General features: G+C 39.3%; 3 protein-coding genes, 12 non-coding genes and 1 pseudogene across 18 annotated transcripts; 13 read left to right on the top strand and 3 right to left on the bottom strand.

Annotated features, from left to right (window-relative positions):
• Nucleotides 1-35,589: 35,589 nt before the first annotated feature.
• Nucleotides 35,590-46,175, bottom strand: LOC127417143 (zinc finger protein-like 1). The gene is made up of 8 exons (XM_051656871.1): nt 46,040-46,175; nt 45,695-45,811; nt 45,473-45,584; nt 45,138-45,331; nt 41,637-41,715; nt 41,220-41,390; nt 40,824-40,947; nt 35,590-39,337 (listed from the first exon to the last, which is right to left on the bottom strand). Exons 2-8 carry the CDS (start codon nt 45,794-45,796, stop codon nt 39,151-39,153), a joined length of 969 nt encoding a protein of 322 aa, XP_051512831.1. The 5' UTR covers nt 45,797-45,811; nt 46,040-46,175; the 3' UTR covers nt 35,590-39,150.
• Nucleotides 46,176-47,630: 1,455 nt separating this feature from the next.
• Nucleotides 47,631-50,965, top strand: LOC127420806 (RWD domain-containing protein 2B-like; annotated as a pseudogene).
• Nucleotides 50,966-66,473: 15,508 nt separating this feature from the next.
• Nucleotides 66,474-94,493, bottom strand: LOC127417099 (calpain-5-like). 2 transcript variants are annotated; one of them, XM_051656816.1, is made up of 13 exons: nt 94,392-94,493; nt 89,028-89,217; nt 87,567-87,698; nt 85,730-85,938; nt 84,437-84,629; nt 83,361-83,551; nt 81,222-81,299; nt 80,183-80,378; nt 79,547-79,669; nt 77,438-77,640; nt 72,395-72,516; nt 72,125-72,261; nt 66,474-67,778 (listed from the first exon to the last, which is right to left on the bottom strand). In XM_051656816.1, exons 2-13 carry the CDS (start codon nt 89,190-89,192, stop codon nt 67,596-67,598), a joined length of 1,932 nt encoding a protein of 643 aa, XP_051512776.1. In that variant the 5' UTR covers nt 89,193-89,217; nt 94,392-94,493; the 3' UTR covers nt 66,474-67,595. The 2 variants fall into 2 exon arrangements, with proteins under 2 accessions (XP_051512776.1, XP_051512779.1); XM_051656819.1 differs by lacking the exon at nt 94,392-94,493 and adding an exon at nt 91,304-91,380.
• A 12,459-nt stretch (nt 94,494-106,952) lies between these two features.
• Nucleotides 106,953-107,024, top strand: trnap-agg (transfer RNA proline (anticodon AGG)). The gene has a single exon. It is a non-coding gene; the product is annotated as a tRNA-Pro (tRNA).
• A 2,254-nt stretch (nt 107,025-109,278) lies between these two features.
• Nucleotides 109,279-109,350, top strand: trnap-agg (transfer RNA proline (anticodon AGG)). Its single transcript has one exon. It is a non-coding gene; the product is annotated as a tRNA-Pro (tRNA).
• Nucleotides 109,351-111,603: 2,253 nt separating this feature from the next.
• On the top strand, nt 111,604-111,675 carry trnap-agg (transfer RNA proline (anticodon AGG)). Its single transcript has one exon. It is a non-coding gene; the product is annotated as a tRNA-Pro (tRNA).
• A 1,632-nt stretch (nt 111,676-113,307) lies between these two features.
• On the top strand, nt 113,308-113,379 carry trnap-agg (transfer RNA proline (anticodon AGG)). The gene has a single exon. It is a non-coding gene; the product is annotated as a tRNA-Pro (tRNA).
• Nucleotides 113,380-114,917: 1,538 nt separating this feature from the next.
• On the top strand, nt 114,918-114,989 carry trnap-agg (transfer RNA proline (anticodon AGG)). Its single transcript has one exon. It is a non-coding gene; the product is annotated as a tRNA-Pro (tRNA).
• A 3,224-nt stretch (nt 114,990-118,213) lies between these two features.
• On the top strand, nt 118,214-118,285 carry trnap-agg (transfer RNA proline (anticodon AGG)). The gene has a single exon. It is a non-coding gene; the product is annotated as a tRNA-Pro (tRNA).
• A 3,224-nt stretch (nt 118,286-121,509) lies between these two features.
• Nucleotides 121,510-121,581, top strand: trnap-agg (transfer RNA proline (anticodon AGG)). Its single transcript has one exon. It is a non-coding gene; the product is annotated as a tRNA-Pro (tRNA).
• Nucleotides 121,582-124,122: 2,541 nt separating this feature from the next.
• On the top strand, nt 124,123-124,194 carry trnap-agg (transfer RNA proline (anticodon AGG)). Its single transcript has one exon. It is a non-coding gene; the product is annotated as a tRNA-Pro (tRNA).
• Nucleotides 124,195-125,826: 1,632 nt separating this feature from the next.
• On the top strand, nt 125,827-125,898 carry trnap-agg (transfer RNA proline (anticodon AGG)). Its single transcript has one exon. It is a non-coding gene; the product is annotated as a tRNA-Pro (tRNA).
• A 2,606-nt stretch (nt 125,899-128,504) lies between these two features.
• trnap-agg (transfer RNA proline (anticodon AGG)) lies at nt 128,505-128,576 on the top strand. Its single transcript has one exon. It is a non-coding gene; the product is annotated as a tRNA-Pro (tRNA).
• A 2,651-nt stretch (nt 128,577-131,227) lies between these two features.
• trnap-agg (transfer RNA proline (anticodon AGG)) lies at nt 131,228-131,299 on the top strand. The gene has a single exon. It is a non-coding gene; the product is annotated as a tRNA-Pro (tRNA).
• A 1,533-nt stretch (nt 131,300-132,832) lies between these two features.
• Nucleotides 132,833-132,904, top strand: trnap-agg (transfer RNA proline (anticodon AGG)). The gene has a single exon. It is a non-coding gene; the product is annotated as a tRNA-Pro (tRNA).
• An 8,007-nt stretch (nt 132,905-140,911) lies between these two features.
• LOC127417132 (neuronal migration protein doublecortin-like) lies at nt 140,912-245,254 on the bottom strand. Of its 3 annotated transcripts, none has more exons than XM_051656837.1 (7): nt 245,117-245,254; nt 222,869-223,300; nt 211,934-212,265; nt 168,060-168,160; nt 162,488-162,585; nt 146,405-146,502; nt 140,912-143,957 (listed from the first exon to the last, which is right to left on the bottom strand). In XM_051656837.1, the coding sequence occupies exons 2-7, from the start codon at nt 223,257-223,259 to the stop codon at nt 143,901-143,903; spliced, it is 1,077 nt and encodes a 358-aa protein (XP_051512797.1). In that variant the 5' UTR covers nt 223,260-223,300; nt 245,117-245,254; the 3' UTR covers nt 140,912-143,900. The 3 variants fall into 3 exon arrangements, with proteins under 3 accessions (XP_051512797.1, XP_051512807.1, XP_051512817.1); XM_051656847.1 differs by having other exon boundaries at nt 141,358-143,957; nt 162,488-162,577; nt 168,058-168,160; XM_051656857.1 differs by lacking the exons at nt 140,912-143,957; nt 146,405-146,502 and having other exon boundaries at nt 161,114-162,585.
• Nucleotides 245,255-288,358: the final 43,104 nt, after the last annotated feature.

Raw genomic sequence — 288,358 nt, 5'->3', positions numbered from 1 at the left:
TAGTTAATAGAATTTTAAAATTAATATGAAATTTAACAGGTAGCCAATATAACGATGATAAAATGGGGCTAATATGATCATATTTCTTGGTTCTCGTCAGCACTCTGGCTGCTGCATTTTGAACCAATTGAAGTTTATTTATTGATCTTGCTGGACATCCTCCCAGTAATGCATTACAATAATCTAGTCTTGAATGCATGAATTAGTTTTTTGGCATCAGCAACAGAGAGCATGTGTCATAATTTAGCAATATTTCTTAGGTGGAAGAATGCTGTTCTACAAACATTGGTAATTTGATTTTCAAAGGACAGATTTGTATCAAATATAACACCTAAGTTCTTCGCTGTTGAAGACGATGTAACAGTACATCCATCGAGAGTCAAACTATATATTTAGCAGCTTGTTTTTAGAGGTTTTTGGTCCAATAATTAGTACCTCTGTTTTGTCGGAATTGAGTAGAAGTACATTTCTGGCCATCCAATCTTTTATTTTATTGATATACTCTGCTAATTTGGAGAATTGTGAAATCTCATCAGGTTTTGAAGAAATATAAAGTTGGGTATCGTCGGCATAACAGTGGAAAATTATTCCACGATTCCTGATAATATCTCCCAGGGGAAGCATAAACAAAGAGAAAAGCAGAGGCCCTAAAACTGATCCCCGCGGCACTCCATACTTTACTTTTGTTTGGTTTGACAATTCCTCATTTACATAGACAAAGTGGTAGCGGTCTGCTAAATAGGACCTAAACCATGCTAATGCAGCTCCACAAATGCCAACATAATTCTCTAGCCTATTCAAGAGAATGTTGTGATCTATCGTGTCGAATGCAGCACTAAGATCTAAAAGCACTAGAAGTGAAATGCTGCCGCTATCAGATGATAAGAGCAAGTCAATTGTAACTCTGATAAGTGCAGTCTCTGTACTGTGATGAGGCCTAAATCCTGATTGAAATTGTTCATATATACTATTTCTCTGTAGAGATACTACCTTTTCTAGTATTTTCAACATAAATGGTAGATTTGAAATCGGTCTATAATTAGCCAGTTCACCAGGATCAAGCTGTGGCTTCTTAATAAGCGGTTTGATAACAGTCATTTTAAAGTTTCTTGGGACATGTCTTAAGGATAGCGAGGAGTTAATAATATTAAGAAGAGGTTCTGAGATTACAGGGAATACCTCTTTTAAGAGCTTGGTTGGTATTTGATCTAACAAACATGTTATGGCTTTTGATGTTTTGATAAGTTTTGTTAGCTCTTCATGACCTGTGACAACGAAGGATTGAAGTTGCACGTGAGGAAAATTATGAGACACTGTTTTCTGAGGTACTGTGACAGATGATTGCATAATTCCAATTTTATTATCCTGATTATTTCAATTTTATCAATAAAGAAATTCATGGTCATTACTCTTGTGCTGCGACGGAATATCTGGTTCTGTTGAGGCTTTATTCCTAACCAACTTAGCCACAGTACTGAATAAACACTAGGATTGTTGTGGTTATTTTCTATGAGTTTGCTAAAATATGCTGACCTGGCAGCTTTTAGTGCCTGTCTGTAGCTACAGACACTATCCTTCCATGCACCGCGAAATACCTCTAATTTTGTATTCTTCCACTTGCGCTTCATTTTCCAAGCTGTTCTCTTGAGAGCATGAGTGTGATCATTGTACCGTGGTGCAGGGCTTTTATCTTTAATTTTCTTTAATTGAAGGGGGGTGACACTATCAAAAGTGCTAGAGATGACTGTATTTATATTTTCTGTTATTTCATCAAGTTCTTCTAGGCTTTAGGTTTACTGAGTGTATGCGATAGATCTGGAAGATTATTAGTGAAGCTTTAGTGGTCGAAAGAATAGTTCTACCCTGAATGATAGCGTGGTGTAGATTGAGTAACATTAGCTGATTGCAGCATACGAGAGGTGAGGTAATGATCCGAGATGTCATCACTCTGCGGCAGAATTTCTATAGTATCAACATCAACTCTATATGACAGAATTAAATCTAGTGTATGATTATGGCGATGAGTTGGTCCTGTTACATTTTGTCTGACTCCAAGAGAGTTGAGAATATCGATAAATGCTAATCCCAATGTGTCATTTTCATTATCTGTGTGAATGTTGAAGTCACCAACAATTAAAGCTCTATCTATAGTAACTACAAGATCTGATAAAAAAAATTGCAAATTCACCAAGAAAATCAGCATAAGGCCTGGGTGATCTATATACTGTAGCAAGGGTAAAAGATGACAGAGATTTTTATTTATATCTATATCTGACTGTCACATTAAGCATTTTTAGTTCAAAAGACTTAAATTTATATCCTGTCCTCTGAGTAACACCAAAAATGTCACTGTAAATTGTAGCAACAACTCCTCGACCCTTCAGACGAGGCTCATGTTTATAACAATAACCTGGGGGAGTAGATTCATTTAAACTAATATATTCATCTGGTTTAAGCCAGGTTTCAGTCAGAGCACATCCAAACTATGATCTGTAATAATTTCATTTACAATTAGTGCTTTGGTAGAAAGAGATCTAATGTTTAGTAGCCCTAACTTCATATGATGTTTATCTTTCTTTTTTTTTTTTTTTTTTAAGTTTCACCTTAATCAAATTTTTTCTAAATGATTTAGTGAGGGTTTTGTGTTTGGTAGTTCGGGGAACAGACATGATATCTAAGTGATACAGTCTCTATGTGTTGTAGTTTATGTGACCTGTGTGACGTCTCAAGGCAGCTAGCAGACGTTCGGATTAATCAGTCTGTCTGCTTCCTGAGCTGGGCCCCAGTTAGTCAAATACTATAATTAAGACTATGAGCCAAATTACTAGAGAGGAGAGCGGCACCTTCCCTGGAGGGATGGAGTCCGTCTCTCTTTAGCAGGTCAGGTCTACCCCAAAAACTCTTCCAATTGTCTATAAATCCTATTCTATTCTCCAGACACCACTCAGACATCCAGCCATTCAGTGACACTAATCTACTATAAACCTTGTCACCACGACAAGCAGGGAGGGGGCCAGAGTATATTACAGTGTCTGACATAGTTTTTGCAAATTCACACAACTCTTTAACATTATCTCTTGTGATTTCCGACTGGCTTTATGTTTGCTGAGTTTATTGGCTGAAATGTTTGTTTGTATTTCACTTGTTGAATTGTGTTTGGATTGTTTATTTAGTATGGTTTCTTTGTATGTTTTTGTAGAAGGGCTTTTTTCTTTGGAGAGTTTTTCATGATATGAAGAAGACTTGTTCAAGCTACATTCATGTTACCTTCTGCTACTTCTCTCATATCTGGATTTCCATACTGCCTTGAACTTTGGTCTTGAGTCTGGAAGACATCTAGATTGAGCATATTAACTTGTGTTTGTAGATTTGTGCTATTTGGGATACTGCTGAATTACAAGAATTTAACCTACATCAGATAAGACTTTTGCATTCATTCATTCAAACCCTCTTCATTCACCATCAACCGCTTACATTACACTGTTTAACATGGTTTTCTACTGACTGGACCTTATACACTCATTTATTGTATTGTTTTTTGACTGGTTTAATTTCATGTATGTTATTTTGTTTGTATTGAAATGTATTGTTTATACTGTTGATGTTTTTGATTATTTTCATATTTGAATTCTACATAAAAGATCTAGTTTTTCATTCATTTGGCATTGGCATGTTTCTTACCTGTTTAATTGGACAACTTAAAATGCATTAGATCCCCCCTTTATTATAGTATAGCTGGTTCTGAGTTAGTAAGACTCAAGACAGTTATGAGATAATGTCAGTTAGACTGCAAGCTGCACTGTTGGCAAGTTGAATTGGGGGTAATGTCCAAGGTTGAACCTTTTCTGAGTGTTCCAGGACTTCCAAACTTATATGTGTACAAACCGCAGAGAGGGAAGCACCTGTATCAAGTACTGCGTCAACATCTTTGTTGTTGAGGTTGACTTTGATGATAAATGGTGTGTTCCAGAATGATGGAGATGTTGGATCCTTCACATGACCAAGGACAGGTGGCTCAGGTGTGGGCACAAGAGGGGGTTGAGGTGCATTTATCGTCTAGAGGAAGGATTGCCTCTGTAAAACGTCCTCCCTCCCCTGAAGGTCAAATAGTTTGCCCCGCTCACCCCTGTTGCCGTTTGTTGAGGTCTCGCCATCTTGACTGGGATTTTATGCATCATTTGATACTTGAGAGTTCTGCTTTACAGTGATTTACAGTGGCAGGGAATATACTGGCTTGTGGGACAAAGCTGCAGTTTGGAAAGTTTCGAGACGTGAACCCAGGTGTAGAACATTTAAAGCAGTAAGTTTCCCATAATTGTTTGTTTTTTGGTACTGAGGGCTCATGACAGCTGACAGGGCTGAGAATAGAATGAAGCTCATGTGCATGCATAAGGAGGTCTGTGACTGAAGAAATCTGTGTGCCATAAAGTGCGACTCTGTATCGTTGAGTACCGAGTGCATGCTTACAAACGAGGTCAATTTGTTCTTGTTCTGGTGGATTCCCTCAATAAGTGTGCCTTTAAACATTGGAAAAGGTTCATCAGGGGCTTGAACACAGTCAAGGATGCCTCTAAAGACAACTTCTTGATTGTCTAAAGGAAGAAACACAGTTTTGAAGAGAGTGCAGATTTGTGTCCAAGCTGTGATGTGTGCACTCAGTACTGTAAACCACTTCCTGGGCTCTTTGGCTAAGAAGCGAGGTAGTTCAAGGAGAATTTGAGCATCGTTCAGGCCCAAGGTTGTTTATGTAGACATCCACAAGTTGAAGCCAATTATCAGGTTGAACTTTCTCATCACTCATGAACACAGGGGGCTCAAGTTTTGATTGATTCAGAACTGAAGCTAGAGCTCTGGTTGTGTTATTTAGCTCCAGGGAACTTTGAGCAAGGTATGTCACATTTTCAGGTCTGACATTCCTGTCTGTTATGGCATGAGAACAGGTTGGGACTGAATATACAGAGTAGAAGCTACTGGATCAGTCTGTGCAGGTAAGGGGTTTGAAGTGGGCATTTACATGTTTTGAGCGCATCAGTCAATGATACCTCTCTGTAGATCAAGGGGCTCGCTTAAGCATCTTCGCAGCACTGCCACTTCAGCTTGTAGTGACTCAACCTGTGTCTCAAGGCAATCAGTCGGTTTTAGAACTCTCTGTATGGGTAGAGACTCAAAATGTACAGTCAGATCATCAAGTTCTGGCCATTGTATTCTAAACAGTTTATAACAGATCAGCTTAATATGCAACAGTAAATTAAAGTAGTTTCAATAAATGTTAATTGTTCCCTTTTCACATGCAGAGAGTAATAGCAAATGCAAAAAGTCAATTAAAGTATTTGAAAATTTTTGGAAAATCACCCATAAATCAAGCAATTCAGTTGATATGAAAGTTCCCTTGAAACGTCAGTGACAGCAGTGCAATATATCTCAACAATTAATATAGAAACAGAGAAACAGCTTTGTTTTTGTTTTGTTTTAAAAAAAAAAAAATATTTCAAATCAGTTGAATATGTAGTTCTGCGGCCATTAAATGCATTGGACAGTTCAAATGATGAAGCAATGGTTTAATTTCAGTTAGAATCCCAGTTAAATCCAGATGAATCATTTACTTCCATGCAACGGACAAGACTAGTATAGAAAATGTTCGTTCGTTTTAAATCCACTGCCTCAAACTCTCTTCTTGCATGCTCACATAAAGTTTACATGAGAGCGGAAAGCAGCTACCGACAAGACAGCATGTGGGTACTGAATTGAGTCTGTATTTAAAATGTACTTTAAAATGTAATGTTAAAATAATAAAATGTTTTCATATCAACTTGATACCCAAGCACTGGTACTTATGACGTCACTACAAAAAGATGATCAGAACATTCGGGGCTTTACAGAAAACATTCGTGGCTTAAGCCCCGGTAGCCCAGCCCTAGATGACAAGATGTACAGCGAAAAAGGAGTTATATTTTGGTCTGTTCTCACACAAAACCAACTGTTTTTGGGTGAACTACCCCTTTAAGTGTTAACAGCTGATATGTCACACATGAAGGGTGTTTGTTTCAGGCCCATTTCTCTCGGTTTGTGAAACATTTTCAACAGTTTGGGTGTGAGATACAAAAATACAGGACAAATGGCGTCCCTTGTGGATTTCATAAGGAACGCAATTTTGTTGCCTCAAATATGGGACGATTCCGTATTATACAGGATGGTTGGCAACCCTACGCCAAACAATGCCTCTTAAAAGGATGTAACGCAATAGCTCTTGTGGCTAATTGCTTTAAAATATTCAAACACAGAGAAATTAATGGCTTTGATATACAGCATTAAAATAATGTGATGGTCAACAATTTGCTTCTTTACTATGTCCAGCAGAAGCTGTGGATGTATTCTACAAAAAACATGTAGAACGGCCAGATATGTAAGCATGTGGCATACATATGTAGAATTTACATTATAATGTAAAATTTATTTGTGTTATTCGATAATGCTCTGTAGAGCATGTACTGTAGTTCTGTCATCATTTACTCAAACTCATGTTGTTCTCTACTCATATGACTTTATTTATTTCTTGTGTGGAACAAAAAACTCCATTTGACTTCCATTTTGAAGCAGGAGTCAAATGGACCATGTTTATGATACTTTTATGGTGCATTTTTGTCATTTTGGAGCTTGACAGCCCCCAGTCCTCATTCTTTTTCGTTATATGAAAAAGAGTGGCAGGATTTTCTTTAAAATCCACTTTTGTGATCCACAGAAGAAGAAAAAGTCATATGGATTTTAAATGACATGAAGGTGAGTAAATAATGACAGAACTGTAATTCTGGGTGAACTATCCCTTTAATAAAAGACTCTATTACACAGGGAAGCACATCAGTAACAATGCAATAATTTGTAAGGTTTTATTAGAAGCTTTTGTTTTCTGCTTTGTCATTCAATGCCTCTCAGACTCTGACAACAATGTTTAGCTAAACCCTCCATCCTTACCTCCCCCAACCCATTCTATATCTCTTGTTCGCATCTCTCCTAATGACTACCATCTATGTGTCATTATTAATTACCACCTAATGTGAATGCTCACATAGACCTGCATAAATTTAATCTGAGACCCAATCAGGTTTTTGTCCCTCCTAAAAAAAAGATCAATCAAAGGAGAGCCCTGCCCCAGCCTCACCCACCCAACCCCCTGACAGCTGTCCCTATTGTATGGAAAGACCAGTGGTTCATCTCTGATCATCTCTGAAACCAATTTTATTACTGTCACCGAAAACTAAAGTGAAAACTAAATGCAAACATAAATGTAAAAAAAAAACTTTAGGTTACTCACATAACCCCGGTTCTCTGATAACATGAAGTGAGGTATCTCACTAAGGGAACGCCTCAGGCGTGACCAATTGCGGAAGCTCCAATGACACAACATCTGCCAAGACTGTCAGACCAATCGCTGCAGCCCTTAAGGTGTCCCACCTCCCTAATATAAACCACAGCTACCTGTTGCTGCCTCATTCTCCACATATCTCTCCCCCGTGCGAACTGCAAGGAGGGCAATGATGTGAGATACCTCACTTCATGTTATCAGAGAACCAGGGTTACGTGAGTTACCTAAAGTTCTCTTTCTAACATGAAGTGAGGTATCTCACTATATAGACAACTCCCAAATTGCAGAGAAAACGCAGAACTTAACAATTGTACTGAATCACACTTCTTGATATTCAGGAGATGATATCAGAAAACAGAAGTATACAGTATGGCTCTGCTAATGCATCCCTCCCCAATATATTGTGATGTTTCATTCCTTCCTTAAGGACAGAGTGAGCCACAGAAGGCTCTGTAACATCCAGTCTATAAAATCTTAGAAATGTGTGAGGAGATGACCAACTCGCTGCAGCACAAACCTCTTGGACTGAAATGCCCTTGAATAGCGTCCAAGACATGGCCATACCCCTGGTGGAGTGAGCCCGTAGTCCCTCTGAGGTTGATGATTAGAGCTATTATAACTTAACACAATTGCATCTACTACCCAATGAGAGGAAATAGGTTTACCCTTATGAGAGTCAGACCATGAAATAAAGAGCTGACTATTCTCCTTTTGGGCTCCTGTCTTTTGCACATACGCACTCAGAGCTCGTACTGGGCACAAACAATGTAACCGCTCTTCCTCCATGGAGGAAAAAGGTGGCAGGTGAAAGGCCAACAAGTCTATCGACTGGCACAAGCCGGAGGAGTTGCTCACTTTAGGAACAAACGCCGGGTTTGGTTTAAGTGTTACATTCAGACCTCCCTGGGCGAACCTCATGCATGATGAGTTAACTGATAGAGCATGTAGTTCACTCACTTGCTTAGCAGTCATGAGAGCAAGTAACAAAGCAGTCTTTAAAGAGAGCAGCTTTAACGTGATACTCTCTAGCGGTTCAAAGGGGGGCTGAGACAGCACATTCAGAACCATGGTCAGGCCCCACATTGTAACAACTGGTCTAGAAAGCAGGTGTAACCTTCGAGTGCCTCTCATAAAATCTCTGCCATCCACAGCTTCCCTGGCCAGTTCGGAGCTATTAGAATAAGAGAATGACCAAACTCCCTCACTCTCCGCAGCGTTGGTCCGATCAGGCTCAGTGGGGGAAACGCATATAGTAACGTGTGAGGCCACAGGTGGGCTAGCACATCCACACCCAACTGTGCATTGTCACCCACCAGGAAGAAGAACAGAGGACATTGCGCGTCTTCGTGCAATGTGAAGAGATCTATGGCTGCCTGTCCGTATCTCTGCCATATGAGGCTCACCACTTGAGGGTGAAGCTTCTATTCTTCATATAGAGGATTTCCTCTGGACAGCAAATCTTCTCCCCTGTTCATTATGCCCGGAACATGCATTGCGCATAATTACAGCAGGTTCGTTCTGCTCCACAAAATCAGTTTCTCTGCCAAACTGTGAAGCTGGCGCGAGTGGATTCCCCCTTGCCGATTTATATAGGCTATATCACCGTCATGTTGTCTATTCTGATCAACACGTGATGATTCCTGAGAAAACTCACAGAAGGTCTGAGAGCTAGAAACAATGTTAGCAGCTCCAGAAAGTTTATGTGCTTTTCTCTCAGTGCGGGAGTCCAAACACCTCTCACTGTTCTGCCCTCGAACACATCACCCCAGCCTGTGAGAGAAGCGTCCATCATCACCACTGTTAGCAGCTCCAAAAAGTTTATGTGCTTTTCTCTCAGTGTGGGAGTCCAAACACCTCTCACTGTTCTGCTCTCGAACATAGCACCCTAGCCTGTGAGAGATGCATCCGTCGTCACCACTTTTCTCATTAAAATGGGGCCCAACGGGCATCCTGTCCTGAGAAAAGACGGGATTCTCCAATAACGGAGAGCGTTCATGCATTCTGACGAGACGATCACTCTGCAACTGACGGCCCGTGCACAGTGGCACTGTCCAGTTCTGAAATTCCCTCATTCGCAGTAACCCCAGGGGAATCACGGCCACTGCTGAGGCCATCAAGCCCAATATCCAAAGACACATCCTTAGAGAAACTGATCTCCCCCGTTGAAAAAGGGAGATGCAGGTGAGAAATGCTTCAATGCGCTCCCCCGAAAGGAATGCTCGAAGCTGAATGGAGTTCAGTCTGAGCCCCAGATAAATTATCTCTTGCGAGGGAATAAGACAGCTTTTTGCTTGGTTTATGTTGAATCCCAAGCTCTCCAAATGTGTCACCAGCGTGTTTGTATTTCTCTCTGCTTGCCGCTGAGATGGCGCGCAAACAAGCAAATCGTCCACATAAGCCGACACCCTGATACCCCCATTTCTTAGCGGTATCAGGGCCAACTTCACACATTTGGTAAATACCCGAGGTGCTAGAGTATGTCAGAAAGGGATTTTCATGGGGGGCCTGGGTATCTCAGAGAGTAAAGACGCTGACTACATCCCCTGGAGTCACGAATTCGAATCCAGGGTGTGCTGAGTGACTCCAGCAAGGTCCCCTAAGCAACCAAATTGGCCCGGTTGTTAGGGAGGGTAGAGTCACATGGGGTAACCTCCTCGTGGTCGCTATAATGTGGTTAGCTCTTGGTGGGGTGCGTGTGAGTTGTGCGTGGATGCCGTGGAAAATAGCGTGAAGCCTCTACACATGCTATGTCTACATGGTAATGCGCTCAACAAGCCATGTGATAAGATGTGCGAATTGACGGTCTCAGACACGGAGGCAACTGAGATTCATTCCCCGCCACCCGAATTGAGGCAAGTCACTACGCCACCGCGAGGACCTAGAGCGCACTGGGAATTGGGCATTCCAAATTGGGGAGAAAAATGGGAGAAAAAAAAAGAAAAGAAAGGGATTTTCACGTACTCGTAGGCTCTGCCCTGATAAGGGAACCTGAGATATTTTCTGTGAGTAGGAAAAATGTCTATGTGAAAATACTCATCTTGGAGATCTATTGATGTAAACCAGTCTCCGTGACGAATAAAATGAGACAGAGTTCTGAGCGTGAGCATTTTGATCTTGTATTTCTTGAGGTGTTTGTTAAGGACCCATAAATCTAGAATGGGACGGAGACCTCCCCCTCTTTTGGGAATAACAAAATACCACAATAAAAACCCTGAAGGCGTTCTTCCAACGGTATCATTCTTATCACTTCCTTGCTCAGTAAAGAGGATATTTCTTATTCTAATATCCGAGCTGACAGCCCCCTGAGCTGCTGACATAACCACTCCATTGAAAAGAGGTGGCTTAACAGCTAATCGAATCCCGTAGCCCTTCTCTACTGTGTTTAAAACCCTGGGAAGAACTGTGCATGCGCACCAGTTCTTGGCATGAGCAGCGAGCGGGCCCGAAAATCTCTGCTCACTAGTGCCGCGGTGGAGCCATCTAGTGGTGAAAGTGGATCTGCGATAGCAGCCCGGGAGTGATAGATATGTTTATTGGTTTTATTTTTGTGTGGTAATTTTTTTCTGTTTTCACACATCAATGTGCCCTAAGCCTGGATGCAACAGAGAACAATGTATTGTTGTATGACTGTTTGTGCAAACTTCCTCTTTTGCCCTCAGAAAAAACCCCGTGGGTGGAGGGTGAAGAGAACTTGCGGGGGACACTAAAGGAACCTGTGCCACCACTACACACACAGTTAGCAGTGGAACATTTGAACTTTCTGCTGTTTGAACCGTATTTGTAGACATCCCTTCTCCGTTTCCCCGCAGGAGGGAAAAATGTGTTGGTCTTGTGAGAGACTGGGACAGAGAAGACCTGGGTGCTGTCTCCAGACCCCTCCTGGCAAATTTGACTGACCTTCGGTCGCCCGCCTCTTCTTCTCCCCCTGAGGGTTAGCGGGATGTTGCTTTGCAGCTGTGGCCGCAAAGGACTATTTGGGTTTAGAGTGGCCCGGTTTCTTTTGCGGAGCCATATTACCTGGTTGTTGAGGTGGGGCCAGACGAGAATGCTAATAGACAGACTGTCCTCCTCTCTCGGAGGGCCTGAAACCTCCTTGGTTCAGCTGGTAAGATTGCAGAGTGGGCTTTCTTGGGAGACAAACATCGAATGCCTCTCCCTCCTTCCGAATGTCACACTGTTGGCACATAGCTGAAACAGTGCCGCCAAACAAAGCTTTCGGGTCCACGGGGCATCCAAAAACTTTTTGGATTTCTTTGTCTGAATGTCCCGACATACTCAGCCACACAGCCAAGCCCATATTTCGCCCACAGCTCTGAACTGCACCATGTGACGAGTGCAAATTCAGATCCATGATTATACAAATCTCCTCCCAAAGTGCTGGGTTGGGAGATCTCGAATCCTACTGATGTCCCATTTCCTGTAATAACTCAGCCTGGTAGGCCGTGAGGAGAGATGTCGCGTTCAGAGCCCGAACTGCTAATGCAGAGGATCTGTATACTTTTTGAAAAATAGAGGTTGCAAGCACTCTGTTTTTCCCGGCGTGATTCTATTATTTACTCATATAACAACCTCCACACTAGAAGAGAGCATAATGGTCAACATGTTACAACAGTAAGTCACCATTTGCAGTTACCATACAAATGAATGGGGTGAGCCTTAAAATGACACCTACCTGTCTCAAGATTGTCCATGTCTTCTCTTTAAAACTGCAATTTTATTGTAGTAAACTCCACACATAGTCCATTCCAAAAGGATTGTTTAGTGTAAAGCATGTTGAAGATTAGCGGACAGGCACTCAATTAATTAAATGATGAGCCATTGCCTCACAGAAGTAGTTTATTCAGCGTAATTAAGCATGTCATCCATAGACATCCCTTCAAAAAAAAAAAAAAAAAACGCATTTTGTCTCCTCACCAGTGTACTACCAATGGAATGTCTGAATGCCACGTGAGGCTATTTTATGCTAAGCTTGTAGTCTCAATAATGTAGAAGGGTGTTGGCTGTGTTCCTGCATTCAGTGCTTCAGTCAGCGCTGTGTGAGCAAGTGGCACCCTCTAGCGGTCTGGATGGCATTATCCATTATCTAGTATACCACCATTATAATACAGAATTTTGGTTTAAACTTTTTATTTTTCCATTATTTTTCTATATTTACATTGCTGTGGAATTGACAAACATATGCATAGTATGAATTTGTTACGCTTTACCATACAAAATACATACATGTAAAATGTGAGTTCTGTTGTTTTTAACTGCAATAAGAAAAGTCCACAAATGTTTTAGAAGTACAAAATAACATTTTTTCATATCAGTTATCATATTATCATATATAGTTATTTTTTTTAATCTTTTTTTTTTTTTTTTATCTTTTTATCTTCTATTTATCTTTCATTTTGGATCTCTTTAAAATTTTGGCCTGTCATGTGTTCAACAGATCCAATCCAATGTTCAATGGAAATTATGTAAGGGATAATGTACTGTCAGCCGTTTGTTATAATAATAAAAAATAAACCCAACAGGGTGATCAGTACCCTGACATGAAGCGGAGGGGTTTTGTATAACCCTGAAGGGGTTTATTTGGCAATAACAATGGCTGGCTTTACATTATCCCGCTTATTACACGGCTACTAACCAAATAAATGGACATGAAATATTGATTTGCGTTGAAATTATGTTACATCTTGTCAATTTTTAAAGCATAATTCTAAAGTAAAACAGTGATCTGATGACAAAATAAGGAAAGTTGCAAAATATCAGTATCAGCCAAAAAATGTCATATCAATGCATCCCTATAAAGAAATAAAACCAAAATACATGACTCCAATCTAACAAAAAAAAGTTAAAATGACCAAAAATTCACTTTTGTTTTTGAGACACCATATATTACAAATTTTTAAATCTTTACCATCTACCTTCATTAAACATGATAATTCCACTAGATAAAGGTAACACTATACAGACAGCCCAGAGAAATGTAATGGCGTTAAACATCTTTAAATAATATCAGTTAACTAAAAATAATTATGAGAGATGTATTTAACACTATAATAACCCTGATTCACACAAATGTATCATATGCCTACTCCACACACTGATATTCCTCTAAGAGGAGGTATGTATGAAGAAAAACTTTCATTTGTGTGTCAGTTTGCGTGATTTGAGAAGGTTGCGCTCTGTACTGCACCTGCACAATAGCTGCACTTCTTTTAGTGTTTTCTTGCCCCTTTTTACCCTCTCCCTCCCTTTATCAACAAGGTATCCCTCTAGTGAAACAGATGGAATCTATGAAAATAAGGCTACAGATACCTGGGAGCAGCTTTTCCAAATAAACCTCTCTGTAACAGTTCAAAGAGAGTGTACAATGAGAAAGATTCCTGGTTGAGCTGGCCTGGGGTCCCAGTGACAACTGGATGTAGGTATAAAGAGTTTGGTTGTCAAAAGCAAGAGCAGTTTGTTCAGAAGATTTATTGTACTAGGATATCACCAGTACCAGTAAAAAAAAAAAAAAAAAAAGAAATCTAGAGTTCTGGCAAACTAGCTGCAAACTTGCCACAAATTTGGCATTCATTAATGTGAATGTAGAGCACAGCATTTAGGTTTCAGACCACAAAACTAATGAGTAGCTTCGGTGAAAGACAGCGACTGGATCTAAAACCTTTTGATGAAACACAGCTCCAACATAACAGACAACTAATTGTCCAGAGTACTTCCATTCGTACAGCACAAGTTTACTGAACTCACTCTTAAAACGCGAATGTGCAGGGCCAGATCTAACCCTAACAAAATGCGCTGGAATGGAAGACATGCTTCCAAAGACTTCATTTCTTAAACTAATTTAAATGCACCAAGAACATCCTAAGAGGTTAAAGTAAACGGGTCCTGCAATAAATGTATCTTTTTTTCTCTTCTAAGTCCAAATACATGTTTTCAACATTTACTGTGCAAACCTCCCGCTTTCTTGCCTGGCAAACTATTAAATTGCCTCTCCGTGGCGCTTTCTATTCTAGTAATAGCACACCTTTCCTCAATAAGCTGCACAATTTGAGGTGTCCTTCATACCCATAACACATGATGCATGACGAATCAAAGTTTTACACTTAAAGCCAAAGTATACTTCGGTTGTCCGTGTTGCTGATCGCTCCACGCACAGTATGCGTGACGCAAATTTCGTCATCAGCAGTCAGCGAGTATTGCTGAGCAGTTGAAGTGGGCATGCATCGAACACATTCGTATTTGCTCGCAATCATAAGAGTCAACCAGGCACGATCTGATCCGGAGCACACAAAAACTAAGTATACCCGGGCCTTTATAGTTAGGGGTTTGTTCAAAACCCTAACCAAAGTACAGTATGAGCAATAATAATATTAAGGTGTCTTATAGAGGCAAACACACGTTGAATATCTATCAGAGTGGACACCCCCTATTGACCAGGTGTGCTATAAGAAAGAGCTGTGCTTTAGTTATTTTATCAAAATATATGACTGATAACGGCAAAAATGTTGAACAGCCAACCACAACAAAAGCATCCTCAAATTTGGGCCACCGTTAGTGCCCTCATAGAAACTGCCCAGGGAAGGCATCATGTTGACATGAACTCTATTCTTCTCTCTCTCGCCCTCTTTTTGCCCTCCCCTCTCCCAATTTCACCCACCACACGAGCGACAATTATCTATGGCTTTGAGCTCATGTGTCTAATTGTTGTGAGCTTGCTGGGGTCCTCAGCTTGGGGATTGGGGTCCTTGTGTTCTGCATGGGCTCACACTGACAAAAGCAAGAGAGCGTCTGGCCAGCACAGTGGCCACATGGGGCTACCGCTGGACCTTAGGGCCAACAGATGGTGGCTAGGGGCCTCGGGCCACCATTAGCACAAGAAAGGAGGGACATAGAGAAGTATAGATAAAGAAAGAGAGAGGGAGATTGTTTTGAAGGACCCCCAGTTGTATTACCCACTTCATTCAGCCCCACTTTCAGAACAACAAAAGCTGCTGTCCTGTTTTGGAGCTCAGTAGATGACATGGTGTCAAGCAAGCAACACATGTGCAAGATACATTATTAATTACATACAGTCAGAGCAGAGACAGGTCCCTGGCCCAGTCCAGACCACTTTCACTAAGCTAAGTCACCAAGAAACAAAATCTGAGACGAAAATATAATTGAACTGAGAAGTTTGTTCACGGATGTCAACTGATGAACCTCTGATTTGATTGTGCACAGATTAAACTTCATGTCACAGACTATAGTCAAATACAGAAACTGCAATTTGTTGCTATTAATTAACTTTCAAACAGTGTTTTCAAATCCTGGTCCTGGACTACCCCCAACACTACACATTCTGGATGTCTCCTTACCTAACAAACCTGATTCAACTCATCAGCTTGTTAGTGGAACTGGGTGTGTCAAATAAAGGACAAGTCCAAAATGTGCAGTAATGTGGGTACTACTCCAAGACTAGGATTGGGAAACCCAGGGAAACAATATAAAAGTATTTGCACCATCTGGTTGCCAAATAAAAATAAGGCATCATGTTTCAAGAAGTACTGGTGACTCCTCATTTATACTGTATTCAGCAGGGTTGTGTACCATTAAGAATCTAATTGAGAAAGCCTTTTACATTCCTATTTAATTCCAGATTTTAATAAAATTACATTTTTGCTACCCAGTATGAGTCAGTTTAAATAGTGTACTACTGTGTAGCATTAATGTAATGGGCTACATTAGCATGGTACAGTAAAAATATATGATGGTAATAGTTATTTTATTTTATCTTTTTTTTATTTTAGACAGACAACGCCTGTCAGTCAACTCGAGAACGCGCATGTGCATTAGCTATAGCCAGGAAAATTTCGTTTTTTAGCGTAATCTGAGGTAAAGAAGCACAATTTATGATACTATAGTTGTCAGATTTTACTGCTGATTTGAAATATGTTATTTGATCGCAATCTTGACCAACCGCTTTGGAGATTTTGGTCTTTCCCCATTCAAGTACAAGCTACACTTGTATGCCACTTGTTTACATAGAAAATTAGCTGCCCGGCCTGCCTGAGAGCGTTCCAAAGATGGCCGCCGAGTGGACTGACTTGCTAAAAAAACTTTGGATGCACCCAAGCAGCCTAAGCATTTCTAACGCCAAACAGCAGGACAAAATTAATGATACGTAAAATAAATAAAACATAGCAACAAATTTGCTTGTAAGATTTTTCCATTTGCGTGAGACTTTAATTTACTACAGAGAATGTACTTTAAAGGGCTATAGAGGAGGTCAAACCTCCTAAACTGCTATACAGCCCCGACATTATAAACACCAATGTAAAGACGGACAACACTGTGCCTTGCATCAACATCAATCTGAGGCTATTTAAAGCTACACAATTTTTGTTGTTAGAAATGAACAACATTTCATTAATGAGCAAGTACACCAACAATCCATCTTCCAAACCATGTTTTTGCCTTATCCTGATTCACTATGTTAAGCCTATAGGCCTTTATCACACTTCCACGTTCACACAGCGGAAGCTTCACTTAGTAGCATAAAACAACTTCCGCTGCAGTTTGTTTCAATGGCAGCGCCCACAGTGCGGAATTATTATGGACTATTTTATGTACAATTCATCTCAAATACTTAATCTAAACAGACCTACCTCACCGTACATTCATTACTCAGGGATAATGAAGTATAGAAAAATTATGTCATGTTGTTTTATTATTTTAAACAGGACGTATGTGAGCAGGGACCACTTCACAGAGTATAAGTATGTTTTTTTATTAGATGAATGTAAGAATATAATACAAACAAGAGTACCTTCACACATTAAAGAGCATTAGAACAAGACATGGGTATACAGTTAGTCACAGAAAAAAACGTATATTCCGAGTAAAGATTCTACAGAGTATTTGCATCACATTGCTTTCATGTACGTACTTTATACAATCTTCATATGTGATATAAGATCCATTTAAAATATTCAAATAAAGAAACGTTTCCATCCCAGAGTCCGATTACAGAAATTATCTGGTTAAATCCTTGTAAACGTGGGGTTATATCCTCGTGGTTTGAGTACGATGACTGAAGCGTCCACTCGTGAGTCGTGACCGAATGCAATGTAAATAAAACATAGAGACGAAACTGTCCCAGTGTCTACAACTGTATTATATTCACAAACGGGATATGAGCATGCTGCAATAGTGAAAACAACGACATTAAAACACTTAAATGCTGTCTCTTCGGACTTGAGTTGAGCACAATAATCCTCTGGGAGTAAGCTGAACAGCGCATGCAGCTCCTCATGAACTGGGAAAACTTTGCACTGATAATCGCCTCGGTCAGATACTATTACATAATAAAGTGCTAAATAACACATGGTGAAGTGCTGAGTTACTCCAAAGAAACGATTAAACAGTTGATGTTTACTGCCAAGTGCATCCAAGATGGCTTAATTTATTAAGAAAAACTGTTATTTGATATTTGGTTACGCTACTATTCAGAGCCGGATGTGACGACCACCGGACTTTGATAAAGGCCTATAATATTTATTTATATTTTAGAGCTATCTGGACGGATTTAACGGGAAATGACATACTTCCATCATCCCTCTGTGCATGTTTAAGTCATATCTGTAAAGAAAAGAAGATCCGGTGTGGTAATAGTTTGAAGCTTAAAGCTTGTAGCCTCAACAAATGAGTGATATTGACCATGGATCATTCAAAAAGGCAACCCTCTGGGGAATCACCCATTTTCAAAATAAAGAATCCTTGAACCAAGAAGAGTCAGCAAGCAAAAAGTGTTCCCCTCAGTCTTCAGATCATTCCTACGCCCCTGCCCAGACATTTATTTGATGTGTTTGTTTACATCTGGAATGTGTATTTTTTATGTTTCCTCTCGGATGTCAAAAAGACATTCAGCAGATGTCTTTGAGATGTTTATGATTTATAATGTTTGTAAATTTGATATTTTTAGCAGATTCTAATTATATTAGGATTATTTTACATGAGCCGTCAGAACAAGCCAATTCACTAAAATGAATTGGACTTTCCAAATCTATCAACAGTTTTCCTGACTAACCACTGAGCAGCACCATGTTAATTCTAATTGCCACTGGACTGTTTTCAGGTTCCAGTCTACCAATACGAGCGTTCCAGATGGAGAACAACAATTTTAACATTTTAAGTGTTAGTTGGAGTAAAAATTAGTTCAGGCAGTTCAGGCTCAACTTGTGCAGATGTTGGCTGTCAGAACAACTCAAAGTAGTTAATGATATCAATGTAATCAACCTCGGTTCATAGCTTCACATCATCCACCCCTCCTTAAACTTTGACAAGTGAGGCACTGTCACAAAACAGTCATCGTGACTCTCTAAACAAAAGTATCGGCACTATGGGTAGCATGCTTTGATTTTTTGACAGTTTTTACAAATTTAATACGCTAAACATCACATTGTCAAATAAGAATATACACCAATGCAAGGGAAAACACTGGAGACCACAAAACGGAAACAGGCATCCGTTATGATTTGTGGTAAACGCATAAGTAAAATAAGGTCTGTGGTAAACGGACCAGTTTCTAGATAAGAATTACAAATCCCACAAGCATGTGAGTGAACATGCCTGGCAAAACGGAAAACTGCAGTTCCCTATCTGTCACTCACTCGAAGTTGTGTTGATGTAGTGACACTAGGGGTCACCCTTGGGAGCCCCAAACACCTCTGATCTTTGAGAAAAGGCCAAGGGAATTGGCAAGTGGAATTTGCATGCCACTCCCCTGGACATACAGGTATAAAAGGAGCTGGCTCGCAACCACTCATTCAGATTTTCTCTTCGGAGCCGAGCGATTGTGTTTCAGCGAGCTGAATTCCTCCGCCAATCCATTCACCTCTGCAAAGCTGTTGGATTTACAGCACATTACAGCGGCTTCTCCCCCTCTTGCACCGGTGGAGTGCAGAGAACGCCCCTGGGAGCTTCAGCAGACTAAGAGAGTATATTCTTCCTCTGAAAGAGTATATTTTCGTTCTAAAAGAGTGGCACTCATGGAGAGCGTCTTTTTAAAGATGTCTTTCCGTCTGTGTATAATTCCTGGTTGCAGTCGTTACCTCTCCGCTTCTGACAGCCACGATCGCTGTCTTACGTGCTTGGGCGTTGCCCATGCGGAGACAGCGTTTGTGGACAGGTCATGTCCTCACTGCGAGAACATGACCATGGCAACATTGCAGTCGCGGCTTTCTGTCGTCACAGGGAAAGCCACCCCAGCGGCTCTCCACCTTGGTCCTTCTACCTACGGGTATGAGGCCATGTCGGTTAGCACTGGGGATGATTTGGGGACCCCAATGGAAGCCGTTCTGCCGGGTAACCCCCCAAGGACCTCCCATTCCCCAGCACGCTCGTTCACCCTGGTTGAGTTCTGGGATGAGACCGCCGGCTTGTCTCAGGGCGAGTTTGTGGTCTCATTCGGGGCTCGCAAAGAGGATGAGCTGTCGATCGCAGCATCGGAGAGCAGCCTCATCCAGTCTGACACTGAGGACTCGCAGGCCGACGCGGAGCTGGCAGCCATGCTTGCCCGGGCGGCTGCGAGCGTCGGGCTGGAGTGGAACCCTCCACTCTCCCCTGAACCCTGACAATTGGTTCCTGGGCCCAGAGCGCCACTCACGGCCGCACCCCGCCCTTTCTTCCTGGAGGTGCATGAGGAGCTTATGAGGTCGTGGCAGGCACCTCTTGCTGCCCGGACCCGGTCTCTCAGCTCCTCTGCTCTCACTACCCTTGATGGTGGGGTTGCCAGGGGGTACTCGGCAATTCCCCAGGTGGATAAGGCAGTTGCGGTGCACCTGCACGCTCTGGTACGCCCTGACCGAGACTCCCCTCGGCACAGACGTGCTGGCACACAGCTGGCCCCGGGGGCTACACAAGTATGCATTCCCCCCAGTGAGCCTACTTCCACAGACTCTGTGCAAGGTCAGGGAGTACGAGGAGTAGGTCGTCCTAGTAGCACCCTACTGGCCCACCTAGACTTGGTTCTCGGACCTCGCACTCCTTGTATCTTCACACTCTTTCTATGTTTCCCTGTTGGTAAACCCGTGTCTTCCTTGGGCAGAGTTCCTTCTGCCATGGTCGGCGTGTTGTAGAGCTCCTCCCCCCTGGGTAGGACCTACCACGGGGACTTCTCCACGTGCGACACTGCCGACAAGCTCGGTAAGACCACGTGATGTGTTTCCACACAATTACCTCCCCTTCGGGTAGGGTGTGGTCTCCGCAGTGTCTTCCCCTTGGATTTTGTGTAATTGATGTTGTAGAACAAAACGTCTAAGTATCTTAAAGGTGCACATATTCAAATTTTTGAATATGTTGTCTTGGACTTACACTGACACCTAGGGGTAGGGTTGTCGCCCTTCCCATAAAATACAGGTGTGTCCCGTATTTAAAGATGAAATGATGCATCCCGTAACGAATCCACTATTTAAGCTGGCCCAATGCCGTCACTGTGAAATCGTTCAAGATCGTTAATTTAACTTTGAAATTCATTGGAAATTTTGCCTACGGTAGGTAAAGGACCGTCTGACAAATCCACACATTGTGCTAAAACTATGAAGGGTGTAGTAAGGGACAATCTAAAAAAAAAAAAAAAAAAAAAAAAAAAACGGCAGCCAGCTCGGCTCATCGGGGCGCTTCAGAGAACCTAAACATAGGATGGCAGGGGAAGAGTAATTTATGTTCATGTAGACAGCCATACCTGATTAGAAGAATCAGTCATTTTCATCAGGAAAGTACTGCCTGATAGGTCAGATAAATTATAATTTTCCCCTGCCATACCATGTTTCAGAAATCTATACTGCCTATGTCAAGATTTTTGTAGACCCAGGAAGAATAAAAATATTATTTTTTTTTTTTTTTTTTAAGCGGACCTTTTTAAAGTAGCACCTAACAGAGCAAATGGTTCATGTGAGAGGTCAGGAGCCCCTTACTGCCTCAGTGCTAGTGGCAGCACCTTTGAAAGAGCAGAAACAGTTACTGATTTCTTTTTTTTTTTTTTTTTTTTTTTTCAAGATAAAAAAAAATAATAAATGGAAAAGGACAAAAAAATGCAAAAAAAAAAAAAAACTTTTTTTGAAATATGTGTGCAATAAATAGAATCCTTAATGGACATGCAGATATCATTTCTGAAATTCTTATAATAACCACAATCATGATTTTGTACATTGATAAATAATTTATTATATTTAATATTTAATTATAATTATTAACAATAATATTAATATTGTGTTTTGTCTCTTTAACATCCTGTCTTTTTTTCACCATTTAATTGGCTTTCGACAAACTCTTTCACAATGCCACCATTTTATTGGCTACTGGAGACATTTTCTGCATTCCAAACAGGATAAATCAGCCTCCGAAGGGCACTTCAAAGGGAGAACAGTCATGGCCGCCATGTTGAAGGGTTGTACCAAACTGAAGTGCTCATAAATAACTGCTTTGAAGGGCCCTTTGAAATGAATGTTTATGTAGGGTTCAACTGATGGATTCTTCGCTGCCAAACAGACTGGAACTGGACCAATTTTTTAAAACAAAGCTTAAATTTCTTTATTAAGTCTAAAAGTATTAAAACATTTATTTTCCGTTTGCATTCTTTAAGTAGTTAAAGAATTAGTGGTAACACTTTATAATAACAGTACATGCATAATCATGAATTAATACCTGAATTAATAGTTACTTCCGCATAAATGAATTATGAGTTAAGGAATGGACTAATCAGGAACTAATGAAGAGCTAGTCATGTGAATTCATGCTTTAATAACAGCCACCTTAATTACATGTTAGTACATGTCTGATAGTTAATGCATTAATTAACAACTAACCCCACCCTAACCCTAATCAAACAGCCTTGATTCACCTTATTTAGCCCCACCCCTTTTCAGCTCTCTGCTCGTCCGAATTTTGTCATCTAACTTCCTGTTTGTATTGAAGCTACTGAGAAGAGTCGATCTAAATCGATTACATGTGGGAACACAGAAAGTATTTTTCATGGTGTGAGTATATACCACCCCTCTGCTATGTGAAAATGCTCGTGAGGTGTTTTTCTGTAAGTTTGTTTTCTGACACTCACGGAGGTAAATTGGACCTGGCAGATCACATTCAGACAGCTATGACACACTGCACTTTTTCATGTTACAAGCATTTCATTGTTATACATTTTTTAGGGTTTCAACTTGTTAATAATTTGTGTTAAAATGTGTAGTTGACATGAAATTTCAAACAGGACAGCTCATATTATTTTACATGCAAGTTCATGTCAATAAAGGAAATTATTTGTACTTTTTAAAATAATTTTTTCAACACATTTTTAAGAGGCTTAAATGTGATTAAAATAGTTGTAAACGGAATAGAAAATAAAATGTACACTTTTATGTGTGTGTGTGTGTGTGTGTGTGTGTGTGTGTGTATAAATATAGTGGCACCCCTTCCCCTGTCCTGGTTTAACACTCACCTGAACAATAACGTGATGGGTGAATGACATGAGAAGACAAGGTGTCTTACAGAGATATTTTTAATGACTTTATGTTGTCTCTTGGAATTTCATGAGCACAGACGCACATCAGCACGTCCACAGCGTGAAGGTAGGATCTTGTGTGTTATGAATGAAGTACTCTTGATTTCAAATCTTCCCACTCTGCTTCCAGTTGTTATGACATCCCCTGAACACTTTAAAATACTCAGGATAACTTTTGGCAACTATACAACCCGTAAATCCACTTTGCTTGCTAATTACACTTACAGGTAGACATCAACACCATAGAAATCTACATAGAATACGCTAGACCGGAAAATCAAAGACAACATGGCTGCTCACTAGTTTCTCTGGCACATGAGGTGAATAAGAAAGAATGTGAAGTACTTCAACCTTGAATTAAACATTCATATTTAATATTGTCATAATTAAAATATTGTAAACTTTTAGCTGTCTGTAGTTACGCCACAAACGTCATTGAATGACGCAGTATAATTCCGCCATTTTTTAAATAGACATAAAAAAACTTAGAAAAACACAAAAAATAATAATGATCCCCAATAATTTGATCTCAACCCATTTTACATTATTCTTCATCCCTTTCATTTCATACTCACCCTACCCTACAATTAAATCGTCATCCGGACCATAAAAAATAGGAAAAGTTGTCTTTATGTTCAGAATCAGAATGAGCTTTATTGTCATGTATGCTTACACATACAAGGAATTTGTATTGGTGGCAGAAGCTTCCAGTGCACAAACAATACAACAACAAGACAGAGATAATGAAAAAATAGAATAAAAATAAAAAGCGAATAGAAAATAAAGTATATATAGAAATACACAATATAAATAAAATAAATAAATAAATAAATAAAACTGAGCAACAGTTCAAAAAGGTAGTGGGCTGGGTGATTGGGGTCCAGAGTGATTTTTCCTGCCTTTTTCCTCACTCTGGAAGTGTACAGTTCTTGAAGGGAGGGCAGGGGGCAACCAATAATCTGCTCAGCAGTCCGAATTGTCCTTTGTAGTCTTCTGCTGTCCAATTTCAAAGCTGAACCAAACAAGACTACTGAAGTGCAGAAGACAGACTCAATGACTGCTGAGTAGAATTGTATCAGCAGCACCTGTAGCAGGTTGAAATTCTTCAAATGGCGAAGGAAGTACAACCTCTACTGGGCCTTTTTCACAATGGAGTCAATGTGGGTCTCCCAGTTCAGGTCCTGTGAGATGATAGAGCCCAGGAGCCTGAATGACTCCACTGCTGCCATAGTGCTGTTCAGAATGGTGAGCGGGTCAGTGTTGAGGTGTTCCTCCTGAAGTCTACAATCATCTCCACTGTTTTGAGCGTGTTCAGCTCCAAGTTGTTTTGACTGCACCAGACAGCCAGCTGTTCAACCTCTCTTCTGTATGCAGACTCATCGGCATCTTGGATGAGGCCAATGACAGTAGTGTCATCTGCAAACTTCAGGAGCTTGACAGAGGGCTCTTTGGCAGTGCAGTCATTTGTGTACAGGGAGAAGAGTAGTGGGGAGAGCACACATCCCTGGGGGGCACCAGTGCTGATCATGCAGGTGCTGAAAGTGAATTTCCCCATTCGCACTAGCTGCTGCCTGTCCGTCAGAAAGCTGGTGATCCACTGACAGATAGAGGTGCGAACAGAGAGTTGGGTTAATTTAGTCCGGAGAATAACTGGGATGATGGTGTTGAAAGCCAAACTGAAGTCCAAATAAAGGATCCTTGCATTTGTCCCTGGTATGTCCAGACTTTGCAGGATATAATGCAATCCCATGTTGACTGCATCATCCACAGACCTGTTTGTTTGATAAGCAAATTAAAGGATATCCAGAAAGGGTCCAGTGATGTCCTTCAGATGGGCCAACACCATTCTCTCATATGATTTCATGACCACAGACGTCAGAGCAACGGGTCTGTAGTCATTAAGTCCTGTGATTTTGGGTTTCTGTAGGATGGGGATGATGGTGGAGCATTTGAAGCAGCTAGGAACTTCACAGTGCCCCAGTGATGTGTTGAAGATCTGTGTGATGATGGGGAATAGCTGGTTGGCACAGGCTTTTAGACAAGTGGGTGAAACACCATCTGGGTCCTGTGCTTTCCTTGTCTTTTGTTTCTGGAATACCCGGCACACATCCTCTTCACAGATCTTAAGTGCAGTTTGAGTAGCAGGAGGGGGGAGGAGGATGGTTGCAGGAGGTGTTGGTGTTTGTGTGAAGTGAAGGTCAGAGTGGGTGTGAGACTGGGCTTTTCAAATCTATAGTAATACACATTCAAGTTGCCAGTTGTTGATTCTCTACAGTGTTGAGGGATGATGTCTTGTAGTTAATAATAACTTTCAGGCCTCTCCACACTGATGCAGGGTCGTTAGCTGAAAACTTGTTTTTCAGCTTCTCAAAGTAGCTTCTTTTGGCCACTCTAATCTCCTTTGTCAGTGTGTTTTTGGCCTGATTATACAAGATTTTATCCCCACTTCTGTAAGCATCCTCTTTGGCCTGACGAAGCTGCCTGTCATTTGCTGTAAACCATGGTTTGTCGTTGTTGATTGTTAAATAAGTCCTAGTAGGAATGCACATATCCTCATAGAAACTGATATATGATGTTACAGTATCTGTGAGCTTGTCCAGATTGGTGTCTGCAGCTTCAAAAACACTCCAATCAGTGCAGTCAATGCAGGCTTGTAGTTCCAGCTCTGTTTCATTGGTCCATCTTTTTACAGTCTTTACTACAGGTTTATTTCTGCCTGTAGGTTGGAAGAAGATGAACCAGACAGTGATCAGAGAGTCCCAAAGCTGCACTAGGGACAGAGCGATATTCATCCTTTAATGTTGTGTAGCAGTGATCCACTATATTTCTGTCTCTGGTGGGGCATGTAATGTGCTGTCTGTATTTTAACACTTCATGGGTGAGGTTGGCTCTGTTAAAATCACAAAGAATAATAAGTGAGTCTGGGTATTGTTGTTCCATGGCTGTGATCTGATCAGCCAGCTGATTCAGTGCTGCGCTCACACACGCTTGTGGAGAAATGTAAATACTCACCAGAATAAACGAGGAAAACTCCCATGGCAAGTAGAAAGGCTTACAGTTGATAAAGAGCACTTCCAATTTAGGATGGCACATCTTCTTTAACGTTGTTACACCTGTACACCAACTTTCATTGATGTAAAAGCATGTTCCACTGCCTTTCGCTCCCTTCCCCATTAACTCAGCAATGCGATCCAGTCTGAACAGCTGGAAGCCCATCAGATGTAATGCGCTATCTGGGATGGCTTCACTCAGCCAGGTTTCTGTGAAGCACAAGGCAGCAGAGTTTGAAAATTCCTTGTTTGTACGTGTGAGGAGATGTAGTTCATCTGTTTTGTTAGGAAGAGTGTGGAGATTCGCTAGATGAATACTCTGCAGTGCTGTTCAAAGCCGTGCTGTTCAAAGCCGCACTGTCTGAGCTTGACCAGCACGCTGGTTTGCTTGCATCTCAAAGCGCGCTTGGACAACACAGCTGCGCCTCTGACTAAAATGTCCCAAAACTGGGAAAAGAAGGGGGCCTGGGTAGCTCAGCGAGTAAACATGCTGACTACTAACCCTGGAGTCGAGAGTTCGAATCCAGGGCATGCTGAGTGACTCCATCCAGGTCTCCTCCGGAATCAAATTGGCCCGGTTGATAGGGAGGGTAGAGTCACATGGGGTAACCTCCTCGTGGTCACTATAATGTGGTTCCCTGCTCTCAGTGGGGCACGTGGTGAGTTGTGCGTGGATGCCATGGAGAACAGCGTGAAGCTTCCACACGCGCTATGTCTCCCCGGTAACGTGCTCAACAAGCCACACGATGTGCTGATAGACACGGAGGCAACTGAGATTCGTCCTCCTTCACCCGGATTAAGGCAAGTCACTACGCCACCACGAGGACTTAGAGTGCATTGGGAATTGGGCTTTCCGAATTGGGGAGAAAAAGGAGAGAAAAAAAAAACTGGGAAAAGATTGTCTTGTACGTGCTGCCAAATGTTCAGCAGTTCGTCCCTGGTAAAACTGATTGGAAAACAATTACTAAACACAGGACAAACACACAAAAACAACAAAAGAATTGGAGAGCTACACACCAAGGTGGAGTGGATCATCATCATCTTCATCATTTTCATCATCATCAACATCATTGTTAATAACAGTAATTTGTTTTGTTCATTTTTCTGTGGACATTTCTACATGTAAATTTACATCATTTATTGTGTGAACTTCATCAGTGAACTTCACTACAGTTTCTGATGGGGCACTTATAAGCGGCACTCTCTAGGTGTTGGCTGGCTGTTTGCCACTCCTGTGGTAATGCTGACATTTTTAATCTAAACTTATTGGTTATTTTGTTGGACTTAATTAAGGATTGAAGTCAGAATGTTCATAATATCAATTCTGACGATATTATGTGCAGTATTTGAAGTAATTTTGTTATTTGAATTGAACTTATTAAGTGTTAACATTAGCATTTATAGCATTTCCGATTTGACATCAGGAGAGATGGAGAGAGACGAAACACACCTTATAAATCATTTAAAAGTGTCGTGTATATCTTAACAGGTATGTTTGGTTTTTCTTTTGAGTCTGTATATGTTTTAAAAGAGATTTAATTCATTTAAAGCATATTGGTGGAAGACTGACACTTGACTTTCAGTATTGTTTTTTCTTCATATTAAAGGTGTTTTTCCCTTTAAATTTGGGAAACATATGCTGGTAGATTTGTGTTTTCAAATAAGCAGATCTTAATATAAATCTTGGTCTTTATTTTACTAGTGCATTTTGAATAAATTATTTGTTTTTGTTTTTTGTGTCTTTCGCCCCTTTTCTCCCCAATTTGGAATGCCCAATTCCCAATGTGTTCTAAGTCCTCGTGGTGGCGTAGTGACACACCTCAGTCTGGGTGGCAGAGGATGAATCTCTGAACTGTCAATCCGCGCATCTTATCACGTGGCTTGTGGAATGCGTTACCGCTGAGACATAGCGCGTGTGGAGGCTTCACGCTATTCTCCGTGGCATCCATGCACAACTCACCACGCGCCCCACTGAGAGCAAGAACCACACATTATAGCGAGCACGAGGAGGTTACCCCATGTGACTCTACCCTCCCTAGCAACCGGGCCAATTTGGTTGCTTAGGAGACCTGGCTGGAGTCACTCAGCACACCCTGGATTCGAACTCATTCCTCCAGGGGTGGTAGTCAACGTCAATACTCGCTGAGCTACTCAGGCCCCATATTCAATTATCTGTTAATGCAGCATCATGCCTTGACTTTACTTGGTAAAGCACACAATTATAAACTTATTATCAACTACACATGTACTACACAAGTATTTATCCCACTTAAATCACATATTGACTCTCTTTTCTTCTGCAGAACATAAACAAAGATTTTTAGAAGAATATCTCTGCTCTGTAGGTCCATAAAATGGTGAATGGTGACCAAAATTTGACACTCCAAAAAGCACATAAATACAGCATAAAAGTAATCTCCAGTTATTTAATCTATGTCCTCTAAAATTGTCTAATCGGTTTTTGGTGAGATCAGACCAAAATATAACTCACAATAAATTTCCTTGCCATTATGATTTCAAACTTGATTACACTTCCTTGCACCATCTAGCACTCTGTGCCTGCGTCAAGCACTATAAAATGTAATTGAGCTTGAAATCATGATTGTGCCAAGAGACTGCAATGGCAAGATGTACAGTGAAAAATGAATTAGATTTTGGTTTATTCTCACCCAAAACCGATAGCATCACTTCAGAAGACATGTATCAAACCACTGGAGTCGTACAGATTACTTTTATGCTGTTTTATGTGCTTATTGGAACTTCAAAAATGTGGTCCCCATTCACTTGCATCATGCATGCATCTAAAAATCCTAATTTGTGTTCTGCAGACGAAACAAAGTCATACACATATGGAATGGCATGAGTGTGTGTAAATGATGGGAGAACTATTCCTTTAATATGTTCAACATTTGATAAGGATGATCCATGTAAATTATGCATAATAATCCTGCATCATCCAGTGATGTTTATGGTGAACCTGAAGACATCAAAAGTTATACATTTTTTTAATTATTACAATATTAAATTATGCACATTTAATTCAAGGTTGAAGTACTTCACCTTCTTTCTTATAAAGCCAGATTGATTTAGTTCATTTCCTAATGTCAATTAATGCATTAACTATCAAACATGTACTAACATGTAATTACTGTTATTAATGCATGAATTCATATGACTCATGCTGTAGTTAATGTTAGCTAACTATTAATTCAGGTATTCATGATTATTCATGTACTGTTATTATAAAGTGTTACCAGAATAGTTCACCCAAAAATGAAAATTCAATCATTGTTTACTCACCCTTGTGCTGGTATAACACCATATGATTTTCTTTCTTAACACAAAGGGAGAAATTTTGCAAAAATGTTGTGCTCAGTGATGTCATACAATGGCAGTTTATGGTGACCACCTCTTCAAGCTTCAAAAGGACACAAAAGTATAATTCAGAAGTCTAATAAATTATTCCATGAGACTCATGATTGTTATGAAAGCATACAATAAGTTTTGGTGAAACAAACTGAAATCTAATGTATTATTTAGTGAAAATGTTCACTGACCGTTGATCTCCTGTGCGCGTTCATGAAAGGGCACGAGAGCAACAGTTCACGCATCCCCCTCGCGACATTGGGGTGTTCAAGCAAAAACTCATTTTTTTTAATTATCTAAAAATAGGTCCACCACAGCGATAGTGACAAAAGAACACAACACAGCTGCACAAAAAAGAGAGAACAGAACTTAACATGTCTGAAGAGTTTTCAGTCAAGGAATTTCTTCATTTCTATGCCCAGCCTTATTTTTTTAAAACGGAGTATTTGAAAATCAAACAGAAACATAGAGGTGGCTACAGGCAGCCACAGACACACCTTTGTCCTGACCTGATGGCAAACATCACGCAATAAAAGGTATATTTTCTACGGTAAGTTTTTGAACTAACCAGCAGTGATGAGCGATGGTATATTCTATCGATCGCTTGTTTTCTGTTTTTGGCATCGTGCGGATAACTCCGTCCACTGTGAACTGGCACCGGTCCAAAAAACGAAAATAAGGCTGGGCATAGAAATGCATCAATTCTTTGACTTCAAACTCTTCAGACATGTTTAGTAAGTTCTTTTCTCTAATTTGTGTACAGCTGTGTTGTGTTATGTTGTCGCTAGCGCTGTGGAGGACCTGCTTTTAGATAAACAAAACAAGTTTTCGCTTGAACGCCCCAATGTCAAAAGAGGGCCGTGTGAACTGTTGCTCTCGTGCTCTCGTGCTCTATCATGAACACGCACAGGATATCTAGGTTCAGTGAACATTTTCACTAAATAAAACATTAGATTTCCATTTGTTTCTCACTAAACCTTATCGTATGCTTTCATAACAATCATGAGTCCCATTAAATTATTTATTAGACATCTGAATTATACTTTTGCATTCTTTTGAAGCTTGAAGAGGTGGTCACTATAAACTGCCATTGTCTGACATCACAGAGCAAATTGTTTTTTCACAATTTCTCCCTTTGTGTTAAGAAAAAGAAAGAAAGTCAAATAGGGTTATAACAACACAGGGGTGAGTAAACAATGACTACATTTTCATTTTTGGGTGAACTTTCCCTTTAATAGTAAGGAAAAATCATGTATAAATATTTCTGATTAGGTACAACTGATGTTAGCATCAGCCTTGTGCGACTGCAGTTCCTTTGGCTTGGATAGATGATGTTAAAGTGCGTTATGAATGACAGATATTTTTTAACCCTACACCCTTCAACTCTCCGAAGCTCTCACGCTGGAGTATAAACCCTTTGAAGGGATTAGGGCATATGGATGAACCCTTCAGAATGAAAAGCACCCAATGTTTCACACTGTTTGGTCATTTTTATCCTCTTGCGCCCTCTTCTGGGCTCCCTCAGCAACAAGGGGTGGAGTAGGCAACATGGCCAGTGATAAAAATTTGAATTCATCATCAATCCATTAATGTTACGTGCACTCCATTCATAGTTTGAACATGTTACCTGAAACAACGAGTGCTTCCAATTCCACAACAAACTGGTTGACAAAAGCTTGTGGAGATTGCCAAGAAATAACAGGAGCCCAATGAGAATGGCAGAATTTGGCCTTTCTTTTTGCTTGCTTTAAAATTGGCATCTGCTACTCTCTGTATTGCATTCATTCAATACAGCACTTCAAGCGTCAAGCAAGGGCCTTCAACAGGGGGTCCAAAAATATTGCAGACCACTGCTGTGCATCATTTAATGACTGTTTTAATGGCTTTGCAATGTAAACATCATAAAGTGTGTACATACATTAATATGGTACAATACACATGTTTTTATAGGCATAAAATGCAACACTCTCTACATCAAAGGCAGGGGCATTGCTAGGGTTGAAAACAGATAAGGGACTTAGCCTCCACATTATAAATGATTATTTATACATAATCATAAATATTATTATTTATATGCCTTTATATTTCAGAAAAGGGTCCCTCGTGAGGAGATCATCATATTTGGGGGTCCTTGGCAACAAAAAGTTTGAAAACCCCTGATTTAGCCTGTTGCATAAAACAAGCTCACAGCTGTCAGGCAGTCTAATTCACATTGCATTTTGGGAAAAGTAAGACACTGAACGACTTTCAACAAAATGGCCGACAGTGGTTGTCAACGCAGTTTTCCTTATTTAGCGATTTAATGCAAATAATCGTGTAAGTCAAAGCCTTCTACAAAGTCTCAACTTAAAGGGGTCATATTATGAGGAATCCAATTTCCCTTGATATTTTGACATAAAAGAGGTCATTCTACTATAAAAACATGCTGTAAATTTCAGAACTCAAAACGTAATCCCCAAAGCAATAAAAGCATTTATTGAAACCAAGCTACAAAAACACCTCGTTCTTTACTTCCGCGACTTCACTACGTCACTCGGGGGCCCATTAATTCATGACTGCCTCTACAGCAACAATATCAATGCTTACTTTAAATCATTGCACCCTTGGCCCTGCCCACTGGCTCTCCATTTGTAAATAGAGAGAGAGCAGGACAGACAGGCTTAATGTGGCCTACTAAATATTCCTGAACACCAAAGGGGACCCATCTGGACTATTTTTAGTTATTCTTGTATATAAATATGCACTACAAAGATGTCTTTGACCTTTGTCATGTATCTTGTGCCACTTTTAAAAGACGTGGTATCAAGTTACAACTCTGAAAAGGAGACGCCACTGTTTCTTCAGCTGCTCTGCCTGTTTTGAGCACAAACGCGCCCTGGACGCATTTTTGTATGTTAACATGACCATTTTAATGAGTTTCCAGCGATGTGTGCTTCAATGCAGGATGATAATGTATGTGTGCACGTCTATTCACCGTGCTTTGGACTATGTACAGTATGTGCATTTTCTCGGCTCATATCAGCATGGATTGCTTGTGAACCAGTCATAATATGATTCAAGCTTTGCAAAGGAACTGTTATTGAAGGATGGGGCAGTTAAAAACGCAACAAAACTGTAAGTAAACTATTTCATTATCGAATGTTTCAAATGCCTGTTGACTGTTTCATAGTTTATGGCACTGCTGTACTTGAGTGAACAGTTTAATATATTCGGATGCAATGTGTGGATGTGCGTTATGTGTAAACCCTGAAATTTCGTTTTATAATGTTGTGGAGCTTGTTCATTCTCTTCCGATTAAGTTTCAAATATGGCTGTAATAAAGGGGCTGCACATTGTTAGCCAATCACAACAGTGGGCATTGACGTTGAAGTTTATTTATTTATTTAAAAATGTATTTACATTATTAGTGGACCTCAGGGAAGATAATAAAACTACAAAAAAAAAAAGAAAAGAAAAAAAAAAGAGTATGTCATGACCACTTTAAAGGTGCTGTGATTTTCTTTATGAAATGACATGCAGAAAACGCCTCACACCTGTCTCTGTAACAGCCCTAGGCAGGGGGAAAGCAGGGAAAAGATGTCCGCGGGCCGCGGTCAGAAGACTTTCTGCCTGTCAATCATTGTGCGTGTTCACATGTCAGCCCATATGTGCTCGTATAAGTGCAGGTACACTGTCCTGCTCCCACAAAAAGGGTCAGATGGCAAAATGCTCAGGGGGACCCATCGCCCTCCATCTGCTCCAACGCAATGGTCTCTAATGGGTTTGTGTATATTTTGGAAAGACGTGACTAATTCAACGGCTAGTCTGGTGAGAGTTCCAGAACGCGATGGGAGAAAGGTGCCCTGCGTTGTTCCTGGCAGGCTACTGAGCCTTACAGCTTCTATATGGTTAGGATTAGGGAGGGGTGGGGTTAGGGCCTCTGCTGCCTGCCAGGAACAATTCCAGGCACCGTTGTTCAATGAGTGTTCCAGAATGGCTAAAATGGCTTACAGCACCTTTAATACCCTTTAGCCCTCAACTTAATCCCCCCACTAGCCCAGTTGACATTTATGTTCCATAGCAAAATAGAATGTAAACAAAAGTTAGCCTAGAGGCAGGCAGTCTTCCATTTTGGTCTTAAATTAGATAGACTTAAATTAAGGTGCACTCAGTAACTTTTTTCTTTGTGTCATCTTGGACTTACACTGACACCTAAAGACTTGGATGCAGCAACATTTAAAATCACTAGTTTTCAGTTTCAGATGCCATTGTAGAAATTTAGTATTCACAGTCAGCCATGATTACTTTAATCAATGAGTGAAAATGTCAAATAATAGGACGGTTACTGAGATTAAGCAAGTAGTATTCGACTGGTCATGTGATTCTAACATGGCAGACCCCATGTGCGGACCCTCTCCATATAGAATAAAACAGCTTTTATAAGGTTACTGATATGACTGGAGTCTTCATTTTCATTTGTGAGAGGTCATGATTTCCTACATATATTGCAAAATTACAATTCATGTCTTCAAGACTTTTTAATGAGGTAAAAAATACTGAGTGCACCTTAAAATAAAAAATTTAGACAAATAACCTGTAAGACTAGTCTAAAACAGATTTATGCAACTGGTCCCTGGTTACGCTTGCATATTACCAGAGACTATTTAGCAGAGACAACGGCGTGGGTCCACTTCTATTAAAATGAATGGGAGAAATTGGAATGCCCAATGGTCAACGGCTGTAGAAAGGAAGTCCCGACTTACAGGTAAAAGAGCCAATCTCCTTTTAAAGACATCGCCTGTCTATCAACTCGAGAGCGCGTATGCACATTAGCTATACAATTTTTTAGCGTAATCTGAGGTAAAGAAGCTCAATTTATGATTCAGTGCTGTCAGATTTGAAATATGTTCTTTGATCGTAATCTTGACCAACTGTTTTGGAGATTTCGGTCTTTGCCCATTCAAGTAGATAGGAGCTGCACTTTCATTACTGGAAATAGCTTCCTGGGAGCGTTCCAAAGATGGCCGCAGTGGACTGACTTGCTAGAAAGAATGTGATATTACCTAATCAGTTCTTTCAAAAAAAAAATGATGATTTGTTGAAACCTGCCAAGTGACAAAAGTTCCATCTACTGGTCAGAACAGGTAGTGTTCAACAGCTGGCTATGACTGTGAAGGCTTTAAAACACTTAAAACTCTTAAAACTGAATAAACACACCTTTGGTAATCTACCACAGCCAACATCCACTGCTTTTCATCATGGACAGATGGACTACTGGGCAATAAAGGTAATAAAAAATATTTTATTTGTAAAGTGAATCGTGTGTGAATATTTACAAAGATCGGGGGCTTGGGACAATTCATCAGGGGCTTAAGCCTGAAGCCTGAAGCCCGAAGCCTCTCCCTCACAACGTCACTGGTCCTTGGGATGAATATTATAGAAGACACCAACCTTTCCCTCTGACCTCTCTCTACCTATAAGGTGACGGCCAATTTTCTCTTTAACGTGTAATGATGCTTTTAATCTCTTTCTTTGTCTTTTTCTTAAGTAAGAAGTAAGGGGTAGCACAGGTTTGTGCTCAAATATGCAGTATATGCCTGAGTGACTCGGGTCTCTCCACTGATACACCAGCAATGATTAATTTATAATGAACAATTCATTCTGAATTGCAAACAGTTTCAAACCGTTTTGCTAAAATGTTTGATCAATTCTTTAAAAAAAAAAAACACACACACACACACACACAAAAAACAAAACAAAAACAAAAAAACACTCAAGAGTAATTTATTCTTGAACTGGCCATCGCTAGTTGATATTGTCAGAGAAAATGTATCTTTGGTGAAATCAGTGTTTGATTTGACCAATCTTCTATAAATTCTATTTCTTAATTTATGTCAACATATAAAAACTGTCAAAAAGACACACATACTCAATGGTGTAAACTCTCACTGATTTCTCTTTAGCAGACACACTTTAGAAGATTTAGTTCAAACGTTTTAGAGAAAACATTTAGAGAAACGTTGATGGATTCTCATTTGTGTACCTAATTTATATATATATATATATATATATATATATATATATATATATATATATATATATATATATTGTGGAGGCCGCTGTTAAGCTTAAATTGCCAAATATGGACATTAGATTTTATTACATCACGCATATAACGTAATACGATATTATCCTTCTAACCTCAATAAAGCATAAATATAGGCAAAGAGTGAATGTACCGCAGAGTAAGGCTATCATAAGAACAAAGACTTAAATGTGAGTAATAACTGGTTTTCAGACAGTACTTTCATCCTTAGTATTTCATTTAATAATTATGCAATGTGTGCAGTTATTTTCACATCATTTTTAAATCCATTTAATAATTCCACAAATCTTCACCAAATGGCCTCATACCCAAAGACACCCTCCAGTATAATAACAAAAATTAAAGCACGTCTTGAAATAAAGCTAATGTCCATAACCATAAAATGTATAAATTTGATATGTGACCTTTTTCACCAAGGTTGAATGGGGAGGTGCCCACAGAAATCTCTGCACTGACAGGTCTTGCGTTTGCCATGTCAGAAGTTTACGTACATCTTAGCCAAATACATTTAAACTCTGTTTTTCACAATTCCTGACATTTAATTGTAGAAAACATTCCCTGTCTTATATCAATTAGGATCACTACTTTATTTTAAGAATGTGAAATGTCAGAATAATAGTAGAGAGAATGATTTATTTCAGCTTTTATTTCTTTCATCACATTCCCAGTGGGTTAGAAATTTACATACACTTTGTTAGCATTTGGTATCATTGCCTTTAAATTGTTTAACTTGGGTCAAACATTTTGGATAGCCTTCTACAAGCTTCTCACAATAAGTTGCTGGAATTTTGGCCCATTCCTCCAGACAGAACTGGTGTAACTGTGTCAGGTTTGTAGGCCTCCTTGCTCGCACACGCTTTATCAGTTCTTCCGGATTAAGGTCAGAGCTTTGTGATGGCCACTCCAGTACCTTGACTTTGTTGTCCTTAAGCCATTTTGCCACAACTTTGGAGGTATGCTTGGAATCATTGTCCATTTGGAAGACCCATTTGTGACCGAACTTTAAATTCATGGCTGATGTCTTGAGATGTTGCTTCACCATATCCACATAATTTTCCTTCCTCATGATGCCATCTATTTTGTGAAGTGCACCAGTCCCTCCCGCAGCAAAGCACCCCCACAACATGATGCTGCCACCCCCATTCTTCACGGTTGGGATGGTGTTCTTCGGCTTGCAAGCCTCACCCTTTTTCTTCCAAACATAACGATGGTCATTATGGCCAAACAGTTCAATTTTTGTTTCATCAGACCAGAGGACATTTCTCCAAAAAGTAAGATCTTTGTCCCCATATGCACTTGCAAACTGTAGTCTGGCTTTTTTATGGTGGTTTTGGAGCAGTGACTTCTTCCTTGCTGAGCAGCCTTTCAGGTTATGTCAATATAGGACTCGTTTTACTGTGGATATAGATACTTGTCTGTTTCCTCAAGCATCTTCACAAGGTCCTTGTGGATTGGGATTGATTTGCACTTTTTGCACCAAACTAAGTTCATCTCTAGGAGACAGAATGCGTCTCCATCCTGAGCGGTATGATGACTGCATGGTCCCATGGTGTTTATACTTGCATACTATTTTTTGTACAGATGAACATGGTACCTTCAGGCATTTAGAAATTGCTCCCAAGGATGAACCAGGCTTGTGGAGGGCCACATGTTTTTTTCTGAGGTCTTGGCTGATTTCTTTTGATTTTCCCAAAATGTCAAGCAAAGAGGCACTGAGGTTGAAGGAAGGCCTTAAAATACATCCACAGGTACACCTCCAGTTCAGTACACCTCCTATGAGAAAGTAATTGGCTAACTGTATAAAAGGGTTGACATCATTCTCTGGAATTTTCCAAGCTGCTTAAAGGCACAGTTAACTTAGTGTATGTAAACTTCTGACCCACTGGAATTGTGATTTAGTCAATGAAAAGTGAAACAATCTGTAAACAATTGTTGGAAAAATGACTCGTGTAATGCACAAAGCAGTTGTCCTAAACGACTTACCAAAACTATAGTTTGCTAATATGAAATCTGTGGAGTGGTTAAAAAAAATGAGTTTTAATGACTTCTACCTAAGTGTATGTAAATGTCTGACTTCAGCTGTAGTATATTGCCACTTGCCAATGGCAGATAGCCTCCTGTTACCCACCTGCTGACAGGTCACTTCCTGCCATCACCTGCCACTGCCACCACTGGCAGCTCAAGACTTGCTACTACTGGCTGACAACAGTCAGGGAAAGATTATTACAGTGAAACGTTTTACATGTAAATGATACTCAAACAAAAAAATCAGAATGAGTCATATATTATATATCATTGTGTACAATATGACAAAGTGAGAAACCATGGATCCAGAGGAGAAAGTTGTATGTAGTGTGCCACAAACAAATGATTCAATGCACTCCAATAAGGAATATCGGTAGGGAAAAACATAGATGATCATTTTCTTGATGTAGGAGGAGTTGAAGGATACAGAAAGCTTCAGACTAAAAGTGTGGAAAAAATAGCATATCAATGTGTAACTACAGATATATTTGAGCTTTAGGTTGCAGATGTGAATGTTTACATTACACTGTACATTCTTCTAAAGTTTATAAAGGCTGTTAGGGTGAATCTTTTAAAAACCATCTACAAATGCCCAGGTCATATTTAACCCCAAAATCAAAAAAAAGAAAAAAAAAAAGAAAAAAGAAAGATTATTTCCTCTCCCAACTGTCAGTAGCCTAATGTAATCCAGAACAAAATATTATTTATAATTCAATTGTAAAGTACACCTACAAAATACAATTGTACGTAGTATACATCAAGGTTTTCTTTTTTTTTTTTTTTACTGATTTTTCTATGCTGATATATGCTAATTTTAATAATTAAATAAAATAAAAAATCAGTGTCTAGACAGGATGATTTTCATTATTGTATTAAAGTTGAGAACTAGATTTTGGGGAGAAAATGCATTTAATTGTCATGAAAAAAATGACACAATGGAACTAAAAATAGGCTTCAGGTTACTGAAGCAAAATATAATTTCTCTTTTTTATTTACCTTTGATTTTGCGCTAAAATATGACCTAGATATTTTTTCGTGAGATTCTCCTGTGTTCAGTTTGCATCTGCATATATCGGGCTGTATCTACTAAAGCATTTAGCATTTATTAATATTTCTGTAGTCATTTGGTTTAGGATTTAGTATGAAATCAACTAACCGTTCTCCAAATGCTACACAAAATCTGTTTTACAATCAACTGCACACAAGAAAAAATATGCAGAGCATTTTTCAGAAGCAGGGAGTCTGGTAACCAAATCTGCCAATAGTAAAATGTACATTTGTGACACCTCACATATATTCCCTCTGCTGTTCATTTCCATTGAGTGAACCCAATGAATTCTATGCATAAAAAGGAAGAATTAAAGGATTGATTGCAAAACATCCTGCAAATTGTTTATCCCAATATTCGAGAAGGGAATGCAAATTTATAAAAGAGGATTTCAAAACTGAATGAAACACAGTTGCACTCACTACAAGTCTTCAATAGTGCCTATATCATCTCACTCAAGAGAAATGTTGTACAACAGCCTTTGTACCAGCTCCCTGACCAATCTCACTTCTCTCAGGTAGACCCATAAGACATGCTTTTCTCCCACAGTCCAAACGGAGACATCTTCACGCTGGTCCCAGTATCCCAAGGAGCTTTCTCTCTCCAGCACTTCCAGTTAATTTTTTTCCAGTAAAGCCAAACCACAGGCTGAATCCAAACACAGAGTCTAAGTGAGAAGGGGAACGGTCACTTGTTGCCCACCCTGATGTTGGGATTCAGCATGGGATCCAGGTTCGGGTCTGCCTCAGCTGAGGCTCGCCCCAGTTTGGCCATGATGATGATGAGCGTGAAAAAACCAATCACTCCGACCAACAGCAGCATGAAGATTCTCTGCTTCAGAGTAAGGGCCTTTTTCTTAGTGCCCGTACGATTCCTAGAAGGCAAAACAAAAAAGAGTACAAGTGTTACAGTAATCAATCATTAAAAGAACAAAATTCATACAGAAATGAATTCTGAGCAGAGCAGTAGTAACTATGTTTTTACTTTTATGGAAGAAAATGTGAGTGGTACTTGTCCATGCCACCATTTTGCTAGGATGTTCTGGGTGTTTGCGTTCCTATGCGGTTGCTAAGATGTTGTGGGTGGTTGCTAGGGTATTACTAGGTGGCTGCTTACTGGTCTAAATTGGCCACCAGTATCTACAATACACTGGTCTCTAGATTTTAACTTGCACATTTTAAGTTGTGCAAGATAATATTTCACCCAAAAATAAAAATTCTCTCATTTATTCACTCTCATGCCATCTCAGATGTGTATGACTTTCTTTCTTCTGCTGAACACAAAGAAAGATTTTTAGAAGAATATTTCAGCTCTGTAGGTCCACACAATGCAAGTCAACAGGGTACAAAACTTTTAAGCTAAAAAAAAAAAATCACAAAGGCAGCCTAAGTAATCCATAAGACTCCAGTGGTTAAATCCATGTCTTCAGAAGTGATATGACAGGTGTAGGTGAGAAACAGATGAATATTTAAGTCCTTTTTTACTATAAATTCTCTTCCCTGCCCAGTGGGTGGCAATATGTATGAAGAATGTGAATCGACAAAAACAAAAGAATGTTAAAGTGGAGATTTATAGTCAAAAAGCACTTAATATTGATCTGTTTCTCACCCACACCCACCATATCGCTTCTGAAGACATGGATTAAACCACTAGAGTCATATTGAATACTTTTATGCTGCCTTTATGTTTTTTGAGCTTCTAAGTTTTGGACCCTGTTGAACTGCATTGCATGGACCTACAGAGCTGAAATATTCTTCTAAAAATCTTCATTTGTGTTCAGCAGAAAAAAGAAAGTCACACATCTGCGATGACATGAGGGTGAAATAAATGTGCATAAATGAGAATTTAAATTTTTGGGTTAACTACAGGTGTTCCTTTAAATGCTGATAAAGTAAAACTACTAGTTAAAATAAAAACATACTGGGTATATTTAGCTACATATACATATTATAATTCTTTGTATCAGGAAATCACTGTTCAAGTGAGGAAAGTAAGATTTGGCAACAGCAAACATTAATTTACAATACACAGGGTTCCTACACCTCCTGACCAATGAATTTCCATGATTTTTCCAGTCTCTTGGATTACTGGATAAGGATTTTTTAAAATTATTTTATAGAAACCACACTCACGAAGGATCATTTTAATCAATGTAATGTTTTAGAGTAATACATAACGTGAAACGTCTATATTATTCACCACAGAAATTTCCATGAATTTTAAAGATTTAACTAATTTAAAAGTGATATCCAGGCTTTGAAAAGTCCACTTTAAAATGTCCTGTTACTACAAAGTTTTCCATGATCGTGGGAACCATGAATAACCCTTGTATTAAAACAGAATGAGATGAAAACACTCACTTTAGGACCTGGGCAAACCAGCTAAGGGCCGGTCGTCTGCGGTATTTATCATCGTCAAAGTCAATCTGCATGACTGCAGTGTTTGCTGAATCCCGTGTGTCATAAACCTTCCTGGGGGAAGAAGCTGAGAAGATACATTGTAAGACATTGACAGAGAATACATTAAATAATACTTTGAGAATACTTTTATTTGAATCCTTGCAAAACTCATCTGATTCCCTAGCTTAACTTTCAAAGTAGCACTTCATTATTTAAACTAAATAAACCTAGTCTTATTGTTTATCAAAGCAGGGTTAAACCAACATCGTCATAAATACAATTGGTGTGAGATAAAAAAAAAAAAATTATATTTACAGTATACAAGTCTATATGCATAAAATAATATCTTTAGTCAACCTGTGTTGATGGTGATTGTGTCAGTGGTGGAGGTGGTGCTCATATTGATGACAGAGTGATTCTGGACACTCAGCTCGCCGTTATTGTGGACATTGTGGATGTGCTCCATATCCTGATGGGGCGGTAGACTGGTGGAGGTGGGGTCTGAGATTGCCATATCCACTGCAGGGGCTGGAGTACAGACAGAAATATTATAAACATCTATTTCAGACAAAGTATCTGTGAGGTTAAATGGGTATAAAATGGGATTTCTCTCAGAGATTAAGTAACAGTAAAAACATAGTTTAGGAAAGTTTGAACGGAACTTGTTATTGGGGCATTATAAACACCATCGATTTTCATTTGCAGCATATGCTGTCTTTTCAACTATTAAAACAAAAATTGGCTATTGTAATAAAATATTGTGAACAAACTCACTCTCAAAGTTTGACCAGTCAGAGTAACACGTTACATCGTTTGTTGATGAGGTTTCTTCCCTTTCTGGTGGGTCCTCAATCTAGAAAGCAAGTAAAGATGGCATTACAAATTCAGGTCTAAATCAGTGAGAACACTATACTGTTGGAAAACAAATGTCATGTACACACTATGCAGGGGTCAAAATGCATCCTTCATTTAATTGTATGAGTGTGTTAAGGCAGAGATGTTTCTTATTTAAACTTCTGCAGCAAAAATGGCATTAGAGTTGGCAAGTTTGATTTATTTCTATGACTCCATTTCAATAAATCGATGCATTTGCATGACTACTCAAAAATGTTCACGGATGTTGCTGAATGGCATTTTCCATTTAAAATGTTTTTAGAAAAAAAAACATACGTAGATAAATATTCCCGTCTATTACCATTTATTGTTATATTGGTGCACATACATGAAAATTGCTAAAAATAATTCTTCCATGCTTTCATTTAGTGAAAAAAATGTGGAAAACTTTGCCTTGATCTTATTTGATCTCATCTCGGTCGTATTTTTAACTAGATCTTTACTATTTTAGCCCATACCTAAACCGTTTTGAATGAATACTTGGCAACAATGGCTGTTCGGGTGAAATTACGGTTCCTATGATTAATTTTAGGGATGCACCGAAGTATCTGCTGCCGATATTAATCGGCAGGGCTGGGTATTGATACAGATTTCCTGATTCGATTTGATTCACAAGCTCTCGATTCGATATCGATTCATAGGGGTATATTTAATGTCCCTTTTGCTTGCATATGAAATAAATTCTCTCCCAGCTAACGCTGTGAATTATACAGGGGACCTTCTAACTAGGTACATTATGAAAATATAAATTTTACTAATTATATTTTATTAGTTTTTCATCATTTTGGTCACACTGTAGCTTTTTAAAAATGAACAAATCAATGTGTTCAATCAATAAATATGATATTATATTGCATACATTATATTTTGTTACATGTTAATTGTTTAATAGCATAATTTGTACTATTTACAGGTATTTACATTGATTTGTTGAACACGTGCTGAAAACCGGTACTGTCCCTTTAAGGAAACCCGACAGTTCGGTAAACAGCGTTTTTAATGTGCCCCTCAATTGGACTCTTGACTGTCGTAATTACAAGTTCCGAGCACATGAATGACCCAGCGAAGTCAGAAGTTCAAGTGGGAAACTCGGAATTCTAGATGATACCCGAGTTGCCGAGATGGGAGGAGTTGTAAACTTTCAACATGGCGGAGGAGAAGGGGGGCCTTGGTAGCTCAGCGAGTATTGACGCTGACTACCACCCCTGGAGTCGTGAGTTCGAATCCAGGGTGTTCTGAGTGACTCCAGCCAGGTCTCCTAAGCAACCAGATTGGCCCGGTTGCTAGGGTGGGTAGAATCACATGGGGTAACCTCCTCACGGTCACGATTAGTGGTTCTCGCTCTCAATGGGGCACGTGGTGAGTTGTGCGTGGTTCGTGGTGAGTAGCATGAGCCTCCACGGTGTCATGCACGACGAGCCACGTGATAAAATGCGTGGATTTACTGTCTCAGAAGCGGAGGCAACTAAGACTTGTCCTTCACCACCTGGATTGAGGTAACCGTGCCACCACATAAGTAGTGGGAATTGGGCATTCCAAATTGGGAGAAAAGGGGATAAAAATAAAAAAATAAAAAAATAAAAAAAATAAACATGGCGGAGGAGAGTACAGTTTCTGTAGTGAATGACAGGTTTTATTCATTTTTTCTAAATACAGCTATTTTGGTCATATTCATTTATGTATATCAGTAACCATTTGATGCATTTTGTACATTTTTACACATGAAAATAGCTTGTATTTGACCAAAATTCCATTATCGTCAGCAAGCTGAGTAATGTATTATGCTGTCAAAATAAAAGTTCCTCAAAAAATATGTATGAATGAACCTGGCGTTGTCCATGTTTCCTTTTCTTTCTGATAACAAAAAACTTGAACGCGACGTACTCATTATAACCACTTCAGAAGTGGGAAGTAGAATAATTCCGATAGCACATGAAGGCAGCATAAATTAGTGCATGTTAACGAGAGAGACTCTAATGGCTTTATCACACCTGTGCTATGCAGAATTACAATTAAATGTTTGTAGCGCAAAATTTGGTTGAAAATGTGAGTGATTTCCTCTCATTGTAGTGGAGGGCTGCACAGAGTAAAAGATCAATCTTGGGATTTAAGAATCGATATAGAGATCGTTTAAATGAAGATCGCGATGCATTAGGAAATTGATATTTTTACCAACCCCTATTAATCGGCCAATTATTGACCAAATTAAAACCATTGGCATATCAGTTATAAGCATGAAAACGGCAATATGAATAAACGGTTGTTGATTTATAATTAATTAGTGACGCACTTTATAAAAACTCTGTGAATTTAAATGCACAATCCAGAAATAATAATAGCCACAATATGTAGCAGGGTTGGCACTCCTAAAAACATGTCATATTTCATTTCTATTCTCTCGTTCTCACATTAATGCAGAAAAACGGCCATAAACGGATGTGACAGATGTGAAAGCGGCACTTACCTATAGGCTGCATGATAAGGGAAACCATACAAAACACTTTGAAACCAGTAGACTTTGACTTCGGAGATTTCGGTATGATATCCATTAATGCTGCATGATTGATTGGATTAAGATTGAAATCACAATAAGGCCTTGCGCAGTTACTAAACCTTAAAAGGCTTTGTTTCTGCATTCAGCGCTGTGTAAGCAAGCGTCGCCCTGTAGTGGTCTGGATGGCATTATACATTATACCAATATAATATATAGTTTAAATAGAAATTTTGTTCCTTCTGTTAAAACGTTTTATTTTTCCATGATATGGTTGCCATTTCCATGAAATTGCCCAACATATGCATAGTATGAATTTGTAATGTTCTATCATAAATGTAAAATTTGAGTTCTGTTGTTGTGAACTGCAAAAGCAGATGTGCAAAAATGTTTTAGAAGTACAAAATTACCTTTTTTCATATCAGTTATCATAGTTAGTCATTTTTTCTTTTTATCTTCTATTTAGCTTTCATTATGGCTCTCTTTAAAATTTTGGCCTGTCATTTGTTCAACTCATCCAATCCATGTTAAATGGAAATTATTTATTGTTAGAACAGTAAAAAATGCTTTTGTACCTCTTTGAACATTTTTAAAGCATAATTCCAAAACAGTCATCTGATAACAAAATATGGTAAGTGGAAAATATCGGTATCGGTCTATGTTTTTTTTTGTAAATATTTTAATATTGGTGCATCCCTAATTAATATGATTTGATATGGTTACTGATAAATAATGAGATATTTTTGCTATATCACCATAAAAATCTAGCAGTCTCTTGCCAATGTACTAAAGAATTAAGCTCCGTCTGAGATACCCACAGTCATGTTTTCAAATATCTTTTAGACTCATTAATTAGACGGATGATCTCGTTCTGATCAATTCTTCCTCACCAGTGGAAGGCCCAGTCCTGCTCTCGCCCAGTTGACAGTGGACAGTTGTTCTCTCAGCATGTCAGCAACAGGACTGGCCAGGTTAGGGGGTGGGAACACAGGACCCTGGCATGTCGGGCACTGGTACCCAGCAGGTGCCGTGAAGAGGGGCTGACGGGATGCCAGCTCATTTAGACATGACCAGTGAAACAAATCTGAAATAAATTACATGTAATGCTACAGTTATTAAATTATAAAACTATATTTAATCAAGTAAAATGTAACCACTCATATCTGCTGAAAGTGGCTTAGTTGCTTTTCCTTAAAACAATGAACTCCCAGAGGTGTTTTCTCACCATAACACACAAGTCGGACCGTATCCTGAGAATTTAAGGGCTGACTGCACAGACTGCAGTTTGGGTTGTAATCACTGTCCTGTAACCACTGTAGGTATGACTGCACAATACACTGTACAAATAAACAACATCATATTATTTTCCAGATCCATGGGAAATAAAGAACTATTCTATGATCTATCCTGTAATAAAAACTTTAAAAAAAGATATGAGACCACAAACCTTATTGTGATTGGACACAAGACAATGCTCACACACGTTGACACGATGTTCAAAGCAGAATAGGTTCGTTACCTTCCTCTTGGGACACTTGCACAAACCCATGGTCTGCCTGTCACACTAAACATCCATATACACAAACACACAGAATCAATGTATACACTATTATATTGATATATATTGACAGCAAGTGTATGTTACTTATTCAGTAAGATCCCGGCTGTCAGGAAAAGTACAATCATTTAAATGTCTATGTTGATGAACTGACGGTCACAGTCTAGCCTGCAACAACAAACACACTTCCGGCACATAATCAACATATTACAAGCGAAACAACGCTGAATTTACCTGACGATATCGATGAAAACACTAGACGACCACACAGTGATGTGAATATCAAAATGAAGCCCAGCGCAGATATTTTCCTCAATATGTTGTTAGCATTTCTTCGGATGGCATTTCTGCCACGTCTCTTCCGCTACCGTCTCATGAAAATGGCGTCACTGCAAGCCACATCGGAGTCATACGATCGTGTTGAAAATTGTAAACTAGAAACTTTTAACCCTTGTGCGACCTTCGGGACATTTTTGTCTTTTTCATTTTTTTTTTTTTTTTTATCATTTTGGCTGTGTTCATACCAACGGCATAACATTTGCCAAAGGTGTGTATTTTGGGGGGAATTGTTATATTTCAACCTCAGTTACTATAATACATCTTATAATACACTGTATACAGAAAATAGTTACACTCAGGACCTTAAGGACAAAAATGTCTCTATTGAAACCCATTAAAACTGCAGTATTTGATCCCAGTGCCATTAAAGCATAAAGTCATTAATTCTATGATATTATGCTTTCATTCTGGAGCCCTGGCTTCAAAATTTTAATTTTTAATGTTTTCCACCAGATGGCGCCATTTTGCTCATGTTTAGCCTATGGAGCAAATACATGCTTTTTTCCTATTTTCTGTTTGCTTTATAATAGAGCAAGACTTTTCGATGCCAAGGACCCCCAAATATGATAATATCCTTGCAAGGAACCCCCCCTTCCAAAAATACAGTATAAAGGCAGCTTTATATTTCAGAATCAGAATCAGTTTTATTGCCAAGTATGCTTACACATACAAGGAATTTGTCTTGGTGACAGGAGCTTCCAGTGTACAACCATACAAAAACAATACAAAAACAGCAGCAAGACATAGATAATAATAAAAAAATAAAAAATAATTATACACATACGTACAGACACACATACACATGGGTAGTGCAAATCTAATACAATCTGTTATGTACAGTGTAAATACAAATCTGTTATGTACGTGCAAATTTATTTATTTTTTATTTTTATTTTTTTTTTTCCCCCCCAGAGGAATGAAATGGCAGAAGAGGTTGGATGTGTTGGATAAATATAAGAAAGACTAAATTGTGTATTGCACATAGTTATTGCTCAATGAGGCAGTTTAACTGTTCATGAGATGGATAGCCTGAGGGAAAAAAACTGTTTTCCATGCATAAAGACCCAATTTTACTGTGTGAGAAATGAAATAATAATATTCTTATTGTATTAAAGTCAAAATAAATTATTAAAATAATCTGTAAAATATCTCCAAAAATATTTATTTTGTATAAAGTTTACAGTGTATCTAATTTCTTATATTATTTTCACAATTAATCTTTATATATAAACCAGTTAAATTAAAATATGTTTGTATAATGCTTTCACAATAAATATTGCTCCAAAGCAGCTTTACTGAGAATAAAGCTTTACAACCCCTTCTGAGCAAAAATAACAAAAAATCTGACACTGCACAAAAATAATGCATCAAAATCAATGTTGTTGCTAATCATTGACATATCCCAGACTGTGGTAATAATATATATAAATCGACCCCAGAAATTTCTGTCAAAGTGTTTGTAAATACCCAATAATCACAAACGACTATGATTGGTCCATCCTCAGCAGCGCTGAGAAAAGTAACAGGCACCACGTGAAAACGTCATCGGGTTCAACATCACAGAGGTATATACATATTTTAAGTATGTTATGAATGCTGATGTTTTATTCATTACCTCTTCTGAATGCTTGTTTACTCATTGATATAATGATATACATAACACACTGGTAAAACACAAATGTCTACTGGACTCCATAATTTGGAACCAGTCCTAAAGTATCAATGAAGAATCCTACTAGAATCCAATAAGAATCTAGTGAATAAAATGAAATTCCTACAGTATTTTTTACAGTGTTGGGTTACTTTAAAAAAAAAGTTATTAATTACTAACTACTAATTACATCTACAGTGTAACTGGATTACTGTAGTAATTACTCTGTCTGAAAAGTAGTTGCATTACTTATTACTAATTACTTTCTAAAACCGTTATCAACCTTGACCAGATGAAATATACAAGGATAGATATGAAATTGTTCTTTTAATTCTTTAAAATAAATCATATAAAATCAAATAAATTATTCATGAACTGGCCAAAGAATTTAAGGGGGCTGCATTAAATTAGAAAACATATAAATATATAAACATATAAAACATTACATTTCGATTTTAAATTCTCTATTGTTTTATATAGAATTGTTCTATAGTCTATACAGTATTTAACACAATTATATCTGAAGTAACTAATTAAATTACTGAAAAATTAAGAGTAATCCATTATTGGGGGACCTGGGTAGCTCAGTGGTAAAATACACTGGCTACCACACCTGGAGTTCACTAGTTCAAATCCCAGGGCGTGCTGAGTGACTCCAGCCAGGTCTCCTAAGCAACCAAATTGGCCCAGTTGCTAGGGAGGGTAGAGTCACATGGGGTAACCTCCTCATGATCGCTATAATGTGGTTCGTTCTCAGTGGGGCGCATGGTGAATTGAGTGTGGTTGCCGCAGTGGATGCCGTGAAGCCTCCACACACACTATGTCTCCGTGGCAACACACTCAACAAGCCACGTAATAAGATGCGCAGGTTGACGATCTCAGACACAGAGGCAACTGGGATTTGTCCTCCGCCACCTGGACTGAGGCGAATCACTACATGACCACAAGGACTTAAAAGCACATTGGGAATTGGACATTCCAAATTGGAAGAAAAAATAAAAATAAAAAAAAAAAGAGTAATCCATTACTTTTTTCAATAAAAAAGTAATTGAATTACCATAATTAATTACTTAGTAATGCATTACACCCAACACTGATTTTTTTAGCCTCGTCTTATTTGAGTCCGATTGAAAATATTTTATTCAGAACTCATATTCAGTAAATTACACGGGGAGTGAAATGAGTTTAAATTTCTTTTATTCTATGTGGTCATTTTATCCTAATTTGTTGAGTGGAAAAACAAAACTTAAAGGGATTGTTCACCCCAAAATTAAAATTCTCTCATTATTTACTCACCCTCATGCCATCCCAAATGTGTATGAATTTCTTTCTTCTGCTGAACACAAACGAACATTTTAAGAGGAATATTTCAGCTCCGTAGGTCCATACAATGCAAGTGAATGGTGACCAGAACTTTGAAGCTCAGAAAAGCACATAAAGCCAGCTTAAAGACTCCAGTTATTTATTCCATGTCTTCTGAAGCAAGATGATAAGTGTTTGTGAGAACAGACCAAAATATAACTCCTTTTTCAATGTACATCTTGCCATTGCAGTCTCTAGGCATGATCATGATTGCAAGCTTGATTACACTTCCTAGTGCTTGACGCTTGCACAGAGCGCTAGATGGTGCTCTAAGATGTGTAATCGAGCTTGAAAACATGATATCCAAGGAGACTGCTGATGTCACGATTTATAGTGAAAAATTTGTTACATTTTGGTCTCTTCTGACCCAAAACCACTTGGATCACTTCTGAAGTCATGGATTTAACCACTGGAGTCATATCAATTACTTTTATGCTGCCTTGTATGTGCTTTTTGGACCTACAAAGTTCTGTTCACCATTCACTTGCATTATATGGACCCACAGAGCTGAGATATTTTTCTAAAAATCTTCATTTGAGTTCAGCAAAAGAAAGAAAGTCAAACACATCTGGGATGGCATGAGGGTGAACTATTCCATTATAAGAAAAGTAATTAGTAACTACATTGTGATTACATTGTCAATAAAGTAACCATTAAAGTAATCTGTTTACAATTTTAGATTAGTAATTATTAATCAGTGATGGATTACTTTGAGTAACTTAAACTTCCACAGAATTCCGCAAATTGTCCTGGAAAATCAGCTCAGAACCTGCGGATTTGTAATCATAACGGTCCAATTGAGACTTTTTATTTTATTGTTTTATAATATCTAGTTTTTGAATTGTGTTATGTTGGAATCCAATAAGAAAATTCCCATTAAGATAATTTAGGATTGGTTCCAGTTTATGATAGAAATTCTAATAGGATTTTTTTTTTTTTTTTTTTTGCAGTGATAATTGTTTTGTTTTCCCCAGATGTCCTGAGCTCACTAGAGCGCAGCAGATGCAGCTTCACTCCAACCTCAACACCTACCTGTATGCAAACTGCTGTGGTGAAGTGTGTGTTCTGTCTGCTGTGCAGTGGATCCAAGACATTGCACAAACATACGTCAGTAAGAGCATTCCTGTCAGTGAGCCCAAGAAGAAAAGTGTCTTGATGCCATCAAAAGAGACCTTCACCAGACTCTGGATCTACAGTCATCACATTTACAATAAGTTCAAGAGGAAGAGCATTCTGGAATGGTCAAAGGATCTTAAACTCTCTGGGTTCAGTATGCCAGGGAAGCCTGGTATTGTGTGTGTGGAGGGACTGCAGTCTGCATGCGACGAGTTATGGGTGAGGTATTGATTGAAATCTGTCATTATAAAGTGGAAATTCTGTCATTATTTACTCACCCTTATGGCATTCCAAACCCATCTGACTTTCTTCCATGGAAAAAAAAAAAGGAAATTTTTTTTTTTAAATCTTAAGTTTATCTGAGCAGATTAAATTGTATTCTGTCAAAAAATGCCCTCTTCCCCAGTTAAACCACCTTTTTTCTCTTACCAGGGTGAATGTTTTAAAGTGGAAGAAAATTATTATCTGTCACAGAGAGGATATCCCTCTGGATCACTGCTGGTCAGAGGAGACAAATCAACTCCCTTTGCAAATTCATTGGCTTTCAAGAAGCGATTTTTGACCCCCACGGGAACAGAGGGAACCACATGGACCTTGGACAGCTCTATCAGTTCCTTAATGACAAAGGATGTATTGGTCTCATGGAAAAGTTTTCGCCTCCAGTACAAGGAGTTCTGGGTTCTTATCCGTAGACCTACCGTTTTGGAGATGCTCTGACCTAGTCGTCTAGCCATCACAATTTGGTCCTTGTCAAAGTCGCTCAGATCCTTACGCTTGCCCATTTTTCCTGCTTCCAACACATGAAATTCAAGAACTGACTGCCTAAACACTTGCTGCCTAATATATCCCACCCCTTGACAGGTGCCATTGTAATGAGATAATAAATGATATTCACTTCACCTATCAGTGGATTTAATGTTGCGGCTGGTCAGTGTATAACATTATACATTGTAGTGTATTAATCTGTAATTAGTTTTAAAAAAACGAGTTACCACAGCTGAGCTCTCTATTTTTTCTTCTTTTGGAAAGCTGTGAAAGTGTAACAATGTATTTCTTTATTTAAAAAAAATAAAAACAATATTGAAAAGTTGTGAGTGCATATGTATTCACCCCCTTTGCTATGAAACCCCTAAATAAGATCTGGTCCAACCAATTAACTTCAGAAGTCACATAATTAGTTGATTAAGGTCCACCTGTATGCAATCAAAGTGTCACATGATCTGTCAAATGATGTCAGTATAAATACACCTATTCTGAAAAGCCCCTGAGTCTGCAACACCACTAAGCAAGCAACATGAAGACTGAGGAACTCTCCAAACAGGTCAGCGACAAAGTTCAGAGTGATGGTCTCAGAACACCTTAAGTCTAATTTTCTTTGCCATTTTTAGCCATGCATTTTTTTGAAAGTGACACTAAAAAATCTTATTGTTTCTAATTGTACCAAAATGTACCTTTCTAAAGGCTAAAGATACACTACTTTTGCTAACTTGTATGTTCTATTCAATCGAAGAAAACCCTCTCTTACCAAGATGAACCACTGCAACGGAACTTTACAACCACCAACATGGCCAAGGCTTTGAGTCAAAAGTCCAATAGAAAAAAATCCAATATCATTATTTTGTAATAGTTATTGGGTAAATAATTGAACCTAATAAAACTACACTGGCATACATTGAGACAAGGGTCAACTATTAATGAAGATTTTAACAGACCAGTTGAATTGTGTTCCCTGGAAAAAGGCATTTTTTCATAAATGTCAGGTTGGGTCAGGCTGTCATGTCTGTTTTAAATGTTATGAATTTATTAAATGTATTAATTACAGTATATGTTGGCCAAAACAATGTTTTGATATTTTTGCAAGTTACCTTTAACATTTTTGCTGTTTCACAATGTATCACTGTTTAAATTTAGCAATAGATGGTTTAATGACAGGTTCAATTGTGACAACTTACCCCCATGTAGTTTGACAACATGCCCTGCTAAAGGTCAAGGTGTGTTCCATGAAAGGTCTTTGACATTTCTGTCTTCGGTCAATTCACAGTATCACAACAGTACAACAATTTAAAGGGGATATATTATACAAAATCCACTTTTAATTTTTTATTTTTTTTACATAATTTTGTGTGTGTGGACAACTGCAAAATATGGTAAAAGACCATCCCATCGTTTCTGTCCTTTCCCCATCAATAAAAACTGTCTCCGAACGAGCCGTTTAGGTTTGCAGCCCCTTATAACATCAAAAGGGGAAAGGTACCGCCCACAGCTGGCGATGAGATCTGCCCAAGTAGCTTGGATCCGCCATCATTAAAACCTGAGCAAGTGGGAGTCATGTGACGCCATGCGAGGATCGGACGTGTGAACGGCGAACTCTGTGAACTTTGCTAGTTTGAATACTTTTAATGACATAAACCGGTGAGCTTCAAAACACTCTGTTCCATAACTGTCTAGGAGGACAATATGTCAAAGAATTCAAAATCCTCGGGCTCTGGAGACATTAAAAGACACTTACATGCTCAAGCTGATGCCCCCGAGCAGGCCGCAAGCCTGGGAGTCGACTTAGTCGGAGAGGTGCGGGAAATGCGGCGAGAGATGCTGAACATGTTGGCAATGCTGACGAAGGTTGTTGCTGACTTGGAGGATCACGATATGTCGATCGATCACTGCCATGGAGACGAAGTTCACTGATGTGGTTACAAGAGTGGGGGATGTCGAGAAACAGATCAATTATCATCAGAGAGGGAATTATCTGTTAATCCGCTAGCGACCAAGGTGGATTTGGAGCATATCTGGGAGAAGTTGGAGGACATGGAGAACCGCAGCCGGCGGAATAACGTCTGTATCGTCGGAGTCCCTAAGGGAGCAGAGGGACAGTGTATGGTGAAATTCCTGGATGGGCTCTTTCCGAATCTGCTTGGCATGGCAGGCCATAAGATGGAAATCGAGCGAGCTCACAGGGTTCCTGCTCAGCGATCCCTGGAGGGAGACAGGCCCCGATCAATTCTGGCCAAATTTCTGAGATCATCCGATAAAGATCTTGTGTTATGCGAGAAGTAAAGGAAGGCTTTCTTGGAAGAACCACAGCATTTTCTTGTTCCCAGACTTTGCAAATCGACGAGAGAAACGTGATCAATTCAAGGAATGCAAGAAACTTTTACATCAACAGAAGGTCGCTTTTGCACTGATATTCCCAGCCAAATTGAGAATTGATGCTAAGGATGGCCATATGCTATTATATAGATGCTATTCACATGCCCACAGCAAGCAATGTCCTTCATAAAGTCAATGGAGTAATCTTGTTGTACTCACATTGCAGCCGAGTGGACTGGCTCACTGAACAGTCGCTTGACAGTTTGAGGAATCTGCGTGCTTTTTTGTGCTGGTTCCGCCTAGCGGCTGGAGTTTGTTTTATAGATTATCTTTTGCTGTGTAATCCTGTCTCACAAAATTTGTATAGAAACACCGGACTTGAGCAATCTGACGACAAAGTTGTCGCAGGGGTTCTCGTAGGCGTGCATGGACTGTTTGAGTTTGGAGGGACGGACGTCAGTTGGCACTGTCTTGCACGGGGTTAATGCGCACGTTTTTCTTTTTTCTGTTTGTTTGGTTTTGGGGGATGTTCAGGTTTTGATTGTTGCACTAATGTTGGAATGCGGTCTATAATCTTTTTGACACACTATCTATTTTCTAATGTCAAATGTTAATATGAGTGGATTGTTTCTCTCCACGTGGAATGTGAATGGGTTGGGGCACCCCATAAAAAGAAGAAAGGTTATTTCTCTTAAGCATAAGAAATATGATATAGTGTTTCTTTAAGAACTTCTCTGCAGGAAGCTGAAAAATTTGGGAGGACATGGGGTGGGCATATTTTCTTTAGTGCTTGCTCGAGTAAGCGCAGGGGAGTCATTACACTGATAAGTAAACATCTACAATTCAAATGTCCAGAGGTGGGTAGTAATGTGCTACATTTACTCCATTACATTTAATTGAGTAACTTTTTGAAGTGGATACTTTTTACTCTCACTCAAGTAAATTTCGAATGAATTTTTTTTACTTCACAATGGGCGTCATTCCTGTCGTTACATTACTGGGTTTAATTTTAATGTGTAATGTATTGTGAGATTACTGAATGGAACTTTTACCACAGTGGAAGTTCACACAGCTGTGCACGCACTCACTCACTCACTGCTGCAGCATCATGCTCTTCAAAGTGAAACTCTTTCTTCGCTCCGCACAGTGAAAAAAATAATAGTTTCATCATGCAATGCCTTCATTAAACACCAAGACAAGCTGATATTTCAAGATTAAATTCACAGCTTCAACTTAAGACAGCACTCTGAGGTAAGTTTTGGCTCTAATGATAACACGGGCTTTTCTGTGTGAATGTGATGGTCATTTTCAGGGTAATAATGTAACTGGGCTCTTATGACATCAGTTTTTAAGTGTACATTTTTAAATCAGTGCAGCAGTATATCAGTGTACTTTGTCCCGCATGTCATGAGCAGTATTTACACATTTACTGGAAACTATTGCAGCTACTTCGGGCGGATAAATTGTATAAATCCATGTAAACATCCACGTTAAGTGTAAATGCCTTTTTCTTTGCTGTTTGCGTGATCGACAACTGGAGCGCGAACAGACAGCATTTCTGCACGTGCTCAGCGAGGGGCGCGCGTGAGAGAGATGTGCGGGCATGAGGCGATCATATGTTGGCGAAGATAGACTGGCTGTGTCCAAAATCGTTCACTCATTCACTAATTCCTATATAGTGAATGGCAGTTAGTGCACTATATCTCAGCAGTAAGTGAACGAAATGAGTGATTCAGCCACTGACTAGAATCGATGTAAATCCTTGAATTGCATAAGGCACACCGTTGCATCTCTAGATGTAGACTTGACGTTTTTTAGAATCCTAGCCCACACTCCCTCCTCCAATACCAGGTTTAAATCTTTCTCCCATAATCTCTTGAGAGAAGTTAAAGCTCTGTCCCCCAGACTCTGAATTAGCAGGGAGCAATACACCGATGCCTCATGGCCTTTTCCAAAAGCAGTAATCACCACTTCCAGAGTATCTGCTGCTTTAGGGGGGTGTACGCTACTCCCAAAAATAGTACAAAGCAGGTGGCGCAGCTGTAAATACCTAAAGAATTTAGACCTGGGAATCCCAAAATGTTGAACCAAATTTTCAAAGGATCTCAACACTCCACTCTCATATAGGTCACCGAGCGTATTAACCTCCCTCACAATCCACTCTATCCAGCAGAAAGGGGACTTATTAATACACAACTTTGGGTTCAGCCATATGCTCGAAGCAGCATTTAAATAAATGTCCAAATTAAACACTCTGGACACCCCTGCCCATACCGCGTGCAAATGCGAGACAATGGTGTGCAACTCAACCTCTCCGGCCATTTTGACAAAGGCTTTGCAATGACGAAACAGGGGCAAGAAACTCCCGTTCAAAACAAAACCAGGGAGGGGCTCTCTCAGGTGGAAGTGACCAATGAGCCAAATGTCTGAGACTGAATGCATAACAACAAAACAAAATCTTGTGTAGGCCTAGCCCACCCCCGTCAGTCGGCCCATGCAACCCTCTGAAATGCAATCTGGGACATCACCACTCCAAATGAAGGACCACGCCACCAAATTTCTTGAAACAAGAGAGGGGGACATCCACAGGGAGAGACCGCAGCAGACAGCCGAATCTTGGAACACAATTAATTTTAATAACATTAACCATCCCAATCATAGACAAATGCAACGAAGCCCATCTGCCTATGGCCCCGAATAAACCCCACCTGATCTATATGTATAAGAGATGTCATAACATTTACTTAATCGGTTAGACAAAATTTTTGATAATATTTTAACGTCTAGCTGTATCAGGGAAATTGGATGGTAACTCTTACACTCAATTGGATCTTTGTCCTTTTTTTAAGAATCCGACTGATCCGACTGATCCGGACTTGCGTCATTCTTTAATGAGTCCATATAAACTTCTAGCAAAAGAGGAGCCAATTCTGTAGCATAAGATCTAAAAACTCAGCGGCAAAACTATCTGGCCCCAGAGCCTTGCCTGTAGGCAAGGCCTTAATTACCTCGCCAAGGTTATCTCAGAATCAAGAATCTCAGAATCAGTTTAGGAAGTTCTAATGGTTCCACAAAGTTTCTAATATCCTCATCAGTAGACGAAGACATGGAACTATAGAGATCAAGATAGAATTCTTTAAAAGCTTTATTAATATCAATGGCCGAGGTAAATATTTCACCACCAGCAGATTTCACTGAGGGAACAGTAGAAAAAGACTCTCTGTTTTATATATATAGCCAGAAGTTTCCCTGCCTTATTCCCCGACTCAAAGTATGACCATCTTGCCCTAAATAGCTAAAACTCCACCTTCCGCAACAAAATAGTATTATATATGTATTTCAATCGGGTCAATTCTCTGAGGCCATTAGACGACATTCGTTGCTTCATCTCTGCCTCAGCACTTTTAATATTCTCTTCCAATTCCACAAGTTCTTGTGCTATGGATTTTTTGGTGAATGCAGCATACTGTATGATCCGGCCCCTAAGAACTGCCTTAAGTGCCTCCCAAGCCACGCCCACAGTGGATACTGAGGACCAGTTGGTCTCCATATAAACATTGATTTCAGCCTTTAACATTTGTTGGAATTCAGGATTTTGCAAAAGGGATACATTAAAGCACCAGCTATATGATTTCCTTTTCTCCATAAGTGGCAACACCTCTAAACACACCAGGGTGTGATCTGAGACTAAAATGTTTCCAATTAAGCAATCAACAACATATGAAATGAGGGGCTTATATATATATATATATATACATTGGTGTGAAAAAGTGTTTGCCCCCTTCCTGATTTCTTATTTTTTTGCATGTTTGTCACACTTAAATGTTTCAGATCATCAAACAAGTTTAAATATTAGTCAAAGATAACACAAGTAAACACAAAATGCAGTTTTTAAATGAAGGTTGTTATTATTAAGGAAAAACAAAATCCAAACCTACATGGCCCTGTGTGAAAAAGTGATTGCCCCCTAAACCTAATAACTGGTTGGGACACCCTTAGCAGCAACAACTGCAATCAAGCGTTTGTGATAACTTGCAATGAGTCTTTTACAGTGCTGTGGAGGAATTTTGGCCCACTCATCTTTGCAGAATTGCTGTAATTCAGCCACATTGGAGGGTTTTCGAGCATGAACTGCCTTTTTAAGGTCATGCCACAGCATCTCAATAGGATTCAGGTCAGGACTTTGACTAGGCCACTCCAAAGTCTTCATTTTGTTTTTCTTCAGCCATTCAGAGGTGGACTTGCTGGTGTGTTTTGGATCATTGTCCTGCTGCAGAACCCAAGTTCGCTTCAGCTTTAGGTCATGAACAGATGGCCGGACATTCTCCTACATGATTTTTTGGTAGACAGCAGAATTCATGGTTCCATTTATCACAGCAAGTCTTCCAGGTCCTGAAGCAGCAAAACAGCCCCAGACCATCACACTACCACCACCATATTTTACTGTTGGTATGATGTTCTTTTTCTGAAATGCAGTGTTACTTTTACGCCAGATGTAATGGGACACACACCTTCCAAAAAGTTCAACTTTTGTCTCATCAGTCCACAGAGTATTTTCCCAAAAGTCTTGGGGATCATCAAGATGTTTTCTGGCAAAAATGAGACAAGCCTTAATGTTCTTTTTGCTCAGCAGTTGTTTTCGTCTTGGAACTCTGCCATGCAGGCCATTTTTGCCCAGTCTCTCTCTTATGGTGGAGTCATGAACACTGACCTTAACTGAGGCAAGTGAGGCCTGCAGTTCTTTGGATGTTGTTGTGGGGTCTTTTGTGACCTCTTGGATGAGTCGTCGCTGCGCTTTTGGGGTAATTGTGGTCGGCCGGCCACTCCTGGGAAGGTTCACCACTGTTCCATGTTTTCGCCATTTGTGGATAATGGATCCCACTGTGGTTCTCTGGAGTCCCAAAGCTTTAGAAATGGCTTTATAACCTTTTCCAGACTGATAGATCTCAATTACTTTCTTTCTCATTTGTTCCTGAATTTCTTTGGATCTCGGCATGATGTCTAGCTTTTGAAGATCTTTTGGTCTTCTTCACTTTGTCAGGCAGGTCCTATTTAAGTGATTTCTTGATTGAGAACAGGTGTGGCAGTAATCAGGCCTGGGTGTGGCTAGAGAAAGTGAACTCAGGTGTGATAAACCACAGTTAAGTTATGTTTTAACAGGTGGGGCAAACACTTTTTCACACAGGGCCATGTAGGTTTGGATTTTGTTTTCCCTTAATAATAACAACCTTCGTTGTCTTTGACTAATATTTAAACTTGTTTGATGATCTGAAACATTTAAGTGTGACAAACATGCAAAAAAATATAAGAAATCAGGAAGGGGGCAAACACTTTTTCACACCACTGTATATATGAGTAAATCTTATGGACTTAAGAAAAATTTATAGTTCTTACCAGATGGGTTTAAAAGTCTCCAAATATCTGTAAGACCAAGATTTTTACATGTCCTGTGAAGCATCAATGTTGCTCACTTTTGCTTCTCTATGGTCAAGAACTTATCAAAAGATCAATCAAGGAGTCCATCAAAATATTAAAGTCTCCTCCCAATATTATTAAGATCTATAAAAAAGCCCTGATTATCAATGTTAGGTGCATAAATATTAGCCAAAATAAGACTTCGCCCATGAATTTCTGCTAAAACAATAATGACTCTTCCTAATTTATCGTTAATCTATTTGAGACTTTTGAATTTTAGATTTTACTTATCAGTGTAATGACTCCCCTGCTCTTACTTGAGCCAGCACTAAAGAAAACATGTTCACCCCATATCTTTCCAAATTTTTCAGCTTCCTGCAGGGAAAGAAGCGTTTCTTGAAGAAACACTATCATATTTCTTATGCTTAAGAGAAATAACCTTCCTCCTTTTTATGGGGTGCCCCAACCCATTCGCATTCCACATGGAGAGAGACAATCCACTCATATTAACATTTTTCTTATATGTCAAAATTTCAAAAATAGTTTGTGTGTTAAAAACAAAATTATAAAGACCACATTCCAACATTAGTGCAACAATCAAACCCCAAACTTCCCCCAGAACCAAACAAATAGAAAAAAGAGAAACTTGGGCATTAACCCTGTGCACAACAGCGGCAACTGCCGTCCATCACTCTAAACTCAAACAGTCCATGTACGCCTACGAGAGCCCCCGCGACAACTTTGCCGTCGGATTGCTCAAGTCTGGTGTTTCTATACAAATTTTGTGAGACCGAATTACACAACAAAAGATAATCTATAAAACAAACTCCAGCCAATAGGTGGAATAAATACAAAGAGCATGTAGATTCATCCACAAAACTGTCCTGAAGATGTGTTACTCCACAAAACAAACTCCAGGCGCTAGGCGGAACCAACACAAAAAAAAAAAAAAAAAAAAAAAAAAAAAAAAGGGCGCTCAGTTTTCTCGAACAGTCAAGTGAATGTTCAGTGAGCCGGTCCACTCGGCTGCAGTGTGAGTACCACAAGATAACTCACTCACTCACTCTCTCTATTGACCTTATGAAGGATATCGTTTGCTGTGGGCATGTGAATGTTTTATTGCCATCCTATGCATCTATTCTCAATTTGGCCAGGAATATCAGTGCAAAAGTGACCTTCCGTTGATGTAAAAGTTTCTTGCATTCCTTGAATCAATCACGTTTCTCTCTTGTCGAATTCGCAAAGTCTGGGAACAAGAAAATGCTGTGGTTTTTCCAAGAAAGCCTTCCTTTACTCGCCTCGTGTAACACCATTTATCGGATGATCTCAGAAATTTGGCCAGAATTGATTGGGGCCTGCCTCCCTCCACAGCTCGCTGAGAAGGAACCCTGTGAGCTCGCTCGATCTCCAGCTTATGGCCTGTTATGTCAAGCAGATTCGGAAAGAGCCCATCCAGGAATTTCACCATATCCTTAACCTCTTCGGTCTCAGGAATTCCGACAATATGGACATTATTCCGCCAGCTACGGTTCTCCATGTCCTCCAACTTTTCCCAGACATGCTCCAAATCCACCTTGGTCGCTAGCGGATTAGCACATAATTCCCTCTCCGATGACTCCAGATAATTGATCCTTTCTCGACATCCCACACTCTTGTAACCACCTCAGAGAATTTTGACTCCATGGCAGTGATTGATCGACGTATCACTGCAAGATCCTCCTAGTCAGCAACGACATGTTCAGCATCTCTCTCTGACCAAATCGACTCCCTGGCTCGGGGCCTTCTCGGGGGTGTCAGCTTGAGCACGTAAGTGTCTTTTAATGTCTCCAGAGCCCAAGGATTTTGAATTCTTTGACATTGTCTTCTTAGAACAGTTATGGAACAGAGTGTATAGAATCTCACCGGTTTATGTCATTAAAAGTGTTAAAACTAGCAAAGTGTGCAGAGCTCACCGTTCACACATCCGATCCTCGCATGGCATCACGTGACTCCTCGTTCTCCATGTTATTTATAATTTTTTAACTGTTTAAGTTCTCCTGCATTGTTGTCGCTGGGGTATCCATGGCACCAGCAGGAAAGGCACAGCCCACTTCCAGAAAGGGGTGTGGGGAGCAGCAGCTCCTTTGCATTTAAAGCTACAGACACTAAAACAGCCCGTTTGGAACAGGTCTACAAAACAGGGGTATAAAGGCATGGTAGAATAAACAATCTGTGAGGTATTTTGAGCTGAAACTTGACAGACACATTCTGGGGACACCTGAGACTTCTATTACATTGTGTAAAAGGGGGCATAATATGTGTTTTATATGTGCGTGCAATCCTTGACTATCATTCTTTCATCATTTATTATGCTAACAGTTTATAATGCAAGTGCGTTGTCGATTGTTCAACCTTTTGAAGTGTTCGTTTTTGTAATATTATACGCTATAGACATGGTAGTCTATTTTAGATAGTATTGTAAATAATTATCTACATGTCAATAAATAATCACAAGTATGTTATATCATTTATTTAAAATGTTAGAATGCACTACACTTTTAGCCACTATCTATCTATCTATCTATCTATCTGTCTGTTTCACAGATCTATAGTTTTGTATGAAACTAGTGTTCTTCTATCATGATACACAGTGTGTTTCAAGAATATGACTCAGAGGTGGGTAGAGTAGCCAAAAACTGTACTCAAGTAAAAGTACAATTACCTTAAAAAAAGAATTACACAAGTAGAATTAAAAGTACTAACATAAATAATTACTTGAGGAAGAGTAAGAAAGTATCCAATTAAAAGAGTACTCAAGTAATGAGTAACTCATTACTTTCACAAATGACATTATGGACGTTAACTCCCCTATATTCCATTACATAATACACATTTAACATGTATTACAGAATTATTATTATTAATGGAAATTAATGATCATTATTCACCATGTTGTTCCAAACCCGTATGACTTTCTTTCTTCCATGCAACACAATAAGAAGATATTAGACAGAATGTTTGCCTGAGTCACCATTTACTTTCAGTGAATGTGTTCTTTTTTCTCTCCATATTTTGAAAGTGAATTGTGACCGAGACTGACAGTCTCTAACATTCTGTCTAACATCTTTTGTGTTCCACAGAATACAGAAGGTCACACGGTTTTGGAACAACATGAGGATAGGGAAATGATGACAGAATATGAGCGATCACTTTAAAGTTCTAGTTCACCCAAAAATAAAAATTCTCTCATCATTTACTCACCCGCATACCATCCCAGATGTGTATGACTTCCTTTCTTCTGCAGAACACAAATTAAGATTTTTAGAAGAATATTTCAGCTCTGTAGGTCAGTTCAATGCAAGTGAATGGGTGCCAAAATTTTGATGCTCCAAAAAACCCCAAAAAGGCAGCATAAAAGTAATCCATAAGACTCCAGAAGTTAAGTCCATATCTTCAGAAGTGATTATCATCAACAGTTAAAATAATATCACCTCAGTGAATTTAGTAAATAAAGAATTATTAAGCTTAATGGCAAAATTCTATATAAATATAAATAAAGAGTACATTAGTCCTATTCAAAGTAATTTTTTTTCCCAAAAAGTTACTCAAGTAAATGTAATGGAGTAAATGTAGTGTGTTACTACCCACCTCTGAATATGACCTCCCAAGGCCTGTAACACTGATTTTTCTCAAACAAGGGTTAAAAGACAAAAATTGTACTGTGAAACAATTCACAAATCAGGATGGTCTTTGACCTTGAAATTCCCCTTCCAAGTGGTCCAGTTTTAGAGTTATAAGCAGATTTATTTTGTGGCTCAATGCAAAAAGAACAGTTGTTGAGACCAAGCTGCCAAAACGACTCGTTTTCTACTTCTTCCACATTGTGATGTCACACTGTACCACATTTGCAATGTGGAATGCCTCCACAAAAACACATCAATGCCTACTTTACCTTTAATCACTTCCATAGCCTGCCCATTAGCAGTGTGCAGTGAAATGGCAAAAAGAGCAGGTCATTTAACAGCAAAGAGCCAATCATAACAGTAGGTGTTTACTGTCAAGTCTTAAAGGAGAAAAAGCATGAAAACTGAATGTTTCTGACAGAGGTTCAGAATGAGGGTGCTAAAAACCCTTTACTAATATCATAAGTGAACATCCAGGAACATTTTAAAATCATAAAAAAGGCATGTTGTGACCCCTGACCCCTTTAAAGACAGACAAAAGCTTTGCTTTGAAAAAATTCACAAATTAAACAGGTCGAGTAGTTCAGTCTTTTTAAGCATTCAACTTTTGAAGCTATTTGCATTATAAAATAAAGAGCCACAAAGTTAAAACAACCAGTTGCAGATCGGTGGATAATGTCACCTGAATTCACAAATGGACAAGAATAACATGTGGCATTATTTACTTATCTACGACAGTGCACAGTGTATTTATAGTCAAAAGAAGTCTGAATTTCAAACCGCAAACTACCTTTACTGCAGTCCTTAACCTTAATGCACACAAAATAGTCCAATAAAGTCTGTGAATGAAGTAGATTGAATATAGGGAAAGATGAGGAAAGATGCCTCCTGACAGGGGAGCAGATGTGGCCATCTGACTAGGGGGTCGCTGACGGCTGCCGAGAGTTGGAAGAACCGCTGTCGTCCGGCGAGAAAGGGGAGGAGCCATTCCGTCTGCCAGGGATCGGAGGACTCACTGCCGTCTGCCAGAGGAGGAGCGAGCTATTGTCCGTCGGAGGAGTGGCTGAGGACCATGCAACGTCGTGTCTGGGACCGGCGAGCCAGTTTTTCTCTCTGTCGCTCTGCCTCGCTCTTTCCCTCTCCCCTTCCCCTCCCCTCATTTCTCCCAGGGCTCCAGAAAGGCAGGTAAGACCTGCTGGCAGTCACGGCCGGAAGGGCAACACCCCCCCTCCAGGAAGGGAGGGGAGTACGTCATGCCGGGGGTTTCCCCGGCCTAAGTCGGGCGAGGGAGGAGTATGACAAGGAGAAGGGCGGGGCCGGACTGTGAGGACACATGCCCGGCCCTGAATCGGGCTAATCGGCTGGAAGGGGGATAAAGACGAGCCAGAGGTGCCAGTTTGAGAGAGAGAGAGACACACGCGGCTATGCTGTGTGTGTGCGTCTATGTGTTTTATGTTATGTTCAGTTCTTTTATGTCATTAAAGTTATGTTGACTGTTCTGCCGGAACCCACCTCCTCCTTGCCCATCCTTACCTGTTACAGTCATTATGAAACATTTCATTCAATTTCCATTGTCAAGAGGCATAATTTAAGTAAATTTTAAGTAATAATATATTTTTCCAAAAATAAAATTATTAGGATTAATTTGGCCTGTAGATAATATATATGTGAAGATCAGGTGACAGCTGGGGTAAGATGCCCCTGGGGGCTTCTTGCCCCAGGTAAGGGGTCATCTTGCCCCAGTGGTGGCCAATGGCCCCCTTTCATAATTTTAACTTTTGTGCTGTTACAACTAAAATGTAATTTTTTTTTTTTTCCATTTGATTACCATAAGAGTATGTTGGTGATGCATAATGATCCCATACATGCTAAACTGGTATATAAATGTGTTACAATTTATCAGTAAATGGACACTGTTCTTAAGGGGTGCATCTTCCCCCATCATTTGGAGCTGTTCTTCTAGTTACACAGATGAAACAAGTCTGCTTAATTACGCAACCTGTATCAGTGTAGGAGGGCGCAAAACTCCAGTGTGCAGTCCACAGAGCGCCGGTGTTGTGCCAAAATCTGACTCCCCACCAGATTCTTACTCCCCGCTACCTGATTGGTCCATATCCCTAAAGCCCACCCCTAACCATAGAATGGAGTCATTGGTACCCATAAAGCCCAACCCTACACCCACCCCTAAACATAAGGATACTAGGGAGTGAAATATCGGCACGTCACCGGAGATCTTTCCAGGTGTTTTCATTTGTTGTCATGCTAATGATTAAAAATCCATGGGTGGTTAGCGACAGGGTCTGGAAGTTCGAAAATTCACAGTATCAATAATAGTGAATACATATGCATAAATAGTATAATAGATGTATTAAGTGCTTTACAATATAAAAAAATAAGATTAAAAATAATGAATACATGAGCACACATGCTTGGTACATACTGTAGATAAGAAACACACAAATCTCTAAAATAATTCAATAAATAAACTTAATGACTTGCAGTATGAACCTAAATGATAAAAGACCTAGATTATTAATGGATATTTTAAAAAATTGTGATGGGTTAAGAAGAGCCCTTCCTTTACTGATTTTCAGTGTAAATAATAAAAAAAATAGCAATTTTTACAATTTCTTGAAAAATAAAATATATTCAATTGAAATGTTAAATATAATACATAAGGAATAATTGATGACAGACCATTGAATTATTGAAAAATAATGCACACCCAAGGTGGTAATGCAGAGCGGAGTGACCGTTGCACCTCGGGTGTGTGTTATTTTTCAATAATTCAACGAGCCGGAGTCAAATATTCCACTTATACCACGGTTACCACGCCTTAAGACATCGTTCAGTGTTTTATCTCAAGACATTTTCTGGTTTTCATTCCTAAAACGCTCTTGTGAGTGGAACTACTTTCTTCCGCCAAGGATTCAGCGTCTTGCTTTGATACTGTCTGAGACTTCATTGCTGGTTCAAAAACGTCACTTTAGAACTAGCAACAGAGGATAGCGAGGCTTGCGCTGCTTTACTGGAGCACTTACTGGAGTAATGAGGTAGTGCGTTTGTGTGTGTGTGTGAGAGTTTGTTTTTGAGGGATTGAAAGATAGAAACTCAGAAACTGAGAGAGATCGCTTCTGGGATTACCTTTTTGTTGCAGCTCTTGTCAGAAGTTGCATTGCTTCAAAATCGCCAAGATGTAAGTTTAAGCACTTCTCAGCAGCAGCGAATGTTGCCATTTTTGTATATAGCTTCTCCGATGTAAACCTTAACAACTATTTTCAACCCCACCGAGCTGACATGACGGCTCTGTTTTTCACTCACAAGAAGGGGTGGGTGGGGTGGGGGTGGGGGGGGGTGCTTCCCACAGATATTTCAGATAATATAGAAACTGTTGTATTGATCAAGTGTATCTAGCTTTGAAACAGCTCAAGCCTTCATCAGAAATGTCACTTTATAACTAGCAACGGAGGATGCGCTGCTTTTCGGCATTGGAGTAACAAGGTAGTGCGTGCATGTCTGTGTGTGAGGTGTGTGTGTGTGTGTGAGAGAGAGCGAGAGAAAGAGAGAAACTGAGAGAAATCACGAGTGGAATTACCTCTGTTTAAAGTGGCATTCGTCAGGAATAACATCGCTTCAAATTGCCAAAGTGTAAGTTTAAGTATTCTTCTCAGCAGCAGCAAGTGTCACCATTCTTGTACAGCTTTTCCATTGCTAGTGCGCTGACTTTGCTCCCGAGAGAGTTTGTGTGAGAGCAAAAGAGAGGGTTAGGGGTACTATAGCTGTGTGAGTCTGATTAGGGCGAAATACATTGAAACATTAAAAGTTGCACATATTAAAAGTTATTTTGAATAATAGAAACTGTTGTATTGATCAAGTTGCGGTGGTGCGGCTCTGTTTGTTGGTCACCACTCGAGTCTATGTGTGTGTGTGTGCGTGCATGTATGTGTGTGAGCGCGTGTAATTGCAGGTGAGACGAGGGAGCGCGAGGGCTCTTTTTAACCAAAATTGATATAAATGTTCTTAAATTGATTCAAAATTGATGTTCTTAACTGATTTATTTTAACCAATGTCTTTGTTTTTAGTTATTTTGTTGTTGTAGCCTGTATGGCTCTTTGAAATAACTGAAATAATTTGGCAAAGTGATATGGAACCATTACGCGGTCAAGACCTGGAACTACTTCATAGCCGTGCGTTTACTGGAAAATCATTGCACACCTTAGAAAGACCGTCAACCAATCAGAATCAAGCATTTAACAGACCTGTAGTATAATAACAAATAATCTTTTTAACTGTAAGTAGTCAGGCATCTCACAAGTTTTACATTCTTTAACATTCATTTACTGTTAAAATCAAATGTTTTAATGTAAGAAAATGATTAAACAGTCACAATTACATATAAATGACAATTTGTAAAATGGAATGTAACGGGTTCACATTTCAAGTGTTTTACTTCTCACGGTATGCACTTTCAGTATTGGATATCTGTTGTAGTGGTCACAGTGTACTGGTCAAATGTCTTAGCTGAAGATTCATTTCATCATCAAAGCTTACTGTAATGTAGTGTAATTATCATCTTACAGATCTTACAGGAGAGGACAGGAAGTGAAGGTACAGATCTTTTTCACAATGTTTTAACTGTTTGTTTTGTGGATATTGTATTTGATAATCAAATCTGTGCTCTAGTCATTGACATTTAATGGTGGGAATATGGCCTTGATCAAACCTAAAATTATCAAGCTTGCAGATCGCTGATCAGTCAAGCATTTTTAGAAATATTTTAGGTGTCAGTTTGTGGTTTTACCCAAACCGACCATACAATACACAAAGCCATATGATAACTTTGCGTGAGAAGCTTAAATGGTTACATTTATATCGTTGTTATTCAGTGAATAACCAAAAGTCTGGTCCTCACACAAAGGTATCGTATGGCTTCAGAAGACTTGTAATATGAAGTCATTGTCTGCTTTCATTTTCCATCCATCAGCCTGAATGTTCTTCAAAATATGTCCTTTTGTTTTTTACGGTAGACAGAAAATCATTTAGCTTTGGAACAACATGAGGGTGAGTAAATGATGACAGAAACGATCCCTTTAAGTGCCATGTTCATGGGCACAACAGTGGTCATTCGCCAAATCTAGCCCATTCCCATCACTTGGAATCACATGGAAATGAGGTCTCTAGATGTGATGACTCGCAGGCTTATGGTACCAGGCATCTCCTCAGCCATTGCTCTTCCTCGCTTCCTTAACTGCAGCTTCTGGGGGTCTGAAGAGTCCTGCAGAGAGGCAGTGAGAACCACCTGACCCATGAACTGATCCTTCACTGCATTACTGTTCCACACCTGAGTGAACGAACAGATAAACAGTCACATACTCTCTTTTGTAACTGCTCAACTTCTGTTGATGATTATTCTTGATTTGACTTTTTTTTTAACCATAAAGTTACTAAACATTGATAAGGTTCAATATCTTTGTCTAAACAGATGTCACTAACGTTTACACTACCAGTCAAAATTTTGGACACACATGATACAATAAAATTTGCCACATTTTAGAATAATAGTAACAACATCAATTCTAAGAAAAACCACAAATACAAATATGGGAATTATGTATTGACCCAAAAACATTTTTTTTACATAGCATGCGGACACAGTTTTAGTAATGAGATTTTACAGAATTCGTGCCTTTTGACTCAGTGAGTCTACATCGACTTTGTGTCATTTACTTGGCGCCATCTCCTGGTGGCCATATGTAACATTGTGCTTCATGTGGATCATCTAATGATCTATGCATCTGATTATCTTGTGTGTAGGCTTGTTTGAAAGATAATTACCTCCTCTAAATAATAGTATGTTTTATATATATATATATATATATATATATATATATTTATTTTATTTTTTTGTGTGTGTGTGTGAAGTTATATTGCATATAAGCAACACCAACATAATTGTCAAAGACATATACTTAGCTATTACTCGCTATATTTTTGTCTGTGAGTAAATCAAAAAGGCATATGGTATTCTACTCTTTGAGAGCTTTCCAACGACATATGGCACATGGATATTTGATCAGTTTTATGTTTTTACGGATTACAAAAATATAATAAATGTTTTAATAAATTATCAAAACGGAACACTTTTGATTTGTCTGAAAATTTCAAAGCACTTGTTCAGTTTTGGTCATAATGCCTACATGCATTGGAACATAGAGCTTCTAAGCTTTCAAACGATACATATTTTGTGTTGGTCAAGACTGTAGTTATTAATATTTTGATGATTTGTTTTTTCTCCCGGGCCTGCCGGTAGGCCTGATTTTTATCTTCATTTTCCTTTGAGTTCTTAAAATATCACAAATTTCAAAAATTTCATCTCAAGCATGCTCTTCACTGACACTTTTGTCGATTTGGTAAACAAGTACACTAACTTTTGAAAAAAACTTTATTAGTGGCAACATGTTTGATGTGGTAGAAAATTACGCCACAACTGTGGGTCGTAATTTTTTCAAATTTGACAAATAATTTTAATACAATAAATATTGAAATGGTTTGTTTATTTAACTTTTTGCTTATATTTTCATAGTTTTAAACATGTAATAATTTGTATTTCCATGTATTTTTAATAATATTAAAAAGTCTGGGAACGGCTAAGACAATAAAATCTATACATGCAGTAAAAAGCATTTGAAAAGTAAAAAAAAAAAAAGAAAAAAAAAAAAAAGATGAAGGCCCGGCATAAAGTGCGATGTGACCATATAACAAACAGGAAAACGTTGAAATCAATTATAAAAATACAAAAAAAACCAACCCCTGTGACATGAAATTGCCAAATACACACACACTCAAACTCAGTTTTTCACAATTCCTGACATTTAATTGTAGAAAACATTCCTTGTATTAGGTCAGTTAGGCTCACTATTTTATTTTAAGAATGTGAAATGTCAGAATAATAGTAGAGAGAATGATTTATTTCAGCTTTTATTTCTTTCATCACATTCCCAGTGGGTCAGAAGTTTACATACACTTCCTTAGTATTTGGTAGCATTACCTTTAAATTGTTTAAATTTGGTCAAACGTTTTGGGTAGCCTTCCACAAGCTTTTCACAAGTTGCTGGAATTGTGGCCCATTCCTCCAGACAGAACTAGTGTAAGTGGTGAGTCAGGTTTGTAGGCCTCCTTACTCGCACATGCTTTTTCAGTTCTGCCCACAAATTTTCTATCAGATTGAGGTCAGGGCTTTGTGATGGCCACTCCAATACCTTGACTTTGTTGTCCTGAAGCCATTTTGCCACAACTTGAGGTATGCTTGGGGTCATTGTCCATTTGGAAGACCCATTTGTGACCAAACTTCATGGCTGATGACTTGAGATGTTGCTTCAATATATCCACATAATTTTCCTTCCTAATGATGCCATATATTTTGTGAAGTGCACCAGTCCCTCCTGCAGCAAAGCACCCCCACAACATGATGCTGCCACCCCCATGCTTCACGGTTGGGATGGTGTTCTTCGGCTTTCAAGCCTCGCCCTTTTTCCTCCAAACATAACGATGGTCATTATGGCCAAAAAGTTACATTTTTGTTTCATCAGACCAGAGGAAATGTCTCCAAAAAGTAAGATCTTTGTCCCCATGTGCACTTGCAAACTGTAGTCTGGCATTTTTTATAGCGGTTTTGGAGCATTGGTTTCTTCCTTGCTGAGCAGCCTTTCAGGTTATGTCGATTTAGGACTCGTTTTACTGTGGATATAGATACTTGTCTTTTTCCTCCAGCATCTTCACAAGGTCCTTTGCTGTTGTTCTGGGATTGATTTGCACTTTTTGCACCAAACTACGTTCATCTCTAGGAGACAGAATGCGTCTCCTTCCTGAGCGGTATGATGGCTGTGTGGTCCCATGGTGTTTATACTTGCGTACTATTGTTTGTACAGACGAATGTGGTACCTTCAGGAGTTTAGAAATTGCTCCCAAGGATGAACCAGGCTTGTGGAGGTCCACAATTTTTTTCTGAGGTCTTCGCTGATTTCTTTTGATTTTCCCATGATGTCAAGCAAAGAGGCACTGAGTTTGAAGGTAGGCCTTAAAATACATCCACAGGTACACCTCCAATTCAGTACACCTCATATCAGAAGCTAATTGTCTAATGGCTTGACATCATTTTCTGGAATTTTCCAAGCTGCTTAAAGGCACAGTTAACTTAGTGTATGTAAACTTCTGACCCACTGGAATTGTGATAGTCAATTAAAAGTGAAACAATCGTAAATTGGAAAAATTACTTGTGTCATGCACAAAGTAGATGTTCTAAAGGACTTGCCAACACTATAACACACACAGGCACAAGTTTGGAATAATGTACAGATTTAGCTGTTTCAGAAGGAAATTGGTACTTTCATTCACCAAAGTGGCATTCAGCTGATCACAATGTATAGTCAGGACGTTACTGGTGTAAAAAACAGCACCGTCACTATTTGCAAAATGTAATTTTTGATCAAATCTAGACAAGCCCCATTTCCAGCAGCCGTCACTCCAACACCTTATCCTTGAGTAATCATGCTAAATTGCTAATTTGGTACTAGAAAATCACTTGCCATTATATCAAACACAGCTGAAAGCTATTTGGTTCATTAAATGAAGCTTAACATTGTCTTTGTGCTTGTTTTTGAGTTGCAACAGTATGCAATAGACTTACATGTCTTAAGGTCAATATTAGGTGAAAAATGGCAAAAAAGAAACCGCTTTCTCTAGAAACTCGTCAGTCAATCATTGTTTTGAGGAATAAAGGCTATATAATGCTTGAAATTGCCAAAAAATCTGAAGATTTCATACAAAGGTGTGCACTACAGTCTTCAAAGACAAAGGACAACTGGCTCTAACAAGGACAGAAAGAGATGTGGAATGCCAGATGTACAACTAAACAAGAAGATAAGTACATCAGTCTCTAGTTTGAGAAATAGACACCTCAGCCGACAGCTTCACTGAATTCTACCCGCTCAACACCAGTTTCATGTACAACAGCAAAGAGAAGACTCAGGGGTACAGGCCTTATGGGAAGAATTGCAAAGAAAAAGTCACTTTTGATACAAAAAGTTTAGAGTGCGCAAAGAAACAAAGACATTGGACATCAGATAATTGGAAAAGAGTGTTATGGATCTTAACCCCATTGAGCTTTTGTAGGATCAGCTAGACTGTTAGGTGCTTGAGAAGTGCCCGACAAGACAGCCACATCTATGGCAAGTGCTACAGGAAGCGTGGGGTGAAATGTCACCTGAGTATCTGGACAAACTGACAGCTAGAATGCCAATGATCTGCAAAGCTGTCATTGCTGCACGTGGAGGATTTTTTGATGTGAACTCTTTGAAGTAGTTTAAGAAGTTATGAACATATTTTCCAAATTGTAATAGTAATTTCATGTTATTAATTTCCTGACTATACATTGTGATCAGTTGAATGCCACTTTGGTAAATAAAAGTACCAATTTCTTTCCATAAGTGCAAGATCTGTACATTTTTCCAAACTTTTGGCTGCCAGTGTGTATGTATGTATATATATTTGTCTACAAAACAAATTTCAAGCATTTAAGCACAGGCATTTAGATCAAAAAGTGAAACATGCTTTCAATCAAGTGTGTCTAAACTTTCGACTTGTACTGGGTGAGTTTGTGTGTTAAACATACATAATAAATGTTATCACCTGAACTGTGATTGGTTTGCGGGGGTTCTTCCTGTAGAAGATGGCCCTGGTGTCAAACACAGGTTTCAGTGTGTTTTTATTTCCTAAGGACTGGACAGTGGAGCCTTCACAGGATATCAGAAGGTACGGATCAGCACCTGCACCAAATCCAGAAGAAATAGATGAGACAGCACAACAATCATATATGGATCATGGATCAGTTATTCACATATCCCACCATCTTTTTGTCTGATATCTCCTCATCAAAGGTGCAATCGACAGCTGTCTTACCTCCATTGCTGTCTTGGATCTGTAGTCCTTCTGCACTGTGGACATAAATTTGAGTGACTGCCTGAGGATAACCCACAAATGATGTCCAGCAGTGTACACTGGGTTTATCAAGGACTAGTTCCCTGATGAGAGAGAGAAAGAAACATACATTCACATCATTGACAACAGTATGGCAGACGGTAGTGTATAATGACAGTACTCTGGAGAGACACATGTTGCCTATGCATTATAATATATAACATTATTACAATGTTTTCTGGAATACTTGATTCTGATTGATCAATTGTAGCATTCTGGGGTCAAATGCTAAAAAGATGGAGCCGCAGATGGCTACTTCAGTGTGGAGCTCTCTAGCGTTTGTTATTTTGTAATTTTATTTTATTTTTTCACACTTTCCCAATCAGTTTCACCAGGGATGAACTGCTGAATATTCGGCAGAGCATACCTGATAATTTTTGCCAGTGTTTGATTATTCTGACCTTTAATATGATTTTTTTATATATCTTATTTGGAGGCGCAGTGGTGCTCTATAAGCGATCCAAAAGACGCACGCAAGGGAAGCGAGCCGGCGCGCTTTAAGTTTTCTAACTGCGCTGCTCTGTGTTTCATGGAAACCTGGCTGAGTGAAGCCATCCTGGACAGCACGTTACATCTGCCAGACTTTCAGCTGTTCAGAGAGGATCCCATGGTGGTATTATCAGGGAAAACGAGAGGCAGTGGAACATGCATTTACATCAATGACAGTTGGTGTACAGATGTAACAGTGTTGAAGAAGATGTGCTGTCCTAATTTAGAGACGCTCTTCATCAATTATAAGCCTTTCTACTCGCCATGGGAGTTTTCCCTGTTTATTCTGGTGAGTGTTTATATCCCGCACAAGCATGCGTGAATGCATCACAGACATGGAGCAGTCATTATTCTGGGAGATTTGAATAAAGCTAACCTCACCCGTGAACTGCCAAAATACAAACACATCACATGCCCCACCAGAGAGAGAAATATATTGGACCAGTTCTACACCACTGTAAAGGATGTATATCGCTCTGCCCCACGTGCAGCTTTAGGACTCTCCGATCACTGTTTGGTTCATCTTCTCCTGACCTACAAGCAGAAACTAAAACACCTAAGCCTGTATTAAGGACTGTAAAGAGATGGACCAATGAAGCAGAGCTGGAACTACAAGCCTGCTTTGACTGCACTGATTGGAGTGTTTTTGAGGCTGCAGCCACAGACCTGGATGAGCTCACAGATACTGTGACTTCATATATCAGTTTCTGTAAGGATATGTGCATCCCAACTAGAGCATTTTTATCATTCAATAATGATAAACCATGGTTTACAGGGAAACTCAGACAGCTTCTTCATGCCAAAGAGGATGCTTACAGAAGTGGGAATAAAACATTGTACATCCTGGCCAAGAACACACTTATTAAAAGAAGCTACTCTGAAAAGCTGGAAAAAAAAAAAAAAAAAAATGTTTTCAGCCAATGATCCTGCATCTGTGTGGAAAGGCCTAAAAAGCATCACCAAGTACAAGACTCTAATGGCTGATGAACTGAATGTATTTCACTGCAGGTTTGAAAAGCCCAGTCTCACACCCCTCCCCCGCTCTGATCTTCACTTCACATACACACCAACACCTCCTGGAACCCCCCTCCTCCCCTTCCTGCTACACAATCTGCACTTATGATCTGTGAGGAGGATGTGTGCCGGGTCTTTCGGAAAAAAGACTAGGAAAGCTTCAGGCCCAGACGATGTTTCACCTGCCTGTCTGAAAGTTTGCGCTGACCAACTGGCCCCCATCTTTACACTGATCTTCAATAGATCACTGGAGCAGTGTAAAGTTCCCTGCTACTTCAAATGCTCCACTATCATTCCGGTCCCCAAAAAACCCAAAATCACAGGACTTAATGACTAGAGACCTGTCGCTTTCACATCTGTCGTAATGAAGTCATTTGAGCGACTGGTTTTGGCCTACCTGAAGCACATCACTGGACCCCTGCTGGACCCTCTTCAGTTTGCTTACCGAGCAAAAAGGTCTGTGGATGATGCTACCAATATGGGACTGCATTATATCCTGCAACACCTCTACAGACCTGGGACTTATGCAAGGATCCCATTTGTGGCCTGATCTTCTCTCAGCCAAACTGACCCAGCTCTCCGTGCCCACCCCAATTGGTCAATGGATCACCAGATTTCTGACAGATAGGTAGCAGCTAGTGAGACTGGGGAAACTCACATCCAGGACCCTCACTATTAGCACTGGTGCTTCTCAGGGATGCGTTCTCTCTCCACTGCTCTTCTCCCTGTACACAAATGACTGCACTGTAAAAGATGAAGTTTGCGGATGACACCACGGTCATCGGCCTTATCCAACTCAGTGACGACTCTGCATACAGATGGGAGGTTGATCAGCTGGCTGTCTGGTGCGGTCACAACAAACCTGAGCTGAACATGCTCAAAACAGTGGAGATGATAGTGGACTTCAGGAGAAATCCCCCCGCACTACCCCCTCACCATCCTGAACAGCACTGGAGTCATTCAGGTTCCTGGGCTCTACCATCTCTCGGGACCTGAAGTGGGAGTCCCACATAGACTCCATTCTGAAGAAGGCTCAGCAGAGGTTGTACTTCCTTCGCAACCTCTGGTTTAGCAACCAAATCAGTCATAAGGAAACTACAACTGACAGTCAGGACTGCTGAGAGGATTATTGGTGCCCCCCTGCCCATCCTCCAAGACCTGTATAACTTGAGTGAGGAAATGTGCAGGTAGATTCACTCTGGACCCCACACACCCTGCGGACTCCCTCTTTGAACTGTTGCCCTCTGGCCGGCGCTACAGAGCACTGAGCGCCAGGACATCCAGACACAAGAACAGTTTTTACCCTCAGGCCATTTTCCTCGTGAACAATTAAACTGCCTCAGGACTCCCCAATAGTGCAATAATGTAAATGAATCTCTCATGTACATATGTAAATTCACATATTTAATTCAATAACTACAGGTTATTGTAGGGGTACTACCTTGCACGTACATTACCACTTGCACATATGCCATTCTGTTATATGTCCTATTATTTGTGTCTATTTATATTCTTACCTTGTTTTATATTCTGTGTCTCACTCTAATGTTCTGTGTGCACTTGTTTCTCCTATCACCAAAAAAAAAAAAATGTACTTGTGTACGTGAGAACACTTGGCAATAAAGCTCATTCTGATTCTCTGAAATATTTTCATATAATGACGGCTAAACATAGCTATGCTAGTTTCATGTCTCTCATAATCACTCCACGGTCTCTTTCTTCTCACATAAAGTAATTTAAACTCAAATCGATAGTTCATGTCTATTTTTATTTTATTGTTTTGGACCCACATTATAGTAGGTGTCTTTAACTACAATGTACTTAAGCATATGATACAATGTTCTTATTATGTACATGCGTGTTGTAGCATTGTACTTACATTTAATGCAAGTCAATTCAATAACATCTGTAGTTACACTGTTAACCTAAAGTCCAAAGTATGCTTCGCTCAGACGCAAACGCTTAGCATCCGTGTACAAGCAGCTTGCTTTAGAGCGTTAGCCAAACTCAGTTCAACACTTGTATCTTAAACAACATACACATTCACACAGCTTGGGTTGATGGTGAAGGATTCAACTCACATTTGTGAGGTGCTGTATCCACTGAAGTTTTGCTAGCGGTTACATTCTTCATTATTAACAATTGTTTTGTCAGAACAGCAGTGCAGCCAGGAAACTCCGCCCCTTCCGCTATGTACCACAAGTGTCCAACATTTCACACTCAGTTTTGATGGTTGAAAATGTGCATCATCCAGGTACTTAAAGTACACTTCTTTTTGCTGCATTTTCAGTGTAAACATACATCTCGCACTACATACACTACAAAATGAAGTAGAATAGTGCAGAAGTGTGCGGTTTGGGACACACCTCATAACTGTGTTCGCATACAGAAGTGTTTGGCGCATACGCACTACGACTGCTATGAGACACAAGACTTCCTCTTCAGGAGTTTAGACCCATAAAAATGTCTTTAAATTCCTTCAGACTCGAGTTATAGAAATGCAGGTATCTCCAGACCTCCTCACACATGCTCTATTGACTTGCAAATCCACTGTTGTTGTTTTTTCCTTCATCTCCTGATATTTAGCAGTGATTATCTCTTTTAACGCTTCAATGTGACAGCAGCAGCTCAAAATGAAAGTGTTGCAACCTTGTGGACCCACTAATTCGTGCAAATAACTCCAGGCACATGCGCAATCTACGCGTTCAAAGACGCGCGGTTAGAAAAATCAGGCTGCGCTCGTTCAGTGCTTGCGCACTCTGCTGGTGATGAGATTTGCGTTATGCGTCTTGTACGCGAAGCGTACTTTGGGCTTCAACCTAACCCTACCCAAACCCTTACCCTAAACCCTTAGCCTAACCCTAACTCTACCCCAACACTTACCATAAAACCTAACACTAATCTAAACCCTAAACCTAAACCTAACCCTACCCCAACCATTACCATAAACCCTAACCTAAACCCTAACTCTAAACCTAACCCTACCCCAACCCTTACCACAAAACCAACCCTAATCTAAACCCTAAACTTAAACCTACTCATACCTCAACCTCAGTAGCAGCAAATGTGAATCTTGTGAGAATGTTGCTGAACAACATGTAGTTACACAATGAGTACATTGCATTGTATGCATTTTAAGTTAGTACATAGCGGTTAAAGACACCCAATATATAGTGGGACCTTTTTCTTTTTAATTTGATTTGCAACTGTGTAATAAGCAGGTTAATGTAGAATCAGTTGGGCATTTTCTGCTTCACGTCAAGGTCTTGATCACCCTGTTGGGTTATTTTGCAATAATGACCGGCTGACTGTACATTATTCCTCAATTAGTTGTTGTATTCATGGGGTACATGAATCTTTAGGATATGTAGTCGTCTATATTTACACTATGTCAGCGTTTTAGTTTATTGTATTGCTCTTTCGGTAGCTATTTAAACCACCATGTATGTATTGGATGTATACCTGCAGTCAGAATTCACATCTGTGAAGATGCGGATCATAAAATCTCCCAGCACTTCTGGTGTGAATGTGGAGGGAATGATGATGTATCGACCCTTTTGCAGCACGCTCCTCATAAACACAGTCCGTGCGTTTATGTAAGTTGACGTGACAACATTCTGCTGGGTAATGATGTCGTGCATGCGGTACTTCCTGTTCATCTCAACCTGAGTGCAAAATGTGTTAACTTTAACATTTGAAAGGAATGCAGTGTAATACTGGTGACAATGTATATACAGATTAATCATGTTTGCTAGAAAAGTAATTTCGTTTTCTCACGTTATTAAAAATTATTCATACACTAAAGTTTAGTATCACGAATTTCCAGTTGTTTGTGATTATTGGATGAAGATAAAATCATTTTATTAGGACTGTTAATTTATTAAAGTTCAACCAAATTAATTACATGATGCTGATGTTTTCATCGAATTAATCGCATATGAATATTTGTTTGAGAAAAGCCACCTAATGAAGATAATTTGACATTTTTGGTACATTTGCATTATTGTGGCAGAAGAGTAAATCATTAAACAAACATTACCGTATATGAAAAAAATGGTGTCAGAAGTCAATGTATTTTTAGTTTTTCAAATTATATCTCTGACCTACAGTTCACAGCTATCCATTTTGCAATCAAATTGTCAATCTGCTATTTTTAATCAAAAGAGTGAGATGGACATCTTTGGGAAATGGCTACATCTTAAAGAGATTGCACTCACAAAGACCAATTTTTAGCAATTTTCAATTTCTGAGCATTTATATCTAGAAACATTAAAGGTGCACTCAGTAACTTTTGTCTTTGTGTCATCTTGCACGTACACTGACAGTTACTGAGATTAAGCAAGTAGTATTTGACTAGTCATGTGATTGTAACATGGCAGCCCCCATGTGCGGACCCACTCCATGTAGATTAAAACAGCTTTTATAAAGTTACTGATATGACTGGAGTCTTCATTTGAATGTGAGTGGTCATGATTTCTTACATATATTGCAAAGTTACAATTCATGTCTTTAGGAGTTAAACTTTTTAATGAGGAAAAAATTACTGAGTGAACCTTTAATTTTCTCTATAGACATTTTTCATGATTTATCCATGACTTAAGATGTTGTTGATTTCATTGACTTTGAGGCCATGGCATTCACAGTTTTAAAATGTCCTTATATTTCCAAGTATTCTTGATAGTGGGAGCCCTGTGTACATTATTTCCAATAAGGTTATTAGGAAAACAACATAATCAGACATGCGTATAATGCTATATTGCAGACATATAACAATGTACAGTAACATGTTACTTCTATGAGATGAAACTGTCATCATTGTTATAGGAATACATCAGACAGGGAAATGGCATTGGTTGCATCCATAATCATGCTATACTTATGTCTACAATGGAACAGTAATTGGATTTTTACAAACAAAGCAACTCTGCCATGTTCCGTGGATTGATTGTAACCATTACTGAAAAATGCATTATTGAAAAGCAAAAACATTTAATAAACCCTCAGATAGCAATAAATTCTGTGGTTCCAGTACCCCTAGGATCGGCCACATTATGCTGATTCACTGACAAGTGCCATCTACTATCAAACATTTTTGCAATGGCTTCTATGTGTTCCCTTGTAGCGCACCTGGAAGCGCTTTGAGTTAGCAGTCTGGGAGACCTGGGTTTGTATCCCGCGATGAAACCAGGAAATAACTGCATTCGATTAATCAGTGACAAGCGCGATTCAGTGGCTGCATTTTTCCTCTGAAATTACATTTTTACTCCACTGAGGAATTTTTAGGTTTGGGCTGGGTGGTTCAGCTTATAAAATATGCATTCCTCTTTACTGTATTACAGTCTGTACAGCTGAAAACAACTTCCTTCACAACTCGCTTTTGGCGTCCCTCTGTGGACATTTCACTCAGAAAATGGAGCTCGCACGTGCCCATACGCCCAACAACAGTTACTGCTTTGGCCACTGAGGGCAGTGTGTTGCATTTTGGTAAGCACAGACTGATTTCAGCTAAAGAAAAGTCTACTTACTCTTTTCTACCTTTACTGTGAGATCAGTCTGCAAACACAATAGTACCTTGAAAATGGCAAACCCCATGGTCAAGTTCTCTCCCATGCCCTGAGGTCTGTGTATCTTCATGTCTTTCTGCTGTAGAGATATCAAGACTTCATCTTCCTCTTTGGTTACATCAAACAGGTACTGAGAAAGAAAATAAGGACTTTCAGTGTATGTATATTTCAGATATTTTTAGAGGAAATTTGTATTTTGCAAAGACTGCACTTTCATAGCTCTTAAGACTTAGTTGAAGTTATTTTTCAGTAATGTTTCTCCTAAGTTCCTTGGAAAAAGAAACGAATGGGACAGTTGTTGATTTACATTAAGAGTATAGTCATAAAATGAATGTGGAAGCACAGCTGAAATATTTGGTTGTGGAAGAATTGAAAAACTGAATTGAGAAATTATGAAAAATGTTTTATGAGTTCATATTAAAATCTCAGTTTTTTGACTTTGATATTTTTGACTTTTTCTAAAGCTCTAAAGAAAGAAATGTGAGATTACAAGTGTATGTTTTTGAAAAGCAGGAGACTTAAGCAAATTCTCAATTTGCTGTCCATTAAGTCTCGTGTCGAAGAGAATCAATTAAGATGTTAATCATATCTCATGGATTTTTCTTTCCTATGGGTGGAAATGGACACAAACATGGAGCTGTACCTGTGGGTTCTGTAGGAAGGTCTGTCTGTGGTTCATACAGCCTCCACAGCGGTTCCGCAGCGGTTCTGCGTGTTTTGACCAGTTTCCAAAATACACCACCTCATTCCACGTCTTATGGACACTCAGGACAGAGGTATTGATCAGTCGACACACGTCAGCATCTGTGAAATTCTTACACCAGTCTTGAAATGACATCCTGCAGCATAAATGTTTAGAAAAAAAGTCAGCATCATTAAAGTAATGGATTCATAGTCTTCTAATATTATCAGCAACTAGAAGGTGGCAGAAAAGATAGATGTAAATTTATATATACAGTTCCACTAACATTTGACAACAAGTGTCCAAATACTTTTTGGCCTAACTTTGAACAATATCAATTGTTTTAGAATTTGAGGCCAAGCAAATTTCTCTCGTGAAATGTTTTGCTTGAAAAGTGTGCATGTACTTTTTTTTTTTTTTCACAATAAATGCCACATGGTTTTTGTGACGAGGAGGGGGGCATTGTCGGGCCGTGATGAAGCATGCATGGCGCTGAGTTGAATAATCAGTGGGAGAGAGATAAGGGGGGCTGGAGACGCCAATTCGGGAGAGAGAGAGAGAGAGAGAGAGCGAGACAGACACACACGAAGCAGTGTGTGTGCACGTCTTTGTTTGATTAGCATTTTATGTTATGTTATGTTTGAGTTCAGTTTGTTATTAAAGTTTTACATTAATTGTTCAGCTGGTTCCCACCTCCATCTTAAGAACCTTGTTACAGTTTTATATATTGGTATCTAATTCAATGACCTGATAAAGTCAATGACCAAAGTGCTGATAGACTGATATATCGGCCGATATTCTGCCATTTTGATTCGGTATCCGCCAATAACTGTAACTGATTGGCCAATTAAAAGAGGTGGTCCTTTTAATTGTTATATGCTGACCACTGAAAACCAATATTGGTCGACAATATTTTTGGTGTGGGTTAAGTGTCTGAATGCTTTTTGGGGCCATTTAATGTTAGGACCTTAAGCAACCAAAACTATTTAAAATAACCAACCAAAATTCTCCATCATCCACTACAGTGATTCCCAGATTATTCCTCTCCATATCACCAACCTTCTTCCATTCCTCAGAGCTGTAGAGAAGGAAGGCAAAAGGTATAAAGAGAGCAGTAGCTGAAACCTAAATGTATTGCAACCATCAGACAACTGTAAAAAAAAATCTATGCCTTGGTGATACATATCTGTATCTATAAAGTAGTAGATAGTTTAGCATACCTTTATTCAATCAAAAAAAAGAAATGGTTTCACAAATATTTTTCCTATTCATTGCCTCATTTCCAAAAGAGTTTCAATTAAGAGTGCCATGCTATAAACCACACCAACCAGCTCCGAGATGAATCACAACATTACAATCTTTTATGAGTTTTGCATGTCCACCTAGACATAAAAGTGTAAATGGTAAACAGATTGGTAAGGGTAAACAAATTTGGCCTGCTGTCCATAAAGGTCAGGCTAGAGTGTGAGGTAAGACTCGAACTCCAAGTCTGATCCACCAATCAGAGAATTACGGCCAACAAGCTCTGCAGCAACCATCCACTCCCATGATGCATTGCTAATGATGCAACCGAGTTGGTCTACCTGCACTCTTAAACTACACACACACACACACTATATATATATATATGTATACACACACACACACACACACACACACACACATATATTTGTATATATATATTTTACAATATATTTTAAATATATTGGGCACTATTTTCGTGAGTGCACAAAGCGCTACGCTACATGCTGCGTCTCTGCACTACGACTTACCCAATTGTTGTGAGAGTGCTAATTCTAAGTGCAATTTGCATGCCAGCTCAAAGCGCAAGTGGGCATGGGTGGGAGTGTTTGCGCTATCTGTGGGTGCATGCATGCAAACTGTGGTTATGTTGTATGTTAATGAAGTGGCGCAAAGCACAGCTTGCTATTTCCAGAGAAACAGGTCATTGCACTAAGACGTTTCAAAAGCACATTTGTTTTCAGCGCAAAGTCTTAACTCAGTTCCTGCATTTGCAGTTTAGAGATTCCACCAGCAGGTGATACTAAAATTCATGTCCAAACTCTGAAAATACAGTGGAACATCAAATTATGTCCATGACGTTCACTGTTGTAGCCGTTTTATGAAACAAATAATTTATGAGATTTGTGTTAAACAATCTTTAGGTCATAGTTTATTTTTCAATTATTATTATTGTTTATATGCATTTAAAATTGTATTTATGATCTAATTTGTATTGGTATTTTTCCACCTGTTGTTCCAGTGATTTGTAAGTTATTTTTAAGTCACTGCAAAAGGGGCCGGTTGAAGAAGTTTAAGAGAGTAAAATGTTTGGATTTAGTATGATTTGTTTTTTTTACCACTTCATTATTTTTATTCTATTTTTGAAGTGTACTTTGAATTTAGAAATATTTTTGGTTGAATTTTTTCATGTTTCAATAAATGAATTACATTTTTCAAAATCAAAATTGATCAGAAGAAGTTAAGTGTGGGCAAAAATCTCTCGATCCACAGCCTAAACAAGGCCAATACAATCACTGTTAATACTAGTCATGATTTGTGTGTCAGTAGATGAACATAATTAACAATAGACTATGACTTGACCCAGCCCATTAGCGCGTTGCTCGTGCAGTTTCGCCAAACCCACTTGTGCCTAGACTTGGCGCACAAAAATATCAAAACTCCGTGGCCATGCCCATTGACTCTGTGTGTATGACTTATAGCATAGCGCTGCGCTTGGTGCTAGCACTCTTAAAATAGGGCCAATTGTTTCTATACTTATAATCAACCATTCCATCACTTTTAATATGATTACGTCATTGGCAATGCGTCATGGGATTGTTGTTCATTTACTCATGAAAGTTGTTAAATACACAATCTTGTACCTTTGTCTTTTCATCCAGTTTTCAAATACTTTTTACTTCAAATCAAAGCTTTACAAAATCAAAGCTTCATGATATCCCACTGAATTATGGCTTTTACAGAAGCATATGTCATAATTTAACACCCTCAGTGTTCATCATATGTTTGTTGATTAATTTATTATTGCTAAAAACCTATTTCACTATGAAGAGAAAGAATGGGATTTTTACTTCTGTAACCCTTCTGTTGCGCTCTATTGTGGTTAGTAATCACTCACCTGTCGCTCCAGGCTCCATTCCACTCATGTTTACCCCAAGGGTTTCTCATACGGATCAAGGGGATGGTTTCATTCTTGAAGTACGCTATCAGACCATGTCCCAGACGCACTCTCTTGACTGCTGTCACGGAGTATGCATGACCCTTGACCAGACCATTAGACAAGCGCAGCTCTCGCTCATGATTAGATGCCTGTAGACAACAGAACAGGGAAGATGTGAAGATAATGCTATTGCAACTTGAGCTCTCTAAATGCTCATTTAAAAAGTACATTTAAAGAAGTCTTTGAGGGACCAATTAAAACCAAAACCATGTTTTTCCTTGACAAAAAAAAAAAAAAAAAAAAAAAAAATCACATTTAATATTTTAACTAAACCTAGATATTCTATTGGGCAAAAACAAAAAAATTACAGGGTGACCCAGGAAATAAGGCTGTTTTTGAAAATTACATACTGCCATACATGTATTTGTACCTACATGTATAATGCTACTGTAGTATATGTAATGTTATTTCAGACAAACACACTATTGTATTTGGCATGTGTTATAATGGGTGCCCAAGTCAGTGCTGAAACCCAGGTCTCTAGTGTGATTGAATTGTGGTTTTATCTCCTGAGCTACTGGAGACACTTTTGGTTTTGGACCCAAATGCAGACACAAGGCTGCAGACAGTGTGTAGTTCAAAGGCTGTCTTTACTGAACACAAAAGGTAATCCAACAGGAGATACAAAAGGCACACTTCAGTCTTAGGGGAAAAGGCAATTTCAAAACTTCAACAAAGGTAAATAATCCACATGGAGAGGCATCAAAATAAGGGAAAAATTCCAAAGTTCCAAAAATCTCAAAAAGTACAAGAACATACAGGCCTATATCACAGGAAAAGAACTAAAGCTGACTTACTTCAAGAGAAGACTGTATAACAACTGAAAAGACTGGGTTTAAATACAAATGACAAAACTAGGCACAGGTGAACTAGATCATTACTCAAACAGAGTGGAGAGAGTTCAAAAGTTCATTTCTCCCCCTAGTGGCCAGCAAGAGAATTGTCAGGAGTCTCACAGCATGCAATTCACTGACCCGTATTGAGCAGCTGATGATTCCTCCACTCTCATGCACTTTGAGCAGATCTGAGAACAGTTTGTCTTGGGCTGCAGGTTTTGATTTGTAATCACCTGCTTGCAGATCCAAGGCCTCCGCCACTGCACCACTAAAATCCACCATCGCATCTCCTGTGTTTCCTCCATTCAGAGACTCATAGCAACCAGACAGTCTGTGGACAGAGAGGTGAAACCTTACAAAACAATTTGGATCCAAATATGTACCCTAGTTAAATGTCAGAGTAATTATTGTAAATAGAGACTTAAAGGTGAAGTATGTCATTTTTTCTATCTTAAAATAAATTTTACATCTCAATTTAATGTACAGATACAACTGTAAAGAGATGAGTAATTCATGCTCAAGTTGACCTCTTGAAGAGTGTAAACTTTGGCACTTTCGAAACATTGCTCTGTTGCATGTTTGATTGGTCCAACATGTCAACTTCTGATTCAACTAATAGCGTATGTTTGGGCTAGGACTACCTGTAAAAACCTTTTAAGCAGGTCTTGCTGGTCTCCTAGCCTGGGCATGCTGGTATTTAGCTGGTTTAGCTGGTCTGCTAGCTGGCCTTTTGAGGCTGACCAGCTAAAAATTGTCCAGAAACCCTTAAAACCATCAACCAAACTAAGACAGCTTGAGATTGTTTACAGATGCTGTCTTTGTTTATATCACTGGTGCTTAAGGGAATAGAATATACTGTATAATAGGACACAGATGGTGCAATAACCAGAGAAGAACCTCAGAATTAAATTGCACTTGACCAAGCCCATTAGTGCTTTTCACACGCAATTTCGCCAAACCCACTTGCGCCTATACTTAGCGCATGCCTGCATGAAAATATTGACTTTTGACCCATAGACTTTACGCATATGACTTATGGCATAGCGCTGCACTTACTGCGCAAACTAAGAAAGCTTGTACTAAAAATGTTGTAGTACAATGTAAATAAACATCGGCATCACATTCACAAATTGAAGAATTTTAAGAGAACTTCTGGGATTGTTTACAGATACTGAATTTTGAGTTCCCTCTTGACAGATAAGTCTGGCTAGGGTACCAGATTTGCTCAATCAGCTTTGTAGTTATAAGCTAAATGCTACTAGCTAGTTAGCTTAGAAAGTAGGCAGTAGAAGTGCTAGGGAAACCTATTTGGAAAACACTCATTATTTTTGCAATCCCATTCTGTGACGCTAGCAGATAGTACATCCTTCACCTTTAAATTTGCTGACTGATGGATGGATGTGCCTGTATGAACAGTTTTGTTGTACTAACTTTGCATAAGCCTTCTCAAGTAGAGGACTCCAAAACTCGTTATTGAGTTTTGAGTGGCAGTATATGAGTTTTCCGTTAACGGTGGGTAAGCGGTCATCCACTACCACATCCGTCCACTTGCCGAATATCCAGAACTGAAAGTGAAAGATTCCTGCATAGCGTTCTGGATGTTTGGGATCCCACTCCTGCTCTTTCCAGTTGGTAATAACCTGGAGGAATTATAGTATATTTTTATATATCAAACATAGAAAAAGTGCTTATATAGAATAGTTTGAGCATTATTTTAATCCAGGAAAATAAGGATGAGACTGTAAGGTCTTCGTGACCTTGCTGAGAGAAACCTGGGCACTCAGCCATGACAGAAAGGTACTAGGGAGAGAGTACTCTTCAAAGCACTGAATGGCACAGACAATAGTTAAAGAGTACCACAGTCAACAGTCAAAGTTATTGTATTATGAAAAATGTATACTTTCATAATAAATGAATTTAAAAGGTTATTTTAAAAAATAGACAACAACTTAAATGTGCACTAAGTAAGTTCTTGTTAATGTCATCTTAGACTGGCCTGGATGCAGCAACATTCAAACGCAATAGTTTTCGGTTACTGATGCCAATGTAAAAATTCACAATTCACAGTCAGCTATGATTACTTTAATCAATGAGTGAAAGTGTCAAATAACAGGACGGTTACTGAGATTAAGCGAGTAGTATTCAGCTGGTCATGTGATTCTTACATGGCAGCCCCCATGTGCAGACCCTCTCCATATAGATTAAAACAGCTTTTATAAGATTACTGATACGACTGGAGTCTTAATTTTAATGTGAGTGCTCATGATTTCCTACATATGTTTCAAAATTACAATTAATTTCTTAAGGAGTTCAGCTTTTTTAATGAGGAAAAAATTACTACACCTTTAAATGAATTTCTACAAGACAAAAAAATGTTTTTTAATATATTGTACATATATTTTTTCTTAAAAATGTTGCCACATTCCCAGCAACATTCCCAGTATTTTCCAAGGAATGGGCTTATTATTATTGGGCTTATTAATAATCATACTGGGAATTCAGTGACGGGAGGTCGAAAGTTCTGCTTCTGAAATCGGTCTGTGCTTACTGAAATCCGAACCACTGCCCCCAGTGGCCGAAGTGTTGTTGAGTTAAAATCGCCACAGAGTGGTGCAAAAAGCAAAACATTTTTTTGGTTGTAAATTATGTTATACAGTCAGCAGGAATGCATATTATATAAGCCCTACTTCCTAACCCTAATCCCAACCCTAAACCTAACCTTCAGTGGAGATAAAATGTAATTTTAAAGCAAAAATGCAACTTTTTAATCATGCTTACTATTGTTTTTGGGAAAGCGATTACTTCCTGCTTCCATAAGTCCAGATCCTGTGTCTCTGAGGCTGCTCACGTAACGCACTATCAATAGTGCTACAAAGAAAGGTGAAAAACTTTCAGTTGATGTAAAAATGTCTGATAGGAGATAGCATTGTCAGTGATTTGTCAGAATCGGGTTGATTTCAGGATACACGAACATTCAGAAGCAGCATGACGACTTCCTGCGTGATCATGTATTATTTTTAAGGGCATACTGACTCATGGGCCCCTGTGCAAAACACTTGGTGGGATGATGATGGGAACAGATGATTCCCTGAAAAATTTAAACACTGGCATTTTTAACATTGATCTTTGTTTGAGCATCCCAAAAAAACCAACACAGCAACACTGGCTCAACCAGTGTTATTTAGTGTCATTTAGTTAAAATGTCTGTTAACAGCCCTCCTTGGCAGAGAAACATCTCATAATGGTCTAAAGAAATAAACCCACTAACCTTCTGCCAGAGGTCTGGTTTGAGAGCCAAACAGGAGCAGGCTGCTACAAACCAGCAGTTGCCCACCTCCCCCTGATTCAGATCATGTGCACTGATGCCCTCCACAAACAGATGTGGATCTTCACTTATCTCCTAAAAAGTGAAAGCAGAAAGGAGAAAATTTAGATGAGGATGGTCATCAACCCAGACAAAACGCTGCAACTTTTGAGATCAAATGGGATAGATTGAACTGATCCATCAGTATGTTCTCTGCACTTGTCAGCAAGTCATGTACACACAAAATACTGTGCATAGCTGGTGATAGCACAGTGGTGGATTCAGGATTAATCAAACTAAACAAAAATACTTGCAGCTGCTCTATAATCTCTCTGATCTTTTATGGAATTTCCTTGAACTTATTTATACCAGCCAAGTTCTGCTCACTGCATGAGCTCATCTACAATGCTGAAGGATTGAAAACAGGCCATTCAAACAAACTCCTTGGCTGGCAATGGCATCATGGAAGGCAACATTGAGTAGATCAGTAACAGTACATGGATGTTAAACAGATTATTACCGCAAAACCATTTGGCAGTTCATTTAAATAAAACAGAAACAGTGGCCCCGAAACTACTGTATTTACTAACCCTTTATGCCATCCCAGATGCGTATGACATTTTTTCTTCTACTGAACACAAATGAAGATTTTTAGAAGAATATTTCAGCTCTGTAGGTCCATACAATGCAAGTCAACAGGGTCCAAAACTTTGAAGCTCAAAAAAGCACATAAATGCAGCATAATCACAGGACTCCAGTGGTTAAATCCATGTCTTCAGAAGTGATATGATAGGTGTGGGTGAGAAACAGATCAATATTTAAGTCCACTTTTACTAAAATATTTCCTCCCTGAGAGAAGGTGGCAATATGCACGAAGAATGTGAATCACCAAAAACAAAAGCAGAAGAATGTGAAAGTGAATGTGGAGATTTATAGTAAAAAAGTACTTAAATATTGATCTGTTTCTCACCCACACTTATCATATCGATTATGAAGAAATGGAGTTAACCACTGTAGTGTTATGGATTACTTTTATGTTGCTTTTATGTGATTTTTGAAGCTTCAAAGTTCTGGTCACCATTCAATTGAATTGTATGGACCTACAGAGCTGAAATATTCTTCTAAAAATCTATGTTTGTGTTCAGCAGAAGAAAGAAAGTCATACACATCTGGGATGGTAGGAGGGAGTAATTGATGAGAGAATTTTAATTTTTGGGTGAACTATTTCTTTAAATATATCGACGCTCACATTTTAAAAAAAAAGTTTGCACTTTTAAATATTACATTTACAAATAAAGTACATATTGAAAGAAAGTATAATCTAACATACATTATGTATGCTGCAGTGTATTATGCAAATAAACTTCAACAGGACACTAGAAAGCTACTGCTGATGTGTAAAGTATTTCCTGCATGCTCACTTACCCTTGGTCTCTTCCATTCGACTCTCCCAGGCAGGGGGGTTCTGTAGTAGAGGGATGCATTAGTGCAGGGGAACTCTGGATCCTCAAATAACTTCTTAGTCTCCTGACATTCACTCTTCAGGGCAGTGTAGTGTTGGTTCTTGAATGGAGTCACTGCGGAGAACATGATTCTGGCTTTCCACTCGTGCAAACTGACAATGAAAGGGAATGAAATGGGTGAGAACTTTAAGTAGACTTGACTAATGAGGACCTTTTAGACTAGTGGTTAATCAATATGAGTTTTTCAATGGCAGATGCCGAAACTGATACCTAGAGACCTGGTTGCCTGATACTGCTGATGTAAAAACAGCAAATTAAATTAACATTTATTTTGTTCACAATATTTAATGAAAATGTATTAAAAAATAGAATGTTCCATGGAGCATTCATGGGTCAATGATGTGATGCTCATTTTTTGTCTGGATCTATTAATGTAAGTTATTCAAAAATACATTAAAAGTGCAATCCACAATTACTTGAATAAACCTCTCCTAAGATGAATGTTTTTATTATTATCATTATTATTATTATTATTATTATTATTAAATTCAAAGTTATTTTGATATTTTTCTGGGGCTTAAATTAAAAAAATGTCTAAGTAGTGTAACCGTCCAGAGATAGTAAAAGAATAATTATTAAAAGCTGAAATTGTTGAAGAAAATAAGTATAAAATAAGTATTTTGGAATAGTCATTTTTAATTATTTATTTATTTATTTTAAAAAATAATAATAATAATACGCAGTGATTTCTTTTGTTTTAAAAGATTATTAATATTTGGGAAACTTTTGTCCACCAAATCAAAGTCAGGTGGTGTAACCAACATGCAGGCAGCCATTCTGTTCTATGTGTGAAGTTTTTAGAAATATCAAATTTTTGACATTTTTATGAGGTCACATTTTGTTCAGGTGAAATGGAGTAACCCTTAGAAACCTTCTTGATTTTTGTGACTCGAAAATTCATGATATTTGTAAAACAATATATATTTATTAACCTTGAAAATAAGTTCAAAAGCTTTTTTGCAATTAATGATTCAGTGGTGTACAATCTTGTGTATTAAAGGTGCAAGTATTTTAATAACTTTTAATTAGCGGTTACACCACTTTTAAAGTCATTTAATAAATGTTTTGTACAAAATGTACACAATTTTATAACTGTATAAAGATTCAAACTAAAGATCTAGCAAAAATTTAACAGTTGCATGGTGAAAAAAGTGAAGAAGCACTGTAGAGAGCCATGTGCTGAAATGTTTGCTCATGCTGATCTCACTTTTAATTCACTCCACTTTGCACTTTTTTCACCATGCAACTGTAAAACTTATTTTTATTTTTGCTAGATCTTAGGTTTGAATCATTATACAGTGTGCAGAGAGCTATTTTGGTTTCTATAAGACAACTAAAGTTTTGAGTGTCCAGAATTAATTCTTATTAGTAGTACTTCTATATTTACAATGTATTATATATTTTATATAATTTAATAATAGTTATTTAAAAAAAATCATAATACATACTATATGTGTGTATATTATCAACAGATATATGTGTGAAAACATCTAAAAACATTTATTCATGGAATAGGAATCAAATCATCATAAACAAGCAACACTGTTGTTTCTGTGCCAGGCTGACAGGCCTACAAGAATTCAAAGCAAACTGTCCATAAAAGTTACTAACCAAATATGGCTGATGTCTGTGGTACAGTGATTAATAAGAATGTAAAAAAAAAAAAAAAAAGGCTCTTTTATGGCAAAAAGTTTCCGACCCTTGGTCTAAAGAATGTGAAACTTACACTTATCACTTTTTAAGGCCTTTCCCAAACAATCCATCGTGCTTTAATATTCTGACCTCTCTCTCTTATAGCAACATAAGTCATGTTTGGTATTTTTTCAATTAAATGCTGTTTTACTATGTAACAAAGCATTCAATTCTAGAAGTATTGTGTTTATGCTTCAAAGTACACCACAATATTTCTCTGAAAAGTGGTGCACATTTCAGAAAACTGTAGGTAAGGTAATTGTAAGCTGTAAGCTTTAAAAACTTGTTGAATCCTGACAACAAGCTCAGTGACTTCACTTTCAATCGATCACTCTCACATATTGATCTAATTTCAGACAAATACACACACAATAAAACATGACTAAATATCTTCAACTACACTAAAAGCATGTATAATTATTGAATTTATTATTATTAAAAAGAACTGATACAAAAAACTCACAGAAACATAACTACATTACTCACATAAACTCATTCAGTGCATATGTCTGGTTGTGCCATCTGTTTATCGCACTATATTTAAAACAATTTGCACTGCCCTTATACCTTGTCTACCTTGTGAAAGAGTAGTGATTAACTTTTACAGCTTACTTCCTAATGATGTCATACATAGGAATGTGTGTGCACGCATCGTTGTGTTTCCACGTTACCGTACCCACATACAAACTTGATATACAGGTTCCTGTCCGTGGAGGAGTTGGTTAAGGGGGTATGTGTGTGGGTGTGTTTGTGTGTGTGTGTGTTTGTGTGTGTGTGTGTGTGTGTGTGTGTGTGGGCAGGTTTAAGTGGTTTACGAAGACTTTATTTAGGTTACAAACTGGTAATTACAAGGGTATTATGCTATAAATGTGGTTTATGAGGACATTTCTAGTGTCCCCATTATTCAAATCACTTAAAAAACATACTAAATGATGTTTTATTGAAAATGTAAAAATGCAGAAAGTTTTTTGTGAGGGTTAGGTTCAGGGTTAGAGTTAGGGTTAGGGGATAGAATCTATAGTTTGTACAGTATAAAAATCATTATGTCTATGGAGAGTCCTCATAATGATAGCTGCACCAACGTGTGTGTGTGTGTGTGTGTGTGTGTGAGAGAATTTCAGTCTGTCAGTTTTAACACTGCTCTTAGACAGATAAATCTGACATATTCCAGACACTGACTTCACTGATAAATAATATCATAAATGATAATATTTAAAAATAGCCTGCCATCAAACCATTGCATTACTGTAGCCCCAAAAAAGGTTTTGGACACTTTAAACCACACTTAAAAATATAGTGGAAGATGAGGGAAGACACCCCCTGGGGTAAGATGACCCACCACCCCCACCTTAAATTTTCTCTTGACCATTGATGATACTAAATATTATCTCAACATATTTATTAAGCGGCTATGCTCTTAATCTTGAATATCAATATTTGTGAGGATTATTCCATCAAAACTGATTTAAGGTTTTGATCTAATTTTGTGTCATTGGAAAATAGCAATCTATGACATTTTATTATGTAGGATATTACAAGTTTTTATGTCTATTTGTTAATGGGGGATTTGTGGACACTGTAATGTATTTAGATATGTAGAGTAAAACAAATATAGTTTTTATTTTTTAAGTAAAAAGGTAAAGTTAGACCTTTGGGATAAAATAATCCCCCCTCAGAATTGGGACAGAAGGTATGTTGTTGACAACAACATGTTGCTGGTGTTCTTATTATTACATTTATTATTATAATTTATGGGGTTATTGTTAAATAATTACATGCGATAGATGTACATTTCAAACACTATTTATTATAACCTATATGCTAATTGAGTGGAATTAAATCTGAGTATAAACTAAAAGCATTTAAAGAGTGAATATATATTTAAGGGTTAACCCTTTAAGCGAGAAAAAAAGAGAATTATCAAAATATTACTAACTACAGTCTTGACCAACATAAAAAAGGTATCGTTTGAAAGTTAAGAAGCTCTACTTTACAATGCATGTAGGCATTATGAAAATGAACAAATGATTTGAAATTTGCAGACAAATCAGAAGTGTTCTGTTTTGATAACTTATAAAAATATTTGCACTGCACATATTATTGTAATTAGTTAAACACATCAAACTGATCAAATGGTCTTGTGTCATATGTTGCTGGAAAGCTCTCAAAGAGTAGAATACAACCAACTATTGTTTTTACCCAGAGACAAAAACATACCCGAGTAATAGCTAAGTATATGTCTTTGACATATGTTACATGTACATGCGTTTTCGCTTATAACTTCATAAACATAAATTATCACATATCACTTAGAAGAGGTGATTATCTTTAAAACGTGTCCACATACAATGTATTCGGGTGCATAGATCGTCAGATAATCCAAACAAAGTATGATGTGCACACAGCACATAATGTGCTATTTGGCTAAAAACACGTTTGCTTTCCTGGATCAGATGACTTTTTCGGAAATGTAGTATGTTGCCAGCGTCATGGAATGTTAAACCTGTCGTTTTAGGATTCAGATCACTGCAACTAGAGGTGGAAGTCATCCAAATATGGGCAAAGATGATCGTTCACTGTAATTACATATGGCCACCACTAGATGGCCCCAAGTACATGACGCAGACTCAATGATGTCTCAAATGACACAGAATAGAATTGAATGAGATCTTGTTACCCATGCCTGCACACTTTGGAAGACAGCATACCTTTAGTAATTGTTGTATTTGCATGTGTAATTAGTTCTTATGTACAATGATTATGTTTTATTTGTTTTGAGACGTTTTTGGACACTAGGAAATATTATTTTTGTAATGCTATTACTTTTGATTGCTTTGTCGTATCAACATAAAATTAATACTCACATACAGGTGATGATTTGGAACAAAACAAAAGCACTTGTTCTGAGCTACCTTATTTACACCATGAGATATATACTATCAAGTCATAAAAATAAGAAAAAACATTAATTTTTGGCTCAAATTCTTTTGTATTTTTTCAGCAGTTTCTTAGGCTGAGAATCTCAGAATTTGTCATAATCTATATCATTAAAACATTTGAAATGTTTTTTTTACAATGATACCAAACACTTGACCTTCCTTGTTTTCTTTGTTGAGTTATAAGCCTTTAATTTCGGGTATGCCACTGAAACAGGAAATATTTATAAACACCTTCAGAGCTTAAAGGGTTAACTAGATATGAATCATTTGCATAGCATCACATTCACATGCCGTATATTTGTCTGGTTTACATTTATCTTAAATGCATTGTGATCTCTTGTAAACTGGGTCAAATTTCTGTGTTATTTACATATTTCATATGTGCATTTCCTCGCTGATAATCTAAAAATATGTTTTGCAGTTAGTTGTCTATCACTAAGGATCAGTGTCTATCAAAATCACTAGCAGTCAGATCAAGTTTTAAGGTGGAGATTAAAGGGAATTAGTCCTTACATTTCGTAGTCTACCACAAAACAACAGCATTTGGAATGAGCTATCAAGACACATGGACACACACATTTAAAACACTATTAAAATGAAAAGAGCCAGATTAAATCCAAGACTGCATGTCTTACCAGAATTTGTCTCAGTGTGCAGTACAAGTGATGATCCAGGTTGATTAAACTGATTCAAGGTAAGCGTGGTGTGCCTTTGTGTGTTACAATCCCATCTCTAGTCCATCTCCAAATAGGGGAAACCTCTCCTCCCAACGTAACACTCTCTGCCACGCCCACAGTGCAGATCTGAATTTCTCTCCCACAATCCTAGAAAAGATCTCCAAGTCCTGAGGCAATGAAACATGTAGAGACCTGTTTCAAAGAGAGATGCAATCAGTACACACACACACACACACACACACACATGTTGGTGCGGCTATCATTATGAGGACTCTCCATAGACATAATGATTTTTATACTGTACAAACTATAGATTCTATCCCCTAACCCTAACTCTAACCCTGAACCTAACCCTCACAAAACACTTTCTGCATTTTTACATTTTCAAAAAAACATTGTTTAGTATGTTTTTTAAGAGATTTGAATTATGGGGACACTAGAAATGTCCTCATAAACCACATTTATAGCATAATACCCTTGTAATTACCAGTTTGTTACCTAAAAATGTCCTCGTAACCCACCCAAACCTGCACCCCCCCACCCCCCACCCCACACACACACCCACCCACCCTACCACCTCAAGTCACTCTGCATGACAATGCAAAAAAAAAAAAACTCCCAAATCTACATTTAATATTACACCACAAAATCCAGACAAACATGTTCTTAAAGTAAACAAACATGATTTGAATAACAGGTTGGCAAGTCCCTTTGTAAGAAAGTGTCACAATGATCTCAGTCCTGGAATTTTCTATATTAAGGATACATTTCTTAACTTTTAAGCACCAATACTGTGTTAATTATTATTCAGGACTATTCTGAACTAATACTTATAAAAGCTATGGCTAGTTTGAGAAAGAATATAAAAAACAAATAACAATTTTGTCAGTTTTGGAGCTCAACAGCCCCAGACCCCTTTCACCTTTGTTTTACTGAAAACAGATATTCTTTATTACTTTTTTTGTTTTTCCACGGAAGAGTGACATACTGTAAGGGTTTGGAATTACATGAAGGCGAATTACAGATGATAACATTTACAATTTTGGGTGAAGTATTCCTATTATTTAAGATGTGTGGACATTTTATAGCATCCTATTGGCTCTATTCAAACAGAATAGTATTTTTATAGAACCAACATGGTCCATTGATCTATCCCTGCAAATGTCAAACACAACCAAGATCCCTCACTTCATACTAAAACAGCTCTCAGTGTGTATATAAATGACTGAAAACAAATGTGATGTATTTAATTAAATCTTTCACAAACATAGTGTCACCTGTCCTACTCAACCAGCCCTGAGCAGGATTCTAATCTGCGTTCCCCGGCATGGGAGTCGAATGCGCTAGCAAGGAGGCTAGGAAAGCCATAGGACCTAACCTTGGTCGCTAGTGTGACTCTTAAGGCCAGGAGAGTGAGGTTTAAACATTGCACAACTATCACGTACCAACTGGCTACCATTACAATAGCAATCTTTGTGCTTACTTATAATGTCAGATAAAGAACTCTTTCTTTCAGATTCACATGTGTCCTAAAATAAAATCTCCCAAACTTTTTGGCAAACACCAATTTCATAAAAGACAATTATTTGCCTTTGAGCATCATACTGGTATACAAGTAGATTCTTTTTTGCCTTTTAAAGAGCATAGGGCTGTAACAAATTCAAGTGAAATTTCTTGGGACACCTCTTTCAGTCATATCTATCATTTATGTTTGTTAACTAATGTGTGGTTGTGTGTGTATACTGTAAATACTGTACATACAGTCAGTATACACACACACACACACACACACACGCACATACAACCACTGCAAATGTATCAGTTTCTCTGGATTTATTATGTGTTTGAGTAAAATGAACATTTTTGTTTAATTCTATAAAGTACTGAAAATATTTCCCCCAAATTCCACATAAAGATATTGTCATTTAGAGCATTTATTTGCAGAAAATGACAACTGGTCAAAATAACAAAAAAGATGCAGTGTTTTCAGACCTCGAATAATGCAAAGAAAACAAGTTCACATCTTTTATTTAAGGATAGTGATCATATGAAGCCATTTTTAAATCATAATGATAACAGAAATCACCCAAATGGCCCTGATCAAAAGTTTACATACACTCAAGGTGACACACACAGGTTTAAATGGCAATTAAAGGTTAATTTCCCACACCTGTAGCTTTTTAAATTGCAATTAGTGTCTGTGTATAAATAGTCAATGAGTTTGTTAGCTCTCACATAGATGCACTGAGCAGGCTAGATACTGAGCCATGGGGAGCAGAAAAGAACTGTCAAAAGACCTGCGTAACAAGGTAATGGAACTTTATAAAGATGGAAAATGATATAAAAAGATATCCAAAGCCTTGAAAATGCCAGTCAGTACTGTTCAATCACTTATTAAGAAGTGGAAAATTCGGGGATCTCTTGATACCAAGCCAAGGTCAGGTAAACCAAGAAAGATTTCAGCGAAAACTGCCAGAAGAATTGTTCGGGATACAAAGAAAAACCCACAGTTAACCTCAGGAGACATACAGGCTGCTCTGGAAAAAGACGGTGTGGTTGTTTCAAGGAGCACAATACGACAATACCTGAACAAAAATGAGCTGCATGGTCGAGTTGCTAGAAAGAAGCCTTTACTGAGGCAATGCCACAAAAAAGCCCGGTTACAATATGCCCGACAACACCTTGACACGCCTCGCAGCTTCTGGCTCACTGTAATTTGGAGTGACGAGACCAAAATAGAGCTTTATGGTCACAACCATAAGCGCTATGTTTGGAGAGGGGTCAACAAGGCCTATAGTGAAAAGCATATCATCCCCACTGTGAAGCATGGTGGTGGCTCACTGATGTTTTGGGGGTGTGTGAGCTCTAAAGGCATGGGGAATCTTGTGAAAATTGATGGCATTATGAATGCAGCATGTTATCAGAAAATACTGGCAGACAATTTGCATTTTTCTGCATTAAAGCTGCACATGGGACGCTCTTGGACTTTCCAGCACGACAATGACCCTAAGCACAAGGCCAAGTTGACCCTCCAGTGGTTACAGCAGAAAAAGGTGAAGGTTCTAGAGTGGCCATCACAGTCTCCTGACCTTAATATCATCGAGCCACTCTGGGGAGATCTCAAATGTGCAGTTCATGCAAGACGACCAAAGACTTTGCATGACCTGGAGGCATTTTGCCAAGACAAATTGGCAGCTAGACCACCTGCAAGAATTTGGAGCCTCATAGACAACTATTACAAAAGACTGCACACTGTCATTGATGCTAAAGGGGGCAATACACAGTATTAAGAACTAAGGGTATGCAGACTTTTGAACTGGGGTCATTTCATTTTTTTCTTTGTTGCCATGTTTTGTTTTATGATTGTGCCATTCTGTTATAACCTACAGCTGAATATGAATCCCATAAGAAATAAAAGATATGTGTTTTGCCTGCTTACTCATGTTTTCTTTAAAAATGGTTCATATATTACCAATTCTCCAAGGGTATGCAAACTTTTGAGCACAACTGTATATATAACTTACAAATGAACACTACAATAACCATGATGCAGAAAACGTTAAAATAAATTTTACAATCAATTTATATCTGTGAGAGAAGCTTTAAATTATTATTCTGATATTCCTGGTAATTAAATAGTAGCAGTTCCTATTGTGTGAGTCTTTTAGACTGCTGGCAGAGAGTCTGAGCTTTATTTCATTATAGATTAAATGTGCTGTAAGTTATTTTAACAGTTCTAGACCTTCACGTAGCAAAAAGCAATGGTAGCAAAATAGCGTTCTTAAACTTAGCATTTAACAACCATATTCACAATTGTCCAAATGACCTTTGCCTTCACTGTTTACAGAGACTAGCGCTGTCAAAGTGACGTGTGATGTTTTACTGCACCACTTTCAATGATATCTTTCAGGAAATACGGACATTTTCTGCTTGTCATTTCTTTGAAAACTCACATACAGCTTATTTACAAAGAACATGGAGAACCTCAGGGAATGCAATGGCACTGAAAAATCACTGGTCCGGTTGATATGCTGATATGCTGATAAGTAAATATCTAATAAATAATATTTATTTTAAAAGACCAAATGGTTGTAATTAAATGTTAGTATTTGTTTTTGAATTTTATATATATATATATATATATATATATATATATATATATATATATATATATATATATATATGAGTGTTTAAGGTCCTTTTCAACCTAAATTATTTTCATTGCAAAAGCGGGACCTTTATTTTGAAGCACATCCCCGTTTTTTTACATTAGGAGCCATATGACCAAGTCATGGCCATCATTCAGGTGGGGTCTGCTACATTTATAAAACAAATAAAATGAATGAGACCAAAGGTAACTGAAATCTCAGATCCAGGTGCGTAGAGTCCAGGGGGGATGGGGGGGTAGGTAACCCCTCCTTTTTTGTCATCATTGAGTCATACTGGTCAAAATGTTTAGATGTTTTTTCACCATGGCAGTCTACCCTGGAAATGTTTGTTATATACAAATTTCATTTTTGTTCTACTTTTTTGTTGACACTGACTGCTTACTGTACTATACACGAATGTTAGTTTTGTCTAGCTGAATACTATTGTTTATCACACTGAGCTTTTTAGATACCAATTTTAACAGTAGGTAAAAGTTTACTCGGAAAAGTCAATACTGTACAATACCGTAGTACACAGAAAAGGATATGCACATTTGTATGTATACAGTAAATTTATTTTTGTAGCAATATGTTACATGTAAACAGAAAATTCACATTTGCAAGTACATTTTTACACATTTCTTACATGTAAAGTCATATATAGTGAACAGAAAACTGCCACAAAATGACATCCATGCAAAAAAAATAAAAATAAATAAAAAAAAAATAAAAAAACCTGCAACACTGAAAAAACATTTAATGTCATAGATATTTATGGAATATATATGTACTGTATGTCTGACTGATGTTTAGAAGTTGTGAAGAGTATGACAATTTCACTGAGAATCAACTCATCAGATTTGATCAGCAAACCATGTGCATTTAGTTATTGTGCATATTGTAGACAATTGTACTTTTTTGCACACGTGCCAAAACACGTGCAATTTGCTGAAATTAATAAGAAATTCAAATCTGGTGTGAATAAGAAACTAATTGTTCAGATATTTGAACTTAACGTAAAAAAAAAATTCTCATTCGAGAATTGAGCAAAAAAAAAATAAAAATAAAAAAATAAAAAAATATATATATATATATTTACATACAGTCAACCACTAGGAGACAGCAAAGTCTACTAAGCAACAGTTGCATCACTAAAAGCTGACAGCAGGTGTCACTCTAAACCATTATATCATCACTTGGCTGATCACATAGGCTGAGGCTAAGTTCAGAATATCATACTACTCCATACTACTCTTACTATTTTTGCCATATATTTATCCTGCATAAATAGCCTAGTAAGAGCAGTATGGTAGTTTTCTGAACATGGCATACATGTATGCATGCATATATGAAATAGAATACTAGCATACAGCTTTCTGCACACTCTGCAGAATACACTGAATACTGCCTTACATAAAAAAAAAAGTTTTCTTAAAAAGTGGAACAGTATGTATGTGGAACTATAGTATGCACTGTGCAGCAATAAACCTTTCAGATGTTGTCACATGACCATGCTTGTTTAATTCCATGACTGTAATCCAGTTTTGTGTAGAAATATCTTAACTCTTGCCAGTTGGTTTACATAATGAGTGAAGAAAGACTCTTAAGTAGGCTTTTCTGTGAATTATGTTGAAAGAAATCAAACATTCCCCTTGTATACTTTACTATACAGTTAACAGATGGAAGTATTTATCAAGGCACAAACACTGTATTGAATAGATATTAAATGTTTTTATTATACATAGATATTGAAAACACTCTTTATGCAAAAACATTGTAAACATATTGCATGCAGTTCAATAATGAGGAGGCATGCATACACATCTTTGAGCTAATACAAATTTATTAGATCCCTTTTCTAATCAGACAGCAACACTGTCACGAACAGCTTTTTGTTTTTACAGAGCCACTGTCTCAGGGCTGCCGGTTTAAACGAATCCTAAAAGTGTTACTGCTATAAATATAGCTGCGTTACCAGGACAACTGGGAGCATGCACGATGCATTTCTTAGTTTACTTTGTTAATACGTACACTGATCAGCCACAACATTAAATCCACTGACAGGGGAAGTGAATAACATTTATTATCTCATTACAAAGGCACCTGTCAATGAGTGGGATATATTAGGCAGCAAGTGAAAAGTCAGTTCTTGTGTTGGAAGCAGGAAAAATGGGCAAGCGTAAGGATCTGAGCGACTTTGACAAGAGCCAAATTGTCAGGTGTATTTTGTTGATTCATGTCTTTTATTTTGAAATTCTAGTTCCTGTTTCATGTCATGTGTTCCTGTTTCCCTTGTCATGTGATTTCTGTTTTCCCTCCATGTTCATGTGTCATGTTTTCATTGGTTTATTGTTTAATTAGCTTGTTATGAGTTCTGTTTGTTCATTGGTTTATGTTCTCCCATGTCTTGTATTTAAGCCCTCATGTGTTCATTGTCTGGTTGTCAAGTATTGAATGTGAATGTGTATGTGTGTAGTCAAGCCGTAGTCAAGCCGTAGTCAAGCCGTAGTCAAGCCGTAGTCAAGCCGTAGTCAAGCCGTAGTCAAGCCGTAGTCAAGCCGTAGTCAAGCCTAGTTTCATGTTTTGTTTTGTAGTCAGAGTTATTGGTGTTCAAGTTTGTAAATAAACTGCACTTGGGTTCTTCATCTTCACGTCATCATCGTCTTCGTCTTCATCATTGCCAGCAGCCAACAACGTTACACAAATTGTGATGGCTAGACGACTGGGTCAGAGCATCTAAAAAAACGGCAAGTCTTGTGGGGTGTTCCCGGTATGTAGTGGTTAGTACCTAACATGATAGAAAGGTGTCAGAACACACAATGCATCGCAGCTTGCTGCATATGGGGCTGCGTAGCCGCAGACTGGTCAGAGTGCCCATGCTGACCCCTGCCCACCGCCGAAAGCACCTACAATGGGCATGTGAGCATCAGAACTGGACCATGGAGCAATGGAAGAAGGTCTGGTCTGATGAATCACGTTTTTCTTTTTTTTTAGATCATGTGGACGGCCGGGTGTGTGTCGTTTACAGTGCAGGATGCACTATGGGAAGAAGGTAGGTCGGTGGAGGGAGTGTGATGCTCTGGGCAATATTCTTCTGGGAAACCTTAGGTCCTGGCTTTCATGTGGATGTTACTTTGACACCAACCACCTACCTAAAGGTTGTTGCAGACCACGAACACCCCTTCATGGCAACGGTATTCCCTGATAGCAGTGGCCTCTTTCAGCAGGATAATGCACCCTGCTAGGAATGGTTTGAGGAACCTGACAAAAAGTTCAAGGTGTTGCCCTGGCCTCTAAACTCCCCAGATCTCAATCTGATTGAGCATCTGTTTCACAGAAACTTGGAGGAAAAGCTTCTATTTACAATAGTAAAATATAATATCATATAAAATGTGCTGTTACTAGATTTGTATGATGAGATCATTTTAATTTTTGGGTGAACTATCCCTTTAAGCTCTGCCTCAAATGCATATATATATTTGTTCGCATAATAAAAATAAATTTTTATTTTATTAAATCCAGTAAGTGTCCTTCCACTAGAAGATATAGTCCCTGAGATGTAACCAGGGTAGTTCACCTGTGGGTGCTGTGCAGTGATATACACAGTACGGTTACTAGATTTGTATATTTGTTTATTTTAATATGGCTGTAATTCTGTATATTGATGAATCAGCATCCAGGATCTGAAATATCAATTTTTATTATTATTTATTTTTATTTTTTAATCTTTGCTGGGAGAAAAGCCTAAAACCAACTTACTGTAAGATGGACTTAAATATTGATCTGTTTCTCACTCACACTTATCATATCACTTCAGAAGACATGAATTAAACCACTGGTGTCATACAGATTACCTTTATGTGCTTTTTGAAGCTTCAATATTTTGGTTCCCATTGACTTGCATTGTATGGACCTACAGAGCTGAGGTATTCTTCTGAAAATCTTCATTTGTGTTCTGCAGTAGAAAGTCATACACATCTGGGATGTCATGAGGGTGAGAAAATGATGAAAGAATTTTCATTTTGGGGTGAACTATCCCTTTAAAAACACAGTTTAGACTATATTCACAATATAGCTGACTGCAAAAATAAATAAATACATAATAATAATAATCAGTATTATGCTATAGTCTTAATACAGATATCTACACATTCTTAAAGCATAATACATTTACTAAGATAAATGTATTAATAGTTTAAGAAAAATAAACTTGTTTTCCCTTTACTTTATTTTATTACCCCATTGGCAAATAGTTGTTCATGTTTTAAGTACCTTACTAAACCTTAATATCTTATGCAATTTTGCATTTCAAGTAAATGTATGAAATACTGAAAATGACCATGTACACTCAAAATATTTTTAAGATTTACATATTTCAATTTCTTAACTAAATATTGTGTTAAATATTTTGTTTTATTAATTAAATTTTGTTAAGAATTACAGTTTTATTTAATGTAAATTGGTTATGAAATTGAAATGCATAAATCTAAAAAATAGGTCTAAGTGTTTTTTTAGGTGTACCGTATCTGTATAATACCTTAATAATTATGTGATGATTCTTAAAAGTGCATCAAGATTTAGTTAGTTTAGTTCATAATTAACATGACATTTCAAGTTAATCGGTAGTCTCCCTTGTTGCTTTCGCTCTATCAGTAATGGCATTGTAATGTAATCTGTTCTATCAGTTAGTCTGGCAACCTACAACCACAGAGGGACGTCTTTCCTCCAATCACATCCTGTGTAATTAATCCTTTCATGACTCTGTTGATTGTGTTTGCGAATGATGACCGCGACAGGAGACAACAGTGTTGCCACAGCAACCAAATGCATCTAAATGATTGACTCTTATGTAGGAACAGTAATAAAAGATTTGATTTATTTACCCCATTTCTCATTATTTCTCTTTAAGTTTCACTCACCCATAGTATTCACTCTCAGACCATGTGCTATTTGACACACTCTTTCGTTAATCAAAATGACTCCGCCCTAATATATTCCAGTATTTTGATGGTTTCACTCTGATGAGAGGTGCGGCAGATTCCAGGTAAGAAACAACTGACACTTCACATTGAGTTTCCATAGCAACCGAATTCCGGGAACACAAGGCTGTTGCTGCAGATACATTTTTCTTTACTCTAGACCAGGGGTTCCCAGACTTATTTGTCAGCTGAACCCCTGTAACCTGAATGAATGATTTACTTGAAGTACCCCCTGATATTTAAAGTAATGTAAACAGGGGCGGAGCTAGGGGGTGGCCAGGGGTGGTCATGGCCACCATGGATCAAAACCTGGTCACCACACAATTGCCGTTTTGGTCATTTTTGTGTCTTGGGCACAATTTAGTTTTTTAGAGGTGGAACTGTCTTTGTACAGTAGCAACAATTATAATCTGGGGTGGGGGTCCCCCACTATAAATATTTGTATGAAATGAAACATATTTATGTTTTTCAGGAAATTATAGATTAGCCTATATTTTAAGTTTTGGCAGCTGTTAAATAAAATATTGGTGGGCGCCTAAATGACACCTTTATGACTACATCACCAGTCCCCCCTATACTAGGGGTATAGTATTTGAGCTGTAAAATTGTTTAAATCGTCATTTTTGTGGGATTACAGGGTTTACATTTAACATCATCAACAAAGTTGTAAAATTGGATATAAATTTGCACAGAAAAGGTTAGTAATCGATTTTGTCACACTAAAATCATGTTGACACACATATTGTTTACATCTTGTTGCTATAGTTTTGAAATAGTGAGTATTTTAATGTTTACAGATTGGCCCCATTGTACGTGCCTCACTGTAACCCAGATTTCTGGTTATTTTAAGGAGGGAAAAGGAGGGATATATGTACACTATATGGACAGAAGTATTGGGACACCTACACATTACACCCACAGGAGCTTTTATGACATCCCATTCTAAATTCATAGGCATTAATATCGAGTTGGTCCCCCCTCTGCAGCTATAACAGCTTCCACTGTTCTGGGAAGGCTTTCTAAAGATTTTGTTGCTTGCTCTGTGCACTGGGGCACAGTCATGCTGGAACAGAAAAGGGCCTTCCCCAAACTGTTTCCAAAAAGTTGGAAGCACAGAATTTTCCAAAATATCTTGGTAAGCTGAGGCATTAACATTTCGGAAATTTCTATGCTTCCAACTTTGTGGAAACAGTTTGGGGAAGGCCCTTTTCTGTTCCAGCATGACTGTGCCCCAGTGCACAAAGCAAGGTCCATAAAGGCATGGTTGGATGAGTTTGGTGTGGAAGAACTTGACTGGCCTGCACAGAGCCCTGACCTCAGCCGTATCGAATACCTTTGGGATGAACTAGAACGGAGATTGCGAGTCAGGCCCTCTCGTCCAACATCAGTGTCTGACCTCACAAATGCTCTTCTGGAAAAATGGGCAAAAATTCCAACAGACACACTCCAAAATCTTGTAGAAAGCCTTCCCATGGAAGCTGTTGTAGCTGCAAAGGGGGGACCAACTCGATATTAATGCCTATGGATTTAGAATGGGATGTCATAAAAACTCCTGCAGGTGTAATGTGTAGGTGTCCCAATACTTTTGTCCATATAGTTATATATTTCTTTCTTTTTTTTTTTTTTTTTTTTTTTTTTTTGTGTGCAAATTTTACATTATGCCACAAACGCTGTCAGTTGAGCTTAATTTGTATGGAACTCCTATAATGCATTAATAGCACACAACTTTAGGAACATGCAGGATTGCTGTTTGCCTTATATAAACATTATTTTTAAAGGAATGTTCTGTATTCAGTAAAACTTTAGTTCTATGGACAGCATCTCTGCCATGCTGTTGATCAGCATAGACAATTATTTAGACTCGTACTTAATTGTACATGTACAGTAATGTCGTGTAAATGGAAATCTAAGGGGCAAGGCATTTTGGAGGGTTTAAAAGCAGTTGACTACATCATTATTTTAATGACGGGACTACTGTTTTAAGTGCATGAACTTCTGGTTGTGTGTTCGGCGCCATATTTGCAAAATAATATTTGCAACAACTTATAATTAATTATAATTTTGTAATTATAATTTTCTTTATTTATCACACATTATACAATGAAATTCTTCTTTTTCACATATCCCAGCTAGGCTGGGGTCAGAGTGCAGGGTCAGCCATGATACAGCACCCCTGGAGCAGACAGGGTCAAGGGCCTTGCTCAAGGGCCCAACAGTGGCATCTTGGCAGTGCTGGGGCTTGAACCCCCAACCTTCTGATCAGTAACCCAGAGCCTTAACCTCTGAGCTACCACTGCCCCTAACTTTCCCCACTGTTGTCTTCTGCTCGCTCGTGCCACTGATTGCACTGCATTTTAGTTAGAGCATTCACTATTATTTATGTCCACAACAAAAGCAGACAAGAGGCTGAAGGATGAATAGATGAAAAAAAATGTAGGCGAGTTTTAAATGAGACTGTTGCTTTGCTTTTTAACCATCTGTATATTGATTTAACTATGTTTAACCATAATCTCTCCTCCTCCTCCTCGCTCCAAAAATGTACTTGACATATTGCTTACCGTATATTACACCGGCCTGTTATCTCGTCGGTCTCAAAATGAATTTGTTATGGAAACCTGCAGAAAGGGCTATGAATAAGTTTTCTCTTAATGCGGATATCCAAAACAAAACATTTAAATGAGGCATGCTTATTCTAAATAAGATGTCTTTCATATTTTGATGCCCAGGTCTGTCACATTAGAGAATGGGGGACTAAGAAGGAAACCTCCCAGGAGGAGAATGAGAGGATCGACCCCACTACCACTCGCATGCTAAGCGAACGCTCTGCATTTTTAGCTAACTCCCCTACAGGGATGTTTTCACCAAGCCTTGATTGAATCGTTTTTTGGTTCCTCATTTGTGCATCCAGGAGTTACCCATCCCCACCCTTAATACCTTGCAATAATCAGAAAGACAATGTTCAAGAAGTATCACGAGGTAGTGATCCGGTATCAAAAAAGAGTTTTGTAGTCAAGGAGGTTTGCACCCAAGAGGATTGTGATATGGTGACGTAGGAACTTCAGTGGTGACCCAATGAAACTTCAGAACATATTAAACTTGTGTTTTGAGAAAGCTATAGATGCAGATGACTGTGCAATGAGCGCTTCATGAGAAATGGGACAAAAGAAGCAAACTTTAGATTGGCATCTTTGTTAGGATTTATTGGTGTTTTGACATGTTATTGAAATGTATGCTTGTCAGAGAGGTTTGAAGATTTCTTTATATTCCCATTCGTGTAGATAGTAGCTGTAATTGCATGACTGGAAATAGCTGGACGTGGGCGTGGCATGCTGAGTGCCACAACGTCATGAGACTTGTTTTGAGCTTGTAGGGAAGAGCAGCTAATGCAACGTGGCTCGTTGGTCTAGGGGTATGATTCTCGCTTAGGGTGCGAGAGGTCCCGGGTTCAAATCCCGGACGAGCCCGTTCTTTCGCTTCAAACTTCCTCCCATGGTTTGTGGCTTCTTACTGTTAGCATGACAAACTGCCCATTGTGATGTGGGATTTGTGTCCAGAATTCAGTCTTGAATGGTTGGTTAGAGCATGGTCCTAATAACACCAGGGTTGCAGTTTCAATCCCCCATATGGAACATGTAGGGTTTTGTTCTGAATATATCTTCTGCTCTACTCTTACGTACCCACTGGAATCATAGAAATCTGTACAGAGAAGTGAAACAAAACAATTAGGCTGAAATAGCTCAGTTGGGAAAGTGTTATTCTGAAGTGCTAAACGTACCTGGTTCTGTCCTGTGCTTTGGCACATGGCTCTTTTGTCTGTTTTCAGTCCATGGCTGCCAATGGCCTAGATCCTGCCCCTTTCCACAGAGCAATTATGTGCTCCACCTACATGGTGCTGAATGAAATCAATTCTTGGTTCCATGGTGACTCTGAATCCAGCGATCCGAGTTCAAATCTAAGTGGGACCTTTTGCAACTTTTGCGCAAAGGTGTGGAGTACCCAATCAGAAGGGCTTTTCAAAAGCAGTTAGCCTCCGAATCTTCTGTATGAAAAGCATTCATAGTCTGATGGCCAGTGTCCCCATTTATAAAGATGTTCGTAAAATGACCTCAAATGTAAATGTAGCATAATTTCCTACGTGTTCCTGCAGATTATTTATAAAACGTCCCTATGCACGGAAAAATGTTCCTTAATACATCCCACTTTATATATCGCAGTTCATCTTAAAATCATAGGCTTGTGAATGACTGCATGGACTCCACCTACAGAACATCCACAAATATCTTAAAATAGTGAGACAGAATTCAATAAAAGCATACTCGCAAGATATTCATTCATTCATATGGAATGTTCTTGTGCGGTTGGCAAATTTTTCTATAAAAGTGAGTGCAGCTAATGGTGTTGGCCCATAAAATGCATCCTATTCAAAGACTCATCAGTTATTCATTTTCATTATCAATAACAAATCCAATCATTGATCACGTTTACTGTAAATTCACACCATTTTTCAACCAATGTCCATATTCTTGCTAAACCTTAATTCCGAAAAGAGGTTTACATGCTCTTTTATATATAATGAAATATGCATAGTCTACATGGCAGTCGGGTTCTGTATAAACTACATGCGCTTTCTTTTCCCACTGTTGTCTTCTGCTCGCTCGTGCCACTGATTGCACTGCATTTTAGTTAGAGCATTCACTATTATTTATGTCCACAACAAAAGCAGACAAGAGGCTGAAGGATGAATAGATGAAAAAAAAATGTAGGCGAGTTTTAAATGAGACTGTTGCTTTGCTTTTTAACCATCTGTATATTGATTTAACTATGTTTAACCATAATCTCTCCTCCTCCTCCTCGCTCCAAAAATGTACTTGACATATTGCTTACCGTATATTACACCGGCCTGTTATCTCGTCGGTCTCAAAATGAATTTGTTATGGAAACCTGCAGAAAGGGCTATGAATAAGTTTTCTCTTAATGCGGATATCCAAAACAAAACATTTAAATGAGGCATGCTTATTCTAAATAAGATGTCTTTCATATTTTGATGCCCAGGTCTGTCACATTAGAGAATGGGGGACTAAGAAGGAAACCTCCCAGGAGGAGAATGAGAGGATCGACCCCACTACCACTCGCATGCTAAGCGAACGCTCTGCATTTTTAGCTAACTCCCCTACAGGGATGTTTTCACCAAGCCTTGATTGAATCGTTTTTTGGTTCCTCATTTGTGCATCCAGGAGTTACCCATCCCCACCCTTAATACCTTGCAATAATCAGAAAGACAATGTTCAAGAAGTATCACGAGGTAGTGATCCGGTATCAAAAAAGAGTTTTGTAGTCAAGGAGGTTTGCACCCAAGAGGATTGTGATATGGTGACGTAGGAACTTCAGTGGTGACCCAATGAAACTTCAGAACATATTAAACTTGTGTTTTGAGAAAGCTATAGATGCAGATGACTGTGCAATGAGCGCTTCATGAGAAATGGGACAAAAGAAGCAAACTTTAGATTGGCATCTTTGTTAGGATTTATTGGTGTTTTGACATGTTATTGAAATGTATGCTTGTCAGAGAGGTTTGAAGATTTCTTTATATTCCCATTCGTGTAGATAGTAGCTGTAATTGCATGACTGGAAATAGCTGGACGTGGGCGTGGCATGCTGAGTGCCACAACGTCATGAGACTTGTTTTGAGCTTGTAGGGAAGAGCAGCTAATGCAACGTGGCTCGTTGGTCTAGGGGTATGATTCTCGCTTAGGGTGCGAGAGGTCCCGGGTTCAAATCCCGGACGAGCCCGTTCTTTCGCTTCAAACTTCCTCCCATGGTTTGTGGCTTCTTACTGTTAGCATGACAAACTGCCCATTGTGATGTGGGATTTGTGTCCAGAATTCAGTCTTGAATGGTTGGTTAGAGCATGGTCCTAATAACACCAGGGTTGCAGTTTCAATCCCCCATATGGAACATGTAGGGTTTTGTTCTGAATATATCTTCTGCTCTACTCTTACGTACCCACTGGAATCATAGAAATCTGTACAGAGAAGTGAAACAAAACAATTAGGCTGAAATAGCTCAGTTGGGAAAGTGTTATTCTGAAGTGCTAAACGTACCTGGTTCTGTCCTGTGCTTTGGCACATGGCTCTTTTGTCTGTTTTCAGTCCATGGCTGCCAATGGCCCAGATCCTGCCCCTTTCCACAGAGCAATTATGTGCTCCACCTACATGGTGCTGAATGAAATCAATTCTTGGTTCCATGGTGACTCTGAATCCAGCGATCCGAGTTCAAATCTAAGTGGGACCTTTTGCAACTTTTGCGCAAAGGTGTGGAGTACCCAATCAGAAGGGCTTTTCAAAAGCAGTTAGCCTCCGAATCTTCTGTATGAAAAGCATTCATAGTCTGATGGCCAGTGTCCCCATTTATAAAGATGTTCGTAAAATGACCTCAAATGTAAATGTAGCATAATTTCCTACGTGTTCCTGCAGATTATTTATAAAACGTCCCTATGCACGGAAAAATGTTCCTTAATACATCCCACTTTATATATCGCAGTTCATCTTAAAATCATAGGCTTGTGAATGACTGCATGGACTCCACCTACAGAACATCCACAAATATCTTAAAATAGTGAGACAGAATTCAATAAAAGCATACTCGCAAGATATTCATTCATTCATATGGAATGTTCTTGTGCGGTTGGCAAATTTTTCTATAAAAGTGAGTGCAGCTAATGGTGTTGGCCCATAAAATGCATCCTATTCAAAGACTCATCAGTTATTCATTTTCATTATCAATAACAAATCCAATCATTGATCACGTTTACTGTAAATTCACACCATTTTTCAACCAATGTCCATATTCTTGCTAAACCTTAATTCCGAAAAGAGGTTTACATGCTCTTTTATATATAATGAAATATGCATAGTCTACATGGCAGTCGGGTTCTGTATAAACTACATGCGCTTTCTTTTCCCACTGTTGTCTTCTGCTCGCTCGTGCCACTGATTGCACTGCATTTTAGTTAGAGCATTCACTATTATTTATGTCCACAACAAAAGCAGACAAGAGGCTGAAGGATGAATAGATGAAAAAAAATGTAGGCGAGTTTTAAATGAGACTGTTGCTTTGCTTTTTAACCATCTGTATATTGATTTAACTATGTTTAACCATAATCTCTCCTCCTCCTCCTCGCTCCAAAAATGTACTTGACATATTGCTTACCGTATATTACACCGGCCTGTTATCTCGTCGGTCTCAAAATGAATTTGTTATGGAAACCTGCAGAAAGGGCTATGAATAAGTTTTCTCTTAATGCGGATATCCAAAACAAAACATTTAAATGAGGCATGCTTATTCTAAATAAGATGTCTTTCATATTTTGATGCCCAGGTCTGTCACATTAGAGAATGGGGGACTAAGAAGGAAACCTCCCAGGAGGAGAATGAGAGGATCGACCCCACTACCACTCGCATGCTAAGCGAACGCTCTGCATTTTTAGCTAACTCCCCTACAGGGATGTTTTCACCAAGCCTTGATTGAATCGTTTTTTGGTTCCTCATTTGTGCATCCAGGAGTTACCCATCCCCACCCTTAATACCTTGCAATAATCAGAAAGACAATGTTCAAGAAGTATCACGAGGTAGTGATCCGGTATCAAAAAAGAGTTTTGTAGTCAAGGAGGTTTGCACCCAAGAGGATTGTGATATGGTGACGTAGGAACTTCAGTGGTGACCCAATGAAACTTCAGAACATATTAAACTTGTGTTTTGAGAAAGCTATAGATGCAGATGACTGTGCAATGAGCGCTTCATGAGAAATGGGACAAAAGAAGCAAACTTTAGATTGGCATCTTTGTTAGGATTTATTGGTGTTTTGACATGTTATTGAAATGTATGCTTGTCAGAGAGGTTTGAAGATTTCTTTATATTCCCATTCGTGTAGATAGTAGCTGTAATTGCATGACTGGAAATAGCTGGACGTGGGCGTGGCATGCTGAGTGCCACAACGTCATGAGACTTGTTTTGAGCTTGTAGGGAAGAGCAGCTAATGCAACGTGGCTCGTTGGTCTAGGGGTATGATTCTCGCTTAGGGTGCGAGAGGTCCCGGGTTCAAATCCCGGACGAGCCCGTTCTTTCGCTTCAAACTTCCTCCCATGGTTTGTGGCTTCTTACTGTTAGCATGACAAACTGCCCATTGTGATGTGGGATTTGTGTCCAGAATTCAGTCTTGAATGGTTGGTTAGAGCATGGTCCTAATAACACCAGGGTTGCAGTTTCAATCCCCCATATGGAACATGTAGGGTTTTGTTCTGAATATATCTTCTGCTCTACTCTTACGTACCCACTGGAATCATAGAAATCTGTACAGAGAAGTGAAACAAAACAATTAGGCTGAAATAGCTCAGTTGGGAAAGTGTTATTCTGAAGTGCTAAACGTACCTGGTTCTGTCCTGTGCTTTGGCACATGGCTCTTTTGTCTGTTTTCAGTCCATGGCTGCCAATGGCCCAGATCCTGCCCCTTTCCACAGAGCAATTATGTGCTCCACCTACATGGTGCTGAATGAAATCAATTCTTGGTTCCATGGTGACTCTGAATCCAGCGATCCGAGTTCAAATCTAAGTGGGACCTTTTGCAACTTTTGCGCAAAGGTGTGGAGTACCCAATCAGAAGAGCTTTTCAAAAGCAGTTAGCCTCCGAATCTTCTGTATGAAAAGCATTCATAGTCTGATGGCCAGTGTCCCCATTTATAAAGATGTTCGTAAAATGACCTCAAATGTAAATGTAGCAAAATTTCCTACGTGTTCCTGCAGATTATTTATAAAATGTCCCTATGCACGGAAAAATGTTCCTTAATACATCCCACTTTATATATCGCAGTTCATCTTAAAATCATAGGCTTATCCTCTTACGTACCCACTGGAATCATAGAAATCTGTACAGAGAAGTGAAACAGAACAACTAGGCTGAAATAGCTCAGTTGGGAAAGTGTTATTCTGAAGTGCTAAACGTACCTGGTTCTGTCCTGTGCTTTGGCACATGGCTCTTTTGTCTGTTTTCAGTCCATGGCTGCCAATGGCCCAGATCCTGCCTTTTTCCACAGAGCAATTATGTGCTCCACCTACATGGTGCTGAATGAAATCAATTCTTGGTTCCATGGTTCTTGGTTCCACTCGCATGCTAAGCGAACGCTCTGCATTTTTAGCTAACTCCCCTACAGGGATGTTTTCACCAAGCCTTGATTGAATCGTTTTTTGGTTCCTCATTTGTGCATCCAGGAGTTACCCATCCCCACCCTTAATACCTTGCAATAATCAGAAAGACAATGTTCAAGAAGTATCACGAGGTAGTGATCCGGTATCAAAAAAGAGTTTTGTAGTCAAGGAGGTTTGCACCCAAGAGGATTGTGATATGGTGACGTAGGAACTTCAGTGGTGACCCAATGAAACTTCAGAACATATTAAACTTGTGTTTTGAGAAAGCTATAGATGCAGATGACTGTGCAATGAGCGCTTCATGAGAAATGGGACAAAAGAAGCAAACTTTAGATTGGCATCTTTGTTAGGATTTATTGGTGTTTTGACATGTTATTGAAATGTATGCTTGCCAGAGAGGTTTGAAGATTTCTTTATATTCCCATTCGTGTAGATAGTAGCTGTAATTGCATGACTGGAAATAGCTGGACGTGGGCGTGGCATGCTGAGTGCCACAACGTCATGAGACTTGTTTTGAGCTTGTAGGGAAGAGCAGCTAATGCAACGTGGCTCGTTGGTCTAGGGGTATGATTCTCGCTTAGGGTGCGGGAGGTCCCGGGTTCAAATCCCGGACGAGCCCGTTCTTTCGCTTCAAACTTCCTCCCATGCTTTGTGGCTTCTTACTGTTAGCATGACAAACTACCCATTGTGATGTGGAATTTGCGTCCAGAATTCAGTCTTGAATGGTTGGTTAGAGCATGGTCCTAATAACACCAGGGTTGCAGTTTCAATCCCCCATATGGAACATGTAGGGTTTTGTTCTGAATATATCTTCTGCTCTACTCTTACGTACCCACTGGAATCATAGAAATCTGTACAGAGAAGTGAAACAAAACAATTAGGCTGAAATAGCTCAGTTGGGAAAGTGTTATTCTGAAGTGCTAAACGTACCTGGTTCTGTCCTGTGCTTTGGCACATGGCTCTTTTGTCTGTTTTCAGTCCATGGCTGCCAATGGCCCAGATCCTGCCCCTTTCCACAGAGCAATTATGTGCTCCACCTACATGGTGCTGAATGAAATCAATTCTTGGTTCCATGGTGACTCTGAATCCAGCGATCCGAGTTCAAATCTAAGTGGGACCTTTTGCAACTTTTGCGCAAAGGTGTGGAGTACCCAATCAGAAGAGCTTTTCAAAAGCAGTTAGCCTCCGAATCTTCTGTATGAAAAGCATTCATAGTCTGATGGCCAGTGTCCCCATTTATAAAGATGTTCGTAAAATGACCTCAAATGTAAATGTAGCATAATTTCCTACGTGTTCCTGCAGATTATTTATAAAATGTCCCTATGCACGGAAAAATGTTCCTTAATACATCCCACTTTATATATCGCAGTTCATCTTAAAATCATAGGCTTATCCTCTTACGTACCCACTGGAATCATAGAAATCTGTACAGAGAAGTGAAACAGAACAACTAGGCTGAAATAGCTCAGTTGGGAAAGTGTTATTCTGAAGTGCTAAACGTACCTGGTTCTGTCCTGTGCTTTGGCACATGGCTCTTTTGTCTGTTTTCAGTCCATGGCTGCCAATGGCCCAGATCCTGCCCCTTTCCACAGAGCAATTATGTGCTCCACCTACATGGTGCTGAATGAAATCAATTCTTGGTTCCATGGTTCCATGGTGACTCTGAATCCAGCGATCCGAGTTCAAATCTAAGTGGGACCTTCTGCAACTTTTGTGCAAAGGTGTGGAGTACCCAATCAGAAGGGCTTTTCAAAAGCAGTTAGCCTCCGAATCTTCTGTATGAAAAGCATTCATAGTCTGATGGCCAGTGTCCTCATTTATAAAGATGTTCGTAAAATGACCTCAAATGTAAATGTAGCATAATTTCCTACGTGTTCCTGCAGATTATTTTAAAATGTCCCTATGCACGGAAAAATGTTCCTTAATACATCCCACTTTATATATCGCAGTTCATCTTAAAATCATAGGCTTGTGAATGACTGCATGGACTCCAAAATTCATTCAAAGAGGTTTGAAGATTTCTTTATATTCCCATTCATGTAGATAGTAGCTGTAATTGCATGACTGGAAATAGCTGGACGTGGGCATGGCATGCTGAGTGCCACAACGTCATGAGACTTGTTTTGAGCTTGTAGGGAAGAGCAGCTAATGCAACGTGGCTCGTTGGTCTAGGGGTATGATTCTCGCTTAGGGTGCGAGAGGTCCCGGGTTCAAATCCCGGACGAGCCCGTTCTTTCGCTTCAAACTTCCTCCCATGGATTGTGGCTTCTTACTGTTAGCATGACAAACTACCCATTGTGATGTGGAATTTGTGTCCAGAATTCAGTCTTGAATGGTTGGTTAGAGCATGGTCCTAATAACACCAGGGTTGCAGTTTCAATCCCCCATATGGAACATGTAGGGTTTTGTTCTGAATATATCTTCTGCTCTACTCTTACGTACCCACTGGAATCATAGAAATCTGTACAGAGAAGTGAAACAAAACAATTAGGCTGAAATAGCTCATTTGGGAAAGTGTTATTCTGAAGTGCTAAACGTACCTGGTTCTGTCCTGTGCTTTGGCACATGGCTCTTTTGTCTGTTTTCAGTCCATGGCTGCCAATGGCCCAGATCCTGCCCCTTTCCACAGAGCAATTATGTGCTCCACCTACATGGTGCTGAATGAAATCAATTCTTGGTTCCATGGTGACTCTGAATCCAGCGATCCGAGTTCAAATCTAAGTGGGACCTTTTGCAACTTTTGCGCAAAGGTGTGGAGTACCCAATCAGAAGAGCTTTTCAAAAGCAGTTAGCCTCCGAATCTTCTGTATGAAAAGCATTCATAGTCTGATGGCCAGTGTCCCCATTTATAAAGATGTTCGTAAAATGACCTCAAATGTAAATGTAGCATAATTTCCTACGTGTTCCTGCAGATTATTTATAAAATGTCCCTATGCACGGAAAAATGTTCCTTAATACATCCCACTTTATATATCGCAGTTCATCTTAAAATCATAGGCTTATCCTCTTACGTACCCACTGGAATCATAGAAATCTGTACAGAGAAGTGAAACAGAACAACTAGGCTGAAATAGCTCAGTTGGGAAAGTGTTATTCTGAAGTGCTAAACGTACCTGGTTCTGTCCTGTGCTTTGGCACATGGCTCTTTTGTCTGTTTTCAGTCCATGGCTGCCAATGGCCCAGATCCTGCCCCTTTCCACAGAGCAATTATGTGCTCCACCTACATGGTGCTGAATGAAATCAATTCTTGGTTCCATGGTGACTCTGAATCCAGCGATCCGAGTTCAAATCTAAGTGGGACCTTTTGCAACTTTTGCGCAAAGGTGTGGAGTACCCAATCAGAAGAGCTTTTCAAAAGCAGTTAGCCTCCGAATCTTCTGTATGAAAAGCATTCATAGTCTGATGGCCAGTGTCCCCATTTATAAAGATGTTCGTAAAATGACCTCAAATGTAAATGTAGCATAATTTCCTACGTGTTCCTGCAGATTATTTATAAAATGTCCCTATGCACGGAAAAATGTTCCTTAATACATCCCACTTTATATATCGCAGTTCATCTTAAAATCATAGGCTTATCCTCTTACGTACCCACTGGAATCATAGAAATCTGTACAGAGAAGTGAAACAGAACAACTAGGCTGAAATAGCTCAGTTGGGAAAGTGTTATTCTGAAGTGCTAAACGTACCTGGTTCTGTCCTGTGCTTTGGCACATGGCTCTTTTGTCTGTTTTCAGTCCATGGCTGCCAATGGCCCAGATCCTGCCCCTTTCCACAGAGCAATTATGTGCTCCACCTACATGGTGCTGAATGAAATCAATTCTTGGTTCCATGGTTCCATGGTGACTCTGAATCCAGCGATCCGAGTTCAAATCTAAGTGGGACCTTCTGCAACTTTTGTGCAAAGGTGTGGAGTACCCAATCAGAAGGGCTTTTCAAAAGCAGTTAGCCTCCGAATCTTCTGTATGAAAAGCATTCATAGTCTGATGGCCAGTGTCCTCATTTATAAAGATGTTCGTAAAATGACCTCAAATGTAAATGTAGCATAATTTCCTACGTGTTCCTGCAGATTATTTTAAAATGTCCCTATGCACGGAAAAATGTTCCTTAATACATCCCACTTTATATATCGCAGTTCATCTTAAAATCATAGGCTTGTGAATGACTGCATGGACTCCAAAATTCATTCAAAGAGGTTTGAAGATTTCTTTATATTCCCATTCATGTAGATAGTAGCTGTAATTGCATGACTGGAAATAGCTGGACGTGGGCGTGGCATGCTGAGTGCCACAACGTCATGAGACTTGTTTTGAGCTTGTAGGGAAGAGCAGCTACATGCGTAGTTCTGTATAAACTACATGCGCTTTCTTTTCCCACTGTTGTCTTCTGCTCGCTCGTGCCACTGATTGCACTGCATTTTAGTTAGAGCATTCACTATTATTTATGTCCACAACAAAAGCAGACAAGAGGCTGAAGGATGAATAGATGAAAAAAAATGTAGGCGAGTTTTAAATGAGACTGTTGCTTTGCTTTTTAACCATCTGTATATTGATTTAACTATGTTTAACCATAATCTCTCCTCCTCCTCCTCGCTCCAAAAATGTACTTGACATATTGCTTACCGTATATTACACCGGCCTGTTATCTCGTCGGTCTCAAAATGAATTTGTTATGGAAACCTGCAGAAAGGGCTATGAATAAGTTTTCTCTTAATGCGGATATCCAAAACAAAACATTTAAATGAGGCATGCTTATTCTAAATAAGATGTCTTTCATATTTTGATGCCCAGGTCTGTCACATTAGAGAATGGGGGACTAAGAAGGAAACCTCCCAGGAGGAGAATGAGAGGATCGACCCCACTACCACTCGCATGCTAAGCGAACGCTCTGCATTTTTAGCTAACTCCCCTACAGGGATGTTTTCACCAAGCCTTGATTGAATCGTTTTTTGGTTCCTCATTTGTGCATCCAGGAGTTACCCATCCCCACCCTTAATACCTTGCAATAATCAGAAAGACAATGTTCAAGAAGTATCACGAGGTAGTGATCCGGTATCAAAAAAGAGTTTTGTAGTCAAGGAGGTTTGCACCCAAGAGGATTGTGATATGGTGACGTAGGAACTTCAGTGGTGACCCAATGAAACTTCAGAACATATTAAACTTGTGTTTTGAGAAAGCTATAGATGCAGATGACTGTGCAATGAGCGCTTCATGAGAAATGGGACAAAAGAAGCAAACTTTAGATTGGCATCTTTGTTAGGATTTATTGGTGTTTTGACATGTTATTGAAATGTATGCTTGCCAGAGAGGTTTGAAGATTTCTTTATATTCCCATTCGTGTAGATAGTAGCTGTAATTGCATGACTGGAAATAGCTGGACGTGGGCGTGGCATGCTGAGTGCCACAACGTCATGAGACTTGTTTTGAGCTTGTAGGGAAGAGCAGCTAATGCAACATGGCTCGTTGGTCTAGGGGTATGATTCTCGCTTAGGGTGCGAGAGGTCCCGGGTTCAAATCCCGGACGAGCCCGTTCTTTCGCTTCAAACTTCCTCCCATGGTTTGTGGCTTCTTACTGTTAGCATGACAAACTACCCATTGTGATGTGGAATTTGTGTCCAGAATTCAGTCTTGAATGGTTGGTTAGAGCATGGTCCTAATAACACCAGGGTTGCAGTTTCAATCCCCCATATGGAACATGTAGGGTTTTGTTCTGAATATATCTTCTGCTCTACTCTTACGTACCCACTGGAATCATAGAAATCTGTACAGAGAAGTGAAACAAAACAATTAGGCTGAAATAGCTCAGTTGGGAAAGTGTTATTCTGAAGTGCTAAACGTACCTGGTTCTGTCCTGTGCTTTGGCACATGGCTCTTTTGTCTGTTTTCAGTCCATGGCTGCCAATGGCCCAGATCCTGCCCCTTTCCACAGAGCAATTATGTGCTCCACCTACATGGTGCTGAATGAAATCAATTCTTGGTTCCATGGTGACTCTGAATCCAGCGATCCGAGTTCAAATCTAAGTGGGACCTTTTGCAACTTTTGCGCAAAGGTGTGGAGTACCCAATCAGAAGAGCTTTTCAAAAGCAGTTAGCCTCCGAATCTTCTGTATGAAAAGCATTCATAGTCTGATGGCCAGTGTCCCCATTTATAAAGATGTTCGTAAAATGACCTCAAATGTAAATGTAGCATAATTTCCTACGTGTTCCTGCAGATTATTTATAAAATGTCCCTATGCACGGAAAAATGTTCCTTAATACATCCCACTTTATATATCGCAGTTCATCTTAAAATCATAGGCTTATCCTCTTACGTACCCACTGGAATCATAGAAATCTGTACAGAGAAGTGAAACAGAACAACTAGGCTGAAATAGCTCAGTTGGGAAAGTGTTATTCTGAAGTGCTAAACGTACCTGGTTCTGTCCTGTGCTTTGGCACATGGCTCTTTTGTCTGTTTTCAGTCCATGGCTGCCAATGGCCCAGATCCTGCCCCTTTCCACAGAGCAATTATGTGCTCCACCTACATGGTGCTGAATGAAATCAATTCTTGGTTCCATGGTGACTCTGAATCCAGCGATCCGAGTTCAAATCTAAGTGGGACCTTTTGCAACTTTTGCGCAAAGGTGTGGAGTACCCAATCAGAAGAGCTTTTCAAAAGCAGTTAGCCTCCGAATCTTCTGTATGAAAAGCATTCATAGTCTGATGGCCAGTGTCCCCATTTATAAAGATGTTCGTAAAATGACCTCAAATGTAAATGTAGCATAATTTCCTACGTGTTCCTGCAGATTATTTATAAAATGTCCCTATGCACGGAAAAATGTTCCTTAATACATCCCACTTTATATATCGCAGTTCATCTTAAAATCATAGGCTTATCCTCTTACGTACCCACTGGAATCATAGAAATCTGTACAGAGAAGTGAAACAGAACAACTAGGCTGAAATAGCTCAGTTGGGAAAGTGTTATTCTGAAGTGCTAAACGTACCTGGTTCTGTCCTGTGCTTTGGCACATGGCTCTTTTGTCTGTTTTCAGTCCATGGCTGCCAATGGCCCAGATCCTGCCCCTTTCCACAGAGCAATTATGTGCTCCACCTACATGGTGCTGAATGAAATCAATTCTTGGTTCCATGGTTCCATGGTGACTCTGAATCCAGCGATCCGAGTTCAAATCTAAGTGGGACCTTCTGCAACTTTTGTGCAAAGGTGTGGAGTACCCAATCAGAAGGGCTTTTCAAAAGCAGTTAGCCTCCGAATCTTCTGTATGAAAAGCATTCATAGTCTGATGGCCAGTGTCCTCATTTATAAAGATGTTCGTAAAATGACCTCAAATGTAAATGTAGCATAATTTCCTACGTGTTCCTGCAGATTATTTTAAAATGTCCCTATGCACGGAAAAATGTTCCTTAATACATCCCACTTTATATATCGCAGTTCATCTTAAAATCATAGGCTTGTGAATGACTGCATGGACTCCAAAATTCATTCAAAGAGGTTTGAAGATTTCTTTATATTCCCATTCATGTAGATAGTAGCTGTAATTGCATGACTGGAAATAGCTGGACGTGGGCGTGGCATGCTGAGTGCCACAACGTCATGAGACTTGTTTTGAGCTTGTAGGGAAGAGCAGCTACATGCGTAGTTCTGTATAAACTACATGCGCTTTCTTTTCCCACTGTTGTCTTCTGCTCGCTCGTGCCACTGATTGCACTGCATTTTAGTTAGAGCATTCACTATTATTTATGTCCACAACAAAAGCAGACAAGAGGCTGAAGGATGAATAGATGAAAAAAAATGTAGGCGAGTTTTAAATGAGACTGTTGCTTTGCTTTTTAACCATCTGTATATTGATTTAACTATGTTTAACCATAATCTCTCCTCCTCCTCCTCGCTCCAAAAATGTACTTGACATATTGCTTACCGTATATTACACCGGCCTGTTATCTCGTCGGTCTCAAAATGAATTTGTTATGGAAACCTGCAGAAAGGGCTATGAATAAGTTTTCTCTTAATGCGGATATCCAAAACAAAACATTTAAATGAGGCATGCTTATTCTAAATAAGATGTCTTTCATATTTTGATGCCCAGGTCTGTCACATTAGAGAATGGGGGACTAAGAAGGAAACCTCCCAGGAGGAGAATGAGAGGATCGACCCCACTACCACTCGCATGCTAAGCGAACGCTCTGCATTTTTAGCTAACTCCCCTACAGGGATGTTTTCACCAAGCCTTGATTGAATCGTTTTTTGGTTCCTCATTTGTGCATCCAGGAGTTACCCATCCCCACCCTTAATACCTTGCAATAATCAGAAAGACAATGTTCAAGAAGTATCACGAGGTAGTGATCCGGTATCAAAAAAGAGTTTTGTAGTCAAGGAGGTTTGCACCCAAGAGGATTGTGATATGGTGACGTAGGAACTTCAGTGGTGACCCAATGAAACTTCAGAACATATTAAACTTGTGTTTTGAGAAAGCTATAGATGCAGATGACTGTGCAATGAGCGCTTCATGAGAAATGGGACAAAAGAAGCAAACTTTAGATTGGCATCTTTGTTAGGATTTATTGGTGTTTTGACATGTTATTGAAATGTATGCTTGCCAGAGAGGTTTGAAGATTTCTTTATATTCCCATTCGTGTAGATAGTAGCTGTAATTGCATGACTGGAAATAGCTGGACGTGGGCGTGGCATGCTGAGTGCCACAACGTCATGAGACTTGTTTTGAGCTTGTAGGGAAGAGCAGCTAATGCAACGTGGCTCGTTGGTCTAGGGGTATGATTCTCGCTTAGGGTGCGAGAGGTCCCGGGTTCAAATCCCGGACGAGCCCGTTCTTTCGCTTCAAACTTCCTCCCATGGTTTGTGGCTTCTTACTGTTAGCATGACAAACTACCCATCGTGATTTTGTGTCCAGAATTCAGTCTTGAATGGTTGGTTAGAGCATGGTCCTAATAACACCAGGGTTGCAGTTTCAATCCCCCATATGGAACATGTAGGGTTTTGTTCTGAATATATCTTCTGCTCTACTCTTACGTACCCACTGGAATCATAGAAATCTGTACAGAGAAGTGAAACAAAACAATTAGGCTGAAATAGCTCAGTTGGGAAAGTGTTATTCTGAAGTGTTAAACGTACCAGGTTCTGTCCTGTGCTTTGGCACATGGCTCTTTTGTCTGTTTTCAGTCCATGGCTGCCAATGGCCCAGATCCTGCCCCTTTCCACAGAGCAATTATGTGCTCCACCTACATGGTGCTGAATGAAATCAATTCTTGGTTCCATGGTTCCATGGTGACTCTGAATCCAGCGATCCGAGTTCAAATCTAAGTGGGACCTTTTGCAACTTTTGCGCAAAGGTGTGGAGTACCCAATCAGAAGGGCTTTTCAAAAGCAGTTAGCCTCCGAATCTTCTGTATGAAAAGCATTCATAGTCTGATGGCCAGTGTCCCCATTTATAAAGATGTTCGTAAAATGACCTCAAATGTAAATGTAGCATAATTTCCTACGTGTTCCTGCAGATTATTTATAAAACGTCCCTATGCACGGAAAAATGTTCCTTAATACATCCCACTTTATATATCGCAGTTCATCTTAAAATCATAGGCTTGTGAATGACTGCATGGACTCCACCTATAGAACATCCACAAATATCTTAAAATAGTGAGACAGAATTCAATAAAAGCATACTCGCAAGATATTCATTCATTCATATGGAATGTTCTTGTGCGGTTGGCAAATTTTTCTATAAAAGTGAGTGCAGCTAATGGTGTTGGCCCATAAAATGCATCCTATTCAAAGACTCATCAGTTATTCATTTTCATTATCAATAACAAATCCAATCATTGATCACGTTTACTGTTTTACACGTTTATTTTAGGGGCAGTGGTGGCTCAGCGGTTAAGGCTCTGGGTTACTGATCAGAAGGTCGGGGGTTCAAGCCCCAGCACCGCCAAGATGCCACTGTTGGGCCCTTGAGCAAGGCCCTTGACCCTATCTGCTCCAGGGGCGCCGTATCATGGCTGACCCTGCACTCTGACCCCAGCCTAGCTGGGATATGTGAAAAAGAAGAATTTCACTGTATATGTGCAAATGTATAATGTGTGATAAATAAAGAAAATTATTAATTATTAATTATTAATTATTGTAAATTCACACCATTTTTCAACCAATGTCCATATTCTTGCTAAACCTTAATTCCGAAAAGAGGTTTACATGCTCTTTTATATATAATGAAATATGCATAGTCTACATGGCAGTCGGGTTCTGTATAAACTACATGCGCTTTCTTTTCCCACTGTTGTCTTCTGCTCGCTCGTGCCACTGATTGCACTGCATTTTAGTTAGAGCATTCACTATTATTTATGTCCACAACAAAAGCAGACAAGAGGCTGAAGGATGAATAGATGAAAAAAAATGTAGGCGAGTTTTAAATGAGACTGTTGCTTTGCTTTTTAACCATCTGTATATTGATTTAACTATGTTTAACCATAATCTCTCCTCCTCCTCCTCGCTCCAAAAATGTACTTGACATATTGCTTACCGTATATTACACCGGCCTGTTATCTCGTCGGTCTCAAAATGAATTTGTTATGGAAACCTGCAGAAAGGGCTATGAATAAGTTTTCTCTTAATGCGGATATCCAAAACAAAACATTTAAATGAGGCATGCTTATTCTAAATAAGATGTCTTTCATATTTTGATGCCCAGGTCTGTCACATTAGAGAATGGGGGACTAAGAAGGAAACCTCCCAGGAGGAGAATGAGAGGATCGACCCCACTACCACTCGCATGCTAAGCGAACGCTCTGCATTTTTAGCTAACTCCCCTACAGGGATGTTTTCACCAAGCCTTGATTGAATCGTTTTTTGGTTCCTCATTTGTGCATCCAGGAGTTACCCATCCCCACCCTTAATACCTTGCAATAATCAGAAAGACAATGTTCAAGAAGTATCACGAGGTAGTGATCCGGTATCAAAAAAGAGTTTTGTAGTCAAGGAGGTTTGCACCCAAGAGGATTGTGATATGGTGACGTAGGAACTTCAGTGGTGACCCAATGAAACTTCAGAACATATTAAACTTGTGTTTTGAGAAAGCTATAGATGCAGATGACTGTGCAATGAGCGCTTCATGAGAAATGGGACAAAAGAAGCAAACTTTAGATTGGCATCTTTGTTAGGATTTATTGGTGTTTTGACATGTTATTGAAATGTATGCTTGTCAGAGAGGTTTGAAGATTTCTTTATATTCCCATTCGTGTAGATAGTAGCTGTAATTGCATGACTGGAAATAGCTGGACGTGGGCGTGGCATGCTGAGTGCCACAACGTCATGAGACTTGTTTTGAGCTTGTAGGGAAGAGCAGCTAATGCAACGTGGCTCGTTGGTCTAGGGGTATGATTCTCGCTTAGGGTGCGAGAGGTCCCGGGTTCAAATCCCGGACGAGCCCGTTCTTTCGCTTCAAACTTCCTCCCATGGTTTGTGGCTTCTTACTGTTAGCATGACAAACTGCCCATTGTGATGTGGGATTTGTGTCCAGAATTCAGTCTTGAATGGTTGGTTAGAGCATGGTCCTAATAACACCAGGGTTGCAGTTTCAATCCCCCATATGGAACATGTAGGGTTTTGTTCTGAATATATCTTCTGCTCTACTCTTACGTACCCACTGGAATCATAGAAATCTGTACAGAGAAGTGAAACAAAACAATTAGGCTGAAATAGCTCAGTTGGGAAAGTGTTATTCTGAAGTGCTAAACGTACCTGGTTCTGTCCTGTGCTTTGGCACATGGCTCTTTTGTCTGTTTTCAGTCCATGGCTGCCAATGGCCCAGATCCTGCCCCTTTCCACAGAGCAATTATGTGCTCCACCTACATGGTGCTGAATGAAATCAATTCTTGGTTCCATGGTGACTCTGAATCCAGCGATCCGAGTTCAAATCTAAGTGGGACCTTTTGCAACTTTTGCGCAAAGGTGTGGAGTACCCAATCAGAAGAGCTTTTCAAAAGCAGTTAGCCTCCGAATCTTCTGTATGAAAAGCATTCATAGTCTGATGGCCAGTGTCCCCATTTATAAAGATGTTCGTAAAATGACCTCAAATGTAAATGTAGCAAAATTTCCTACGTGTTCCTGCAGATTATTTATAAAATGTCCCTATGCACGGAAAAATGTTCCTTAATACATCCCACTTTATATATCGCAGTTCATCTTAAAATCATAGGCTTATCCTCTTACGTACCCACTGGAATCATAGAAATCTGTACAGAGAAGTGAAACAGAACAACTAGGCTGAAATAGCTCAGTTGGGAAAGTGTTATTCTGAAGTGCTAAACGTACCTGGTTCTGTCCTGTGCTTTGGCACATGGCTCTTTTGTCTGTTTTCAGTCCATGGCTGCCAATGGCCCAGATCCTGCCTTTTTCCACAGAGCAATTATGTGCTCCACCTACATGGTGCTGAATGAAATCAATTCTTGGTTCCATGGTTCTTGGTTCCACTCGCATGCTAAGCGAACGCTCTGCATTTTTAGCTAACTCCCCTACAGGGATGTTTTCACCAAGCCTTGATTGAATCGTTTTTTGGTTCCTCATTTGTGCATCCAGGAGTTACCCATCCCCACCCTTAATACCTTGCAATAATCAGAAAGACAATGTTCAAGAAGTATCACGAGGTAGTGATCCGGTATCAAAAAAGAGTTTTGTAGTCAAGTAGGTTTGCACCCAAGAGGATTGTGAAATGGTGTCGTAGGAACTTCAGTGGTGACCCAATGAAACTTCAGAACATATTAAACTTGTGTTTTGAGAAAGCTATAGATGCAGATGACTGTGCAATGAGCGCTTCATGAGAAATGGGACAAAAGAAGCAAACTTTAGATTGGCATCTTTGTTAGGATTTATTGGTGTTTTGACATGTTATTGAAATGTATGCTTGCCAGAGAGGTTTGAAGATTTCTTTATATTCCCATTCGTGTAGATAGTAGCTGTAATTGCATGACTGGAAATAGCTGGACGTGGGCGTGGCATGCTGAGTGCCACAACGTCATGAGACTTGTTTTGAGCTTGTAGGGAAGAGCAGCTAATGCAACGTGGCTCGTTGGTCTAGGGGTATGATTCTCGCTTAGGGTGCGGGAGGTCCCGGGTTCAAATCCCGGACGAGCCCGTTCTTTCGCTTCAAACTTCCTCCCATGGTTTGTGGCTTCTTACTGTTAGCATGACAAACTACCCATTGTGATGTGGAATTTGTGTCCAGAATTCAGTCTTGAATGGTTGGTTAGAGCATGGTCCTAATAACACCAGGGTTGCAGTTTCAATCCCCCATATGGAACACCCACTGGAATCATAGAAATCTGTACAGAGAAGTGAAACAAAACAATTAGGCTGAAATAGCTCAGTTGGGAAAGTGTTATTCTGAACTGCTAAACGTTCCTGTTTCTGTCCTGTGCTTTGGCACATGGCTCTTTTGTCTGTTTTCAGTCCATGGCTGCCAATGGCCCAGATCCTGCCCCTTTCCACAGAGCAATTATGTGCTCCACCTACATGGTGCTGAATGAAATCAATTCTTGGTTCCATGGTGACTCTGAATCCAGCGATCCGAGTTCAAATCTAAGTGGGACCTTTTGCAACTTTTGCGCAAAGGTGTGGAGTACCCAATCAGAAGAGCTTTTCAAAAGCAGTTAGCCTCCGAATCTTCTGTATGAAAAGCATTCATAGTCTGATGGCCAGTGTCCCCATTTATAAAGATGTTCGTAAAATGACCTCAAATGTAAATGTAGCATAATTTCCTACGTGTTCCTGCAGATTATTTATAAAATGTCCCTATGCACGGAAAAATGTTCCTTAATACATCCCACTTTATATATCGCAGTTCATCTTAAAATCATAGGCTTATCCTCTTACGTACCCACTGGAATCATAGAAATCTGTACAGAGAAGTGAAACAGAACAACTAGGCTGAAATAGCTCAGTTGGGAAAGTGTTATTCTGAAGTGCTAAACGTACCTGGTTCTGTCCTGTGCTTTGGCACATGGCTCTTTTGTCTGTTTTCAGTCCATGGCTGCCAATGGCCCAGATCCTGCCCCTTTCCACAGAGCAATTATGTGCTCCACCTACATGGTGCTGAATGAAATCAATTCTTGGTTCCATGGTTCCATGGTGACTCTGAATCCAGCGATCCGAGTTCAAATCTAAGTGGGACCTTCTGCAACTTTTGTGCAAAGGTGTGGAGTACCCAATCAGAAGGGCTTTTCAAAAGCAGTTAGCCTCCGAATCTTCTGTATGAAAAGCATTCATAGTCTGATGGCCAGTGTCCTCATTTATAAAGATGTTCGTAAAATGACCTCAAATGTAAATGTAGCATAATTTCCTACGTGTTCCTGCAGATTATTTTAAAATGTCCCTATGCACGGAAAAATGTTCCTTAATACATCCCACTTTATATATCGCAGTTCATCTTAAAATCATAGGCTTGTGAATGACTGCATGGACTCCAAAATTCATTCAAAGAGGTTTGAAGATTTCTTTATATTCCCATTCATGTAGATAGTAGCTGTAATTGCATGACTGGAAATAGCTGGACGTGGGCGTGGCATGCTGAGTGCCACAACGTCATGAGACTTGTTTTGAGCTTGTAGGGAAGAGCAGCTACATGCGTAGTTCTGTATAAACTACATGCGCTTTCTTTTCCCACTGTTGTCTTCTGCTCGCTCGTGCCACTGATTGCACTGCATTTTAGTTAGAGCATTCACTATTATTTATGTCCACAACAAAAGCAGACAAGAGGCTGAAGGATGAATAGATGAAAAAAAATGTAGGCGAGTTTTAAATGAGACTGTTGCTTTGCTTTTTAACCATCTGTATATTGATTTAACTATGTTTAACCATAATCTCTCCTCCTCCTCCTCGCTCCAAAAATGTACTTGACATATTGCTTACCGTATATTACACCGGCCTGTTATCTCGTCGGTCTCAAAATGAATTTGTTATGGAAACCTGCAGAAAGGGCTATGAATAAGTTTTCTCTTAATGCGGATATCCAAAACAAAACATTTAAATGAGGCATGCTTATTCTAAATAAGATGTCTTTCATATTTTGATGCCCAGGTCTGTCACATTAGAGAATGGGGGACTAAGAAGGAAACCTCCCAGGAGGAGAATGAGAGGATCGACCCCACTACCACTCGCATGCTAAGCGAACGCTCTGCATTTTTAGCTAACTCCCCTACAGGGATGTTTTCACCAAGCCTTGATTGAATCGTTTTTTGGTTCCTCATTTGTGCATCCAGGAGTTACCCATCCCCACCCTTAATACCTTGCAATAATCAGAAAGACAATGTTCAAGAAGTATCACGAGGTAGTGATCCGGTATCAAAAAAGAGTTTTGTAGTCAAGGAGGTTTGCACCCAAGAGGATTGTGATATGGTGACGTAGGAACTTCAGTGGTGACCCAATGAAACTTCAGAACATATTAAACTTGTGTTTTGAGAAAGCTATAGATGCAGATGACTGTGCAATGAGCGCTTCATGAGAAATGGGACAAAAGAAGCAAACTTTAGATTGGCATCTTTGTTAGGATTTATTGGTGTTTTGACATGTTATTGAAATGTATGCTTGCCAGAGAGGTTTGAAGATTTCTTTATATTCCCATTCGTGTAGATAGTAGCTGTAATTGCATGACTGGAAATAGCTGGACGTGGGCGTGGCATGCTGAGTGCCACAACGTCATGAGACTTGTTTTGAGCTTGTAGGGAAGAGCAGCTAATGCAACATGGCTCGTTGGTCTAGGGGTATGATTCTCGCTTAGGGTGCGAGAGGTCCCGGGTTCAAATCCCGGACGAGCCCGTTCTTTCGCTTCAAACTTCCTCCCATGGTTTGTGGCTTCTTACTGTTAGCATGACAAACTACCCATTGTGATGTGGAATTTGTGTCCAGAATTCAGTCTTGAATGGTTGGTTAGAGCATGGTCCTAATAACACCAGGGTTGCAGTTTCAATCCCCCATATGGAACATGTAGGGTTTTGTTCTGAATATATCTTCTGCTCTACTCTTACGTACCCACTGGAATCATAGAAATCTGTACAGAGAAGTGAAACAAAACAATTAGGCTGAAATAGCTCAGTTGGGAAAGTGTTATTCTGAAGTGCTAAACGTACCTGGTTCTGTCCTGTGCTTTGGCACATGGCTCTTTTGTCTGTTTTCAGTCCATGGCTGCCAATGGCCCAGATCCTGCCCCTTTCCACAGAGCAATTATGTGCTCCACCTACATGGTGCTGAATGAAATCAATTCTTGGTTCCATGGTGACTCTGAATCCAGCGATCCGAGTTCAAATCTAAGTGGGACCTTTTGCAACTTTTGCGCAAAGGTGTGGAGTACCCAATCAGAAGAGCTTTTCAAAAGCAGTTAGCCTCCGAATCTTCTGTATGAAAAGCATTCATAGTCTGATGGCCAGTGTCCCCATTTATAAAGATGTTCGTAAAATGACCTCAAATGTAAATGTAGCATAATTTCCTACGTGTTCCTGCAGATTATTTATAAAATGTCCCTATGCACGGAAAAATGTTCCTTAATACATCCCACTTTATATATCGCAGTTCATCTTAAAATCATAGGCTTATCCTCTTACGTACCCACTGGAATCATAGAAATCTGTACAGAGAAGTGAAACAGAACAACTAGGCTGAAATAGCTCAGTTGGGAAAGTGTTATTCTGAAGTGCTAAACGTACCTGGTTCTGTCCTGTGCTTTGGCACATGGCTCTTTTGTCTGTTTTCAGTCCATGGCTGCCAATGGCCCAGATCCTGCCCCTTTCCACAGAGCAATTATGTGCTCCACCTACATGGTGCTGAATGAAATCAATTCTTGGTTCCATGGTTCCATGGTGACTCTGAATCCAGCGATCCGAGTTCAAATCTAAGTGGGACCTTCTGCAACTTTTGTGCAAAGGTGTGGAGTACCCAATCAGAAGGGCTTTTCAAAAGCAGTTAGCCTCCGAATCTTCTGTATGAAAAGCATTCATAGTCTGATGGCCAGTGTCCTCATTTATAAAGATGTTCGTAAAATGACCTCAAATGTAAATGTAGCATAATTTCCTACGTGTTCCTGCAGATTATTTTAAAATGTCCCTATGCACGGAAAAATGTTCCTTAATACATCCCACTTTATATATCGCAGTTCATCTTAAAATCATAGGCTTGTGAATGACTGCATGGACTCCAAAATTCATTCAAAGAGGTTTGAAGATTTCTTTATATTCCCATTCATGTAGATAGTAGCTGTAATTGCATGACTGGAAATAGCTGGACGTGGGCGTGGCATGCTGAGTGCCACAACGTCATGAGACTTGTTTTGAGCTTGTAGGGAAGAGCAGCTACATGCGTAGTTCTGTATAAACTACATGCGCTTTCTTTTCCCACTGTTGTCTTCTGCTCGCTCGTGCCACTGATTGCACTGCATTTTAGTTAGAGCATTCACTATTATTTATGTCCACAACAAAAGCAGACAAGAGGCTGAAGGATGAATAGATGAAAAAAAATGTAGGCGAGTTTTAAATGAGACTGTTGCTTTGCTTTTTAACCATCTGTATATTGATTTAACTATGTTTAACCATAATCTCTCCTCCTCCTCCTCGCTCCAAAAATGTACTTGACATATTGCTTACCGTATATTACACCGGCCTGTTATCTCGTCGGTCTCAAAATGAATTTGTTATGGAAACCTGCAGAAAGGGCTATGAATAAGTTTTCTCTTAATGCGGATATCCAAAACAAAACATTTAAATGAGGCATGCTTATTCTAAATAAGATGTCTTTCATATTTTGATGCCCAGGTCTGTCACATTAGAGAATGGGGGACTAAGAAGGAAACCTCCCAGGAGGAGAATGAGAGGATCGACCCCACTACCACTCGCATGCTAAGCGAACGCTCTGCATTTTTAGCTAACTCCCCTACAGGGATGTTTTCACCAAGCCTTGATTGAATCGTTTTTTGGTTCCTCATTTGTGCATCCAGGAGTTACCCATCCCCACCCTTAATACCTTGCAATAATCAGAAAGACAATGTTCAAGAAGTATCACGAGGTAGTGATCCGGTATCAAAAAAGAGTTTTGTAGTCAAGGAGGTTTGCACCCAAGAGGATTGTGATATGGTGACGTAGGAACTTCAGTGGTGACCCAATGAAACTTCAGAACATATTAAACTTGTGTTTTGAGAAAGCTATAGATGCAGATGACTGTGCAATGAGCGCTTCATGAGAAATGGGACAAAAGAAGCAAACTTTAGATTGGCATCTTTGTTAGGATTTATTGGTGTTTTGACATGTTATTGAAATGTATGCTTGCCAGAGAGGTTTGAAGATTTCTTTATATTCCCATTCGTGTAGATAGTAGCTGTAATTGCATGACTGGAAATAGCTGGACGTGGGCGTGGCATGCTGAGTGCCACAACGTCATGAGACTTGTTTTGAGCTTGTAGGGAAGAGCAGCTAATGCAACGTGGCTCGTTGGTCTAGGGGTATGATTCTCGCTTAGGGTGCGAGAGGTCCCGGGTTCAAATCCCGGACGAGCCCGTTCTTTCGCTTCAAACTTCCTCCCATGGTTTGTGGCTTCTTACTGTTAGCATGACAAACTACCCATCGTGATTTTGTGTCCAGAATTCAGTCTTGAATGGTTGGTTAGAGCATGGTCCTAATAACACCAGGGTTGCAGTTTCAATCCCCCATATGGAACATGTAGGGTTTTGTTCTGAATATATCTTCTGCTCTACTCTTACGTACCCACTGGAATCATAGAAATCTGTACAGAGAAGTGAAACAAAACAATTAGGCTGAAATAGCTCAGTTGGGAAAGTGTTATTCTGAAGTGCTAAACGTACCTGGTTCTGTCCTGTGCTTTGGCACATGGCTCTTTTGTCTGTTTTCAGTCCATGGCTGCCAATGGCCCAGATCCTGCCCCTTTCCACAGAGCAATTATGTGCTCCACCTACATGGTGCTGAATGAAATCAATTCTTGGTTCCATGGTGACTCTGAATCCAGCGATCCGAGTTCAAATCTAAGTGGGACCTTTTGCAACTTTTGCGCAAAGGTGTGGAGTACCCAATCAGAAGGGCTTTTCAAAAGCAGTTAGCCTCCGAATCTTCTGTATGAAAAGCATTCATAGTCTGATGGCCAGTGTCCCCATTTATAAAGATGTTCGTAAAATGACCTCAAATGTAAATGTAGCATAATTTCCTACGTGTTCCTGCAGATTATTTATAAAACGTCCCTATGCACGGAAAAATGTTCCTTAATACATCCCACTTTATATATCGCAGTTCATCTTAAAATCATAGGCTTATCCTCTTACGTACCCACTGGAATCATAGAAATCTGTACAGAGAAGTGAAACAGAACAACTAGGCTGAAATAGCTCAGTTGGGAAAGTGTTATTCTGAAGTGCTAAACGTACCTGGTTCTGTCCTGTGCTTTGGCACATGGCTCTTTTGTCTGTTTTCAGTCCATGGCTGCCAATGGCCCAGATCCTGCCCCTTTCCACAGAGCAATTATGTGCTCCACCTACATGGTGCTGAATGAAATCAATTCTTGGTTCCATGGTTCCATGGTGACTCTGAATCCAGCGATCCGAGTTCAAATCTAAGTGGGACCTTCTGCAACTTTTGTGCAAAGGTGTGGAGTACCCAATCAGAAGGGCTTTTCAAAAGCAGTTAGCCTCCGAATCTTCTGTATGAAAAGCATTCATAGTCTGATGGCCAGTGTCCTCATTTATAAAGATGTTCGTAAAATGACCTCAAATGTAAATGTAGCATAATTTCCTACGTGTTCCTGCAGATTATTTATAAAATGTCCCTATGCACGGAAAAATGTTCCTTAACACATCCCACTTTATATATCGCAGTTCATCTTAAAATCATAGGCTTGTGAATGACTGCATGGACTCCAAAATTCATTCAAAGAGGTTTGAAGATTTCTTTATATTCCCATTCATGTAGATAGTAGCTGTAATTGCATGACTGGAAATAGCTGGACGTGGGCGTGGCATGCTGAGTGCCACAACGTCATGAGACTTGTTTTGAGCTTGTAGGGAAGAGCAGCTAATGCAACGTGGCTCGTTGGTCTAGGGGTATGATTCTCGCTTAGGGTGCGAGAGGTCCCGGGTTCAAATCCCGGACGAGCCCGTTCTTTCGCTTCAAACTTCCTCCCATGGTTTGTGGCTTCTTACTGTTAGCATGACAAACTACCCATTGTGATTTTGTGTCCAGAATTCAGTCTTGAATGGTTGGTTAGAGCATGGTCCTAATAACACCAGGGTTGCAGTTTCAATCCCCCATATGGAACATGTAGGGTTTTGTTCTGAATATATCTTCTGCTCTACTCTTACGTACCCACTGGAATCATAGAAATCTGTACAGAGAAGTGAAACAAAACAATTAGGCTGAAATAGCTCAGTTGGGAAAGTGTTATTCTGAAGTGCTAAACGTACCTGGTTCTGTCCTGTGCTTTGGCACATGGCTCTTTTGTCTGTTTTCAGTCCATGGCTGCCAATGGCCCAGATCCTGCCCCTTTCCACAGAGCAATTATGTGCTCCACCTACATGGTGCTGAATGAAATCAATTCTTGGTTCCATGGTGACTCTGAATCCAGCGATCCGAGTTCAAATCTAAGTGGGACCTTTTGCAACTTTTGCGCAAAGGTGTGGAGTACCCAATCAGAAGGGCTTTTCAAAAGCAGTTAGCCTCCGAATCTTCTGTATGAAAAGCATTCATAGTCTGATGGCCAGTGTCCCCATTTATAAAGATGTTCGTAAAATGACCTCAAATGTAAATGTAGCATAATTTCCTACGTGTTCCTGCAGATTATTTATAAAACGTCCCTATGCACGGAAAAATGTTCCTTAATACATCCCACTTTATATATCGCAGTTCATCTTAAAATCATAGGCTTGTGAATGACTGCATGGACTCCACCTACAGAACATCCACAAATATCTTAAAATAGTGAGACAGAATTCAATAAAAGCATACTCGCAAGATATTCATTCATTCATATGGAATGTTCTTGTGCGGTTGGCAAATTTTTCTATAAAAGTGAGTGCAGCTAATGGTGTTGGCCCATAAAATGCATCCTATTCAAAGACTCATCAGTTATTCATTTTCATTATCAATAACAAATCCAATCATTGATCACGTTCACTGTAAATTCACACCATTTTTCAACCAATGTCCATATTCTTGCTAAACCTTAATTCCGAAAAGAGGTTTACATGCTCTTTTATATATAATGAAATATGCATAGTCTACATGGCAGTCGGGTTCTGTATAAACTACATGCGCTTTCTTTTCCCACTGTTGTCTTCTGCTCGCTCGTGCCACTGATTGCACTGCATTTTAGTTAGAGCATTCACTATTATTTATGTCCACAACAAAAGCAGACAAGAGGCTGAAGGATGAATAGATGAAAAAAAATGTAGGCGAGTTTTAAATGAGACTGTTGCTTTGCTTTTTAACCATCTGTATATTGATTTAACTATGTTTAACCATAATCTCTCCTCCTCCTCCTCGCTCCAAAAATGTACTTGACATATTGCTTACCGTATATTACACCGGCCTGTTATCTCGTCGGTCTCAAAATGAATTTGTTATGGAAACCTGCAGAAAGGGCTATGAATAAGTTTTCTCTTAATGCGGATATCCAAAACAAAACATTTAAATGAGGCATGCTTATTCTAAATAAGATGTCTTTCATATTTTGATGCCCAGGTCTGTCACATTAGAGAATGGGGGACTAAGAAGGAAACCTCCCAGGAGGAGAATGAGAGGATCGACCCCACTACCACTCGCATGCTAAGCGAACGCTCTGCATTTTTAGCTAACTCCCCTACAGGGATGTTTTCACCAAGCCTTGATTGAATCGTTTTTTGGTTCCTCATTTGTGCATCCAGGAGTTACCCATCCCCACCCTTAATACCTTGCAATAATCAGAAAGACAATGTTCAAGAAGTATCACGAGGTAGTGATCCGGTATCAAAAAAGAGTTTTGTAGTCAAGGAGGTTTGCACCCAAGAGGATTGTGAAATGGTGTCGTAGGAACTTCAGTGGTGACCCAATGAAACTTCAGAACATATTAAACTTGTGTTTTGAGAAAGCTATAGATGCAGATGACTGTGCAATGAGCGCTTCATGAGAAATGGGACAAAAGAAGCAAACTTTAGATTGGCATCTTTGTTAGGATTTATTGGTGTTTTGACATGTTATTGAAATGTATGCTTGCCAGAGAGGTTTGAAGATTTCTTTATATCAATAACCGCGGATATCCCCGGATCTGCCCCAACTTGTGGCAGATCCGGGGAGAAATGTCCACTGAGTGGTGCTAAAAGCGAAGTGAAATGTTCTCCCAAAATGAGGTTCCTGTTAGTTTCAGTTCCCTCAACATTGCTTTAAGCACTATGGGGAGTCCTTCATAGACGACCTGGTTGAAACCCTTATACAATCACGACAATCCTCTGATTGGCAATGGTGTTTGAGCCCCGCCCCTTTAGGGCCTGTATAAGCAGGCGCTCAGTCATTTCTTCAGAATTTTCTTCCTTCAAGACCGCGAACATCGTCTTCATCTTGGAACCCTTTCTGCTTCGCCGTCGATATACAATTACAGTGGACGGAACTTCTCAGCAAGACGCGAACAGAATGACTCGTCGCCTGTACTCAGTGCCTGCAGCGAGAGACTCACCGCTCTCATGTTATGAGTTGATCCTATTACATTTTGTCTGACTCCAAGAGAGTTGAGAATATCGATAAATGCTAATCCCAATGTGTCATTTTCATCATCTATGTGAATGTTGAAGTCACCAACAATTAAAGCTCTATCTATAGTAACTACAAAATCTGATAAAATAATTTGCAAATTCACCAAGGAAATCAGAATAAGTCCCGGGTGAACAATATACTGTAGCAAGGGTAAAAGACGACAGACTTTTTTTTATTTATATGTACAGGTGCATCTCAATAAATTAGAATGTCGTGGAAAAGTTCATTTATTTCAGTAATTCAACTCAAATTGTGAAACTCGTGTTTTAAATAAATTCAATGCAGACAGACTGAAGTAGTTTAAGTCTTTGGTTCTTTTAATTGTGATGATTTTGGCTCACATTTAACAAAAACCCATCAATTCACTATCTCAAAAAATTAGAATATGGTGACATGCCAATCAGCTAATCAACTCAAAACACCTGCAAAGGTTTCCTGAGCCTTCAAAATGGTCTGTCAGTTTGGTTCACTAGGCTACACAATCATGGGGAAGACTGCTGATCTGACAGTTGTCCAGAAGACAATCATTGACACCCTTCACAAGGAGGGTAAGCCACAAACATTCATTGCCAAAGAAGCTGGCTGTTCACAGAGTGCTGTATCCAAGCATGTTAACAAAAAGTTGAGTGGAAGAAAAAGATGCACAACCAACCGAGAGAACCACAGCTTTATGAGGATTGTCAAGCAAAATCGATTCAAGAATTTGGGTGAACTTCACAAGGAATGGACTGAGGCTGGGGTCAAGGCATCAAGAGCCACCACACACAGACGTGTCAAGGAATTTGGCTACAGTTGTTGTATTCCTCTTGTTAAGCCACTCCTGAACCACAGACAACGTCAGAGGCGTCTTACCTGGTCTAAGGAGAAGAACTGGACTGTTGCCCAGTGGTCCAAAGTCCTCTTTTCAGATGAGAGCAAGTTTTGTATTTCATTTGGAAACCAAGGTCCTAGAGTCTGGAGGAAGGGTGGAGAAGCTCATAGCCCAAGTTGCTTGAAGTCCAGTGTTAAGTTTCCACAGTCTGTGATGATTTGGGGTGCAATGTCATCTGCTGGTGTTGGTCCATTGTGTTTTTTGAAATCCAAAGTCACTGCAGCCGTTTACCAAGAAATTTTGGAGAACTTCATGCTTCCTTCTGCTGACCAGCTTTTTAAAGATGCTAATTTCATTTTCCAGCAGGATTTGGCACCTGCCCACACTGCCAAAAGCACCAAAAGTTGGTTAAATGACCATGGTGTTGGTGTGCTTGACTGGCCAGCAAACTCACCAGACCTGAACCCCATAGAGAATCTATGGGGTATTGTCAAGAGGAAAATGAGAAACAAGAGACCAAAAAATGCAGATGAGCTGAAGGCCACTGTCAAAGAAACCTGGGCTTCCATACCACCTCAGCAGTGCCACAAACTGATCACCTCCATGCCACGCCGAACTGAGGCAGTAATTAAAGCAAAAGGAGCCCCTAACAAGTATTGAGTACATATACAGTAAATGAACATACTTTCCAGAAGGCCAACAATTCACTAAAAATGTTTTTTTTATTGGTCTTATGATGTATTCTAATTTTTTGAGAGAATGAATTGGTGGGTTTTTGTTAAATGTGAGCCAAAATCATCACAATTAAAAGAACCAAAGACTTAAACTACTTCAGTCTGTGTGCATTGAATTTATTTAATACACGAGTTTCACAATTTCAGTTGAATTACTGAAATAAATGAACTTTTCCACGGCATTCTAATTTATTGAGATGCACCTGTATATCTGACTGTGTCACATTAAGCATTATTAGTTCAAAAGACTTAAATTTATATCTTGTCCTCTGAGTAACACCAAAAACTTCACTGTAAATTGTAGCAACACCTCCTCCTCGACCCTTCAGACGAGGCTCATGTTTATAACAATAACCTGGGGGAGTAGATTCATTTAAACTAATATATTAATCTGGTTTAAGCCAGGTTTCAGTCAAACAGAGCACATCCAAACTATGATCTGTAATAATTTAATTTACAATTAGTGCTTTGGTAGAAAGAGATCTAATGTTTTGTAGCCCTACCTTCATATGATGTTTATCTTATTTTTTTTTTGTTTTGTTCAAGTTTGACCTTAATAAAAAAATTTCTAAATGATTTAGTGAGAGTTTTGTGTTTGGTAGTTCGGGGAACAGACACAGTCTCTATGTGATATCTAGGTGATACAGTCTCTATGTGTTGTAGTTTATGGGACCTGTGTGACATCACAAGGCAGCTAGCAGACGTTCGGATTAACCAGTTTGTCTGCTTCCTGACCTGGGCCCCAGTTAGTCAAATACTATCATTATTAAGACTACGAGCCAAATTATTGAGAGGAGAGCGGCACCTGTAGGATATTTTTATGAAGTTGAGTATAAATTAATCAAGTATAATCAATGTTAATATAGCCATTTTATTCTACAATTGTTTCTGGTGGTCAAGCATGAGACTTGCTGTGTCTGTGGAATGTGGGGCCCCTCGCATATGGTAAACTGAGTCTCCTGTGTTAACGCTTAAGGAAATATAGTGAGGTCTCTCCACAGTGGTGTCCAGTGACACATATGGAATGTATTAGCCACTCCTAGGTAAATCATATGTATTTAAGCAGGGGAAAACCCCTTTTTCGGGAGTTGTGCTGGGAGCAACTCTGCTTTTTTTTTTTATCTATGGTAATAAAGTCTATCTTCTGGCATCAAAACCCCAAGACTTCAAGAGTGATGCTTCACAGAGGGGCAGAAGCCACAACACACCTTCCCTGGAGGAATGGAGTCCGTCTCTCTTTATCAGGTCAGGTCTACCCCAAAAACCCTTCCAATTGTCTATAAATCCTATTCTATTCTCCAGACACCACTCAGACATCCAGCCATTCAGTGACACTAATCACAACTATAAACCTCGTCACCATGACGAGCAGGGAGGGGGCCAGAGCATATTACAGTGTCTGACATCATTTTTGCAAATTCACACACCTCTTTAACATTATCTCTAGTGATTTCCAACTGGTGAAGCTGGACATCATTTGTGCCGACATGAATAACAATTTTAGAAAATCTACGTTTAGTATTAGCCAGCACTTGTAAATTTGATCTGATGTCAGACGCTCTGGCACCCGAAATTCCTTTAAAGACACTTGACATGCAAGTTTTGATCCAGCTCCACTTATTCCACAACGAGAGTGCTTCTGTATTTACTTATTTTGTATTTTTGCATTATAATTCCCTCATACTTTGTGATCTACATCACCTGAAGCTGTTTGGAAAGTTTAGAGTGCATCTGGACTGTGAGCTGTGTAAATCTTCCTCTCCTCAGTCAGGCACGAGCTGCTGTGCTGCTCTCGCACGTCATCATTAGAGTTTAATGTGATCTCATGTTACGTTAAATTAGATCAAACGACTATTCGACAACGAACATTTTTGTTGACAATTTTTTAATGTCGACATTGTTGATAACGTTGACTAAACATTTCAGCCCTATTCTGCTTTGCATAATAAAGTCTTAACTTGCATCTGTGGATGCAGCGGCAAGTGGTTTTGAATAACAAAGGTTTACTAAAGTTATCCCAAGCCCATGTTCATGATATCCATTACAGATTAATAATGTTTTTTAAAGGGGCCATGTCATGAGGAATCAAATTTTCCTTGACATTTTGACATATAAGAGGTCATTCTACTATAAAAACATACTGTAAATTCCAGAACTCAAAACTTAATCCCCAATGGAATAAAAGCATTTATTGAAACCAAGCTGCCAAAAAGCCTCGTTCTCTACTTCCGTGAGAACTCTATGTCACTTGGGGTACTCATTAATTCAAGACAGCCTCTACAGCAACAACATCAATGCCTATTTTAAAATCATCGCTCCCATGTCCCCGCCCACTGGTGCTCACTTGGCTCATAAACAGAAACAGAGATAAGGACAAAAGGACTACTGTCCTACGTTTCTTTTTAAAAGACACAGTGTCAAGTTTCAACTCTGACAAGTTTCATCAGCTGCTGTGGCTCCTGTTGTTTTGTTGCTTTAACTGCCCAACAAACTGTTCTTTCACCTATCAGTGCTATTTTTAATTGTTGGTGTATGTAAACACGCACTAGATGGACGTCTTTGGCCGTTTTGATTTATTTCTGGCAATGTGCACCTCAGTGCAGGATGATAAACTGGATGTGTGCGTCTTGTGAAACAGTCATAAAACTAGTCTTTGCCAAGGAATTGTCACTGAAGGTATGGGGCAGTTAAAAACACTATTGGACCCATTAAAATACTTAAGTAAACAGTTCCATTCATTAATATTTCAAATGTCATGATAGTTTATTATGCTGACACACTGTGTACACTGGGCGCATCCATTGACACGACGCAACGGCTTGAGGCTGTCTACACCGGCACGTTGAAACAAACTTTCTGAAAAGTTTCTTTGTGTTGTTGGCAGTAGTAGCGGCAGCGCAAAATGGAACGGGATGCCTGTTTGTTTACTATTGGAGTGATGCACCACAGCAGATGCTTCCATGGTAGACCGCATCATTGATTATAGTGTCTGGTGTAGACAGGGTGTGAATGTTAACAGTTGTGCTTGAGATGAATAGTGTAATATATTCGGATGCAATGTGTTGGATGTGTGTTGTGTGTAAACCATGAACTATACATTTTTTGTGTTTTGGTGCTTGTTTATTTTCTTCTGATTGAGTTTCAAAAATGGGAATTGAAGTTACATTGAAGTTTAAAGGAGGAGTTGAGGCAAAAATCGAGCTTTTCAGAAAGGTGGTCAGAGACGGAGTTGAAAATGATCATATATTACAAAATTCTGACTGTTTTGGTGAAATAAAACTTTACTAACATTATCAGTGGACCTCAGGGAAGATAATAAAACTATAGCATTTCATGACCCCTTTAAGACTGAGGGATCAGAGATCACGAGCATTCAGAGTTGGTTTTCGTCTTGCCCATTACGCACCGAGATTTGACCAGATTGCTTGAATCTTTTAACTATATTGTGCAATGTAGAGGATGAAATGCCCAAAATCCTTCCAATTTGTCTTTGGGGAGCATTGTTCTCAAAGTGCTGGATTATTTGCTGAAGCATCTGTTGGCAAATTGACAAGACTCAAATGATCCTTGCTCGTGAAGGATTAGGCTGTTTTTGGAGGCTCCTTATATACTATGACACGATTGCCTCACCTGCTTAACATCTTCTGTTTCACATCGCCTTGTTATTTCAACTTGTCAAATTGTTATTAGTCTTAAATTGCCCCTGTCCCAACTTTTTTGGAGCGTGTTGCGATCATCTGGTTTGAAATTACTGTACATTTTCAAAAAAACAAACAAACCACTCACTCAAAACAAATCACTCCTTTTAGTTTTTATTATCATTTTTCATACCGTACCAACTTTTTCATTTCGTTTTCGGTGTGTGTACATTCAGAGAAAACAATTGTTTCAAATTTTAGAATACGCCATGCCGTCCGCCTGACTCGTCCATTGTGCGACCCCCTTGAGGAGCGTGCACACGCCACTGACAAGGAGCTTCTTCGCGTCCTCGCAAAGACGGTTGAGGAGCTCGGTCTTGAGTGGTCCCCTCCAGAAGAGCCAGAAACGTCTTGCCTGGATGAATGTTTTTGCAAACCAGCTGTTATCAACAGACGAAGAGCGCACCATTCTTCCCTGAGGGCCACGCAGAGCTCACAAAGGCCTGCCGTGCGCCTTAATCTTTCAAGACTCTTTCTTTAGTCTTTTGGTTAAACTTCTGAAACTGTGTATATTAACATTTATTTTGTGCAATGCCTTGGCCCATAGACTTCCATTGTGTATTACTGTAAACCTTTTTTTTTTTTTTTTACTAAACTAAGAGATGAGTAAAAAATTTGTTGGTAATCAACAACACAGGCAAGCTTAAGTTTTATTGAACCTGGAACATTCTTTTACATTAGACATATACATACTGTAAAAATTAAGCCATGAATGTAAAAATGTGAAAAAACAGTGGGTTCATGATGCTTTGGGTTAATCGACGAAGCAAACTGTCTGAAAAAAACAAAAAAACAACAACAACAAAAACATTCATGAGCATTATTACAGTCAAAACAAGCTGTGGAATAGCATCTCGTTTTAATAGTAAAGAGAGAAGTTTAATACACAGAATGACATCACCAAACAAGTCACAATGATACAGCAGAAAGTACATGATCATCACAGAGGAAGCCTGATTTTTTTTATGTTCCCAAGCCCAAAAATATCAGTACACGTGTTTACAGCACTACAGGAGCAAAGAGAGCATCTGCACCATGTCAGAAGTATTACCCTGGTAAACTACTAAAACAGTGTTGCAAACTAGCAGTAACAACTTACAGATTGTTCTAGTTAGTTTTTTATCCCCACTTCATTTCAAACCATGTAAAAAGAGAGCAAGATTTACAAGTAGTTAAACATTTGACAAATGAGTGTTTACTTTTCTTGTAGTTTTTTTTTTTTTTTTCTCATAAAGACAAGGATGATTTAAAAAAGGCACGATGGAAGGTGAAAAATGATCATTTACAGTTCTAGAATATTCAATTGAAAACGAGAGAAAAGTTATAAAAAGATTAGTCAAAGGGTTTGCAGTTTTGTTGCACGAGTTTTCATGTCTGTCATAGAGATGAGCAACAGATATCACGATTACGTCACAGTGCTCTCTGAGAGTGTAATTGAAAACTGACTGAATTTATGCTACCATACAGTACATTGACAAAGGAACTTCATGATGATATTGTGGTACATTGAATCTGGTTTTCTAAAATGTTTATTTTCAAATGAGAGCCTTGAATGAAACATTCCCATACATACGCCACCAATGGGGAAGAGAAAATATTGGTTTTCAACCTCCCTCTATGCAACATACCTTTGGCTTTCTAAAAAAGAACACAGTGCCTTACATGACATTTTCGATTTTAAAGGTATGGTTCACCCAAAAATAAGGATTAGTCATAAAATTTGCATGAAAACAATGACATTTGATGCCACTGATGTCAAAACTGGCCACTCATATACAAATATAAGCAAGTGCGGATAAGACTTGAGAGCTACGGCTATAGGGGAGATTTTCAATAGAAATGGCTTAAATATCAGTATGCTCCTCACAGAAAGCTATCGTATGGCTTCAGAAGACTTTGAATATAGTGCATGAGTCATATGGACAACTATTTATATTCCTTTTATTGAGCCTTTTTGTCATTTTTGGAGCTTGACAGCCCCAGTCCCCATTCACTTTCATTGTATGGATAAGAGCGATGTGAACATTCTGAAAAAAACGTCTTCTTTTGTGTTCCATGGAAGTCGCACGGGTTTGGAATGAGATGAGAGTGATTAAATAATAACATAATTTTCATTTTTGGGTGAACTTTTCCTTGAATCCAAGTGTGTTTTTTGTTGTTGTTTTTTTAACATTTTACCATTCCAAACCTTAATGTGATTGCTTTTGAAAGTAAAAGGATCTGATTATATGGCTTTTGCCCCCCACCTCCCCCTTAATTTCCAATGGGCACCTTCAGAGCCATGGACATATAACATTACATCTATGTCTTAAAAACATTGCCATAATGCAAAAACATAGATGTGTGTGTTTTGAGGCTGTACATATTATTTACAGTGATATGGAGTAAGTGTGTGAGTTCTGTAGCCCAGAAATACTAATTCAACTGCTTAGGGCTTTTAAAATACTAATACACAATAAACCATTGCACAGAGAGAGTGAGTGTTACAAAAAATATTAATAAAAAGTATTAATGGTGCAACAAGTATTTTTCTTTATTATTTTTTTCTTTTTCCTTTTTTTATTTATTTATTTATTTTTTTTATTTATTTTTTTGTACAAGCCATACTATCACACCCTTGTAAAAACAACTATTTGCTGCTTGGAATTCACAAGACCAAGCTTTTTAAAAAAAGTCAGTATGAAAAATTTAAAATTATTCATTAAAAAAAAAATGGCTGAATGTTGAAAGATCTGATCTGCGTCTTAACAGTAACGTTCTTCTCAAATTTCTCATATATATAAAATGAATTTCAACAGTATACCACATGCACAAACTGGGTTGTTTGTTGTCAAAATACACGTGTAAACTGCAGCATATGCCCCGCATATACTTAGCGTTTTCATCAGTCACTACAAATCTATTATCAAAAACAGGAAAAAACATGGAAAATGGATGCAGCAAATTCTCAAGCAGCAAATAGTGCGCTGACCATCGCTGCAAAGCATCAGAGATTAAAGGCTGCAAAGGTGATGCGTGCAGTCATCCAGGACACTAGGGTGGCGATGTTGATGTTTCCAAGACAGAGAGCAACAGCGAAATCTCTGTGATGGGATTTCATATTGATTGAAGGACAAAGTGGAAAGAGTCTACATGGACTCCCCCTGTGAATCATCATCTTCCAGAGACAGAGGCAAGTAGAGATCCTAGAGGAAACAGAAACGGGGTGAAATGAGGATGTTTTCATAGTTTCCAACCCATTAAGTTGGGGAAGCAATATTTGAATAAAATTTTATTAATGTGATTGTTTCATGAGAAAGACAGGTAGGAAAGATAGTAAAGTGTTAAAAGTATGGCTTTGTTCAGAATGGAATACTTAGGCACTTTTCCATGATCGGGCCAAACGGTTCTGAGCACGGTGATCAACGGTTACAGTAGCATTTTCACCTGAACATGCATTTCTTAGTGCAGTTAGCTAACTGTTCTCGGACAGAGAACTGTGCTGATGAAGTGGCTTTAGTTTATTTAGTAGTGCTGTCATTAGATTAAAATTTTTAATCGCGATTAATAACATAATTTTTCATAGTTAATCGTGATAAATTGCAGATTTTGAAAGTGCTGAAATTTGTCTCTGAATATACTTCTTTTCCTGTCAAAATGCATTTTTCTTTCTCATGAAAGAAAACAAAACAATATGTAACAATAAAATGCTTTATTAACATTTTCCAAACAAAGCCTTACACAGTATTAAGATAGAAATGCACTAAAATAGCACTAAGTCAAGTAACATTAAATGTTTCCCAAAGTCTAAGTGGGAGTTTGACTAATTGAAAGAACTATTCCCCAAATATTCATTTCAATGGACATTAAATCTCTTAAACTCTCATCCTCTACAATATTAATCAGCCAGCAGACTGTGGCAATCCGCTTTGTTACAGCAATCGTGAATCTGCGTTCATGATTCATGTCAGGGTGTCAGCATCAAGTGCCGCTTTGAACTCCACATGAAAAGTGCTTGCAGACAAAAACGTCTCATACAGCATTTTGGTGATAGTTAAGACTTGGCGTGCTTAGGTAATTAAAATGTGCCTTACATAGGCTGAAAAATACTTGATTTCTGTCATAAGTCCCATCTACAACAAATAGCGTTAAGAGGTCCTTTCTCCATAACTTTCTCACTGACACTAAATCACTGCTGTGTGTTTTTGTGGGGTGTGCGTCAGAGTAATGAGTCCGGGCAGTCACATCACAGAGGTCTGCCCTTACAACCAGTGTTTAAGCTGGTTTATGCTGTATTAACGGTAAATGTCTTAATTGCGAGAAAGAAAAATTAAGAAAATTTAGAAATTAAAATAAATTAATGCGTTAAACCTTTTAAATGTATCGCATACGTTAATGGGTTAATTTCGACAGCTCTTGTATTTAGGCAACATTTAATTGGTCACTAGTCCAGTTAGTCTATCCTAATCCTGTTCCAATGTCAACAAGCACGTATAAGAAAGGCACGGTTCAGCAACAGTACCCGTTCAGGCAAATAACGTAAAACAAACTTCTTGTGTACTCCTTACGCCATATTGCGCTGTTTATAAGTTATACTGTGTACTATTTAAAAAAAAAATAGTATTGAATGAGTAAACGTTTCAAACAGTTATATGCTTTGTTGTCACATGACCTCTCTATGATGCATGCCTAATTCAGCTAGTGGCGCCCAGTTACCTTCTTTTTGTAAAATTATATTAACTTTTGCGAGTCTAATCAAATAATCAACAGCTCAACGGCAGTGACAAGCATTGCTTTGCCCTCCAAATGGCAAGCGTTGCAGAAAGTGCCACCAAGGGAGAATTTTTCGAGTTTTTCCAGTAAGAAAGCAGGTCTGCACAGTTAAAATTTTAAACATATATTTGGACATAAAAGAGAAAAAAGTTCTTGCAAGTGCTTTGATACATGCATTGCAGAAATTCAGCAAGCGAAATACAGTCAGCTCAGTGGGAATCCATGCACTCATTAATTTCGCCTGATGGATTCCCTGTTCGAATTTCAAGTAGGGTTCAAGTTTGGTAAACTTTGACACTCAAATTCGCAGTGTTGACCAATAGGAAGTTTTGTTGGTTAAGCAGTGACTTCTGTGGGCAGTGCTTCATACATAGCTACACTTATTCACAGTGGACGAGCAAATCATTTTAGCAGTGAGTTTCTTTATAACTTCACTCTCCCAGAGTTCAATGTAGAAGCAGCATAAAAAATAGGCTTCTTAACGAGTATTTATGTGGGTTTTTATGTGGGTTCTTCGCCTGTAGGATTTCGCGATGCAAGGGCAAATGGGACAGAGCCTTGTGGTTTCAAATGTGCGCTAATCATCGCCCCACGCCCCCCCCCCCCCCCCCAACCCTTTTGGCAGGACGCATTGTGCCCTCAATGCATACTTCAGCCAAGCCTGCACTGATGCGAGCTTCACAGCAGACCTCTTTCTGACACTCTATGCGGCAGTTGCCAAAGTGTGGACTCTGAGGAGGACTATAAGGCTTAGGGTGCCATTTGGGACAAGGCCAAGATGTGCATACTGTGCAAAAATAGAACACGTAGCATGGTTGTATGCCATTTCGAACATATCCAAAGAGAGGAAGAAGAATGGTGGAAGTTGGAAGAAGGTTACCTTCTGTTTGCGGGCGTTGCCAGGACTGGTCGGAGTCGATATGGGAGACTGCTTAGAGATGGGTGTAGAAAGCTGACTACTGGAGCCTGTTCCATTAGCTTGAGTAAGACAGAGAGAAAGGAAAATAGATAATGAAAAATTGGCCTCATCAAGCTTAATAGTTAAACTCATTAAAAAATCATAATGATTTTTTTACAGGAACAAATATTGCTCTTAGCTTTAAGCACAATACATACTGTAAATAATATTTGCTAAGGCTGTTAAAAGACATTTTTGCACTGACTTTTAACCCCAAATAATTTTTAAAGTAATAACAGGCATGGCACAAAACATGTTTTGAAAGATAAATGCCATAGGCTATTAATATAGGACCTATATAACTGTATTCTTTTTTATTATAATGTGTCAGTAATTACAAGTCACATCGAATCTGAGTGATATTACCAGAATTTCTCCAGGCCACATCCACACTAATACATTTTCATGCCTTCCATCGACACACTGAGATGCCGTTTTTGAAGGGCTTTTGTTCTTTGTGTTGTAGTGTGGACAGGGAAAACAGAAATATCTGAAAACGTATTTGTTGTCATTTGATGCAGTCATGTGATCCATTCAAACCAAATCAATCAAGATGTGGCCCATGTTGTAGCAGTGTTGTTGTGCCTGATATTAACTTTGATAGCATTGTTAAAGATAAATGTTAAGTTGTACAATCTTCACATTAAATCCTTCAAAGGAGGTTGAACGGCTGGCTCACTGGTGCAGTCAAAACAACCTGGAGCTGAACATGCTCAAAAGAGTGGAGATGATTGTGGACTTTAGGAGGAACACCCCAATACTGACCCCGCTCACCATTCTGAATAGCACTGTGGCAACAGTTGAGTCATTCAGGTTCCTGAGCACTACCATCTCACAGGACCTGAAGTGGGAGACCCACATTGACTCCGTTGTAAAAAAGGCCCAGCAGAGGTTGTACTTCCTTCGCCAGCTGAGGAAGTTCAACCTGCCACATGCGCTGCTGATACAGTTCTACTCAGCAGTCAATTCAGTAACTGTCTGGTTTGGTGCAGCTACGAAATCGGACATCAGAAGACTACAAATTACAGATTGGACTGCTGAGAGGATTATTGGTTGCCCCTTGCCCTCCCTTCAAGAACTGTACACTTCCAGAGTGAGAAAAAGGGCTGGAAAGATCACTCTGTACCCCACTCACCCAGCCCACTACCATTTTGAACTGTTGCCTTCTAGCCGGCGCAACAGAGCACTGAGCACCAGAACCGTCAGGCACTAGAACGTTTTTTTCCCCTCAGGCTATCCATCTCATGAACTGTTAAAACTGCTCCACTGAGCAATAATGATGTGCAATACACAGCTTAGTCTATTTACATTTATCCAACATACCATACCTCTTCTGCCATACGTTCCATGGCATCTGTATATAACAGATTTGTATTTGTATATTGTACATACGTCTATATATATATATATATATATATATATATATATATATATATATATATATATATATATATATATATATATATATATATAGTCTTATTGTGTGTTTCTATATATACTTATATTTTCTATTCACTTTATTTTTATTCTATTTTATTATTATTATTATCTCTATCTTGTTGCTGTACTGTTTGTGCACTGGAAGCTTCTGTCACCAAGACAAATTCCTTGTATGTGTAATCATACTTGGCAATAAAGCTGATTCTGATTCTGATTCAAAGGCGATGAGAAGATTACTTGGAATTGCTGTCTGGTGACAGAACACGAGGACAATTGCGTTTCAGACCGTAAATGGAATGTGATTTTTCGCATGTGCATTAAAGGGATTTAAGAGTTTTCATTCGTTTGAGTGTGGATGAGAAACTTTTTGAAAATGCTTGTGGAAGGAGAGTGTATCGAAAACGAAAATGCCATTTTCAAATGTATCCGCATGTGTAATGTGGACGTAGCCTCAGTTATGTATTGAAATTACAAGTATGTTAATTCCAAACTTACTGTGATGGGGTTAAAACAATTAAATAAATAAAACCTGTTCCCAGCATGCACCAGGTTTGAATAATTAATAAGCTTGCATGGTTTCACTGTTTGCAAGTTTATTTAAACAGTTTTTTTTTGTTGATTTTGTTGTTACAGTATGTTTTGTAACTTATTATTTTGTGAAGTCTGAATTAATTTTCTACTCAAAATTAACCATTCATGATCAAAAAAAATATCTGTTGATTGTTGCGGTCATTGTGTTTTGTGCACCAGTTGTTTTGGTCTGCATGTTTCTATCATTAGTAATGCAAGGTGATGTCGTCTAATAGACTACATAGCATGGATTAAGCTTCTCTGTGGAAGGCTTCTGTATGTCGTGGTACATGATTAAATGTGTGTTTATAAAGAAAGTTCAAAATGTGAAATGTTCATATAAAATGTTTAAATTTTACTAGGTTTGTTAAAGTAACATTTACATCAGATTTGTAAGTAAAAGCTTCTGTATTAACTGAAATGTTCAAGTTAAATTTACTCACTTTAATCAATATTATGTCATGAAGTCAAGTAGATTTTACTTAATTTTATACCATTAAAATTTACTTCGAAAAACTGAGTGCAAAAACTTCCAAATAAACTAAGTAAATCTTACTAGTGATTTTTTTTCAGTGTACTTTTGGATTACTCATTGCATATTTTGATGAAAATGTAATCAATAATTTACCAATTAACACTAATTTCATTAAACATTAGCAAATATAAAATCAAACAGAAACTTGCTTTTTGCCATTTGCTGAGTAAAACGTAATGGTTACTTGTGTAACCTCCGTTCCCTGATGGAGGGAACAAGACATTGTGTCGATGTAGTGACACTAGGGGTCACTCTTGGGAGCCCGAGACACCTCTGGTCTTTGATAAAAGGCCAATGAAAATTGGGGAGTGGTATTTGCATGCCACTACCCCGGACATACGGGTATAAAAGGAGCTGGTATGCAACCACTCATTTAGGTTTTATGCTGAGGAGCCGATATAAGGTCCGGCCATTTCAGCGGGTAGTTCAGCGTTGTGACAGGAGGGACACAACGTCTCGTTCCCTCCATCAGGGAACGGAGGTTACACAAGTAACCATGACGTTCCCTATCTGTCACTCACTCGAAGTTGTGTCGATGTAGTGACACTAGGGGTCCCTATACGAAACAGCACAACTGGCTGAACTGTGTTACGTGAACTGGCGGTGTGTGGTGGGCAGACTACTGTGTGCCTCATAGCCAGCACACCAGGTCGACACGTAACCTCCCCCAACATAGTTATGAGTGTCGAATGGCCCTTTGGGGACAAGTTGACTACCCAAAAGATAGAGACAGGCTAACCCAGTCGTGGCCTCTCTTCCCCTTCTCTTTTTCCACTCCCTGAAAAAGAAGGGGGATTATCCGACTGGGCCGCCAGGTCTAGTCGGGGGGTGTCCCTCCCAAGAGGAAGACACCGCGGAGACCACACCTCGCCCAAAGAGAGGGGGGGATATTTAAGTGGAAAAACATGTCACATGGTCTTTCCAACCATGTGGAGAGTCTTCAAGGTAGATCTTACCCAATGGGGGAGGAGTTACTACAAACATGGAGACTATGGCAGAGGGGCTCTGCCCAAGGAAGACACAGTTTGCCAACAGGGAAACGAATTAGCGGGAGATATACATCGCAGAACAGGACTCTTAATTAACACGTGTACTGGGCCGGCAGCGAGTCTCTCCGAAAACTCGACTGCCACAGGGCTCGGAGGAAGTCAACCAGGGAACAAAGCTTGTGAACACTACTGGGAATTAATGGCACATGTCTTCAGCTCAAAAGGAGGTGGAAGGCGCTATGTTCAAGTGATACACCCGGCCGGCTATCCTGGGCTTATCCGCTTGTATTGCATGCCACTACCTGGGATGAAACTGGTTCCACCCGGAGGTTGTAGAACCTTGCAAAGGTGTTGGGTGTTGCCCAGCCTGCTGCTCTGCAAATGTCTGTTAGAGAGACACCCCTGGCCAGGGCCAGGGAGGCCGCTACACCCCTGGTAGAATGGGCTCGTAGCCCTACCAGGGGCGGCATGTCCTGGGTGTGATTCGCCATAGTTATGGCGTCAATGAGCCAGTGGGCGATCCTCTGCTTGGAGACAGCGCTTCCTTTCCGCTGTGCACCAAAGCAGACAAAGAGCTGCTCAGAGATCCTAAAGCTCTGAATGCAATCCAAATAGATGCGTAAAGCACGCACCAGACACAGCAACAACAGGGCTGGGTCTGCCTCCTCCTGGGGCAGCGCTTGCAGGTTCACCACCTGGTCCCTAAAAGGGGTCATGGGAACCTTGGGTCCATAGCCCAGTCGGGGTCTCAGGATCACGTGAGAGTAACCCGGACTGAACTCCAGGCACGTTTCGCTGACAGAGAACTGTTACAGGTCTACTACCCTCTTGATGGAAGTGAGCACAGTCAGGAGGGCAGTCTTCAAGGAGAGTGCCTTAAGCTCAGATGACTGCAAAGGCTCAAAGGGGGCTCTCTGTAGACCCTGAAGAACTACAGAGAGGTCCGATGAGGGAACGAGGCGCGGTCTGGGGGGACTCAGCCTCCTGGTGCCTCTTAGGAACCTGATGATCAGGTCGTGCTTCCCTAAGGACTTACCGTCGACTGTGTCGTGGTGTGCTACTATGGCAGCAATGTACACCTTCTAGGTGGAAGGGGTCAGCCTCCCTTCCAACCTCTCCTGCAGGAAGGAAAGCACAGATCTGACTGCGCATCTCTGGGGGTCTTCCTGTTGGGAAGAACACCACTTAGTGAACAGACGCTACTTAAAGGCATACAGGGGCTCGTAGAGGGGGCCCTAGCCTGAGTGATCGTGTCTACCACCGCAGGGCGAGCAGAATTGCCAACAACTCGAGGCAGTTGATGTGCCAATGCAGTCGCGGGCCCGTCACAAGCCAGCGGCTGCGTGCCCGTTGCAAACAGTGCCCCAGCCTGTTTTGGAGGCGTCCATTGTGACCATGACGCACCTGGAGACCAGTTCTAGGGGAACACCTGCCCGTAGAAACGAGAGGTCAGTCCAAGGGCTGAAAAGACGGTGACAGACCGACGTGATGATCCCGTGGCGTCATGCCCATCTCGGGACTCCAGTCTGAAGCCAGTGCTGAAGCGGTCTCATATGCATCAACCCGAGCGGGGTGGCCACCGCTGAGGATGCCATATGCCCCAGGAGCCTCTGAAAAAGTTTCAGTGGAACCGCTGTTTTCTGTTTGAACGCCTTCAAACAGGCCAACACCTACTGGGCGTGGTCGTTCATGAGGCGCACTGTCAAAGAGACTGAGTCCAACTCCAAACTGAGAAAAGAGATGCTCTGAACTGGGAGGACTTTTCCCAGTTGACCAGAAGCCCTAGTCGGCTGAGGTGTGAGAGCACCAAGTCCCTGTGTGCGCACAACATGTCCCGAGAGTGAGCTAAGATTAGGCAGTTATCGAGATAGTTGAGAATGCGAATGCCCACCTCCCTTAGCGGGGCAAGGTCTGCCTCTGCGACCTTCGTGAAGATGCAAGGAGATGGGGACAGGCCGAAAGGGAGGACCTTGTACTGATATGCCTGACCCTCGAATGCAAACCGCAGGAAGGGTCTGTGTCAAGGAAGGATCAAGACGTGGAAGTACGCGTCCTTCAGGTCTACCACCGCGAACCAATCTTGATGCCGGACGCTCGCCAGAATGCGTTTTTGCTTCCGCATCTTGAACGAGAGTCTTTGTAAAGCCCAGTTCAGTACTCGCAAGTCCAAGATTGGCCGCAACCCACCGCCTTTTTTTGGTACGATGAAGTAGGGGCTGTAAAACCCCTTCTTCATCTCGGCCGGAGGGACAGGTTCTATCGCGCCCTTCCGTAGGAGGGTAGCGATCTCCGCGCACAAGGTAGCAGTGTTTTTGTCCTTCACCAAGGTGAAGTGGACACCACTGAACCTGGGCGGACGCCTGGCGAACTGAATCGCGTAGCCGAGTCGGACGGTCCGGACCAGCCATCACGACGGATTGGAAAGCGCAAGCCACGTGTCTAAGTTCCGCGTAAGGTGGACCAAAGGGACAACGTCGTCGGACATACCGGCAGGTGGGGCCTCGTGGCGGGGCGGAGCTCGAGGTGCCACACCATGTTGTAACTGTGCTGTGTCTAGATCCATCGAAGCACTTACCTGGCTCCTGGTGACCACCCCCAGAACAGCCTGGGACGGGGAAGGAAGAGGCCTGTCCTCGTGACTGTCACTGTCACATCGGGGGCAGATTTGTGCCACAGCTGGGCGCTCAGGGGTGGGAGACCGCCGCTGGAGCGCCAAACCTGCCAAATAGAGTGGTGGACGGTGGTCGTGATGACGGCCGTGCACACCGGATATGTGACCCAGGGAACAAGGAAACCGCTCTTGCTGAACTCTTGAGTACTGCAGCCACTTGGGCATGCAGCGCAATTAAATGCAAAGGTAACAAAAAGATGGAGAGGTCTGCTTACCAGCTCCAGAGCAGCGGGTTTCGTCATCCCTGGGTCGCCCGTCTCAAGGGCGCTTTGAAGCCTTTCACGGGTTCTGGGCAGCCGTGAGACGGGTGGCATCTGCTTCCTGTATTGGGCTCCACGCCGGGGCCGGGCCGAAGGGGCGGGCTGCGGCAGAGCCGGTGGAGTCACCGCAGGGGGATGCCCTTGGTGACGAGCAGACGGGGTGCGGGATCTTGAGCCGCGCTTGGGCAGGATATGCCGGATAGCCTCTGTCTAATACTCCACCATCGAGAACTGCTGGGCAAAGTCCTTGATGGTGTTGCCGAATAGGCCAGCCTGGGAGATGGGGGCAGCAAGGAACCGTGTCCTGTCGGCCTCGCCCATCTCGACCAGGTTGAGCCAAAGGTGGTGCTCCTGGACCACTAATATGGACATAGTCTGCCCGAGAGACCACACCGTGACCTCCGTCGCTCGGAGAGCGAGGCCGGTCGCCGAGCACAGTTCCTGCATCAATCCCAGGGTGGAATAACCCTCGTGCAGTTCCTTTAGCGCCTTGGAGAGTTCCTTTAGCGGACTTGCAGGAGAGCCATGGCGTGCAGGGCAGAGGCACCATAGGCCTTGGCCGTCAGAGACGATATAAACCTACAGGTCTTGGACGGGGGCTTTGGGCACCCGTGCCAGGTGGCAGTGCTCTGCGGGCATAGGTGCACCGCAAGCGCCTTTATCCACCGGGGGATTGCCGAATAGCCCTTGGCCGCCCCACCATTGAGGGTAGTGAGGGCAGGGAAGCTGAAAAGATCGGGACCGGGCAGTAAAAAAGTGCCTCCCATGACCTTGTCAGCTCTTCATGCACTTCCGGGAAGAAAGGAACGGGGGTGGGGCATGGCTTTGAATGGCACCGCGAACCCAGGAACCAATCATTGAGCCATGAGGGTTCAAGGAAGAGCGGAGGGTTCCACTCTAGCCGACGCTCGCGGCTGCCCGGGAAAGCATGTCATCATCTCCACGTCAGCCTGTGACTGGGCAATCTTCCCCGAAAGGAGGAGCCCAGCTGAGGCTTCCGCGTCCGACTGGACGAGCCCACTCTCCGATGCTGCGCTCGAGAGCTCATCACTTTCGCGGGCTCTGAATAAGAGGTCGAACTCGCCGCGAGACAAGCCGGCGGACTCATCTGGAAGCCCGATTGGGGCAGACGAGCGTGCTGGGGAATGGGAGGTCCGCGGGGGGATACCCAGCGGAGGCAGTCCCATTGGGGTCCCCAAATCGCCCCCAGTGCTAGCCGCATTGGCCTCATACCCGTGGGTAAAAGGACCGAGGCGGGTAGCACTCTGGGGTGGCTTGCTTTCTTACGAAGGCGAGCCGCGACCGCATCGTTGCCATGGACATGTCCTCGCAATGAGTACATGACCATCCATGAACGCTTTCTCCGCGTGAGCAGTGCCCAGACACGAAAGACAGTGATCATGACCATCAGAAGGCGAGAGATAATGAGCGCAACCAGGAATGACACACAAAGGAAAGGCATCTTTAAAAAGACGTTCCATGTGTGCCGCTCTTTTAGAGAAATATACTCTTTTAGAGAAATATACTCTTATTTCTGCAGTACACCAGTGCAGAGGAGGGAGAAGCCGTTGAAATGCGCCATCAGGTGAATGAACAGTTGTGGGAATTCAGCTCAGTGAGCATGACCGTTCGGCTCAGAAGAGAAAATCTGAATGAGTGGTTGCATACCAGCTCCTTTTATACCCGTATGTCCGGGGGAGTGGCATGCAAATACCACTCGCCAATTTTCATTGGCCTATTATCAAAGACCAGAGGTGTCTTGGGCTCCCAAGAGTGACCCCTAGTGTCACTACATCGACACAACGTCGAGTGAGTGACAGATAGGGAAAAAAGGTTCTTAAATGGTCATTCAGAACCAACACATATTACCCAATATAGGAGACAATGATAATATGCTTGTATTTTTAATTGCTGTTATTTGGGATTTAGAAATATGATTGAATTTTTAACTATGCGGCTTTAAAATCAATAATGAAAGAATGTATCTAGAGATGATGTAGAGTTGTAGGATTATACCGCCTCACAATTATTCATGAGAAGGTGTGGCCTTAATTTATGACAGGTGCTTTTTCTGCCATCCTTGTATCAAATTAAGAATTTAATCATGTAATCCATAAAAGTAACTGTAATTTGATAACATTTATGAAACATAATGTAATCCAATTACAAGTACTTGATTTTTTAAATCCAGATCACGTAATCCAAATTACAAGTAATTTGTTACTACCCAGCACATTTAGTTACACATAAATGTTGGCACTATTTGCAATGCTGTAACTACATATTTAGAAGTAGGGGTAATAGTTTACATTTAAAAACAAATTTTTTGATCAATAATAAGAATATTATGGAGGCAGGGACCAGGCTGAGATTCTCAAGCATAAATGGCACCTCAGATTGAGGACTAATACTGCATATTACCTACTATTTCATAGATAATACAAAAGTGCAAATGTGAAAGAGGGGTATCAAGGAAAAACCACAGACAGAGTGAGGGAAAGAAAAGACATATTATGGGGTTAGACAGTGTCTCAAACTAGTTTCTCCTCCAGTGGTGTGTAAATGGCGGTTTAATGCCTATGTATAATCATGTTGTCAGCTGTCGTCTAGCTAGCTTCGTGTATGTGTGTGTTTGCTGGAACTCATTTACACATCTCTCTTTGAATTGAGCAGGTTGCTATGATACACCCGAGCTGTGTTTACATGTGAGAGTGGTGTAATATGGTGTGCTGGTCAGAGTGCATCGTGGGCACTAAAGGCTGTTTGTACAATAAAAACAGAGCTTTTATTTAAGCAATACAAAAACCTAAGGACCAGATGCCAGGACTAAAAATCATTTCAGCTAATGAAGAGAATCAACAACAACAACAGAAAAAACAGTCTCAGAAGAGGAACCAAGCACTGTTGGATGAGCTGCAAAAAGTCTTGCTCAAGAGATATATTACAAAACTTCTCTAAAAGTGCTGAGCTCAGCCTTTCATGTCCTAATTAATTGCACGGTTGGCTGTATAGTAATTAGTAATTTGTATTCTAGGTTAGCCTTACTATGTTGATACTCAGCAGACTCTTCAAAATACAGTAGGTGAAATGGTTAGTTTCTGAACTAAAAGTGTTCTGCAACCTGAAGACACTGGAGAACCTTTTAAAGTTCCTCAAATAATGTTTTTTCTAGTTCTTTGGAAAACTATCAATGCACTGGTGCTTTAAAGAACCAGAAACACTGATCTGAACAACCCATAATGAACATAACCAATTGTAAAAAAAAAAGGTTCTTAATTTGAAGAGAATTCTTTGCTGAACCTAAAGTAAAGTGCTGCAAAAAACCATTGAAGACTTTTTTTTTTTTGAGAGTGCAGTGAGTGTTGTAGAGCAATTGTGAGCTAGACACACTCACACACCTAATATTATACAGTATAATGCTGTATTATATATTTCAACATTGAAAAAGACAAACCATCACGCCAAGTGGCATCTGCACACAAATGATCTTAAAAATTCAGTCATTTTTGCAAATACTTTGAACCAACCAAGGTACTTTTGAGTGTGCAGATCTATAAAAACTACAGGTATGAAGTCAGTTCCCCTTTAATTACACAGGCATCCCAGAAGGTAACAGGTGTAATTCATCACATTAACTATGAACACGTTCAGTTAACATGTGAAAGCCAGAAAATGTTGAATAAACCGACCTTACTTAGATTTAAGGCAATCAGTTTACATGCTTGTTTAATAAACATACTTAATTGGTTCAAGTAAAACAATTGTTTTAAGTAAAGTTAACTGAACTTAACTAAGCTGTGATAAGTATCATTGTTTTTAATTTAGATTTAGTTATAGTGTAACATTTGGGCAGATAGGAGCAGAAACAAGGGATTGTCTCAAGTCTACGATGAAACTGATGTGCAGAACTCAAGTGCAGTCTTTATTTATAAAGTGGCATCCAAATGTGATATTCCTCTCATTGTCTAGACATGAAACATTAACTTCAACATGAACATTAAGCAGAACATAAACTAGACTATACCTTGACAAACAACAGCACAAATGTTACACCTACAATACTTGACAAAAGGACTAGAACATTAGGTTATAAATACCATGACAAAGCCAACCAATGACAAGGCTTAAGACCACTAAAACATGAACCAATGAAAAGAATAGACCGATAACAAGACAACAAACCAATGAGAACAAGACACATGAACATGAGGGAAACGGGATCACATGACTAGACAAGTGAAGTATTGTGATTTCACAATAAGACCTGAAAACATGAACCTAAATCTAAACATGAAACAAGAACACAAATACATTACATACACACCCCCACCCCGACGCCCAACAATAAACAAAACAGTTCATGAGGGACTAGGTAGGGGGCAACTAGGTGGCACTGCCAGGGATCCAGCGGAACCATGGCAGACCAGGCATGACTACAGAAGGCAATGACAGAGCAGGCGAAGGGCCCAGAGACTCGTGTGGACCAGGATGGAGTCGGTGGCCAGGGAAGTGGCTCCAGGAAGGGAGCGGGGTCCGGTGGCCTGGGAGATGGCCTAAGGAAAGGGCCAGGACAGATCTGGTGGGTGGCCAGAGAACCAATCCCGACAGGGCAGATGGCTAGGGAGACGGGACAGATCCAGTGAGGGGCTAGGGACAGACCAGGAAGCAGGCCCAGGGAACCAACAGGGACTAGGGAGTGGTTTGAGTATAGCCTGGTCAGATGGAGCACCGGCTGCTGCAGCGAGCTGGACAGACTGGTGGGAAGCCACGGCAAGTTGGGCAGACTGAGCAGTATACGCTGGGAATTGTAGGAGACCAGGCAAGGCAGCAGCCACTTGGGACTGAATGGCAGCTGCTGGGAACAGTAGGAGATCAGGGAGGGCGGTGGCCACTTGGGACTGGACGGTGACCGCTGGGAATTGAACAGACTGGGCGGCGGCCACTGGACAGGGGTCATACTGGAAATGGGTGGCTGCTGGGCACTGAACAAACTGAACAGACTAGTAGCTGGTTTCTGGCCACTGCACGGAGCAACAGACTGGTCGACGGCCACGGGGAACAAGACAGGCTCGTCGACGGCCTCTGTGGCCGTGAGCGCTGACAGCGGCGCTTCTCCTCCTCTGGACAGCCATAATCACTGCTATGGGAACAGCCATGGCTGGTGCTTCAGGCGCTGGCTCGGGGACGGCCGAGGCTGTAGAAGTGTTGATTTTCTCGTCAGCCACTTCCACAGTAAACAGTGGACCACTGAGGCACAGTCGATGTATTGTTCCAGAGTCCAAGGAATTTTGCCCCCAGGCATCAGGGAACACAGAGACTCATTTAAACCACAACGAAATAAATCTTTGAGGGCAACATCATTCAAATTCACAAGGTAACAAAGTCCACAAAAATCAGACACATAATCCTCAAGGGGACGAGCCCCTTGATGTGGATGCAAGAGTTTGACTGATGGGTTCATAACTGCAGTCGAGTATTCTGTAACGTTCAGGCAGGCAGAAGCAGGAACAAGAGATAGACTAAAGACAGTGATGAAAGTGTGCAGAACCCAAGTGCAGTCTTCATTTACAAAGTGGCATCCAAACATAAAATTCCTCCAAGACGTGACACATTAACATAAATATGAACAGGAGCATAAAGCAGAACATAAACTAGACAATACCTTGTCTTAGCTATATGGCAAACAATACAATGCTACAACTACAATACTTGACAAATGGCTAAAGAACATTAAGGTTATAAATACCTGGACAAGAGTAACACATGACAAAGACAACCAATGACAAGACTTGACGAATAACAAGATAACAAGACTACTAAAACATGAACCAATGAAAAGACTGATAACAAGTTAAAAAGGCAATAAACCAATGAGAACAAGGCACATGAACATGAGGAAAATAGGATATCACATGACTAGACAAGGAAGTGAACTAATTTACAATAAAAGACCTGAAAACATGAACATGAATCTAAACATGAAACAAGAACACACAAATACGTTACATATAGCATGTCTTTTACAGTATAAGGGAAATTATGACTGGAATCTCGGTTAGCCATATGGCACATAGGATTCTCTAATGGTGACTTCACACAAATCACTATCAAAATGTTATCAACCAGCTACAACAAAACAACCACAATAATCATAAGAATGAAATCTATATTCACTTTTTAATAACAATAATTTATTTCTAAATAATTCTCTTATTTTGACCAAACATACATAATTTATTCAAGCAAAAGGTCCTATGGGTATTCCACACATCCACAATTTTGTACTTGATATTTTTTTAGTTAGTAGTACTCAAGCCAATGTTTAAAGAACGTATATATTTGAGCTATGATTCCAAAATGTGACATTTCAAGTACTGTTTAATTTGGACCATTTAAATATTTTTATTGATGACAACTTTTTTTAGAGAGGGTTTAGAGAGTAATGGTAACTGAATTAAAACTAGTAAGAATAGTAAATAATTAAGCTTAAATTAAGTAAACTACTTTTTTTTTTTTTTTTGAGAGAGAGAGCGAGAGAGAGAGAGAGAGAGAGAGAGAACTATTATTATTTACAGTTTTCTCTTCATTTTTAACAGAAGCTATACATTTTTTTAGCAGTTTAAACCAAACAAACTACTTTTTCTTAAATGTTTTACAACACTGAGAAAAAATGATTTTGTAGTGAAGTAAATATAGCAGAAAAAGTACTTTCTACATTAAAAAAGTTAGTTTAAAAGTGAACTTGAAAATATTAAGTAAAATCTACATTTGTACTCAATTCAAACATGTACATTAATGCTCTAGCCTCAATTTGAGTAAATTTCACAGGTAAATGAAATAATTAAATTTTACTTAACGTTTCGAAGCTGGTGTTCCCAGCATGCACCGGGCTTGAATAATTGAGTTTGCATTGTTTCAGAGTTTGCAAGTTAATTTACAAGTCTGAAGTACATTTCCTACTTAAAATTACCTGTTCATGATAAAAAAATTTTTTATTATTATTATTATTATTATTATTATTATTATTATTATTATCTGTTGATTGTTACCGTGTTTTGTGCACCAAGTGTTCAGGTCTGCATGTGCAGCTCTGGATCTTGCTTATTTTGCCATTTAAACAAGGTGATATTGTCTAATAGACTTCACAGCATGCATTAAGCTTACCTGTGGTAGGCTTGCATGTGTCATGTGGTACAGTACAAAACTAAGTATATTAAAAACACCTTGAAATGCTTGTTCACTTTTAAAAGCTTGGCTTATATCATGCTACATTGCTTAAAGGTGCACACAGTAATTTTTTCCTCATTAAAAAGCTTTTACTCCATAAGAAGTTAATTGTAATTTTGCAATGTATGTAGAAAAATCATGACCACTCACATTAAAATGAAGACTCCAGTCATATCAGTAACCTTATAAAAGCTGTTTTATTCTACATGGAGAGGGTCCCTTCATGGGGGCTGCCATGTTAGAATCACATGACCAGCCGGATACTACTCGCTTTATCTCAGTAATCGTCCTGTTATTTGACACTTTCACTTATGGATGAAATTAATCATGGCTGACTGGGAATAGTGAATTTCTACAATGGCATCTGAAACTGAAAACTACTGATTTTAAGTGATGCTGCATCCATGCTGCTAGGTGTCAGTGTAAGTCCAAATGAAACTTACAAAAAAGTTACTGAGTGCACCTTTAAGTAGAATGTACAAACAAAGAGAGAGTGAAGTTTACTTAAAAAAGAATATTGCTAAATAAACTTAAGAATTTTTAAAATTGAAGCCACCAAGAATTGAGTAGCCTTAACTTGAAAATATGGCCTGTTAAATTTATTAGGAATTTCTGCGTGGAAATTGTTTCCTAGGTTTTATTTTAAGTAAACCCCACTCCAATGTTTTTTGTTTTTTTTTTATTAAAAAGTGTTTGTGCTATTTTTATTTTTATTTTATTTTTTAAATAAATGTCAAATGGTTTATATTTTAATGCAATGATTCTTTGATCTAATAATTCAATTATTTTTATGTGTGGCAACTGTAATGATGTAAAAATATAGAATAAAATAAAAAACATAAAAGAAGAAATTGTGAGATGTATGATATGAAAACAGGAATTGGTGAATGTAAAAAAAAAAAAAAAAAAGAGCCAAATATGAAATGCTCAAAATGTAATTTTTCTTTTATTTCAAAAGGAGTAAAATTGTGTAATTAACCCAAAATTTACAAGATGAGCTTTAAAACAAGGGGGAAAAAGAAACAGGAAAATGAATAGATAAAAAACATCAATCCAGCCACCAGTTAGTGCAGTGATACAGTGAACTAATAATTTAAAGCACACAGACCATTTGAAAAAAGTTAGTATCCACAAATGAGAGATTCTTAAAATCTCAATTCTCAGTCCTGTTTGTGAATTTTTTTTACCCTTTTGCCTTATTATAAAAGACCCCATGAAATCAAAATAGAAGTGTTGTGGCTCCTAAAAGTTGACAAAATACACTTTAGCAGATATAAACATTTAAAATGTAAAGATTTTTAAGTAAATGTCAATAAAGAATAGAAAACTGTATTTGTCAAAACTATTTCATGGGGTCTGTAACTAAATGATTTAGGACTATGAGGTTCTGCCACCACAAGATGGCAGTCATATCATCATACTATCGGCTATAAAAAAATAAATAAAAAAAAAAGGTCAAAGAGGACATATTAAAGGTTTCTTTGCTCCTATCACTAAGAATCTCATCATCTTCACAGTCAGCATTTTTCCTCTTTGACCTCCCAAGGTTAGAAGTTTTAAAACTGAACCTAACATAATGGTACTATAGATTTGGTTACTTTATTTGTCTATATGTTTGTGTTGATGCCTTTTGATTATAGCCTAAAACTCTGCTATTTGTGTTGGTTCTGAAGTTTGCAAGCATGCCAACTTGAGTCTCTTTGCTTTCATCCTCGGATTAAAAATTGTCCCATGCCTCAGTCTCCCTCAGAAGACTGAGTGATCATCCCTCTGAAATATTAAACATGTAGCACAGCAAAATCTGACTAGCTGTCTACTCATATTAAACTCAAACTCTTGTGTGACAGACAAACCCCTCTCTAAAACTCTCTTCTTCTTTATCCCCACATGTTACATATTATACTGTATTATATTATATTATATTAAAACCATTTTGACAGCATCCATGCACAGAGGGTTAATTGCACAAACCAATGCAAGAACACACACACAAACATTAGCAATTCTGAGATTATGATTAAATTACAAAATGAAAATGACGTGTTAAAAAACATATTAAAACATAAAAGAACATTCATGATCATGGATATATTTAACTGCATAAGCAAAAATAAAGGGATAGCTATATAATATATTTTTTATATAATGGAGAAAGCAGAGTAAAATGAAGTGTAAAGTAAGTTTAAAGCTTGTTAATCATCCATGAAAGAAATCACAGCATTTTGTTGTGGATTTGACTGTTGAGTTAGTAAAGCTTCATTATGGAGTTAAAGGTGTGTTGAGTTGGCATGAATCACATAATTATTGGCTCACTGGAATCAGCCGGAGACTTGCAGCGTCGCATGGGGCCGGGACTCTTAGTGGAGCCCCTCTGTCCTTTAGGAGCCTTCATCACCCGGCACTCTGCAGCAAGAGTAATAGAAACAGAGAGACACACTTGAAATAAAGACACCAACAAGGAATGTCAGCAACATACAGTAGACATTCACTGTGACAAGTTTGAAGACTTGAGCGAGAAACACTTTAGAAAAACTTTTCAGCCCTTATCCCATTCTACCCTTTTTTATTTAATTTTATTATAATTTATCAGATTTTATTTTATTAATTAAATGTCATTTATTTATTTATAGAAATAGTTGTATTTTATTTTAAAATAATTGTATTTTGGTTTTAAAATACTTTTTAATTTAATTTTTTTGTGTTATTGATGTTTGCATTGATGCTTAGAAATATTGTATGTCACAGTCATACTAGTAAAGCACTTTACAAAAAGAAAAAGAAATAAAAAAAACGTTGCAAAACAGCACAACATACTGTACGTATATACACCAGTTTCAAAGTCAATGGCTGAGGTATACAAAATGACAGGGTCAGGGTTTTAGACTAAGTAGTTGCATTAAAGAATGCTCTTCTTTCCCGCTCTATCCTGAATGTCTCTCTCTCAGTGTAGTTTAGGGCTTGAGTCATTATCTAAGCATCTGCTCAGACTAACTGCTGTCTCTGTAAAACTCCCCCAGGAGAGGAAATGGTACAGACTATATTGACTGAGCATCACTGATTTTGGGTGTGGGGAATAACTGTAAGTCTTATAGGAGATAATCATTGTGTTTATGCCAGATAAATACAGCTCTGTTATTTGAATATGATACTGGTAAATTGTTAATTAAATAATATTGCATCTCTAAGTAGTTTCAACATAGTTAGCTACTTTTTGTCAACAGCTTTCCTGTTGTGTAGCTTACTAGTTAATCAAAAGGGTAGCTTGATTGTTGCATAACATCTTCAACTCTGGAGCATTTTTGGGCTGCCATCTGCAGTTGTTCACACTCAAATTTAAAAGCTCACCAACTGCACATTCTGTGGACTAATTGCCAAAAATTGGTCTCACTTTTCAGAACAACATTCATACACATCCATAGACATTCAGACTAATTTTCAGTTCGTGCACCGTCCCCATTGTTTCGAATATCTCGGCCTCTGAGTGGACTAGAAGCTCAATCTAGGTCATTAGAAAGCTGAGTTCCTCCTCTTTGTGATGATGTATAATATTTTATTATCAATAGTCGATAACATGCATTTCTGATGATTTGTTTAGCATGCTTTTTCTGCTGGACTGCTTTCTGCTTTTTTTTGTTCTGAACATCTAAGATTTAACATTGGATTATTCAGACAAGTAAAAAATTGCAAATTTTCTAGAAAACTGCCTAAGGTAAAAGCAGATATAAAGTTTTTAGCTATTTGGGGCTTATAGCAGCAGTGATCGGTGCATAAAAGAGACGTTTGTATTTGAGGTCTTACAGAAATTATATTTCACTTTGTGATTCTTTTGAAAATCTTTTGAACTGTGGTATTAGGGCGACAAAATAAACTGTACAGTCGCATGAGTATGAGAGCTTTCATTTGATATATGATTTGTCTATATAAGTGCTATTTTTAAGACTTTTATATTCATATTAATATTTCCACCACATGACCTCTAGGTGGCGCTGATTTGCAACACAAGTGTTTTCAGGTCTTATTTTGTTATTTTATGTAACATAAATGCAGAAGTGATGGTTACCTAAGAAAAGTTCAGATTCTAAGCTTTCAAAAGATACCCCATATGTCTGATGTATGCGATTTTCTCATGGAAATGTATTCAACATTTTTACTACTCCCTCAAAGATATTAATGAAATAAGTGTCCTGAGATATCTCACCGGTGTCTGTGACAGCTCTAGATTCTGTAAAAAGGCAAACAAACATTTTTCCGCTGACAATGGCGCTTTCTGCTTGTCAATCATTTCGCGCGTTCTCATAGTATTGTAGTTGCAGCAAATTATTGAGGCTTACTGCCATTTTTATGCAACATTGCGCATAACAGTTGTCAGCTGAGGGCGCTATTTTGCTGCTGTTGTTTTTGACAACAGTTTCTGCTTGTGTCGGTCTCAATAAATCTAATTTGGTATCTTTGGAGTGAGGGGTTTTGGAAAAAGGGGGCATGGCTAATCCAACGGCTCACCTTGGGGCAGAGGTGGGTAGTAATGTGCTACATTTACACCATTACATTTACTTGAGTAACTTTTTGGAAAAAAAATTACTTTTATGAGTGGGTATATTTAATGGTGGGTACTTTTCACACTTAAGTAAATTTCTAATATTTTTTTTTTAGACTTTTACTTCGTTACAATATTGGTTTTCATTTCATTTTCATTTTAAGTGTTAATAAATGTGTAATTTGTTAAGAGATTTTTGGATGGGACTTTTACAACAGCGGAACTTTACAGCTACGCTCTGTCACTTGAGTCAAGCTCATCACTCGTGCAGCAAGCTCTCAAAACAAACACTTTTTTTCGTCACACAATGCCTTCATTTTACACCAAGACAAGCAGATATTTCAAGATTTTAATTACAGCGTGGTAAGTATTGGCAATACTGATAATGTGGGCTTGTCTGTCATGGTCGTTTTTAGGGTTATTCTGTAACTATGGGCTCTTATGACTTTTAAGTATACATTTTATATCAGTGCTGCAATATATCAGTTCCTACTGTATACATCCATGTAAACATCTGCATTAAGTGTAAAATGTCTTTTGCTCAGCCAATCATGTTTTTGACTTCTGGAGCACGAGCTGACAGTATGTCTGCGCGTGCACAGCATTCCTGCGTTTGACGGATGGGGCGCGTTTTTCTTATGGACAACAGAAAACAAGCTCTGAACTTAAATAAGCCTAACTCGCTTTCAAACACAGAGATAAGGTGTAGTTTACCCTTAGTGTACAGAACTAATTATCTAAATTATTTTGACACTGAAACTAAACTGAACTAAGATCCGATTAGGACTTAAAAAGCGACAGGATTTTTGAAATAGAAACAATAGGCATTAATAAAGCATGATCTTGCTTCGTTTTATTCAGCATTATATATTATTGGGCCTGTGGAACATTGTTCACGTTTTTCACCATAATCATTACTAGAAATTGGTTTCCAAACGTATCTTCAAATTGACAGATTTGTCCAAATCTGACAAGTGTCCTTAAAGTAATAGTTCAGCGTAAATTAATGTCCTGTCATCATTTCCCTGCCCTCGTGTGACTTTCTGTATTTTGTGGAACCTAAAAGATGTTAGACAGAAGGGGGCCTGGGTAGCTCAGTGGTAAAATACGCTGGCTACCACCCCTGGAGTTCGCTAGTTCGCTAGTTCAAATCCCAGGGCGTGCTGAGTGACACCAGCCAAGTCTCCTAAGCAACCAAATTGGCCCGGTTGCTAGGGAGGGTAGAGTCACATGGGGTAACCTCCTCGTGGTCGCTATAATGTGGTTTGTTCTCGGTGGGGCGCATGGTGAATTGAGCACAGATGCCGTGGTGGATGGCGTGAAGCCTCCACATGTGCTATGTCTCCGTGGCAACGCGCTCAACAAGCCACGTGATAAGATGCGCAGGTTGACTGTCTCAGACACAGAGGCAACTGGGATTCGTCCTCCACCACCCAGACTGAGGCAAAATCACTATGCGACCACCAGGACGTTTCATTTCCACCAGGACGCATAGTGGTGCATTGGTGGTGCATTGGGAATTGGGCATTCCAAATTGGGAGGAAAAAGGGGAAAAATCCCCCCCCCCCCAAAAAAAAGATGTTAGACAGAATGTTAGGGACTGAAAGTCTCAGTCACCATTCCCTTTTAAATATGGAGGAAAACAAACATGCAGTGAAAGTAAACAGAGACTCAGGCAAACTTTCTGTGTAACATCTTCTTCATTGTGTTCCATGGAAGAAACAAAGTCATATGGTTTGAAACAACAGAATCTTTTTAATTTAACACATCATAAGAGTGTATGATGACAATTTCCATTAATAATAATAATTATAATAATAAGAATAAGAATGATTATTATTAGTAGTAGTAGTATTGTGTAATACATGTTAAATGTGTATTATGTAATGGAATATTGGAGTGAAAACGTCCATTATGTTATATGTGGAAGTAACTAGTTACTCGCTACTTAAATGATGGTAAAATTTCCATTTTAGGGTAAAGTATACTTTTAACTACTTTAAATTATGAGTAGATTATAGATTGGCAAGCAGCAATTTCAAATTATCTTCCTTAACACTGGTGATTCTCCTAGCACAGTTGGCACAAATCAATAGAACTATCATTCTTCTCTCTCTCTCTCTCTAACACACACACAAAAACATACAGAATAAAAGTGTTATTTAGAGAGAGGACACAGATATAACACTGAATTGACTAAACTGAACCGAAATGTGGCACTCCACAAAAATGGGAAGGTTTTTGATGGCTGATTTCTCATGAATAACAGTAAGATTTAAGATCTAACCAGCTTTTATGTTGGTGAATGAGAATATTGTGATTAACTGTATTGAAAAGCATTATCAGTCTAAGATTATTTAAAAAGACCCAATGTTGTTTCTGTACAACTGTAAGAATGAAAACCTGACTAAAATGGTTTCCTTACATTTTCTGAAGCTAACAACTGCATAGATATAACTAGAAAATATTCACTCACTGAGCACTTTATTAGGAACACTATGGTCTTAAAAAAGTGCCCGATGTGGTCTTCTGTGGTTGTAGTCTATCCGCATCAATGTTCTATGTGTTGTGCATTCTGAGATGCTGTTTTGCTCACCACAATTGTACAGAGTGGTTATCTGAGTTACAGTAGCCTTTCTGTCAGCTCGAACCAATCTGACCATTCTCCGTTGACCTCTCTCATCAACAAGGCATTTTCGTCCACAGAACTGCCGCTCACTGGATGTTTTTTGTTTTTGGCACCATTCTGAGTAAACTCTAGAGACTGTTGTTTGTTAAAATCTCAGGAGATCAGCAGTTACAGAAATACTCAAACCAGCCCGTTTGGCACCAACAATCATGCCGCGGTCGAAATCACTGAGATCACAGCGAGATCTCGAGATTCCCCATTCTGATGGTTGATGTGAACATTAACTGAAGCTCCTGACCCGTATCTGCATGATTTTATGCATTGCACTGCTGCCACACAATTGGCTGATTAGATAATCACATGAATAAGTAGGTGTACAGGGGTTCCTAATAAAAAGCTCAGTGAGTGAAAATAAAAGATAGAAATAGCCAAGTGTTTCTTTACTGATAAAATGAAGTTAGGGTTAGGATTAGATTAGGGTTAGGTGCACATCATGTGGCCCTAACCCTTTTGCATTTATTCTTGAGAATCTGTGTGCTAAAAAAAGAAATCAGACTTACTGGAGGAAATTACACTGAACAGTTATAAATATTAAAAACATGGACAGATATTTAGCACATTTAGCATTAGCATTTCACTCATCATTTAGATGAGTGGTAAAATAGGTGCAAAATGAATACCGATATTTCACTGTTATTAGTTATAAGAGAAGCAACATACCATTTTCATCCAGGGAAAAGTCATCCTGCGCATAGCGGAATTTTTCTGGTCCACAGGCAATGAACACGTCGTCATCACCAAAGAAGTCTTGCAGGCAGGTCACCTGGCAAAAAAAAAAAAAAGATAGACCTGATGAGCAACTGATAAACATTCCATAAATACCGTAACCAAGAACAATGGTAAGAGTAACAGAGTGGTATTTATCATTTCAAGACCACAACTAGCAATGATGCTGGACAGATTTAACCAACAGGCAATAAGGATATACATTACAGCCTAATGGCGCAACCAATAATCTGTAATGCAAATATTAAAGTAATTGCTTGTATTGTGAAATTAACAAAATATCTATAAATTATTAAAATAATGATTTCATTAGGGATCCTTAACACTGTGCTTAGACGTGGGTTTTTAGTATTATCATGTCAAAATAAAGGGACTCTACTAGTGATTTATGGTAAATACTGCTAAGCTCATAGTGGATAGCTAGTGCTAACAGCAGGTACTTTGTATAACACTTGTTTTGCTTTTCATTAACACATCATTAAGCATATATCTCTACCGTGTGTTACCAATTTGAATGATTCTCTCTCTCTCTCTCTCTCTCACACACACACACACACACACACACACACACACACACTATTTTTAAACTGAGCTAATGATATTTTTTATCTCCTATCCCTAAACCTAACCTTTCTTAATTTTTAGATTTTTATTAAGACATTATTTAGTATGTTTACTAAGCCATTTTATTTGAGATAGTGATTTCAGTTTTTACTATCAAGTTGGTTGGGCAATATAGGCAACCACCCAAAAGTTTACTACAGATCCTCCTGTTGTTCAAAAGCTGGGACTTATTTTGGATGTTGTTGGAGACTGCTATTGAACATTCTGTACTAAAATTGGGTTACTAAAATCCAAGAACAGAGACCCGCCCCGGTCTATCACTTACAAATGCATAGAGACAGTTATAAATGACAAAGCTAATCTATGCGGCCCAACCATGAACAGCTGGCCAGTGGGTGGGTGTCTGCATAGTGGGCTGCATATGTGTGTGTCATGTGTGAAACACTGCTAAAAATGGAGAAATGGCCTATCGTCAACATCGATGGCCAGCTGTGTCTAACCACCCTCTGTCCTAGCAGACAATGCCTAACTGGCCAGTGTGAGTGTGTGTTTGCAAATGGTATGTCTCAAGTGGCAGTGGGGTTGGTATGGCTGACACATTGATGTATCACCCTATTCTCATTCAACATCAAAAATAAAACCAAACACAACATGGAAAACCAGGTTTGGTTTTGCAACTACAGTCTGTACTTGCCATTTCTCTCAGCTATTTCTCAAATACTATCAACATCACATTATCAATATCCAAAAAGATTATCAAACAAGTTAAACTAGTCAACAACTATTTGTTCAAAACTAGATAGGTGCTTTAGATGCTAAAGTGCTGACTGGTTCCTAGGAAATTGCAAGATGTTCTGAATGGCTTTTAGCTTGTTAATAATGCGGCTGCTAGAGTGTTCTGGGTGGTTCTAGGGCGCCGGACCCTATGTTCTCTTACGTAATTTCTGTGGGATTTTTTACCCATTTTATCATCCGCCATGTAAAATTAGTACGTTGTTTAAACCGGACGATGTTTAACCATTGACGTTTATAGCTAGATATCTTCTTACGAACTTCTTATAATGTAACCAATTTTCTTCATTTGTTTTCTTCAAAAGATTTTGATGAATACGCCCCATGGTCACCATTCACTTTCATTGTCATACTTGTCCATACAATAAATGTTAATGGTGACCTCGGACAAAGAAGCTTGGACATTCTGCTAAATATCTACTTCTTTGTTTTACAGAAGAAAGAAAGCCGAACAAGGCTGGAACGAATTGAGGGTGAGTAAACTGAAACTGAATTTTCACTTTTGGGTGAACTAATCCTTTAAAGAAATTTAGAGTAATTTCAGTAATATATGCAACTGTGTAGTCAGTCTAGTTTTAATTTGAATCTATTTTCTATGTATCAAGAATAAGCAAACACTGAAATGAATACATTTAAAATCTAGGTCAAAGCTAACACTCAAAAGGCAGGACTCGGTGTGTGGAAAAAAAAAAAACACTCCAACATCTTGTTATCCCTCCCTACTGCCTTAAATAGTGGTGTGACATTTATTTAAAGACACTTACAATTATCTATGCTGACATTCAAAAGCAGTCAATCCACCTGTCAATCATGTGTCAGTCCAGCCCCATGCACCTGCCACCCCCCTCCCACTCCAACCCTACTGTGTTGTGCTGATTAGATGGAAATTCGGAATTCTCCAGAGGCTGGAATGTGTGTGTGTGTGTGTGTGTGTGTGTCTGTCTGAACTTCTCATAAAAGTGGGCCATTAAAGAAGGCCTCATGGGACACACAAACAGCAAATTGTGCCCAGACACACCCAGTCCAACAAAATATATATGTATAATTTTCTTTTCTTTTTTTTTTTAATTTTTGCTTAACCTCAGAAACTACTTTCTTCTTATGACCCCCACAGGACACAGAATGACCTCAGGGTCAAAAGTCAAGAGCTAGAGGAGAAATTGTGAGGAAACCATGGAAACAGTGATTTCTATCTAAAGGACAGCACTGATGTAGCACTTCTACACACAGAAACATATATATTTGAGGTGTATGTATATTTTTCTATCAAATATATACCAGATGTTTCCAAAAAAAATTGTCAGCTGAACTCCTATGACCTGAATTATTACCTGAATTGTATCCCTTGAGATTTTAGGTAATTTTCTGACCTTTCTACAAAAATAATAAATAATACATTTATTGACTCATTTTCTGTATATGTCAGGAATCTGGGCTGATAGATTTGAATTCCTCCTCCTCCTCCTCCTCTCTCTCTCTCTCTCTCTCTCTCTCTCTCTCTCTCCCTGTTTGTATTTGTGTTTTTCTTTGTGCTTTGTTGTCACCTCCATGTGTCTGGTTGGTTCTTTTTGACAGGTGTCATGTGCTGACCATGTTCTGCTAGCTGATTGGCTAATTCGTTTTTCATCATGGCTGCTCATTATGATTGGCGCCTGTTCCAGTGTGTATATATATATACACACACACACTACCGGTCAAAATTTTTGAAACACTTGACTGAAATGTTTCCCATGATCTTAAAAATCTTTTGATCTGAAGGCGTATGTTTAAATGTTTGAAATTAGTTTTGTAGACAAAAATATAATTGTGCCACCATATTAATTTATTTAATTATAAAGCTAAAATGTAATAAAAAAAAAAAGTTTTTGAAATTGATGACTTGGACCAAATAATAAAGAAAAGTAGCCAATAAGTGCCCAACATAGATGGGAACTCCTTCAATACTGTTTAAAAAGCATCCCAGGGTGATACCTCAAGAAGTTGTTTGAGAAAATGTCAAGAGTACATGTCTGCAAATTCTAGGCAAAGGGTGACTACTTTAAACAAAATCCAAAATAAATGAAAACTGTGTTATATTTTAGCATCTTCAGTCACAACATAATTCCCATAGTTCCATTTATGTTATTCCATAGTTTTGATGACTTCACTATTATTCTAAAATGTGAAAAAAAAAAAAATGATAATAAAGAACGAGTTAGTGTTTCAAAACATTTGACCGATAGTGTACACACACACACACACACACACACACACACACACACACACACATATATATATATATATATATATATATATATATATATATATATGTAATTATTATTTTATTGTATTTATTTTTTTCATTTAATTTGACATTGACATTTCCATCACAATTTCACAAACCCCCTGCGGTTCCATCATAAACCCCTGGGGGCACACAAACCCACAGCTGGGTAAGCCTGTCATAGGGAAATATCAGGACTAATCCCTTACGTTCTAAGACTAGATCAATAGCTCTGTTCCAAATCCTAGTGACCTTCCTTACAGTCTACTGCTAAGGCAGCATACTACTATGTGGCTAGAGAGCCTGATCTCATGAAAATTACATGATTGTGGCGACATTTTGCAAAATGATATTACGTGGTTCATTACACACATTGCGGTAATTCCGAGGTGATATGTCCACTGAGTGGCGCTAAAAGCGAGTTAATTTTTCTTCAAAACAGATAAGGGGTTTCAGGTTAATGCTCAATCAAGTTGGAACACACCCATAATATCCATATCCATTTTGAACAATAATTTATCTAAAAGTACAAGATTTGGGTGGGGGGGGTGGATTTGCTCTGGTTGTTATCAAAATATTGAATGTGGATCAGTCTAATACAATGATAAACTGGTGGGTCAGCTGAGATAACCCTAAAGGCCCTGGTATACTTCATACGAACTCAAAGAACGAGTGGCTGTAATGTAATTTCGAGCATAATCTGGCCAAAAGAAGGTGTTCATTTCGGTGGCTCGTAACAGCTTGCCAGCACAAACTTTCAGGAAAGTTTCATACCGGCTGCTAAACACCTTCTTACTGCCAATGGTCCACATCATCAGTACACTGAAAAAAATTACGTATTGGATTTACATAAAATATATATATGTAGCATTTTTGCATCACGCTTTTTAAGTAAATTCAACTTATTGTCATTTTATGTCAGCATAATTAGAAATCCTTTGTTAGATATACACAAAATTATCTGTTCATTTAACTTTATTTACTTAAATGGTATGTCACACAAATAAGACATTTTCACAATTGTTTTAAATTAACTTTAATATTATTGTTTCTACCTAATTTAATTGTCTCAAAGAAAAAAATATGACTGAGTTCAATCATTAAACAATAGATTGAATGTATGTTTCTGAGTAGAAGCTATTTATTTTCTTACGTTATGGTTGTTGAGTCAACAAATTGTTTTGTTTTTTTCAGTGAAGGTGTGACCTGGAGCTCCACCTACTTTAAGTTCGACAGCTAATTTCGGTTATATTATTCAGTCAGTGAAGATCAGTCAAACTCAACACATCGATGTGCAGTTATTAGTGAACTGCTGCAAACTTACCTACAGCACCATGAATGCAGAATGTAAACATAATAATTTACTAGTGCTGTCACTTGATTAAAATTCTTAATCACGATGAATTGCATAATTTTTCATAGTTAATCGCGATTATCGCAAATTTTAAAAGTGCTGAAATTTGACTCTATATACTTTTTTCTTGTCAAAATTCATTTATTTCCTTTTTAGGAAAGAAAGGAAAACAATATGTAACAATATAATGCTTTATTAACATTTTATTAACAAACAAAGCCTTACACAGTATAAAGATAAAAATGCACTAAAACAGCACCGATTCAAGTATCATTAAACGTTTCCAATTCTAAGTGGGAGTTTGACTAATTGAAAGAACTAGTCCCTGCAGAGGTTGCATATTCATTGCAATGGGCATTAAATCTCTTAAACTCTCATCCTCCACAATATTAATCACCCGGCAGACTATCCATTTTGTTACAGGAATCATGAAGCCTCATTCATGATTCACGTCAGGGCATCATGCCAGCGTCAAGCGCCACTTTGAACTCCACATGAAAATTGCGTATTTGTGCGACAGTTTAAGGACTTCGGGCAGACATATCGCAAACATTCCACCCTAGTCCCACCAGTGTTTTGCTGGTTTATGCTTTATTTAATGGTAAATGTGTTAATCGCGATAAAATTAACGTGTTAAACTTTTTTCATTAATAGCATGCATTTAATGCTTTAATTTTGACAGCTCTCCAAATTACACATTATATACTGCATATATATATATATATATACAGGTGCATCTCAATAAATTAGAATGTCGTGGAAAAGCTCATTTATTTCAGTAATTCAACTCAAATTGTGAAACTCGTGTATTAAATAAATTCAATGCACACAGACTGAAGTAGTTTAAGTCTTTGGTTCTTTTAATTGTGATGATTTTGGCTCACATTTAACAAAAACCCACCAATTCACTATCTCAAAAAATTAGAATACATCATAAGACCAATAAAATAAACATTTTTAGTGAATTGTTGGCCTTCTGGAAAGTATGTTAATTTACTGTATATGTACTCAATACTTGGTAGGGGCTCCTTTTGCTTTAATTACTGCCTCAATTTGCCGTGGAATGGAGGTGATCAGTTTGTGGCGCTGCTGAGGTGGTATGGAAGCCCAGGTTTCTTTGACAGTGGCCTTCAGCTCATCTGCATTTTTTGGTCTCTTGTTTCTCATTTTCCTCTTGACAGTACCCCATAGATTCTCTATGGGGTTCACAATCATAAGGCTGCGGTTCTCTCGGTTGGTTGTGCATCTTTTTCTTCCACACTTTTTCCTTCCACTCAACTTTCTGTTAACATGCTTGGATACAGCACTCTGTGAACAGCCAGCTTCTTTGGCAATGAATGTTTGTGGCTTACCCTCCTTGTGAAGGGTGTCAATGATTGTCTTCTGGACAACTATCAGATCAGCAGTCTTCCACATGATTGTGTAGCCTAGTGAACCAAACTGAGAGACCACTTTGAAGGCTCAGGAAACCTTTGCAGGTGTTTTGAGTTGATTAGCTGATTGGCATGTCAAAATATTCTAATTTTTTGAGATAGTGAATTGGTGGGTTTTTGTTAAATGTGAGCCAAAATCATCACAATTAAAAGAACCAAAGACTTAAACTACTTCAGTCTGTGTGCATTGAATTTATTTAATACACGAGTTTCACAATTTGAGTTGAATTACTGAAATAAATGAACTTTTCCACGACATTCTAATTTATTGAGATGCACCTGTATATATATATATATATATATATATATATATATATATATATATATATATATATATATATATATATATATATACACTATATTGACAAAAGTATTCGCTCATCTGCCTTTAGACGCATATGAACTTAAGTGACATCCCATTCTTAATCCATAGGGTTTAATATGACGACGGCCCACCCTTTGCAGCTATAACAGCTTCAACTCTTCTGGGAAGGCTTTCCACAAGGTTTAGGAGTGTGTTTATGGGAATTTTTGACCATTCTTCCAGAAGCGCATTTGTGAGGTCAGACACTGATGTTGGACGAGAAGGTCTGGCTCGCAGTCTTCGCTCTAATTCATCCCAAAGGTGCTCTATCGGGTTGAGGTCAGGACTCTGTGCAGACCAGTCAAGTTCTTCCACACCAAACTCGCTCATCCATGTCTTTATGGACCTTGCTTTGTGCACTGGTGCGCAGTCATGTTGGAACAGGAAGGGGCCATCCCCAAACTGGTCCCACAATGTTGGGAGCATGGAATTGTCCAAAATCTCTTGGTATGCTGAAGCATTCAGAGTTCCTTTCACTGGAACTAAGGGGCCAAGCCCAGCTCCTGAAAAACAACCCCACACCATAATCCCCCCTCCACCAAACTTCACAGTTGGCACAATGCAGTCAGACAAGTACTGTTCTCCTGGCAACCGCCAAACCCAGACTCGTCCATCAGATTGCCAGATGGAGAAGCATGATTCGTCCCTCCAGAGAACGCGTCTCCACTGCTCTAGAGTCCAGTGTTGGCGTGCTTTACACCACTGCATCCGACACTTTGCATTGCACTTGGTGATGTATGGCTTGGATGCAGCTGCTCGGCCATGGAAACCCATTCCATGAAGCTCTCTACGCACTGTTCTTGAGCTAATCTGAAGGCCACATGAACTTTGGAGGTCTGTAGCGATTGACTCTGCAGAAAGTTGGCGACCTCTGCGCACTATGCGCCTCAGCATCCGGTGACCCCGCTCTGTCATTTTAAGTGGCCTACCACTTCGTGGCTGAGTTGCTGTCATTCCCAATCGCTTCCACTTTGTTATAATACCACTGACAGTTGACTGTGGAATATTTAGTAGCGAGGAAATTTCACGACTGGACTTGTTGCACAGGTGGCATCCTATCACAGTACCACGCTGGAATTCACTGAGCTCCTGAGAGCGGCCCATTCTTTCACAAATGTTTGTAGAAGCAGTCTGCATGCCTAGGTGCTTCATTTTATACACCTGTGGCCATGGAAGTGATTGGAACACCTGAATTCAATTATTTGGATGGGTGAGCGAATACTTTTGGCAATATAGTGTATATATATATATATATATTAGTATATACGTTTCTTTTACTGATCTCTTATGAATTCTTCTCATCAAATGAGGCATGAAGTCATTGATAACACATTTTAATGTCATATTACTTGATACTTTACATGTAGTCTTGTGCGTCCTAATATTTAAATGCTCCTTTGAACACCTTCCCCAACAGCGTGGTCGGTGTCTGAATGTTTGCAAACAATATACCATTGCTCAGCTGTTTTCAACTTTGTTAAGGCTCTGAGCAAAGAACAAAGAAGAACAACTCCTTAAGTATACCGGGTCCTTAACTCTACCCTAATACAAAAAAGATACAAGTATAATATTGGGCCTATGCAGTTCCATGTAATGTTGATCAAATTCAATGTTTAATATTATGGATACTTTTATTTACCTTTGTACAAAAATACTTCTGGTACTGTGTTTGGTCGACATGTAAAATGTCCAATGTAAAATATGGGGCCTGAAGCAAAACCAGTTGAGAAGCACTGGTCTAATAAAACAAATCACTGCTTGTCTTGCATCAACACTGTAACTGGCTGGTTGGAAGCTAAGTTTCAGTGTGTGTGTGTGTGTGTGTGTGTGTGTGTGTGCTTGTCTGTCTGACCCCTATCTGTCACCTAATGTCACCTCTCATCCAGATGCAAGTTAAAGAGTTTGTTCCTGCCAGCCAATGTGTCATCTCTACAGATCACAGTGAGCTACGGGAAGAACATGAAGCACTTGTGAGTGTGTGTGTTAATTTTCAGAAATGATGGGAATTAATTAACAATACTAAGTATTAAGAATCTGATGTGCGTGGCTCTCCCTGGATGAATGAACCAATCATATGCAGCAGATTTCAGTCCTTAATGCAGCTTCATACTGTCAGACATAGTTCAGTCTGCATTTATTGTGATGGCCTTAAATAACGATGACTGGTGTCCTGAGGTCAGCGATCTTCATTAAAAACTATTTGCAATTGCCGTCTATGCCACAGGCAGCTGTAATCATGATCACTGTATGTGTGTGTGTGTGTGTGTGTGTGTCTAAGGATTTATTGGGGATGGGCGCTGTGTAGTTTGTCATTTGATATGATTAGAAGTGAAGGGAATGTGCCTTAAAAAGAATGGAGGTGACCTTCATACTGAGACAGAGGAAATAAGAATTATTATTGTCATTTTCTTTATCTCTTTTATTTATAACTTGAGCTTTTAAAGATTCCATTTTATCTTTATTTGTAATTACTCTTAATATTTTTATACTGATATTTCCCCCCTTAATTTATATACAGTGGGATCCAAACATCTGAGTACACATTGAAAATCTGGAATTTAAAATGGAAACAACAAAAAGTTTTAGGATTTAAAAAAATCCAAAGCAAAGAAATGGAATAATAGACAAACTGTAAATGGACATAAAATGAATAAGAAATATTGAAGATTTTGAACTATTTTTAGGCTACTAATTAAATTTGTAAGACAAATTTATGACATTGATTATATTAAAACTTTTGTAGGTCGGATTTCCTTGTTTCCATTGAAGCACACAAGATGCTCTTTGGAATATTCTTTTTTTTTTTTCTCCCCTTTTCTCCCCAATTTGGAATGCCCAATTCCCAATGCACTCTAAGTCCTCGTGGTGGCGTAGTGACTAGCCTCAATCCGGGTGACGGAGGACGAATCTCAGTTGCCTCTGCGCCTGAGACAGTCAATCCGCACATCTTATCACGTGGCTTGCTGAGCACGTTACCGTGGAGACGAAGTGCGTGTGGAGGCTTCACGCTATTCTCCGCGGCATCCACGCACAACTCACCACGCGCCCCACCGAGAGCGAGAACCATACATTATAGTGGCCACTAGGAGGTTACCCCATGTGACTCTACCCTCCCTAGCAACCGGGCCAATTTGATTGCCTAAGAGACCTGGCTGGAGTCACTCAGCATGCCCTGGATTTGAACTCGCGACTTCAGGGGTGGTAGCTTTGGAATATTCTTAAATCAAGCTGGATAACATGGATCATCAGGTCTTGCACAAACTAATTATTAATTAATAGCTAATAACAAAACTAACCTTTCACTTAAATTGTTATGCTGACAATATCATTTGTAATGTTAGAAATCTGTATTAAATGAATACAAAATATAACTATTTTCACTTGTGGAACAAACTGTACATTGCACTACATGTTTAAAACTATTGTCTTTGTGCTATTTATTATTTATTTTTTATTTTTTTTGTATTGCTTTGGCAAAATGCACGTACAGTTATTTGTCATGCTAGAAAAAAGCACATCAAAACTTAAAGTAAAACTGAAAAGAACGAGAAAAGGCTACACAAAAGACTAATTCAAATAAAACCTTCTATTGTGTACTATCATCATTAAATGAGTGAATGAAAGTATATTGTAGTTGATGCAGGTAAAGGTGTATTGTGTTCACATCACTTTGATCATGTTGTCATTGACCACACTATCACATTCCTTTTGAACATTCACCCATTTGTGTCCCTGTTTGTTCAGGAGGCAGCAGGGATTGGGTTCAATGACAAAACAAACCCAAAAACAAATCTCTGCATATTGCTAAGTTTCTTGCCACTCTTCATGTGTTAATACCTGCCTTGAATTTCAAATGATTTTGTACATCTGGGCCAATTCATGAAAAGAAGTAGCAAATCAGATACAAATTTGTGCGTGTAAAATGAGGGTCCTTCATATTCTTTGTTCGACACATGCCAATAGAGGATGAATTGAGAACATTTACGAGCGCTATATAATTACGAGCACTATATATTTACGAGCGCCAATCATGTGGCAGCAGTGCAATGCATAAAGTCATGTATATACGGGTCAGGAGCTTCAATTAATGTTCACATCAACCATCAGAATGGGGTAAAAAATTTGATCTCAGTGATTTAGACAGTGGCATGATTGTTGGTGCCAGATGGGCTGGTTTGAGTATTTCTGTAACTGCTGATCTCCTGGGATGACAGACTACAACAGCAGAAGACCACGTCTGGCACTTTATTAGGACCATATTGTTCCAAAGATCTAAGTGAGTGTATGTAATTATACAGTATATACAGGGTTGGGAGGGTGACTTTTGAAATGTATTCCACTACAGATTACAGATTACATGCTGTAAAATGTCATTTGTAACGTATTCTGTTAGATTACTCAAGGTCAGAAATGTATTCTAAATACTTTGGATTACTTCTTCAGCACTGGTAAATTTTTTTCACTTGTTTTGACTATAAAAACTCTGCCAGTACATTAAGACAAAATACACATGTTAAAAATACATTCTCTGAAAAACATAATATCTTATGCAGTGTTGTTTCTAAAACAAGATAATCAAATTGATCTTGTTTTAAGGATTTTTAGATATTTTTACAGGAAAACAATACAAAAATGATTATCAAGAATATGATTTTTGCCCTAATATCAAAGGTCTTACAGGAAAAAAGAAATTATGATCCAACGTGAATTTTCTTGATAAACAAATGTGATCGTGCCTGGTAACATGTGCATGTAAAATGGCTAGAAATAACATTTTAGCTTAGCGTAAAGCTGACACTTTACACAAGGTTTATTTCTATTTCTTCTGCTCCAAACTTACTTCAAACTTACTTCTCTGTCTGCTCGTATGAATGTAACACATCATAAGAAATTGTTTCCCTGCTGTTCAAATGCACTTTGGATCGCATCATTTATATGTATAAATGTTTTCCATCTGAAAGGACTAAATATTAAATGAAACAAATGACAATAAAATGCAAAGTAATCTCTTCAGTAATCAAAATACTTTTTGAATGTAACTGTATTCTAATTACCAATGATTTAAATTGTAACTGTAGTGGAATACAGTTACTTATATTTTGTATTTTAAATATGTATTCCCGTTACATGTATTTCATTACTCCCCAAGTATATATACTGTATATGGGGTCAGATTATCACTCTTACATTGCGATTTCAACAATGTATTATTTTGCAATTCCTTAAAAAGTTTATAGGCAATGTCACAAAGACAAAATATAAAATTCAATCACAACATTATATTTTATGAAAATCATTCTTCTGTCAACTATTTTGTGCAGGAACAAATACTAGAGCAAGATTAGAAGTGAAACTCTAGAGTCCCAATGGACTAATGAGTCAGCAGAGAATTATCGCTGGATTATGAACCTGTCATTCAAAATTTACCAACAACAAACTGTCTACAGTCAGTGACAAACAGCAATAAAAAATCCAGCTGAGATATAAGATGAGATTTAAGACTCTTTAGGTTTAAGTCATGCATCATGCATAATAAATCATGCATGTGATCTGATAAAAAAACAACGCTTATTGTTAATTAATATTAATGAATCAATTAGCTTTGCTTTGTTTTTGCCTCTTGGGAGGCTGTGCATGCAGGCACACTGTTGCCAACTACTTTCAATGGAAAGTAGCTAAAGCCTGCTCAAAAAATCGCTAAATGTCGCTAGATGATGTCATGCACTAATGAGCATATTTATGACATCATCGCATTGTATTTGCATTCTGCCTAGTGTCAGCCCTTTACATCTGTTTCTGTGCTCACATACTGTATTTTAATACAGCCAAATTCCCAATAAAGCTGTTCTCATTTACATATTTTCTTGTTTCTGTTGCCAGACAATGGAACGTGTATGAAATAGTGACTGAAACGCGACCTATTAAGACTACATGTTAACCAGCAGTCACTTCCAAGCCATTGTCTCCCTCAGTCATTTTCAGGGGGTGGAGTCCCCCTCGGTCATTTTTGTAGTCAGGCCAGTGATCGTTCTTGCTTGACGATGAAAACAAACACTAGCCTAACAATGAAAACAACCGAGGGGGTTATGACAACTCTCTGAATAAATTTAAGGTGTTATAAAGGATATAACAAGTTGGTAGGTTTGGTCTTGGCGGACTGGATCTGCAACGCTACTGCTGCAGAGCAAGTACTAATACTGTGTTCTGTATGTAGGACATGCTGCTACTGCACAATTAGACACATACAATCCCATTGAAGCAGGTCTAGACATGTTGTGCTAGGCAATTTAAATGTAAGACAAAGAGGGAGTATGCAAATTGATTGGCTAACAAATTACAAGTCAAAGGACCTATCAGCTGCACCATGCAAGCCGACTGGCTTAACAGATTACATGTGAAATAACCTACAGTATCAGCTTGGGACATGTAGAGTTTCATGACTGAACTTAGAATCATTCACTCAAAATAGAGTTTTATTTGAGACAGTTGCAACTAAGCAACATTTTCACAAGCAGAACTGTATATTCCTGCTTTATTTTCTGTGCTATATTGTCAAATAATTGGTAATTATTATTTTAGGCAGACAGAAATTCTGAATGCTTATTCTTCAGAATTACAATTTCCAAATTTTTTCAAATTAGTTTTCCAAATTACTATTATTTTTTTCTATTATTTTACAGCCCCTAAACAGTATGTTAAAACAATGAACTGTGGTTGGATGCCTTACATGTCAGTCTCACAGTCTCTTCCTTTCTACAGTGATAGACGCATCTGGCTATGTGAGACTATTTGAAATGCTATTCAAAATGCCATGCAATTCTATTCTAAACATGTTTGTTTTGTCATTTCAAAAGCTCAATATTAATGCTGATTTACATGTAGCTGATGGTGGTCAAAACTATAATAATCAATAGTCTCTTTTGAGTCCTTAACACAAATTAAGCGCACACACACAAAATGGCAAACCCTATAGCCTATAATCCCTGTCTTTCCAGCTGCCATGGCCACATGCCTCATATACCTCAATAGCCCCTCCCAAACACACCCACAAATCTAATATGGGTCATACAGGAGTCCTCATATAGGATAACACACACACATAACACACTGCCAATCTGCAGTCTGTCAATTATTAACCTCATTGCCCCTTATTGTCCCATTGTTCTATGCTGGACAGAACAAGCAGTGGACAAAGACTAAATAACATGCGGTCTGTCTGAATGTTGTGAGGTTGACATTGTGTGTGTGTGTGTGTGTGTGTGTGTGTGTGTGTGTGATTGTAGATAAAAAAGCGCTCAAGACCCAGGTATTGTGACTATTATTAAACTGATTAGAGCAATAGATGATGCTACTGTGTTTAAGGCATGAAGATCTGAAAAACAAATTGCTTATAAAAACATTATTTTGACGTGTATACAATAGAGGTCGACCGATAGTGGATTTTGCCGATACCGATAACTAAGATGGTGGAAAAGGCCAATAGTTGTTTAAAATCGATTTATAGACTGTTAAAAAAAAAAAAATCTTAGTCTTTCCTTACTATGACGGGCATACACATTAGAGGCTACAAGATCCCAAGATGAATAAAATCCCAGATGCAGTTTATTGTGCAACCAAAATCCCAATAAAATAAAAAATTAAGATTTGGTGCATTAACAACTATAAACAAGCCCATTTTAACTACAAACAAGCCCGAAATACACCAGGGACTCTTATTTTAAAATGATGTAGACTTGTCTCCATTACAATGCACTATACACTGATGAGCCAAAACATTATGACCACCTGCCTAATATGCTTTAGGTTCTACGCGTGCCACCAAAACATTCCGACCCGCCGAGGCATGGACTCTACAAGACCCTTGAAGATGTCCTGTGGTATCTAGCACCAAGACATTAGCAGCAGATCCTTCAAGTCCTGTAAGTTGCGAGGTGGATCCGCCATGGATCGGACTTGTTGGAATCGGATTGAGATCTGGGGAATTTGGAGGCCAGGGCAACACCTTGAACTCATCATCATGCTCCTCAAACCATTCCCGAACAATGATGCAGTGTGGCTGGGCGCATTATCCTGCTGAAAAAGGCCACAGCCATCAAGGAATACATTGCCATGAAGGGATGTACCTGGTCTGCAACGATGTTTAGGTAGGTGGCACGTGTCAAATTGACGTTCACATGAATGGCTGGACCCAGGGTTTCCCAGCAGAATATTTGCCAGAGAATCACACTCCCTCTGCTGGCTTGTCGTCTTCCCACAGTGGATCCTGGTGCCATCAATTCACCAGGTAAATGGTGCACATGTACACGGCCATCCACATGTTGTAAAAGAAAACGGGACACATGGGACCAGGTGACCTTCTTCGCGTGACCATTATAGGCACTTTCGACACTTTCATGGGCACTCTGACTGGTCTGCGGCTACGCAGCCCCATACCCAGCAAGGTGCGATGCACTGCGTGTGGTTACACATTCCTCCCGTAACCATCATTAAAATTTTTTGTGACTTATGCCACAGTAGACCTTCTGTCGGTTCAGACCTTACGGGATAGCCTTCATTTCCATCGCGCATCATTGAGACTTGAGTGCCCAACACCCTGTCGCCAGTTTGTGGTTTGTCCCTCCTCGGACCACTGTCGGAAGGTACTCACCACTGCTGACTGGGAACACCCCACAAGCCTTGCCATTTCAGAGATGCTCTGAGCCAGTCGTCTGGCCATAACAATTTGGCCAATGTCAAAGTAGCTCAGGTCTTTAATCCTGCCCATTTCTCCTGCATTTTCTATATTTATATTTCACCAGGTGAGGTTAAAGAAGGAATAAGGTTTATTATTATTCACAAGATATTAATTAATGTATATTAATGTCCATACACACAATTTATGATCTAAGGGGCATGTTTCCATTTAGTCGCTTTTTTCTTTGCATGCCTTCACTTTTTCAATTTAGATCACTTTGATTATCTAATCAAAATAACAAGATATGCATTGAAGTGAGAATAAAGAGTGGATAAATATTGTCAATGATGAAATATTTAGATACAAGAAATCCTCTCAAGGACTCTAACCTCTAGAAGCTGATGTTATACTGTAGAACAAAGCCGAATTTAACAGTGCAATACTTCAGCACCGGCCACAAAGGAACGCTGAGGAATAAAATATATTTTTTATCTACTATCGGCACAGATTTTTGCAGATAACTGATAGTTCCAAAAAGCAACTATTGACACCAATTAATCAGATATATCGGTCTATCCCTACTGTACAACCGCCACTGATGTAAAAGTGGAATAATTGTCTCCCTGTCGACTCCATGGTTTCGATGAATAATTGAAAATAATACACACCTAAGCTAAGGTGTAACCACTGCATTACCAGCTCGGATGTGCATTCATTTTTAATAATTCAGTGGTCTGATGTCAATTATTCTTTACATAATCTATTTAATTTATGGTCATAAACTAAAAGATATGATCTAACACAATAACTGTGGAGTAACCTTCCAGATGAACAATAACCACAGTCTTGGCAAACACTAAAAAAAACTAAAAATGCCACAGGAGAACCTTTTTTGTTCCACAAAGAACCATACAGACAACTCAAGATAATATATACAATAATAATAATAATACACTGAAAACCCTAATAAGTTCATTGTACTCATTTGATTGAGTAAACTCTTTCCCTCAATTCCATTGAATAATGGGGTCTACTAAAACTTGAGTATTTAAGTTCAATTAACTTGGTTTTCAAGTAGAGTGAACTTAACTATTTAAGTTGAGTTAACTACATGCAAGTAAACTTAACTCAGATTTGAATTTAAATAGTGTTGTTTCTACTGTTGTACATTTTAATTGAATTGATTCAATTTTAGATCAAACAACAGCACAGCTCAAATAAAGATGATAACTGATTCTAGGTCAGTTATTAAATAATTCTTTACAGAAATGCATACAGGTGCATCTCAATAAATTAGAATGTCGTGGAAAAGTTCATTTATTTCAGTAATTCAACTCAAATTGTGAAACTCGTGAATTAAATAAATTCAATGCACACAGATTGAAGTAGTTTAAGTCTTTGGTTCTTTTAATCGTGATGATTTTGGCTCACATTTAACAAAAACCCACCAATTCACTATCTCAAAAAATTAGAATGTGGTGACATGCCAATCAGCTAATCAACTCAAAACACCTGCAAAGGTTTCCTGAGCCTTCAAAATGGTCTCTCAGTTTGGTTCACTAGGCTACACAATCATGGGGAAGACTGCTGATCTGACAGTTGTCCAGAAGACAATCATTGACACCCTTCACAAGGAGGGTAAGCCACAAACATTCATTGCCAAAGAAGCTGGCTGTTCACAGAGTGCTGTATCCAAGCATGTTAACAGAAAGTTGAGTGGAAGGAAAAAGTGTGGAAGAAAAAGATGCACAACCAACCGAGAGAACCACAGCCTTATGATTGTCAAGCAAAATCGATTCAAGAATTTGGGTGAACTTCACAAGGAATGGACTGAGGCTGGGGTCAAGGCATCAAGAGCCACCACACACAGACGTGTCAAGGAATTTGGCTACAGTTGTCGTATTCCTCTTGTTAAGCCACTCCTGAACCACAGACAACGTCAGAGGCGTCTTACCTGGGCTAAGGAGAAGAAGAACTGGACTGTTGCCCAGTGGTCCAAAGTCCTCTTTTCAGATGAGAGCAAGTTTTGTATTTCATTTGGAAACCAAGGTCCTAGAGTCTGGAGGAAGGGTGGAGAAGCTCATAGCCCAAGTTGCTTGAAGTCCAGTGTTAAGTTTCCACAGTCTGTGATGATTTGGGGTGCAATGTCATCTGCTGGTGTTGGTCCATGAAAACCAAAAGTCACTGCACCCATTTACCAAGAAATTTTGGAGCACTTCATGCTTCCTTCTGCTGACCAGCTTTTTAAAGATGCTGATTTCATTTTCCAGCAGGATTTGGTACCTGCCCACACTGCCAAAAGCACCAAAAGTTGGTTAAATGACCATGGTGTTGGTGTGCTTGACTGGCCAGCAAACTCACCAGACCTGAACCCCATAGAGAATCTATGGGGTATTGTCAAGAGGAAAATGAGAAACAAGAGACCAAAAAATGCAGATGAGCTGAAGGCCACTGTCAAAGAAACCTGGGCTTCCATACCACCTCAGCAGTGCCACAAACTGATCACCTCCATGCCACGCCAAATTGAGGCAGTAATTAAAGCAAAAGGAGCCCCTACCAAGTATTGAGTACATATACAGTAAATGAACATACTTTCCAGAAGGCCAACAATTCACTAAAAATGTTTTTTTTATTGGTCTTATGATGTATTCTAATTTTTTGAGATAGTGAATTGGTGGGTTTTTGTTAAATGTGAGCAAAATCATTACAATTAAAAGAACCAAAGACTTAAACTACTTCAGTCTGTGTGCATTGAATTTATTTAATACACGAGTTTCACAATTTGAGTTGAATTACTGAAATAAATGAACTTTTCCACGACATTCTAATTTATTGAGATGCACCTGTATATGCACTTAAGCTGCACATGCACAAAGAGAACTAAGATAGTGTGACCAGGGTCCAACTTGACCAAAGAGACACAGATCACCCTAATGGTGACATTACACCAAACAACTATTTGCAACAAAGCATAAATAATACAACAAAAAAGCTAAAACATCTATGAATTCTTAATAACAATTATTTAAATTCCCCAATCTGTTCCCTCTGACCAAGGAAACAAAATTCAAGCAGCAAGGGATTGTGGGTATTCCCCGTAGCCTCAATTTTGTACTCAGTAGTTTGAGTTGTTATCACCTCAAATCTTAAGTCTATGGATTTTTAAGAAAAATAAGTTCAATGAACTTAAATATTTGAGTTATGAGTCCAACACTTGACATTTCAAGTAATACTTAATTAAGACAACTTGATTTTTACAGTAATGACAACTATAGGGTTTACAGTGTACTGTTATTTTTATGACAATAATAAGATTGCAATGCACACTTACATTCTCTAATATCCATGCTGAATTTTACCATAAGAGATTCTCAGATAACCCCAGTCAACTCAAAATATTTAGAATGTCTTAAAAATGTGTTTTCACTTCTTATCTTGCATTCTACAGCAAAAGCATTCCAATACACATTCTTGACTCTGATGCCATATAAGGGGAAAAAAAACAGAAGAAATATTCTACAGCCAATTTTCTAAATACTACCCATGTTGTTTTCAGACTTAACCAGGAATGATGTTGATATCAGATCACTCAAAGCTTTCATATCCATATGAACATTAATATTTAATATCTTATATTTTTAAGATCTCAGACTGCTTTGCATAAAAAGTGGTAATTCAGAACAATAGAAAGATGACACAAACATTAATGATGCTGGCACATTCAACCCAAAATGTATGACTATTTGAAATAGTGATAGACTGTTATATTGAAGTGGCAGTTTCGTCTTGTGTCAAGTTCAAAAACAACCAAGAGCCTTGTCAGTGCATGTTTTCTGTTTTCAAATATTTTGTAGTACTGAATTTTGAGTAAATATTGTGGACAGTTCATTATTAAATCACCCTCTTGCCATTCCAAACCTTTAGGACTTTCTTTCCTCGTGGAACATCGAAGGAGAATTTTAGCAGAATGAATGAGCTTCTCTATTCCATACAATGAAAGTGGACAGGGACTGGGGCTGTCAAGCTACAAAAAAAAGTAGTCCATGTGATTCATGCCATATATTCCAAGACTTCTGAAGCCATATGATAGCTTTGAGTGAGGAACAGACTGAAATGTAAATTGTTATTCACTCAAAATCTAGCCTTGAAAATCAGTCATGGTCACCATTTATATTCATTGCGGAAAAGGGCAAAAAAGACTTACTAAATTAGTCCTGTGCTTTCTATGATACATGATATTTATGCTGCTATTCATTTTGTAAAGAACATTAATGATTTTTCTACCCTCTCTCATTTTTATTTGTGGTCTCACCTTCAGCAGTCAGGCTAAATAATATCTGCCCTTTCTTTAAAGAGAACAATTAAAGAGAAGCCATGGAAGCAGATAACCCAATAACCCAGTAAGGTGTGTGTGAGTGTCTACAAAAATGGCACATACAAAGTGTGTGGGGGAAAAAAACAATACACGCAAAAAAGGTGAAAGACGCAAAGAACAGAAAAAAGAGGAGAATGGGGAGAAAGCAGGAACAGATAGAAGAAACCTGACGGCATTAGGGTAATTCATAAATAAACTCTCAGTCTACATAAAGGCAAACACATTTTTATCATTTCACAAAAATCTTTTATCATTTTACAAAATTCAGAAAAACAAGAGGTGAAAGTTGGCTTTTTATAAAATGCGTTCTTTCAGTTTTCAGAGATTTAACGCACATACACACATACTGGTCTGATAAGCTTCCGAGTTTCTTGTACTGCTTTGCATTTTCTTTCCACCATAAATGCAGATCATCATCCATTGGTAGGCATGATTCCAAGAATATCCGAATACCAATAGAGTAGATTTCAATAAGAATAAAAATATTACAAGTATTGCCACACTTGACTTCACACTTGGCCAAAGATGCCGTCATAATTCTTTCTCTCATAAAACACCTCGACGACACACATCCACAGCGCCCCCTAGTGGAATCAGTTGTAACTGTGATATTTGGTAAGACATTCACAGGGAAAATACAGTGTAATTCAGTACTGCTCACAGCAGGCAAATGCGAAGAGGAAAATCAATTTGCGATATTCGAGTGTTTTTAATAGTCGACAAGCTGGTGCAGAATGATTACTCAATTAGCTGATGTGAGGAAAAAAGCAAGTATTTAGATACAGAGAGAGAGAGAGAGAGAGAGAGAGAGAGAGAGAGAGAGAGAGAGAGAGAGAGAGAGAGAGTAAGAGACAGCCTCAGAGACTTCAAAACAAAGACAAATAGAATTTATTGTGATTTCTCCAGCATGTGTTCTTAAGCAGAGTGATTGAAGCGTAACATCTTGACAATCACTTTAATAACCTGTCAGCGCCTCTGCTGAAAACCATTACACACACACATACACACACACACACACCCTCTTAGAACAGAACAGAGAACAGAAGTCAAGACGTACTGTCTGACCGCTGTCTGAAAAGAGGTGTGGTAGTATTTCATCAAGCCCAAATATTTAGTGTTTCAGTGTGTTAATTACTGACAAACATTAATACTGGTTTTTCAGAAAGAATAACCTTTCCCAAATGAAATTAGATATAATAAATTTTTTAATTATGACATTTTCCATTAAAATAATTAAATGTCCACCCAGGTCTTTACTAGGGATTACTGCCATTATACTTCTTTAGTCCCAAGTGTGTGACAATTGAATAATGATGAAGAAGAGTGAATATGATGATGGCAGTCTGCATTAAGGCAACAATAATAATGACTTGGTCATGTGAAATTCAAAGCCCTGTCAAGTTCTGTCCCATATAGGCCCCAAGGGGTAATTGTATGAAATGTCTGATTAAAAATGCCTTTAGTCTTGTTCTGTTATAACTTATCAGTTTAATACAAAAATAATTTGTGTCAAGTAGGGCGTGGCCGAGCGGCGTCTGGGCAGATTGAGGCCGGGAAGAGAAGTGGTGTACGAGTTCCACCCGTGCGCCACACCGGTCTCACATTCCAGTGAGGAGCGGCAGGAGTATTTAAATAGAGGAGACAGTGGCAGATGGGAAGAGAGAGACGCACGGAGCTGTGTGTGTGTTGTGTGTTGAATGCTTTTAGTTTGTGTGCTGAAAAGCACGTTTATGTTTGATGTACACTGAAAAGTCGTATCATTAAAGTCTTATGTTGGAGTGTTCACCCGGTCCCCATTTCCTCCTTCCGTAGAAAGGCAGAGGTCTGCCACATAATTAAACAGTCCTTTAATGCCAATAATATAGTATAATATGACATATGTTATATGGTTTGTAGATATTAGGGCCTACACTGACTATACCGTACTATCTTTCTGTTGATACTTAAAATAATGAAAATAAATGTACCTCTTGACCATAAAATGTAACATAATTATATGATTTAATTTTTTTTTCAACATTTAAGAAAATGGAGTATTATGATGTCTAAAACTGAGAGCACGAAATTCTAGGAAGGCTTGCTATTTTTACATGTAGTAATTTGAACAAGGTATGTTAACTTAGCTGGCTAATCGGTTAGCATCCCAGATAGCACACGTACATATCCGAGATGTCTATTTAAGGGCATTTTATCTGGAAAGCACTGCATTCTAATTTAACATCTGATAAAAATCTTTATAAAAGCAGATTTACATTCATTCTAAATTAAAAGAGTCTTAACCGTAAAAACGCTTAAATATTCAAAGTGAATAGCAGGCGTTATTATGCCTGTTATTTACTTTGAGAACATTATTAAAGATAAATGTTACTTTGTACAACCTTCACAATGCATTCCTTCATAGGCTATGCAAAGTTTACTTGGAATTGCTGTCAGGCGACGTAACACGAGGATAATTGCGTTTCAGCCCGTACATGGAATGGTGATTTTTCGCATGCGCAGTAAGGGGAATTAAGCGTTTTCATATGTTTTAGTGTGGATGGGCAACTTTTGGAAAACGCTTGAAAATGGCAGTGTGGATGGAGAGTATTTCAAAAATGAAAACGCTGTTTTCAAAAGTATCCGGATTAATGTGGACGTAGCCTAAGGGGATGGAAAGGGGTTTTAGCTGTTTTACAAGGGGGAAGTTTTTTGCCTTTTCTTTCAACAAGGGGGATTGTATCTCTTTCGCATCCCACCTCATCTCAAGCCCTGTCTATGGTATTTGTAGTAAAATCAGTAACCAGAAAATTAACCATGGTTTACTACAGTCATGGTTACTACAGTATTATTATAGTGAAACCATGTTTACTATATGGACTACAATTATTACTGTAGTAAAACCCTGGTGAATTGTATCAAAACTATGGTTTCTGCCAAAAAAAAAAAAAAAAAAAAAACATGGTTACAGTTGTGGTTACTACAGTCACGGTTACTACAATATTACTATTTGGGGTGTAAATCGCAATTTTCATCACGATACGATCTTATATCGATTCTCTTAGCCAGCGATCCGATGTTTGCCGATACCTCAAAGTCTGCCGTGATGCGATTTCGATTCGATCTGATTCAGGGGCCTGCGATCAATATTACGATATTATGTGCTATATTTTACACAATCAGCTACACTTATCTCACAAATGCAACCAAAATATAATTTGAATATTTTATTGAGCTCTCTGAAAAGCGCAAATCCAGTGCTTGATCGGCTCTGCTCTATACTGTAACCGCAGCTCGCAGCCCTGTTGACCGCGCACACGGATAGAGCACAGCACCACTTAAGGCTTCAATCACTCTGCGCACATCTGTATGGCCACATGAGAAGAATATTTAGTGCTTATAAAGCAAGAAGAATAGCATAAGGTTGCTGCATCGCCGGATGGAATTGAGAACAGACGTGGCTGGCAAGAGAATTTCAAAATAAAGGTTTCAATTAAAAAAATAAAATACATTGATGTTTACGCATTGAACCGATTACATTGTATCATTGGTGATTTGATCAATGGATCATTACACCCCTAATTACTATAGTAAAAGCATGATTTCCACAAAAAAAAAAAAAAAAAAACAGTCACAGGGTCCATTTATCAAGAACCTGTATTTTAGGATTTCTAATGAGGCACCAAATACTCATATAAAAGTTCTTTTAGCAAATGGAATCAAGCTTTGAATTTGACACTACATCATGCCAAAAGGAAAATCCACAGCTACAAAAACACAACCTTCCAACATGACTGGCTGGTAACACCATGTTATTAACATTGCCACTCACTGTATCATCCCTTAGTCACAATTTGCAGACATTATTCTCGCTTAATGTGCTTAAATACATTAGGATGGGTTGAGAAAGCAATGTCATATAACTTCAGTGACATTTGGACTTGTATTGTATAGTATGTGCTCTAATTAAGTTCTATGAAAAGTGGCCCTGTCATCACCACATGCAGCATTAGTCAGCATTTAAAATTGCCCAGAATACTGAGCTCAGCACAGACGCAGCAAATAAGAGGATAAATACACTGATTTTCTGCAGAAGGCCTGTCATTCATGAAGTTTTCACATCCTCTACAATTTACCATTCAATAGCTGAATTCCGCAGATTTTCCTTTACAGTCAGTGCTGAAAACGTGAGAAAGGTGCACAGATACCATGTGGGTGCTTACTGATCGGTAACATAATCCCTGATCCAAAAGTAAAATAGTAAAAACCTGCTATTCCTTTTCTCCATCCTAACCACAAATGAGCACACAGAGAGAAAGTGATTCTAACAAAAAGGACAGTAAAAAACGAGTGTCATCTTTATTCACCCTGCTGAGTCTCTTATCACAGCTTCCAGGAGGAGGCATATGCTAATATTTCTCTTCCAACACAGTGACAAAGGATTGTGTGTGAAACCTGATTTTGTTTTTTTTTTGTTTTTTTCAGTGGGTTTAAGGATGAGCTGTGTCTTTAAAACTGCAGGATTAGCCAGATTATGAGTCAGCATGTCAGACAAAAGTGGATTTTTAAAAATAAATAAATAAATAATGTGTTTTGAGTCTGGTGTACCTAAAAATGACTGTGATTTAAAACATATTATAAATCGCTGAGAATCTTCAAAGGCTTTAAGGGGGATATTTATAACTCTGGACGACTGTTTTGTTCATCACGAGGCTCTTTAATACTCAGTCAGATACAAAATACTTTAGTTTCTGACACATGTGCTTTACCAAAATATAAAATAAGTACAAAAATGTATTATCCCTCAAATGCATAACTCGGGACTTTAGTGAGCCAGGACCTCATTGCCCCCTCTTTACCTCGTCTATTTTTTTGGAGTTATGCCCCCAACTTTCTAGTATTCCTCAACTCAAATTTGCTTTTCGTCCTGAGGCCCAGCAATTAATTTTTATGTAGAACATTTGTTATTTAAGTTTTTCTTAGCCCATATATGCTGCAGTGGTAAATCTTGGGGTATTATAAGAGGACTCCCTGGGTTTTCAGAGATACCAAATGTTTGAGAACCATGACAACTTCCTCTCCTTGGTCTATAAATATGGATTGAAATGTATCACAGTTCAATTCAGCACATCAAATACAATATGAATAAAATATTCTTTTAAAATATATATATATATATATATATATATATATATATATATATATATATATATATATATATATATATATTATCAAATGTACAGTATTTTATGCACCAAACACTATATTGACATTTAAAAAAAGGAAATAGTAAAACTTTTTTCACTGGGTCTCAGGTAAGATGACATCATAATAGCTTGTAATGTAAAATAATGAGATATTTATAAGGACAGAGCCGGCTGCATATTTGAAAATATTCAGAAATATTCGTTCACGCTTTAAATATATCTTATAAAAAGTATATGTCAGAATTTTCAAAGCTCTGTGATTTTTTTTAATTTTTTTTGGTGGGCATGAATGGAATGTAACGGTGATTGAGAGATACACCTCGAAAGCCTGATGAATCATATTTTATACATGGATTTCAAAGGGTTTTTTTCAATAAAATAATATACAAAATTTAAATCAAGCACAAGTTGCTTATATTCAGCAAATACTCATTTTAAAATATCAGTAACAATTTAATCATTACTGTCACTTTTTCTTTATTAAAATAAGCTGTCATTTATCCCAATATAAGTGTCACTTTTCATGCAAGTCTGCCGCCATTTTAAATAGATCGATATAAATATTGAAACCACTTTTATTCACAAATAACCACTAGATAGTGTCATAAACATGTGAAACTTACATACTACAAGTTGTTTGGCTCGTCAGCTTCAACAGAGAGTGAAACAGGAGCCACCAAACGTTGTGTATCATATTTGATATACACGGCTTTATAGGATTAATTAACAAAAGTGTATAGGGTCGTTAGCGACCCAAGATACAGTATGTAATAGTGTCGCAATGTATATTTGCACTTCCATAAATCATATTTTTTGATTAATTTATATGTATATAAGTTTACTATCACATGATATCAATTTCTTTGTTTATTACAAAACATATGAGTACTATGATCATACAAATGACTACTATTTCATGTTGATTTTCTCTGCAACAATGGTGAATTATTAGTATCCCATGTACACATACTTATTATACCTATGTTAACTTTTCATCTACTGGATATAATCTGGTCATCAATTATTTCACTGCATGTTGATGTCAGACATTATAAATATCTTATGTGTCGTACTTTCCATATTTCTTTATGGCTTTTTCGATCATATGGTTGTTTTCCTTTTAAAACCATACCTTGATATTGTTCGGGATGCCTCAGGATGCATTAAGCATCATCCACTTGTTACTGGAGCATCAGAGGTGGATGTTGAAACCAGGTGCAAATAGGGTCTAAAAGAGTTTGATATCTGAAAATGGCGAAAATTTCAAAAACAATGTAAATCTGTACTTTTAACATCTTTATTGTGTGCAGACCGTAGAGTTCCTCTGTGCTGCAAACCACAACAGACGCACAAAAAATTAAAAAGAGAAGATATGAGGCAAAGCTGGCAAAAAGCTATCAGAAGACAAGGGGGATGTCTTTAATGTACATGTATGCATATTTCATCTGTATTCTCACTAAAGATATGCTGTAGATGATAAATTATGTCTTGTTTAACCTAGAATGCATCAATTTAATGATCTAGCTAGCAAAGAATATGTCCTTAATGATTTAACTTTGTGCTTTGATGGTACCACACCTAAAATCCATCAACTGGAATTTAGCTTCTCTTATTACACAAATAAAAAAGATGTGCTTTTATGTGTGGACAAGGCTCTTAAAAGATAATTAATTACTATACACACAGCAGCAGAGTGTACAATTGATAACCCAAATGAAGAGAGAGAGAGAGTCTGAGATTATTATGAAATGATTATAGCCCTGACCTCTTCATATCTTTGTCTCATACTGCAACACACTGCAGAGATACAAAATAACTACACCATTACAGCAAACAAAAACAAAATACCTTACATAGTTTTTGAACAAAATTTTATTTGATCTTATTTCACATTGAAGCACACTGACCCCTTCTTTTACCTAGGAAACAATGAAAACTGAGCATTTCTGCCTCAAAAGAAAACAGTCAAACTTTGCCTTTAACAATACTGATAGGAAAGAAAAATCACAAATGAAATCTCTTAAATATCTCTATTATCCTGTTTACGCCTGTATTAAGATGCATTTCGGGTGATCCGATCACAAGTGGTCAGCACTAAATACAGGTGTAAATGGAGTCTAAAATGTTTTGTGATCAGATCACAAAAACCACATACTGTACGTAGGCGTAGGTAGTCAAAAACGCATGTGACCAGATCACATTTGAGGCGTAAACGCTATCCGTCCTGAATGCATCCTGGACAACGGTGAAGCACAAGCCCCTATGCGGTCAATTAATCGATGCGCAAAAAAAGTTTCAACTTTGCTGGTTATGTGTGGCTTAAAAGGATAGTTTACCCAAAAATGAAAATTCTCTTATCATTTACTCACCCTCATGCCATCCATGGTGTGAATGCTGATCAGACATTTGAAGCTCCAAAAAGAACAGACAGTCAGCATAAACATCATCCATACGACTCCACTGGTTACACTAATGTCTTCTAAAGCGAAACGATTGCTTTTGCGGCAAAATGGTCAATATTTAAGAATTGTTTAACTATAAATCATCACTTCCGGTCAGTAGCAGTACAGGTGTGTGATGTTATCACGTTGGCATGTACACACGAGAACAGACATACGTACGACACACTCGGAAGAGCAGAGCTGTTTACGACTGAGTAGGAGGAACGCTGTACAGAAGCCTTGTTGGTTTTGGTTTAGATCTGTAATTGTATCTGTTTGTTTACTCACAATGGGGCCTTTGTGTGCTCATCCTGGATGTCTCAACCGAGAGAAAAACGTGAAATTATGTCCGTAACATGCTGACGCGAATACGTCACACGGCAGACTGTGTGAACTCCGCCTTCTCGTGAATGCGTATACGTCTGCAGACCGGAAGCGATGATTTATAGTTAAAAAGTACTTAAATATTGATCTTTTTCACACCAAAAGTGATCGTTTCACTTTAGAAGACATTAATTTAAGCAGTGGAGTCATATGGAAGACGTTTATGTTGATTGTCTGTGATTTTTGGCGGTTCAAAGGTTGTATCACCATCCACTTGCATTTTAAAGACCTACTTAGCTAAGATACTCTTCTATTTTTCTTTTTCTATTTTTTTATTTTTTTATAAAATAATAAGCTTCACATTTCTGCCTTTAAACCCTCCAAAAATTGGCCTCATTTACTTCCATTGTAAGTGCCTCACTGTAACCCAGATTTTTGCCTTTTTTTAAAGAAAAGGTGGGACGCGGGCCTGGGTAGCTCAGCGAGTATTGATGCTGACTGCCATGAGTTTGAATCCAGGGCATGCTGAGTGGCTCCAGCCAGGTCTCCTAAGCAACCAAATTGGCCCGGTTGCTAGGGAGGGTGGAGTCACATGGGGTAACCTCCTCGTGCTCGCTGTAATGTGGTTCGTTCTCGGTGGGGCACGTGGTGAGTTGTGCGTGGATGCCGCGGTGGATGGCGTGAAACCTCCACACGCGCTAAGTCTCCACGGTAACGTGCTCAACAAGCCACGTGATAAGATGCGCGGATTGACGGTCTCAGACGCACAGGCAACTGAGATTCGTCCTCCGCCACCCGGATTGAGGCGACTGACTACGCCACCACGAGGACTTGGGCATTCCAAATTGGGGAGCAAAAAGAAAAAGAAAAGGTGGGACGAGTCAAAATACATTTTTGTGGTAATCAACATTATGCCGCAAATGCTGCAGATTGATCTTAACTTTAAAGTCCCACCTATCTGAGAGATTGCCCAAATATCAAATAGATAAGTTGGGCTTCCAAACAAACATGCCTTGATTGAAAGCCCAGTGTAAATGTCCTGTTGTTATCCTTCCTTCCAGTCATCTGCCAGGTCACACACTCAATGATGTCATTAACTGCTCACAGTCCCATATGACATTGCTCCCACGACAACCATCTGGCAAGTTGGCCCATGCAACTGACAGATGTGTGTAAAACTACTGTAGATTCACACTGAATCAGTCTCTCTCACACACATTGGTATAAATATCTTTACAAGGACTTTCAACTGACTTTTATTGTTTTTATTTTGAGCTAACAATATTTTCTAACCCTACCACTAAACCCCTTTTAAACACCTAGTTCATAGGTCTTAAAGTATGATCAATTTTGAGAATCATATCCTCCAAGCTCAAATTCCAATATCATATTTTTGAAATAGTTGTTGGCTAAACAAGTGAACACTACACTAGTACAAAACTTGTACATTAAACTACAAAATTACTTTCACACTTTTTATTGTTGTCACATACTGTATGTTGAATAGCTTTTAGAGACAAGAGGGTTATGTATTATATGCATTCAGGTAGTGTAAAGGAGATGAGTTGGCAGCCGTTCACGCTTCACTTCCTCTTTGCTGCAATATGTAAGATACAGTAAAGAAATATACTGCAGTGTGTAATCTGAGTGTGTACTGTGTATAGTGCAGTGGATTTTAAAGGGTCCTTGCCCCACCACATATATGGCCTTGTCAAGCTCAACATAAAGCACCCACTCAGCGTATTCCTGCGGCACTATTGTCACGGCAACTGCTGAGGTCCATCACTCGCCCTGCAGATTCATTGTCGCCATAGCAACATCCTCTGTGACTGCTCGCACTCTATAGCCCGCTCACTCAGCAAAAAAAAAAAAAAAAAAAAAAACACCTTCTCTTGAATGGCAAGACAGATAAGGGCATGTGTGGGGAAATTAAAGAATCTGATAGGCTGCGAGTGAGATCATCCGCATATTAAAGAGGTTCTATCGTAGTTTTGTCTCTAGCTGCACAAAAGCTGTGCTGAATGTCAATACTGGAAATTTCATCTTCTACAGCCTCTAGAGGTAACCGCATCCACCCCTCCCCTAACTACGCTTACAGCATTAATGTAGAAAGAGAGAGAGAAATCTTAGCTTTGTACTGCACACACTAGTTACAGAATGAACGAAAGGAATACAAATCACTCGATGGACAAAGAGACCGAACCACACTGGACCTTGGTGTGGACTTCAGACTTCAGAGAAATGTTCTGTTTGCCTCAATAAAATACAAAAAATACAAAATGTAAATATAATAATATAATATTTATGAAATATATAATATTTAAAATCTAAAATATTTACAACATAATATTTAAAATAATTATGTTTATGCATTATGAGCCAACATGAACAAACAATAAAAATTCAATTAAAAACTGACCAAGATTAATAACTGATGTTCATCATTATTGTTCATTGTTAGTTCATGATACATTATTTACAGTATAATGTTAATATATATATATAAACTCATTGTAAAGTATTTCAAATAAAATAAAATAAAAAAAATAATGAACTCATTTTATGGAATATGAACTAACATGAACAAACAATGAACAAAAATATACTGTATTTATAAATTAAGATTAACCAAGATTAATACCATAACTACTGTTAAACATTATTGTTCATTGTTAGTTCATGATACCTGATATATAAACTAAAATTAACATATACATCCTTATTGTAAATTATTGCAAATAAAATAATTCATTAAGTTTATACAGTGCATCCGGAAAGTATTCACAGCACTTCACTTTTTCCACATTTTGTTATGTTACAGCCTTATTCCAAAATGGATTAAATTCATTATTTTCCTCAAAATTCTACAAACAATACCCCATAATGACAACGTGAAAGCAGTTTGTTCGAAATATTTGCAAATTTATAAAAAAAAAAATTAAAAAAACGAAAAATAAAAAATCACATGTACATAAGTATTCACAGCCTTTGCTCAATACTTTGTTGAAGCACCTTTGGCACCAATTACAGCCTCAAGTCTTTTTGAGTATGATGCTACAAGCTTGGCACACCTATTTTTGGGCAGTTTCTCCCATTCTTCTTTGCAGGATCTCTCAAGCTCCATCAGGTTGGATGGGGAGCGTCGGTGCACAGCCATTTTCAGATCTCTCCAGAGATGTTCAATCTGGTTCATGTCTGGGATCTGGCTGGGCCACTCAAGGACATTCACAGAGTTGTCCTGGAGCCACTCCTTTGTTATCTTGGCTGTGTGCTTAGGGTCATTGTCCTGTTGGAAGATGAACCTTCACCCCAGTCTGAGGTCCAGAGCGCTCTGGAGCAGGTTTTCATCAAGGATGTCTCTGTACATTGCTGCATTCATCTTTCCCTCGATCTTGACTAGTCTCCCAGTTCCTGCCACTGAAAAACATCCCCACAGCATGATGCTGCCACCACCATGCTTCACTGTAGGGATGGTATTGGCCAGGTGATGAGCGGTGCCTAGTTTCCTCCAGACATGACGCTTGCCATTCAGGCCAAAGAGTTCAATCTTTGTTTCTCATGGTCTGAGAGTCCTTCAGGTGCCTTTTGGCAAACACCAGGCGGGCTGTCATGTGCCTTTTACTGAGGAGTGGCTTCCGTCTGGCCACTCTACCATAGAGGCCTGATTGGTGGAGTGCTGCAGAGATGGTTGTTCTTCTGGAAGGTTCTCCTCTCTCTACAGAGAAATGCTGGAGCTCTGTCAGAGTGACCATTGGGTTCTTGGTCACCTCCCTGACTAAGGCCCTTCTCCCCCGATCTCTCAGTTTGGCCAGGCAGCCAGCTCTAGGAAGAGTCCTGGTGGTTCCAAACTTCTTCCATTTACGGATGATGGAGGCCACTGTGCTCATTGGGACCTTCAATGCTGCAGAAATTTTTCTGTACCCTTCCCCAGATCTGTGCCTCGATACAATCCTGTCTCGGAGGTCTACAGACAATTCCTTGGACTTCATGGCTTGGTTTGTGCTCTGACATGCACTGTTAACTGTGGGACCTTATATAGACAGGTGTGTGCCTTTCCAAATCATGTCCAATCAACTGAATTTACCACAGGTGGACTCCAATCAAGTTGTAGAAACATCTCAAGGATGATCAGTGGAAACAGGATGCACCTGAGCTCAATTTTGTGTGTCATGGCAAAGGCTGTGAATACTTATGTACATGTGATTTTTTCCATTTTTTATTTTTAATAAATTTGCAAAGATTTCAAACAAACTTCTTTCACGTTGTCATTATGGGGTATTGTTTGTAGAATAGTGAGGAAAATAATTAATTTAATCCATTTTGGAATAAGGCTGTAACATAACAAAATGTGGAAAAAGTGAAGTGCTGTGAATACTTTCCAAATGCACTGTACATTATGAACTAACATGAACACAGTAAACAATAATACATGTTAACAATGTTAACATATACAACTTTATTGTAAAGTGTTGCCAATAAATAAATAAATATTCATTAAGTTTATGAAATATGAACTAACATGAACAAACAAGGAACAGTAATATATTTATAAATGAAGATTGACCAAGCTTAATAACTGCTGTTAAATGATATTGTTAGATCATTAAAACAAATGTATAATGTTAACATATACAAACTTACCGTAAAGTGTTACAAATAAAATTAAAATTCATGTATTAAATATATGCATTATGAACTAACATAAACACACAATGAACAATAATACATTTATAAATTAAGATTAACCAAGATTAATAACTGCTGTTGAACATTATTGTTCATTGTATGTTCATGGTAATGTATAAACTAATGTTAACATATACAACCTTATTGTAAAGTGTTGCCAAAAAAATTAAATTAAATAAAAAATAAAAGTATTTATTAAATTTATTCATACTGTACTAACATAAAAAATAATATTATATATACATTGGCAGCCAAAAGTTTGGAATAATATACAGATTTTCCTGTTTTGGAAGGAAATTGGTACTTTAATTCACCAAAGTGGGATTCAACTGATCACAAAGTATAGTCAGGACATTACTGATGTAAAAAACAGCACCATCTCTATTTGAAAAAAGTCATTTTTGATTAAATCTAGACAGGCCCCATTTCCCGCAGCCATCACTCCAACACCTCATCCTTGAGTAATCATGCTAAAGTGCTAATTTGGTACTAGAAAATCACTTGCCATTATAGCAAACACAGCTGAAAGATATTTGGTTCGTTACATGAAGCTTAATATTGTCTTTGTGTTTGTTTTTGAGTTGTATTAAGTGTATTAAGGTCAATATTAGGTGAAAAATGGCAAAAAAAGAAACCGCTTTCTCTAGAAACTCGTCAGTCAATCATTGTTTTGAGGAATGAAGGCTATACAATGCTTGAAATTGCCAAAATACTGAAGATTTCGTACAAAGATGTACACTACAGTCTTCAAAGACAAAGGACAACTGGCTCTAACAAGGACAGAAAGAGATGTGGTACAACTAAACAAGAGGATAAGTACATCAGAGTCTCTAGTTTGAGAAATAGACGCCTCACATGTCCTCAGCTGACAGCTTCATTGAATTCTATCCGCTCAACACCAGTTTCATGTATATCAGTAAAGAGAAGGCTCAGGGGTGCAGGCCTTCTGGGAAGAATTGCAAAGAAAAAGCCACTTTTGAAACAGAAAAACAAAAAGAAAAGGTTAGAGCGGGCAAAGAAACACAGACATTGGACAACAGATAATTGGAAAAGAGTGTTATGGATCTTAACCCCATTGAGCATTTGTGGGATCAACTAGACTGTAAGGTGCATGAGAAGTGCCCGACAAGACAGCCACATCTATGGCAAGTGCTACAGGAAGCGTGGGGTGAAATGTCACCTGAGTATCTGGACAAAATGACAGCTAGAATCCCAAGGATCTGCAAAGCTGTCATTGCTGCACGTGGAGGATTTTCTGATGAGAACTCTTTGAAGTAGTTTAAGAAGTTCTGAACATTTATTTCAAATTGTAATAGTAATTTTTCACGTTATTAATGTCCTGACTATACATTGTGATCAGTTGAATGCCATTTTGGTGAATAAAAGTACCAATTTCTTTCCATAAGAGCAAAATTTGTACATTATTCCAAACTTTTGACCGCCAGTGTATATATATACAGGTGCATCTCAATAAATTAGAATGTCGTGGAAAAGTTAATTTATTTCAGTAATTCAACTCAAATTGTGAAACTTGTGTATTAAATAAATTCAATGCACACAGACTGAAGTAGTTTAAGTCTTTGGTTCTTTTAATTGTGATGATTTTGGCTCACATTTAACAAAAACCCATTAATTCACTATCTCAAAAATTTAGAATATGGTGACATGCCAATCAGCTAATCAACTCAAAACACCTGCAAAGGTTTCCTGAGCCTTCAAAATGGTCTCTCAGTTTGGTTCACTAGGCTACACAATCATGGGGAAGACTGCTGATCTGACAGTTGTCCAGAAGACAATCACTGACACCCTTCACAAGGAGGGTAAGCCACAAACATTCATTGCCAAAGAAGCTGGCTGTTCACAGAGTGCTGTATCCAAGCATGTTAACAGAAAGTTGAGTGGAAGGAAAAAGTGTGGAAGAAAAAGATGCACAACCAACCGAGAGAACCGCAGCCTTATGAGGATTGTCAAGCAAAATCGATTCAAGAATTTGGGTGAACTTCACAAGGAATGGACTGAGGCTGGGGTCAAGGCATCAAGAGCCACCACACACAGACATGTCAAGGAATTTGGCTACAGTTGTCGTATTCCTCTTGTTAAGCCACTCCTGAACCACAGACAATGTCAGAGGCATCTTACCTGGGCTAAGGAGAAGAAGAACTGGACTGTTGCCCAGTGTTCCAAAGTCCTCTTTTCAGATGAGAGCAAGTTTTGTATTTCATTTGGAAACCAAGGTCCTAGAGTCTGGAGGAAGGGTGGAGAAGCTCATAGCCCAAGTTGCTTGAAGTCCAGTGTTAAGTTGCCACGGTCTGTGATGATTTGGGGTGCAATGTCATCTGCTGGTGTTGGTCCATTGTGTTTTTTGAAAACCAAAGTCACTGCACCCGTTTACCAAGAAATTTTGGAGCACTTCATGCTTCCTTCTGCTGACCAGCTTTTTAAAGATGCTGATTTCATTTTCCAGCAGGATTTGGCACCTGCCCACACTGCCAAAAGCACCAAAAGTTGGTTAAATGACCACGGTGTTGGTGTGCTTGACTGGCCAGCAAACTCACCAGACCTGAACCCCATAGAGAATCTATGGGGTATTGTCAAGAGGAAAATGAGAAACAAGAGACCAAAAAATGCAGATGAGCTGAAGGCCACTGTCAAAGAAACCTGGGCTTCCATACCACCTCAGCAGTGCCACAAAATGATCACCTCCATGCCACGCCGAATTGAGGCAGTAATTAAAGCAAAAGGAGCCCCTACCAAGTATTGAGTACATATACAGTAAATGAACATACTTTCCAGAAGGCCAACAATTCACTAAAAATGTTTTTTTTATTGGTCTTATGATGTATTCTAATTTTTTGAGATAGTGAATTGGTGGGTTTTTGTTAAATGTGAGCCAAAATCATAACAGTTAAAAGAACCAAAGACTTAAACTACTTCAGTCTGTGTGCACTGAATTTATACACGAGTTTCACAATTTGAGTTGAATTACTGAAATAAATGAACTTTTCCACGACATTCTAATTTATTGAGATGCACCTGTATATATATATATATATATATATATATATATATATATATATATATATATATATATATAAAATTAAGATTAATAAAGTTTCATAACTGCTGTTAAACATTATTGTTAATTGTTAGTTCATGATACATATACATGATACCTGTATGATGTTAATATATACAACCCTATTGCAAAGCACTGCAAATAAAATCATAAAATAAAACTGACCTAGAGTCTTAAACAGAAATAGAAATCTTAAAACAAGCACAGGAATGAGACCAAACTAGAGCACCTGTTGGAGCTACTGACTTAATGTGAAAGGGTGACAAACTCCCACTAGATAAAACCAGTCCAACATTTAGTTAAAAGCAAGACATTTTTGGTTACTAACTAAACCATCATCAATCCATTTTTAAAAACCAGAGTCTCAATAATACAAATTTCAAAACGCACCTCTGTCTGAATGCAGAAATGAAGAGGTGTGGCACATTAAACATGTCTCGGCTGTGAGGTGTGATTTTGTTCAGTCTGGTAGCACACAGGGGGCAGGAGATTTATGGAGAAGTGCACAACCACAAGACTGCTGGCAAATACAGAGGAAGAGAAACAAAATGGCCCCTTCTCTTTGTCTCATTCTCTCTCTGCCTGCATTATTCTGGAGAGATATCGCAATGATGGGGTGCGGGCATGTTTGTAGACAGGGAATAATTATCTCTCTTATAAAATGTTAAACAAAATTGCAATCCTGTCTAATCAAGGGAGTGAACATTTCTTACACTGAAAAGAGTCAAGTGAAAAATCAAACTGGCAGTTATTTTTATAAATGGCCATAAAATCTCCATAAGCATATATTTATTAGTGGTGCTTGCTAGGGAGAGCATCGATATTATTATTGCTCTTACTTATGGTGAGGGATTTGAATAAACCCCTAACTCTAACTTTGGCACGTAACTCATCTAGAAGCGTTATAGGGTATGAATGATATCATAAACTTGTGGTTTGTTGAGTAGAGGGTTGCTACTTTTCTAAATTACTTCAAACTGAAGGATTTTACCTCCTGGATGATTAAACAAGCAAAAAATCTGACTGAAAGAGGGACCTGAGACATATCTAAGGACCAGCATAACATACAGACATGGGAGTGGGCTCTTTTGACTTGGACCAGAAAGTAACCACCTAGCAACCACCTAGAACACCCTAGCAACCGCATAACAATACAAATAATTCAGAACACCTTAGTAACAGCATAACAACACCCACAGGCAAAAACCACTTACATTTTCTTTAAAAATCGATTGATATGCAAAATATCATTAATATACTGAGGTATGTGTTAATTATCACAGGTGGTGCAGAGTACAGTGTAGAGAGAGTGACTGCTTGGTTGATATGCATCAGAACCCACAAGGAGCTGTAAGCATGTTAGCGCATACATACTGTAAACTCAATAACCCCCGCACACACGCTCACACATTCACAATCACACCTCCGGAAGGACGCGCCGACTGGCAGACTAGTTCATCCCAGCTGGGCTCCGTCTTTGTGCAGAGATGTGGTTGCCTAGTAACCAGCCATAGCAGCTGCCGATAGAGAGAGGAGAGAAGGAGAGGAGACTAGGGCAAAGGAGATAACTCGTTGGGAATACAGTAGATATTTGATGCATTTTATGAAATACTGAGAATTGTAAGTGTATTACATGCCTTTGATATTTGATATTTAACATTGCCATTGATATTTGATATTTAACATTGCCATTGATATTTGATATTTGACACTGGGTCGTACAGTTCGATGTCTCTCTTTCATCTTTGATTTTCGTGACAGTACTGCCCATGTAATGATTTGTCATGTGAACTGTCCAGTAATCACTGACCATGATTCGAAAGGTCAGCTGCAAATGGGGTCAAGTTTGAAAATATTTGAACTTGTGTTACGGTGCTTGACCTGTGTATACATCAGTGCCAGTGGTAACGCTGTAGCTTGACACTTTGCTCTATAGAGTTGAATGCTTTGGGGAATGAGACAGGACTTTTAGTCTCAGTGTTAGACGCCACACTCGCAGACCGTTCACAGAATATGAAGCACAACAATGGCAAAGCTTTCTCAAAATGGCAATATAAAATCTGATTGGCTGGCTTTACGCACAGGATTTTTATCATCCCGAGACATAGTTGTGTTTACACATTGCTACAATAAGCAATTTCAACAATTTGCGAAAGACTTCGATGTTCAAGGCACGAAGCCTTTAAAATATACAATAATGAGCCAAAACATTATGACCACCTGCCTAATATGCTGATGGTCCTTCGGCATGGACTCTAAAAGACCCCTGAAGATGTGCTTTGGTATCTGGCACCAAGACATTAGCAGCAGATCCTTCAAGTCCTGTAAGCTGCGAGGTGGAGCCGCAGTGAATCGGACTTGTTGGTCCAGCACATCCCACAGATTCTCAATCGGATTGAGATCTGCAGAATTTGGAGGCCAGAACAACATCTTGAACTATTCATCATGCTCCTCAAACCATTCCCGAACAGTGTGTGCAGTGTGGCAGAGCGCATTATCCTGCTGAAAGAGGCCACTGCCATCAGGGAATACCATTGCCATGAAGGGGTGTACCTGGCCTGCAATGATGTTTAGGTAGGAGGCACGTGTCAAATTGGCATCCACATGAATGGCCGGACTCAGGGTTTCCCAGCAGAACATTGCCCAGAGCAACACACTCCCTCCACCGGCTTGTCGTCTTCCCACAGACAAATGTCTGGCTACACAAAACGTATCTGAACACTTTTGGACAATTAACAATCACACATTCCATTGCATTAGATAAAAAATATCAAAACAAATAGCATCTACAAACAAATGATGCTAGATGGTTTTTTTTAGAACTAACATCATATTTCTTAGTCAATGATTTTTAACCAATTGGATCCAAGGTGATGTTTAGTGGATGTATGAAGTCAGTTCCCCTCAAGTTCTCACAGGTGTCCTAACAGTGTAGCCACAGGTGTGGTTTATTACATTAATGTGTCATTAACATTTGACCAAAAGAAAGTGTCTTAATTTTGTATTATTTAAAACATAACAAACTTCTTATAGTGAAATGTTTTTGTGCTATTTTCTTTCAAATAAATTGATTTTTATATTTTCATTTAATAATTTGGCTGATTAGTTCAGTATCTGTTTGCGATCTATAAACCAGAATAAAACCAGCTCCGGAGCAGGTTAGCATATGTTGCTATGGTGGTGAACACCGGTAAAACTGACCCGCCTCCTTGAGACCAAAAATCCAGAGTTTGCTCAAACTAAACTCAAACTTACCTGGGTAGCCACTGAAACCAGCTTCGTGCAACAGGCCACTGCACATTGCTCTATCCAACTGTCTTTAAACAACTGTTTTTATTTTATACAGTATCTATCTATCTATCTATCTATCTATCTATATATATATATATATATATATATATATATATATATATATATATATATATATATATATATATATTTATAGACATTCATGCATTAAGTATCCAAATACTTTTGGGGCCACTGTATTTTACCCCTGCTGTGAAGCAGTGGAGTCTTAACAAACCTTCACTTCAATACCACAGCCGGATGCTAAGAGCTTGCTGTTGTCAGTACTTAACTGTGCGAGACATATGTGACTCCACTGGGACCACAGCAAATGCTGCAATTACCCATATCAAAGAAGAGTGTGTGGGACAGAAAGCAGCTTGACTTTAACTCTGCAGAACACACTTATCCTATAATCTCCATCTGTTAGCGTGCATTCGTGTGTGTTGTGCATTGTATTAATACAAAGAAAACACATTCACACAGAGCTAAGAGACTGGCAAACCCTTAAGAGACACAAACCTTAGAGTGAAAAAGAGAGAGTTTGAAGATATTGCAAATGCCTCATGGCAATTGAGGAACCTTGAACAATCGCTGTCTGACTTATTCTTTCCTCCATTTTTCCGTTTTCCCTGAGGGTGTTGGCTTTCCTTGGTTTAAACAAGTGCAGGTAAAATTTAATCTGGGGAGAGGCAGATATAAAAAGCAAAAGAGAGAGAGAGATATAGGTAGAGCGATATCTTGTGATTATTCAATTCTATATTATTTGTATAGTGCTTTTCGTAATACATATTTTTCTAAAGCAAATATTGAACAGGAATTTGCAGCAGGATGAAGGACTTTTAAAGGACTTTTTTTAAGGACCAACAGCCTTTAGTTTATGCAACAACCTGGGAAAACCCAACAAATTGCTACTTGCTATTGCTAGTAAAGCAGGTGGTATTAGGGGGATGGGACGTTCCAATTCTAGAGAGCATATTGGACAAAAATTTAGATATGCCCTTGAGTGCAAGTGATGCATATTTTTGGTCAATATTCATTTGATCTTCTAAATATCTGCTTGTTTATTAACTTTTAAGAGTCCAGTAGTATAATAGATGACCTCAAGGCTAACAGACATGGGGGTGGGGGGGTAATGGAGCAAGATGGTCTGTCAGTTTAAATTCAGTCCCACCAGCTGGTAGTCCAGTTGATCAACCATCTATATCAGTTTGGAGCAGCAAATCACAGTAAATGACCAGTTTGGACCAATTAGGAACCCTGTAAACCATGCAGCTGGATTTTCGAGAGTCTCCTGACCTAATCTGGAATTTAAATTCCAAATGGCCTTCAAGATAATACATAAAATGAGATTTATTGATTTGTGGAGTCAATATACAAGGACATCCTACTCTGTATTCAGACTCACGAGTTATCAGATCCTGGATAACTATTCCCCAATGGGTTATAGGAAACTTAACCTGACATAATCAACTTGGGTAACTTTTACATCAACAAAAGGTCACTTGGAGTAATACACAAGGTAACGAAGATTGGCTCAATGGTCAACTGACATCTGGGCAAGTCTGGGCAAAATCTATAAAGATTTTTGAGTGAGTCAGATACTAGATACTAGCGGGATAATTAATTCCATAGCTCAACTTGACCAGGCATTATTTATGCTGCATTCAGAGGTTGGGAATATCCGAGCTGAAATTTCCCACTTCTGTCCTCAGTGAGTTTGAGTCAATCACACGTCACAGTCACATGTACACATGTTAAATACAATGGCATGCACAATCTTTCAGATGTCAGCTTGCTGGCTATCTAGTGCAGTAGTTATTTAACAAGCAAAATAGGTGAAAATGTAGGCATCGATTGATACACAAACAATTCTTCTTAACATACTCTTGTATATTTACTGTATATTGCATATTCAAAAATGTCATGCAATAAAAATGCTTTAAAATATGTTTTTATGTTTAAAAAACCCAGCTCCACCATAGCCATCTTGGAAATGATTTCAAATGACGATACTCGTTGAAGTCAGGGTGGATCGATCTACCCCAGCTCCACAAGTCAGATGTCTGACTTTGAGTGGCGTTTCAGTCATTATTTGGAGGTGGGAAAATTCCGAGTTCTGAGTTGTCTGGAATCCACCATTAGTTACCTTACATCCAGTCCAAATGATGTGTGACATCACCATTGCTCCATTGATCACATTAGCAAGACCATATCATGCATAAGCACTCATACTGCATACTTGTTTTAAAATATATTTCGCAAAACTTCAGCTAAAGTAAAATATCCTGAATCTGTCATTGACATATTGCTGTTGCGTAGCATATCTTATTTCAGTAATTTGGGATGAACAGAAATTTTGGCCAATAATTTTGGCCAATAATTTTGGCGTCTACCCTGCTGGGTCTTGAGGGTAAAAGTCTGAATATTTATCTTATCTGAATATTGCAGGTCTGAATTCTGCTCTCCAGCTCTTAAGAACTCATTAGGAAGCATTCATGGAGTTCTGCTTGATCAAGCAAATACAAAGGCTACAAGGAAGGACAGAAAAGGACATATTGAGATAAAGGGGGGAAGGAAAATAGCACGCACGAATGTAAATAATAAGAAGATACAGTAGAAGAGAGAGTGACAAAAAGAGCAAGGGTCAGTGAAAGAGAAACGAGAGACAGAGGTTAACAAAGTAGGGTCAAAACCCTCCAGTTCTCCAGATGCCCACTGCTGTGGCTTTAATCATTGATTTTATCAAAGTTAAACAGACATAAAGGATTAAGATCCACACACACACACACACACACACACACACATCAAACAAATATCTAATGATTAAATAATTATAAATATTTATATTGAAATAATTATAATTACTGTATATATGTAATATATAATAAACATAATAATTTAGATAATTAACATACATTAAAGCCTATCTTTGGCCGACAGTCCACAGGAATCCATTTTGCTATTGAATTAGTCAATTTATCCAAGGTAGACTTATTATGAGGGCTTTTCTAAGGATGCGTCAATGTACACATGCATCAGACAGACGCTTTTGGAGCATCTTACTTTTGTTGTGTCGCATCATAAACACAGCATTTTTAGGTCACTGTCAATTTAAACATAGTTTGAAATTTAGAAAAACACGGCTTGAGACCCTGCATTCGGAGTTGCACTCTGTCCAGCTCTGTTTGAATGGAAGAACACGTCCTCATCTTGTGCTGTCTGCTGTCAGTGTAGATTGTTGCCTGTACAGTTGGAGTTGCGCTTACTGCCCCCTGGTGACGGAGATTAATAAAACTATGAAGGTGGTACTTCAAGGTTGAATTCTTCCGATGATAGGATAATTCCTTTATAAGGTCTGAGGGCATGATTAATTGCGTACATTTTTTAAGGAGTTATTTTTTTATATAATTAATCACACAGAATTAACTTGTTAAATCAACAACACTAATATTTAGTTACATTGTTTTGTGGACCATGCGATTCTGGATTCTGGATTTAAAATAGACGGAGAAATAAACTACAAAGGTTGTAAGCTGGAAATCGATTACTTTAATCATACTTTTTTGTCCTTTATGGACTGAACAGGCCTCTGTTTTTCATCAAACTCCTTTTTAAGATTAGACCTTTAACAGACCTTTATATGGTGTATTATGGTCTACAACTGTAGGTCGGAGTGGGTTTGACCATTTATTATGTTGTTCTATAGGAATGCTAATTGGCTCCTACCAGATTTATATTATGTTAACATCTATTTATCGATCCTAATAATTGAATTTGTTAATTTTGGGAGTGAGTTTAAGAACAAGCTACAGTACATTCACGCAATATGCTTTAACAGCATGCTGGAAAAAACAGATCATACCAGCTTAACGTGGTAAAGCTAGCTTTTGGAGCATGGTAGTTGGTTCATGGGGTGTTTACCAGCTCTAACCACCAACCAGGTCCACCAGCTGATTAGCCATCTAGACCAGCTTGGACCAGAATAGGTTTTTAGCTTGATTTTCCAGCAGGAGCAAGAAATTGGTATTTTGGTTACTGGCACTGCCAAGAAACATTAATTTAAGGAGACAATAGAAAATAATTTACAGGAAGCCAAATATAAAATAGAAGCATTCAAGAACAATAATCAAATCATGGCAAAGTTAGTGGTTTGCACTGTGAACCAAAAGCTTCCATTAGCAAGAGAGTGAATGAATGACTACAATATATTTGCCCCGACAGACAGACTCCCTCAGGAAACATATTTGATTATTGTGGTGCATGTGTGGTGGTGGCATAGTGGTGGTGGCAGTGCATGTGTAGTGGACCAAAGCACTGAACTGGTAAACAGAAGGTTGTTGGTTTGATCCCCACAGTCACCACCATTGTGTCCTTGAGCAAGACACTTAACTCCAGATTGTTTCAGGGGGATTGTCCCCATAATAAGGGCACTGTAAGTTGCTTTGGATAAAAGTGTCTGCCAAATGCATAAATGTAATGTGTGTGTGTGATATTGGATTGGTTTACTTATTTGTATAATGACTGGCAGCTAATTTTCAAACGCGTAAAAATAAACAAAGAGAAACAAAAATAATATGTTCACATACACACTTAGGAATTTGATTTCCGGTTCAAGAGAAAAGTTTTGGTATTCATGATCATGCCATATGGTTATCTTTGCATTTTAGAGCGGCTTTCTGTGTAACATATTGGGTATGCTTGGAATGGTATACTACCATGCTACTTGTGGTATTTTAGCGGTTTTTATACTGTCCACAGTATGAAAATGTTTTAGATAGTGTAGAATACCACAATACTACATTTGCTAAAATGTGCGGTATAAGACAGAGTAGACTGTGTGGGATACTTTGTGCAATTGAATACTGCTTCCCCAGCTACTTAAACAAATAGCATGAAGTATACGGTATCTACTGTGTAGTATGCTGTATGCATTTCGCTACTATTCCATTCCGAACATAGTGCACTCCCATACTTGTGTAGTCTTCCATACCTGTTTTCCATCCAGCGTGTAGATCCTCTTTACCACTCCACTCTCTAGTTTGATGGCCTCTGTGATGTCAGTGAGCACCTGCTCGAAGGAGTGCGCCGTCTTCTTGTTGAGCAGCACACGGACGGCCTTTCGTGGCTTCACCCCGCTCCTCATCACCGTCACCAGCTTGGGTCGCACAAAGTCCTTGGTCTCCCTCGGCTCGCTGGCGGCACGGTTGGCCAGCATCTTCTGGCTGGCTGATGCTTTCACATTGACCGACCAGTTGGGGTTCACATTTTTGGTGTAGTCGACTTTTTTGTAGTAGTTCTCAGAGGCACACACGTAGCTCTCACCTGGAGAGGTGGAAAAGACCAAGAAGAATGGTTCAGTGAGGAATTAAAACCACCTCCACACATTTTTATTACATATTGTTGGACCGCTTTAGTTTCAGTGACTATTGTTGCTTTTCAGTGTATCACTGGACCTGATTTTGACATTGTAAACCAACTGGTTTACAGCTGGTGGACCACATAGGAACAGCAACAAACCAGCTATCATAGTAAGAGCTGGTTTTGTGGTGAAGCTTATTGATCTGATGGATCTAAACATTGGACAAAAGCTCAAGTAAACCTCAATTAAAAGTAAATTACAGCCCAAAACAATAAACGATCCTTCTCAAGCATACTGGCAAAACATGTCCTACCAAAAGGGTCTTCATGCACACCTCCAAAAGTCTCGTAGAAAACAAATTTCAAATTTGTATTTTGACATCCTGTACGGGGGTGGTGTGGGGGGGTGTCTTCCATTCCAGTGGAAATTTTGTTAGGGTTAGAGTTAGCACCATACAATACAATACACAATATAATTTGACCATTTGCTTCACTTGTCCTTGGGGGGACATGGGGGGAGGGGATGCATTTACTCTGGTTTGAGTGATCTAATTGCAGTGCATCTCCAAGACATTCCCTATTTTGAACTACACTCACTTAACACTTTATTAGGAACACTATGGTCCTAGCAAAGTGCCTGACATAGTCTTCTGCTGTTGTAGCTCATCTACCAAAAGGCTTGATGTGCTGTGCATTCTGAGATGCCTTTCTGTAAGCTCGAACCATTCTAGCCATTCTCCGTTGACCTCTTTCATCAACAAGGCATTTCCGTCCGCAGAACTGCTCTCACTGGATGTTTTTTGTTTTTTTCACCATTCTGAGTTAACTCTAGAGACTGTTATGCATTAAAATCCCAGGAGATCAGCAGTTACAGAAATACTCAAACCAGCCCGTCTGGTACCAACAATCATGCCACAGTCGAAATCACTGAGATCACATTTTTTCCCCATTCTGATGGTTGATGTGAACATTAACTGAAGCTCCTGACCCATATATGCATGATTTTATGCACTGCACTGCTGCCACACAATTGGCTGATTATATAATTGCATGAATAAGTAGGTGTACAGGTGTTCCTAATAAAGTGCTAAGTGAGTGTTTAGCTTTTGTTCACTTGTCCACCCAAGATGGATGTTAACATCAGATGTAAACGGGGTCAGACAAGAGTGAAATGAGAACTAGGAGATGAAGTAGAGCTCCTCCAGCCCCCACTAGTCCTGATCTGATTTTAATAACTTGCATGATGGATGCAGACAGGCCCATAATCAATAAACCACTGGCAAATCCAGAATTCAATCATGTAAAATGAATTCTAGGCCACGCAAAAATGTCTCGCCATGATTTAGTATTACGTTTATGTATGCATGTGTGTACAGTCAAAGACAGCGTCATGAACTCCTTCTGTTTCACAAGGTTGGGTTAAGGATGTCTTGAGGAGAATGCTATAGATTATTTTGATACATGCTATAGGGTCACTTGTGTAAAAATGATGGTTTCTTGGTCCACTGCACAACAGCAATATACTGCACATGACTCTACTGCAGTGCCTCGAAATCTCAAAAACTCATCCAGGGAGTAAAAATGTGAGAATGAGATAAGATGGTTAAGATAAATAATTTAAATATATATAAGGATTACTTAGTTCTGGAAGTATGATATCGCTTACCCTGCAAATGAAATGGAGGAAGGTCTTTAACTTACAAAAAACAAAAAAGTACTGTGATGGTACTATGATACATTCCATGGCACTTGGATATACAATATACCATGGTAATAAATGATTACCATTTTTATATACCATAGTATTTACATGTTGATACATTTTCTGTGATTATTTAAGGCCACAGTCATCACTTCATTCAAAATTAAGACAGTCTGACATTTTTCATTTTCCTGGCTGCAGAACCTCTGACCCTTCATGAAATGAGTCTGATCATAACACAAAACACAAAACAAAGCTGAAAAATTATGTTAAACCTAAACTTGTTTTTGTTATTATAGCGGCACTGTCTACTGCATCAATGGAACTGGCAAAAAATAAAAATTATGTTCATTTTTTCTTGCTTGATTTCATCACAGATCATTTCTTATTATTCTACATTGCATTCTTGATTGACCACTAATGATCCACCCACATTGCCACTCATTCAATATCTCTCCTACACTCCTTCTCATTCCTCCATCTCCTCTTCCATCCATCATATGGAGCCTCATTCCAGCAGCTTCTCTGGATCCTAAAGCTTCTCTTAAACCATCGATCATGTCCAGGCTTTGGGATAAAAAAGGCAAACCCCTTATCTTTTGTAGTAGCCGGAAACACACACACACATGTGCACAGAGACTCACACGCACAAACATGCAGTCAGGAAGGACATCCATCACTTGAGGGCTGTAGCTTAACCGCAGTACTGGTATAGAGATAATGAAGTGTGGGATACTATAAATAAAACAGCTTTACAGTACGTTTTTTTTCTGTGCATTGTATAAGCAACCATACAACTGACTAAAAGTAGCTATGCAACTAACCTAACTAAATTTTCAATAGCGTGAAACTACCCTCCTGAACCTAAGCCTAAGCTGATATTGTCTGGTTTCAACTGGTCTCCCAGCCTTACTAGCTGAAAAGTGCTCAAAACTTCTCTAAAACCACCCAACAGACCAGTCTGACCAGGCTGTGAGAACAACTAAGACCACCAAACCATATTAGGATGGAGGAAGCCATTTTTGTTGTTGCTGTTGTTGTTGTTATTGTTGTTATTTTTTCAGAAGGGTAGTCCAGCTGTTTTCAAAACACAGTAGTTTTTCCAGTAACTAGCTACTTTTAGTGGTCAAATGCTACAAAATGCTTACAAAATTGCTGTCTTTGGTCACATCGTATTGCGTCCACAGCTTTATAGTTCTCCTAAAATGTCCACATTCCCTGTCTCATAAGAAGCATTGGTAAGTCTGATTCAATCCAATGAATCAGTTCATTTGGACAGTTCATTTAAAGGGGTCATGACATGCCTTTTTTGTTTTTCAATATATTCCTTGAGGTACACTTCTAATATTAGTAAAGTGTTTTGCACAAATAACAGTCATATATGTGTAAAACATGATCATTTTACACCCTCATTCTGACCCGCTCAGTTTTGGTGCTGCTTCTCCTTTAAGACTTGACAGTAAATGCCCACTGTTATGATTAGCTCTCTGCTCTTGACTGATATGCTCTCTCTACTTGCCATCTCACTGCTCACCATTGCTGGGCGGGCTACGGAAGTGATAAGGTAAAGCAGGCGTTGATGTGTTGTTGTGGAGGCGGTCAGATGCAAATCTCTACCACAGTGTCAATGTGACATCACAATGTCGAGAAAGTAGAGAAACAGTCATTTTGGCAGCTTGGTTTCAACAAAGGAGGAAGTTTTGAGTTCTAAAAACATACAATATGTTTTTATAGCACAATGACATCTTCTATGTCAAAAGATACAGGAAAATTAGATTCCACATGTCATGACCCCTTTAAATGAACTAGCTAAAAAAGCAATTCACTGATTCTTTTGAGTGTTTGCACCAATGACTGAGCCACAGATTACATTGTTTTTGTAGGGACATACAGAATAATTTTATATAAATCTATACAGTTGTATAGATAATGGGCTTTTCTAGTTTTATTGGTGGTATTTAGTGTGAACTGATCGGTTCATATGCTGTATTATAATCCTCGTTGTTTTTATTCCAGATATATAGTGCTCTGATTAAAAATATATATATCATCAGATATACTGAGTATATATAGAGGGATATGCCTCCTTAAATAGCTGCAATGTAGTTACTGTATAGCTACTTTTTATTAATAGCTTGTTGTGTAGCTAACTACTTTTTCAAAAGAGTAGCTTGACTGTAGTTTAACTACTTTAAATTATGAAGCCTGTAGCTTGAAAAGCAACAGTTTCAAAGTAGCTTCCCCAACACTGATCAGCACCACATCTAGGTGCATGTATACATACATACAGAATACACATGCACACACACAGTATACACTGGTTATCTCTGAACGGTGGAACAGAGAAAGATGTGAACACAAATAGAGGGGGAGGTAGAAAGAAACAAAGTGAGACACAAAGCTAAAGAAAGAGAATCCAAATAGAGAAGAGAGTAAGTGCATTATCATTATTGTGTCTAGAGGAAGACACTTAATTTCAGGTTGCTCCTGATAAATTGTCTCTGCCATCAGAGTACCAGAAGTTGATTTGGGTAAAAACATTACAGCTTCTGCCTGAACACACACATTCTGCTTGAATTTGAGAGAAGCAAGCAGAAATCAATCTGTTATTTTTTAACTGATACTCAAAGTATTGGAAGTCAAAGTATCAATAATACAACAATTACGGATGTACAATATATTGGTCAACATATTGATATAATCCAATATTAGAACTTTGGTCTGCAAATTATACTAGGGCTTATTTATTTATTTATTTATTTATATATTCATTAATTTAAAGGAGTACACACTTTGTTTTATGCCAGTTTATGCCCGACGTGGTCTTCTGCTTTTGTAGCTCATCCGCCTCAAGGTTCGATGTGTTGTGCATTCTGAGATGCTATTCTGCTCACTACAATTGTACAGAGCTGTTATCTGAGTTACCATAGCCTTTCTGTCAGCTCGAGCCAGTCTGGCCATTCTCTGTTGACCTTTCTCATCAACAAGATGTTTCCGTCCACAGAACTGCCACTCACTGGATGTTTTTTATTTTTGGCACCATTCTGAGTAAATTATAGAGACTGTTGCGAATGAAAATCCCAGGAGATCAGCAGTTACAGAAATACTCAAACCAGCCCATCTGGCACCAACAATCATGCCACTGTCTAAATCACTGAGATCACATTTTTTCCCCATTCTGTTGGTTGATGTGAACATTAACTGAAGCTCCTGACCCGTATCTGCATGATTTTATGCACTGCACTTCTGCCACACGATTGGCTGGTTAGATAATCGCATGAATAAGTAGGTGTACAGGTGCTCCTTAGTGCTCAGTGAGTTTATATTGGACTTTAAGAATAAAAAAGGTTAAAAACAAAACTAATCTCAGTTTATCCGTTGATCTTAATTGATTCTTGAATTATCCTCATCAGTTCTCGGCAGGAATCTCGAACACATTCCTTTAGGATCTTCTGACTAAAGCAATCATCGTCTAGACATTTATACATGTGAGAAATATTTTAATTTTTAAAAGCACTTACTAGACAAGCATGAATGGGGATACCAGGGTGTGTGCTTGTGTCTGTACGGAGCATATGCTGTTAAATGGAGAAGAGGTGCAGTTGACATGCAGATGTATCCACACAGCAGCAGATCAAACAGAATATCTGAGCTCCAGACACACACTCTGGTTTTGTGGTAAAGTGAGTGTGTGCTACAGATTTTGAAGGCTTCCGCTACCAGCTACATTCATCTCCCATTCAGCATTCACTGACGAGGCAGATTTGCTCTGTAACAGATTCTGCCTTACAAGAGGAAAACACCTGTTACGTCCAATTGCTAAAATAGTTTGGTGGACTGAAATTCACAGTAATGTAAAAATTTTAATGGAGAAAGAACACTACATCCATGTATCAAGCAAAATCAATTCCATCTATAGATTATAATCTTTACATTATGGCTGTGTCTCGTTTGGAAGGCTGCGTCCTCCGGAGGTTACATTTGTCGGCCGCATACGTCATCAAGGCTGTCTCGTTTCAGAAATGCGAGTAGGACACTTCGAATGCAGCCTTCGAATGTAACCTTCTTTCACGGAAATTCGGAGGATACATGAATTGTATCCTTCGTGGGCACTCACAACCCACAATTCTTTGCTTCAACGGAAATGTCGAAAAACAATTACGCCAATTTGCCCGTAAATATGATGTTCAAACGCAAGGAATGTTAATTCCCAAGTTGAAGTACCTCAATAGACGGGTGCAGAGTATATAATATGTATAATTATATTAACATATAATTAAATTAAAGTTCAGTGCATCCGGAAAGTATTCACAGCACTTCACTTTTTCCACATTTTGTTATGTTACAGCCTTATTCCAAAATGGATTAAATTCATTATTTTCCTCAAAATTCTACAAACAATACCCCATAATGACAACGTGAAAGAAGTTTGTTTGAAATCTTTACAAATTTATTACAAATAAATAATGGAAAAAATCACATGTACATAAGTATTCACAGCCTTTGCCATGACACTCAAAATTGAGCTCAGGTGCATCCTGTTTCCACTGATCATCCTTGAGATGTTTCTACAACTTGATTGGAGTCCACCTGTGGTAAATTCAGTTGATTGGACATGATTTGGAAAGGCACACACCTGTCTATATAAGGTCCCACAGTTAACAGTGCATGTCAGAGCACAAACCAAGCCATGAAGTCCAAGGAATTGTCTGTAGACCTCCGAGACAGGATTGTATCGAGGCTCAGATCTGGGGAAGGGTACAGAAAAATTTCTGCAGCATTGAAGGTCCCAAGGAGCACAGTGGCCTCCATCATCCATAAATGGAAGTTTGGAACCACCAGGACTCTTCCTAGAGCTGGCCGCCTGGCCAAACTGAGCGATCAGGGTAGAAGGGCCTTAGTCAGGGAGATGACCAAGAACCCGATGGTCACTCTGACAGAGCTCCAGCATTTCTCTGTGGAGAGAGGAGAACCTTCCAGAAGAACAACCATCTTTGCAGCACTCCACCAATCAGGCCTGTATTGTAGAGTGGCCAGACGGAAGCCACTCCTCAGTAAAAGGTACATGACAGCCCGCCTGGAGTTTGCCAAAAGGCACCTGAAGGACTCTCAGACCATGAGAAACAAAGATTGAACTCTTTGGCTTGAATGGCAAGCGTCATGTCTGGAGGAAACCAGGCACCGCTCATCACTTGGTCAATACCATCCCTACAGTGAAGCATGGTGGTGGCAGCATCATGCTGTGGGGATGTTTTTCAGCGGCAGGAACTGGGAGACTAGTCAGGATCGAGAGAAAGATGAATGCAGCAATGTACAGAGACATCCTTGATGAAAACCTGCTCCAGAGCGCTCTGGACCTCAGACTGGGGCGAAGGTTCATCTTCCAAAAGGAAAAACGACCCTAAGCACACAGACAAGATAACAAACGAGTGGCTCCGGGACAACTCGGTGATTGTGCTTGAGTGGCCCAGCCAGAGCCCAGACTTGAACCCGATTGAACATCTCTGGAGAGATCTGAAAATGGCTGTGCACCGACACTCCCCATCCAACCTGATGGAGCTTGAGAGGTCCTGCAAAGAAGAATGGGAGAAACTGCCCAAAAATAGGTGTGCCAAGCTTGTAGCATCATACTCAAAAAGACTTGAGGCTGTAATTTGTGCCAAAGGTGCTTCAACAAAGTATTGAGCAAAGGCTGTGAATACTGTGATTTTTATTTTTTCGTTTTTTATTTTTAATAAATTTGCAAAGATTTCAAACAAACTTCTTTCATGTTGTCATTATGGGGTATTGTTTGTAGAATTTTGAGGAAAATAATGAATTTAATCCATTTTGGAATAAGGCTGTAACATAACAAAATGTGGAAAAAGTGAAGCGCTGTGAATACTTTCCGGATGCACTGTATAAGACTAAAAGTACACCTGTAAAATCTATTTTCTTTTCTCTTTACATCATTATAACTCTCCTAAAATTTACCTCATACATTCCTTTCTAAAGGGACTTTGTTCCCTTCTCACTCAAAGCGCTCGCACTTGTTAAAGAGTGGCATGCTCTCATAACAACTATGTTACATTCCGTTTCCGTTTGTCCAATGAAGGCCATCTTGTTTAAACGAGACTTGTTTAAAGGAGGACACTCGGTATACTGCAGCCTTCAAAGGACACGTCCTACCTAGCACGCAGTCTTCCAAACGAGACACAGCCTTTATCTTTTTTTAAAGGTAGGGATGCCCTGATCTAGAAATTCTGACAGATATTAATAGCCAAAAATTATTTTAATTACATATAATGATTGATAATATAATTCTTTACTGTTTTGCATGTTTTCGTAAATGCCAACAACTTAAATTATCATCATTATCAAAATGATCAGTTTATTTTGCGAGAATGAAGGGCTGATTGTATATTACCCTGCTTACTACATTGAAATAATGACATATTGATATATTTTATTAATCAATAAGAAAGTGATACAAGCATAGCTGAATGGGACAACAGTCAGTTACACAGTTTATTGGCCACTATACAAAAAAGTTGACCACAGAATGCTGTGATTGACCAATCACAATCAAGTACTCCAGAGAGCCATGTAATAAGCCCTGCTTCCAATATCAGCCAAATCAAACTTATACCAATAATGAATTAACACAGGCCAATAAAACTGATATTCTGTGCATCTCTACTTAACGTACAAACGTTGTTTCTCCATGTGGACCATCTGCGCAGGAGGAGTACACTAGCATTGGCTCCCTATGGCTCCATGTACATTCATTCAGTTTAGGGTCGGGATTAAGGTAATCACAGGTTAAACACACTGTATGACTGCTAAACCCTCTGACCTTTGACCCGTGGCTCTGATTAGTGAGCAAGGGAAACAGATCAGATGCACACAGAGAAGAGGCATTTGAAAACATGCTCTGGTTTTCGAGGCACGAAAGTCAAATTATTCAAAATAGCTACAAATCTGATCGCTTTCCAAACAGCACTGTTGAAAACACATGCCAAAACTACTGCACCTTGCGTGCCAACTGTACACATGAGAGCTAAGACATTTACATACACTTGCACTCTTTGAGATTCACTCTAAATGAACACGTATGTGTTTGTACAGACACATGATTACAAAATGAAGAAAACTAAGTGTAAACATTTTGTGTTAAAAGAAAGAGTTAGCCATGTTAAACGTATTTTATATATAGCATCTGTCCAATTCTGTCTTCATAGATGTATTAGATGTGTATGAGTGTGACTGTACAGGATTATAAATTGGTATCACGCGTAAATGGGCAGATTACAGTTGGCATGGCGACCAGACAGCAAATTTGGCAGCTTACTACGTCCAGGATGACCAATTGGCTCTTAAAGCTTATCGCAGGTGGCCAGTGTGTGTTTTATTAACACTCTCGTCCCACACACAATAATACTATTATTGCAATAATAATATAATTTGCATAGAACTAATTAGTAAATGTAGTTAAATATTTTGTAAATCTGAACATATAGTTTATGTAGTACAAATGTGAATATATAGTTATAAATCCTCAATGTATTGTTGTTAATGTGAATATAAATATATTTATAAATTTGAATATATAATTATAAATCCTGAAAATATAGATGTAAATATGAATAACTATTTATAAATGCTGAATATGTAGTTGCAGATCTGAATAACTATTTATAAATTCTGAATATGAAGTTGCAAATCTGAATATATAGTTATAAATTCTCAACGTACTGTTGTTAATATGAATATATCTATTTATAAATGCCGAATATGTAGTTGTAAATCTGAATATATATTTATAAATGATGAATATGTAGTTGCAAATCTGAATATATATTTATAAATACAAAATATGTAGTTGCAAATCTGAATATATATAGTTATAAATCCTGAAAATATAGTTGTGAATATGAATAACTATTTATAAATGCTGAATATGTAGTTGCAGATCTGAATAACTATTTATAAATTCTGAATATGAAGTTGCAAATCTGAATATATAGTTATAAATTCTCAACGTACTGTTGTTAATATGAATATATCTATTTATAAATGCCGAATATGTAGTTGTAAATCTGAATATATATTTATAAATGATGAATATGTAGTTGCAAATCTGAATATATATTTATAAATACAAAATATGTAGTTGCAAATCTGAATATATATAGTTATAAATCCTGAAAATATAGTTGTGAATATGAATAACTATTTATAAATGCTGAATATGTAGTGTAAATGTGCATATATAGTTATAAATCATCAACGTATTGTTGTTCATATGAATAACTATTTATAAATGCTGAATATGTAGTTGTAAATCTAAATATATATTTATAAAACCTGAAAATATAGTTGTAAATATGAATAACTATTTATAAATGCTGAATATTTAGTTGTAAATCTGAATATATATTTATAAAACCTGAAAATATAGTTGTAAATATGAATAACTATTTATAAATGGTGAATATTTAGTTGCAAATGTGAATATACAGTATAGTTATAAATCCTGAACATTTATTTGTATATATCAATATATATTTATAAATCCAGAACATATAGTTGTAAATCTGAATATCTATTTACAGTATAAATGCTGAATATGTAGTTGTTAATGTGAATACATACTGTAGATATAAATCCAAATATTTAGTTGCAAATGTGAATATATAGTAATGAATCCTGAACACATAGTTGTAAAACTGAAAATATATTTATAAATCCTGAATAGCAGAAATGTCATTTGGGATTTTTCTTTCCTATGAGCGCACAAGGTGTCCATTCAACCAGTTCATTCACAAAGATTCTCTAGAATTCTTAGAAACCTCATTGTCTAAACTCACACTCACAAGCACTCACCTTCCTCAAGCTCGTCCAGTGTGATAATCCTGCGTGATCCATCGATGGTGAAGATGTATCTGACCCCTTGTGGCAGATTGATGTGATCAGACAGCGAGCGTGTAAGATCAGCCAGCAGAGCGTCAAACGTGCGAAAACGGTCACTGGCCACAGCGTACACGATGCCCTTGAAGTAGCGGTCGCCGTTGCGGTAGAAGCGCACCTTCTTGGCCTTCTTCTCATTGGTCAGGGCCTGGAGTGTGCGTGTCCTGTAGAAACTGCAGTGGGCGCTGTGGGTGGGGCTCGGGAGGCCATTGGCCCGTCCACCCCGAGGGGTCCGAGACGTCTTGTCCCGCTCATCAAAATGGCCGAAGTCCAGCTCCATGGCAACAGTTTCAGAGGGGGCGTCCATAGTGGTGGTGAAGAGAGGTCTTATAGTGAGGAATTATGGGTCTGTGCAGAATAAGAAACAAGACACAAGTGGCAGACAGAATAACTTGACTGGAAATTGAGAAGGAATATTTCAGCTGAATTGGTTTAATGTTGATAAGGGACTTCTAAAGGCGCCATTATATTAAAATTGGAGTTTGGTGACTTTTAGTCCTTGTCTGTTAACTTTGAGGTCATTTATTTGCTACTATACTCCAAAAAGTTGACAAAATTCCCTTTTAGCAGATATACACATTTAAAATGTCCAGTCTTTCTCTTCCGGAAAAGTTTACCAAAAATATTAATGACTCATGCTGCACTACAATGATTTTTGCTCTCCATAATAAGAATTTCCAAGGAACCAGCATGGTTCAATAATGGCCAGTGTTGGGTGTAATCCAATTACAAAGTAATTAATTAATGTAATCTAATTACATTTTTAATACATAAAGTAGTGTGGCACAATCAGATTACAGTTTTTGAATTTCAATTAAATTAATTACTGTACTTGGGTTACACATATTTCTAATAGGGGTGTAAAAAAAATATTGTATCGTATCGTACGATAAAACGCTCACTATACAATATCATATGTATCGTATGATACATAAACAAACACATTATAGTGTATTTAAAACCAAGCAGTGCAATACTGAGAGCTGCGGAAAAGTCTCCTCCCCGGAGAGGCGGCGCTGAGCGTTTACTGAAAAAACAGAGCAACACACTTACAGTACACAGGCGAGAAGATCGATGGCAAAGGGCAAGTAGATTGTACTGTAGTGTTACAGCTTGTTGAATTTGCCAAACAACGGTGTCATGTCCTGGTGCTACAGTACATCAAACATGTCATTTTATTTACACCGACATCACCATGCAAATCGGTGGATTTGTGAGGCAGAAACAGCAGCAGTAAGTTTAACAGCCACCTCTCCCAGACGACACTGAGCATGACATGCACAGCAAGACACTCGTAAGTTATGAGTCATAACTATCAAAAAACTGCTTATTAAAAAACCAACAGCGTAAGATACCCACGATTACATGAGACTTATAATTATCTGCTTTTGATTTCAAAATGTAAACAGCTTTAAGAACAACACTTGCGCACATGTTATAAGCCAGTAATAATGCCGTTAAAGTTTACATGCAAAGTGAAACAGGGGGAAGAGGGTAGGAAAAATTGTGTGCCTATCAGTTTTTGCTCAAGCCCCTACATAGTACTGGATTATGTACATATATCATAAAACCAGAGGTCAGATTCCTCTCGAGCTTTTTTTTTTCACCACTAAAGAAAGCAGTTTTTTCCTCGCTACAGTCACTTCATCGTGTTCACAGGGGGCTTCAGACAACAAGGCATAATTTTCTATAAAGCAGCTTTGAAATTTGTGGCATTTATGATTTAAAAGACATTTATGTCAAAATCCTTGAATAAGTTTGAGCAAAACATTTGTGGGTGCTTGTACTGTATTGTATCGTCTCGTATCATGAGGCTATGCATCGTATCATACTGTATCATGAAATTTGTGTATCGTTGCATGCCTAATTTCAAATACATTTAAAACATGAATTATGTTAAAATGAACATCTTTTTGTGTTCTGTGACAGCTGAAAGGCTTGCGCCTCCTAATGAGTAAATATAGATATTATTTTGAATTCGTTGAGCGGTAAAACAAGAGCTTTTTTGATAAGTGTTTTAAAAAGTAGCTTAAAAGTAATTCGAAATTAGTAAAGTCAGTAATCTGATTACAATGATTAGAAACTGGCTATTCAATAAAGAAAAGGGAAAAGCCCTCCGGTATGTTTCACCTAAACATTTGAATCGTGATTTTTAGTGAATAACGACTTACGAATGTCTGTTCCTCACACAAAACTGCCGTATGGCTTCAGAAGACTTGAAATATTGTGGACAAGCTTTATGGACTAAATTCATGGTATTGTTTTTTTTTTTTTTTACATTTTTTAAAGTTTGACAACTATCCACTAGCTGGTCACTATCCACTTTTGTTGTGCGGAAAAGAGCAGCCTTGATAATCTATTAGATAACTACTTATGTGATGATTTTTAACAAACTATCCCTTTAAGAAGTCTCATTCAACAGTGTTCAAGTTCTACATAAAATCATGACAGCATATTTAAATATTTAAGTGTTATGTACTACTAAGGCCTATTTTTTATCAATCTCATCACTTCAAGATTTGTATAACACTAGGGATATTCCTACACACAAATGACCTATAGATATAGAGACAAGCAACTGCATTAAAAATGTACTTTGCTGACAACATCTTCCAGTTTTACTGAGAATCAGTATTTCACCTGAAACACAAAAGCCCTCATTTTCTTTTTCATTCTACCCCTACTGCCACCTACAGTAGTTACTACACATTTAGACATACTCTCTGAGAAACACACACACTCTATAGTCCATCTATATACATCATGCTCATTGAGAAACACACACACACACACACACTCCACAGTAGATTGCCCTACATACACCAGACCCACACACATTTGAATGTCACTCATGAGCTATTAAAAAATATCCCTTGTGAATACACTCGTTTTACAAAAGAAGCCCAGATGAAAAGATACTGCAGGTGTATATGGTCACAGTTACACTAGTTACTAGCTAAATGGATACATAGAGATACACACAAGTTTACTGACTATATCTACGTACTGTATTTATACATGATGCTAGCATTATATTCCACATCTACTGTACATGTCGGAATTGTTCCTGGCTAGTGTCCATGGCAACAGCTACAGTACACGCACTTGCCATGCTCTCTAAAAGGACACACTGATGAAGCATGAAAACTACACCACAGCAACAATTCACACTTGATTATACAGTGGATGTCTGTTTCTATGCAGCCAATGCCCAACATTAAAATTCCATTCACTACAACATCCATATTAGATACTTTAGGTTGCAAAATAAATACATCTTGGCTGACAAATACACCTGCAAATAGGTTATCTCAACAATGGCATTGGTATTTGACATTTTTGCTTTTGCCTAATTCCGTATATATCACACTCTAAATTGGCCTAGCCATTGGCGCACATGCTTCGAGACATTGAGGTTTTGAGACAAGTTTTTGAGTTAATATGTCTAAAGATGAGAAGCAATAGATGCTACAAATTATAAATGAAAATGCTTTTAATTTCTATCTTTATGTGCAAGTTGCTTATTTGAAGTTGAGAGAAACCTAAACCTGAGTTCTGCGTTTGATAGATATGTTATTCGTATTATTAGGCATACAATATGCAACTGAGAGAAGGAAACAAAAGAGGAGAGAAAGGCATATATTTAGCCTCCTTTTCCAAAATAACCTCTCCAGCACAACTGCCATTGGATGGCTTTTATCTCCAGAAAAAAACTTTTCAGGCGAGAGAGAGAGAGAGAGAGAGAGAGAGAGAGAGAGATCATTCTAGTGGTTTCCAGATTTGTCAGATCAACCAATAGCTGCTTGGAAAGTGGTGCAAGATTTGCATACGCATGCAAATTTGATGTTCTAAAAATAATAATAAACAAATGGGCCAAACAGTTCTCTGTCAAGGTATGGAAAACTAATCCTGAAGAAACTAATCTGATTTTGTTTGTAACAAAGAAAGACAATAGGAGAGAGGGCGTGTGCATCGTTAAAATGAGCAAAATGGCAGAAGTTAGCAAAGCGGCTAAAATTCCTACGAGCACCTTTAAGCTGATGCAACTGGTTTTTGGAACATGGTAGCTGGTATTTTGCTGGTCCTAGGTGGTCTACCAACTCTAGCTTGGCAAAGATGGTCTTTGATGTCATCCTCAGCCATCTAGACCAGCTAATGACCATAATAGCTTGGACGAGCAAGAAAACGTGAAACTAACTACCATCGCAATCTGGTTCTAGGTGGATTTTCAAGCAAGAAAGTTGCAGCTAGTCTTTTGAGTAAGTCATTTGCCTTTCATTTAAGTTGATATAGCTATTTGTGTCCTAAAAAGGATGGATATATACAGTACTGTTTTACAGAGTTGCCTGGAAAGCTGGATATCACAATTCTTCCTTTTCTCTCTCTCTCTCTGATTAAAGTCCAGACTGAGCGGGAGGCAGTTCGGTCCTGGGCACAGCGTTCTAGTGGACCAGCGCCAGATCTTCTAAAACACAGCTGCTCCTTTTAAACAGATCTCTCTCTACAACTCCACAAAAGATGAGAGAAATAAAAGAAAGTGAAAGAAGGAGAGTAAAAAGAGGGTAGCGGTCTCTTCAGCAGCACCAACTGTATCTTTTCACATCAACCGTTTCAGAGGGATAAAGTGATTAAGCAAGTGTAAGAAACTAAAAACTCCTGGTTAACCCCAAAGTCACTCACATACACACACAAACTAATGTCTAGGCCCACACAGAGTCTGCATATTTTTTCACGTTTTCTGTGCTGATTATGGGAGAAATCTGCTGAATTCTGTGGAACACATTTAAAGGAATATTCTGGGATCAATACAAGTTAAAAAAAATAAAAATAAATCTTGGTTCCAGTGAGACACTTCCAATGGAAGTGAATGTGAACATTTTTGCAGGGTTTAAAGTCAGAAATGTAAAGCTTAAAATATTATTAAACCACTTACATTAATTTGTTTTGTTAAAACCCTGAAATGACTGTAAAAATGACAAAAAAAAATTTAACATTTACGGATTGGCCCCATTCACTTCCATTGTAATGTAAGTGTCTGTTATCCATACTGTAACCACAATTTTTAGCTTTTTGAAAAAATAAGGAGAAACGAGTCAAAATAAATTTTTGTGGTAATCAACATTATGCCAAAAATGCTGTGGACTGAGATTACCTTGTATTGAACCCGTAACATTCCTTTAAGTGTGTGCTACACTCTTATTAGCCGCGTTTCCACTATTGGGCCAAATGAGGGCGTGCTAGTGCGTGCCAGGGCCAGTTGCTTTCCCACTGTCACTTCCGGGGCCAATGGCCAATGGCCTCTGGCCCGCTGATTACTCTTGGGCCAAACGAGGCCAACCGGAGATTGAGGTGGGTTCAATGTCAAAGGCGGAGTTTCACCGGACTTATCAAGATATGTATCCAACACACAACAGTATAGGTTCAGGAAAAAACAAATGCGGGCACAGTACAAATCCGTTAAAATGCCCAATGGACAAAACGGTGCCCAAAGAATTACTTTCCATGGTTCGGTGAACTTTCATAGACGGTGTGCTGGGACATCGTCCCGCTGTTAGAGGAGTGACCACTTGGGACTCGGTTTTGGTATCTATTACATAAGATCAGTGTTTGACCAATATTTTCTCTCTATTTATGTATTTTGTTTAAATCTCTAGAGACACAAAAGCATAAGTATGATTTCAGGGCTTCTTTTTTTTTCTTTGTGAGGTCCACTTTACATTTGGACAAGAGCTGTCAATTTATTCAAGTTTTTAATGGAATTAAATACATGACATGCCGATTAAAGAATCAAATTATTCGCAATGAATTGCATAATAATAATTATTCCAATATTCAGATTGAAATTTATTGCAGACAAGTAAAACATTGATTAGACAATACAAAAAATGGCTATAAAAGTAAATATATTTTTTAATTTATTCCTATATCAGTGATCATAAGCCTACAGTGGACAGCAATCCATTTTGCAATTAAGTTCGTCAATCTGTCCTGTTCTCACAGGATGCGTTCTTACATTCCATCTGCACTATTTTTTGTTATATTGTCGCGCTATGTACATATGAGTCAGATGCAAGCTTTTGGAGTGTCTCACTGGTTTTCAGCATCATAAACGCTTCAATTTAGGATGCTGTATTAAATTAAAGGTAGTTGACGGGATGAAAATTGTGTCTCGAAATCCCTGCATTATGTTGTGCTTCATTCAGCTGTCAAGAACGAATCCTGGCTCTCCTTCTGTGGCTGTACTAGTTATGAGGTTTGTTGAGGCATGCTGTGTTTACAGCTGGAGCTGCGCTGACTGCCCCTTGCTGACGCAGCCTCGAAAAAACATGAAGTTACATGCACTTTAAACTTGAATTACTTTGATGGTAGAAAAATATCTACTTTTATTACGGAAAGGGTCAGCAGGCATGAACAATTGTGTGAATTTTTTTAATGTCTTATTTTTTATATGATGAATCGCACTAAATTAACATGTTCAATCGACAGCCCTAATTTGGACATATTTAATGATATCAGTTGACACATTAACTTTGGCAGGCCTACAATACTAAAACTAAAATAAAAATTATATATATATTAACTAACAACCACAGAGTATAAACTAAACAAAACTAATTTGAAAGGACAATCAAAATTTTTTATTTTAATAGAATTTTTAAGTCATACAGGTTTGAAGTGACATGAGGGTGAGTAAATTTTTGGATAAACTAAATATAATTAATAATAATAATAATAATAATAATAAATGCTAATGGAGAAGTCCTCAACACATCCCAGAAGTTAGCTAAACCTGACTTAACTTCCAATTGGGGAAACACAGGAACATCCTCAATTAGAAAAACTATTCTGAAATAAAATGTTTCTAATGTCTCTTTAAATTCTAAAAATGCTATTATTTTAGGGGTAGGGTTAGAGTTGTAGTGTTTATAAGTATTTATAACTCCGTAGTATTTATAATTATCTGTGTGTGTTCATGCGTGCGTGTGTGTGTGTAACCAACATATGCCTCATCACACTTCTATAAACAGTGGTCAGCTGTCCATCTCTTTGTCATCAAGGCCTCCTGCCCCCACAACACTTTTACAAGTCACACTTGCCCCTCCCACCAACCTTCTGCTCCCTCAGCACTTGGTCAATATTCTCATTCTGTTACCCCACTCGCCCTCAGAGCACACAATTCTCTTATAATGCAGCCCCCCCCCCCCCACCATAACCCCCTAAATCAACACTGGATCAATACAACTAAAGCACTCACACGGAATCAGAATCAGAATGAGCTTTATTGCCAAGTGTGCTCACGTACACAAGGACATTTTTGGGTGATAGGAGAAACAAGCAAGTGCACACAGAACATTTCAGTGAGACACAGAATATAAAACAAGGAAAGAGTATAAACAGACATACAAAAAATGGGACATATAACATAGAATGCCATATGAACATGTTCAAGTGGTAATATATGTGCAAGGTAGGGGTATGTACAGGTATTGAATTAAATCTGAGGGAATTTACATATGTACATGGCATATTTATACATTATTGCACTATGGGACTCCTGAAGGCAGTTTAATTGTTCATGTTGTAAATGTCCTGAGGGTAAAAACTGTTCTTGTGCCTGGTTGTCCTGGTGGTGAGTGCTCTATAGTGCCAGCAAGAGGGCAACAATTCAAAAAGGGAGTGGGCAGGGTGTTTGGGGTCCAGTGTGATTCTACCTGCACGTTTCCTCACTCAGGAGACATACAGGTCTTGGAGGGTGTGCAAGGGGGCACAAATATTCCTCTCAGCACTCCTGACTGTCCGTTGTAGTTTCCTTCTGTCTGATTTGGTGGCTGAACCAAACCAGACAGTTATAGATGTACACAGGACAGACTCAATGATGGCTGAGTAGAACTGTGTCAGCAGCTCCAGTGGCAGGTTGAATTTCCTCAGCTGGCAAAGGAAGTACAACATCTGCTTAGCCTTCTTTACAATGGAGTCTAAGTGGGTGTCCCACTTCAGGTCCTGAGAGATGGTAGAGCCCAGGGACCTGAATGACTCCATTGCTGCCACAGTGCTGTTCAGGATGGTTGGGGGGGGGGGGTTTCACCTGAAGTCCACTATCATCTCTACTGTTTTGAACGTGTTCAGCTCAAGGTTGTTGTGACCACATCAGACAGCCAGCTGTTCAACCTCCCATCTGTATGCAGACTCATCACCGTTGCAGTTGAGGTCAATGACCGTGGTGTCATCTGCAAACTTCAGGAGCTTGACAGAGGGCTCCTTTGCAGTGCAGTCATTCATGTACAGGGAGAAGAGCAGTGGAGAGAGAACGCATCCCTGAGGAGCACCAGTGCTAATAGTGAAGGTCCCGGATGTGATTTTCCCCAGTCTCACCAGCTGCTGTCTATCTGACAGAAAGCTGTTGACCCACTGATAGACTGTGGTTGGCATGGAGAGCTGGGTCAGTTTGATTGAGAAAAGATCAGGCAAGATGGTATTGAACTGAAGTCCACAAATTGGATCTTTGCATAAGTCCCAGGTCTGTTGAGGTGTTGCAGGACGTAATGCAGTCCCATGTTGACAGCATCATCCACCAACCTGTTTGCTTGGTAAGCAAACTGAAGTGGGTCTAGCAGGGGTCCAGTGATGTCCTTCAGGTAGCCAAAACCAGTCTCTCAAATGACTTCATGACCACAGACGTGAGAGAGACAGGTCTGTATTAAGTCCTGTGATTTGGAGTTTTTTGGGGACTGAAATGATGGTGGAGCATTTGAAGCAACAGTAAACTTCACACTGCTCCAGTGATCAATTGAAGATCTGTGTGAAGATGGGGGCCAGCTGGTCAGCACAAACTTTCAGACAGGCAGGTGAGACACCATCTGGGCCTGAAGCTTTCCTAGTCTTTTGTTTCCGGAATACCCGGCACACATCCTCCTCACAGACCATAAGTGCAGCTTAAGTAGCAGGAGGGGGAGGAGGGGGTTCCAGAAGGTGTTAATGTGTGTGTGAAGTGAAGATCAGAGCGGGGGAGGGGTGTGAGACTGGGCTTTTCAAACCTGCAATAAAACACATTCAGTTCATCAGCCATTTGTTGATTCTCTACAGAGTGAGGGGGAAGTGACTTATACTTGGTAATGCCTTTCAGACCTTTCCACACAGATGTAGGATCGTTGGCTGAAAACTGTTTTTTCAGCTTTTCAGAGTAGCTTCTTTTAGCAACTTTGATTTCCTCAGTCAGTGTATTTCTAGCCTGGTTGTACAATATTGTATCCCCACTTCTATAAGCATCTTCTTTGGCATGACAAAGCTGTCTGAATTTTCCTGTAAACCATGGTTTATCATTATTGAATGATAAAAATGTCCTAGTAGGGATGCACATATTCTCACAGAAACTGATATATGATGTCACAGTATCTGTGAGCTCGTCCAGGTTTGTGGCTGCAGTTTCAAAAACACTCCAATCCATGCAGTCAAAGCAGGCTTGTAGTTCCAGCTCTGCTTCATTGGTCCAACTCTTTACAGTCCTTCCTACAGGATTAGCTGATTTTAGTTTCTGCTTGTAAGTCGGGAGAAGATGAACCAGACAGTGATCAGAGAGTCCTAAAGCTGCACGTGGGACAGAGTGATATGCATCCTTTACAGTGGTGTAGCAGTGGTTCAGTATATTTCTTTCTCTGGTGGGGCATGAGATGTGGTGTTGAGGTTAGCTTTATTAAAATCTCCCAGAATAATGATAAGAGAGTCCGGGTGTTGTTGCTCCATGTCTGTGATGTGATCAGCCAGTTGTTGCAACGCTGCGTTCATGCATGCTTGTGGCGGGATGTACACACTCACCAGAATAAACGAGGAAAACTCCCACAGCGAGTAGAAAGGCTTACAGTTGATGAAGAGCGCTTTTGAATTAGGACAGCACATCTTCTTCAATTCTTCAACATCTGTACACCAACATTCATTAAGTAAAAGCATGTTCCACCGCCTCTCGTTTTCCCTGATGATTCCGCAACACAATCTGCTCTGAACAGCCGGAAGCCTTGTTTGAGTGAGCAGAAGCAGTTCGTCCGTTTTGTTGGCGAGGGAGCGGACATTCACCAGGTGAATACTCGGCAGTGGAGTCCTAAAGCCACATTGACAAAGCTTCACAAGCACGCCGGTGTGCTTCCCTCGCTTGCATCTCTTGGAGCACTTGTAGAACACTGCTGTGCCTCCAACTAAGATGTCTAATAAAATGTCTGAATAATCAAACACCGGCAAAAATGATCAGGTATGCTCTGTCGAATATTCAGCAGTTCATCCCTGGTGAACAGCTCTGCCTCATGTTACACACACTTACACTACACACTTATTTTATTCATAGCCAAATCAATATCCACTCATCACTGTCCCCATATGTTTTTAAATCGTTTTGTCTCCAGAACGCTCTGATGTCAATAGCCCTTGTCCCTATTCCCTGTCTAGCAAATAGCATGCTGGTTTTTGGATTTGGACGATTAAAGGTTCTATTTAAAATTCAGCCTGGAGAGAGACAGTCACTTAAGTAACAATACAACCCCCTGATGAGAGCCAGCCAGAATAACCCGGCTATGTTTAATTCCTAACTGTCTTTTCAATTTAAATCTTCCTAAATCATTAGTTTTTTTTTTTTTTCTTGTCTTCTTCTGTGTGAGATTGTTCACTAAATATTAGTGGTGTTTGCCAAGGGAAGCATCACTACTATTGCTCATACTTAGGGTCATGGATTTGAACAAATCCCTAACCATAAGTATTAAACTTCTGCATGTAATTCGTCCAGCACTGTTACCTCAAATCGTGTGGCTTGTTCAGGGGAGATGAGCATTTATGCTATCTGGCTTGTGAAATTCACATACCAGATGAAAAAGCAGGCAAAAAAATCCTATAGACTCCCAATATCTAGTGACCAGTATATCATAGAGACTTGAGAGTGGGATCTTTTAACTTCAGCCAGTAAGCAACCACCAAGCAATGACGAGCAACCACCCAGAACACCCTAGCAACCACATTGCAATGTACTGAAAACCACTCCTATTTGCCCAGTGTACATTTTTTGGACTGTAGGCTACTCATCGTGCACACACAACCCTTTCTCAGCTCACTGACTAATATCCCCCAACAGACTTAGGCTGCTTACTAAAGGCAGTCACACCGTACGAGAAGCGCCATGCCACATCGCAACGCGGCTAGGACATGGCACAGATATCAAACACAGGGCACATCGATGCGGTTCAGGTGGCAGAGAGTACACACAAAAGTCACCAAGGTTTTTCCCCTTCTTCAAGAATGAACACAGCTAGAGTAAATTGTCTTTGTCCTTTGACAATGTTTTGGGTCGAATTTAATGGAAAATATGCGAGTTGTGCTCCGTGGCGCGGCATAAATTTGAGCAGCCTCCGTCGACAGATGCCAAGTGGTGGCGGTGTGCGTACATTCATAGAAAACATTTGTTTAGAATTTTAGAAAACGCCATGTCTTCCAACAGATGCGTCCTGTGTGCTACCCTCTTAAGGCTATCGAATTAAAATTCGAAATTCAACTATTAGTCAAATTTAAAATCAAACTGTACTTTCAAATGCAGAGACAGTGCATTCACACAGAACCGCATTTGAATCCATCAGCGACCTTTACTATTGTTTTTCTATGTAAGTATGTGCTAGTACAGGGTTTCTCAACCACTTTGTCGTGACTCAAAGTGGGTCACGGATCATTTTCTGCTGGGTCGCGATATCTTTTCTGTCATGAGTACAATTTACCAATTACAAAGATAGAACTGTACATTTGCAATGTTTGAGGCAACAGAGACCTCTATTGTCGAATCATGTTAATATCTCGGGGTTTGCATATTTCTCTGACATTAATTACTAGCTGTCCAAATAACAATAATTCACCAATGCTACGAATCGTTCTATTTGGACAAGGTCTCTTTAGGTAGCGTTGCATGCGCTTCATCTGTAAGGAGTGTTTTCTTCTGTAGTGTTTTCTGAAACAAGGGATGTTAATGATTAATCAAAAATGGATTCATTGTCATTAATAATTTGATCAATTAAGCTTATTGATTGTCGATTAATTAATTTCAGGACAAATGTGTTCAGTAATCATGACAACAGACATTGATAAAATGTCTATATAGTCACCAGCCGCTAGAGGGTGCTTGGCGCTGCATGTCATTTCTTCTCTGGTTCACGGAAGAGCCACACAGACGCACAGATCAGAGATGAAGCAGGCTCAATGTAAACAGTGTTGGAGCATTTCTCTATAAATGGACATTGGTTTTCTGCACACACCGTGATAGTGTGTTAAAGTACAACATGACAACAAGCATGGTTGATCTCCTTGTTTCATCCCAACCTACAATTACTTCAGCGATCGCAGGGAAAGCACATTCAGCTGACATCTCACCATCATCAGTGAAGCGGTATGTTATGTACTGTGTTTACACAGCATGTTAATATTTCACTTAATTTCCATTAAAAAAATAAATCCAAAGGTCTGAAATATTCCACGATCCACAATGTGAAGTTTTAGTAAACTCAAACATGTATACAAGTTATTATCAATTATTTTTAACAGTTATTCATTAACAGTAATTAAACAATTCACAAATTTGTACTAAACATAGCCTAAATGTATTAAAATACACTGAACTAAGAATATTTTAAGAGAAAAATGCCAATACTTGCATTTCTTAAGTTGATTAATTTACTGTATATTATATATAAACAGTAGGCTACAAGCAAATATTATTTGGAGTACTCCACGTGTGTTTTGCGATATTAACGTTAACGTTTAATCGATTAATTGATCGTTAATTTCCACAACTACTGATTATGAAAATGTCTGAAAATTGTCATCCCTATCTGAAACTGGAATACAATTTGAATTTTGGTCATATTTAAGTGAAACAATTCAAGTTATTATCTCAGCCCTCTTGACAGCCCTAGTGCTTACATACTAGAAAATGGTACGATGGAGCGTTTCACGAATAGGAATGTGTAGGATGTGTTTTGAGAGTGTGAAAAGAGCCTGGTCTTTTTTAAATGAAGTGGGAATACAGCGAATTGGAATTCCGAAAGCCTCTGATAATTCAGAAAAATTTTAAATTCTATGAACTTGTGGTAGCATGATGGAGAGTCACTTTCAGAATTCCTTGCGTTTTTTCTCTACATCCTTGCGATACACCATCCCCACTGACGTAGTGTAAACTCCAGTTTGTAAGCATATACATAACATCCAGTAAACCATTAAAACTCTTATAATGTATTTAAAGAGTAACATTTGCCAATCTAAATGTTAAATGCTGTGCTTGTATTTCAAAAGAAATTCAGTGGAAACAGAGAGAGCAATAGAAAGTGAGAGAGCTTTTAATAAACAGCATAAGGGGCCAATCAGACCAAACTGTTCTTCCGTTAAAAAAATCTACACACAACCCAATGAATGGAACAGAACGCAAGTGTCTCTAGACACATTCAGTATTCAAAAGTTGAAATTCTTTTAACAGACACAGCGTCTTAAAAAATGTGGCACTCCTGTGCACTGAAAAGATGCTGAAAAAACAGCGAGATGTGGCACAACGGTCAAATATGTCCATCTAGCTCATGTTTAGGAAAACAACTAAAATATAGTGCAGATGGACTAAAAAACTTGTTCGGTTTGAACGGCTGTTGAAAGCAACAACAACATCACATAAAAAACAAAGACATCATAAACTGCACTACTCATCATTCACTGCACAGCTGAGAGCGAGGCCCACTTGATAAATAATCTCTTTGATTTAGTGTCATCTGAAATTTGATATGTTGGAAATGTTAAACAAAACAGCTGTCCTCGATGAGGGGCTGGTTATGCCTAGCAACACTAAGAAAGTAACGGTATATCAGAGTTAATGATAGAGCACTCCAGCAGTGTTTAGACAGTTCAGTGATTAAGCTACTTTATTTTCCACAGCAGAAAAACGACCTGGATCACAAATCAAAGCAAGCTGATGAAAACGTGACAAATGTAGACATTACATGCATGGATTCTTAGTAAACATGGTTTGTATGTGCGAGGAACGGCAGCCGGTTGAGTTTCTGGTGCCCCCCCTAGGTTAAGATGGTGCCCCTGTAGGGAGTAGGTGCACTACGCAGACTGCGTAATATGCGTATAGGGAGCAGCAGTACCGGTCAGTAACACCACACTGAAGATGAATAATACTAAGAAATGTATTCAGATAGTCCCTTACCACATCCTTCACAGTTTTAGCAATAAATGCTTTTTGATTTATTAATAATAAAAAGTGTATATCCTTTCTTATATGCTGAGAACTTTCCTGGCCCATGACTTACAAAAAAATATAACTTTTTTATTTCTTCAATTATGTATCTTCGTAATCTTATTTATGTATACATCTGTGTTTGGCTATATGTATTGTTTTTTTATTTTTATTTTTTTTTATTTTTATTATTATTATTTGTTTTCCTTCACCTGTACTTCTTGTCTTCATGACTCAGTGATTGTATTCATGCATTGTTGAATCTGTGTAATTTTTTACATCTTATTGAACATTTAACCTTCTTTTTTTTTCAATAAAAATATCCACCGTTTTAGCACAATTTGTGGCCTTTTCAGACGGTCCCTTACCCCACCCTTCAAAGTATTAGCCCGTTTCAGCACAATGTGTGGACTTTTCAGATGACCCCTTACTAACCGTATGAAAAATGTCCAACGTATGCCAATGTTAAATTAAAGATCTGGAACAATTTCGCTGTGACGCCATCTGACCAGCTTACGGGACAAATCGCATCCCGTATTGTTTTGATAAGGGACGCATCATTTGATATTTAAATATGGGTCGATGCCATATTTTATGGGATGGGTGGCAACCAACACTATCTGGAGGTCTAATACATTCTCATGAGCAAAGTGTGGATGCAGAAAATCATGAGTTTATCAGGAGAAATTTTCAGTCGGGAGTACAGTGGGAGGAGGGGTAGAAAAACAGGAGAAACCCAGTAAAATCGGGAGTGTTGGCAGGTATGCTTGAGAGCATGTTGATGTGTCACAATGGAAACGCTTCTTTTTCAAATGTATCGCTATTGGCTATTATTAACATTAAATTACTCCGTTAACTACTGGCAAGAGGTTATATTCAACCTGGTCTCATAGAATCATGGTACTATACCTCCATTTTTGCAAAAGGATTTCTACATGGCTTGTACATATTTCCACAGTTTTTTGGTGAAATGAACACTAGAGGCGCAACAACAACAACTTTTATTCACTTTCACACAAATTACAAGTAAAACAGTTAACAGTTCATAAACACTTACTTTTCACCCTGTTCCTCGCCTAATGCTATCTTATGACCTCAAAACACTTTTACTATAGCGCATGACTTTTAAGGTGATACATTTTAATGTTTAAATTTCATAACGAACTGCATTTACAAGCTTAATCAAGTTGCAAAAAGGCATCAAAAAATGACATCACAACATGATCATGCGGGAAGTCGGCATGTTGTTTCCGCGAGTTCCAGTACCCCTAGGATCGCCAAATTATGTGGACTCACTGACAAGGGCTATCTCACATCAGACATTTTTGCTTCGGCTAATCCCGCCCAGAAACGAGGAAGTAACCACGATCGCATGATCAGTGACAAGCGTGATTTGGAGGATGCATTTTTCACTCTAACATCACATTTTTACTCCAGTGTTGGTTATGTTTAGGTGGAGATCGCATTAGCCCATATGGCCAACAACATTTTCCATTTTGGCCACCGGGTCAGTGTTTTAAATTTCGGTAAACACAGACCGATTTTAGCTAAAGAAAAGTCAAACCTATTGTTTCCGATTTCATTGTGAGATCAGTCTGTTCTAATTGCATTTTTCATCTCACATTTGCTTTCATGACACTAACGGTTAGATTTAGGTTTAAGGTTTAGGCTAGGTAGGTTTTGTTGATTTAAAAATTGATAGAGCATTAACCTTCAAAAACTCATGTGTTTAGGAGAACATTTAACTCGCTTTTAGCTCCACACAGTGGCCATTTCACCTCGGAACTGCTGCGATACAGGCAAGGAACCACATAATATCATTTTGCAAAAATGTTACCACAGTCACATAATTTTCATGAGATCAGGCTGGTTATTTTGCTTACTACAGTAGTCTAAAACATTTCCTAAATAGTTAACATTAACCAATAGCCCCCTCAGCCTAGGTGCCACAGGAGCTAAAAATGAAAGTTGTTTTAGAGGTGTAGTACATTATTACATTTTTATTAAGAAAATATATATTTCTAAGAAAGCGATTAAAAGGTAATGCAACGGTTTTGAAAGGTTTATATAGTCATTTAACAGACTGTAAGGGGGTTAGAGGGAAAGGAGGAGGCGAGAACCGGCTAGACAACTTAAATAATAGTTTAATGAACAACTTAACCAAAAACACACAAACATAACCACACACAGGGCAGCTGCCTGTAATTCTCTCTCTCTCGAACTGTTGTCCCCGGCTGCCTTTATCCCTTGCGCGCCCCATCAGGCTGATTGGGGACCGGGCGTGCATCATTCCAGCCCGGCCCCGCCCTCCTCGGCTCTACACAGACATACCGTGCTTTCAGACCATAAGGAGAGGTCTAATGTTGTAGGTGACATACGTATCCTTAAATCCTTTAGGACTGCCAAATGACTAAAGTGCTTTCATCTCTATTGATTTATTTAGAGGAATCCTGTAAACGCTTGTCAGTGCTGCCTAGCTTGACGATACCTCAATTAGCTCTTTAATCAGCACTGAAGCCTGACCTCTTCTATCTTTAGCCTGTAATGATGGGATTTCTGAGAGTTAAACTGTTACTAGTCAGTGTTCTTGTTCCACTTTCTGACAACACGCTGCTCTACCGAGAGACCACAGGAAAGAGCGAGAAATTTGTCCTCTATACTCTCAACAAAAGTTTTACTCTCACACAAAGGACAATCACATGGTCTTGCCTTCCATTCAAACTATCTTCCGTGATGCTGAAGAAAACATGAGGGAGTGGTGCTTGCAAGACCATAAGAAATTTAGAGGGGCCAGTCCCCCAATTTTTAGATTGGTGGTCGATCAATATGGGTTTTTTTAAAGCCCAATTCTTAAATGTTATCTTTGGTCCCCCCACAATATTGGTTACATTCTTGAGGTGCTTGCACGTGCAAAACCATGGTGCTGGGTGGTTGTCAGATCATAGCTATTTAGATGCTAAGGTGTTCAGAGTGATTGCTAGTGCATTGCTATGTGGTTGCTAGGGTGTTCTGGGTGGTTGCTACAGCGTTGCTTACTGGCCCAAGTCAAACTAGCTCACCCCCAAGTCTCTATTAGTCTTTTCACACTATACTTAACCCTGGGTTAAATCCCTTTTAAGGCCACTTTAACCCCGTGTTAAGCACTGTTTCACACATGGATTATGAACTAACCACAAAGTGTGGTGCAGTGTACAGTATACAGTGTGAATGACTAACCCAAGGTTAAGGATGAACAGTATGAAACATTAAACAAGATAACTCATGATTACATTAAAACAAGTCTATGGGGCTTTTTGGCCTGCTTTATCATCTGCCAGGTAAAAACCGTAAGCCTGATCGCTTCGAAAATCAATACTAGTAAAACAACTCTCCCCAGTTAAATTCTTCACAGAAGAAACTTTTCAAAACCTCTAACCCTAAGTTTGACCAACAGTAATATTGGTGCTTGCCATAGCAAACACTACTAACAACAAAGGGCAATCACATGGTCTTGCCTTCCAATCATTGACATCCAATCTAATGAAACAAATAATATTAACTCGAAACAAAAAACAATTTTTAATACAACTTGTGACATTGCTAATTTCTAGTGGCTGTCAACGATTATGCATTTGCAGTTAGTCACAAAATGGAACCGAGGGGTTGTATTGTCAATAGTGGTGGACTGTGGCATTTAGACCTTGGCCTGTGTCCAGTGCCACTGCCAGCGGGGATTGCAGCAGCTTTTCCAATTACAGCCTGGCATCTACCCCTCACCATCCCACCTTAGAACACACACACATACACAATAATGCTGAGAAAGCGCTAAACAAAGACATGTAGGCCACCGCAAACATATAAAGCTTAGAGAATTTTAAAAATGGCATAAACACATATTCACTAGAGGTGGGGGGAAAGCATTATGGTATTTTACCTCACAAAACTGTGTCAATATTCTAAATGCAGTTTTTTTATTTATTTCGACCTCTCAAAAAAGAACCACTCAGAGCAAGTCATGAAAAGACGAAGCATATTACACTGCAGCATTAGGCCAATGCACGCCCGGTTATTTCTATTCAAAAGAAATACAAACTCAGACTAAGTCTATAACTTGTTTTCATTGTAAGCATGTCCATACAGATAGACTGCAAGGTTTTCCACCTAATGATAAACATGCTGGAAGCAAGTTACAAAAGTGAGTAAAAAGTCTGTAAAAGATATACAGTGTGTATCCAACCAGAATGACCCTTCTGGGATAGTTCATCATCGCGGGGATTAACGCGGCGGTAAAACTTTAAATTCTTATATAAATCACCGCCAGGAGGCGCAAAAGGACACTTTTGGCACCATAATTTTTTGACACCATTGTGTGAAGAAAGTGAGTTATTATGATCAACATTGTTAATGTTATTATTTGTATTGTATTTTTTACATTTTGAGGTGTAGAAGGCGATCTACAGTAACAATGCAAAATTAATGGTAGCGTTAAAGTTATAGCTTAGTTATATCATATTACAATTTACATTACAGTTTTGAATTGCAATATACTACATATATACTACTGTGTAATAAACAATATCATCAAACCGCAACCCAGATATTGATGTTGACATTAAAGCACAAACCAAGATTTGATGACAAAAGCATGTGTGATATGTTGAGGCAACGCCCATGAATGTGTGTGTGTGTGTGTGTGTTTGAGGTCGCCCACTAATTTTTTTCCCTCCCTGTTCTGCATTAGATTCTGATTTATAGGCCTGTTTTTGTCTAATCCTGCAGCACAAGTCCCTCTGTAATGGTAAAAAAAGAGGGATTACATCCTTATTGTGGTCACACTGTGCACCTTGAGTGCTTTTTTTACTGTCATCAGTGATAAAGAAGGAAATTGGGCCTGTTACACAGCTGACACAAGGGCTCCTACACACACAATGAGGGGCAGAGATGAATCAAACACACACACATACACCAGAAGCCAGCCACTGAGGCCCACTGACTCAGCAAGACACCTAGTGTCCTCCAGACATGCTTCCAGTTAATGACAGTAATTGGAGACAGAACCCCTACTGCTAAGGATGCATGTAACTGATACCCAATCTACAGGGGTAATTCACCCATAAACAAAAAATATGTCATCGTTTACTCACCCTCGTGTTGTATTATTGTATTATTTTCTTTTTTGCAAGGAATCCAAAAGGAATTATTTACCAAAATGTCCTGGCTGCTCTTTTTCCTATAATGAAAGTGAATGGGAACTGCCGATGTCCAGCTCCAAAAAGGACAAAAAAGTATAATAAAAGTATTTTTTGGTCCATATTAGTGCTGCACAATTAAACAAATAAAAAATAACAGTACAAAGTGTCAATTACAGCACTCCTTGGGTCTACTCTCATTGCATTGAAATTGTATATTTACAATGTATTTTTTGTTGTGTGCAAGAATGCAACAAAATTTGTTTTGAAAAATCAAAAGTGTTTAAATTAGTCAATCGGCACATCAGTAATGACAACCTAGTATTATAGAATTGTTGTGTTGTTCACTTTCTGTTTATAATGTATTCAAAACTTAAATAACACTTTTGTGTATTTTCATGCAAATAAAGTAATTCATGAACACATTTCTCAGCTTGTTTTGGACATGTAGGCAATTATCTCACTCAAAATAGGTATTAGAATGTAAATTCTATTGATCAAAATCATCTCAATTACAATATCAAGGGAAGTAATCAACATTTATGATTTTTGCCATAATAAAGTTGTTTTGAGACCAGTTTCCAAAGGAATAGTTCACCCAAAAATAAAAATCCTCTCATCATTTACTTACCCTCATGCCATCCCAGATATGTGACTTTCTTTCTTCTCCTGAACACAAAAATTTTTAGAAGAATATCTCAGATCTGAAGTTCCAAAAATCACATAAAGGCAGCATAAAAGTAATCTATATGACTCCAGTGGTTTAATCCATGTCTTCAGAATCGATATGTTAGGTGTGGGTGAGAAAAGGTCTATATTTAAGTCCTTTTTTTACTATAAATCTCCACTTTCACTTCCGCATTTTTCGTGCATGACCTGTTTCTCACCCACTCCTATCATATCGCTTCTGTAGATATATATTTAACCACTGGAGTCTTATGGATTTATTTTATGTGCTTTTTAGAGCTTCAAAGTTCTGGACACCATTCACTTGCATTGTATGGACCTACAGAGCTACAAATATTCTGCTAAAATCTTCGTTTGTGTTCAGAAGAAGAAAGAAAGTCATACACATCTGGGATGGCATGAGGGAATGAATGATGATAGAATTTTCATTTTTTGAGTGAACTATCCCTTTAAGAGGTCCATTCATGCAAACACACTGTTGGTTAAGCCATTAGCAAGCAAGTCAGCTGCCTTAGCGTTCGAATTCAGCCATAGAAATTGCATATGTAATTTTTGGAGCTGGGCAGTCCCAGTTCACCTCCACTTTCACTTTATGAAAAAGAGCAGCCTGGACATTCTGCAAAATATCTTCTTTTGTGTTCCACAGCTGAAAGAAGGTCATATGGGTTTTGAACAAAATGAAGGTGAGTAAATTATGACAGAATAATTTCTTTAATGTCTTAATCACCATATTTATGTATGTTCAGAAATGATATATTATCCTAGAAAAACATACCTTTTTTTGTGGAAACGTGATTGCCATCTGATCCCAGTGGTCTTTCCAAGGTAATCACAAACCAAATGTCTGTTTCCAGTTTGTAAAATACTGCTGTTACAAACTTTGCCTACTCTACAGTTGAGTTTTTTTTGGGGGGTAATAAATAATTCCTAATGTCCCACTGTGCTGAAGGGTATGGAGTCCAGAAACACATGACACATTGAATGACACAATGAAAGGGGTGAAATCGGTCATAGTAAAAGCAAATGGTCTCCAGGGGCAGGTCTGTATGCCCCGCTTCCCCTCATACACGCACCCACCCAGAGCGCTCTGCGAATCTGTTCCATTGTGTCCCTTTGGCACATGCTGCACTACAGCAAATTCAGGATGGATATACTACTGCACATACTAACTCCAACGACTCTGCAACCTTCTGAATATTAGTGCCGGTACTTTATATCTCTCAAAGACAGTAAAGTTTGGCTCTGCTTAACCACAAATACACAGAGAATTTCAGGAATTTCCAAAGAATAAAAATTTGGAATCAGTCCCTAAGGATCCTAATGGGAATTTTCTTAAAGGACTATAATATAACATAAAACAAAAACTGGATTTTTTTTTTTTTTTTAGAATACATAGTCTAGTTTACAATAGGACTATTATGATTGCCAATCAGACACCAAAAGGAATTTAAAGAAAATCTTTAAGGATTTTAAAACTCCAATAGTCCCATATGATTCCCTTGAACTCTCTAGTAACAAGACGTTATTCCAATATAAAACAAACAGAGTTCTGATAAAGATTACACCATATCCAACAGGACTCTAAGAATCATAATTAATAATTTTTTTTTTTTTTTTTTTTTTATTATTATTATTTTAAATCCACTAGTAATTTCAGTTTTTCCAGTAGGATCTAATTTAGGATTGGTTCCAAATTATGAACGAAATTCCAGTAGGAATCCTGTCCAAATTCCTGACTATATGGCAAACTGTTTCCAATAAATAACTTCAGAGTCTTAAAATATATTTTAATTCAATTTAATTAAACGACATTAAAATAAACAACCAATATTGAGTGGCAAAAAGGACATTTTAAACTCAAAATAATTTCTTTATATAGGGCTTTCTCGAACCTTTAACCACCTGCTTGTTCATCCACCACCCTTTTACATTCCCAAAATCTGTCTCTATGATTAGAACACTAAAATAACTCATTAAACACTGACATAATTACATCATATAAAGGTTTACAACACTGTTTGTCACGTAAAAGTAATAATAGTAATAGCACACCGGTGCTGTACTTACCAGCGGTACAGTGCTGCTGTGTGTGAGTGTGTGTGGGTGGGTGTGGATGCTGCAGGATCGCGGTGCGCTCCGTGTCTTTGTCTGGCGCTTCAGCTGCTCTGCCTGCATTCACTTCCCTGCCGGTTCACCGCGCGGTCCTAACGCCGCCCACCACACGCCTACCCAGCACAGTCAACGCCTAGTGCAGCTTCCGTACTCATGTGTTCAGAAACGGATAATGTTTTGTCAGCCTAAATGTACTGCAGTCAAATAAGATATTGGCATTGTTCTCAATGAAATACTAGAGGTTTCTTTCTTTCTTTCTTTCTTAAATAAAATATATGAAATAGGCTATACAGGAGTGCACAACACAACAAAATTAGCGAAGCAACAACGAAAATAAGTCACAACACAACAAAATTAACCCTTGTGCGTCAATAAAAAAAGTTACTCAGAGGTCCTTAGAGGATAAAAATGTCAGCGTCAAAAAACTGCCATAATAATATTATATATTACAATTATTTTCCACTTTCAATTAGTTAATTTTTTGAGCCAACATCAGTCCTGATCATAACTACCTAACTACCAAACATTCATTCATTTTCAGGATTTTAACCCTTTAAATGTCAGTTTGTTTATACAATGCCACTGTTGTTTTTACACACACACACACACACACACACACACACACACACACACATTTCTCAATACACATACAAAACACACTCTGACATCAATACCAACACACCCACACACAATTTTAGCTGCATCATTTATTCAATTGGCCTGCAGTGCTCTATAATACAGCAAAGAGAAAATAGGAAAAAAGCATGTATTTGCTCCATAGGCTAAACATGAGAAAAATGGCGCCATTTGGTGGAAAATATGAAACATTTAAATTCTGAAGCCAGGGCTCTGGAATGAAAGCATAATATCATATAATTAATTATTTTCTAGGTAGTACAGTAGATCATTTGGGTATTCATCGCCAATATTTCCATGCTATGTGTTGTTGTTTATTTTCATGAGTTAAACAAAACAAAACACAACAAAATTATGCATTTTATGATGTTAACAACTTTTTTACAGAACTATGCTTTAACACAAAATATAAAAGGGTTAGTTCACCCAAAAATGAAAATTCTCTCATCATTTACTCACCCTCATGACATCCCAGATGTGTATAACATTCTTTATTCTGCTGAACACAAATGAAAACATTTTTAGAAGAATATCTCAGCTTTGTAGGTCTATACAATGCAAGTTAATGTTAGTTAGAACTTTAAAGCTACAAAAATCACATAAAGGCAGCATAAAAGTAATCCGTAAGACTCCAGTGGTTATATCCATGTCTGTAGAAGCAACATAATAGGTGTGGGTGAGAAACAGATAAATAATTAAGTGTTTTTTTACTCTATATCTCCACTTTCATATCTTAAAGTCACATGTGATGCCTGTTTAGTTTCACTTTCAGATCTGAAAGTTAAGTGGAGATTTAGAGTAAAAAGGGATTATCGATCTATTCTCACCCATGTGTTTAATGGCACTGGGATCAAATATTGCAGTTTTAATGGGTTTCAATGGGGACATTTTTGTCCTTAAGGTCCTGAGTGTAACTATTGATGTATTATAGGAACTGAGGTTGAAATATCAAAATTCCCCAAAAAATACACACCTTTGGCAAAATTTATGCCGTTGGCATTAACACAAATGAAAAAGACAAAAATGTCCTGAAGGTCCCACAAAATCACTAAATGCTGAGTTGCTTTCCATCACATTTCATGTCGACACGCCCCTTCTAAAATCACAACTCGACAGCTTGGGATTTGGTGCTGCCTTTAAGTGGAGTTGAAAATATCGTAATTATGATAGTAATTAAAGCATGCATTGTATTAATTGTAAGTATTAAAGCAAAGTCATATTTACAAGTGGGAAACTCGGAATTCTAGATGAAACCCAAGTTGCCAACTAACGTTGGAAGAGGCGTGTCGACATGAAAGGTGATGAAAACCAATGATTTTGCACATTTATTTCAATTTCAGTGCTTTAATTCAGTAGTATTAATTTGTTATATATGACAGTCAACTAATGTAAAGCTAATGACTCACACTTGTTTTATTCAAATGAATTAACTGGTTATCATGCATTACTAAATCATATAGGTTGTGTAAAAGTGATGCAGGTATATTCACTATGCCTATTAAATGGCAAAACAGAAAAAAATAGCTTTCATGTGCTCTGAACATGTAATTATGATGTTTCCAACTCCACTTAAGGGCTGCATACTATATCACATGGCCTATCATATGACTATATTGCATATTTTATTCAACAAGTGGGGTCCAGTTATCATCTCATAAATATTTAGTTATGCATTTTTTTTATTTTTTATTTTTTTGTGGAATTATGGGTAAAAATGTCTTCATTTATGACAGTCTGATCAAATAATGAGTCAAGAAAAACTGTGGTTGATTGCTTGTTATATTTGTCACAGTGAAAATGGAAGGTCAAGTCCAGCATATTGTACATTGTATTGTACTGTGGCATACAGAATGCAGTGCAGTGCTCTGCTGTATACTGCATATTTTGGCAAATGTAGTACAGTAGATCATTTGGGTATTCATAGCCAATATTTCCATGCTATGTGTTGTTGTTTATTTTCGTGTGTTGGGTCCAGTCAGTGGCGGTTCTGGCTTACTTGGAGCCCTAGGCGAGATCCAACGTGGCACCCCCTTAAGGCCCCCCTCACCCCCCCCAAAAAAACACAACAAAAGTATGGATTTTACAATGTAAACAACTTTTTTTACAGAACTATGCTTTAACACAAAATATATAAAAGGGTTAGTTCACCCAAAAATGAAAATTCTCTCATCATTTACTCACCCTCATGACATCCCATGACATTGGGTAGAACTTTGAAACTACAAAAATCACATAAAGGCAGCATAAATGTAATCCATAAGACTCCAGTAATTAAATCTATATTTTTAGAAGTGATATGATAGGTGTGGGTGAGAAACAGAATAATATTTTTTATATATATATATATATATATATATATATATATATATATATATATATATATATATATATATATATATATATATATATAAAAGTAACTTTCACCCATCGCAAGCCAGGGGCGGGATGGCACAATTCAGGGCACCTTTCTCCCATCGCGAACTTGTGAGCTCTGTGCAGAGGCGATCGATCAGGTACCCTGTCCTGCTGCTCCAGAGAGCGTTGCCACCCTAGGCGCCTGCCCATATCGCCTATGCCAGGATCCGCTACTGGCTCCAGTGGAAGAAAACATCATTTTTTTAGCAATGCAACTTAGGTGACAAAAGAACTGATGCTCTTTTTGATATAAAGGACTGTAAGTAGTATGAAAGGCCAGTCCAGCATACTATAAACATTTATATCACACTAATTTCCTGTCTGCAACAATGCCAGAGGAAAATAGTGGGAAAACTGACCAAATTTAAATGACTTCATCTAGTTTAGCCCCATGTTGTCACATTGGAGGCCATTTACCTCAGTTGACATGGTCAATCCTGTGCTGGCAAAATTTGAATTCCTTGATATTGTTTTGCCCAATGTTTGCATATGGGTTATTTTTCACCTCAACAATGAGAAATCCTAAGCTTTATCTTTCTTAGTAAAAAACCTCTATTTACCTTATTTTCAACTATTTTCAAGATTGAGCATGGTGGATTTGAAACATTTTATGAGTTGACTTCCAGTCAACAACTTTCGGATGTTTTTACTGTACAAATTATGCTTGATGTTGCAGCCTGTCAACATTTATGTGGCCCTTGTAGCAATTGTGTCCCACTCTTTATCTAACTTATGCCTTACCCTTACCAAAATCGAGAGTTCATGGCAAATTTGCCGCAAACTTGCCGCAAATTCGGCACTGATAATTCACATGCAAATTAGCTTTTTGGCAAACTTGAGGCAAATTGTCCATTGTTGCTAAAGGTTTGCCGGAGGTTCACCACTACCGGCGAAGAGCCGGCGAAAGACCGGGACCGGGCAGTAAAAGATGAAGAAATTTGCTGCAAGTTTGCAGCTAGTTTTGATTTTTTTGTAAGGGTTATTCTAATGTAAATATTTTTATCTGTACTGAGATGTCACCTTGAGTGACGAGCACATAGGGGTTACATAACTCGTTCAAAGATCATGTAGTTGGATTGAAGCCATGGCCTATTGGTACACATACGGCAAAATATTAAACAGTAGTGTTCATCAAATATTGGAAGTGCTCATGTTCGCGCTCCATTCACTTCCATTCAAAAGCATCCAAACGTGGGAGACCGGAAATGCAAGGTCAAGAAATTTCGTATTCCACTGCATACCAAAGTTCAAGTCTGGCGAACTCTCACCTTGGCGAATTCGGATAACGAGAAGACGTGTGACCAATTGTAGATGGAAACTTCACACACTGACCTCTTAGATCAATACAAAGAATACATATTTCCAAGCTGCGTGTTTTTTAACTGTTGCAGGAAAGTAAGTAGATGCTATATTTTAACATTTTGAATATAATATATTTATAAATTATTTAAACCAGAAGCCATCGAGCGTGACGTGATATCCTGTCCATTGCGGTGTGCAAACTAATTTTGCATGCTCGAAGCCTAGGACAACTGCGGCTTTAGACGCATTGAACAGCACGAGCAAACTAGGGCATTTGAAACAACAACATGGCATGAAACGAATAGTGAAAGATCCATGTACAGCAACAGGTGACTTATGTTTTGATGTTATTAACTGTGTGACAATTTATTTGGTCCAATATTTAAGGGCAATTTGGTGTCTGTCCTTGTATTGTCCATACGGTAATGTTAAAATAGTACGTAATGAGTAATGTAATTACTGTTCAGACAGCGTAATTAGTAAAGTAATCGCTTCATAGTCTAAAAAAAAGTCATTAGTAATTAATAACAGGTTTTTGGAGTATATTCCTCAACAATGACTCAGACAGACAAAGACACGCCAACTCAAATGCACACACACATACATGTAAACATCTCTAATCTTTGATTGTGTTTTGAAGAGTGTGTTTAACTCTAAAATGCTGTAGGTCAAGGAACACAAAGTCATTCATTGCTTACTGTACAGATCTATGACCTATTCACTTCAAAGAGTTAAAGATTTGGACCGTAGCATTGAGCAAACACAGGCCCTGTGATGTGAGACGAGTGTCAAAGAGATAATGAAAGAAGAATTATTGCAGCTGTGTGATGTTATAACCTTCCTATGTCGCACAAACCCTTTAGTTGCAACAACAGTCTTTATGTCCTACATTTGGATTTATGCCAAGGCAAGTACAGTTTCCATTACAATTCTATTCAGTTGATGTGCTGGTGGATAACATGCTAATTTTTGCTAATTTTTCACATCTTTTAAGAACATAGAAACTGTGTGTAAAATCACAGAGTCATTGTGATGCATCATATGCAGTGTTGGGGAGTAACTAATTAAAAGTAGTTGTGGAAACTTCACACAATGACCTCTTGGATCAATACAAAGCATACATATTTGAAAGTTGCGTGTTTTCATTGTTGCATTAGCGTTAGAATGTGTCAATACGCTACATTGCTAATTTTTGTACTATAGAGCAAACTGAGATAATAATCATACATTCTTACATAAAATGTCCACTTTCTCTCATATGAAGCATTGGGATGTTCATTAAAGTGAACCAGATTGCTTGACTTAAATGCACCAGTTAAATAAAAAAACAGAGTCCCTGCTCAGACTGCATGGCATTTTACATAAATAATATACATGTATATTTTAGGGCTGGGAAATTTAACGCATTAATTTCTACGATTAATTGTTGACTGTTTAATGTAATCATTAACGCAATTAATGCAGCATCCGTTTTTTTTGTTTTGTTTTTTTTTTTTTCACTTCCTAAATCTTCACTAATGTTTTCCCCACTTCCTGTGGCTAAAATTGGCATATATAAATTTCCAGGCGGTACATGCTCAACTCAACTGCCCATCCTAGCACAGAAACTGATTGTGTGGAGCTGTGCACGCTTATTCATTAAGCGTGACACATGTCCTAGGAATTATAAACACAGGAGTGGATTTAATTTAACAAGAATGGAGACTTCACCCACAAGTGGTGAGCCAGGTGTGGGAGAGATACGGGCAAGCTGCAATACTGTATCTCTTCACATCGCCCGAAAACGCTCTCTCACTGTCATATGAACCAGTGTCAAAAGCAAAACTGAAGATAGAGACCCAGCGTGTGTGCGATAGAGACTGAACGGCAGCCAGAGAAAATAATAGTTTTGAAATTTTAAACTTCAGCAAATTAAACTTCAGCATTCAGTTTGTTTTATATCTGTGTGTATAGTGTCCCATAATGCATTGAAAATGTACAGTTAAAGGAATAGTTCACCCAAAAATGAAAATTTGCTGATAATTTACTCACCGTCAGGCCATCCAAGATGTATCTGAGTTTCTTTCTTCATCAAAACAGAATTTAAGATTTTTAGGATTTCATTTCAGGCCTCCTCCTTTAAACAATGCAAGTGAATGTACTCCATTTTTTTGACAGTCCAAAATGCATATTTAGGGTGCATCAAAATAATCCACACAACTCCAGTCGACAAATAAAGTTCTTCTGAGCCCAAACAACTGATTATTTTGAGAAACAAAACAACTTTTTAATTACAAATGTTCGCTTCCGTACATCTCTGTGACGTGCGCTCGTGAGAGGGATGACGTAAGCTCGTTGGTATGGTCACGCGTCACGTGGAGGAGGAGTCAGGAAGCACGTCATTGTTTACAAGAGAAACTTGCACAGACCACAGACCAAGCACCGTTCACAAACCAAAACAGTCCAAAACAATTTCAAAACAATATAAAATTAAAAAAATAATAATTCCCAAATAATAATAAAAAAAACATTACTGCAGTAAATAACCATCCTTTATTTCGGAGCAATGCCGTTGCGTTATCTACTTGTGACAATGACAAAGTTTTCACACATACCTGAGTTCGCTAGAAAAACAGCACGGGCACAACCGATGAATTCAGATATCGACCCTTTGTTTCTTTCGATGGTCTGAAATCCTCAGGGGTAAAATGTTCACTGCACACCCTCCAATATTTGAGAGAATGTAGGGGTGTACTGATATCCAGGTTCAGCGCGATAAGCCAGAGCTTCAGTCGCTCATGATCATGTATAGGCAATCGATGAAAAGTTTATATTTTTCCCAGCGTGCATTTTCTTTGGGGTTTCTGAAGGTTGAAGTATCCAGGATACACACACCAAATGACCATTATGAGCAACACACTTACACAAATAAAAATCTACCGCAAAGACAATTCAACTTTTGTACAGCGCTCCTTCTCTTGTAAACAATGCCGCACTTCCTGACTCCTCCTCCATGTGATGCGTAACCTTACCAACGAGCTTACGTCATCCCTCTCATGAGCGTGTGTCACAGAGATGTACGGAAGCGAACATTTGAAGTTAAAAAGTATATAAGTATTGTTTTGTTTCTAAAAATAATCAATCGTTTGGGTTCAGAAGAACTTTATTTGTCAACTGGAGTCGTGTGGATTATTTTGATGCACCCTAAATATGCATTTTGGACCGTCAAACTTGCATTGTTTAAAGGAGGAGGCCTGAAATGAAATCCTAAAAATCGTAAATTCTATTTTGATGAAGAAAGAAGCTCAGATACATCTGGGATGGCCTGAGTGTGAGTAAATTATCAGCAAATTTTCATTTTTGGGTGAACAATTCCTTTAAAGGGATAGTTCATTCATATGTTTTCAGTGGTGTAACACTCAATGATGGCAAAGGAGGAAGCTGGGTGACAGAGCACATAGACATTTAGTGTCAAAGACTTTTCAGCATTCCACAATAAGACTTTTCAGTCATACATTCAACATATGTGCTGCTTTTCAGCACCCGCACTTCTGACACGCAGACCCACACAAACAGCTTCTTGTGTCTCTCTCTCCCATCTGCCACTGTCTCTTCTCCTTTAGTACTCCTGCCGCCCCTCGTTGGAATGCGAGACCGGTGTGGCACACAGTTGAAAGTCATTCGCCACTTATTTTCCCGGCCTCGCTCTGCCCAGATGCTGCTCGGCTCCGCTCTGCTCACCACATACCCCCATCGCCGAACTCAGGTCGGGGATTTCTACGGCCTATGACCTATCCCCCCCCCCCCCCCCCCATTTCTAGGGAGGGAGCATCGACAGGTCACACCGGTCTCCAGATCCGACCTGTACATGCCTGGGAGGGGGAACAGGGTGAAAGAGAGGAGAAAGGAAAATTATAACAAAAGGGAGAGAGAAAGCAGAGAGGGGAGAGAGAGAGAGGAGCTCGCAGGCCCCAGATACGCTGTCGAGTGGTCCTTGGCCCGCTGCCCTGCTTCTGTCCGTGACACCGAGTGATGACACTGGACCCCTTAGCCGTTCCTTCCGGTTGCCGGTTGACGCGGGGCTCCAGCGCCACCAGATCAAAAACTCCTTCAGCGTCGCGACCCCCTGTCAGTGGCGAAGACTCTTTGGACGGTGCATCCTTCCTCCTTCCCGGGTTTCGGCACCAGTGTAACACTCAATGAGGGGAAAGGAGGAAGCTGGGACTGGGTTGACAGAGCTCATAGACATTTATTGTCAAAGACTTTTCAGCGTTCCACAATAAGACTTTTCAGCTGTACATTCAACATATGCGCAGCTTTTCAGCACCCACACTTCTGACACGCAGACCCACACAAACAGCTTCCTGTGTCTTTCTCTCCCGTCTGCCATTGTCTCTTCTCCTTATGTACTCCCACCTCCCCTCGCTGTAACGCGAGACCGGTGTGGCACGCAGGTGAAAGTCATTCGCCACTTATCTCCACGGCCTTGCTCTGCCCAGACGCCGCTCGGCTCCGCCCTGCTCACCATAAGTGGATTTTCAAAAAAACTTTGTTTGAGAAAAGCATGAAAATATACAGTTATGGTTTACTTTTCGTTAATTTGATTTTGTTGAGTTAATTTGGCATCAACTGCATTTAGGTGATTTTCTGTAATCGATATCTGGCAACGCTACATCGTTTTTCCGCCTGGGCGAGCAATTCGCGTACAGCTTTTCTAGTGCATGAAATCACCCACATGCCAACCAGCCAATGAGAATGCGGAAAAATTACAGCGATTCATGGCAATAGAGTGTAGGCGCCAAAGCTATTGTGGATCCGCTCGCCTGAATCCCTCCGTAACTGTAACAGATAGCAGAAAACTACCGTCGTTTGGCAATGGAATAATTTGAGGACAGCAATATACATATTGGTCGATTTGTAAAATAAATTCAAGGGGGATGGTGAAGTCAAATATTTTGTGGGGGGGTGGGGGGGTGGGTTTAATACTTATGGGTCATTGACAAATAAGGTTGTCCAAGGTGTTAAAATGAGACATATTTTAAAAATCTAGTTTAAAACAATTGTGTCATGTTCTCAGAAATGTAATCTTTGTGTCCAGTAACCTTTATACCTTTTTCTCAAACTTTAAAATTGTCATGTTGTGTAACATCAAGTAAAAAGTATTAAAATACTTTCTTTGTACATTGTATACATGAGAGTATAAACAACTTAATCATTCATTTTCAAAAAAGTTTTCAAACACATTTTTCAAGGTAATTGTTTAACAAATATTATTAATTTTTGAGTCAATGTCAATTTTGAGTTGAAATGTGCCTCTTATATATCAAAATAAATATCAGATGTTTTTTCAAACTTGAGGCTCAGTCTTGAGGGTCTAAAGGTGTCCGCTCTGTTTAATGGTTTTTATGGTCAACATAACAACAAAATGGCTACCTACATGTTACCCAATGAGTTTGATTTGGTGGTCAAAAGCATTTTTAAATATGAATCATATATTAAAACACAATTGTTTCACTGCTTATTTTTTTTTAAAGAAATAACAATAAATGTCTACTCTGCACTTGTCATGCCAACATTTATTTTTTCAGGAATTTCAGCTTTTAATGAAACTTTGACTTTTTTATTTTTAACTGTCTCTGGACACCACATGACATTTTTTATTTTATGCCCCAGAAAAAATATCAATATGACATTAAACTCAGAAATTGAACATATGCTCATCACAGAAGAGGTGTATTCAAGTAAACTGTTTGTGTGAATTGCATTTATATATTTTTAATTTAATAGATCTGGACAAAAATGAGCATCACTTCATTGACCCTTAGTACACATGGCCATAATATGCACCTGTTACCCTCCGTTATTGTATTTTATTATAAATACTGTGAAAAGAATCCATGTTATGATCATGAAAAAGTTTTTTTTCTAGATTGCTCGCCCACTGTCACAGACACACATTTTTCTACTCCAATAACCGAACTAGTAAAGGAAGTTCAGGGTGTTTCTATGAAGGATGCTTAAACAGTGCTGTAAAAAAGTTGTTCTACACATAAAAGTGTTTTATGGGCGAAACCCTGAAGTTTTTTTGAATTAAAAACATGTACATGTTGTAACTGTACACTCATTATAGCGATATCTTGCCTTCTGTTCTCTTCTTTTTAAAGAAAGACAAAATAATTCCTTAAAATTTCACCTATAGAAATTAGGCAACCCCACACCTGTCAGATTTAATTCAGAAGTCTGTTATTTATCAAATGTAGAAAATAAAATATTTTACTTGCATGATTAATAATACATGACACAACTGATCTAAAGGGGATGGTGGTTTTACAAGGGGAATGTTTTTTGGTATTTCTTGCAACAAGAGGGATGGCATCCCCCCTCAAATCGAACCCTGCATATATATATATATATATATATATATATATATATATATATATATATATATATTATTATATACAGTACTGTGCAAAAGTCTTGGGCAGATAAGATGCTTCACAAAAACATTTGTCTTAAGATGGTTAATTATATCTTCAGCTTTAGTGTGTCAGTAGGATATATAAATGTTAGACTCCCAAACATTACTTTTGCAAATAGAATAGAATAGAAGAACAGGGAGCCCTGCAACAGATGGCATGGTCCCTATATATATATATTACGGGTGTAAAAAAAATTATCGTATCGTATGATATGACGCCCACGATACAATACCATATGTATTGTATGATACATAAACAAACACATTATAGTGTATTTAAAACCAAGCAGCACAATACTGAGAGCTGCGGAAAAGTCTCCTCCCCGGAGAGGCGGCGCTGAGCGTTTACAGAAAAAACAGAGCAACACACTTACAGTACACAGGCGAGAAGATTGATGGTAAAGGGCAAGTAGATTGTACTGTAGCGTTACAGCTTGTTGAATTTGCCAAACAACGGTGTCATGTCCTGGTGCTACAGTACATCAAACATGTTGTTTTATTTACACCGACATCACCACGCAAATAGGTGGATTTGTGAGGCAGAATTAGCAGCAGTAAGTTTAACAGCCGCCTCTCCCATAAGTAACAAAAACAAGCTTATTCAAATATCTGACAACGTAAGATACCCGCGATTACATGACACTTATTATTCTCTGGTTTTGTCTTCGAAATGTAAACAGGTATGAGTACAACACTTGCACACATGTTATAAGCCAGTAATAATGGCGATAAAGTTAACATGCAAAGTGAAACAGGGGGAAGAGTGCAAAAAAAATTACATGTACTGATCTGCTTTTGCTCAAGCCACTAAATAATATTGGATTATGTACATATATCGTAAAATCAGAGGTCAGGTTCCTCTCAAGTTTTTTTTTTTCACCACTAAATTACATTGAAAGGAATTTTTTCCTTGATACAGTCATTTCAGCTTGCTCACATGGGGCTTTTAGACAACAAGGCAAGATTTTCTATAAATCTGCTTTGAAACAATGTGTATTGTGAAAAGTGCTATACAAAAATACAGTAAATGACCAGAGTGTAGACAAATTTATTTTCTCAAGAAAAACATGAAAATTGTGAGTTCATAGCTTTTCCTGACACTGTTGTGTTATGATTTAAAAGTAATTTATGCTGAATCCTTGAATATGTTTGAGCAAAACATTTGTGGGCACTGTTTTTAAAACCGTATCATATCATATACTGAGGCTTTGCATCGTATAGTGAAATCGTATCGTAACATGTCTAATATATATATATATACACCGATCAGCCACAACTTAAAACCACCTGCCTAATATTGTGTAGGTCCCCCTCGTGCCACCAAAACAGCGCCAACCTGCATCTCAGAATAACATTCTGAGATGATATTATTGTACAGAGTGGTTATCTGAGTTACCGTAGACTTTGTCAGTCAAACCAGTCTGGCCATTCTCTGTTGACCTCTCTCATCAACAAGGCATTTCCGTCCACAGAACTGCCACTCACTGGATGTTTTTTGTTTTTGGCACCATTCTGAGTAAACTCTAGAGACTGTCGTGTGTGAAAATCCCAGGAGATCAGCAGTTACAGAAATACTCAAACCAGCCCATCTGGCACCAGTTAATTTTCACATCAACCATCAGAATGGGGGAAAATGTGATCTCAGTGATATGGAGCATGGCATGATTGTTGGTGCCAGATGGGCTGGTTTTGAGTATTTCTGTAACTACTGATCTCCTGGGGGACCTACACAATATTAGGCAGGTGGTTTTAATGTTGTGGCTGATCGGTGTGTATATTTATATATATATATATATATATATATATATATATATATATATATATATATATATACAGCTTCAGTGTAGTTTGATACATTTTATTAGTAACTTGTTGTGTAGGGAACTATAGTTCATCAAACATGATCATGCAGAAAAACGACGTGTTGCTTCCGAAAGTTCATGTATCCTGAAATTGACCCCATTCTGCAGACAAACGCCATCAACCTTCAGTCATTTTTGCATCAATTCAAATGTGTTCAACTTTACCTGTGGCACTACTGAAGACAGTAATCTTGAAGACACAGGTTCTGGTTCCATGGAAACCTGGAAGTATTTGCGTTCACATAAACAATGTTGAGCATCATTTGTAAGTTGCATTTTTGCTAGTATTTTTCTCCATTGTTGGTTAACAAGTTGGGTTAATAAATTATGCATTCCTGTTGACTGTTTTACATCATTTACAACTAAAAATACAACTCGATTTTAGCACCACCCTGTGGACATTTCACCTCAACAGCACTTCCAAGTTTGGCCACTGGGAGCAGTGATATTCAGTGAGTTTGGGTGAGTTCAGACCGATTTCAGCCGCACAACTTTCAACCACCTGTCGCCGAATTCACAGAGTGATGATTTTGATCAAAATGGTGGCTTGACTGTGAACTATAAATTACGAATAGCTTCAAAGTACTTTCTCCAATACTTAATGTATGATGGGTGTGTAGTGTTATGCTGGTATTAAGCACCCTAAAAACATCACTGGCAGGTGTCTGTGTGTGTTTATGCCAATGTATAAGATGACAGTCAGTGAAGGTTAAGGGTAATAGTATGTGTGTGATGGGGAAGTCTGGCCGTACGCATCACTTCCTGATTCTTTTGACCAATCAAATGATTCAGGATTGCCATACACTTTGCACACCTTATGGAAAACAATATCCCAAAGAAAAGAGCTCTGCCCATTCCTAAAATCACTCTGAAGCATCAAAGCATGTTATCCCCTTCCCTTCTAATGACATTTAATTCTTAGATCTTCTCGTTTCGTAAGTAATGGCACAGTGGAAACAATAAAGAAGAACATTATGCACACACACATTCACTGGACTAATTTAAGCATTTAAGTATGCTAATTATTATGTCTGAGACAGTGTGTTGATACAGTTGTTTAAACAATTACTACAGGTCTAATCTCTGGATAAAAGATTATTTAAAACATTTTGTACATAATTTAATATTATATTCATTAGCTTTGCAATTTTGTGACGTCAAAGCCAGCACGTCTGTGAACGGGTTGCAAGTGCCGTTTCATGTTGACTAGTCTTACATAGCAAAATCTAACACTGAAAAGACTAAACACAGTGTCACTGAGCTACGCAAGGGACTTTAAGAATTATATATTGTACTTTTACAAATGCACCCCTCCCCAGTTTTCTCTTTTTCTTCTAGTGACTCCAAAAGATCCTCTTTAGTTCTTCCGGTAGGGGTAGTCTGTTTTTGGATGTCTCTCTCTGGCTCTTCAGTCCTCAGCTGTCCCCTGCATTCTCAGCCTCTCGAGGCCAGCTCATATCACACATTACTCCCATTCAAACTGACCGCAGTATCTATCACACTTCCACACAGCTGCTGCCCTCTGAAACAGAGAGATGATTATCTTTTTTTTTTACTGCAAGGTGTGCATACATTTAGAAAAATAGATATTTGAGTGTGTTTGTCTGTGCAAAGACTCACTAGCACAATGCTAGGGTGCTGTGGATTGTTGCCATGGTGTTGCTAGGTGGTTACTAGGGCATTTCTAGGTGGTCTCTTGAGTGATGTGGGGGGTTGCTAGGGTGTTCTGGAGAGTGCATTACTAGGTGGTTTCTAGGGCTTTCTGGGGGGTTGATAGGGCATTGCTAAGTGGTCTCTAGGGTGATAAGGGTGGTTTCTAGGGTTTTGTTAGACTGTTGCCAGGGTATTTTGGGTGGTTGCTAGGGCATTGCTATGCGGTTGCTAGGTGGTTGCTAGGGCATTGCTAGGTTGTCTCTTGGGTGATGTGGGGTATGGCTGGGTGTTCTGTGTAGGGGCATTACTATGTGGTTTCTAGAGTTTTCTGGGGAGTTGATAGGGCATTGCTTAGTGGTCTCTAGGGTGATATGGGTGGTTGCTAGGGTGTTCTGGGTAGTTGCTAGGGGGTTTGGGGTGGTTGCTAGGGCTAGTTGCCAGGGTGTTGTTAGGTTGTTGCCAGGGCATTGTTTGATTGTCTCTTGGATGATGTGGGGGGTTGCTAGGGTGTTCTGGGTAGTTTCTAGGGCATTACCATGTGGTTTCTAGGGGGTTTATAGGGCATTACTTAGTGGTATCTAGGGTTATGTAAGTATTTGCTAGGGTGTTCTGGATTGTTGCCAGGGTGTTTTAGGTGGTTTCTAGGACATTGCTAGGTGGTTGCCAGGGTGTTTTAAGTGGTTTTTAAGGCATTGCTAGGTTGTCTCTTGGGTGATGTGTGGGTTGTTAGGGTGTTCTGGGTAGTTTTTAGGGCATTACTATGTGGTGTCTAGGTCAATATGGGTGGCTGCTAGGGTGTTCTGGGTAGTTGCTAGGGGGTTTTGGGTGGTTGCTAAGGCTGGTTGCCAGGGTGTTATTAGGTTGTTTCCAGGGTGTTTTGGGTGGTTGCTAGGGCATTGCTAGGCATTTGCCAGTGTGTTTTAAGTGGTTGCTAAGGCATTGCTAGGTTGTCTCTTGAGTAATGTAGGGAGTTACTAGGGTGTTCTGGCTAGATTCTAATGTGGTTTCTCGGGTTTTCTGGGGGGTTGATAGGGCATTGCTTAGTGGTCTTTAGGGTGATATGGGTGGTTGCTAGGGTGTTTTGGGTAGTTTCTAGGGAGTTTTAGGTGTTTGTTAGGCTGGTTGCCAGGGTGTCGTTAGGTTGTTGCCAGTATGTTTTGGGTGGTTGCTAGGGAATTTCTAAGCAGTTGCCAGGCTGTTGCTATGGCATTACTCGGTGGTCTCTTGGGTGATGTGGGGCTTGCTAGGGTGATCTTGGTAGTTTCTGGGGCATTACTAGTTTGTTTATAGGGTTTTCTGGGGGGTTGATAGGGCATTGCTTAGTGGTCTCTAGGGTAATATGGGTGGATGCTAGGGTGTTCTGGGTTGTTGCCAGGGTGTTTTGTGTGGTTGCTAGGGCATTGCTAGGCAGTTGCCAGGGTGTTCTAAGAGGTTTTCAATTGTTACTTTGCAGTTATGTATGGTTATGTATGCAGTTATGTATGGTTGCCAGGGTGTTTTAAGGTTTTTGCCAGGGTGTTGCTTCACAGTTGCTAAAGTGTTCTGAGTGGTATTTAGCATCTATTGCCATGGTGTTGCTAGATTATTGCTAGTGTAACCCCAGTCTCCACATGATCGCAGGGCTGTATGATCGAAGTATCAAGAGGCTAGGTTCATTTGTTCAAGGAGATTTGGATTGTTTTTTCCTTTTCCAAAACCAGTTACTTATAGTAAGCATACACTGCAGTCTAGGGGAAGGGGAAAAAAATGTATTAATAATAAGAATACATTACACACAATTGCATTGACTGAAAGGACTCTATGTATATTGTAGTAGGAATTTCCTTGTATTTTTTACTTTTTTTTCTATAGATTTTTTCCCCGTTTTTCAGACACTTAAATCTTAAACTTCAATGTTAAGAGGTTGAATCTCACAACAATCTGAACAATTTATAACAGACAGTTGGAATCACAATGATAACTGAACCATTTACCACAAGTTGACAAAAGAAAATGAACAAAAAATCTTTCAAAATGTGTTCAGTCCTATGAGGTTTGTGTGTGCGTATGTATTGGTTGTCTCAGTCCTACCACTCCCATAGGAATGATGATATTCAGTCCAGTAGCAATGAAAGGATGAATAAGAGATGAAAGTATGATGAAGAATGAAGGGGATAGAAGAATCCAGTGAAAAGCAACAACCTCATTCTAAGGAATCCGCTTGAAGCACAAATGCAAAATTCCAAGGTTAATCCCAACATTGATTACATCATCAAAATCCTTTCCAATAAATGGATACAATATGTACTTTTTTCCAGCACCTCTCTCAATATATGAAATAAACAGTGTTAAATTTAACCATGTAAATAAAAACAATTACTAAACAACACACTTCCACATACCCACATCTACATACAGAATTAATCGTGTCATTACATGTTAAACGTTAACACTCAACACATGCAAAGAATCTTAAAGCGTAGACATCGCATGCCACATGTTCATCATGGATTGCAATGCTAGCAGCTTAGCATTTTACTCAGCCATTCTCTACACACTTATAAAATTGCTCTCACACAGACAATTTAACTTTCTTTCCAATAACCACATCCTGACTTGTTTTGATATGATTTTATTCCAAATTGACAACAATATAACAATTCATGTTCAGATGAAAACAAAATACACTCACCAGGACATTGGGAAGGATAAAAACATTCAAAGAACAGAAATATGCCTCCCGGAGATCAGTAATAGTGATAGGATACCTTGGAAAACCCAGAGAAACAACCAAAGATATCCTCCAAAGCTCAATATTTGTTAGCAGAACTAATAAACTGCCAAACTTGACATTTGTTAATCCTCAAAACATCTACATAGAGAGAATTTCTCAAACACAATAACGAGCGTTCGGCCCTGCACAAGCGAACTTGAGATCTCTCCCTTTCCCACTGCCCGCTATCGCAGCTCTCTCCACACACAAGCTACTATGTTCTTAAAGGGGCAGCACTCATTTTAAAGGAAAAATGCTTACTTGCCAAAATAAAAACCTAAAATAACAAGGGTTACACTCTCCCCCTCTATACCGCACGAGTCTCTGCATGCATTAAGATCGGCAGAAAGGATATTTTCCAAAGAATTAAAGTAGTAAGGGCAAGCAATAGAGGTTTCCCCAGTTCATCATATCCAAACCTATCTGGTTGGCGTCTTTCCAGCACTGAACGTCTGACTTGAATGGGTTCAGTCAAGTGGGATTTCAACTTCCTCTTGGAATTCTGGTTGTATGGAAGGTACAGTTTCCTCTGGAATTTAAATGGCTACATATTCGGAAGGACTAGTAGTCTTAATGGACTTAGAATCGGAAGTGAGTGCACTTTCAGTGACAAACTCATGGACTTGTCTTTTGGGTTCTACAGGTTGAACACACTCTGATGTGGGCACAGTCAAGGTACGTGGAGCAAACTCAATGGCATGAGGGTTCAACTGGTCTAATGATTTCATAGAAAGATTGTAAGCAAAACATCCTCAATTTGCTTTATGAATGGGCCCCTTGTGATTATCTCAGGAATTGGTATTTGAAAGTAATCTCCTTCCTCATCACTGGACAGTTCCACATACTCATCGTCTCCTTCTTGCACCTCTGTATTATTTCTTGTCCTCATCTTCGGTTTCCTCTTAGTGGTGGAACTCGTTCCAAGCACCTGTTCCTGAGGGCTCAAGGGTAAGAATCCACAGGGCAATAAGAGATCTCTGTGAATGGTACAATGCAGACCATCATGTTGTTCTGGCTTCAGAACATAAACAGGACCATCTGAAATTCACTTGACTACAACATGAACCATTTTCTCCCATCTGTCGGCAAGTTTGTGCTTCCCTCTGATACTCACATTTTTCACAAGGACTCTGTCTCCCGGCATCAATTCAGCAGCTCTGACTTTTAAATCAAACCTTGCCTTGTTCTTTTCACTCATTTTGTGAGAAGTTTCAACTGCTAACTCATAGCTTTCTGGAAGGCACTGTCATAGTTTCTTGACATACTCAGAGTGAGTTTTGTGTTTGTCATTTGAAGGACTGATTCCAAAAACAAGGTAAACTGGCAGTTTGGGTTGCCAACCGAACATTAATTCATAAGGCGAGTAGCCTATAGTATCATTTCAGGTACAATTGTATGCATGTACCAGTGGTTTCACAAAGTCTCTCCAGTTTTATTTGTCTTTTTTGTCATGGATTCCAAGCATACTAAGCAGCGTTCTGTTAAACCTCTGAACCGGGTTTCCACGAGGATGATAAAGTGTCGTTCTCACCTTCTCAGCTCTGATGAGGGTGCACAATTCACTTATAGTGTGAGATTAGAAGCCTCTTCCTTGGTCACTAAGGAGGTGACTTGAGAACCCATAATGGACAATGAAGTTCTTCCATAGTACTTTTGCGATTGTTTTAGCTTTCTGGTCTCCTGTTGGTATAACCACAGCAAATTTGGTGAAATGATCAGTAATGACCAATATATTTCTGGTGTTGTGACTGTCTGGCTCAAGGGACAGATAATCCACACACACTAACTCAAGTGGGAATGTTGTGGTCATGGTCTGTCCACTTCCTGTATAACACTCCATCTCGTAGCTCAAGCCTATTCCATTCCCTTAGGAGCAATTTGACTTTAGGGATTTTGAGGCTGGTCTGTCTAAAGCTGGGTTTATGATCTTGTTCCACAAAAGAGATGATCCTTCGCAAAGATGAATCCTCCCCCTGTGCTTGATACCAATCATCATTGGTCATTCCTGGTAGGGTCTCATAACTTGAGCAGGCAAAGCTTTCAAGGACTGATGAAGCACTCAAAGCTAAAGACTCGGCAAGAACAATGAATTATGGCGCTTCTGGAACTTCACTTGTCAAGGTAACTGATTGGCGCTGACAAAGTGGAGAACACTTCGCTGGAAATCACTGTGTCCGTTTGGGACAACTACTGTTTCAGATCATCAACGGTCCTCTCCTCTTTAAGGAAAGCATCATCTTCCTCAGGTGGATCCTGTGGTCTCCTAGACAAACCATCGGCATCTTTATTGGCAGATCCAGCCCGGTAATTTATGTTGAATCTGTACGTGGATAATGCGGCAAGCCAGCAATGTCCAGCTGCATCAAGCTTAGCTGTGGTCAGCACATACATCAATGGGTTATTGTCTGTAAGTACTGTAAATTCAGTGCCATACAGGTAGTCACTGAACTTTTCACAGACAGCCCATTTCAAGACTAAATACTCTAACTTATGTGTGGGGTAATTCCTCTCACTTTTCGGCAGCCCTCTGCTGGCATAGGCTATCACACAAAGCTTGCTCTCTTGTTCTTGGTAGAGAGCAGCGCCTAGCCCTTCTCTACAGGCATCCGTGTACAAGACATATGGAAGTTCTGGATTTGCAAAGGCAAGGATTGGTGCCGATGTGAGTTTCCCAATTAGAGTCCTAAATGCATCTTCACACTCAACTGTCCACTCTTCACCAAAGAGTACATTGGAATTGACAGCAGTGTTGGTTTTCTCTCTTTCATAGACCTTCCCCTTTTTCTTTGGAGGACTATATCCAGCAGTGAGACAATTTAGCGGCTTGGCTATTTTAGAGTAACCTTCGATGAAACGCCTATAATACCCTGCAAAGCCTAAGAAACATTTTAGCTCCTGCCTGTTAGAAGGTCATGGTCAATCCTTCAAAGCTGAATTCTTCTCTGGATCTGTGTGAACTCCATCAGCATCCACAACATGACCGAGATACTTCACAGAGGACCTAAAGAAATGGCATTTGTCTGGGGACAACTTCAAGCCGTACTCTTTCAGCCGATTTAACACTCTCATCAGTCGCATTTTATGCTCCTCAAGTGTTTTGGAAAAGACAATAAGGTCATCCAAAAACACAAATACTTCACTCAAATGAAGGTCTCTGACACATTTTCCATAAGCCTCTGGAAGGTACAAGGTGAATTCGTGACACCTTGAGGCATAAGGTTGAACTCCCAGAAGCCAAGAGGACATACAAAAGCTGTTTTATGCTTGTCCTCTTCGGCTACTTCAACTTGATAGTATCCAGATATAAGATCCATAACAGAGAACCATTTAGCCCCACTGAGTGCTGAAAAAGTCTCCTCTATGTTTGGAAGGACATACGCATCCTTGATGGTGCGCATGTTTAGCTTCCTATAATCGACACAAAGTCTGATATTCCCATTCTTCTTTCGGACAAGCACTATTGGTGATGCAAAGGAGCTTTCGGATTCCCTGATTATTCCAGCATTCAGGAGCTCGCTGAGGTGTTGCTTAACTGCTTCTGTGTCAGTTGGATGTATTAGCCGTGGCAGTTCTTTGAAAGGTGTCTAATCTTGGTGTCTGATATGGTGCTTCACTACAGTAGTATGACCATATGACAAGTCATCAACAGCAAAGGCTTCAGGTATGGACTTGAGTTTATTAATAATACGCTTCTTCCAGTCTTCAGGAATTGGCGAGTCATCAAGATTGAACATGAGCTCTCCACTCAGCACCTGAGCAGAACAAGATAGCAGCTCAGACTTCAAAGGCAAAATATTATGGGCAGCCCTCAGCTCAGCAATTACACACTTGGGATGAAAAATTATGTCATAGTCTGTCACATTCCTGAGAGTGACAGGAATCTTGGAGCAAGCTCTGTGTGGGACACTCACAATAGCTCTTTCAAGGAAAACCCACCTGGCAATGGAAATGACTCGGGTTGCTTTAGAACAAATGAGGTCTTTGGAATGCTCCTCTTTACTCTTACTTGACCAGGGATACAGACTTTCTGTTTGGCTGGGATAGTGATGCGACATTTTCCAGGTACTTTGACTTGAAAAAGTTGCTCTTCACTCTTATATCTCTGAGCAACATGCTGAAAGAGCAAAGCATAATCACTGCTGGCACCAGGCCTTTGGAAGAACTTGGCTCCTTCTTTCTCTACATCATGCTGATACAGCCTATCTAGAACATTTGCTCCAACCAGCAGGGGAACTTTACTGTTAAAGTGACAGTCTGAAATGACAAGTACAAGGGATGAGAGTTCTTCTTCTGCACCTGTGAAAGTGCAAGGGAAAGTTATGACAACTTGAATGTAGCCAAGATATGGAATATGCTGCCTAATGGCAAATTCAACTGCAAACAAAGCATGAACTGGCTGAATGGGAGAAGAAGAAAGATGGGTCAAGTAAAATGTTTCTGAAACAGTTGTGACTTAAGACCTCGTATCCAGAAGAGATTCACATTCAATACCTTCAATAAGAACAGAGGCAATGCAGCATTGGCCAATAAGACCTTGTGGCACAAACTCATCTTTAATCTTGTCTTGAATTTGATTTTGACTTTTATCTGTGGCCCAACCCATAACATCATGAACCATCATTTTGGGATGAACATGAGTGCTGGCAGCTCCTGTGTGTCCCACAGCAGGAGCTGCTAAAAGTTTAAAGAATACTGAGATGTTCCTGGCTGAATTCTGTACTTTTCTCATTTCTCCCGGAGCAGTGAATTCTTTTTTCGGACAAGCTCGGGGTTGGGTTATTTGCTACAGTGAACTGCAATGTGTCCATCCTCCCTGCACTTAAAACAGAACCAGGGCCTTGGCATGGCTATGGGGTTAGAAGACACATTGGCGCTAGCCACAAGGCAGTCAATACTAGCTGCACTCTGCTTGGAATTTTTCATAAGCTTTGCTTCACACTTTTTAGTTTCATCTTTCCTTGACAGACATGCAACTTGTTTTCGCAATGCTGCTATATCTCCTTTAAGCTTTTGAGCTTCATCCTGCTTCTTTTTTGTGGGTTCAGGCTGGGACTCAACCCATAAGGGTATACCATACATGGAGTGAAAATGCGCAGCAGCTTTTGCACTACCAAGGTGTTTTTTCATTCGATCTAGCTTTGCTGTTCTTCTAACTGTGAGAAGAAACTCAGGGAATGATGGAGTATTGTCTTTAAAATGTTCAAGCTGAAGCCTTATTATCATGGCTTGGTCCCAGCACGCTCAACAGAAGTAAGTGTTTACTGGAGTCTGAGATGCTGGCTCCCCCTCTAGATATTGCTCGAGTGAGAAGGGTGTGCAGGTAGACTAATGTCTTTTCTCCCGCATTTTGATTTGAACTAAGGAAAGTTGCAAAAAGCTCTTCTCCATCTTCGACCACACCAAAGGCAGATTCAACCTGGTTAAGTTAAGAACTAGGTGATGAACTAACACCCAGTGGCTTTACAATGTCAGCTGCTGGGCTAAGCAGACACTCCAAGATCCTTCTCACCTTCTGAGAATCTGATAAGGAGGAATCAGCAAGCAGAATATCAACTTGAGTATGCCAGGTTTCATAATCAATTTCCCCATTCGGCTTTGGAATTTTACCAGAAAAGGTGCGAATGTTACCCTTACTATAGTGTGAGGGTGCAGACTTGCTGTGGATAACATGCTCCACAACCACTTTCTGTATCTGAGGAGGGTTGATAATGTTCTCATTACCATGCCCAGGGCTTGGTGGCACATGCAAGGGGGAAACATCTGAAACTACAGTTTGAGCTCTGATTGACTCAGCATGGTCAGGTTTAGTATTAACTCTTCTTGCATTCTCAAGGCTTGGGCTGCGAACAGTAGTATGGGGACCTGAATAAGCATTACGTGAAGTAGGAATCCTGCCCTGCCACTTCCAGCAATAGCATTTAGTTCATCCAAGTATCTCAATGCCAGCTCTCTGCCTAATTCCTCTTGGCATACATCACGAATTGTTCTTACATGCCATGTAACTGCAGTGTCTTTAGGGCTTTGCAAGTCACCTAAATGATCAGGCCTGATCCTCAAAATAAATCTTTCAGATGAATACTGAATGAGGACTCTACCTGCTGGTTGATTTGGTTAATCAGGGACCCTGACTACTTCTGCAATTTCCCCAGTTACTTCAAAAAACACTCTTTCCTCTACTCCAGTAACATACAAACAACTCTGCCCATGCACATCAAAACCGTTACAGAGATCCATACTTAACTCTTGGGATGTTTGTCAATTTGTTCTGTTTGTGTCTTTTTCTGTTGTTTTTTTCTTTGGATAATAACTGAAAATATCAAACAAAATAAAAATAAACTAGGGCAGTTGGCAGTGTAGGAAATCTTCAACCCAATCTCTTGGCTGGCTCGCCACTTATTTGGTGTAACACCGGTCTCCACGTGATCGCAGGGCTGTATGATTTAATTCTAAATATCAAGAGGCTAGGTTCATTTGTTCAAGGAGATTGCGATTGTTTTTTTTCTTTTCCAAAACCAGTTACTTATAGTAAGCATATACTGCAGTCTAGGGGAAGGGGAAAAAAAGAAAAAGAAAGAAAAAAAATAATGCACCACACACAATTGCATTGACTGAAAGGAATATGCGTATATTGTAGTAGTAATTTCCTTGTATCTTTTCCTTTCCTTTTTTTTATAGATTTTTTTTTCTATTTTTTTTCAGAAACTTAAATCTTAAACTTCAATGTTTAGAGGTTGAATCTCACAACAATCTGAACAATTTATAACAGACAGTTGGAATCACAATAATTGAACCGTTTACAACAAGTTGACAAAAGAAATTGAACAAAACATCTTTCAAAATGTGTTCAGTTCTATGATGTGTGTGTGTGCGTACGTATTGGTTGTCTCAGTCCTACCACTCCCTTAGGAATGGAGATATTCAGTCCAGTAGTGATGAAAGGATGAAGAAGAGAGGAAAGGATGATGAAGAATGAGGGGGATAGAAGAATCCAGTGAAATGCAACAACCTCACTCCCAGGAATTCGCTTGAAGCAATTCAGTCCAGATGATTCACACAAGAACACAGTAAAAAAAAAAATAAAAAAAAAAATAAAAAACAGTCTGCACAAATGCAAAATTCCAAGGTTAATCCCAACATTGAGTACATCATCAAAATCATTTCCAATAAATGGATACAATATGTACTTTTTTTCCAGCACCTCTCTCAATATATGAAATAAACAGTGTTAAATTTAACGTTGTAAATAAAAAACAATTACTAAACAACACACTTCCACATACCCACATCTACATACAGAATTAATCGTATCATTACATGTTAAACGTTAACACTCAACACATGAAAAGAATCTTAAAGCGTAGACATCGCATGCCACATGTTCGTCAAGGATAGCAATGCTAGCAGCTTAGCATTTTACTCAGCCATTCTCTACGCACTTATAAAATTGCTCTCACACAGACAATTTAACTTTTCTTTCCAATAACCACATCCTGACTGGTTTTGATATGATTTTATTCAAAATTGACAACAATATAACAATTCATGTTCAGATGAAAACAAAATACACTCACCAGGACATTGGGAAGGATAAAAACATTCAAAGAACAGAAACATCCCTCCCAAAGAGCAGTAATAGTGATAGGATACCTTGGAAAACCCAGAGAAACAACCAAAGATATCCTCGGAAGCTCAATATTTGTTAGCAGAACTAATAAACTGCTTAACTTGATGTTTGTTAATCCTTGAAACATCTACATAGATTGAATTTGTCAAACACTATAACGAGCGTTTGGCCCTGCACCAGCGAACTTGAGATCTCTCCCTTTCCCACTGCCCGCTATGGCAGCTCTCTCCACACACAAGCTACAACGTTCTTAAAGTTGCAGCGCTCGTTTTAAAGGAAAAATGCTTACTTGCCAAAATAAAAGCCTAAAATAACAAGGGTTACACTAGGGTGTTTTTGGGTGGTTGCTAGGGCATTGCTAGGCAGTCTCCAGGGTGTTTCTATGCAGTTGCTAAGGTTTTTTGTGTGGTTTTCAAGCATGTTGCTTTGCAGTTCTTAGGGTTGTTGTGGATGGTTGCCAGGGTGTTACTTGTTGGTTCCTAGGGCATTACTAGGTGGTCTTTACAGTGTTCTGGGTGGTTGATAGGGCATTGCTTGGTGGTCTCTAAGGAGGTATGCGTGGTTGCTAGGGTGTTCTGGGTATTCACTAGGGCAATACTAGATGGTTTCTTTGATGTTCTATGTGATAACTAGGGCATTGCTTGATGGTTGCCTGGGTGTTGCTATGCAGTTGCTAAGGTGTTCTGAATGGTTTTCAAGCATGTTGCTTTGCACTTCTTAGGGTGTTGTGGATGGTTGCCAGGGTTTTACTTGGTGGTTGCTATTGCATTGCTAAGTGGTCTCTAAGGTGATATGGGTGGTTGCTTGGGTGTTCTGGGTAGTCACTAGGGAATCACTAGATGGTTTCTTTGGTGTTCTAGGTGGTAACTAGGGCATTGCTAGATGGTTGCCTGGGTGTTGCTATGTGGTTGCTAAGGTGTTCTGAGTGGTTTTCAAACATGTTGCTTTGCACTTCTTAGGGTTTTATGGATATTTGCCACAGTGTTGTTTTGTTGTTGCCAGGGTGTTGCTTTGCGGTTCCTAAGGTGTTTTTAGTGGTTTTTATCACATTGCTATGCAGTTCTTAAGGTGTTGTGGATGGTTGCCAGGGTTTTGCTAGGTGGTTGCTAGGGCATTGCTAGGTGGTCTCTTGAGTGATGTGGGGGGTTGCTATGGTGTTCTGGGTAGTTTCTAGGGCATTATTAGGTGGTTTTTAAGGTGTTCGGTGATATAGGTGGTTCCCTATCTGTCACTCACTCGACGTTGGTGTCGATGTAGTGACACTAGGGGTCACTCTTGGGAGCCCGAGACACCTCTGGTCTTTGATAAAAGGCCAATGAAAATTGGCGAGTGGTATTTGCATGCCACTCCCCCGAACATACGGGTATAAAAGGAGCTGGTATGCAACCACTCATTCAGATTTTCTCTTCGGAGCCGAACGGTCATGCTCATTGAGCTGAATACTACTGTTCATTCACCTGCTGGATCTGACGGCGCATTTCAGCGGCTTCTCCCTCCTCTGCACTGGTGCACTGCAGAGAACGCCCCTGGGCGCTTCGGCAGAAAAACTAGAGAGTATATTTTCTGAAAGAGCATTTTTCCCCTCTAAAAGAGTATATATTTCTCTAAAAGAGCGCACACACGGAACGTCTTTTTAAAGACGCGTCTTTTTGAAGATGCTTTTCCGATTGTGTGTTATTCCTGGTTGTGCTTGTTATCTCTCGCCTTCTAACGGTCACGATCACTGTCTTTCGTGTCTGGGCACTGCTCACGCGGAGACAGCATTCGTGGATGGTCACATTCTCATTGCGAGAATGTGTCCATGGCAACGTTGCGGTCGCGGCTCGCCTTCGTAAGGAAGCGAGCCACCCCAGAGGCTCCCGCCTCGGTCCTTTTACCCACGGGTTTGAGGCCAGCGCGGCTAGCACTGGGGGCGATTTGGGGACCCCAATGGGACCGCCTCCGCCGGGTATCCCCCCGCGGAACTCCCATTCCCCAGCACGCTCGTCTGCCCCGATCGGGCTTCCGGGTGAGTCCGCCGGCTCGTCTCACGGCGAGTTCGACCTCTTATTCGGAGCCCACGAAAGTGATGAGCTCTCGAGCGCAGCATCGGAGAGCGGGCTCGTCCAATCGGAAGCCTCGGCTGGGCTCCTCCCTTCGGGGTCGATCGCCCAGTCACAGGCTGACGCGGAGATGACGACATGCTTTCCCGGACAGCCGCGAGCGTCGGTTAGAGTGGATTTCACCGCTCTTCCCTGAACCCTCGCGGCTCTATGATTGGTTCCTGGGCTCGCGGCGCCGCTCAAAGCCACGCCCCGCCCCGTTCCTTTCTTCCCGGAAGTGCATGAAGAGCTGACAAGATCGCGGGAGGCACCTTTTACTGCCCGGTCCCGATCTTTTCAGCTTCCCCGCTCTCACTACCCTCGATGGTGGGGCGGCCAAGGGTTATTCGGCAATCCCCCGGTGGATAAAGGCGCTCGCGGTGCACCTATGCCCGCAGAGCGCCGCCACCTGGCGTGGGTGCCCAAAGCCCCCGTCCAAGGCCTGTAGGTTTACGTCGTCTCTGACGGTCAAAGCCTACGGCGCTGCTGGGCAAGCCGCCTCCGCCCTGCACGCCATGGCTCTCCTGCAAGTCTGCCAAAGCGCTAAAGGAACTGCACGAGGGTAGTTCCGCCCCGGGATTGATGCAGGAACTGCGCTCGACGACCGACCTCGCTCTCCGAGCGACGGAGGTCACGGCGCGGTCTCCCGGGCGGACGATGGCCACACTAGTGGTCCAGGAGCGCCACCTTTGGCTCAACCTGGTCGAGATGGGTGAGGCCGACAGGACACGATTCCTTGCTGCCCCCATTTTCCAGGCGGGCCTATTCGGCGACACTGTCGAGGACTTTTCCCAGCAGTTCTTGATGGTAGAGCAGTAGATGGATGCTAGCCGGCTTGTCCTGCCCCGGCGTGGCTCAAGATCCCCCCATCTACTCATCGCCGAGGGCGTCCCCCTGCGGTGACTGCACCGGCTCCGCTGCAGCCCGCCCCTCCGGCCCGGCCCTGGCGTGGAGCCCACCGCAGGAAGCCGACACCACCCGTCTCACAGCCGGCACCGAAGAACCCACGGAGGTCTTCGAAGCGCCCCTGAGACGGGCGACCCAGGGACAACGAAACCCGCTGCTCTGGAGCTGGTAAGCAGATCTTCTTTTTGTTACCTTTTGCATTTAATTGCGCTGCATGCCCAAGTGGCTGCAGTACTCAAGAGCTCCGCAAGAGTGGTTTCCTTGTTCCCTGGGTCACATATTCGGTGTGTACGGCTGGCATCACGACCACCGTCCACCACTCCATTTGGCAGGTTGGCGCTCCAGCGGCGGTCTCCCGCCCTGAGCGCCCAGCTGTGGCACAAATCCGCCCCCGATGTGACAGTCTCCACGGGTCATGAGGACAGGCCTCTTCCTCCCCCGTCCCAGGCTGTTCCGGGGGTGGTCACAAGGAGCCAGGTAAGTGCTTCGATGTCCTCGGACTCAGCACGGCCACGATGTGGTGTGGCACCTCAAGCTCTGCCCCGCCGCGAGGCCCCACCCGCCGGTACATCCGATGACGTTGTCCCTTTGGTCCCCCTTGCGCGGAACTCGGGTGCATGGCTTGCGCTTTCCAGTCCGTCGCGAGGGCTGGTCCGGACCGTCCGACTCGGCTGCACGATTCACTTCGCTGGGCATCCGCCCAGGTCCAGCGGTGTCCACTTCACCTTGGTGAAAGATGGAAACGCTGCTACCTTGCGCGGAGATCGCTACCCTCCTACGGAAGGACGCGATAGAACCTGTCCCTCCAGCCGAGATGAAGAGGGGGTTTTACAGCCCCTACTTCATTGTACCGAAAAAAGGCGGTGGGTTGCGGCCAATCTTGGACCTGCGAGTACTGAACCGGGCCTTACACAGACTCCCGTTCAAGATGCTGATGCAAAGACGCATTCTAGCGAGCGTCCGGCATCAAGATTGGTTCGCGGCGGTAGACCCGAAGGATGCGTACTTTCACGTCTCGATCCTTCCTCGACACAGACCCTTCCTGCGGTTTGCGTTTGAGGGTCAGGCGTATCGGTACAAGTCCTCCCTTTCGGCCTGTCCCTGTCTCCTCGCGTCTTTACGAAGATCGCAGAGGCTGCCCTTGCCCCGTTAAGGGAGGTGGGCATTCGCATTCTCAACTATCTCGATGACTGGCTAATCCTAGCTCACTCTCGAGACGGGTTATGCGCACACAGGGACCTGGTGCTCTCACACCTCAGCCGACTAGGGCTTCGGGTCAGCTGGGAAAAGAGCAAGCTCCTCCCGGTTCAGAGCATCTCTTTTCTCGGTTTGGAGTTGGACTCGGTCTCCTTGACGGCGCACCTTATGAACGAGCGCGCCCAGTCGGTGCTGGCCTGTTTGAAGGCGTTCAAACAGAAAACAGCGGTTCCACTGAAACATTTTCAGAGGCTCCTGGGGCATATGGCGTCCTCGGCGGTGGCCACCCCGCTCGGGTTGATGCATATGAGGCCGCTTCAGCACTGGCTCCAGACTCGAGTCCCGAGACGGGCATGGCGCCACGGGACACACCGCGTGGCCATTACGTCGGTCTGTCACAGTCTTTTCAGCCCTTGGACCGACCTCTCGTTTCCACGAGCAGGTGTTCCGCTAGAACTGGTCTCCAGGTGCGTCGTGGTCACGACAGACGCCTCCAAAATGGGCTGGGGCGCTGTTGGCAACGGGCACGCAGCTGCCGGCCTCTAGACGGGTCCGCAGCTGCGTTGGCACATCAACTGCCTCGAGTTACTGGCAATTCTGCTCGCCCTGCGGAGGTTCCGGCCGTTGATCCAGGGCAAGCACGTGCTAGTTCGGACAGACAGCACGGCAGCGGTAGCATATGTCAACCGCCAAGGCGGTCTGCGCTCCCGCTGTATGTCATAACTCGCCTGCCGTCTCCTCCAACGGAGTTAGCAGCACCAAGTCGCTGCAAGCCACTCACATCCCAGGCAACCTCAACACTTCGGCGGACGCGCCGTAACAACAGGTTACCCTCAAGGGAGAGTGGAGACTCCACCTTCAGGTGGTCCAGCTGATTTGGAGTCGATTCAGTCAGGCACAGGTGCACCTGTTCGCCTCCCAAGAATCCTCCCACTGCCCGCTCTGGTACGCCCTCACCGAGGCCTTCCTCGGCATAGATGCGCTGGCACAGCTGGTCCCCTGGCATTCGCAAATATGCGTTTTCCCCAGTGAGCCTGCTCGCACAGACCCTGTGCAAGGTCAGGGAGGACGAGGAGAAGGTCGTCCTGGTAAGCACCCTACTGGCCCACCCAGACGTGGTGCTCGGACCTCACGCTCCTCGTGACAGCTCCCCCGGGCAAATTCCCCTGAGAAAGGCCCTTCTTTCTCAGGGAAGGGGCACCATCTGGCACCCGCGCCCAGACCTCTGGAATCTCCATGTCTGGCCCCTGGACGGGACGCGGAAGACCTAAGCTGTCTCCCACCTGCGGTGGTAGACACATTCACTCAGGCTAGGGCTCCCTCTACGAGGCGCCTGTATGCCTTTAAGTGGTGTCTGTTCGCTAAGTGGTGTTCTTCCCATCAGGAAGACCCCCAGAGGTGCGCAGTCAGATCAGTGCTTTCCTTCCTGCAAGAGAGGTTGGAAGGGAGGCTGTCCCCTTCCACCTTGAAGGTGTACGTTGCTGCCATAGCAGCACACCATGACGCAGTCGACGGTGAGTCCTTAGGGAAGCATGATCTGATCATCAGGTTCCTAAGAGGCGCCAGGAGGCTGAATCCCTCCAGGCCACGCCTTGTTCCCTCATCGGACCTCTGTAGTTTTTCAGGGTCTACAGAGAGCCCCCTTTGAGTTTTGCAGTCAGCCGGGCTTAAGGCACTCTCCTTGAAGACTGCCCTCCTGACTGCGCTCACTTCCATCAAGAGGGTAGGTGACCTGCAAGCGTTCTCTGTCAGCGAAACATGCCTGGAGTTCGGTCCGGGCTATTCTCACGTGATCCTGAGACCCCCGACCGGGCTATGTGCCCAAGGTTCCCACCACTCCTTTTAGAGACCAGGTGGTGAACCTGCAAGCGCTGCCCCAGGAGGAGGCAGACCCAGCCCTGGCGTTGCTGTGTCCGGTGCGCGCTTTGCACATCTATTTGGATCGCACGCAGAGCTTTAGACTCTCTGAGCAGCTCTTTGTCTGCTTCGGCGCACAGCGGAAAGGAAGCGCTGTCTCCAAGCAGAGGATCGCCCACTGGCTCATTGACGCCATAACTATGGCATGTCTCGCCCAAAACATGCCGCCCCCGGTAGGGCTACGAGCCCATTCTACTCGTGGTGTAGCGGCTTCTTGGGCCCTGGCCAGAGGTGCCTCTCTAACAGACATTGCAGAGCAGCGGGCTGGGCAACACCCAACATATTTGCAAGGTTCTACAACCTCCGGGTGGAACCGGTTTTGTCCCAGGTAGTGGCACGCAACACAAGCGGATAAGCTCGGGATAGCCGGCCGGGTGTATCGCTTGCACATAGCGCCTTCCACCTCCTTTTGAGCTGAAGACGTGCGCTGTTAATTCCCAGTAGTGTTCACAAAGGTTGTTCCCTGGTTGACTTCCTCCGAGCCCTGTGGCAGTCGAGTTTTCGGAGAGACTCGCTGCCGGCCCAGTACACGCGCTAACTAAGAGCCCGGTTCTGGGGTAGGTGCGCCGCATGTGGCGGTTCCCTGTAAGGCTAACCCCATGCGATCTATATCTTCCGCTAGTTCGTTTCCCTACTGGCAAACTGCGTCTTCCTTGGGCAGAGCCCCTCAGTCTCCATGTTGTAGTAACTCCTCCCCCATTGGGTAGGATCTACCTTGAAGGCTCTCCACATGGTTGGAAAGACCATGTGATGTATTCTTCCACTTAAATATCCCCCCTCTCTTGGGGCGAGGTGTGGTCTCCGCGGTGTCCTCCCCTTGGGAGGGACACCCCCCGACTAGACCTGGCGGCCCAGTCGGATAATCCCCCTTCTTTTTTAGGGAGTGGAAAAAGAGAAGGGGAAAGAGGCCATGACTGGGTTAAGCCTGTCTCTATCTCTGGGTAGTCGACTTGTCCCCAAAAAGGGCCGTTCGACACTCATAACTGTGTTGGGGGAGGTTACGTGTCGACCTGGTGTGCTGGCTATGAGGCACACAGCAAGTCTGCCCACCACACACCGCCAGTTCACGTAACACAGTTCAGCCTTGTGGCGTTTTGTATAGGGACCCCTAGTGTCACTACATCGACACCAACGTCGAGTGAGTGACAGATAGGGAACGTCATGGTTACTGGTGTAACCTCCATTCCCTGATGGAGGGAACGAGACGTTGGTCCCTCCTGCCACAACGCTGAACTACCCGCTGAAATGGCCGGACCTTATAACGGCTCCTCAGCGTAAAACCTGAACGAGTGGTTGCATACCAGCTCCTTTTATACCCGTATGTTCGGGGGAGTGGCATGCAAATACCACTCGCCAATTTTCATTGGACTTTTATCAAAGACCAGAGGTGTCTCGGGCTCCCAAGAGTGACCCCTAGTGTCACTACATCAACACCAACGTCTCGTTCTCTCCATCAGGGAACGGAGGTTACACCAGTAACCATGACGTTACTAGTGTGTTCTGGGTAGTCGCTAGGGCATTACTAGATGGTTTCTTTAGTGTTCTAGCTGGAACCAAGGTATTGCTAGATGGTTGCTAGGGTGATGTTGATGGTTACTAAGGGTGTTCTTGGTAGTTTCTAAGGCATTACCAAGTGGTTTCTAGGGTGTTCTGGGTGGTTCAGGGTAGATTCTTGGGTATTACTAGGTGGTTTCTAGTGTGTTCCGGGTGGTTGCTAGGGTGTTCTAGGTAGTGGGTGATCTGAGGTATCATGCATGCTCCTTAAAAAAATCCCTAAACTTACAAATAAACAATAACAAATAGTTATGCTTGCATTAGCAAGCATTATCTTACCAAACACCACTAAAATAAAACAGACGTAAGGAAGGAACCAAGAAGAGTACCAAAGAGATTTAGGGAGTAAAGGTTTGGTATACTGAACAGAGGGGATGGGTTGGGGGTCAAGAAAGAGGGGGAGATTTGATTTGAGGGTCTCAGCAGGGGTCAGCGCCTCTCACTGTGCGTCCTAAATGCAACACGTGCCACGTTTCTTTCATAACCTCTGTTTCTGGACCAAAGCCGGTCACTCATCTCACTCCACAGTTTGTCGCCTTTAGCATCACTCGCACAGCTTAACCTGATTTAACATGACAATTATGAGTTAAAAAGACCATACTGTGAACGGTTCAGTTTTACCACAATGGTTTATAGAAAATACATGTCATGTTTCATTTAAGCTGACAGGCTTTTTTCTTCTGCTGATTTGTCTTGTGATGACCCTTTAGAGATTTCAATATGAATATTTCAATATGAATATTTCTCATTCAATACTTCCCAGACCAAATTATCCATATTAATTTTACTAACTCTTTACTCATACAGATGTTTATTTCCCCTAATGAATTTACGGAGAAACATCTGAGACAAAGTTGATACTTAAATGAGACATAAGTGAGATCTTCATTGGGGAATTAAATACATTTACACCTCATTAGGTTTTAACGTACCTTCTGCCCAACCCATCCAGGGAAAAAGATTACCGTCACTTACAGAACTTCAGCTGGTGTTTTTAGAAACATAAGGAGGATATAAACAGATGATAGAAGATAGCAGCAGATGTCTGGGGGGCAGGATCGAGAAAGAGAGACAGAGAGGGATGGGGAGAGGAAGCAGGGAGGGGCAAACGAGAAACAAGAGGACGTCCAGAATGACCGGGCACTAGCAAGGAGCAGCTGACTCAGACATGGTGAGACTCAGTCAGGTGTGTACAGCGCTCACTGCAGGGGCTGTGGAGCCCCCATATGGCAGACAGGACAATGCCACTTTAACATCATTTAATATTCCATCTGTACATGACATTATAAAAATATCATACATTATAGATGCTACACACGTAGAGACATACTGTAAGATATTTGGATGTGAGTGGTAGCAAGATACATCTAGAACATTACAAGGACATTTCTTGGTCCACATGGGGTGAATGGAAGTGATTCTTAATGAGAAGTGTCACTTTAAACAAAAGCAAATTGGTAGGCACAACATATCAGGCTGCATTTTAAGTATTGCCTGGATAAATACAAAATGCAATTATATAAAATACTGTGTATTTGTATAATCTTATTATATATATAGTAATTTTAAATTCGTTTTGATAAAAGCTTAGCATCATTTGTTTGCAGATAACACTTGCTTTGATATTTTGCTTTGTAGTGCAATAAAATTCATACATTTTTAAGTGTGGCACAAGTGTCCCATTACTTTTTGGGGCCACTGTTTATTTGACTAGGTTTGTCAAGGGCATGATCTTAAATGTTTAACCATGTTACCATGAATATGTATAGTAAACAACTGATTATTGAAAATTGAATATTTGTACCAATATCAGCATACATTTTTTTTAAATAATAATAAACAACCTGAAGTGTCATAATCTTCAGCAATGAACAATAAAACTATGCATAGTTACATCTCATATTTTATTAAAACTCAACATTGCTTATCTGGAATGTTTGATAGATTTTTGAATGTTTGATCATTTCGTAGAATGACCCACAATATGTTATTTATGTAACATATCAGTAAAAATGGCAGAATTTGAAAAGAAAAATGAATAAAGTAAAAATAAAATAACAGTTTTATTATTTGTATATAGGGTATACATTGAAAAAAATATTGTTGTTTCAACCTTTTAAAAAAAAGTGTTCATGTGCTGCCTTAAAAATGTCAAGTTGTGTCATCTTAAGAGGGAAAGTTCTTTAAAGTTGACTTAAATCGTAATAACTTGTTAATTGAGCTTAAAGGTGCACTCAGTAATTCTAATCCAATACACTTTTTGTCAAATTCTGCAAATATCTCCTCACAGTCTGCTAGCTGTCCATTCTGTGGGTGGGCTGGAAAAAAAATCTAGTATTTGTACACAGCCCTGGCTCTGTAAATGGGACAAAAACAAAGTGGATCGGACCAATCCACACAATACTCCAGCCAATCAGCAACAGGGGGTGGTTCTTGCACGTGCACAGGATGGGGGGTGGGGGCTGAGCGAGAGGGAAATTCATTAGAAGAGCGACGGCAAATCTGGCTGATGCGAACTTTCTAAACTCCAAGGAGGACAAATGGATGAGAAACAGACCAAGAGAAAAAGGTCAGATGAATATAAACTAAAAAATGAAGTATTATGATAAGTCGAGGGCTAGGAGCCGCGTCAACATCGGCAAGGCTTTTCAGCGTGCATGAATTTGGGGGGTGGAGCTTCCAAAGGAGCACTGAAGGGAGGGGTGTGTTTGTTTTGGCAGTTGAGTTCGAATATCAACAGTGTTTCTCAGCAATTGCTGAGTGCACCTTTAATGTCTTTTTTTGGGGGGGGGTTGTGGATTTTCTCCCCTTTTCTCCCCAATTTGGCATGTCCAATTCCCAATGTGCGCTAAGTCCTCGTGGTGGCGTAGTGACTCGCCTCAGTCTGGGTGGCAGAGGATGAATCTCAGGTGCCTCCGCATCTGAGACCGTCAATCCACGCCTTTTATCACATGGCTTGTTGAGCGTGTTACCGCGGAGACCTAGCGTATGTGGAGGCTCACGCTATTCACTGCGGCATCCACGTACAACTCACCATGCACCCCACCGAGAGCGAGAACCACATTATAGCAACCACGAGGAGGTTAACCCAACATGACTCTACCCACCCTAGCAACCGGGCCAACTGGTTGCTTAGGAAGCCTAAGTGGATTCACTAAGCACACATCTGGAATGGTGGTGGCGTAGTGGACTAAAGCACTGAACTGGTAAGCAGAAGGTTGTTGGTTCAATCCCCACAGCCACCACCATTGTGTCTTTGAGCAAGTCACTTAACTCCAGGTTGCTCCAGGGGGATTGTCCCTGTAATAAGTGCACTGTAAGTTGCATTGGATAAAAGCATCTGCCAAATGCATAAATGTAATGTAAGTGTGGTAGTCAGTGTCTTTACTTGCTGAGCTACCAGGCCCCAACCTTTAATGTCTTTTAAATGATACTAGACTTTTTTGTTCAATGATCTTCATTCTAATTATTATACTTATATTATCATTTAATATTATTAACTATAGAAGCAGTTATGGCATCCCATTATCAGAGGTAAAATAAACTGCCATTTAAAAGTTAATGACCATTTGATGATCAGAGATCAACATTTGATCCCTCTATAAAATTCAAATTTAAGCTTGTCAAGGACACATGCATGGGCCTCAACACTTTACATGCAAATCACAATGATGGTGACAACCATCAAACACATAAGTCAGTAAAAAGATGAGCTTTGAATTATTGCTACATGAAAAATAACTGAAAGTGACAACAAACACAAAAACCAACAGCATAAATGAAAACAGAAAAATTTCTGCTATTTTCCACTACATCCCATGAACAAAATCACAAATAATGATTCATTACAAATGATGAATGCTTTACCTATAAAGGTTCCTGTAATTTTTCTTTCTCTTTCAAATTGTCTTTTACACACAAACTCTCTCTCTCTCTCTCTCTTTCTCTTTGACTCACACTTGTGCATATACAAATCAGGCACACATCCTGTGAGTCAGCTTTCCCAGAAATAATGATCAGCTCATACTGATGGGATAGGGTGGAAAATGCCAAGCAGACTGTGTCGCTTGACTGTCAAATGAGTTGTCATGAAAATAGCTGTGTCTACCCAAGTAATGTGTGCTTAAAGGGATAGTTCACCCAATAATGAAAATTCTCTTATGATTTACTCTCCCTCATACCATCTGAGATGTATATGACTTGCTTTCTTCTGCACAACTCTTTTGAAGATTTTTAGAAAAAGATCCAGGCTCAGCAGATCCTTAGAATATGAGTGGATGGTGATTAGATATTTGTAGGTCCAAAAAGCACAGATGGTCAGCATAGTAACCCATTCTATTTCCAGCGGTGACATTAACGTCTTCTAAAGCGAATCGATCACTTAGGTTGCGAAAAAGAATGATATTTAAGCACTTTTTAACTATAAAAGATCGCTTTCAGTCAGGCGTTGACGAATGGCCGAATTTACATGAGTTGTCCAGTGACATAGGCACGATGGCACATGAACTTACGCATGATCGACACACAACCAATGAGTTGAAAGAACGTGCCAGCGTGCTTGCATCACAAGAGCACTCGGGTAAATTTGGCCATTGAAACTGCTGAGCCTGGATCTTTTTCTACAAATCTTCAAAAGAGTTTTGTAGAAGAAAGAAAGTCATACACATCTCAGATGGCATGAGGGAGAGTAAATTATCAGAGAATTTTAATTTTTTGGTGAACTATCCCTTTAAGTAAAACTAGATAGAGTGTAGTAGTGTATACAGGGTTGGGGAGTAACGAAATACAAATAACGGGAATACGTATTTAAAATACAAAAGTATTTTAAAAAGTAAAAAAAGTATTCCACTACAGTTACAATTTAAATCATTGGTAATTAGAATACAGTTACATTCAAAAAGTATTTTGATTACTGAAGAGATTACTTTGCATTTTATTGTCATTTGTTTCATTTAATATTTAGTCCTTTCAGATGGAAAACATTTATACATATAAATGATGTGATCCAAAGTGCATTTGAACAGCGGTGAAACACTTTCTTATGATGTGTTACATTCATACGAGCAGACAGAGAAGTAAGTTTGAAGTAAGTTTGGAGCAGAAGAAATAGAAATAAACCTTGTGTAAAGTGTCAGCTTTACACTAAGCTAAAATGCTATTTCTAGCCATTTTACATGCACATTACCAGGCACGATCATATTTTTTTATCAAGAAAATTCAAGTTGGATCATAATTTTTTTTTTCTAGTAAGACCTTTGATATTAGGGCAAAAATCATATTCTTGATAATAATTTTTGTATTGTTTTCCTGTAAAAATATCTAAAAATCCTTAAAACAAGATCAATTTGATTTATCTTGTTTTAGAAACAACACTGCGTAAGATATTTCGGTTTTTCAGAGAATGTATTTTTAACATGTGTATTTTGTCTTACTGTACTGGCAGAGTTTTTATAGTCAAAACAAGTGAAAAAAATCTACCAGTGCTGAAGAAGTAATCCAAAGTATTTAGAATACGTTACTGACCTTGAGTAATCTAACAGAATACGTTACTGTCACAGTCTGTCTCCATCATGTTCTTCAAGGACTCTTATTTTGAAGTGTTCCCCTACACTACATTTGCTACATTACATACTCCTAGACACCCACGTTACAGTTACAAATGACATTTTACGGCATGTATTCTGTAATCTGTAGTGGAATACATTTCAAAAGTAATTAAAAGAAGTAGTCTCTTCATAAATGATTGTGTGAGCTCTTTGAATGAACACATACCCTTGACTGTGTAATCTGCTATAACGTATTTTATTCTGGTGTGTTGTTTCACCAGTTGGATCAGGGTAATAAGTTAAATCAAAACACTATACACTTAAAGACGCCAAGAAATGATTTGACGAAAACAATTTTCATTCCTGTGGTAATATTATTATTTAAATATTTTATGATCAACTCTTAAGGTTAATTTCCACCATTTCCCAAAATAATGTTTATGTTTATATAAATATGCAAGCATTAATTAAATGATTTATGTTTATGGTATTTAAACCTTATTTAGCTCTAAATTTCACCATTCCTTTTCATATAAAATAAGCACATTTTATGTTCTCTTCACTTCAATAAAAACTTTCATTTCAGTAAATTGAATGAGTGTTAAAACATCAAAATATTTCATGCATTCATGCAATTACATGAAATGACAACTATGGCCAGTAGATAACGTCAGTGCTTCATGCATTGTCTGATCTCCCAATGATGTAACAAACTTAATTTCTAGATATTATCACAACTTATACATTGGATATCCATTAAGAAATTATAAAAGTCAATTATTTGTAAAATTGTATCATTTTTTTTAAACAGCCAGTGTTGAACTGTCAGATTTTGCTATGATGCTCCAATATGCTTACAGTCAAACATGACCATGCTGCTACAGTCAAATCTGACTGTGTTACAAAGAAAAGACTAATTATTTTGTTACCTGTCATTTATTTCAAACATCAAACATAAAAATTCTAGCATAAACTTTGTCACACAGGGGCCAGACTCAGAATTGGACATGTGTGGTATGTTTGGTATATGTGGACAGATTTGTCTATATCTGTGAGGGCCAAATGTTCTCATAAGAAAAAAAGGAAAAAAGGCTCCCAAATAGGGCAGTTGATGTTGATCCTCAAATCTAGTGATGTGCACATGTTTGTGTGATGTTAGGTTTAGGGGTAGAGTTCGGAAATAGAAAATATCAATAGCCTGATATAAAATCAATGGAAGTCTAAGAGATGTCCTCACTAATATAGTCAAACAAACCTGTGTGTGTGTGTGTGTGTGTGTGTGTGTGTGTGTGTGAGAGAGAGAGAGAGAGTGTGTGTGTTTTCTGCATTGTGGATGTTTTATAGTCTCTCCCCTTCATTTATGTTTGATTGATTTCTGCATTGTGTCTGATTTATTGATTTTTATTTGACAAATAAAAAAAATGCTCTGTGTTGTAGTCTTTCCCGTTCATTACCTATGGCGTGTCATTTTTGACCCGGAAAACAACACGAGTGTTACTTTTTTTTGTCGCAAATCCAGTCCAATTTTGTGTGTGTGTGTTCAGTAGGAAAAGCAACCAAGTCTTGGACCACTCAGATGAAGAATACAGTTTTTATTAAAGAAACAAAATGAAAATGGGTCAAAAATGACCCGAACAAAACATGAGGGTTAAAAGATATATATATATATATATATAAAAACATATCCACACACAAATAATTATATCTGAATGATTTTTACATTGTAATCAGTTCTGTTTAAAGCTTTGTAACCCCATGTTTCCCCATTACCCACACAATTTCTTTTCCCTTCTCAATTATTACTACGTGTGGCAGCAGGGGCGTGGTCAAGCATCTCTCCGGAGAGAGAGAAAGCGGTAAGGGCGCTTACACCAGAGTTAAATTATGTCTAACACCTGTCTCTAATTTCAGTGAGCACGGGGAGAGCGGCATAAATAGAGCCACACAGCAGGTAGTCGAGAGAGAGAGCCTGGGCACCAGAGACCCGATTATGAAGTCAAGAGTTTATTATTGCAAAGTTGAGAGTTTATTTTGTGAAGTAGTTTGTGGATTTTTAGAGTGCGGTATTGAACAGCGTAAAAGCCTTGAAAGACTGTATTTGCTGCAGTGAGGAAAATAAACGCTTACCTGAACCAGGAAATCTGCTTCTCGCCTCCTCCTTCCACTGAGAAGTGTTACACTACGTTTTTGGTTTGAATGTTTTTCTTCTTTTCAAACCATAGGAAACAAATATTTATCCTACACAGGGTTCGGGTTAGGAGTAAATAAAATGTAATGCACACAAATATTTCTGAAAATCGACACTCTCTGGCTTTCACGTCATTCAAAAAAGATTGTTCTTGCCAGTGCATCACAACTGTAGTTCCAGCTTTGACCACTGGGGTTTGGAAAGCATACACCGATTTTAGCAGACAAAACATTTGTTATAAAAGCATTTTATAAAAGCTAAAAGTGTATCTAAGAGCAAATTTTCCACTTTTTGTTGTGCCTAAGAGACAAAGTATACTTCGGTTTTCCGTGTGCCAGTACGTATCGTGCACAATGCATGTGATGCAAATTTCGTCATCAGCACAGTACGCATGGACTCTGTGCATGCAGCCTAGTTTTTCTAGACATGCGAACAGTCCGATCTGTGCACGTCGTCTGTGCATGCACCTGTTGTTGACTGTACTAAAGAGTATCACAAAGCAGTCATCGTACACATGTGTCAAACCCATCTGTATGGGCTCACAGTTAAAAGGGTATACTTTAAATCACTAGAGTGCTTGACCGTACGCGAGACATAATGGTACGTGGAAAAACAAAGCCCTAGCCTTAACAACAACACCCCTTAAATCACTGTAACGCACAGCCTTGAGTGGCTTATTGCTTTAATTAATGAGCAGGATAATTTTGCCCAGGTGTGCCATTAAAATATGTTTCATGAACCTGCCCTTTATATACATTAATTATTTCATTAACTATAGGCAACTATAGCACGTCTTTATCAGCATATTGTTATTGATCTATTAAGAATAAAGTGTCAAACACGTAGGGGTGTGGTTGGTGGCTATTGACAAGAAGAGAGGGAGGAGATGATGACAAAATTAGAAGAGGGAAGGAATGAAGGGTTAATGAAAATGACATGACCTGGATTTCTTTTATCTGCCATTCCATTGTCATGGTTACGGGTAGCAAAGTGTCTTTTGTGTGGATCAGAATGAAAGTCTGTCAGAGAGAGCATACTAATAATGAGGGGAAAACCTTGACAGAACACAAAGCCAGTTTTGCGTGTTTTTGCAATTTTGGTTTCATATGTTGTGAATGTTACCGTTGTTTTCTCTCATTCTAAATGCAATAGTGGCTTTCTCTTTTGCTGATGTGGAGAAGTCAATTTGAGAAGGTGAGGATGTTTAAATTAACAAAAAGTACTGTGGTGGTACCATGGTACAGCGATAATTAGTGATAGAGTGATATATCGATACATATCCATTTGTAGATACCTCATTCGACTGGTTCGGATACGTCAATGGTACCGACATCTTGGAATGGCCGAAAAGGAGACCTGTTTAAATGGAAGTCGATGGAGGAGATAGAGAGTGCTGCATGAACTGCTTTAGTTTGGAAATATTGTATTATATACTGTATAAACTGCCTGGGTGCTAATCCTTAATATGTTTGCCATGATATATGCATTTGTAGAGAACTTTATTTGGAGTTTTATACAGAAAAAAAAATTGTTTTAGAAGAGAAGTCACAGGAATTTTGCAACTTCATATGTTTTTCATGATTCACGTTCTTCGTGCATATCACCAGCTACTGGGCAGAGAGGAGAGTTTATAGGAAAAAAAGACTTAAAAATTGATCTGTTTCTCACCCACACCTTTCATATCGCTTCTGAAGACATGGATTAAACCACTGGAGTCTTATGGATTACTTTTATGCTGCCTTTATGTGCTTTTTGAGCTTCAAGGTTTTGGACCCTGTTGACTTGCATTGTATGGACCTACAGAGCTGAAATATTCTGCTAAAAATATTTGTTTGTGTTCAGCAGAAGAAGGAAAGTCATACACATCTGGGATGGCATGAGGGTGAGTAAATGATGAAAGAATTTCATTTTTGGGTGAACTATCCCTTTAAATTTCAATGCCACTATAGCTACAAATGGATCTGCAAAATTAATTACTTTTCATTTTGTAGGGGTTGACCCTACAAATGGCTTATTTATACTGTATGTCTCGGCATATTAATATTTTAATCTAGAAAAAGTTACACACGACAACTTTTCTTTTCAGCAATTTTGTGTACATTATATCTCTTTTGCAAACTAAGCCTATATGATATATGGTCTTATTGTGTCTGTAAAGCATCTTTTTCCAGACTCATTGATGTGCTATAATCAGTGGTGGCATTAATAGGAACAGTGCCCAACCCACCCTCTTTTGTGCCCTGCTGTGTGGCTGGCATTACCACAGGCTTTACCAGAGAGTGAGAGAGTGTGTGTGTGTGTGTGTGCGTGTGCATGCACATGTGCGTGTGTGTTGTTGCTTTTGAAGCATGTCAGGTCTGCCTGAGAGACTCTAATTTAGCCCAGAATAAAAGCTGCTACATTAAAGGCAATTAACACAGCAAACGAAATCATCCCTCATTCAGACTCTCACTGCTTTTGTTAACGCAGGTGTTAAGCAGCTTTAATAGTCATGCATGGCTTTTTAGCTCTTGTTTTATTTGATGCACATTTATTCATCAAAACTGTATGCCATACTTTAATTATAATATAAAAAGTACTAATAAATGCTCTCTAAAATGATAATGTTTCTCCCCCTAATACCGCTTGCGACTAACTAGTGATCAAGATTTGGTTTGGCTGGTTAGCATGATTAGCATGGTTAGCACTTAAATCTAAACTAGCCGCAAACTTGCAGCAAATTTTCCGCTTGTTATTTTCACAGGCAAATGAGCTTTTGATTCACTGCAAATGTTTGCCAGACGTCTGTAGCTCTTCGCCGGTAGTGGTGAACCTCCAGCAAACCTTTGGCAACAATGGACAATTTGCCGCAAGTGTGCTGCAACGCTCATTTGCGTGTGAAAATGATCAATGATTATCATGAAGTGTTCATTTCACCAGGAAACTGCAGGGATACTACAATGAGCCCAAAAAAAGTCAAAATAATTTTGCAAAAATATCGGTACAGTAACGTAATTCTTTAAGACCAGGTAGAAAAGAGTTGTATGTTCTTCTATGTTTTCTAAGTTACATCTGTGAAAAAAACTGTAAATATTACTTTTGGATGGGCAGAATTTCGGATCACAGAG

This window comes from Myxocyprinus asiaticus, chromosome 3 (assembly GCF_019703515.2).
Source record: "Myxocyprinus asiaticus isolate MX2 ecotype Aquarium Trade chromosome 3, UBuf_Myxa_2, whole genome shotgun sequence".
NCBI lineage: Eukaryota > Metazoa > Chordata > Actinopteri > Cypriniformes > Catostomidae > Myxocyprinus > Myxocyprinus asiaticus.
The sequence above is the reverse complement of the archived record's forward strand: the minus strand, read 5'-3'. Positions and strand labels throughout refer to the sequence as shown.

What these genes read in the sequence shown, in the direction of transcription:
- LOC127417143 (XM_051656871.1), bottom strand. Translation starts at nt 45,796, where the DNA reads ATGGGTTTGTGCAAGTGTCCCAAGAGGAAGGTAACGAACCTATTCTGC. An exon ending in CAGGACTGGGCCTTCCACTG is followed by an intron (nt 41,716 to 45,137) that starts GTGAGGAAGAAT and finishes CTTGCTTTCTAG; the next exon opens with ATTGAGGACCCACCAGAAAG. An exon ending in TGGTTTGCCCAGGTCCTAAA is followed by an intron (nt 39,338 to 40,823) that starts GTGAGTGTTTTC and finishes TTTGCCTTCTAG; the next exon opens with GAATCGTACGGGCACTAAGA.
- LOC127417132 (XM_051656837.1), bottom strand. Translation starts at nt 223,259, where the DNA reads ATGGACGCCCCCTCTGAAACTGTTGCCATGGAGCTGGACTTCGGCCAT. An exon ending in ACACGCTGGATGGAAAACAG is followed by an intron (nt 168,161 to 211,933) that starts GTATGGAAGACT and finishes TTTTTTTGCCAG; the next exon opens with GTGACCTGCCTGCAAGACTT. An exon ending in GACTTTTCCCTGGATGAAAA is followed by an intron (nt 162,586 to 168,059) that starts TGGTATGTTGCT and finishes TTCTATTACTCT; the next exon opens with TGCTGCAGAGTGCCGGGTGA.
- LOC127417099 (XM_051656816.1), bottom strand. Translation starts at nt 89,192, where the DNA reads ATGTTCTCCGCAGTGACTCCATTCAAGAACCAACACTACACTGCCCTG. An exon ending in AATGGAGCCTGGAGCGACAG is followed by an intron (nt 81,300 to 83,360) that starts GTGAGTGATTAC and finishes CCTTCTCTACAG; the next exon opens with CTCTGAGGAATGGAAGAAGG. An exon ending in GATGTGAATTCTGACTGCAG is followed by an intron (nt 72,517 to 77,437) that starts GTATACATCCAA and finishes CTCTCTCATCAG; the next exon opens with GGAACTAGTCCTTGATAAAC.